Source organism: Microcebus murinus, chromosome 11, assembly GCF_040939455.1.
Source record: "Microcebus murinus isolate Inina chromosome 11, M.murinus_Inina_mat1.0, whole genome shotgun sequence".
In the NCBI taxonomy this organism is placed as follows: domain Eukaryota; kingdom Metazoa; phylum Chordata; class Mammalia; order Primates; family Cheirogaleidae; genus Microcebus; species Microcebus murinus.
The window spans coordinates 71,954,285-72,242,642 of NC_134114.1; the positions used below are offsets into that span (position 1 = coordinate 71,954,285).

General features: G+C 37.9%; 4 protein-coding genes and 1 long non-coding RNA gene across 9 annotated transcripts; 3 read left to right on the forward strand and 2 right to left on the reverse strand.

The window, feature by feature from the left end:
- The first annotated feature begins 8,157 nt into the window (after positions 1–8,157).
- LNPEP (leucyl and cystinyl aminopeptidase) lies at positions 8,158–103,306 on the forward strand. Of its 2 annotated transcripts, none has more exons than XM_012773726.2 (18): positions 8,158–8,388; positions 48,471–49,311; positions 53,292–53,430; positions 54,696–54,827; positions 61,055–61,175; positions 61,883–62,037; positions 64,103–64,216; positions 65,644–65,775; positions 71,215–71,346; positions 73,815–73,975; positions 74,222–74,310; positions 81,363–81,546; positions 82,679–82,835; positions 89,358–89,542; positions 91,037–91,198; positions 93,057–93,197; positions 93,860–93,941; positions 94,563–103,306. In XM_012773726.2, exons 1-18 carry the CDS (start codon positions 8,370–8,372, stop codon positions 94,692–94,694), a joined length of 3,078 nt encoding a protein of 1,025 aa, XP_012629180.2. In that variant the 5' UTR covers positions 8,158–8,369; the 3' UTR covers positions 94,695–103,306. The 2 variants fall into 2 exon arrangements, with proteins under 2 accessions (XP_012629180.2, XP_012629196.2); XM_012773742.3 differs by lacking the exon at positions 8,158–8,388 and adding an exon at positions 9,106–9,194.
- Positions 103,307–116,097: 12,791 nt separating this feature from the next.
- Positions 116,098–150,534, forward strand: LOC105876132 (2'-5'-oligoadenylate synthase 1-like). Of its 2 annotated transcripts, none has more exons than XM_076008204.1 (9): positions 116,098–119,636; positions 119,967–120,161; positions 120,952–121,138; positions 126,142–126,332; positions 129,525–129,685; positions 134,409–134,533; positions 141,174–141,363; positions 146,009–146,218; positions 147,118–150,534. In XM_076008204.1, the coding sequence occupies exons 2-9, from the start codon at positions 120,003–120,005 to the stop codon at positions 147,272–147,274; spliced, it is 1,380 nt and encodes a 459-aa protein (XP_075864319.1). In that variant the 5' UTR covers positions 116,098–119,636; positions 119,967–120,002; the 3' UTR covers positions 147,275–150,534. The 2 variants fall into 2 exon arrangements, with proteins under 2 accessions (XP_075864319.1, XP_075864320.1); XM_076008205.1 differs by having other exon boundaries at positions 116,098–119,483.
- A 1,301-nt stretch (positions 150,535–151,835) lies between these two features.
- Positions 151,836–202,514, reverse strand: LIX1 (limb and CNS expressed 1). 3 transcript variants are annotated; one of them, XM_012773716.2, is made up of 6 exons: positions 202,188–202,514; positions 184,343–184,506; positions 166,786–166,926; positions 163,800–163,895; positions 154,975–155,052; positions 151,836–152,576 (listed from the first exon to the last, which is right to left on the reverse strand). In XM_012773716.2, exons 1-6 carry the CDS (start codon positions 202,267–202,269, stop codon positions 152,289–152,291), a joined length of 849 nt encoding a protein of 282 aa, XP_012629170.1. In that variant the 5' UTR covers positions 202,270–202,514; the 3' UTR covers positions 151,836–152,288. The 3 variants fall into 3 exon arrangements, with proteins under 3 accessions (XP_012629170.1, XP_075863999.1, XP_075863998.1); XM_076007884.1 differs by lacking the exon at positions 202,188–202,514 and adding an exon at positions 176,794–176,970 and having other exon boundaries at positions 184,343–184,431; XM_076007883.1 differs by lacking the exon at positions 163,800–163,895.
- A 16,109-nt stretch (positions 202,515–218,623) lies between these two features.
- On the reverse strand, positions 218,624–241,433 carry RIOK2 (RIO kinase 2). The gene is made up of 11 exons (XM_012773690.2): positions 241,389–241,433; positions 240,827–241,050; positions 237,120–237,258; positions 236,303–236,419; positions 233,845–234,020; positions 231,170–231,258; positions 229,323–229,514; positions 227,223–227,315; positions 225,945–226,469; positions 223,842–223,938; positions 218,624–218,903 (listed from the first exon to the last, which is right to left on the reverse strand). The coding sequence occupies exons 2-11, from the start codon at positions 240,890–240,892 to the stop codon at positions 218,739–218,741; spliced, it is 1,659 nt and encodes a 552-aa protein (XP_012629144.1). The 5' UTR covers positions 240,893–241,050; positions 241,389–241,433; the 3' UTR covers positions 218,624–218,738.
- A 65-nt stretch (positions 241,434–241,498) lies between these two features.
- LOC142873749 (uncharacterized) lies at positions 241,499–242,663 on the forward strand. Its single transcript, XR_012921717.1, has 2 exons — positions 241,499–241,701; positions 242,211–242,663. It is a non-coding gene; the product is annotated as an uncharacterized LOC142873749 (long non-coding RNA).
- Positions 242,664–288,358: the final 45,695 nt, after the last annotated feature.

Here is a 288,358-nt window from a genome sequence, read left to right on the forward strand (position 1 = left end):
TCTGACAGCGGTTGAGAAAGTCGGCCTTCCAAGAGAGGAACTTTCCGCGAGAAAGGACCGCCTGTACTAGTTTGATCCATTCTCCGGGGAGCAGGTAGCCGCCCCCTGAGGCTGCCTCTAGGAGGGAATAGGTAAAGGGTGCATTGGGCCCATACGTCCTAACAGCAGAATTCAGTTCTTTTAAGGTTTTAAACTTTAGTCTGCGAAATTCAGTGGGCTCTGCAGTGGGCCCTGGGACTGTCTCCTCTGGGGGGTCATCACTTTCACTTTCCCTTTCTTTCTCTTATGTATTCTCATCATCTGAATCTTGGGACGGGGACTGGCTAGAAGAAGGGGCGGCAAGGTCTCCTTGCCTATTAGACCTGGTAACTACCGGGAATGCTAGGGCTTTATGGGAGGACTTTAAAGATTTTTTATTTAAGGTGGCGTATGACTGGGCGGTCTCATGACGTGGGTGGCTAATGAAGACCGAATCTTTAAGCGTATCTTGGAGGGAGGACAAGTCTTTGGAAAGCTGGGCAAACTCTTTTTGGAGTTGTAAGACATCTTTTAATTGCGTAACCCTTTGACTTAAGTCTTCTTTGGCACGCAAAGGCAAGGGCATTGTAAGGGGAGGCATTAATGAAGGTGCGCAAATCTGGGGCGCGTAGGGAGGAGGTCTATGGGGTGTCGAGGTAAGAGGCGGCCATTTGGGATCGTGATATCGGGCCGCTTCCTCCTCAAGGGTTGCCTCTTCTGTGGGGTTGAGGGACTCTCGGAGGGGTTGTTTCTTGAATACCAGGTAATTGAATGCATGAGGGGCTGTACCCTCGGGCAAGGGAGGGTAGAGGGTCTTGGTCTCTGGCCTACTAATCGGGGGCTCGTCCCTAGATGTCTGGAGCTCCGCCGAGGGGTCTTGAGGGGGCATATTAATACAAACTGAGGGGCAAGGGGAAGGGCATGTTGGTCCCTCAGGATTATTAGTGGAAGCTGACCCTTCGGCCGCCTCTAAAGACGTTCTCGAAGCGGACCGCGACACGGGTCAGAGGCAGAATTCTGCTACTTGAGAGCAACTGCTTTTTATTGGGTCTGAATCTGCTCCCTCAACAATATCTCTGATTAGTCCCCAGTACGAGAAAACGGATACAGGGACGGCATCCAGGCCCTGATTCAGAAGTAAATTGTTTAGATCTCTGCCTACCTTTTGCCACTTGCGTGGGTGAATTTCAGGTCCACCAACAATAAACCAAGGACAAGCACGATCAATGAACAAAAAAAACCTTACTAGGTCCTTTTTCTTAACTCTAATTCCTCTCTCTCTGAGTGAGGCCTTGAGATCCTTGATAAAAACGGCCTCTTTAGACAAAGAATGGCCCACCTCGATGGGATGACAATGTAAAAAATCTACTCACCAGACCGTCGATTCTGTGAGCGGCAGAAGGGAGGTCTCTTCAGGGATTCTCCGGAGAACTGTCTGTAAACCGCGTGCATCCGACAAAAGTCCGTACCTCGTGCCCCACGTTGGGCGCCACTTGTCCCGACCCGCGGGACCTTCTGTTACTCGTGGGGTCAAGGGGGACCGTGCCTGAAAGAGATGGGCGAGAGAAAGGAACGAGACCAAGCAAAGGGTTGTCAAGGTCTGCTTTACTTGGATTCTTTGTAGGTTTTATAAGCATACAGAAACAAGGAAGTAGAAACAGAAAAATAGAGAGGGGCGACGATGAGGCTTGGGTCTGGGTTAATCAGCCCCAATCAGCGTCTTATCGGTATCGAAGCTGTTTGTGACGGATTACTCAACCCCAACCTGGCAGGTGGTCGGGAACAATTGCAGTTAGCACACCCTGGAGCATTCCGTGGTCAGCATGTCATGGAATGCATTCTTCTCGGAGCTATAGCTGGAATTTTCCAGGGCGAAGCCCGTGGGAAGGATGAGTCAAAGGGGAGTTGAGCGTCTTTGAGGGTCCTTGCCTCTAACAAGAAAAGATACATCTATACGTGAAGAATTTTCTATAGCATTTCTCTATTTCTAAATAGATCAATGTTTAATTGAATGAATCTATATATTTTTTAATGGTAACAGCCAAATAAGGGAAAATAAACTTGCTTGAACGATAGTGAAAGAACATGCTTATAGTATATAATTTGCATTACTGTTTAATTTTAATTAAGCATGATTATTATAACCTCAAGTCTTTCATATGTTTATGAAATACATTTATATTTATATATTTCTCTGTTTTGTTGAGATATCATTCACATGCCCATACAATTCACCTGTTTAATGTTTGCAATTTAATGGTTTTTAGTATAGTCACAGGGTTGAATGACTATCAACATAATCAATTTTAGAGCATTTCATCACCCCCATAAGAAACCCTATACCTACTATCAGTCACTTCCCATCCTTCCCTCCCTTCAGTCTCAGGAAATCACTAATTTACTTTCTGTCTCTATAGATTTGCCTAGTCTGAACATTTCATATAATGGAACAATACAATAGATGGTCTTTTGTGCCTGGCTTCTTTCAGTTAACATAATATTTGCAAGGTTCATCTATGTTGTAACATGTATCACTTTGTTCCTTTTATTACCGAATAATATTATATTGTATTAATATTCCACATTTTACTAACCCATGCATCAGTTGATGGACATTTGTGTTTTTTACATGGTTTGGCTATTATAACTAATGCAGCTATGAACATTCATGCACAAGTTTTTGAGTGTGCAGATGTTTTAAAGTCTATACCTAGGAGTGTAATTGCTGAATCACATGGTAACTATGTTTCACCTTTTGAGGAACTGCCAGACTGTTTTCCAAAGTAGCTGTACCATTTTACATCCCAGTGTATGAAGTTTCCAATTTCTCTACATTTTTGCCAACATTTACAATTATCTGGCTTTTTGATGCTGGTCATCCTCATGGAGGTGAAGTGGTAGCTCCTTGCAGTTTTGATTTTCATTTCCTCGATGGCTAATGATACTGAACATCTTTTCATGTGCTTATTGGGCATTTGTATATTTTCTTTACAGAAATGGCATTCATATCCTTTTCCTATTTTTAATTGGATTATTTCTCTTTTATTATTGAGTCATAAGAGTTCTTTACATGTTCTAGATAGAAGTCCCTTGATTTGCAAATATTTTTTTCCATTCTGCAGGTTGCCTTTTTACTTTATGATGCTATCCTTTGAAGTCAACTCTTTCTTGATACTTATATTCAACTTTATTTCTATTAGAAAGATGCTGCTATAAGTTGAATAGTGTCCTTCCAAAATTGATATGTTAAATTCATAATCCCTAGTATCTCAGGATATGCCCTTATTTGGAAATAGGGTTAGCTTAATAATCAGTTAAGCTAAGGTCATAATGGAGTAAAGTGGGCCTCTAATCTAATATGAGCAGTGTCCTTATAAAAATAAGAAATTTGGACACAGATACACACACAGAGAGAATACTATGTGAATGTTGGAGTTATGCTGCCACAAGCCAAGGAACTACCAGAACCTAGGAGAGAGACCTGGAACAGATCCTTCCCTAGGGTCTTTAGATTTGTTTAGAAGGAGCATGGTCCTGCCAACACCTTGATCATGGACTTCTATCCTCCAGAACTATAGACAATAAATTTCTGTTGTTTAAGTAACTCAGATTGCAGTAGTTTTTTAATAATAGTCCTAGAAAACTAAGACAAAAGTTAGATCTATTTTTAAATTTTAGTAGTTACATTCAGATCAAAATCTGGATGTAAGTTTAATAAGATACAATTTCTTGGTTTGTATTCCTAGTTATATTGATCAATTCCATAAAATTCACATTGTATTTAATGGGCTCTAGCTTTACTTTTTCTGTATAAGTGTCTGAAGATTTTTTTTAAATTATCAAAATGTTATTAAAATATGTGTTTATAACCTTTAGCAGGCATTTAGATTTCTTTCTTAAGATCCTGGTTGCTTAATTCCTTTTTCCTTCTGAATAAGAAAAATGATTCTGTTTAAGCACTCCCTAGTCTGATTCTGTTCTAAGCACTCCCTACTTCCCCCATATGAAACAAGGGAGGTAACCCTAAACTTGGCACTTCCAGACTCTGCTTTGTCTAAGAAATCAGTCATAACCTCATTTTCATTTCCAGTGATTGGCCTGGAAATGTACAAAATACAGTTCTTACAAATGAGACCTAAGGAGAAGTCTAATGGGGGATTTCTGAGGAAAGTTTCCTTGCTCTCAAGAAAGAAACTGCAGCTATCTTTCTGACCACATGGCATCTGGGATTTGGGAAAATTGCTCATACAGCAGATCACAGAATAGAGAGTGAGAAGGGTTCTTGATGAGGTTGGGGAGCTGTGACTGAAGATTGTCTTATCTCGGTATTTGTTAGATGACATGATAAATTTCTTTATTGTTTAACTAGTTTGATTCCAGGTTATAGCCTTTGTATCCAAAGCATCTGAACTAGTTCCTTCCTAATAATAACCTTTTACTTATTTGGCTGAATCTTTTTGCTAAAGTCTAAGCTCCACATGAACTCTGTTGGATAATTATCATGCTTTCCTTCATGCTCTAAACCTTTCTTAACTTGATGTAACTTCAAACATTACTAATTAATGCAGAATGTGTGTGCTACAAATGGGTTATGAGGATAATGAGATATTGACTCCTTTGGTCCTTAGAGTGGCTGGAAACCTCGCAATGGTCTCCTTGTCCTGGTATCAATCAGCTTCCTCCATTTATTCAAGAGTGCTGAACAAATAATATTTTCAAATGTGTGCACTGAATTAATTAATATGTTGCTTATTTCAGGATAATTAGAAAGACTAATAGTGCTAAACCCATATTTGAACTAATTAAATTAGAATATCAATTAAATGATTAGTGGAATAGCCTTCTAGTAGCTGAAGTTAGTTATATTTCTCTTTACTCTATGTCCCTTTCATGGATTATTGTCATTGACCCTAATTTTTTTGTGGGAATAGGGAGACAATAGCAAACTCCAGAGCACTGGTTTAGAACACGGATGGCCTGAATTCCTGTTCATGATTGCCCCTAGACTGTGAATAAATCATCTACCCTCCCTAGACTGTAGTTTCTCATCCATTAAATGTGAAGCTCAGATTAACTGATCTATGGCAGATCAAGATCTATGGCTTTATTTTGATAAAAATATTCCTGTATTCATCGATTAGCAAATTTGTCAGGTCTTTATAAACAAATGCTGTTTGTTATTCAGGGCACTCATATTTTTCCTTTCATGTTATTTATTTTACCTTATAATTAGTTTTCTAATTTATTGGTTTTCAAATGTTAAATGGTAGACAGCAATGATTCTGAAAATAGGTGATGGGTATACTAGACAATGTCACATTATCTCCTCTGATAATGAATAGTAACCTCATAACACTTTTAAGTGTTATATCCCTAAAGAGGAAGCTCTGTGTGAAAGGATAGCACGGGGTTAAAAATGGAAAAATAATGGGTTTCTGTAGTGAATTTGTGAAATATTATTCCTTTAAAAGGTCTTTATGAAGTCAAATGTAAAATAGTTTCTAACAAAACAAAATTCATTATTATTCTTTTCTGGGAAGGTAGGATTCTGAAACATTTTGGTTTGTATACTATCTTTACCTCCAATATAAAAGCACAAATCTTTAAATGGTCCTTCGTGTCTTTGTGTGTGTGTATGCAGGAATGAAAGGGGTGGAAGTGAGAAATTGGCAAAGAAATTATTTGCTTCTTTGGCAAGGAAATCTCAGAAAGATATGATGATCCCCCCACCATTTGCTAGTGCAATGGTGAAGCATTTTTACCACAAGTCTCTGCAGAGTTGAGGTATTTAAAACAAAAATAAGATAACATGTTTCACACTTAAAAGCATGATAGACTGTAGCTCACAGATGAGGTGAGGTGAGGTGATTTAACAAGCTGGGGAGTTCTAAGTATCTGATACTAAGTGCTTCAGCTTCAAAAATAACTCCAAAAGAACATAACATAACCTAAAATATAGGAAAGAGCTTCTTATCTAAGCAATGCAATGTGTGAGGTCATTTTAACAAAATCCAGCTCTGCATATACTATATATTATAATATCTGAACAACATATACCAGCCCCTGTGGTTCACTTTCTATTTCTGGTTCTTAAATGCCCCAACAGGGGGCCATCCTGAAGGCTCCGATTATCTTTCACACAGTTGGGGGAGAGCAGCCCTGAGGTATCATAGGATACAGACACCTTCTCAGTACTGATCACAAACACACATTCAACATAGAGACCTTCCCTGTTACTGGAAGGGTTCGCAACATTGGAAGTGAACTAGAACTCGAAATACCATTGCAATCATTCACTTATTCATCCTAACATTATCACATACTTAAGTAGGCATTGGGATGCAACCCTAAAAAAGATAATGACCCTCCCTGCCCTCACAGAGCTTGAATTCTTGAGAGGGAGACTGATAATAAACAACAAACCAAAAACATTGTTTTAGACAGTGGTAAGTGCTGTGAAGAAAATAAAGCAGGGCTAAGACTTTACAGAGTGTACCGTGTTTGTGGCTATTTTAGATGTGTGAGAAGGGTTCTTTGCAGAAGTGGCATTTGAGCCGGGATCTAAATGACAAGAAAGAAGCTGCAAATTACCAAGCAGGAGAAATAGTTCTTGTGTGAGGAACATGCACAAGGAATGGATGATTAATAATGCTGAAAGGAACTTGACGACTTTCAGGAACAGCAAGAAGGCCTCTGTGGCCAAAGCCCGGTGAGCACGTGTTGATGAGGTCCCGCTTTTATTCTAAGTGCAAGGTGTATCCATTGGAAGTTTTTTAAAATCGGAGATAGGAAGTGGGGAATGTAATATAATAGACATTTTAAGATACAATATTGCACTTCGATTTTACTCTTGGAAACATTGTTTCTAATTTCCGCGCCGGTCAAACAATCTCGTTCCCGGCCGTCTGTTTGCCTAGGCTGTTTGCGCTCGCTGGGGTTTGTTTGTACCCGACGCCCTGCTGTTGACAGCCGGGGAGGGACAGCGTGACAGTTGGCAGGCGCAGTGAGGTGCAGCGGGAGCCAAGTCGCTGCAGGGGCCGGGGCTGCGGGAGGGGAGGCGGGGTAGGAGGCGCGCGGGGAGGGCGGCGGCTTTCCCCTCTAGGGTGGCGGCGATGCGCTCTCCGAGAAGGGGATGAGGAAGCGGGCCCCGACGGGCCTCCCCGGGGCTCACGGGGACCCTGGCGTGGCGGTTCGGCCCCGAAGGCTAGCCGGGGCTACCCGGATTTGGCATTGGAAACAAAGGTGGCTCCGGGCTGCAGGCAATGGCGCGAGTGCTGGGGGCAGGGGCGACTGAGGGAGTCTCTGCTTCTGCGGCCTAGCGCCGCGGGCCCCCGAGGCGACACCCCCTGGAACCGCAGGTGTTGATTTAGGGCTCTCATCAGGAGGGCCTTCTGCCCACATCCTGCGGCTCCCGCGGCCCGGGCCTGGCGATCCGGCGCCGGGTTTTCTCGGCCGCCCGCACGTAGAGGCCGCGCTCCCTGCCTCCAGCCCCGGGACTGCGCTCCGGGCGCGCTCAGCCTAGCGGGCGTCTCTGCCCTCCCTTCGGTCCGCTGGCCTCCGACCTCGTGGGACACTCCGCCGCGGGCTGGCAGCCCGGCCGGACACACCCACAGCTCCTGCTCCCCCGGGCCTCGGAGAAGGGAGCTCCCCGGAGGCAGTCTCCCCGGGAAACCGACGCTTCGCGCTCCGGACGGCGACCTCCGCCCGCGGCTTCCTGCCCTGCCTTCCGATCTCAGCCCCAGCGGCTCCTCCTCAGCGGGGCCTCTCGTCACCCCGCCGCCCGAACCGGCCACCCACTCTCTCGCCGTCACATCGCCCTGCCTGAACGCGCGGCGGGGCCCTGCTTTCACTCTCGTGTGTCTTCCGTGTGTATTGTCTGTCTCTGGAATGCCCACTCCATGGAGCAGGGACCGTGCGTTTCCGGCGCAGTGCAGGCGTCGGGGCGCCCAGGGCCGGGCGCGACACAGTAGGCAGCCCCGTTCGCTGAATGACTGAAGTCGGCTCCCCGCCCGGGTGAGCGACGCGGCCGCCCGGCCGCTCCGGCAGGGGCGGGGCTTGCCCTGGCCCCGCCTCCGCCCCGCCCCCAGCCCAGCGCGCTCCTCCCCCGCCCCGCCCCGCAGTCAGGCGGGGCCCGGCCTGTGTTTTTCCCCTTCGCCTGCTCGCTCTTTCTGCAGCCGCCGCGAAAACCCGGAGCGGCGCAGCCACCGAGCGGCGGAGCGGCGCGCCCCTCGCGGCACCTCCCCGGCAGCCCTCGGAGGCCGCGCTGGGCATGCTCAGTCGGAAGGGCCGCTTCAGCTCGCCGAGTAGGAAGCTTGGGCGCTCCGGCTGTAAGGCGCCGCGGCGGGGGGAAAATGGAGCCCTTCACCAATGGTGAGTGGCGGCCCGAGGCGCCCGGCCCTGGGCTCCCCGGGGCCCGGAGGGTCGTGGGCAGTCGTGACGCGCGGGGCCGGGCTGCAGCCGCCCCCGCCGTGGGTTTCCCACCGGGGCTGGGGGCCGGGGGCGGCGGCTGCGGGCTCGGGGGGCGGCGGCGGCGGCCCGTGCGCGGCCGGGCCCGGCGCGGAGGTGGGCGCGGGGGTGCGGCCGGGCCCGGCGCCCCTGCGCGGCCGGGCGGGCGAACCGCAAAGTTTGGGCTGCGGTGCGCGGAGGAGCGGGCAGCGGGAAAGTTGGCAGCCCGGGTCTGCCCGCGGAGGAGGCGGTGTCGGCCCCGCTCCGGCGGGGAGGGCGCAGCCGGGCCGCTGCCAAACCCAACTTCGGTGGGGCGCTGGGAGCTGTCCCCCTGCCCTTCGCCGGGTAGCCGGCGTGACTTCTCCTAACGGGGCGGGGTAGGGGTGGCAGGCTTGGCAGGCTCATCTAGTGGCAGGAAGGGAAACTTGCGGAGAGGCTTGCTCACCCTGCGCGACATTGCCGCCCTCCTGTCCGTTGCCCAGGCGCGCTCTGCAGGGCGGTCGAGCTTCCTTTCCCTGGCTCCTGATAATTCCAGTTTTTCAGTCGGAGGCTCAGGAAATATCAAGGGTCCGTCACGGTGATATCACAATGTGTCATGAGGTGACAGTCCAAGCAGGAGCCTGCACCTTGCAAACAGCCACAGCCCTTTACTGAATGGAGAGAGTAAATGACACCCTAGTTAAAACGATGGCTTTTGTTTGGACCAGAAGTGCCGGAGTCACCATGTAGGGGTGAGATGTCTTACCATTTGGCGGCGTTGAGTTGCATGGATTCCCTTTTAGGATAGAAAGTAGGAAAACTGCCAGTAATGGGGACTACACACTACAATTACTCTTTGGTTGGACATGTGTTTTCCTGCGGGTGGTTGGTTACTTCAGGTAGTTAGGGTATCGCTGTAATTAGGAGCCGAAGTCTCTCCCTGCTTGGGTGGGTTAATTGCCATCCAAGAGAGAGAGAGAGAGACATTGCCCACTATATCCCAAACCCCAGCCAGACTTTGTTGTATGCAGTGCTTCACTCATGGGGCTGCGAACTACTCATTATATTCTCCCTGCTCCTAATTCAGAAAGCTTTATTCTACTGCCATCTTTCTGTCTATCTATACTGTTTAATTAGGCTTAATGATGATAGCTTTAATTCTGAATTTTCTTTCTCATTCAGGTTCTATTTGTAATTACCAAGGCTCTAAGAATCGCCTGGTAGCTACTCAGAAAATTGAGGACGATCTGAGCTGAAAGGAACTATAGAGATCGTCTAGTACTTTAGTGTAAAATATGTTTAATACAAGTCGTTAAATCCTTGCAACTCAATATTCCAAGACTTATTCTTTGTTGTAGGTAGAATGCTTTGTTCTAGGTAGAATGGAGCTTCTATGTTAGTGGGGTTTTAAATGTGCAATTTCACCTAAATTAAAAAAAAAATGTCCCCATGACAAGGCTGAGCCACTCATTTGGTCAATATGAGTGCTAGCTGATTTGCTGAACATTTACCTCCAGAATTAAAGTATGTTCTCAAGTCTTAAAATTGGGGTCTTTTCTCTCCTCATAAAATATGCTCCTTTAGATGTGAATATTTGCAAATTGTCACATTTGGTAGGACAATGGAAAAATCCTAGAGAAGAAAACCAAAAATGAAGCAATGCTTCAACCCTCATGTAGGAAATTGGATTTCTGATCCTTTCCTATCAATTTTCCAGATTTCAGAGTTGATGCTGAAGACAGTTTAGCAATGCATCAGTTTAGTTAATGTGCTTATCGCTCCTGGGAACCTTATCTAACAGCCTTTAACATAAGGAACATAGAAACTAAACATTTAAAGTCAACAAGAAATTAGATGCTAGTAATTCAAGGTCCTTTTTAGGTTTAAGATAGACTGGTATTTATTTTAATACTTTTGAAGGATTGCTGTACAATTTCCTAATGTCTTCAAACATGACACGGTATAGTAGAAAGTATGGTTATCTTTGTACTTCATCTTTTTAAGTACAAAGAATATATACATATAATTCTTCCATAGGTCTGGGTGTTCTGGTGCAGAGTATTCAATTATCCATAGAATTTATGATTGCAGGATGTATCAAGCTTGGTATTGGATTTCTTTTTACACATTCATCCTCTTTTAATAAAATCTTTCCCACTTATACTTTCTCATATATCTCTATATATGGAGAGAGGTATGTGAGCTTAACAAAAAGTTTTATTAATTTAAAACCACATATTTTCAGTTCAAATCTTGTCAGTAGTTTCACCCTCTAACCTATGCATTTGTGAAGAAAGTGAGTTTAGTTTCTGTCTTATCATTCCAGCCTTTAACACTCATCTGTTCTAGTAGGGCTTTCTGTAGTTTCTCTGTTTTCTGTCAAATGTTGCTACTTGGTTTGAACCATTTTTCTTTGGTCCTTCTCTCTGCCTGTTGATGATGGGTTCATTTGATGAATATCCTATGTTAACCTGTTCAGGTAACATAACTGTTGCAACCCATTTAAAATACATACCTACAGAAAGAGCTTATAAGGCTGGACCTTAGTGCTGGGAGTTCCAATTTAGCTCAGGACATATTTTTGTCCTTGTCCTTGGGAGGGACTGCTGGCTGTTACGTTGAACACTGGACATCCGGTCTGTATTTGGATCTTTGGTGTTTTTTTTTACCGTGAGAGAGAGAGATGCTGGGATTGGTTTGGCAATAACCGTTGTGTCCTGTTAGACAGGTAAAGGTGAAAACTATTAGGAATTGAACCATTAAGAATTGATGGCAGCTATCTAGGTTTTTCGATAGAGGTACTAGATCAAGGCAAGTAATTCTTTGATGTTTGTCTAGCTTTGTCTTCATTTGCATGCAGGATTGGGATATTTCAGAATAATTTAAATTTGTGTTAAGAAAAGCAAATGCCAGGGGCTGAGCCTCAGAATCTGATTGAAAAAGTCTGAAGTTAGTCCTAGAAATCTTTTTTTCTTCTTCTTTTTTCTTCCTTTTATACCAGAGATCTATTATGTAGTGATGGACCTAGAAATCTGTAACTTCATTTTGTGGATGCTAGAAGTGTTCACTAGAAAGGAGTTATTGGGAAGTTTATTAGGTAGGCAAATTCAGGATTTGGAAACATATTGATAGAGAATATCAATATCTTTTCCTGGTATTTTATGTGTGTGTGTATGTGTGTGTATATATGTGTGTGTGTGTGTGTGTGTGTGTGTATGTGTGTGTGTGTGTATATATATATATATGAGGAAGAGAGAGAGTCTACTTTGTGGTATAGTCTCTAGAGATTAGGAAAGCATTGGTATTTTGAAGTCCTAGAACTGGAAACATAATCTAAATAGTTTTTCATTTTTTTCATGTGAACATAGATTCAGCGAATCTCTATTACCACAGCATGGTGGATAGTCAAACAAGGGGGACTTTCCTACCTCACAAAATTATTTTTGTTTTTGTTTCAGATTATCCAGTCGAAAGTACTTTTCAACTTCTAAAAGGGGAAGTCTGGGCAACAAATTAGGTATTTATGGGTTGTAAGGCAGTATAAAATTGTGATTTCCTCTTTTTATCTTACAAATAATTGTTCTATAGGTATGCATATTTTTCTAAAAAAAACTTAGCATCATTTTTCAAAAATGTAAGCTTATCACAGTTTGTATATTTTTTTCTTTCTTTCTATGCTAAATTACCACATTGAGAGAAAACCCTTAAGAAATGGAAGCTTATAGTTTCTCTGTGTGGTGGAATATAAGTTAAATTCTATTTTCATCCTTCTGTCTTATGTTTTTTATTTCAGTTGAGGGAAATAAAACTTTATAGGAATCGGATTTAGCATCAACCTACAGTCTAAGGTTGAGACAGTAGCTAGAAACCAAAGCAGTTTTTAACTGGAACCTAGTGGTAGAAAAGTTCTTTGTTAGTATCAATTTCCAGAGAAGAGTGTCTTGATACAAGATAAAAAAAAAACAAAAAACAAAAAAACCAGACAGTGTATTTTAGAAACTATTATAACCAGTGATTATCATATATCCGTAGGTGATTGTTGAGAACTCAGCCTGAAAGATACATAGCCAGAAAGATTGGTTATAAGGAAATTATGTAGAAAACAAGTGAAGGGTAATTTCCTGCTCAGTAATTCAGTCATATACCATCTTTACTTACATGTAAACTTTCTGCTAGGCCCAGATACTGAAAAGCCACAAAACTCACAAACCTGTCATCCGATAATGCTTACCTGAAAAGAGAAGTGGACTTGAAGAGCCTAGTTTTGTTTTCATGCCAATATAAAAATATAGAAGAAATTTTTAAAAAAGCAATAAAGCTTTGTCTAAGACAGTATTCCAATTATGAAAGAAATATATAGAATTGTGTTTATAACCTTTTCGTGTATGATATCTAAGCTCATATTTCCCCAGATTTGGTGTAATATTCCTGTTAGGAAACAGCAGCATTGACCCTCTCTGTGAAAACATTGGAAATTTAGATATGGAAGAATTTTATCAAGATTACCCCAGAAATTGAGATGGAGCTAGATTAGGCATATGGTTCTTGGCAGTTGAGGTGAGGAGGACCGTGCAGCCACATTGTCAGCGAGTTACCTCACGTCTTAAAAACTGTGGAAGGTTGGAGTTGAGTTAGCACTACTAGGCCTTTCCATAGTATCATCGGAGCAACCAGAGAGATGGTTTTTTTGTTTTGTTTTTTGACTTGAATCCATATATATGTTCCTTTTCTGAGTGTTCATAGGAAACCAGGATTGGGAATGGAGGGAAGTTTTAGAGCCTTGTGGTTCAGTTCCTTTTGCATCTATATGTATATCTGGCCTTTTGTAGAGAAGGCTGCTCATTGCCCTGGTATTTCTGGGCAGTAAATGTAACATTAAGAGTTCCTGTGTCCATGGAAGGGTGCCTAGGATTCCCTTATAACCTTATCTAATGTTGTAAATTCATTTGTGATTGTCCAAGATGTACATGTAGGAGTTTGAAAACTACAAAGATCTTTAGGGAAAATTTGGACTTAAGAGGAGAATCAGTGATGAAGATGAAAGAAATGTAGAGATTTGGGGGTAAAGGAAGAAGCTGATAGGCAGAGATTTTCAAAATGATCGTGCTTTGAACCTTGCAAGTCTTTGGCTCAGAAACAAGCTTAGGTTGGAGAGAAGGTCACTGTTGTATGAAGTTTGAAGATAGAATCAGGATTGGAAGAAGGGAGGCAGGTATGTGGGTCTGGTTGAACTAAAGAAGTAGAGGGGTGAGGAGATGAATGAGTTAAGACTAGCATTTGGAGGCCCTGGCAGGAGATAGAAAATGTTTGCCAGGAATGTAATCATACCATCTTTTCTCTTTCATAGTCAGAAAACTCAGTTACTTGTAAGTTAGTACTGTTCACTTTCCTGAGTGTTTTAGATTTTAAGAACCAAAATACAAAGAGGACTATAGAACCATCTTTTGGCTTGGTAGCAGTTACTTACAGTTCCTTATTGCCTTGTCAATTGCCTCACTTTTCTGCTGGTGCTTATGGTTGAACAATGAACCAATTAATTTTTTTTTTTATTCCATCCTTAGCATCTTAAAGGAGGAGGAAACCAGGTCATTTGCCAAATAAAGAAAATTCTGGCTTCTAAGGGAATTTCAGAAAACAATGGAGAATCAAGTTTAATTGTAGGAGACCCTTTGAAGTTCTTTTCCTTCTGGTGTGTATTGCTTAACAAGTGTCCTCCTGGGCATTCTACGTACTTGAAGAATGCTATCACTAAAACAAAACTTGAGTCAATTGTCTGGACCTCTCTAGATGGGGGGCCCAAAGTCTTCTTGAGCCTCCAGTATTATTGGGGAGGCTAAACAAATGATCTGGGATGAAGGGAGTTATAAAAGGCTTCCAGATGTTTCTGCATAGGAATGCTTCTCCAGCTGAGGGAACAAGAGAGTGGGGAGTGCAGTGAAAGAAGGGTACCTCTGTAGGTTGGGTGTGTGCTTTCCTCAGTGTGGTAGCATTTCCCAGACAACTGCCTCAGGTGTCATAGAGGACATTTGTGGTGGGGAAGGAGGCTTGGACCCTGGTATTTTTCACAGCTGAAACTGTTATTTTGTAAGATTCAAAACAGAGTATTCATCACCGAAACAGCATTATGTCATTCCAAGGTTCTCTTTGAAAGAAAAGTACATAGACATTAGTGGGAGTGATTGGGAGAGCTAAATGTTTTAAAGATCTTTCTTTAAGTTGGTGTTGGTAGTATGATTTGAAGGCAGAAACATTGTAATGACTTGTCTGGTTTCTTCTTGTTGCATAATTATGAGAAGATTCTCAATGGTTGAGTAAGGGAAGGCTGCTGGAGCCCTCGAGTCTTGGAGGAACTAGTGTGCCCAGATTTATCAAGATCACGTGCAGGAGTGTGGGCCAGCTCACCCTTAGACTTATTAGCAGTAGTTTCTCTGCTCTTTAAACTGGATGCTAAATGCCTCGGCCCTTGGAACCACTGACGTTGTCTTGACAGTATTTAGACTGGGTGGCTAGATTAAGAAGACAACTCAGGCTAAGCATGGAGTATTGAGTGTTAGTCAGTGGGAATAAGAAATGGATTGTTCTTTAAAGCAGCAGCCTACTTCCATCTGCATCAGTACAGGCTACTGAGAGGCTTAGTAATTTTCCAGCTGAAGGAAGCACACAGAAAAATAATTGAATGTAGAAAGGAGGTTCTTACTTGGGTGTTAAATGATATAACATGTTGAGTTAGACAGAAATAAGCACATGTTCACTAAAGTGTGCCTAGCTTTGTTCAAGTCCATTGTGCATTGCAGTTGGGTACATAGTTCTGTTTTAATTAATTGCCGATTTTGGAAATAATGTTGAGATAAAGACTTGAAGAATTCATGCATAGAAGCTTTTCTTGGCACATAATTGAATGACAGTGACTATTAGTAGAAAGTATGTAGTTACAGTCCCTGCTTTTTGAATAATCATCATTAAGTTTTTAAATGGGTTAACAATAAGCAAACTGATCAATTGTAAATTGATGGCAGAGTTATTGCTGTAGAGATTTAAGACTGTCATACACCTTGTGTTTGATCTGATGAGTCAGATAGAAAAGTATTTCAGAGAATTACTAGCAAAATAATTATTTGTTTAAATCTCTCTAAAATCAGGGCTGGCAAATTTATTTACCACCTGAGGTACTTTTATAACACACAAGATTTCTGTATACACTGAAGAGTTCTTATAAATTTCCTTTGCAGATCTTATTCTGTTAAATAACTCACAGATATTCATTATGACTAGTGCTATTTTTCATTTTAAATAAGGAATTATGATAGGTTAAGTTGTTCTTTTAAAACTAGTATATCCAGTGTATGGAATTAAAAACAAACTTTTTACCTTTAGATCCTATAAAGGTATTTGCAGCTATACAGATTTGCCTGAGAGATTAATGAGCATGAATATTTAGGCATCATTGACAATTTCAATTACTTTTTACAGCTAAATTTTTCTAAGAGAGTCCCTGAGGGTTGCTAAAAACTGTGGAACCTATACTCTGAGGAAAGATTTTAAAAATACTTACAAGATAAAGATTGTTAATTTGATTGGGGGACAATTTTGATATAAATGCAAATAGGATAAATAATTTAGGCTAGGAAAAGAAAATTGAAAATTGAAGCTAAAATAATTTGATTTTTCCCTCAACAAGGTTATTGGCTATCATTTGAAGTGAATAAAAGGGCATATTTTTATGTGAATTTTCATCATTGTCATATCATAAATATAAGGATAAAGCAGCAAATGTTACCAGTATTTCCTCTTGTTTGTGTTTTTTCCTTCATGAAATATCATGTATGTTGACTTGATGCTTTTTCAATATGCTCCATCCAGAATTTTAACTATGGTACTTCTTTTGTGGTATCAACAATATTTTTGTCCACAAAATTTGTGGACAATATTTTGTGGACAATTGACAAAATTTTTGTCAACAATATTTTGTGGCATTGACAATGTTTTGAATACGTAGTTGTTCAGTAGAACTCAATGGTTATTATTAGAATTTTGTACATTATTGTAAATTTTTATTTTTCTCTTGGTTCTGTATTAATTCTATTGTGGATAACAGCCAGAGAAAATACAGAGAAAATATATTGTACAAAAAAGTTTTAGAAGATGAATACTTTGGGCTCAACCCTGTTTTATTGAAACCAGAGAATACTGGGGTTCAAATCTACTTAATTTTTCTTTTTAAAGTTTTTCCATTTTTTTCATTTTGAATTTCTTCCTTTTTATATCATGTTAATAATTCATTCTTCATCTCTTATTTTTATCACTTAGACTAAAAATTTAACAGACCAAAATTACTTCTACAGGTCTCCATGCTCCATTCTTCTTTTGGGGGAGGCAAAAGACAGGTGTTGGCAGTGGGGATCAGGGAACAAGCATAGAATAAAAAGTTTAATAGAGTCTTCCTGTAAACTGTTTTAAACTGCTTCAATTAATAGATATTTTAAATTTGTTCTGTTTTTGACCTGTGCCCATTTGTCTTTTTTTAAGAGAGAATAAATTTTAAAAAGATACCCTCCCAAATAAATACATTAAAATATACCTTTACTGTATGCTAACTTGTTCCAAGCTTTGTTCTTCAATGTAGACTACAAATCTGAATGCAATGTGGTCCCTGCCCTTGAGGTACTTACATTCTGGTGGAATTAATTTTTTAAAAATTATTGTTGTGAAAGTATAAATTAGTACACTCTTCGAAAACTGTCTGACTTCAAGAATTACAGGTTCCATCCCATAGCTTGTCCTTCAGATACATTTGGTTTTATACTTTTTTTTTTGTTTGTTTTGTAGGTATATCCATGGGTCTAAGTTATTTTTTAAGACTGTTGTATAGTGTAGCGTAATATGAAAAGCAGTTCAGACTGTTGCATTCAGATCCTGGCTCTCTACTCACTAGCTCTGTGATTCTTACTTATGGATAGTATCTGGATGTTTTAATATATTTAATTAAAAAACTAAAATGTGCACTCAAAACTCAAACTTTTTTGATACTAGCAGTGGTCTAAGATACATGGTGGTTTGAGCATATTCTAGCCATAGTGAAAATTATGAAAAATTGGAAACAAATGGTTTCCAATTTCTTGTATCTTCATTCATTACCAAAGACTTGAGGCCAGTATAGGAGGACTCCTTCCATTTCATATTTATTGACAATTATGAATTTGCAACACTTTCAGGGAAGTGTTGCTTAAGAGTGGAGGAACTCTTCCTGCCTACGTCCAATTTAATTCTGGCTTAGGTATTCTTTCATGGTTCCTTCAAGCAAATGCTATATGCACCACCTCATTATTCATACAAATAGAACTTGTTTCAGTCTTCAGCAAGTATTAAATATGGTTTGTCTGTTAAGTAGAGTTGAAATAGTTATGAGTTTAAGACCAAAAGGGGTAGTGTTAACATAAAGATACAGAATAAGGGTACTTCATTAACTTGTAAGAAGGCCTGCGTTTCTTAAGCATTAGGAATGCAAACAAACATGTCCATAATATTATGTATTTAAGTTCATATCTATTTTGTTATGCTTCCTCACAGGAAGCTTAATAAGAAGCTAGTTTTACTAATGAATTTGTATTTCTGCTAGTGACTGTTTTCCTTATTTTATTATTATTTTTGTGAATTAATGTAACTTGGCAGCAGCTTTTGGCTCTGAGAATCTATTATAAATTATGGCAGTTTACCTCCCTACGTCTACCCTGCCATGAGTCTGTGGATCTGTTTTTGTTTTTTCTCACAAAGATAATATATTGAACTTCTGAAACACATAAGCTAGTGATTTTGACCAAACAGCAAGGTGAAGTACATAAGACGTAATCCTTTAAGTGTTTGGTGGCTATACGGGTAGATTGCATGGGAACAGAGTAGAGACATTTCCTCACTGTGGACCACAATTAGTCCTGAGAAACCTCGGGGTAGAAAGATTACATTTTCCCACAGGAATAAGTTATTGAAGTCTACATTTCTGCCCAAGGATGCTCAAATAAGGTAGTGTTAATAATTGGTATATTATAATTGGTATATTATAAAGGCAGAAATATCACTTGTTTAGGACTACATTTTCTAAATGGTTAAAACTACATTTTGGGCTCTATATAAAGAAAGTGTATGCTTATACAACTAGGAACCATTAATTACATAAAGCATATAAAAACAGTTCTTTTGTATTTACTACTATGGTTGGCATCTAACATACTGCTCCACATGTATTAGTAAATGTTATCTGAGACAAATACTACTTCAAACAATTCCAAAACAAACAAATAAAAATTTTGTTTTCTTTGTCCTCTTAATTTAAAGGTCTTCCTTTCCTTTTCTTCCTTTCCTCCTTCTCCCTCCTCCCTTTCTCTCTTCCTTCCTTCCCAGAAAGTGCAGTACTCTTTCTGTTTCTATAAATGTTTCTACAACAAATAGGGTAATTCCCATTTTGGGGGAACATTCTAATCAGTGTTCATTCACCTTCCCTTTTCACTGAAATGCGTTTATTGAATACTTGCTGTATTTCAGACCCTATGCTTTATACTCTGAAGACAGTGCTAAACACCATCTCAGTTTCAGGGGAAGGAAGATAATGTGGAAGTAGGGGAGTCTTTTACTCTGAAGCATTTGCAGAATCAAAATTAAAGAGTGACCCAACATTTCCCTCCTTTCTGTCATCTTCTGTGATAGCTGCAGTGCATTTATGACCTAAGTGGTACAGTTAAATCAATTTCTCTTCCTGCAGTGCTTCAGGGCCTTTGGCTGACTTGTATCGGGGCACTTTACCCTTCATTAGAGAGCCACAAAAACAATTCCCAAGCCAATTAGATTCAACCTGTAAAAAGATATTTCCTCATATCCCATAGAGTTGCTAAGAAGGCGTGAATTTGGTCACATAGGAGCTTTCATGTGGTCTTATGGGAAGAGTAAAGAAGGTAAAGGATGTCACAGCTGTGGAGGAGGCAAAGCCACTGAAAGGCAGGATTCTGTTAGTTGACATAACTGAATAAGTAGTGTTATGAGTTGGTTGCAGTATGAATTGAGTTACGAAAACGTGAATTTTAGACCTTACATTAACCAGGGGGGGTGGGAAATGTGGATGTTTCTGTCCTAATGTTCATCAAAGGATGAAAATCAAATGATGTTTGAGAAGAACAAAACCTAAGCAACTCCTTAACGGCCACATAACGTAAATTACGATGTGTGGTATTGTGAAGACACTGACTCACTGCTCCCTTCCCCCTTAAGAAAGTTTCCATTCCTGCCCCCTCCCCTACTCTGCATGTTTAGGGAGCAATTATATGGGAACAGACTATAGGCAATGTATTAGTCTGCTTTGGCTGCTGGGATGAAATAATACAGACTAGGTGGCTCAAACAGCTGAAATTAATTTTCTCACAGTTCTGGAAGCTAGTAGTACACGATCAAAGTGTCTGCACAGTCTCTGGTGAGAGCACTCTTCCTCACTTGCAAATAGCTGCCTGCTTGCTGTGTCCTCATATGACCTTTGCTCTGTGCAGGTGTGGAAGGAGAGAGCTTTGGTGTTTACCTTTTTCTAAGGACACCACTCCTGTTGGATTAAGGCCCACCATTATGGACGGCCTCACTTAACCTTAATTACCTCCTTGAAGGCCCTGTCTCCAAATATAGTCACATTGGGGGTTAAGGCTTATTATATGAATTTGATTTTGTAGGGAGCACAATTCTGTGTAGAACAGGAGCCTTCACTTTGGACAGTTTATTTCTGGAAACCTCGGTAAAGAAGATTCTGTTTTTCCACAGGGATAAGTTATTGGAGAGTTTACATTCCTGCCTGAGGATGCTCAAAGAAGCATATATGGTTAAGTTCAGTTATCCTTTTTCTGGATGCACGAATCTAGGATGATGCAAAACCCTTGGTGCCCTTCCTGTCCTGTGATGGAGTGGCCCAGACCTTCTATGTTTAGTTTCTTTGTGTATTTACTTTATATGCTTTTTCAGATGGTATACTGAAACTTGCATGTTCAAATCATGATATCCAGAGAGTTTGGTAGTTTTTTCTTTTTCTTTGAAGGCAGAGTCATGTTTCTCAAACTTTTTGGTCTCAGGACCTCTTTTATAGTCTTAAAATTATTGTGGACCCCTAAGAGCTTTAATAAAAAAGAACTATTTTCCAAAACAAAAAGATTAGTGAGAGACATTATTTTACAACTAGATTATCAGATTTGCTGCTGCATTCAGTCTGTCGTAATAGCACATGTCATGTAGCCTATGGAAAACTCTACACTCATGAGAGAATGGGAGTGAAAACACAAGTGACATCTTATTATGAAAATAGTTTTGACTTTGAAGACCTCCTGAGAGGGTATCAGGAATTTCCAGGTGTGTCTGTACCGTATTTAGAAAACTGTTACTCTAAGCATTGATCTTGCCTTTTTCAGGAACTGGAGAGGGATGCTTTAGGGATGCTGTGGAGCAGGTAGAAAGTGGAGCTGTTGGGATTGGGCAGCGTTTCTTTAGATAGATCTAGGTCACAGGGAGGGGAAATGGTCTGGCCAGGCATATCTGACAAGCCACGTTACCAGATGCGTTGGTTATTTGAGGATTCTACAGTCATTTATTTCAGCCCTGAATAGTTCTAATGTAGGGAGGACACAGATTTTTAAAACTAATTACCTTAAAAAAATAATTGATTTTTGTCCGTTTTCTGTTTATATCCTTACTGAAGGGTTTTTAACAAACTGCCCCATCCCCAACACCCCAGCTCCTCAACACATACAAAATAATGATACATCATTTAAACTTCTCAGCCCTCTAGTGATTTCTTAGACTTATCTTAATTTTAGTGAATTAAAGGCCTATTTGGCTAAGTCGAATGGGTTTTTTTTTTCTACTTGTATGATCTGTGGACCCAGGAGTCCAAGATAATACAAAACCCTTTGTTTCATATCTGCCACAGAATGATCTAGACTTGTAAGAGGACTAAAATCAGCCTTGTTTTTTTCATTTTGGGCCATAAATGACTATGATTGATCTGATTTCCCAAGCCGTGCCCATGGGCCTAACCAGGTCAACTGGGACAAGCCTGTGGGGTTTGACTACACCTGGAACAGATAGTTAATCTGTAATTTGCTTGCTGTAAAATAATTTCCGTTTGGCTGGCAGTGGGGAAAGGAGGGTACTTCAATGAGCTACACATTTTCATCTAGGTGTTCTCCGTGTATACCAGGTTGTATGAAAGAGAGCTTGACCCTCACGTTCCTGATTGGCATTTTGTTAATTTGAAATGCTAAACAGGTATAAACCCAAGTCTAATCACAAAATCGATGGAGATCTTTTGTCCTTTTCTTAGAGCAAATTTAATAGAGGAGTTTGATTAGCACCTAAGACTTGCTTAAATATGAACCACTAATTTTTTTCTTTCCACTGACAACTGTTGCCTCCACCCTACTTTCCTCCCTCCACATGTCCCTGTGTGACTCACATGGACATATGAGGTCATTTAAGGTATAGTTTATCCCATAGAATAAAATGAAATGGAAAAGGACGTTTAGTCCCTGCATCTTGGTTTCCCTTTTATGAAACCTAATATGTGCCATATATAGCACATATTAGTAATATGTACTATATGATTAGTACATATAGTAATATGTGCACATATGTGCTAATATAATTAGTAATATGTTGCCATATAGAAATGTGTGGTTCTCTCATTTCTAGGATTTTTGTGTGTCTCTCTTGTTGGTTTGAAAGTTTTCTCTTGCCCATTTGTATTTTGATATTTTCTTTTTTTCAGCAAAACTATTAATTTCTAGGAAGCAGACCAGATCCATGTCTTCGTTTGTATAAACTATTTTAGGTTTTATTTTTTACTCCAAGATGTGTTGACAGAGGTTAATATAAAAAATGCTTGTGTGGCATAATTCAGAAGTTATCTGATTCTGAACCTGTAGCAGTTTATAACCAGTGTTTGTCAATTTATGTTCGCTTTTATCCTTGAGGTTAGGGAATGCTTACCAGATCATTAAAAATATCTGTCAAGCCTTTGACTACTAGGTGCATTACAGGATAGATAAAACTGTTGCTGGTGCATATTCTGTATTAACCTGTCCACAGCAGGGTTGTCAGTGATCTGAAGGCTCTCTGTCGATGTTACTATTGTGTTATGGCATGATACAATACATAATTAAAACCATAAAGTTCAAAGTTTAAGTTATCAAAGACAACTCTAAAGCAGTCTTTCTTTCCTCTCCTCCCAAAATATGACATGTGGTAAACTGTAATTAAATGTGAACATGTATATCCTGGAGTGTACATATAAGTTCAACTGACCGAACTAGAGTTCTACAAAATTGGGTGATACACCTACCTATCCACATCTGTTCAAAATACCTTGAAATGCTTATTAACATTATAGGGAGTTAGTCCTTCATCCTGCTGGTGTTTATAGTGTCATAAATACTTTCTCAGAGAAGACCTCATGTGGTTTCTTTACTTGAGTGGTCTGAAAGTTTTGTGGAACCAAGACCTGGATGGAATCTGGAATGTGAATGTGCAATAAATGTTCAAATGAATAAGTCTCTAAAAACTTAGCCTATGTGTAATTAATATCAGAGTACTGAAGTATTACATATTCCTGATTATTGGTATTATATTTTTTAAACTTAAAGTCAAAACAAAACAATAAAACACACCTTTCAATCTATCTCTCTCTCCATACCCACTTCTTGGCAACCATTGATATGCTTTCTGTCATTATAGAAAGTTTATATTTTCTAGAATTTTATATAAATTTTATATGGAATTTATATAGATTAGATTATATAGATTTTATATAAATGGCATTATACACTATTTCTTTTTGGCCTGTCTTCTTTGAGTCAGCATAATAGTTTCTTTTTAAGAAATGACTGAATAGCATTCCATTGTATAGATATACCATAATTTATATATGTACTGCTGGATGGATATTTTTTCCAGTTTTGAGCTATTATGAATCAAGCTGCTGTGAACACTCTAGTACAAGTCTGTGTGTGGACATTGGTTTTGGTTTTTCTTGGGTAAATACCTAGGAGTCTATTGGTTGGATCATCTGGTAGCTGTATGTTTTAACTTTTTTGTTTGTTTCTTTTTTAAAAAAATAATTTTTAAAAAATTTCAGTAGATTTAAGGGGTACAGGTGTTTTTATCTATTTATTTTTATTTTTTTTTGAGACAGAGTCTTGCTCTGTCACCTGGGCTAGAGTGCCTTGGCATCAGACTAGCTCAGAGCAACCTCAAACTCCTGGACTCAAGTGATTCTCCTGCCTCAGCCTCCCGAGCAACTGGGATTATAGGCTCACGCCATCACACCCAGCTAATTTTCTATTTTTAGTAAAGATGTGTTCTTGCTCTTGCTCAGGCTGGTCTGGAACTCCTGAACTCAAGCAATCCTCCTGCCTTGGGCTCCCAGAGTGCCAGAATTATGAGCCACCACTCCTAGCCACAAGTGTTTTTTTTAATTACATAGATGAATTGTATAGTGGTGAAGTCAGGGCTTTTAGTGTAGTCACCTGAATAATGTACATTGTTCCTGATAGATAATTTTTGATCCCTCAGCTCCCTCCTAACATCCCTTCTAAGTCTTCAAAGTCCATTATAACAATCCATGCGGCCATGTATACCCATCATTTAGCTCCCACTAGTGAGTGAATACATGGGCGTATTTGTTTTTCTGTTCCTGAGATATTTTACTTAGGATAATGGCTTCCAATTCTACCCAAGTTGCTACAGAAGACATTATTTCATTCTTTTCTATGGCTGAGTAGTACTGCATGGCATATATATATATATATATATATACACACACACACATACACACCCCACATTGTCCACTTATCAGTTGATAGGCACTTAGGTTAATGCCATATCTTTGCAACTGTGAATTGTGCTGCGCTAAAACATACATGTGTCTTTTTGATATAATAACTTCTTTTCCTTTGGAAAGATACTGAGTAGTGGGATTGCTAGATCCAAACCATCTTCCAAACTGGTTGTTAATCATTTCACATATCCATTAGCAGTAAATGAGAGTGCTTATTAATTTGGTATGGTTGATCTCTTTAATTTAGCCAATCCAAATAGGTATGTAGTCATATCTCAGTGTGGTTTTAATTTGCACTTCCCTGATGACTATTGATGTTGCACATCTTTTCGTGTGTGTTTGTGTGTTTGGCCATCAGTTCATTTCTTTTGTGAAATGGCTATTCAGATCTTTTGCCCATTCCTTTATATTGTATTATTTGTCATTTTACTGAGTGGTAAGAATATTTCATCTATTCTGGATACATGTTTACAGAAAGATATATATATATATATAAATATATATATAGACACACACATATGAAACACAAATATATATAATAGTTTTCTCTATATAAAAACACTAAAGATGTTGCTCCATCATTTTTGAGTCTCCATAGTTTTCTATTAAGAAATCCACAATAATTTGAATTATTATTATCCTGTATATAATATGTTGGGTTTTTGTCTAGTTGGTTTTGAGTTTTTCTTTTAGTTTGCAGCAGTTTGACTATGTGTGTCTTGTTTTGGTTTTCTTTGGGTTTATCCTCTCTTAGGTTCATCGAGCTTCTTGAATCTATAAATTTGTGAAGTTTTGCACATTGTTTCTTCGGATAATTTTTCTATCCAAATACTTTTCTCCTGTCAATCTGGAACTCCAACTACATGTGTTTTAGTCCTTTTGATATTGTCCTACAGGTTCCTGAGGTTCATTTTTTCCTCAATATTTCTTTTCTCTATGTCCTTCAAATTGAATATTTCTGTTTATCTTTTAAGTTCATTGACTTTTCTTTGTCATCACCATTCTGCTCTTGAGGTCATTTAGTTAATTTTTTATTTCAGAATTTGTTTGTTTAAAACTTTAATTTTGGTTCTTTTTATGTATAAGTTTCTATTTCTCTGCTGGGAATTTTTACTTTCTCATTTATCTCAATATATGAAATAAATGCCTCATTGAGCATAATTATAATAACAGCCTTAAAATATTTGATAATTCCATCAGCTGTTGGTTGCCTTTTCCATTGAGGATTGTTTGCATTTTCTTGGTCCTTTTTATGTCAAGTAGTTTTGGTTTGTATCCTGGACGTTGTGAATGTTGTATCATGTAGACTCTCTTATCCTCTGAAGTATATTGATATTTTTGTTTTAGCAGACAGTCACTCTGCTTAGGTTCAGACTTGGAGTTCCATTTCACTATCTGTGGATAACAGTATCACTTCTGTTCTCTAGGCTTTGTATAGTAGGCAGAATAATGGTCTTGAAGGATGTCCATGTCCTAATCCCTGGAGCCTGAGAATGTTTTAGGTAACATGATAGTGAGGAGTTAAGGTTGCTAATCAGCTGACCTTAAACAGATTATCTAGTTGGGCCCAATGTAGTCAAAAGAGTCCTTAAAAATGGAGGAAGGAGAAGAGCCAATATCAGAGTGATAAAATATGAGAAAGACTCAACTAGCCATTGCTGGCTTTGAAGATGGAAGGAGCACCCAAGCTAAGGAGTGCAAGCAGTTTTCTAGAAGCTGGAAAAGATAAGGAAATGGACTCTCCAGAGCCTCTAGAAAGAGCACAGCACTCTTGATAATTTGATGTGGGCCCAGTGAGACCCATTTGGACTTCTCACCTCCAGAACTATAAGATAATAAATTTGTACTGTGCTAAGCCACCAAGTTTATGGTAATTTGTTACAGCAGCAATAGAAACTAATATACTTTGCTGTATTGATTCTGGTCAGTTCTGCACATATGTAGCTTAGAGGTGGTTCTGTAACTTTTGCAGGTTCATATACAGCTTTAGGGGATCCTCCTATCTGATTCTCTCACCTCTGGTGTTTTGCCCACACATTGTAGTCTACTGGAACTACTTCTGGATTCTCTAGCTAGAAATATGGAACTCATTGGAGTTTTACCTATTGGCATTGCCATACTACTCTGTGACTAAAGCCTGCCCTCAGGGCAGAGTGGAGAAAGTAAACGAAATTAAAACAGAAAACTCACCCACATGCGGATTGCTTCAGCAAGTTTAGACTCCATAATCCACCACAAAGTGAAATGAAAATGTAGACACCTGTGAAGTTATCTGAATGCAAAGTTTGTCTAGACTTTCAGTTTTTTTTTCCTAGTCTTTTACAGTTGTCTCATACCTAATTCAACAACAGTTTTAATGGCTTGCCTTTATTGAGTTTTTTGAAAGATTTCAGCTGATTTTCTCAGAATTGCCGTCTTCGTCTGTTTTGTAAGTTAATTGAATTACCAAATAGCTTTACCAATAATAACTGGAAATGCCACAGCTGATTTTGGATAAGCTCCTAACTCCACTGGAGTACTGAAGGGGAGCCGACCAGCCACGAATGTTAGGCATGCTGTGGGTACCAGTCGTATTTGTTTTTTAATACCACTGTAACACATTATCACAAGTTTAAGCAATACAACACAAATTTATGACCCTAAAGCCTGACATGGGTCTCGCTGGGCTGTAATCAGAAGGGGTTGGCAGGCCTGTGTGTTCTTTTCTGTAGGCTTTGAGTAGGACCCATTTCCTTCACTTTTTCAGCTTCTGGAGGTCACCCACATTCCTTGGCTCCCAGCCCCTTTCTTTCATCTTCAAAGCTACCAAAGGGAAGTGGAGTCCTATTCATTACTTCACTCTGATCTCCTCTGCCTTTTATAGATGCCTGTGATTATACTTGGCCCTCCTGGATAATTCTCTCTCTCAGGATCCTTAACCATTTCCCTAGGGATTAGGACATGGACATCTTGCAGAGGGTGGGGTGGGGGATTATTCTGTCTACCCTACCAATCTTATTTACAGTCAATCTTATTTACTGAGGGTATGGAGAATAGTGGTTAATATGGTGAGCTGGTGAAGCAGACATTGGCTACTGTTTGTAGAAGTAATGTTTGAACAAAGAATACATTCCAAGATAGTTTCTACAAGATTGATTTTATTTTTCAGAAATTATAATTAGCTTGCAGTTATTAATATAACTACCTCTGTATTTAGTTGTGGTATTCTGTGGGTAGAATTGAGGAAGAGATGGGAGTGGGATATTTTGGCATGAACGGTTCATAATATACCAAAATTTGATTCTTGGTCAATTCTCCCAAATATCCATGTAAACACATTTATCTAATTTGATAATTTACCAAAATATTCTTTATTTTAACTTTTGATAAAGTTTATAGCCATTTATTTTAGACAGGATGATTTTTGAAGATTTCTGTGACATTTTGGTAGATACGATTGTTTAAAAATACTTTTAGTTTTAGATTTTAAAAATCTGGTTTAGCTAAAGCTCTAACTTGGCAGCTAATTTTCCATATCTGACCAAATTGAGTATTTGGAGATTTTCTGAACCTGGGGAGATCTAAAATTTTTGGTTATGAGAATTTCTTATAGATTTCGAAGTTAAAGTCTTACGCATGGCTCTAATATCAAGAATAGTAATAAATAATATTAACATGTATATTTCAACAGATTTTTAAAGCAGCATTCTGCTTTTGAAATTTATCTCCATTCACAGATTTCTTAAGTGAATTTATCAAATAAATATTTTTAACTAGAAGGAATGTTTCCTGATTGATATGTGCATCATAATCAAATTGACCTTTAGTTGAAGTCATAAGTCTCCTGAAAAAATAGCTGGAGTAAATAGCTGCAGTAAAACTTGGTTCAGTGCTGCAGTCCCCAGCTCCCTGGCGGTTGGCCCTCAGTGGGCCGCACAGCAGGAGACGAAACATCGGGGAGTGAGTGGAGTGAAGCCCCACCTGCACCCACAGCAGGTCCCCCCACACACCCTGTCAGATCAGGGGCAGCAGAGGCATCAGACCCTCATAGGAGCGGCATCCCCACTGCAAACTGCACATGCAAGGCTCCAGGTTGCAGGCTCCCTGTGAGAAGAATCTTAACGCCTGATCATCTGAGGTGGAGCTGAGGCAGGATGCATCCTCCCATAGAAAAATTGTCTTCCATAAAACTAGTCCCTGGTGCCAGAAAGGTTGGGGACTGCTGATTCAATTAATACATCTAAACTAAAACTTTAAAAATCCTCAAAACCATGCCATATGATTTGCTATAAACCTACCGTTAATAAAATGCATTTTGGGCAAATTCTGGGTTATAGGTTGGGGGTTATCCATTTCCTAAGTACCTATCAGCCAGGCCACTGAGTTCTGTGTCTCAATAACAATAGTTCAATCATTGATTTTTTTCTTTTATAATGACCTTATATTCAGACTAGTGGTTTTAAGAAGACTGGAAAATAATAAAATATGTTAGAAATATTTTCATCAGAAAACAAATTTCAAAATTAGTAAGTAAAATTTCATTGCTTAGGTAGAAAACTTTTATATTAGAAATTATACAGAGTCTCTCATCCCAAATACTACATTTTACTGTTCCAGGAATCAACTGGCACTACAGGGGAAAAAAGAGACAGCAGATAAATTTTTCTCAAAAAATCAACATGAGAAATTTCTCTAAAAATATAATTTTTTTTCTCAATCACATCCGGTTTCTGTTTTGTCTGAGATCAAGATCAAACTGTGTTGCTCAGTCCTGAACTGTCAGTTTGTCTGTTCTCTGCAATGATTATTCTTCTGTTTTGGTCTTAAAGTCTTCAGAATTTATTTTATAATAAAATATAAAAATTCATTTAAAAATTGAATTTGTTCTTTTTAAAGGAAAAAGAATATCTGAAATAGAGTAATAACCTGTAGCATCTTGTAGACATGCTTCAGTAAATGAATACTTAGACAATTTTAGGACAATTTTAGTCCTATTATTTGAAAAGGACTCACTTTTTTGAAAGAAAATTGTCTACCATGCAAGAACAAATGAGGTCTTTGAGGTTGCTTAACCATTTCCTGTAAGTCTGGGAAAGTGGTTGTTTTCAAAATCACCAAGCTGAATTTGGGTAGAACTAAACTTAGCTGAACAGTTCTGTGGGTTAAATTCACTTATTGCTTCACTTCCATCTTCCTGTAGAGAAGTTAAAATTTAAAAATTAAAAAAAGAAGTCTCCTTGGTTCCTATCATTTTTACTAACTAGCTGAACATTTTTGGGTAAAGTCAGTTGTTTTATCTATAAATGTAAAAGGATTAGAGATTCTCTAAAAGAGGTTCTAGTTTTCTAAAACAGCAGTAACTGATTTCTTAAAAGTTTCTAGTTTTTAAAATAGCAAAACAGCGTTTCAGTAGAATGAGCACTGTGTTGTCTATTTGTCCCTCTCAAGATCCTCGGGGCGTTGATTCTGTGACCCCTCCCCGTACCACAATTTGTGAGTCCCTGATATAAAATGGCATGTTATTTGCATATAACCTACGCCATACTCCTGTATACTTTATTTATTTTTTTTTACCTTTTTTTTTTTAATTTCAAAATATTAAGGGGATACAAAAGTTTCTGTTACATGGATACACTCTATAATGCTGAAGTCAGGGTTTTCAGTGTGCTCATCACCAGGACAGTGTTCATTATCCCTAAATGGTACATTTTTATCTCTCACCCCTCTCCCACCTTCTCTCTTTCTTAGTTTCCAATGTCCTTTGCATCCTTTTTATGCCTATGTGCACCCATAATTTAGCTCCCACTTATTAGTGAGAACACGTGGTATTTGTTTTTCCATTCCTGAGGTACTTCACTTATGATACAGGTCTTCAGTTCCATCCAAGTTGCTGTGAATGATGTTATTTCACTCCTTTTTATGGCTGAGTAGTACTCTACGGTATGTATATATGCCATATTTTCTTTATTCACTCCTGTATTGCTGGACACTTGGGTTGATTTCACAGCTTTGCAATTGTGAATTGTGATGCGATAAATATCTGAGTGTAGGTGTCTTCTTAAAATGACTTCTTTTCCTTTGGGTAGATACCAGTAGTGGGATTGCTGGATCAAATGGTAGGTCTACTTTTAGCTCTTTGAGGAATCTTCATACTGGTTTTCATAGAGGTACTAATTTGCAGTCCCACCAACAGTGTATAAGTGTACCGTTTTCTCTGCATCCACACAGGCATCTCTTGGTTTTTGACTTTTTAATAATGGCCATTCTGACACTTCCTGCATACTTTAAATCATCTCTAGGTTACATCTTAAATACAATGTAAATACTATGTGAATAGTTGTTATACTGTATTTTTATTTGTATTTTTTTATTATATCATTTTACATTTTTTCCAAATATTTTTGATCCATGGTTGAATCTGCAGATGTGGGATCTGTGGATATGGAGGACTGACTGTATTTGAGTAATTTTATAATCTTATTGAGAGAGGGGGAAAGTCCAACTTACTACCCATGATGGAGTATTAATATAGTGAATTCAGTTGGACAACATCAGCCAACATTTTTTGAATATCTGCTAAGTGCCTGACTGAGAGAGTTGTAGAAACCACAGTGTCGGTGTCTGACATTGTGGTTTAGGGTTTTGGTACTGCATTAAAAAAACTGTGGGGTTTTAACTTGGCTGTGCCACTTACTAGCAAGTTCTTTTTATTTTTTTTTTATTTTTTTTTTTATTTTTCCTTTTTATTTTTTTTTTTACCTGGACTCCCAAGAAGAAACTAGCAAATTCTTTAACCTCTCTAACACTTACTTCTTCATTAGTAAAATGTTGTGAGGATTAAGTGAGATGACATATGTAAAATTTTGATTAATAATACAGAGAACTAATAATTATTGAGCATATACTCTGTGATCTAAATGCTTTTACACATATCATTTGATTCTCGTAACTCAGTGAGATAGGCGCCATTATTATCCCCATTTACAAATAAGCAAAATGAGCTTGGAAAGATGAAATAACTTGCTGAAAGTTACACAGGAAGTAGCAGAGCAGCCTGGTTCCAGAGACGTTCTTAACGATTCTGCTGTGCTATCTCTCTTTGTCACTCAGTCCACTGTTTGCATATCATAAAGCCCTCAGTGAAGATTGTTTTTTGTTATCATGATTATTGGTAGTGGTGGTGGAGATGATAAGGTTTTACTTTTTTCAGTGTTCAACCTGGTCCCATGCTAGGGTACCAGGCAGAGTTTCCTCACTTATACTGATAAGAAAGTGAGAAACTATGAAGTCATGTACATCCAGGCCCTTGGGCTTAGGAGAAAAGCCTACAGCTGCACACAGGAGTTTTGTATTAATAATACAAAATGGGTCCCGTGTGGTGGCTCACGCCTGTAATCCTAGCACTCTGGGAGGCTGAGGCAGGAGGATTGCTCAAGGTCAGGAGTTCTAGACCAGCCTGAGCAAGAGTGAGACCCCACCTCTACTAAAAATAGAAAGAAATTAGCTGGACAATTAAAAATATATAGAAAAAATTAGCTGGGCATGGTGGCGCATGCCTGTAGTCCCAGCTGCTTGGGAGGCTGAGGCAGAAGGATTGCTTAAGGCCAGGAGTTTGAGGTTGCTGTGAGCCAGGCTGATGCCATGGCACTCACTCTAGCCCAGGCAACAGAGCAAGACTCTGTCTCAAAAAAAAAAAAAAAAAATACAAAATGTTCTGAATACCAAGTGTTCATTCTCTTCTTATGTTTTGAGTTGAAGTTTGAAGTAAACTGGAGGCCCTGCATATGTTCCCATTTCAAAGATACCACAGAATCATAGTGCTTTTATGTACAGTATAATTTCAATTTTGTCTAGGGAATAAATTAGTCTATAAAAACAGTATGCCAAAGTATTAATAGTGATACTGTGTGCGTGATGAATAATTTTGATCATCTATTGCTGCATAACACATCACAAAACTTAATGGCTTAAAACAACCATTTTATTTGCTCTTGGTTCTATTGGTCAACAATTTGGACTGGGAAAGCTAGGTGTTTCTTCTGCTTATCTTGCCTGAGGTGACTTTTGTAGCAGCTTGACTTAGAGGTCTATGATGTAAGAGAATTTCACTCATATATCTGGCAGTTGGTGCTGGATGTTGGTTGGGCTTGTCTTTCCATGTGGTTTCTTGTCCCTAAGGAGGCCAGGTTAGATTTCTTCTCATGAGTCTCTCAGGGCAGTAAAAGAGAAATAATGAAAGCTAAATGGCCTCTTAAAGCCTAGGATTGGAAATCCTGTAGTGTCATCTCTACTGCATTTCATTCATTAAGTTATGAGGCCAGATTCATGGAGTGGAGATACAGACTCTACCTCTTAATAGGAGGTCCCATGGGGAATTAATAGCAAATTTTAAAAAAAATTTTTATTAATTTTTTAAATTGACCATTGTAATTGTACATGTATGAGGCACAATTCCATCTTTGTTATGTATCTGTGTTATATAATGATCCCATCAAGGTAGTTGGTGTATCTATCACCTCATGCATTTACCGTATCTTTGCAGTAAGAACATTCAAAAGCCTCTCTTTAGCTATTTTGTAATGTGCAATATTTTTTACTGTTAACCAGTCACCCTACTGTGTAATTGAACACCAGAATTTATTTCTCAGATCTAACTAACTTTTTTCCAATTGACCAACTAACCTCTTCCCATCCTCCCCTCCCATCTCCCCTGCCCAGTCTCTGATAACTACTGTTCTGCTCTCTGCTTCTATGGTATCAGCTTTTTTTTTAAAGTTCTATAATTGCATGAGATCATCCAGTATTTGTCTTTCTGTGTCTGGCTTTTAACAGCAAATTCTGTCCTGGTATCCATCCCAGTTTCCTAATTTTACTGTTCAGGTCCATTTCTAAAACATCCTTACAGTGTTGATGGTTTTTCATTAATTTATTAACTGTAGATCTTGGCAAATTAACACATCTGTACATGTTTCAGAGGTTTATTCCCATTTTTTATGTATAAGAAGAAGAAAATATAGATAATAAAAATAACCAACATACTCATAACTCTACCTATCAGAAATAACCACTGTTAACATTTTTATTTTCAGTATCCAATTGGATGAATATTTATTTAAAATTTTGTAACCTGCTTTTCTCTCATTATACTGTATTTTGAACACCTTTTCATGTTTAAAATAGTTGTAAATAATTTTTATGTCTACATAATATTTTATTGGCTATGGAGATACCTATCTCCTGTTGTTAAACAGGTTGTTTGCCTTTTTTGCAATATAAACAACACTGCAATAAATGTTTGTATACATATATCTCTGTGCAGGTACTCTTAGGTTAAAGTCCTCTTGTGGAGTTACTTGAAACACATTTTAGACTTTTGGTATATATAGATGAGGCATGATTTTAAGAATTCTCTAGCTTAAACTTCTTAGTGTGTATATCTATGCAGAGCTGGGTACATTATGTTTGAGATCATGTTAAAGGGAAATTTCTAAAAGCTAGTTGAAAATAGAAACCATAAACAAAAATTTATTTAGGATTTTGTTATATACACAATTGCTAATACTGTCTTTTTTCTGGTATAACATGTTTTTTTTAAATTGGTACATAATAGTTTTACGTATTGAGGGGTACATATGATATTTTGATACATGCATACAATGTGTAATGATCAAATCAGGGTAATTGGGTTACCCACCACCTCAAACATTTATCTTTTCTTTATGTTAGGGACATTTCAATTCTTCTAGCTATTTTGAACTGTATAATAAATTATTGTTAGTGGGTTCAAAAATACAGTTAGAAGTAATAAGTTCTAGTATTTGGTAGTACAGTAGTAGGGTGACTGTAGCTAATATTGTCTTAGTGACTAAAGCTTTTATTTTGCATTTGGATCCACTAAATAGAGTTCTTCATCTTTCTTCTTCCATATGTGTGCTGCCCATGATGCATCTGTAATTTCCAGGTCCTTTTTTTTATTTTCATAGATTGGGAACTTGAAAACTTAGACATTTTGAAGACTGAGTACAAACATCTTTCTAGAATTCTATCTCCTTCCCTCCCCTATCTGTTATGTTTTTCTTGCTCATACTTAATTTGGCAGCAGTGTTATTTTGGAGACTTGCCTTTGTAGGGTCTTTCTGATGCATACCTCAGTTTCCGTAGACACAGTTTTTCTTTTTGTATTTTTTTCATGTAAAGTAATATTTATTAATAGTTTATTATTATATAAACCATAATTCTAATTTTAACTAGCATAAACTGGTTTGAAAACAAACAAGTAATCCTTTTTAAGAATATGGTGCGTTTGGTGGGGGCATAAGTACTTGGACCTTCTAGAGAGTGGCCCATGGGTTGTAGACATTCTGTGAGCACTTAGCATCAGAAAACATCTTATAGAGAAGTTGAGAACAATGGTTAATTTGGAGGTGTGTTAAATGGACACAGGTTAAAAGAACTTCTGCCCTGTTTGTTGTTGAGATTGGCATTTTCCTTTTTTTACTGAAGGCAATGACTTCTCCCTTGTTTTTTTATTCTTGTTTTACAATTAAGGTTTTATTACACTATAGTTACTTATTCGCTTCTTTCCTTGATTATTTAAATCCTGTATCTTTGAAGCATTTTACAGTGATATTCTTTATGTGCTATAGTTCTTGTTTCTGTTTGATATTCTCCTTGGTCATTGGCATTCTCTACTAGAATTTCTCCTTTTCATCTTTCATGTCCTCTTTGATAGATATTTACAATGTACTTCATAGCTACAAAGTTAAACCAGAATGTAGTTAATCTTTTTTGCTTCTCTCTAGCACTGGAATGTTGATTTTTGCTTACAGGACTATAGAACTGCACAGAAAATAGCAGCTGTGATTAGACTTCGTAAATATAATTTAGTGAATTTTTAGTCAGAAAATTCACTGAATGAAGTGTTTTAGTTGGATAAAATATGATTGATTTCTACATAATAGTGTCCTTTAGATTATTTCAACCAGAAAAATCGAGCATCATATAAATTTAAATTGCATTTTTACAAATTGTAGCTGTTATAGGATATCTGTGTTCTATTGTGTGAATGCAATGTAGCAAATGAGCATGGTCTTTAGATACACTTTAATCTTTGTGATATTTTGGGAGCTTTCTTGGCATTTTTATATTAAGGCAGCCATTTGACAAATGTCTTGGAAGTCAGATGACTTTAAAGTGTAAAACCTATGTTTCAGAATCTCTGTAAAACAGGTAATATCTAGAGTTCCATAATTCTGAGGTTCTATATGGACATTGATGTAGCTGATCGTAAAAGATATCAAAAGGCCAGAGTTGTTATTTATCTTCCTCATTTGATATTTTGGAGCCAAAAACAAAATGAGATTTCTGGACTCCTCAAATTTTATGAACTTATCTACTGATATGTGCTGCAAACAACATTAAAACACTGCTTTTTTATAGTAAAAAAAATTCAAGGGGGAAATTACATTAATGGATCTTGAAGAGAAATACTAGTGTGGGTGGCTAAAAAGTAAAAAAGGTGTTTATTTGCTTATGATTTTGAAGCTCCTACCCTAATTATTTAACATAGTAGCAACAAACTCTTGTTAATATAGCGCTTCATAGTTTGCAGAGTGCTGAGACTCATTTACCTTATTTGACCATTATGCTAGTCAAAGTCTACAAGGCAGTTATTACTCCCATTTTACCATTGAGAAAACTGAGCTTCTAACAATACACTGAGGGATGGAGCCAGGACTAGAATCCTCAGTTTCTCTTCACTATATTTTATACCTTTTAAACCAAAATTGATTTAAATTATATACCAACTTTGAGGAAGGAAGAGGAAATGTAGTGAGTGGTCTCAAGGATCAGTGTCCAGTAGAAATGAAATTCAGTGACTCAGAGCCCATAATCACTGAAGTACTCTTAAGCCCTGCTGATTTAAGACTCAGCCCCACCACAGATGTTAGAAGGATCTTGTTAACCTTACAGCTAGCAAGTGAACTCTGTCTCCCTCCAAGCCTGCAGTATACCTAGATTCAGCCATTAAAGCATTTGCACATGGACACGGAGGTAATTTTCATTAATTAATACTTCATTTTAATGTGTTGGATTAGTGCTACTTTCCTTTCAACATTTATTGCAGGTCTCTTCCCTGCTAGGCACCAGGAATTCAAAGATGAATTGAGATAAGAACTCCTCCCTGGAGGAATTAGCCATGTATGAAGCAAAATTTATAATAATTGCGGTTTACTTATGCAGAAATTCTCTTCTCTACAGGGTAAAAGAGACCTTGTGATTTTTCTGAACCTTCCTTCCTTCAACCTATAGTTCTTTAGTAAGCAAAAAGTTACTAGGATTAAAATGTTCCTATTATTCTAGAAAAGTAAGTATGGAGCAGGTTTTGGAACTAAGTATTTCGTCCTAAATGCGAAAAGGTAGATAGGCAAATAGTGTGCAGAGTTTTCATTTTCCAGGTTTGAGAGTCTGCTAGTGGTATGTGGTGTGCAGAGAGTGAGGTGACTCATTATTCTGGAATGACTGTTTTGATCTCTCCCTGTAGCCTCTGTAGAACATTGGCAGGGCAACCAGCATAATTAACACTGCACTGTCTAATTATAAACAAAACTCTATGTACGTTGGCTACCAAGAAGCAAGCCTGTACTGGATAATCCTCCAAGTTGGCAGGATTACTTTACAATGATGACTAGATAATGTCAAGTTTACTATAAATCAAGCTGCTTTTCCTTGATTGTCCAAAGAGTTAACCATGGGGGAGGGGGAGTGAACATCATAATATCTGTGAAAGTTTTACTGGGTTTGTTTTTTTCAGGGTGCATTTAAGTTTTTCCTTATTACAGTTCTTATAACCTTTTTATCCTAAGAGAACTGTTGTGCACCTTAGTATTTGTAATGTACTATTTTAGGGAGAGGAGGGGAATTGGTAAGACATCTGTTCAGATAATAGTTGGATTGATCTTTAAAAGGTGAAAGAAACTGGGAATTTGAAAAGATTATGTTGGATTAATATTCATGTAATAATAAAGAGGGAGAAAAGAGAGGAGAGTGAAGAGGGTGGGGGAAAGGCACAAAGGTGAAGTGACTATAGCAGGCATGCATGCTTGAGAGAAATCAAGATGTTTGTAACAGGTGTGTGGTCTCATACTGGTCAGAGGCAGAGCAGGCACAGTCCATGGCTATGTGTGCTCTGCAGATTTGTGGAAGCATGGCTCAGAGCCGAGGACTGATTTAGCTACTTTATATATAGGTTTGGCCACTGGGTCTCTGAGATTCAGAACAAAGGTGCTAGCTGTGGAGATTTGTTTCACATAGCTGTAACCTGAACTACTGCAGGATGGTTGTGGTTCTGCAAAATGAGCCTCAGAGTTGGGATTATCTTAATTGGAAGTAAGAATTTTAAATCAGAGGCCCTTTTTTGTTCCTATTCAGAAATACTCAGTTAAATTTTTAAATGGACACTTAAAATTAAGAGGGGGTTCCCTTTTTAGGATAAAGTTACAAAAATCCAAATACAGAAATGTATGTTAAGTATTATAATTTTTTGCTTAAGAATGCTTTTATACTTTTGATGTGACCATGTGAGCTTTCCTTTAAATAGTAGTTCTTTAATTCATTTTAAGTGAATTGGATTTACAAAGAGAATTTCCCTAGCTTTTTACTTGAGAGGAGGAGCAGAACATATGTATTTTCTAAATTGGGGCATATTTCCAGCATTATCAGTGGCTAAATGATTTTGTTTGCTGGGTATTCTTGAAAGAGGGATAGATGTAAGAAAGTTGGGCTTGTTAAAGAGGTTCTCTGTCTCTAGCCCATGACCTAGTTCTGATTTGTCCTTTTAATTAACCTATCTAGACTTTGAAGAGAAGTGAAAAATTGGTCTTGGAGATCCAGCTGGACTTGATATATGTGGATTTTCAGGCCAGTTTCTAGGAGAATATGAATTAGAGCCAAGAACACTGCTTTCCTGCCCTCCAGCAGCATTTTTTGCTTTAATTTTCTGTTGTTTATCTGTCTTTTATTTTATTGATTTCTGCTCTGTTCTTTATTATTTCTTCTATTTATTTAGGTTTAATTTGCTTTTCTTTTCTAGCTTCTTAGGGTGGAAACTTATGTCATTGATCTTAAACCTTTTTATAATGGAGACATTTAAAACAATAAACTTCTTTCAAATTTTGATATGTTTTATTCATTTCCTTGTGGTTTCTTTTTTGCCCCATCGAATATTTAGAAGTCTGTTTTTTATTTTCCAAATATCTAGAGATTGTCTACCTAATTTACTAATTGATTTTTTTAATAGTTTCCATTATGGTTATAGAGAAGTCTCTAAAAAGATTATTTTGGCATTTTGAAATTTATTATGATTTATTTTACTTTATTCTATCTTGGTAAATATTCTATATATATTCTGCAGTTATTTGGTTTAATGTTGTATAACTGTCAATTAGGTCAAATTGTTATTGTTCAGATCTTCTGTGACCTTATTTGTTTGTTGTCTACTTATTCTATCAATTATGAAGAAAAAAGTGATAAAATCTCCATTTATGGTTGCGGATGTTTCTACTTCTCTATTGAGTTTTGGCATTTTTTTGTTTTATGAATTTTGAGATTCTGCTATTAGATATGTACATATTTAAGATTGGTATCTTATTCCGTTGAATTTCTCCTTTTATCATTAAAAAAGTTCCTTCTTCTTTGTTAACCTATTTGTGTCTTTAAATTTAAAATATATCTCTTATAGACAGTATATACTTGGTTTTTGCTTTTTTCCCCCCAGTATGACAATCTTTGTTATTGAGTTAGAATGTTTAATCCGTTTATAATTAATATGGTTAAGTTTAAGTCTGTTATTTTGTCACTATTTTCATTTACTTTTGTTTTTGCTTCTCTGTTTCACCTTGACTCCCTCCTTTTGGATTAACTGGATTTGTTTTTCTTTTTCTTTCTTTCTTTTATTTATTTTGAGGCAGAGTCTTACTCTGTTGCCCAGGCTAGAGTGCTGTGGCATCAGCCTAGCTAGCAGCAACCTCAAACTTCTGGGCTCGAGCAATCCTTCTGCCTCAGCCTCCTGAGTAGCTGGGACTACAGGCATGCACCACCATGCCTGGCTAATTTTTTCTATGTATTTTTAGTTGTCCAGCTAATTTCTTTCTATTTTTTTAGTAGAGATGAGGTCTCACTCTTGCTCAGGCTGGTCGCAAACTCCTGAGCTCAAATGACACTCCCACCTTGGCCTCCAAGAGTGCTAGGTTAACTGGATATTTTTTAGCATTTTATTTTTTCTATTGGATTTTTAACTCTGCATCTTTTTTAAAATCACTTTTTTAGAGTTTAGGGCTAATGATATGCATCTTTAACTTATTAAAGTCTGTGTATAGTCAGTATCATCACATTTTATGCTTGACCGACCCTTCTTACTTTCTACCTCTTAATTTCTCACTTGACACATCCCATTTCCCCTTCTCAATTCGTAAATGTAATTTAATATAATTTACTCAACTTCTGTATTCTTTGTGCTTTGTTGTCATATCTTTTATTTTTGTATATGTTAGGAATAGGTAGACAATCTCCACATATTTTGAAATAAAAAACAGACTTATAAAACAACTCACAATGTTATTTTGGGCTTTAATCATATAGTTTTTAAAGATGGTCTTTTAAAGAAATTATAAGAAGAATAAACATAACATTTTTAATTTTTTAGCACTTATGCATTATTTCAATATTCTTCTTTTCTTCCTGAAGATCTGAGTTTCCATCTGGTATCATTTCCCTTCATCCTGAAGAACCTCCTTTATAATTTCTTATAGTATACATCTTCTTGAGATGAATTCTGTCAGCTTTTCGTTTATCTGAAAATGTCCTTATTTTACCCTTGTTTTTGAAGGATATTTTCACTGGATATGGAATGCTGAGTTGACAATTTTTTTTTCTTCTAGCCCCTTAGAAATGTTCTGTCGTCTTCTGGTCCCCACATTGCTGTGATGAGAAGTTAGTGCTCTTTATATTGTTTTTTGCATGTAACATGTTGTTTTCAGGCTCTTTTGAAGATTTTCTCTTTATCATTGATTTTAAATAGTTTGACCATCATGTGCCTAGATTTGATTTTTTTTCTTTCTTTTCTTTCTTTTTTTTTTTTTTTTTTGTATTTATCCTCTGGAGTTTTCTGAACATTTTAGATCTGAAAAATGGTGTTTTTCATCAAACTTAATAAAATTTTAATCATTTCTACAAATATTTTTTCTGCCTCATTGTCACCCTCTTCTACTGTGGCTCCTATTACATATATGTTAAACTATCTAATATTGTCCCACAAATCCCTCATGCTGTGTTCATTTTTCTTCAGTCCTTTGTTCCTCAAATTGGTAATTTCTAATGATCTGTCAAGTTTATGAACTCTTTCTTCTGCTATCTCCCATCTGCTGTTAAGCCCGTTTAGTGACTTTTTAATTTGTTATTGAACTTTTCAGTCCTAGAATTTCCATTTCTTTTCTTCCATTTGGTTTGTTTATATGCTCTAAATTTCTCTGCTGAGATAACCATCTGTTCACATATTCTGCCTTTTTCTTTTTAAACCACATTTTCTTTTGGTATTCTTTTCTTTTAATTTATATTAACTACTCCAAAGGTTTGCAAAATGTAATATCTGGGCCACCTTAAAGTCAGTTTCTAATGATTTATTTTTTCTTACACGTAACATTTTCTTGTTTCATTAAATATCTAGTAATGTTTTTTACATATTGGACAGCATTGATGCCACATTGTAGAGAGGATGAATTCTTTAAATTTCCCTGTAGAATGTTTGTTTGTTTGTTTGTTTGTTTGTTTGTTTTTAAGTAGGCAGCTTAGTTATTGGCTGGTCACCTTGTGTAGGCTTTGTTTTTAAAGTTTGTTAGGGCAGATATGTGGAAAGCCCAAGGTGTTTCTTAGTCTCTTCTAACCTAGCAAGACTCATCCTCAATTTTTTTTCCCTGTGTTTTTTATTAGGGCTTGGTTTTAGGCTTTGTTAGTATGGTTCTAGGGTGTGCCTTTTACTTCTAAACTGAGGCCCTGCTAGTGTTTCAAGCTAATGCCCAAGGTATTTATGAATTCTCTTTGTTCTGGCTGGATTAGACTGCCAGTGTTACCCTACACTGCTTGACCTCTAGTATTTCTGTTCTGTGTTAACCTTTTGCAGTTACTTCTTTGTACACCTCATGTTGTTACATCCTCAGTTGGCTAAGAGCTCTCAGGAAACCTTTGCCCAAATCTCTGTGATCCCTCTCTGCATAGCTTCCCCCAACCCTGCCCCGGCACCCTGATCTTGGCCTGCCACCCCTGCTCTACTTGGACTCCAGCTATACTACAATTGGGAAATTGTCCCCAGGAAAAGAACCAGAGCTATTGTGGGCTCACCTTTTCTTTTTCTCAGAAGTCACATGCTTGCTGTGTTATCCAGTAGGTGAAAACAGTTGCATCATTTTGTCCAGTTTAATAGTTGTTTATGAGAGGAATAGTCTGATAATAATTTCTCTGTCACATTGTAAGTGGAAGTCTCTTATAACATTTTTGTGTTAAATATGTGTTGAAGTGAACTTTAGGAGTAGCCTGAAAGAGAAAAAGTAAATGGTAATCCTTCTAAATAGAGTGAAATGAGCTCATGATGCTCGTGGACTGAATCAGTTCTCTCTGAGCTTCCTGTCTCCTACCCTTAGTCATCCATTGACTTCTCTCTTCACAAGGGAGACAAGCTGGGGGCAGGTAGGAGAGAGAAAGACCTTACTGGTCTTGCATCCTGGGTCATGACCTTGGCCTCTCAACTGAAAAATTAAAGGTGGTCTGTGAAAAGGCACAATGTATTAGGGGAAAGGTATTAATAGTAATGCATGCAAGACTTTACATGTGTGTATTTTATGACTCTGCTTATACATTGAGGTGTAAGCAAACAGGGTGTCAAAGAGGGACTGCTTAGATACATCTTCAAAACTTGTTCATTCTTCATGACTGCCCTTCAGATTCTGGTGAGATAATGGTATATCTAAACTTGTAACTTAATATGAGCACTGTGATAAAGAGGAAGAAATTTTCTTTGAGCATGGGTTAGGGAGGTTGGGTAATGTTTTGTTCATCTAGACCTAAATCGGAAAAAAAAAAAGTCACTCCTTTTTGTTCTAAATTCTAGAGCAGGGGTGGCAGGCCAAGATCAGGGTGCCGGGGCAGGGTTGGGAGAAGCTATGCAGAGAGAGATCACAGAGATTTGGGCCAGGGTTTCCTGAGAGCTCTTAGCCAACTGAGGACGTAACGACATGAGGTGTACAAAGAAGTAACTGCAAAAGGTTAACACAGAACAGAAATACTAGAGGTCAAGCAGTGTTGGGTAACATTGGCAGTGCAACCCAGCCAGAGCAAAGAGAATTCACAAATACCTTGGACATTAGCTTGAATAAAAATTTTTATGCCCAAACTTCTTTACAATAAAATCTTTTTTGATGGAAAAGGATTCTCATTAGAGAAATAGTTACTTTATCTGATAATTAGCCATCACTTTGGAAATTTAATGACGTTTCCATTTGGAAATGATATAGAAGATAAAGATGCTGTCTCACACTTGTTGTGTCATAGGGGCCTCAGAAAAAAAACACATATAGCCTCTTTTTTCTTGTTATTATTTCCTAAACAAGACAGTACAACACCAATTTATATAGTATTTACATTGTGTTAGGTATTGTAAGTAATCTAGAGATGATTTAAAGCATATGGGTGGACACACAAAGGTTATATGGAAATACTATTCCATTCTATACAAGGGAAGTGAGCATTTGTGGATTTAGTATCCACTTGGTGGGGAGGGGTATTCCTTGAACCAGTCCCCCACCAATAGTGAGGGATGGCTGTACATCCCATTTCATGTCATTTTCTGAGAAAATATGATGATAATTTAAAGGGATCGTGGGAAGTCTGCTCCTTTTAATTGAAGCTATTCTCCATGTGGCTTGTCATGGCTTTACTTTTTGTCTTGTCTTCTACATTGCACCCCTCAGCTAATCATTTGCTCTCTTGCCAGCACCCTCTATGCACTGTGCCCTTGGCTCCTCACCGCATCCTCCCTACATGGTTAGCCCGTGTTAATCTGCCTTCTTTACTTTTAAAAAACTTTTCACTTATTTTTTATTGTGATATTAATAAAATATACATAATTTACTTTCTCTTCTTCCAGACCCAGAGCTGGTAAGCACTGCTAAGATGTTTACAGAGACTCGTGGTGTGACAAAGTCCACCAGGCTTTCTGAGCTTCTCAGCCACACTTTGTCCGCGGACTACTCCCTGGTCCTCTCTCGTGGCATCTGTCCCTTATTGTTCTACGAGACCCTGTTTCTTCTCCACAGTTGCCGTTAGCTCTGGGCATATGGCCTTGCTTCCACTGTCACAGAGAACATGAAGGCTCTCTGCTGTTTCAGACTCATGCGTCTTTACCTCCTGTCCTGCAGGTTTGCAGAAAGAACACACCTAGCTTCCGTCAAGGTTAATGCCTTCGCTGGGGTTTTTGTGATCTCTCCCTAATCCTCTGAGATAGCGTTCTCCCTCTTCTCCTCCACCTCCACATTTTGTCTGTCTAGACTTTTCCTTCCCCACAGAAATGCATGCATAAAGTGTTCCCATCTTAAACACAGACAAATAAAAAACAAAAGATTTAACTCTTCTTTACACCATATTTTTTTTTTTTTTTTTAGTTTGCCCCCATGTTTTTTCCTCGATAAACAGCTATGTACTTTGAAGGAATAGTCTGCAGCCCTTGCTTTCTCTTGTTAACTTTCTATCCCTACTCTGGGCCACTGGAATCAGGCTTCCACTCCCACTACTCTACTGAAAGCACTTCATAAAAGTCACTGGTTCCATGTGTAAGGGACACTCTCTCTAGGCCTCATTTTACTTGACCTTTCTAAGATGTTTAATAGTGGCCCCTTCCTTCTTCATGAAACCTTCCCTTGGTTTCTAGGATGCTGCTCGCCTGATTTTCCTACCAGTCTAGTCCATCCCTCATTCTACTTAGCTGCCCCCCTTCCTCTGCCGACTCACCTCTTAAGTGCTGATGATCCCTGACTCTTCCTCGCTTTCAGCACTCTCTCCTATCAGCATGGTTTTAATGATCACACATACCCCGGTTATTCAGAAATCTGAATCTTCCAAATACTTCTTTTGAGCTCTAGACCCACATGGCATAATTTTAGTGATGATCTTATTAAATAGTACTGTTTTCCACATTTTTAGGTGAGGAAATTGAGGCTAACAGATGGAACCTGTTTGAGATCAAGCAGTCATTGAAAGAGACATGATTTTAACCTCCATCTAAAATCAGGTCTTTAACTCTATTAATCAAACATCGCCATCTGGTTGTCTGACAGGTGTATCAAATATCTCATATCCCATACTGAATGCCATCTCATAATCCTGTTCTCTTTCCTCAGCCTCTGAATGATATTCCTCCTTCCAGTTATCCAAGCCAGAACATGTATAAGGAATTGACATAGACTTTTCTCTCTCTCTCTCTATCCTACTATCCCATCCAGTCCAAGGGAGCATCAGTTCCTGTGCATTCTCCCTCTTTAACCTGACTTGTAATCATTCCCTCCTCTTCATTTCCACTGCTGCAGTCACAGTTAAGAACTTTATCTCAACCAACCCATTGCTTCTCAAATTAGTCGAAGAACCAGGGTTTCTTGTTTTTGTTTTTTAATTTTTAATCTGTTGCAGGAATTTTGTAGCATGCAAAAAAAAAAACATTTAAAAATTGAAATGAAAAAAGAAATGCAAAATATAAGCTTTCCGTTTTAAACATTAAATGCAACAGACATAAAATTATCAAATTGTTACAGAAGTTTTTGGACACTAATTTTCTATGTATGTCCTGTCACAGATGGGTGACAAACAGACTGGCACTGGTCCACAAATGACATGAGGAGCACCAGTTCACAGTATCTGATGAAAAGAAATGTCTTCGGTTTTCTTAGATAACCACATGGGCCTATGTTATTTAAAACTGAAATATTTCAACTAGCAAGTTTTTTGCTTTTGGCTTATAGTTAGCTTGTATATGTGGATTTAAGAGGTTTTTAGGAAATTCCCTGTTTCTTTAGGATCCCTTCTTTCAGTAGGAGTATATCCCATTAGAGCAAGGGATAGCCGTGTGTCCCATTACAATTTAATGCTGAAATTAAAGCACACTGACTTAAGAATCAAACTGACATTTCTTAAATAGACTTGAAGTACAGTGTTCGTGGGCTGCTGTAACAAAAGTGATTTCCCCTGATTTGATGTATTTAACTTGATATGATTTCTCATATAAAAAAAGTGTGCTTCTCATGTGCAGTAGAATATAGCAGATGGTTGATGTGTTCCATTTTTGAAAGTTTAATATTTTACATAGATATTCTTCTGACTGGGCATTAATAATAAAAGTCAGTTGTCTGGATTTTGGCAGGCATGTGACTAAGCCCTTGTCAGAAAATTTGAAGTTAATGAAGTACAGACAGGCCATGCTAAGTGGCTAGACTGTAGAATATCCCCAGCCTGTGTAGGGCATGGCTGAAGAATCAAAAAAACAGCAAAAAAGTTCTAAGGGTACAGAATTCAGGGATGGGAATGCTCTTAATAGTAAGCTGAGATTCTATCCAGAATTAGTTTAGAAATTTATTAAGTAAAACCATACTGTCCAGAACCCATTGTTGTCTGCCTTGGGTCTAACATAGAACAAATCACATGGGCAATCTTCCCATGTACAGTAAGGAGGAAAAACAAGGCCTTTTAGATATTTTCAAATGAAAGAAATTAAGCAACTAATCTACAGCACTGTGCCAAGGTCTAAAAAACTACTGCAGAAAACTTCTAACCATTAAAAGCTTAAAAGTAATTTAAACAAAAATTCAAATGCAGCAGTCTTTGTTAATGAAGTGCATGACCCCAAAACAATTAAGTATCAAAAACCAAAACAAACTTGTCACAAGAAATTGGGACACTAATGGAAGTTTAGGAGATTAAGTTCCCCAAATCAGGATGTCCTTCTTCCATTCCAGACCTCTCACAGGGCTGGATAGATGGCTGCTTGCTAAACCTACATCTAGAAAATGATTAAAAGTTTTATTCAAATAAAACTTTTATAAGAAGCGTAACTTGTACGAAGTTCAGGGTAGAGAGGAGGCAGGAAAAAGCAACCTTATTGTGATTTGTCTAATCTCCAAAGCATAAATGGGTGAGTGACATGAAATTATTTTTAAAAGGTAAAGAGAAAGGAAAAACAAACACAAAAAGATAACTTTTCTTAAATCATATTGTAGCAGGTTAAGCTGAGTTGTGGAATAGCAGGTGTTTACCAGGTGGACAGGGATGAGAAGGGGAAATAATGACATTCTGGGGAGAGGGAACAGAGAGGGGAAAAGGCATGTGGAAAACAGCATGAAATAGCAGCATGGCTTGTTCTGAGAATGAAAGGTAAGCACCTTGGGATGGCCAGAACACACCCAAGAATGGCACCATTAGTGCTCATGGGGGTCTGACCTTTACTACCTTTTAAAAAGGGTGCTTAGACCAGTGCTTCTCAAACTTCAGTGCACATTAATCATTTGAGGATTTGTTAAAATTCATCTTTAGAGAAGGTACGTGAGAGTCTGCTTTTCTTACAAGCTACAATGTGATGCAAATGCTACTGGGCCCCAGGCCACACGCCACATTTTAAGTAGCAAAACTGAATTTTATCCTAATTTTATGAATACTTTGTTGTTTGGATCATGGGCTGCCACTGTTTAGTTTATTGAATAGTGCAGATACGTGGCATTTCTATTAAGCTAGGTACTAAGTAGTCTTATGTAAGCTTTGCTGATGGTGAAATAATACTCTTAGCAGTTTCATTGCCAGGTACAAAATAAATAATGTGGGTACAAGTCCTCATCCTTTATTGAATTAGTTTGAGTAGGGGGATACAATATAATAATGAAAAGAGCCTAAATTTTAGAATCACATTTTTAGACCTGGGCTCCAATATCAGTTTTATGACTAAATAGTTGTGTCACTTTATGAAGATAATTAACTCATTTTAATTTTTCCATTTTCTCATGTCTGAAATAGTTAGAATACTTGCCACTTTATAGACTTGTTGTGATGGTTAGAAACAATATATATAAAAGTACCTTGAAGGGAAAGGTTAATGGTTTTCAGTTTGATAACTTGAGATTCCTTAAAAACTAAAATTCTATGAATTTTAAATAAAGATGGTCTAATCATAGGAATTATTGATACATGTGGGATTATTTACCCTTCTACTTTGTGAGTCTTTTTATTCTCAGTGATTCTTGGCAAATTGGAAGGTGTGATTCTCTGTAGTTTATAAAAGTTCCCACCACTACCTCACCCCAAGATCCATTAACACTCATGGTGTATACTATAGTGTAGTTGTTACAGATGGGACTATGTTGTACTTCTGAATGCTATGGAAGTGTGAAAAACAGGTTGAATTATAGGTTTATCTAATTTTTATGTTCTTTTGGTCTTATTAATCCTTATTATTTCTTGCTTATGAAAACTTCCTGCATAATTTGCTACTTCCAGTTTGCTGTGGGAAGGAAACATCCCTCTCCCGGGGGAAACAATATCCTATGGTTGCTTGGCTACCACTAAAGCATAGAAAATGGGCATACTAGTTTGTGGTGTTGCCTAGGGAAAGTGAGACTCAGGGAAGAGACCTACAAATGCCCTTGAAACAGGTTTGAGGCTTTTTGGGGAGAAATTCTGGTATCCAAGTGCCCCAAGCCCAGAGAGGATAACGTCTGTAGGTGGGTGCATCCCTTTGGTCCTACGGACTCCTCACCCCATGGGGACAGACACAGCCAGAGGCAGGCCACAGCAGGGCCATCTAAAGCCCTGGACAAGGTCCCAGGTTGTTGGGCAGGAGTGTGTAAGGAAATTAGTACATAATCTCAGCTGTCTTTTTTTGGTACTAGCCTGTTTAGCTTTCTTGTTTCATGACTGGTATACTTTTATTTATGTTTGAGTTTTAATGAATGATTCAAGCATATCATAAGCATCTGCTTTAATTCATTTGCTCTGAGATGGAAATAAGTCTTAGTGATTTAAAGAAAGTTCTTAGATTAAATGTGGTCTTGCTAGAAGACATGTTATTATGAGCTTTGTTTCTAACTCTGTTCCTTGTCCTTATGTTTTGGTTTTTTAGATCGGCTTCAGCTCCCCAGGAATATGATTGAAAACAGCATGTTTGAGGAAGAACCAGATGTAGTGGATTTAGCCAAAGAGCCTTGTTTACACCCTCTAGAGCCTGATGAGGTGGAATATGAGCCCCGGGGTTCCCGACTGCTGGTGCGGGGTCTTGGTGAACATGAGATGGACGAGGATGAAGAGGATTACGAGTCATCTGCAAAGCTGCTGGGCATGTCCTTCATGAATAGAAGCTCAGGCCTTCGGAACAGTGCAACTGGCTACCGGCAGAGCCCAGACGGGGCATGTTCAGTGCCGTCTGCAAGGACCTTCGTGGTCTGTGCTTTCGTCGTCGTGGTTGCTATTTCTGTAATCATGGTGATTTACTTACTGCCCAGATGTACCTTTACCAAAGAAGGCTGCCATAAAAAAAACCAACCAATGAAATTAATTCAGCCATTTGCAACAAATGGGAAGTTGTTTCCATGGGCACAGATCAGGCTTCCCACCGCCATCATGCCACTACGCTATGAACTTAACCTACGCCCAAACCTAACCTCGATGACATTCAAGGGCTCTGTGGCAATTTCAGTTCAGGCTCTTCAGGCCACGTGGAATATCGTTCTTCATAGCACAGGTCATAATATTTCAAGAGTGACCTTTATGTCAGCATTTTCAAGCCAAGAAAAACAAGTAGAGATCCTGGAATATCCATTTCATGAACAAATTGCTATTGTTGCCCCCGAGGCCCTTATAATGGGGCACAATTATACCTTGAAGATAGAGTATTCGGCAAACATATCTAGTTCTTACTATGGGTTTTATGGCACCTCCTACACAGATGAACATAATGAGAAAAAGTATGTAGCTCTCTTAAATAATTATGGTTTTGTGCTCTGTGATGACTTCTGCAATATGGATCCCTGTGCCCACACAAAAGACGCTTAACTGTAATTTTTTTTAATTTAGAAAGTCATGTACAAAATAGTAGAATGTTGGTGTGGAGGGATATACTATTTCTCTTAGTCAAAGCCTTGAGCGTATGTCATGGTGGGATGGGGGGGGGTTGGGTGTGCTGGTGGAAGGAGGTAGATAAAGATTATACAAAAAAAAAACAACTTAGATTATCTTGAGCTTTTCATGTTTTACAAGATGAATCTAGTTTTCTGTCACCTCATACAGTTTCTATGGGAAGCAGAGTACAGGGCAGTATGGGTTGGTTACAATTTAAGACCTGTTTTCTTAATGTGAAGAACTTTTAGGTGGTGCTTAGTGAGATGGAGAAAGGGCATGAAGTTGAAGAAGGGTATGCTTATACATACCATTTTTAGTATGCTTAACCTTTACTGGTTTATTTTTTTAAAAAAAATTCTTAGATTTCTGATGGAAATTTAAAAAAGGTGTAGAGGACTTAATTTGGTTCAAAAAAAAAAAAGGTGAAACAAAGCATAAAATTATTCAGCTTCCTACTTGGACCATATATTTTGTACTTTAATCTTAGTATTCATAGCATGTGGTTTGAATTTCTGGGGAGATTCAGTATACACTGTGTACAAGTTTTTCTTAAGTAGAAATAATGTCAATTCTCTTGTGTGCACAAAGTCCTCATTGTATCTGCTTTATGCAGCTGGAACATGCTCGTATACCACTCTGTAAACCAGTATGTGAATTACTGATGCTGGCTATTTGGCTGGTATATGTTGATGTATTAAGAGAAACAGTTAGAAATGAGTATTTTAAATCCATCTTAAGGGAACCTTTTGATCCTTCTTAAATTGGGACAGAAGCAAAGCAAGATCTGTAGCTCTTTTTTCAGATAAGTGGTTTTTATTTTTTTCCTTTATGTAATACTTTTAAAATAAATGTCATGCTCGATCATCACTTCAATTCTCACATGAAATCTGGCATTGAGCACAAATTTATAATCACAATGGCCACTTGGAGGTTCTTCCGCTTTCGTCCTCCTCCTCTAATCTCCATCATCCCTAGGAAATTCAGGATATACATAAAAACAGTGTTCTTAGTATTCAAACAGACCTTTAAGACAAGTCCCCTAGCCATCTCTTCAACCAGATTATTGCCTCTGGACTCCTTGGACCTATTCCTGTATAATGGGAGGCATGAGTGTTGTATAGCAGCGTAGTTGATTTTTGGCATGACCACTTGTTGACTCCTACCACGGGCTGGACTGAGTTGTAGAAAATGCCAGAAAAATGGAATATGTTTCCTTAAAATTAAGAGATAGGGTGTTAAAAAATAATATTTTAAAATATTTTGAAATAAATTTGTGAAATTCTGCTATCACAAAATATAAATTCATTAACCTACCTGTTTCAGTAAAATGAATGCCCCACATAATTGTGTATGTTGGTGCAAGGTAAAAATTTAGAAGATTATTTATACCTTTCAGGATGTCTGAAAACTATAATTCAAATCAATTTTTTTTTGTCTTTCACGTTTAATTTTGCTTAGTTCTATTAGAGAAGTTTTTATACTTTTTTTTCTCCCTCTGAGGTATAATTAGAATAAATATTTAAAATGGTAGATGAAGTAATTAAGGGATATAGTCCTTGTTGGTGGAAAATCAGAGTATAGGTAAATGTCAGATATCTTGCATTGACACTGCTTAGGGTAAGGGAGCTCTCTACCTGTGTGATGTAAGGTGGAGACAGTAACCTTGGAATTAATTCTAGAAGTTGTTGATAACAAACTGATACTAAACAAGTAAACAAATTTAGGATGGCCACTGTGTTTCAGCTGTTCCTCATTTCCAACAGACCTTTCATCATATGGCTGTTGTTTTTTTCTCCCAGCCTTCACCTGCCATGTTAAACTTCGTGTACATGTTCCTAAAATCAGATGATATTAATAGACAATATTTACTGGGAATTAACGTGCTAAAAACTGTTCCAAATATATCCTGTCAATCCCACTAAGGTAGATATTAGTATTAATTCATTTTATAGCTAAGAAAGCAGAAGCACATAAAGGAACTCATCTAGCATCTCCTGGCTAGCAGATAGCAGAGGAGAACTCAAATCCAAGGTTGTTTTAGAGGCCACATTCTTAACCACCACGGTGTACTGCCTCCCTGGTGCACACCTCTTTCACTTTGCACATTGTTATCCCCAGTGCTCAGAATTCTCTTTCCTGACCCCCTAGCTAATTTGTCATTGTCTTCAGCTCTACTTGAAGAAGTGCTGGTACTCACCAATGAAAGAATAAGCTTCAAGTTATTCGGCATAGATAAGACAGGTTATAAGAATCATCAAGCAGCAGCCTTCTCCAGGATTTTTATATGGGATAGCTATTATTGGATCTCTTTTAACAGTGGGTTTTTATTTATCTTGGAGTGTTATGATCTAATTTTTATCCAAAAGTGATGGTCTAAGTAGGCTCTCTTACATGTATAGTGGGGATATCATTAAACTTTATCCCCTGGGCCCATGTCGCCTTCTTCCAAAATCTTCTGTTACCTGGGTAAGAATGTTGGGGATAGGGTGAAGAAATGGAATGTTAGAAACATAATATGTTTCAATTGTTTTATGTATGTTGATCGCTACCTTTCTTGAAGTTTAACCATTAGAAATAGTTATTTGGGCACATTCTTATCAGAAAAAAAGTACAACAATTTTAAGTGTGGAATAGGAGTATGGCTGCCTCACATTTGCAGTAAACATCCACAAAGGGCTTTGTGGTATACAAGTGGTTTTTATTATGAATAATCTTGTTTGATTCTAACAAAAACCCTAGTGTTTGTCAGGGGATCCTATCTCAATCCTAATTTAACGAAGAAGGAAAGCAAGATGTAGGTCACTGATATGCCCAAAGTCATATGGCTGGTAAATTGTAGAGTTTGGGTTTTATTACTCCAAATCTAATACTGTTTCTTTTCTATTTATCTTCTAACAGTGGAAACTAAGCCCAGATCAAGAGAAACTGCCATGTCCAAAGTGGTAGTTGTATTTATGCCATATTGACTGGCACCTGAAGTATGCACACCAGGCCATGCTTGCCCTCATTACTCTATGGCCATGTTTGGACGATCTCCCAAATGCAGATATGCTTTATTTCTCTACTTAATTGAAAATCTGCATTTTCTCCCTGTTTCAGTTTATGCTTTCTCCCTCAACCTGTGATTGAGGACTTTTTTTGTGTGTGTGTTTCTCTCAACTGTTTCTGCTGTGCTTTAGAAGGGGGAGGAAAATTTTTGATTCATCTCTTAAAAGAGTATAGGAAACGAGAACACAACAGGTCACCTAGCTTTTTCAGTCTTCATGAAAGCACAAGTTGTGAATTTGAGGCGTAGTGTTTTGAAGCCAGAGTCTGTGCAGATGACTATTGGTGACTGATGACCGTTGTCTTTACTGATCTTTCATCAAAAACCGTTTTAAGACTTCAGTGGCCAGCTGCAGCCTACCTTCTGGCTTCATCTCAAACCACATTGGACAACCACCCCCAGTCCCTGGACATGCACTGTTCTCTTTCCCTGTGCTACCTACTCTTTCCAGAGTATGCTCTCTTCCCTTCTCTGCTTTTTCAAATGCTTATCTTTTAAGACCCTCTTCAGATTTTGTACAGGTTGCTTTGCAGTGTCTTCAACCTCTAGTCAGAATTTGTTTCCCTTTGTTCCCACTAAGTTGTTTTCATTATTAAGACATGATTTGCAGCCTGGCATAAGTTTCAGTCCATTGTGTAAATCTCTGCCTTTCCCAGTTGATTGCAGGTCCTTTAATGAGTGGGATTGTACTGTATTTATCTTAGTATCCCTAGAACTTTGCAGGGTGCCTTGTATAGTAGGTACTCGATAACTGTTAGATTGAATTTGCATTTGTTTTAGGTACTTCGCTGCAACTCAGTTTGAACCTCTGGCAGCAAGATCTGCTTTTCCTTGTTTTGATGAACCAGCATTTAAAGCCACATTTATCATCAGGATCGTAAGGGATGAACAATATACTGCTTTATCAAATATGCCTAAGGTACAGTTCTGTTCCCTGAATGTAAAATCTTTGAGTGAGTCTCTTTAAGAACACTTGATTTCCTCTTTGCCAAGCTACTGTTGGAAATGATTAAAATCATAAAATCATATACATTAATAGTCTTTCTTAAAATACTTAAATAAAAATTAAAATATGTGTTGGGAGCAATTGAGAAGTCACCCAAGAAGCAAATATTAATACCATGAACTGGTCCAAGATTGGAATAATATTTTCTGAGAATGGGTAAGTTTGCTATTTTAGACAGTGTTATTTGATAGTGTTGCCTCATGATCGTTCTGAGTGTTTTCTTGGTAAATGAACAATCAATAATATTGTTTTAAGTAATGTGGAGACTGACAACTAGATAGGAGCCTGTTTCCTGGCTGTTAGCTCTGTGTGGGAGGCAGTGAAGGTGAAACCAAATAGAACCCTTTTTATGCAAACAGAACCTAGGAGGTCCTTCTTTTGTCTCAGACATCTGAGTGGCTCTGTGCAGCCTGGTCACAGCCTCCTGAAGCACATGTGGCTAGGGGAGAGGAGCAGCCACATCCAGCAGACCGTGGACAGCAGACCCTTGTGGGCAGCAGAGAGCATGGTCTGTTCTTAAACAGGTCGTCATTCCAGAGCTTCACTCCCAACCATACTCTTCACCTTTATCTTTCTCTAAGAGAGGTGGATGCCTATTTAACTAATATCCCAAAACATATCTTAATTCATGGTTGGAAAATCCTGCAAGGTTGCTGCATTCCCTCATCTTGTGTTTGCTGCAGACTTCTCTAGTGACTTACCACCTCTGATCCCATAAGCCGCCTTCGGATCCTCAGCATGGCAGTCCGTGAAGCCATCTCAGATGGCTTGGAGGGATGTCCCAGCTGTGGCTCCTTCATGTGTGGATGTATTTGTAGCAGTGGAACACTCCCAGGCCATCAGGAAGGATTCTGGTTTTGGCTTTTGGATTTGGATTTTGGTGTTTTAAAGGAGAGAGACAGAACCACTGTTATCATATCTAACTTACATTTATTTAAAGTAAACTTTCAGACTAAAAACTCGTTAAGGATTTCCAGCATACTCAGCGTGTCCTCATTATGAAGGATGGTAGAACGGGCTGAGACTGAGGGCCATGCTGTCCCCAGAAACTCATGCTGAGAGATTAAAATATGCTAGTACCTTCCACTATTTATTTCCTATTTGAATTTTCAATTTATTTGTCGTTGTCATTGATTCCTGTAGTTACAGAACTGCCGTCTTTTGCCCTTTGCTTGTAGAAGTCATCAGTCCTTATGGAAGATGGACTCATTCAGGATGAGTTTTCTGAGAGTGTGAAGATGAGCACTTACCTAGTTGCCTTCATTGTGGGGGAGATGAAGAACCTGAGTCAGGATGTAAATGGAACCCTGGTATGTTGATGTGGTAATTGCCTAAAAGTTTGTTGCACAAGACATTAAGAGGAACTCTCACTGTAATGATTCCTGGTAGTTGCTCTCTGAAGAAAACAAGCTGTTAGATCACACTCTGACATTTTATTCCAGAAATGCTACTTTTTCCCTTAGCTGTTATTTACTGTTATTAATTTAATACCTGAAAGTAAATTTTCAAGTTTCTTTTAATTGGACTTTTATAAGAGAATTCTAGTAAGACAATGTATGTATACTAAAGCTTTTAGAACTGTGCTATTGCTATACAATATGGTGGCCGTTAGTTTTGTGTGACTATTTTGATTTAAATTTAAATTAAAGATAATGTAAAACTCACTTCCTCAGTCTTAAGTTTCAACTGTTCAATAGTGTTCATGTAGCTAGTGTCCACCATGTTGGATAGCTCTAGGTTGTAAAAATTAGATGAATCCTTCTTTTTTTCTTTCCTAAAAAAAGCAAATTCTGTTTGAGTTTCTTTATTTCAGAGTAAGATTATTTAACATAAGGGTGGGATTTATCTGTTTTGCCAAAATTGATCATTTGTTCTAATTAGGCAGCTCTGTTTTTCTGTGTCATTGGTACCTGTCTGTAAATGATTATTTGATTGGATTATATGCTTTCATTTCATAGTAGAGACCTAATAAAGCTAACATTTTCATGTACTGACAATATAGGAGAAAAGATTCTTTTAAAGCTAAAAGTGATTATTTTTCACGATAGTAATATGATCAAATTTATTTACTTTATTTCTGTATTTTTGATCTCCACCAGGGAAAATTATCTACCTTTTGAACACATTCTGCTAGTTTTGGGATGTGTTACTTTCTAGACTAAAGAGCTTTTTATGGTAATCTCAAGATGATAAGCAAAGCCTTAGAATTTTGCTACTTCAGAAGGTAGCAAAGGTATATTTCTATATATTAGAAAAGATGGTCGTGTCTACCCCATACTTCTCAGAATCAGGGACAGAGATTAGGTTTCTCTGGCTGATTATCAGCGGTGGCACTCTGGGCCTGTACACTCCACACTAACGGGTGGCACACTGCTCAAGAAGCGAACTAAGTGTTTAATGGTAAGTGTAGACTATGACATTCAGTAAGGCTAAATATGGTTTACTCACCTTTGGACTGAAAGACATTATGTCAGATCTAAACCAAAAATTTTTAAGAATCCTTTCAAAAGAGTATGAAGTCTGGCCTAACTCTGAAATAATTCAATGAATTCCACTTCAGTGGTTGCACCACAAATTTAGCCCTTGATTTAGAGTTTGCAGCCTTGATTGTTAAAGCCTAAAAAGCCCAAACTAGAAGAGTTAGATTTGCTTCTTATTTAAGACTAAGCTGAATACCCCATCCTCCATGAAGCTTTTTTCCCCCAAGCTACAATTAATCATTCCCTCTCTGATCTTTCATAGTATTTTAGTTACATCTTTGTTGTAGTTCTTATCACAGTCATTGGTATAAAACCCCCAGCACTTTTTATTGTATCCCAAAATGCATGCAGTCTTGTCTTTTTTTTTTCCTTCTTCTTTCTGCACTCTCTCTCTCTCTCCATCCCCTTCTCTTTGTTTCTGTCATCACTGTGTTGTCTTCTATTTACCTTAGGATTACATTCAAACTCATCATTCTGATATTCAAGGCTTTCCTTATAAATTCAGATATATTTCTGATTGCTTCAGTGTGAATTCTTTCATCTAGCCAAGTTGAATTATTCATTACTCACATATATATTTCATTCTCATATATGCATATATGTGTGTATGTGCGTGTGTGTATATGTGTGTAAAGATTGAGACGGGAGTTTCAGGTGAGTTTGTTGTTGTTGTTGTTTGTTTTGCTTTTTATTTATTTGTATTAGGAAGCAACATGGTTAAACATGGATTCTAGAGTCTACCTGTGTTGAAATCCCTCCTACACAGTTTCCTAGCTTTGGCCACTTGGGTAGACTACTCTCTAATCTTCCGTAAACCTCACCTTCCACAACTCCAATACTACAGTGACTACATTATCTGTATTAAGGATTAAATTTTTAAAATTCTTATAAAATATTTAGTACCTGGCATGTCTGTGTGTCTGTGTATATATACACATTCATATATGCACATACATATGTAGAGAGTGCACACCCCCTTTTTTCCATATTTCCATATGAAAAATCTATTGCATATCGGTAAATGTAAACAATATTTATTTTTAATGTTAACCAGTAGTAAATCTTTTAAAAATTAATATTATACAAGCAAATAGTTTTATTAATTTCCTCCCTTTTTCTTAGGAAATGGGGAAGGACGTAGCATGTGTGGAGTTATACATCATGCTGGCAGTGGTCCAAGGCACTCATTTATAAACATTTTTTTCATTTTATAAACCAAATGAGGAGGAGGCATTAGCCCTATGTTGCTTATTAGGAAACAATGTCTCAGGTTAAGTGTTGACCTAAGATTATATAACCAATAGGTAAGTGATAGTCAAAGTTGTTCTGTCCACCACAATATATTGCCTCATACATCAGGTAACATAGATAATTTCTAGAGGTATGGTGACCAGAAATTCAAAACTTGGAGTCTAACAAAGGATTTTTGCTATGCCAAAGTGTTGTAATCTCTAAGATGGCTTCTGTTTTGTAATATCAAGTAGATTGATTTAACAAGTTCAGAAATAAGGCAGTAGGGCCTTACTTACTAAAGTCAATCTTACCAAGCAACTAAAAATGTCAAAGCTGAGTATAGATTCTTATATGTATCCTGACGTTCAGTGATAAAGACTGCTTTTGTTGTCAAAGACCTAAAAAGAAAGGAATATTTATTTCATCATTTCTGTTCATTCTTTATTCTTTAAACCTCTCTCTCCCATCCAGAATGCCAGAATTACCTAGACAATTCTAGGCCAGTTGTGAAATACACTGCTTTGTCTGTCTTGAGATTTTTGTTTTGTTTTGTTTTTTGCCACTGCCGCTTTTGTTTTTACTATAGTCAAGTCTAATTTGTAGAATTAGGATCTAATCATGGTTAGTCAGATGTGGACCACACACATCTGACATTCAGTGTTCAAATAGAAATTTCAACAGTATTATCCATGTGAAGTTATAATTTTAGTTAAAAACATGTCTTTGTTTCAAATTTCCACTAAAAATGTTTCTACCTCAAGTATCTTTCTACCAGCCTGGAACATTGTACACAATTTATATCATTCTCCTAAAGTCTCATCTAATCTGTTATTTTGGAAAGAAACAGTATCAAAATACTGGGGTTTTGTTTTTTTTAAGCTTTTTTGTGTGTCCTGTTACCTGCTTAGGAAGGCTTGTGTTTTTCAGGAAATTGAGTATTGACTCTTCCAATATTTTCTGCCTTTATAAATCTTGTAAACCATATTATTGTCCTTTTTTAGGGGGTTGAGGTTTGGTTCTACTTTTTTTCCCTTTTGTTATCTAGTTTTTATTAAATTAAGGAAGAGATAAATTAAACCTAACAAATCTGTTATTCCTCAGTCTTAAAGAACTCTTTTCCCCATGAGCTGACCAGGGGTCTTTATACTTGTGTTTTTAGAAATCTTCTATAAGGTCTTTGCAAGAGATGTGGCAAGAAAAGTTTCAATTTGTGAATCTTAAGCCCCGAGTGCCTATTGACTTTTAAAAATGTTTAGAGTACTCTTACAAAGCCCAGGATGCTGTTCAAGACTTTCTTTGCTGAGCTACGTTGCTCTGTTTATTTCTTATTGGTTCTGTTGCTCTTAGAACAAACTTGATAATTATAATGACCAGATGGGCCAGGCATGGTGGCTCATGCCTGTAATCCTAGCACTCTGGGAGGCCGAGGCAGGTGGATCGTTTGAGCTCATGAGTTCGAGACCAGCCTGACCAAAAGTGAGACCCTGTCTCTAAAAAATAAATAAAAAATATATATATAATGACCAGATGATTGTTTGCTAGTAAGAATCATAACACATGTTTTTTTAAGGAAAAGAAAATACCAAACTGCCTTTTTCCCCCTAATCATTGTATTCCAGAGATGGGAATAAGGGGATGCTTCAGTCAGATTTCATTTTCATGGGAACAACTTTTTTCTCCCCTGACTTGTTCTCTAAGAAAAGGTGCTCACACATACAGGATGGGAGTGGCCAGATGGTATGTGTGGCAGAAGAATGTTTGAGGAGGAATCTGGAGTATAGGTGGTGTTTCTGCTGGGATACCATCTTCTGGATGATTGAGTTGACTATGCACAAAGTATGCGTGTCTGGAAAGAATAGGCAGAGGTGATAAAGACTTACCTTAAATTCCAGGTGATCTTGGTATATTTATAAATGAAAGGGATTTTAAAAAGACTGTCAGGCTTTTTTATTTAAGGCTAAAACTGACTTTAGTAGAAGGGAGAAAGATGCAGTAAATGCACCCATCAGCAGGATCAGCTTGTAGTTTCCTTGGCAGTTAGTGACTGAATTCAATAAGCTGTGGTCACAGCCCTGAACCAAGGGCTGCAGGTGGTAGAGGACTGGCTTGATGAAGTACCCTTGACCACATGATATGGGAGAATACATTTCTGCCATAGTTACTTTATTTTTTTCCCATAGTTACATTAGAAAGCAACTAAAGTAACTTAATTGATTAACTCCAATTCTAGATATTTAATTCTTACAGTAACTATTGCCACAAATGTTTTGGTCACACATATTTTGCCCCAGTTCTGATGAGAGTCTATTTGTAATAATGATAATAACTAGCATTTATTGATATTATGTCATGCACTAATAATGTATTAGCTCATTTAATCCTCAGCAACTCTATGAGTATAGGAGCTACTTTTATCACCATTTTACAGAGAAAGAAACTGATGTTAACTAACCTCTCAAGGTCATACAAATAGCAGAGATTTGAACTATAGCACTGTAACTATAGAGTCTATATATTTAATTTTTTGTTCATTTACTTAAAAATTTTTTCTTTACATTTAACTTTTATGCCATGTTACTTCCATTTTTCTCTGATTAATGTATATATTCTATAGATTGAAGCCTCACATAAAGAGAATTATGTTTGAAATCTATTTGACTTTTTAGAAATTGTAGACAATTTTTTAATCCTTTAATGAGAAACTAAAATTAATTTGGAGTTAGAGTTCGCCAATGTGCTTTTTCTAAATGATGAATTGCTCAACAAGTTTCCTACGTACTGAGATCTTCACTTTGAGGTCTTTATATTCTGCTATATACTGTTCATATCCCACTTTCCCAGGTGAGTACAGAGGGCTCTTTTCAATCAATTGGAAAACAATAAACATTGCCTTTTAAAGCCCATTGTTTTGAACACAGTTGTTTAAATTTTGCCTTTTGGTACTTACTGAATGAGATGTTTATAGTTAGTCACATCATATGTGTTTCATTTATGCATTTAGCAAGAAAAAAAAGAGAGTAAATAGTAGCTTAAGTAATAGGAGTGGTTTTGTTTGCTTTTCCTCTTACCATGTGCCCTTGAATGAATGAACAATGGGAGACATGAATCTGTTTTTTTCTTGGTTTTAGTTATTGTGGGCCTCTCATAGTGTGAGTGTTTCACTGTATGATAATTTTTTATACCACGTGGTCCATAAAACAAGCTAACACCTGAAAAACAAAAAAGCTGTCCCAAGCACTGAAAGAAAACTGGCATTGTCCTACTTACTGAAAGAGAATAGCTGATCTCTAATCAGGTTTTCCAGGGTAATTTCAACAAATGTGCAATTTCTGCCTTATGTGCTAACTTTAAACTCCATGCTAAGATGTGACTCCTCTGTATTGAGTGCCTGCTAGATGCCAGGCACTGTGATAGGTGCTAAGGAGGTGAAATTTAATTTTGTCCTTCAAATAACTCTCTGTATTCATAGCTCATTAGTAAAGAAGGACAATGTCACATAATGGGAGAGAAAGAGAAGAGTATCATAAAATTAAATGGGCAAATGCTTATAAATTGCTGTAAGATGACCCAAAGTATCAATAATTTATTTTGGGTGTGGTTAGTTGAAAAGAAAAAAGGAATAAGTTTTTTGAACATGTTTTTATGCATGGGAGGGACTTAATAAATGCTTTGGGAGCTAAAAAGACTATACACAAGAGTTTTATCCTGAAAGATCTTGTACAACTTGAGTAGTTATCAGATATGCTGGTCTTGACAGTGCTCACCTGAATATCATGGCATTTAGTTGTACTTGTCCTTACCTCATGCATAATGTTTCCCTTTAGGTTTCTATATATGCTGTGCCAGAAAAGATTAGTCAAGTTCACCATGCTTTGGAAACAACTGTGAAGCTTCTTGAGTTTTATCAAAACTACTTTGAAATTCAGTATCCACTTAAGAAATTGGGTAAGAATCAAGCAGTCCCTCTGATTTTTTGTTATGATTATAATGTAGATTTATTTTATTAATGTTTTTTTAGAAAGAGATTTTATCCAAGTTATTTTAAAAGAAAACCAAAAAATATTATTAATGCTTTAAAAATTGTTTGTAATTATTTTAGGTTGTAACTGTTTGTTTTAGGTTGTAATTCATAAAATCTAAAACATATCTGAACTTGGAGCTTAAGAGTTTATGTGGCTGTTACAAAGGTGCTATATAAGTGGGAATTTGCTTAGGGCTTAATCTGGAGTTTGACTCATTCTAACTTCCAAGAAATTCCTGATTCAGGTAAGGAAAACTGAGTAATGGAAGCTCAGGAAAGCAGGAGGATTTCAGTACTGTTCAACATGGAGCTGTTCCTAGACAGAAGAGTATTGACCGTGCACTCTGTCCTCCTTGCTCTAGGAAGTCAATTCATTGTGAAGGAATTAGGTATCTCTTTCTTCACTAAGGGACAGTGGAACAGAGACTCTAAAGAGGTTTGATAAGGGTTTCCTCAACTGGCAGGTAGGTGAGGAGCACACAGAGATAGAATAAGGAAGATTCTATTTATTAGCGGTATAAAAAGAACTCACTGCCTTCACAGTGATAAAGCGCTGGGTAAGATATTTTGATTTAACACTAGGGTGCCTTAGGTGAGGGAAAGTTGATCACTTCTTTCTTGTTATGTCCAGATTTGGTGGCTATTCCTGACTTTGAAGCAGGAGCAATGGAAAATTGGGGTTTGATCACCTTCCGAGAAGAGACACTTCTGTATGACAATAACACTTCTTCAGTGGCGGATAGAAAACTGGTTACTAAAATCATCGCTCATGAGCTGGCCCATCAGGTATTAGCAACCAAGGCTCTTATGTCTGATACACGAAGTGGTACAGTTCTAGAATACATTTAGATGCTAATAATTATTCAGCTTTTTTTTTAGTATTGCCTTCTTTCATAATGAAACAATGTTTTTTTTTTAACATAAATTTGATTTTCAGATGAAAATGCTTTCAAATTGTTTATATAGGACTTTACAGTTTAGCAGGGGTCCTCAAACTTTTTAAACAGGGGGCCAGTTCACTGTCCCTCGGACCCGTTGGAGGGCCATTGGAGAGTGCGGCGCACATTCCACAGATGCGCACTGTGGGTACTGTGGGCCTGGCAGGACAGGCAGCAGCGGCAAAAACACCCGGCAGGCCAGATAAATGTCTTTGGTGGACCGCATGTGCCCCAGGGGCGGTAGTTTCAGGACCCCTGGTAAGGTATTTGAACATTGTTCTCTCACTTCACAAGTGCTCCCAGGTGGCTAATAATCCCATTTTACAGATGTGGAAACAAACTCAGCTTAAATACATGACTTGCCCAGAGTCACACAGCTAATAAGTGGCAGTACTGGGCCTTGAAGAGCTACTGTCTCTTCTAAATCTTTTTCCTTTCAGTAATACACAGCTGCTTCACCTCTGACAGATGCCAGCTGCTCAGTATAACTTTGTGGTGAAGGATCCTTCCCCCTAAGTTTCACTCTTTTCTGACAGCTCTTGAACTGTAGTTGTCAGCACTAAATTTATTTTTTCATCTCCTGTAGGATCTGAGTGCTATATTAATTTGAGAGAGGGGTTTTCTGAAAAGGTGAGAGTATTCTTTATATGACATGGAGAAAAATAAAGAAAATCTTAGCCAGATATGATGGTATGCACCTGCAGTTCTAGCTACTCAGGAAGCTAAAGCAGGAGGATTACTTGGGCCCTGGAGTTTGAGGTTGTAGTGAGCTATGATGATGACACTGCACTTTAGCTTGGGTGACAGAGTGAGATCCTGCAAGAAAGAAAGAAAGAAAGAGAGAGAGAGAGAGAGAGAAAGAAAGAGAGAGAGAATCATATGGGCTCATAACACCTCCTTTTTTTATGAATGGGTCCTATAGATCAGTTATCTTTTGGGGGCTCTCCTTTAGGTCTGTTACTTCTGGGGCCACCCATCACCACTTGGGGAATATTTCTGTTATTGCTTTAGAACTTACAAATTGCCTTCCTCTGAAACAGGTTTTAAGACAATATTTTAGAAAAATATGCTATTGTAATTCTCAAAAACATTTTGTTTTATTATCTAGTAACCCTGTCCTTTTGGTGCTGCTTTGAGATAAGCCTTAGGCTGCACCAACTAAATTGCATACCCTATGACAACTTTTTATATCAAGGATTTTTGAGATGCATTTTTTTAGGAGAGCCTCTGATCATTTTTTTCTTCTATTTACTTCCTCATAGAAGAAAACATTTAAAGATCTTTCTGATTTCATCTGTTTATATGTTAATATATGCCACCTTTCTTAAAGAATGTTATTTGAATTCTAGTTTGAATCATGCAAACACTGTCATCATCTCGGGCAACTGAAGAGAAACATGAAGAGAAACATACAGGCTCTCTGATTATGGGAAAATCTTTCACATAGAAACTTATTTTTTAGTTGTCATGGATGGTTACAGATACAATGGAAAGCAATATTACTAACTTAATATTAGAAGGTAGAAGGATTTCATTATCTAGGAAATCTCACTTGTATATAGTGGCTAAAAAATGTTTTTATTTCCCCATATAGCATGCTATATAGCATGTTTATTAAATTGATAAATATGCTAATAAATAAATATGTTAATCATCTTTCTTGCTTGTTTTCCCATTCAATTAAGGGAAAATGTTAAATTTTTAATTTTACTTTTAAGTAAATTTATATGGATTTTATTAAATTTTAAATTAATTTGAATATAATTTGTTTTAACTATAAGAACAGTGTACTTTTAAGAGCTCACCTAGTTATGTACTCTAGCTATGGGCAATTAAGCTGACAGTTTCGCTAATTATTAGAAAATTCCTGAGGATATAAATATGTTGGTTAATAGTTTGTTTTTTCCCCACAGTGGTTTGGTAATCTGGTAACAATGCAGTGGTGGGATGGCCTATGGCTAAATGAAGGTTTTGCTACCTTCATGGAGTATTTCTCTTTAGAAAAAATATTCAAAGAGCTCTCCAGTGTAAGTATAGTGTTTCTTTGGCCTATTATGAATGCTAGGAGGAAAAATAGTCAAATCATATTTGTCATGTATTTTCTTTGCATTTAAGTAATGAAAGCATTTCTAGAAAGGCATACTAAAATTTACCTTTGTTGCTGACATCTATACCTTTTGAGATTAGGCAATGAAAATTACACTTTTATTTATTAATATATTTCATTGAAAGATGAAATTATGTAAGATTATGTTACATTTTTGTCATTAAGATAAGCATTTTAAATTGCTTTGCTAACATTTTATTTTTAACAGATGTGGCCCTTCTGCTTGAAGAAATTTAGATACAGTTGAAAAGACAAAACATTTTTATCCCGTGTATAAAGAGAAAAAAAATTAAGACATTTTGTAGCAATGCTGTCTCTTATCACTGTGTACATTCTGTATAGTGATAATTTGTCCTATTTAGCTACAAACCATATTTTGTGCCCTTTTCTAAAGACTTGGAATAAATACTATTTCATTATAAAGAGGCATAATAGTGTTGTCACTATGTTATTAGACTCTCTGGAGATATTTCCTATACTTAAGGATATTTGGACACACTCTAGGCCATGATACGACAAATATTGACAAAATAATTCAAGTAATAGGTGGGAAAGTGTACAGATCCCTTCCTACCCTAAAATTCTATGACTTTCTATTAAACTTCCTGGCAATCTGATCCAAGACTGCTTTAAAACAGAAATACTCTTAGAACTTTCCATTTGAAATTTTTGTGTAGGGCTTGTTCAAGAATTTCAAGAAGTAGGAGGAATTAATTCTTAGCTAGAATACTAAGCAAGGTATTATAAATCTGTGTATGCTACTTAATTAAGCAATGAGATATACAGTTTCACCACTTGGTGGTGCCCAGAATGTTTAAAAACTTACATATTCTAGAGGAGCTTATCTTCTGAGTTCTCAAAGAATGCTTTCTGTTGAAGAGTTATATTGTATTTAAAATGGACCTCAGTTGAAGGAAATGTATGTTATTTAATTAGAAACACTGGACTATCTATGAGTAATCAGCTTAAGGACCAGTTTTTGTTTTTTAATTTCAGGTTTTATTTTAAAAATACTAATCTTTTTAGTATATTCATCTTGGATATCCAGAGTTGGCGTTTGTTTACTTTAGTAAGAGATTCTTAATTCATCCTTATGTTATTGTTTAGGCAGTGCTGATTTTTATGTGACCAGCTTATAATTGTATTTTTAAATTCAAGGAATATGTATGAAAGGCACAGTATTACTACATTTTCAAAAGCTTAAATTCTGAAGTTTAGTGAAGCTTGTTACTGTTTTTCAATAATGACCTTCAATGGTCATTAGTCTTATTCTTGTAAATAATTACTGTACTTACCTTTGCCTTTGATGCTGTTAATGATATTGTCATCTGTTTCATTTTGTGCTAGTATGAAGATTTCTTAGATGCTCGATTTAAAACCATGAAGAAAGACTCCTTGAATTCATCTCATTCAATATCGTCATCTGTTCAGTCTTCAGAACAAATTGAAGAAATGTTTGATTCTCTTTCCTATTTTAAGGTATTACTATACACAAAAAAGTAGCTGGAGTAGATTTTAAATTTCCTAGGTGTGAGTGAACTGCATGGTTTAGATTATTATAAAGATTAAACTTTTAAAAATTTTTTCTACTCAAATCTTGGGCTTAGCTTTTGTGGTGAGTTTTTTTTTTTTTCTTTCTATATCTCTCTTTTAAGTTTTATGACTAGTATTCTAGGCAGTTAACCAGATCTTATAGCAATACATCTTTTAAAGTTGGTTTACTCTCCAGATCAACAGGTAGAATATGTACAGGGAAGCACCTAAGCAAGCTTTGGCTATGTAACTCAGAACTGAGGTATGTTCTAAAGTTAGGTTTGCCAAAACAAGTAAGCAAAAAGAGATTTTAAGAATTGAAGATTAAATTGCAGAATCAGAAACACAGACACTCTGGGTATGAGGGGGAAGAGTAAGCAGAAAATTAGAAACCCCACTGGGATCACCCTAGGTCAGAGAACAGAAAAATAGGTATATCTATGTCATTCACGTTTGTGTTGTGGGGAGGGATGAATATTATAGCTTACTTGACTCCTTATTCTGGCTATCATATTTATTGCTTAATAAATTGAATTCCCGTGCTAAAGAAAGAAGAAAAGATATAAAATGTGTGAGATACCCTCTGTGTCATCAGGAAGCTGATGGGTACTTATGAAGCAATAAGAGAGGTAATATGTGCTAAATGAGTGGTACAGAGAACTTTTGCCTGGGGTAATGAAGGAAAATTTTTTGGAAGAAAAAGGGAATTGAAATGAGTTACATAACAAAAATATAGGTAAAGAGGAATGGGAAGAGGAGGGTAGGGCAGGAATGGAACAACGAGGTCTGCAAAGAAAATGTCAGGAATACTAAGGGGCAAGGGTTGTTTGTTTAGAGAGTACATGTTTGACTGCAGTGGAAACCATATGAGGAGCAGGGGAAAGATGAGCAGAGTAGGGTGAGGCCCTGTTGTAGAAAGTCCTGAACACCATAAGGAGTCTGTTTTTTTCTGTAAACAATGGGAAGCTTTAGAAGACTTTTGAACAGAGGAATGACTTGATTAACATTACTACTTAGGAAAATAAAATTGGTCTCAGTTTATAAAGTGGATTTAAGTGGAGAGAGACTTAAAGTTGGAAAATCTGCTGAAGCCCATGCGAAATGGCAAAAGTTTGAAATGAGGAGTAGTGATAAGGTTCGAAAGAAAACAATGGATATAGAAAGCACTGGGTGGGGGAGTACTTAAGGGATTTACTGACAGGGTCAGGCAGGTAAAGAAGGAGGTAGAAATGTTTTCCGGGTTCAATCCTGACTGTCAGGGAGAATTATAGTACAAATTCTGTTAACAAACAAGGAAATCAGGAGTTCAGTTAGCTATATTAAACATATTGCGATCCAGGCGCAGTGGTGTGCTTCTGTAGTCTGAGCTACTTGGGGGGAGGGGGAGTGAGGCAGAAGGATCCCTTGAGCCCAGGAGTCTGAGGCTGCTGTGAGCTATGGTCATGCATGTGATTAGCCATTGCACTTTAGCCTAGTGAGACCTCATCTCTAAAAATATGTATGTGTTTTCCAGTTAGAGCTACTGCTGTGATTTTTAAAGCCCATATTGGACCTGTCAGTAAAGAAAATTTTTAAACTTGTGGTTCTGTTGTTATACAGAATTTAAGCAGTGCAGTTATTTCAGGATTTGTTGTGACAGAGCTCTTGTCTTCCTCTGACCCTCACCCTCTAAACCCAGAATTCAGTGTCTTCTGATCACGCGAATTCCACAGCATACTTAACACCTGTCAATATGGTAACACTTATTTCAGAATTGAGAATCTAGCAAATATTTCACATAATTAAGAAAAATAAGACACTGGATAATTTATCAATATTGTGTACAAGTAAAAGTAGGTGCCAGTGGGGAAATGTATTCGGCAGACATAATCTCTTTGGTCTTCATAATCATCAAGCCTAATTCTGATGCAGGTTGTCTTGTAAGATATGAATTCATTCATTTAGCAAATCTTGAAAGTACCAACCGTATATCAGCCATTGTTCTAGGTGCTGGAGATACATTGGGGAACAAGGTGGACTGTGTCTCTTCTGTGAAGCTTTGGTACTATACAAATGAATGAATAAATAGGTATTGTGTTAGGTGGTAAATGCTAATATGAAAATAATGCATGGTAAGGGAAATGAGAGTGACAAAGGAAATGCTGTTTTATGTACCATGGTCAGGGAAGACTACTTGTAAGGTGACATTTGAACACCATCTGAAGAATGAGGCTTGTGGTTTTCTGGGAGAATAATGCTCTGGGCAGAAGAAATAACCAATATATAGAGCTTGTATGCAGAAAAGAGTTAATGTGGCAGACCTGAGACTGCTGTCCTTTGAAAGGCCTGCTTGCAAGGCTTTGCTTGGCCTTTGGCTGGCATCTGGGAACTAGGATTTGGAAAGCGTTGCCACCATTCCATGATAAGAGTGGCTCACTGTGCCTAAATTATACAATTTAGTTTATGCTGGACATCTGCTTTCCTTCTGGGAGTCTGGAATTTTGGTATGTACTAGGCAGAGGGTACCTCCATGACTTACCACCAGTAAAAACCCTGAGACTCCTAAAAGCTCATGCCTGGTTTCCTCTGGACTTTGCCCTGTATGCCCTTTTTCTTAGCTGATTTTACTTGTATCTTTTCATCTTAATAAATCACAGCAGTGAGTCTGACTATATGCTGAGTCTTGTGAGTCCTCCTAGTGCATCATCAAACCTGGGATGGCCTTAAAGACCCTGCACAGCTTGATATACGAGATTGCTTTGCATGTTCAAGCACCAGCAATAAGCCAATGTATCTGTAGTAAACTAAATAGAGGGCCAAGTAGTAGTTGAAGTCAGAGAGATTCTAAGAGGCCAGGACATTGTAGGGTTTATTATGGCATTGTAAGGACCTTCATTTTATTCTAAGTGAAATGAGAAGCTATTTGATCAGTACCATGGTATGGTATTTTGGCTTATTTGACTTATTTTGTAAAAGATCACTGTAATCTTCAACAGCACATGGAGTCAGGGTGACTAATTAGGAAGTTGTAATAAATGGGTGGTGAGGTAATGGTGGCCTAGATTAGGGTGGTGAGATATGGAATATATTGTAAAGGTGGATCCAGTAGAATTTGCTGATGGATTGGATGTGGAATGTAAGAAAAGCATCAAGGGTAACTTCAAGATTGTTGCCTAAACAACTTGGAAAATGGAGTTGGCATTTGCTGAAATCAAGAAGCTGCTGGAAGAATAGATTTGGGGCAAGAAGAAAAGAAGTTCAGTTTGTGAGTAAGTATGAGATGTGCATTAGACATCCAAGTGGCTATATTAAGCAGGCAGTTGGATTTGAGTCTGGAATTCAGAGGGGAAGTCTGGTTAGATATATAAATTAGGGAGTCATTGAAAACCTCTGGAGTTGAGGAGATCAACTAGAAAGTAACTTTAGATAGATAACAAAAGAGGTCCAAAGGGCAAATGCCAGGGCACACTTCTCTCACTGGGAAGATGAGGAGGAGCCGGCAAAAAGAGACTCAGAGGGCTGGCCAGTGAGTAGGGGGAGCATCAAGAATGGTGTCCCGAGGCCCAGGGCATAAAAACTTGAAAGGAGGAGAGGATAGCCAGTCATATTAGATGCTACCAGTAATGATAAAGTAGGTGAGCCTGAGAAGTCAAATTGGTTTGGCACCAGGAAGTTCACCAGGGACCTGTATAAGAATTACTTCCAAGGGAGTAATGATTAGGAGATGGCCTAAAAGAAAATGGAAAGAGAGCAAATGGAGATGGCAAATGTAGACAACTCTTTTGAGGAGTCTTACTACAAAGGGGGAGCAAAAAATAGCATGGTAACTGGAGGTGCGGAGTGAAGGAAAGGTAGGAATCCTTTTATTTCTTTAAAATTAGGAATGTTACATAGTTTTTGTTAATGGGAATGTTACAGTACGGAGGAAAAGTTGGTGATACAGGAAAGGAGGTGGAAGTGTTGGGAACTAGAATAAGTACTTAAATTTATAGAGCAAATAATAGCTGTGTGTGTCATATAGAAACATGAGAGTAAAAGATAATTATATGTACTGATAATCTTGATGACTTAACATTGTTGCATTTTTATCAGAAGTGAAATTCATTCAAAAACTACTCGAGTGCCTACTGTGCAGTACTTTCATTTTTTCCCCTCAAGTAAGCATACAGCGTAGAAGAGGAAATAAATATATAGTAGATACAGGAAGAAATGCAAATTGCTATAGAAGATGGAGAAATATGATTGGATTTTTGAATCAGGAAAGGCTTCACTGGGGAGGTGGTTGTTTTGAGACTGGGAATAATGACATGTACTTGAGTAAATGTAGTGTGGCCTTAGGGCTGGTGTAGCAGATGGTGAGTTAGTGTATGTTCGCTGCCCTATACATTTGTTAGTTACATACATTTTGCAGTGACTTCGCAAGAAGAAGAGAGATCTTGGTTACATCACAATGTGATATACTAAAATTAGAAATTAATGGTATTATTGTGTTTCCCCAAAAATGAGACAGGGTCTTATATATATTTTTCCTCAAGAAGACACCCTAGGGCTTATTTTCAGGGGATGTGTTGTTTTTTTTTAAGTACGGTACAACAATCTACATTTATTCAAATATATTTAAGTCATTGTCTTCTGGAACATCATCATAACTCTCCAAACCCCGAATTCCATCCTGAATTTCTTGCGACTCTATTTCCTTTAGAACCATTGGCCCCAATCTCTCATGTCGAGTAATAGAGCTCTCATGGGGCAGATGAGAAGGGCTGCTTGTCTTCTTTACCACTCTGCAATGAAATGCATGGGTTGTGCAGATACGCTGCGTAGCCAAGCCCATCACTAGGTCTTGTTTTTGGGGTAGGGCTTATATTATGCAAATACTTAGAAATCCTGCTAGGGCTTATTTTATGGGTAGGGTTTATTTTCAGAGAAACACGGTACCTAGCAAAAAGACTTCTGAGAGCTCTGCCAGTTTCTTGTGTCTCTAGGAGTGGATGTCATGAATTCACCTGGTACTTTAATCACTGGGGTTGGAGGTGGGGATGCCACAGAATATTTGGCATGTTTTTCTATTAAAATATATTTATGAATACTTAGCTTTTTAGCGCTAACACTGAAACATTGAGTACACTGATAGATCACGCAAAACGGCTTATGTGGTAGTATTGGGGCCTTTGGGAATCTACTCCATTCTTTTTCAAATCCATTAAAATAACTTTAGGACAATTTGAACATAGTCCACATCTAGTTATTTGAGACCAATGACAAACAGTGTATTATAACTAAGTTCTATATATGAAAGTGTATGTTTAGAATGGTATTTTGAATTTTAGATTCTCAATTTGATAACCTACAGCAGTATTCTGTTATTTTCTACCTTTTTTCTCACTTTCTTCTTTTTTGGACTAGGGAGCTTCTCTCTTGTTGATGCTGAAAACTTACCTTAGTGAAGATGTATTTCAACATGCTATTGTTCTTTACCTGCATAATCACAGCTATGCATCTATTCAAAGCGATGATCTGTGGGATAGCTTCAATGAGGTAAGCAACCTGTATAATTTATTTAGCTCTTACAGAAGGAGGAGAGGAGTTCTTCTGTTTTTATTTTTATCATGTATGTAAAAAGGTTTATATTTTTATCATGTATGTAAAAAGGTTTTATCATGTATGACAACAGTTATTTAAGAGGGGGATGGAACTTAGTACATAAATATTTATGAATAGAGCACTGAATTTAATGTCAAGAAATGTGAGTACTATCCTTATTTGTTGAAAAATATGTGTGTGGCCTGGTAGACCAGAATTTTTATTTTGTACCTCAGTCTCCATTCCTATTTTGTAGGAAAGTTGTCTTCTCTGTATTGATGGATATTACTGTATTTTCATTATTTGATTTTTTTTTTTCAAAAATCTCTTTTCCTGTTTTTATCCTTGTCTAGTTTTCTACCTCCCATTCATGATTCTATACCCTGCTCTATGAATCTCTGGTTTTTTGTGGCCAAGTTCATCTAGAGTAAATGATATATCACAAGCTGACTTCCATGAATCTCATATTGCCCTTAGGTCATTTTATTGTTAGTATTTTGTCATGCTTGCAAATATTCTAACAAGCACTGTAATTAGGTAGAAGTCATGGTTCAAAGCAATGCATAAAGCCAGCCTGCCTCATGCATATAGGCTGACTGCTCAACCCTTATCAGCATTTTAGTTCGTTACCCTGATCTAGACTGATGGTTCTTTAATGCTTTGGAAAATCACAGCCATATTTGAAAATTTGATGAAAGTTCTGGCCATATTCCCAAGAAAAACCACATATGTGCAAGCAAAACATCACACACAGTTTCAAAGTTTTACTGATGCTGGGTGAAGAACCCCTGCTCTAGACCTCTTTCATGTACTCTTTCTGCTTCCTTGCCTTATCTGAATCCTGGTATTTTCTAGCTGTTAACCCTTTGCACAGAAGATATACCTTCCCTACTCTCTGAGTTTTCTTTGAGAAGAGGGGTCAGTCCTTATTATCTAACAGTTGCTTCTAGATCATTGTTTTTTTCTCTGATCACACAGTAGCATTTCAGTTGAAAGCTATTATTTACTTTTTGCTGATTGCTTTATCTCTTGGCATTTAGAACATATTTCTGCATTCCTTACTTACTACAACTTTTGTATCATGGTGTTTTCCTGTTCCAACCTAGTCCCCAACATTATCCTCAGGTTTTTCAGCATCCACATTGCATTAACACAAGTGCATTATATTATGCACTTGCTCCTTTGAGTTCTGCTTCAGACACCCAAAAGCTCCTTGCTTTGGGACAAGCCTATTTTCTTTCCAGTGTCTGGTCCAGAAATAAATATGTCAGAGCCATGAGAAATATAAAATTAATGTTACAATGAATTTGGGACAATTTGCTCCATTCTTTTGCTTTAAATAAATAGACATATGATGATTGAGGTAAGACCTGCCGTGGAGGAGTGTTACTACCAATTTGGGTACATGATGACTTAGTTGCTTGCAATTCCAATCCATATGTAATCTAGAAAAATAATTTGAATCACAAGTTCAATCTACATGCTTTAAAGAAACAGTTGTTCAAAAATTGCTTCTTACCAATTGATACCAGATGTCTTAGGGGCTGTGGGCTTTAGAGGATCTGTGAACCTCTGACACTAGATTCTAAATTTTGTAGATAAGTTCATGTATTTTCTGAGAAAGAAGGTCTGTGACCATTAAAAACATTTACCACTGTTTTCTAGAAAGACTTAAGGTCAAGGTAACTGATCTGTTTGTATTTCACTCTCTGCTAGGTTGCTGCTCCCTGGTTTTCCCACAGTATTAGGTCTTAAAAGACTAACATTTATGAAGGTAAAGGATAAGAGAATAAAGAGAAACCTGGACGTAGGTGATTCACAGGATTGAGTAGCAATGCTTCTGATTCTAGACTATATATCATTGCTCATATCTTCTAAATGGTAGTATTGCAGCTTGAAATTATATTCATACTTTCTTAGGGATTTTAATCTTAATAAATTTCAGAATTTTAATCTTAATGAACTCCCAGTTTGTTAATATATGTGCTACTTTTCAACATAGTGGCTCTTTCACTCCCTTATTTATCATTTAGGTCTGTTCAGGTTACTTTCCTTTCAGCAGTTGCTCATTTACCTTGATTGGAAACGTAAACTCAACATTTGTGCTTTTATGCTGCTTTTGGTTTTTTTTTTTAGATAGGATCTTGCTCTGTTGCCCAGGCAGAGTGCAGTGGCATGGTCATAGCTCACTCCAACCTCAAACTCCTAGGGCTCAAGCGATCCTCTTGCCTCAATCTCCCAAAGTGCTGGGATAACAGGTGTGAGCCACCACACACATCTGCTTCTTTTTCGTATTAACATTAAACACAGTCTTCATAGAATTTGGTAGGGAAAGAGAAGAGTGCTACAGACAAATTAGACTGGGAAATTTTTTTAACTGATTTTTATCTTTAAGCAAAAATAATTTATTCTCTTTTTTGTAGGTCACAAACAAAACGCTAGATGTAAAGAAAATGATGAAAACCTGGACCCTGCAGAAAGGATTTCCTTTAGTGACTGTTCAAAGAAAAGGAAAGGAACTTTCTGTACAACAAGAGAGATTCTTTTTAAATATGAAGCCTGAAATTCAGCCTTCAGATGCAAGGTACATGCCCTCTTTCCACACTTTCTCTTTTATGTACTCGGGTTGAAGTATTTTTAAGTGTTTTTAAATTATAAGTTCTTATGAAACCTAGCAAGATTATCCCTTTCTGAGAATCGCTTGAAAAATTCCACCATCCTGCCCACCTGCCCCTCCCCACCCCCTGCCAAAAGACCCAACAAATCTTGTGTAACTAACTGGAATATTGAAAAGAATAGTAATTTTTTTTTTAATATTTTCTTTTCACAGCTATCTGTGGCATATTCCACTATCCTATGTCACTGAAGGAAGAAATTCTTCAAAATATCAGTCAGTGTCATTACTGGACAAGAAATCAGGTTTGACTATGATTAACACCTTTCTGCTAAGAAATTGGAAATGGCATGATATTAAAAATACAACCACAGAGCAGATAGGAGATTACGCTTTTCAGTGTGCACACTCTGTGAACTGGCTTTATGAATCACATGTATAGATGTGACTAAAATGAGATTGATTCTATGTGTCATGTGCAAAATTGGCCCTTAGTCATGTGAAATAAGGTACAAAAAGTTACAGGAAAATGTGCTGGCAGTAGAACATAACAAATATCTGTGTTTTTATGTCCTAGATAAGTATTTTATGTAACAAAGTAAGAAGTAATAGAGTAGAGCCGTTTCTTACTGTATCCTCTGCTGTCTCCCAGGGTTGGGCTGGGGCAACTACATTTTAACAAGCACCTTTGATGATTCTTATGCATAATAAAGGTTGATTCCTGACCTAGATTTCAAGTAAATAGTTATTACAATATGTCCTTCAGACATAGTATATGTTTTTTGGTAATAAGAAAATAGACCAAAAAAATAAGACAGCAAGGAGGAGGGGCAATAATAAAATGTAAAGGTTGTACATGTTGACCTGCAAGATGCCTATGAAAAGAAGTCAAAATATAGTTTCTGGCCATTTATTTGGTAAGTACCACTGTGACTGCCACACCACATATCCTTTAAATATTAATACATCTTTAAAGAACAAAAGGGTCTTGATTATTTATTTCTAGTTAGTTTTTTTTTCTTTTTTTTTTTTTGGTTTTTTTTTGAGACAGAGTCTCGCTTTGTTCCCCAGGCTAGAGTGAGTGCCCTCTCGTCAGCCTAGCTCACAGCAACCTCAAACTCCTGGGCTCAAGCAATCCTGCTGCCTCAGTCTCCCGAGTAGCTGGGACTAGAGGCATGAGCCACCATGCCCGGCTAATTTTTTCTATATATATTAGTTGGCCAATTAATTTCTTTCTATTTATAGTAGAGACGGGGTCTCGCTCTTGCTCAGGCTGGTTTCAAACTCCTGACCTCGAGCAATCCGCCCTCTTCAGCCTCCCAGAGTGCTAGGATTACAGGCGTGAGCCACCGCGCCCGGCCTTTAGTTAGTTTTTAATAAATATTTTTTACTTAGTTGAAATCATTGTATACAAGTAATTTCTGTATCTTGCCTTTCTTTTTTCAATTATTTATTTATTTATTTTAGAGCTAGGGTCTTGCTATTTTGCCCAGGCTGTCCTCAAACTCCTGAGTAGCTGGGATTACAGGCATGTACCACTGTTCCTGGCTCTTGCCATCTTCTTTTTAAACGTAACATGTACGATAATTTTTTTAACCTTCCCTTACTGTTAGACACTTGCTTTGCCATTTGTCTTTATAAGAAAAAATGCCTCAGTAAAAATCTGGGGTCTTAAATGTTTTTCCACTGTATGAACTTTTTCTTAGGAATGCTTCTCAAAAATGAAAACTGTATTACCTTTTGTGATTTGATCCATAGAAATAAATTGCCCTCCTAGTGTGTGGTAATGGTTGATAATGCTGCCTGGAATATATGAAGGTGCCAGTTTCATTGTAGTTTTACCACAGTGGAGTGTTACAGAAACAGCAGCAATCTCATTATTTAAGTCCTAGGAGCAGTCGATGTCATCAGATCTTTGATAGCATAACTAGAGGTGCAAGGAATCACTGTTTTCTTGATGAAACAAAGCTCTAAACCTTAAGTGGGCCCTGGAAGGATAGTCTCTGATACAAAAGAGAACAACTAACTCCAGCTCCCCATATACTGCAGCACAGGCAAAGCAGGACTGAAACATTTGAAAGAAACCAGTAAGGAAATTTTATAAAACTCCTGATAGTAAATTAATTTTTGATGATATTAGAAATAATTGGACAATGAGAAACCTGCTTTTATTATCTCTTTTTAGGTCAGTTTACATGTGAGCTTTTAAAACTCTTTTCAAGAGTTTAACCCCATAGACTAACTTGTATTTTCCTACGTTAGCCTTCTTAGCCCTTACCTGGCATTCTGTGTGTTCACAGTGCAAAAATTCTTTCAGCAGCTCCAACATGCCACACTGCCTCTTGTCTCTGGGCCTTTGCATTCGTTGTTTCTTCTCCTTGGAGAACACCCTTGTCTCCCCACTTCCTTGATCTACTCCTATTCATTCTTTAGAACTTAGCTCAGCCATTGCTTGTTCCAAGAAGCCTTCCCTCCCCCCAAGACAGGATAGATGGCCTACTTATATTTTTTAATAACATTCTCTACTTCTTCACTTGTGATATTAAGTACTGTTGCACTTATATCTGTCCCCAAATTAGATATATCCCCCATTGAGGGTAGGGATAATGGCTATATGAATCACTTTTGTAAACTTAGCACTCAGTAGGCACACAAAAAATTTATTGAATGAATAAATGTTAGTCTATAATAAAGTGACTCAATTTCAAATATCACTACAAAAAACTCTAGGAAAAGAACATGCAAAGGCTGATGAAATGGTATCTTCTATTGCCCTTCATTTGAAAAGATTCTTAGTAAAAGGTAATATGCAAAATGCACTATAATATAATTGGTTTACTCTAGAGCTGGAACTGGGCCAATATATGATGAAAGCATGTCTGTTACTTCCTCTTCTCAACTGTGTTATTTCCCTTGCTGCTGCTGCTGCTGCTGCTGCTGCTGCTGCTGCTGCTGCTGCTGCTGCTGCTGCTGCTTTAATTCCTGCCAGTTCAGGTTTTGAGTCCACATTGAAAACGTTCTGTCCTTACAAAAAATGGCCCTGAAGACAGTAGAGTCTTCTTGGTTCCTAATGCTCCTCCAATGAGAATTACCATTATTTTAATTACATTTTCAATTTTTCTGTTCCCAAAAAAAATATAGCAAAGAGGGTGACTTCAGGCATATTTTTATGACATTTGACTTTAGTGCTGTGTATTATCTTGATGCTTGATGGTTTGTTAAATCTATAGTATATTTTCATGTGTTCTAATTCCAGGATTGCTGAGTTAGTCCATTAGTTCAGTCATATTTAGGAGTTATATTTAGTCAATATCTTTGTCAGTTTTCCTCACATACATGAATATTTTTTTTACATACAGGAATTTTGAACAATTAATATTTGTTGTGCATAAGAAAAGCTGGAATGGGCCATTTTTCCAGGCCGCATATTGAGAGAATTATACCTTAAAAAGTTTCCCTCTTCCTTTCTTCCTCCCCCATCTCTTTTATCCACATCTTACTTAGACCTATGATCTTTTACTATAGGAGATTTTCATATTAAATCTAACTTAAAACATTTATGTTTCTGAAAGGATATTGATGTACCAGAAACATTGTTGTGAAACTAAAAGACAGATCATTGGAGAGAAAGGCAATTGGAAAGAAAGAAGGAGAGGCATGCAGTAATTAAAATATTTATCATGTGCCATTCTCAGCTCTTGCTTTTTTCCCCCTAATAAAATAAAGGAGGAAGAAAGGGGCATTGGAAAAGGGAATCCGTTGAACAAAGGGGTATGCAGTTCAACTGCATGTATCATTCTAGTCCTCTAGAGCAAACTGGACAAGAAGTTTTGTAACTTTGTAGTAAAAACATGTTTTTTGTTGGAGTACTTTAAAGTTTCTTTGTAAAACAGTAGTTGATTTTCATAGCTCATTGACAAATGTTTCTTTAAAATCACTATTAGATTACTTCATCTGGGCTTTTGACATGTTAGATTGGAGTTGCTCTCTCTTTTTTACTATTTAATGGACTGTGAAAATTGAACCGTTAATCTGTTAATGATTATAATAAATTAAAAACATATGAGGCTAGTCTCATCCACATTTGAACTGCAGGATGTAGTTACCTCCCTTGTGTGTAAAGCTATTGTTTTTTTGATACCTGTGGTTTTAAGGTCCTCCATCTGATCATTCAAAAAACCTGAAAGAGGCTAACATGTTGAATTTTTAAATGGTAAGTCTCTTTCTTTGTGCTATTGGCTGCACTGCTTTATGTCCTGTCGTCTTGATGACAGTAATAATTTCATGTACACTCGCAGCTGCAACTCCCCTCTCTACTATCTGGACTTGGCAGGGTTAACAAGATGCCAAGTTGCTTATCAGCCAAGATACTCTGTATTTCAATATTTTTCTGCACCCATCCTGTGGACCAATTGCCATATTTAGCATTCCTTGTTTCCTTTTTTAGGCAAGGGAGACTTGGTGCTCTGTAGCCTTTCTTCACAAGGTCCTTTCTTGATAAAAGCTCTGTAGGAAATTGTGTTTGGTGATGTGGAGAGTGTTGACATTTTTGAATTAGCTAATGATAAAGTTAATTTCATTAGTCATAGGTTTGTTAAAAATGGCTCCAGCTTGGAGCAGGAACTGTTGCTGTCACATATATTCCTTAAAGCTGTATTCTGCCCCAGAAAAAGGAATAAGCCCTATATAATTGGTCTTTCCCATTTGTTGCTATATCAACAATATAACAGAAATCAGTATGTAATTTTTTAATGAAAATTATCAGCTTGGCCAGGCACGCTGGCTCACACCTATAATCCTAGCACTCTGGAAGGCCAAGGTGGGAAGATCACTTGAGCTCAAGAGTTCAAGACCAGCTTGAGCAAGAGCAAGATCCTGTCTCTACTAAAAACAGAAAAAATTAGCCAGGCATGGTGGTATGCACTTATAGTTCCAGCTATATGGGAAGCTGAGGCAGGAGGATCACTTGAGCCCAGGAGTTTGAGGTTGCAGTGAGCTATGATGATGCCCCTATACTCTAGCCAGGCAACAGAGTAAGACTCCTCTGTCTCCCCCCACCTAAAAAAAAAAAAAAGAATTATTAGCTCATTAGCTTATATGTCCTGTTTAGACGTGAGCAGAATGTCTTTTCATTTTAAACATCTTTTGCAGTACCAATAGAATTAGAATAACAAAGATATTAAGAGAATCTGATATTTTTGAATAATTCATGCTTTTGAGATTGACACACTGTACTAATGTATAACCCCCTTGGGCTTAAAACATGTTTCTAAGACATTTACTATACAAAAAACTTCAGGCCGGGCGCGGTGGCTCACGCCTGTAATCCTAGCACTCTGGGAGGCCGAGGCGGGCGGATTGCTCAAGGTCAGGAGTTCAAAACCAACCTGAGCGAGACCCCGTCTCTACCATAAAAATAGAAAGAAATTAATTGGCCAACTAATATATATATATATATAAAAATCAGCCGGGCATGGTGGCTTGTGCCTGTAGTCCCAGCTACTCGGGAGGCTGAGGCAGGAGGATCACTTGAGCCCAGGAGTTTGAGGTTGCTGTGAGCTAGGCTGACGCCACGGCACTCACTCTAGCCTAGGCAAGAAAGCGAGACTCTGTCTCAAAAAAAAAAAAAAAAAAAAAACTTCAGCATGTAATTATGATAGTGAACATATTTAAATAGCCTAAATGTTTCAAAATAGGAAACTATGGTTAAACTGTGATAGATCTTGAAATAGAATATTATGAAGATATTTGAACACTGCATATAAGACAATGGAAAAATGTTGGGGGGAAACTTACAGATGAGAAAAGATTAAAATACATATAGATCTTCTATATGAAATATTAAATCTATTAAAACATGTACAATAAAAATCTTGGCAGGAAATACACCGCAAAATGCTAACGTTGTCTGAGATTAGATTATTTTTCTTTATTCTTTTTCTTATAATTCTAAAACTGCAAAAAGGATTCATTAATTTAAAATGGGGGGAGAAACATAACTATCTGTAACCTTTATTTGGATTTCATTTTAAACTATCTTCCATGACATAGTCTTTTATTTGTTCACTTATTCACTAATTCAACAAGTATTTTTTGGGCACCTGCTAGGTACATTGTTCTAGGGGCTGAGGCTTTATCAGTGAGCAAAATAGTAAGCTCATGGAGCTTATATTCTAATAAATAATAAACCTCAAGATGCTTAGAAGCATACCCCTATTATATTAAATCCACATTCCTGTCACCAACTTTGAAGGACATTTCTTGATTAGTAATTCTGAGAATTTCTAAAATTCATATGTGTATTTTATAGTCAGATAGTTCTTTATGTTTTGGGCATTAGTTGAAATAATTCCATAATTCTCTCAGCATTTATATATGTAATGGTAGGGATCTGAAAAGTACATGTCACTTTTCTATTACTTTAACTCAGTTATTTCTTATTTGTTCCTAATGAAATCATAAGCCTTCCCTACTGCTTATTTTGCCAGCTTCGAGAATTATGTGACTTTTCCAAATGGCTTTGTTTGTTCTTCCTTTGCTAACCTAATGAATGACATAAACTGAGATGGAACACATTATATATAGTTCTCTCCCTGTTTTTCCCTGCTGCCCCATCCTACACACACTTTCCCTTTCTCCCGCCTTCTCTTCTCCAGCCATAAGGAACCTCCCACTGAACTAGGAGCAGCCAGTTCAGTGCACGGGTACCACGTACACTTTTCCTCTGGGCCTTGAGCACTTGAGGTCTCTACTGTACCTTCCTCACATAGCTAACACCTAAATGTCCTGAGGTCTCTTGGAATAATGACAACTTAGTAGTAGTTCCAACTACTTGGGAGGCTGAGGCAGGAGGATGACTTGAGCCCAAAGAGTTAGAGTCCAGCCTGGCACCATAGCAAGGCCCCTATATCTTAAAAATATAACAATGAAAAAAAAAAAAAGAAAAGCTGTCATTTCTTTCAAGAAGCCTCTCCTGACCTTCGTCAGGGAATAAAGCATTTCTTCCATGTACTTCCATTCAATACTATATTTTCTTTCTCTATCAATAGCACTTAATGATATTATGCTTGCCTGGTTACTTTAGACTGTGAGATCCATAATAGCAGAGATATATCTGCTTTGTTCACCATTTGATTTCCAGTGCTTAGCCTAAAGCCAATGATGCATAATACATATATAATTGTTAAGTGAATGTGGTGACCTTTACTGACATGAAAATAACTGCAGTGGGAGGCAGGCATTTAGTTTCTTACCAGAATGATCAAATATAAACCATATTAACTTTGGATCTAACAAAGCATTCATTTAACTTTTTTTCTTACCCTGTTGTCCTCTCTCGTTTTTTGGTCTCTATTAGGTGTCATCAATCTTACAGAAGAAGTGCAGTGGGTCAAAGTCAACATAAACATGGATGGCTATTATATTGTACATTATGCAGATGATGACTGGGAAGCACTAATCAAACAGTTGAAAATAAACCCTTATGTTCTGAGTGACAGGGACCGAGCCAACCTTATCAACAACATCTTTGAACTTGCAGGGTAGAGTATACTTGGCTTGGGTTTGATTTGTGTTGTTTTGTTTTAAACAGGTCTATTGAGGTAAAGAACATTTATGAAAAACAGTTTGAAAGAACAAGCATGTGTTGGCACAATTCATTTTGGAGGACTGGGAAAATATAAGACATGTTCTTTGCCTCCAGGGACTTTATAATCTTATTTAGAAACATCAGCTACAAACATATTGAACAGTTAAATTACATAAAACAAGACATTTAATAACAATTCGAGACTAGATACCAAAAAATGGGACACGGATTTTGCTGAATAAATTGATTTAGGAGTTCAGGCATTATTTTATTTCGCAAGAAAATTTTTTTCAAGCAGCAGCCGGTTTAAGCATAAAGTTTTATGCTTACCTGTTGGTTTTAAGGTCACGTCTCTGATAGTGGGAGCCTCCTTATCTGTGTACTGCTTGCCTCCCCAACCACTTTACGTCTTACAGAATCCCAAAGTTGAGAACGGCAGTGACCTCGTGTAAAGATATAATCCGAATAGAGTATTACCACGTGGATCAGTAATAGGCTTAGAAACACAAGAAATACTCAAGCGTATTCCTTCTGACCACTCTTGACCGTATCATTTTGGTTCATTTTCTATGAAGTGACCTTATATCATCTCAGCCATCACTGTCGTTATTTCTTTAAATGGTTAATTTAAACATACCCAGTACAAATTCACAATAGACTTTGCCTTAACAAATTTGACAAACAAATTCCAACACAACCAACGATTTGTTTTTCTGATTCAGATACTCTCTATGCTACACCCTTCTCCCCTGGTAAATTTAAGCAATTAGTAAATAAAATTAGTACTTTCATCTTTTCTCACCCAAGAGATTGCAAGACTTTTGCTGAGCCAGTAGCAATTTACAGAAGACTTAAAGAATAAAAACAAGCTATTGTTGAGGTTTATCTTTCTCCTGAAATGCATCTTTTACCTTGGGTCATGTGAACTTAATCAAAAATAATATTTAGTCTAACTTTACAGAATGCTACGCTAAGTTTAAATTTTCGGTTTCCAAGACTTGCCATCTACCCATAAAGTTTTACTCTCAGCATGCATAAGTTCTGTGTGTCTGCATATTTACTTTTCCTGTTCTTTTATCCTTTAGCCTAGGCAAGGTACATCTCCGGAGGGCCTTTGATTTGATTGATTATCTTGGAAATGAAAACCGTACTGCACCCATCACTGAAGCCCTGTTCCAAACAGGCCTCATCTATAACCTCCTTGAAAAACTGGGATACATGGATCTAGCCTCAAGACTGATAGTAAGTCTGCCTTTTTGCCAGCTTCTCTTGTTTCTTGCCTTTAATATTGTCATCCGTGGTTCCATTCATCCAGTAATGAGCTGAAAAACCAACCAGTTAAATTCTATTTTCTTTACTTTCCTGGTTGTGAAACCTTTGAATCAAAATGTCACTGCCTACCATGAAGAGTTGATAAAGGCTTAGTGTGATATGGTCTTGTTTGAATATCAAAATATAGACTTTTGGCAATGCTATCAAAATGGGGTCACATGAAAACAATATTTCTCTATTCAATTTCTATTTTTATATAATAAATACTTGAAATAGGACCTTTTGCAAAATAGATCTCCGCATTAATTTTCCAGTGGTCGTAAAATTTAAGTTAGTTTGTATTGAGAATATTCTGTTTAGGAGCTCTTGCTGATGGGCATCTAAAGGATGATAATGATGCTGGTGGATTTAAGTTTCTCTGCAAAGCATTCAAGGAGTCTTAGTATTGGAGACTGTTTTACCTGTCTTAAAACCAATTGCCTGATCTGAATAGTATCTTGTTATTTTAGATACATTCAGTATTAAACTATTGACTGAGTCTTTAAAAACTTTGATAGAGTGAAAAATTCTTCATTTTATCTAATTTTCTGAATCAGCACATTCTGACAAAAGAGTTTGCATTATAAATACTAGTCAGGTTTTTCAGGGACCCAGGCAAAAGGCAGCTTTCAGAAAAAGGAACAAAGTATTGGACCAGAAATTAGAGTAAGTTTTTGGGGGTTTGGGTATCCTCACTAGTAAAAGGGAAGGTCTCGATTAAGTCGTTTTAAAAAAAAAATAACCTCCTTTCTGCCTCTATTATTATTCTACTGTGCATCTCTTGTGATTAGTTCTCTCATCACATACATGGTTTTTAGTGGAGGAAGGGATACAGCACAGATTGGCCATATGGAGCTTGAAGAGTACCCTTCCCCACCAGTTTCTGCACTGACCCAAAGGAGGTGTGCCCTCTCTACCCATGAGTGAGATGCTTAAGTTAGATGATTTCTGAGCTCTCTTATAATGGTTAATATTTTTATTATTTTCTATTTCATAAGGCTTTCAACTAGCAGGCTTAATAAAAACCAGTGCCTGAAACATGACCTGGCCCATAGTGATTGATACTCAGTAAATGTTGAATGAATAAATGAGTGAAACACATCAGAAACAATTGCATTTGAGTGCTTATTATATCCTATACATTGTGGTTAGTGCTTGATGTAGATTACCTCATTTAATCTTCACACAATGCCAAAATAGATATTTCTACCTCCATTAGATAAATGAGAAGACTAAATGACTTTTCCAACATCACTTACCTAGTAAATTATAAAGCTAAGAGTCAAACCCAGATTAGTTTTACTTGAAAGCCTACTCTTTGCCTTATGTTGCCATATTAGTGTTCTAGCAATATCATCTTTGCAGCATTCTTTGTGTTGGAAAAATTAAAGCTTGCTTTCTTGATACCATTTTTTTTCTTTTTAATACTGAGACTTTTTATATTAAAACAGCTTGAAAAGCTTATAGGCCATGCATTTAAGGCTTTAAATAATAGACCCACATCTAGTTGTTCTCTTGAAAATGAAGCTGTCAACTTATGAGATTTTTTTAATGTCTGAAATATTAATAACTATATTTTTACAGTATTTGGGGGCATTAGTTCAGGTACTGTTGATGGACATCTGGGTGTTTGTAGTTTGGAGCTATCATGAATATCACTGCTATGAATATTCTTTTACATGTCTTTGGTATGAATTTCTTTGGGGTACATGTCTGGAAATGGAATTATTGAGTCATAACATTTACATAGTTAATGCTGCACTATCAAAGCTTTTCAAAATTGTACCAATTTACACTCCCGTATGAGAATTCTAGTTGCTCTATACCCTTGCTGTTAACTTAATTATTGACAGTAAATCTTTTTTCTTTTAGCCACTCAAATGGGTACTTAGTAGTATTGTAATTTTGGCTTTAATTTTCATTTTCCTACTGACTAGTGAAGATGAATTTCTTTTTGATATGTTTATTGACCATTGGATATTCTTTTGTGAAGTACCCAAGTCTTTAGCTTATTTTAATTGTCTGCCTTTTTCTTATTGATCTATAAGCAGTCAAATCAAATTTGCATATTCTACACATAAATCCTTTGTTATATTTACAAATATCTTCTATTCTGTATTGCTTTTTACTCTCTTATGGAGATTTTTGGTTAATGTAAATTCTTAATGTTAATGTATATAAAATATTTGCCTACCCCCAGATATTCTGTGTTCTCTTCTAAAAAATTTATTATTTTACCTTTTACATTTTGATCTATGATCCATCTGGAATTGATTTTTGTGTATGGTGTGAGATAGACACCAAGATTCTTTTTTTACAATATGCTATCCAGTTATCTCAGTGACAGTTTATTTTATCACATATGTATATTTTTAATTCTAGATTTATTTTGGACGTAATTAGTGTCATATCAAGACTATGTGAGATAGCATATTAATTTCCTAGGGCTGCCATTATAAATTCACAAACTTGATGCCTTAAAATAACAGAAATTTATTCTCTCATAGTTCTGGAGGCTAGAAGGCCGAAATCGAGGTGATGGCAGGATAGGGTTTTTTCCTTCTGAGGAAGAATGTGTTCCGTGTCTCTCTCCTAGCTCAGGTGGTTGCCAGCAGTCCTTGTTTCCTAGGCTTGCGGATGCATCATTCCAATCTCTACTTCTGTCAATGTGATGTTTTCCCTGTGTTTTGGGGTCCAAGTTTCCCTGCTCTTATGAGGACACCAGTCATTGGATTAGGACCTCAGTAATTCAGTATGACCTCATCTTAACTTGATGGCATCTGCAAAGACCCTATTCCCAAATAAGGCCATAATCACAGGTTGCAGGCAGACATGAAATTTGGGGTGGGGGCGGGGAGACATTATTCAACCTAGTACAGGTAGCAATAAGATTAGTACATCTCACCTTTTTTCACTATCTGAGGGCAGTGTTGGTTCTGAAATATACCTAAGAGGAAGCAGAATATCTGCCTACCCTGAAGCTGCCCAGCTAGTTAAATTTCATAATGGCAGAAGCCATTCTTCCCCAACTCACTTTGTTAACTCTGTTTAGGGCTTAGTTGTCAGGAAGCACTTGATGCTTACCTCAAGCTGTCCCTGTGCTGAAAATACAGATGCTAAAGTCAAATACAGATGCTAAAGTTCAAGGAGTTGCACCTTTGGAGCAGTTTCATATTGATGCCCGAGTAACTCTTCTTCCCACTTTCACTGCATATTCATCCTGGATGATTTCCAGTTTTCTGGGCAGGTATGTGTTTATTAGGAACATATGTCAGGATAGGATCTAGGGGACTGATGGGTAGAAGACAAGAGCAGGAGGCTTAGTATGTGTTTCTAAGATCAGGGGCCCTTTTAGTGCCGTAGGTCTTTGTATTGTTAGCTAAAAGCCAAGTTAGCTCTACTTCATCAAGAGGGAGAACCTGTCTCCTAAAAATTCTTATTCTAATATTAAGGCATTTTGATAGCATCAAAACTCTCAAACTATGACACCTGACACTCTGTAGTTAGGAATTGGAATAGCAGACATTTCTGAGTCCTTTGATACAATATTCAAATATATTAGTACTTAAGACTGGTGTCTTATTAAGTTTTATGTCATTGTAACCAAAGCATTATGTACATTTATTGGTCATTTTGTTATGTAGGCTGCACATGATGTGTGCCAAATATTTTGATGTATGCTGTGGTGTTGTGATGGGCAGGGTCTGGAGGCACATTTGAATTGTGTTAAATTGTTCGCATCTGATGTTAACATCTGATCCTAGCCATATTCCTGTTTTATCACTTACAAATCTGTCATTCTTTTACATATGAGGCATTGGTGGGATAAACCTTTTGCAATAAAAACTGACATTTAACTTTTAAGAAACTCAGTTGACCCAGGAAAGAACTCCCCGGGCATATCAGTGTAAAATTAAAGCAGTAAATCAAAATATAATACATAATATAAATGCCAGCATCTTTCCCAGTCTGCTTTATTTTTAAAATCATTTTGTGGTGATGGTGTTGCATTTTATTGCATAGCCAATATTTGTAGTTTTTATAACCCATTAATTTATTTTCTCTCTTCACTTGCCATTTTACTTTATGAAATCATAGGGTTGGATTCTATTGTTTAATGAGCTTAAATTTCAAGAAAATTAATTTGGGACCATAGAAAAACATTTTCATTTTATTACTAAAACGGAAAGATAATTTGAAGCACGTGCTACACTTCATTAGTATTAATTAATGTTAAAAATATAAGCTGAATTAATTATAAAAATCATATTTTGTAATAGCAGGATTTTTCTAAAAATAGAATTATTTTTTTAAATAAAAATTTTTACTCTTATATTATAATTTGAAATATATTTAAAATCAGCTATTTTTAGAATTTCTCTTAATAATTTGGCACTGAGACTAACTAGCAAAATTGCACCCTATGATTCCAGTGGTATAACTGCTCGGGAATTAGCCTTAGCATCTTCAAGTGTCAGGTTTCCTTTGCTTCTAATACTTTAAAGTGCCAATTTTTCCACTAACTTCTTTATGTTTTAGTAAACTCCGAATGAGCATTGCCACTTTTTCTTCACTGAGTTTTTAAAAATAAAATTGTAGACTTATAACTTTTTTTTCTTAACATTCTTCTTTTATTTCCATTTGACAGTTAAGAGTAGCTTTTAAATTTCTTTTATTCTTCAATCATTTGGGATGGTTTGCAGTCATGATGCTATTGGGAAGGGAAGGTCGGCGGAAGGCAGTGTGTGCCAGTGCGGTCATGTGTATCCAGCAGGATCTCCTGCATTGCTCTAGTGTCCCTCACATTGCTGGTCAGCATAGCAAGTATTTTCCACTTCATGTCCTCACACATGCCACCAGGTGTCTGTTCTCTATGTCTTTGCTTTTGGCAAGAGCGAGTTGACATGTCATCACAAGCTTTGAGTCCTTCTCCTTGCACAGACTCTTTTTTTTCCCCTTCTTTTATTCAGCTCCACAAGAGACTTACTTGTCTCTGCAGAGAAAATGGCCTCAACAGTTTAAAGACCTGCAAGTAGGATTCATGTTAGGTATTAACAGTAGTACTTGGGAAGAAAGTAATGCTCTATGAAGAACTTGGAACTAAATTTCTGGGATTAAGAGTTTTTCTGTGTGGTCATCTCTGGTACTTGATTACTTGAGGTGAGATGTGATGAGAGTAGTGGTGGTGAAGGAGGATCAGGGGGAAGAAATCCTCCTGTGCCAACATCCCTGGGTAGAAGGGACACCTGTAAAATTTTTTTTTACTTTTATCATCCTTATATATAGCTGTGAAGGCTTTCTAAAAACTTCCTAAAAGCATCTTTTATATTAGAATTTTTGTTCCTTCCAGTGGCATTTATAAATGCATTTTTATATGCTTTTTAAAACCCCATGTGTCCTCATCCCTCCCCATGTATAACAACTTGTAAAATGGAAATACTTCCACATACTGTGTCCAGCTTTTATGCTTTTGTTGTGGAGAAAGATGAAAAAGTTGTTGGTTCCTTGATACCCCAAGTATACTTTTACCAGTGACATCCATTCAAGAGAAACGATAAAAATGCACTGGATAGTAGATGATATTAATGAATAACTTAATTTTCTTAAGTGTAATAAGGTATTATGCTTCTGTGGGAGAATGTCCTCATTTCTGTGAGTTGCATGCTAAAGTATTTATAAATGAAATACAGTGATATCTGTAACTATCATATGGTTCAGCTAAAACCAGAAAAAAACAAGTCGTGTGTGTATGTGCATTACACATAGGCAGAAGCAAAGCAAATGTAAGAGTGTTAAAAAACTGTTGACTCTAGATGAACAGCATCTGGGTGTTTATTGCATTATCTTTTTTGTAGGTTTGAAAATTTTTTTAAAGCTTGGGAGAAGAAATAAACTGTAAACAACTATTCTTCCCCATAGGCTTCATTTTCTTGCTAATTTCGTTAATTTGTTGTAGCACCCAACTAGTTGATATGTTAAATATGCTGTTAACAGTGGATTCAGAAACATTTAAAGCATTACCCATCAGTAAAGAAGTATGTTTTTTTTCCCACTGCTTTATGGTTTTATAGATTCTGCAGTCACAAGGTCAGGAAGTTCCAACTTCCTTTCAACAGTGGTTATAAGTGATACTTTTTGGCAGGAAAATGACTTCTAGCTGAGTACACACAGCATAAATGTTCCCCACTGCACAGAAGTCATTAATTCTTTCTCAGTTATGTCATTAAAAGTCCTTCTTGGCTATAGCAGCCTTATGTATAGCCTTTGTTATTGAATGGTTTCATCCCAGCTGTATGTGGGCTTCATGTGGTCAGTTGATATGTGATGAGTAATATCTATACCCCCCCTTTTTTTCTCATTGATTAAATGTTGGGGAAAAGAGATCTTACTGTCCTAATTTTTTTGATTGCCCTAACTATTACTACTCTGTTATAATCTATTTTGTTTCTCTAGGCTAGGGTGTTTAAATTGCTTCAAAACCAAATCCAACAACAAACATGGACTGATGAGGGCACCCCATCTACGCGAGAGCTTCGGTCAGTCTTGCTAGAATTTGCTTGCACCCACAGCCTGGGGGACTGCCACACTGCTGCCATGAAGCTGTTTGACGACTGGGTAGCATCCAACGGAACTCAAAGGTGAGGTATACTTCTACTCAACTGAATCGCTTTTCCTTCTCTCTTTACCTCGCATCCTGTACCGAAACCAGGATCTTCTCATCCTGGGTCTTAAATGTCATAAAACTGGGTGTTAATATAGGTGAACTCTGTGCATCTGTGCCCTCAAACAAGACTTTTGTGGTAAAATACACATAACACAAAATTTAACATCTCAAACATTTTTTAGTTTACAGTTCAGTAGTGTTAAGCACATTCGCATTGTTGTGCACCAATCTCCAGGACTGTTTCATCTTGCAAAACTGAAACTCTGTGCCCATTAACAACTTCCCACCTCCTCCTCCCCCCACCATTCTATTTTCTGTTCCTGTGGGTTTAACTGCACTAGACACCTCATATAAGTGAAATCATATAATATTGGTCTTTTTAGTGATTGACTTATTTCACTTAGCATGAAGTCTCCAACGTTCATCCATATTGTAGCATGCATCAGAATTTGCTTCTTTTTTAAGGCTGAATAATATTCCATTGTTTGTATATACCACATTTTATTTACCCATTCATTCATGGATAGACCTTTGAGTTGCGTCCACCTTTTTGCTATTGTGAATAATGCTGCCATGAACATGGGTGTACAAATATCTCTTAGAGACCCTGATTTCATTTCTTTTGGATATATGCCTAGAAGTGATACTGCTAGATCATATGGAACTTTTATTTTTAATTTTTTGAGGAGCTGCCATATTATTTTCCATACCAGCTGTACCATTTAAATTCCCACCAGCGGTGCACAAGCGTTGCAATTTCTCCACATCCTTGTCAACACTTGTTATTTTCTGTATTTTTGGTAGCAACCATCCTAATGGGTGTGAGGTGGCAAACAAGTCTCTTTTAATTTAGGACGAAAACATGGCAGGTAGAGTTAGCAGTTAGCAGCAATGCTTTGGGTGATGATCGGCTCTCTCCAGGTTCCTCCCTGGGCATTATGGAGAGAAGATTCAAGCATCAGATGGAGAGGTAGGGTGGGGGATTTGGATAACCTTTGGAGTCTTTTCCAGCTCTGAGATCTTAATTAATAAAGGCAGTGGACTGTTTCTTCCCCTTTTCTCACACTGCCCCCCGGGTATACTGCTATATTTCTACCACAGAACTTACCACACTGTATTGTAGTGCGTGTATGTGTTGCTCTCAACTTTGTGATAGCCTATGAGTTCCTACAAGGCGGAGACTGTCTCATTCCTCTCCCCTTCCCCAGCATCCAGCCAGTTGCCTACCTGGTTTTTTGTGAGTGCCTCATGATTAATTGTTGTATTAAATTGAACTGATGTTCTTCATAGTTGTACTGCTAGGATAGTAGCAGTCACTGAATTAACCTTTTTCTTGACTCTGAGTTGTATAGTTAAGACTTTTGCTATTATTGCCTACCCTGACCCCAGGACCACTCCCGCTAGTCAACTCCTTACCTTTGTATTCAGAATTTTTTCTTGTTCTCATGTTTGGCCACCTCTCTTACAGCTTACCTACTGATGTCATGACTACTGTGTTCAAAGTGGGAGCAAAAACTGAGAAAGGCTGGTCATTCCTCTTAAGCAAGTACATGTCTGTAGACTCTGAGGCAGAGAAGAACAAAATACTTGAAGCACTTGCCAGCTCCGAGGATGTACGGAAACTTTACTGGTATGCAACCACCCGAGGAATGTGATATATAGAAACCAAAAGCATAAAAGCACTGTGCTGCTTCTATGGTGGGAGCTCATTTTTTTTATTTTTTTTTTATTTTTGAGAGCTCCCTTTTCCACCGTTCTGTTATAGGCCAGGCCTGACTTGTGCAGTGTGGTGAGGAGCCCACCTGAGCTGGGCTTGATCTCAGAGATTGAACCCTGACAGATAGGCAGAATATGCTTTGCCCAAAAGAGATTGGGAGATGTCAGGAATCACAACCTGCTTCTACTCCCTGCTCAAAACATCTTCCCCTCTTGGTATGTTGGCCAAGGTGTTGCTCTGGTCAAGCTGTCATTTTGAAAATGCGGTCACTTCAGAAAAAGATAATATGTAAAAGCTTATAGGTTCTACCTTCATGTGAATTTATTTGTCGGCCTTTTCCTTTTTCATATGTAGCTGATGAAGGCCCAGAAATGTGAGTTTCATAGGGTGAAAGAAGGGCTGTAAACAGGGCCTCCTGACAGGAGGAACAGGCAGTGGCGGAGTAGAGGAGCTCTAGGTAGCCAACAGGAATGTGAAGTATCTAGCATGCAGGACACAGATGTTGAAAGTCATACCAGGAAGGATAGAGGGGCCACATGGGTCTCATTGTTTCTCTTGTGTAATTTTGCTCAGGTAGATCTTAATAGTGTCCCAGAAATGTCCTCAGCACCTACCCAGATCTACTTTCCAAACTATAAATAGGCATTTTCTTTAAAGAAGTAGAGAGCCTCTTATCTAAAGAAATAGAGAAAAACGTTTGTTTTTAAATTACACTTAGTAATACACCAATAATTTTCCATTGTAAAGTAGTCAAACAATACCTAAGAAAATGAAGTAAAATGTAAAAGTATCTCTCATGATACTTCACTTCCATTCTTATTTTCTCTTCTCTGTTAATAAGGGTCATCTCTGCTCTGTGTGTTTACCTGTGGGGATAGAGATATGTACATATGTATATATGTATTTAACCACATTTTTTACACATAGGTTTATACCACACTCGACTGTTCTGTGATATCCTTTTTAGTGAATGATTAGTCTTTGAGATTTGCTTTGTCACTTCATAAAACCTGTTTCATTTGTTTCTATGGCTTCATAGTATTCCACAGTGTGACTCTATCATAATTGAGTTAGCCCATCACATTTCATTGGACATTTGGATTTTTCCCCCTAAAAATAGTGCTGCATTTTTTGGGGGGTATGTGTTTTCTCACTGTAAGCAGATAGGATAGCATAGTAGATGAGAACTGCTTATATTCAAATACTAGGCTTTGGTATTTATTAGCTGTGTAACTGTGGGGCAGTTACATAACCTCAGTTTCTTCAACATAAAATGGAGAGAGGTAATAAATTCTACTCCATAGCATTGTTATGTCAAGGACTTAGAGCATTATCTAGTACATAGTATCAATAAATGTTCACTATTATTAATAATATTAACAAGAGTATATTCTGAAATATATCTTCATTTTTCAAATCATTCAAATGGTCCAGTTCTTTAAGAGTAGTGATATAATATACCTGACTACTAAAATATGATTTTTACTAGAAAAAAATGCCAGTCTCCGGAATTCTAATAAATTCTACCAGATTTTATTTTGTAAATGTCCTTACTATTTCAAAAATTATTTATTATTGTAGGCAAATGCCTATCTTGTTGGTTTAAAAAAATGACATGTTTTCAATCTGAGGATCAATCTTAGGCTAACCTGACACTGATTTTCCTTGAAATGCTACAGAGCTTTAATTAAGAAACCAATACTAATTTAAGTTCAGTCATCACTTCTTGGTGAATAATTATTTTGGAGGCTTAATCTGCTTTGCTCTTTAGGTTAATGAAAAGTAGCCTCGATGGAGATATCATCCGAACACAGAAGCTGTCTTTTATCATTAGAACAGTGGGCCGACGTTTTCCTGGACACTTACTGGCGTGGGATTTTGTCAAAGAGAACTGGAATAAGCTTGTACAGAAGTAAGTTTCTCAGACAACTGCTAACTTTCGGTATTCTTGGGCTCTGCATTTGAAAAAGGCTCTCCGTGTTGTGTTTGCTCACAGGAGTTAAAATTTGCTGTGAGAGGAAAGCAACTTCTGTGACAGTTTCACTGAAACATTCAGAAATTTTCACATTTGTAAACACAATTCCATAGCATGAGTCACTTAACAGTGTGTCCTATTCAAGTGCTAACTAAGCTTAGCCTTGCCTGGCACCAGGTCACTTAGCTCAGCATGGCCACACAGACTATTTCATAATAACTGTTTAGTTGTGTGTGTTGAAAAGAACCTCTTCATTGCCAAGGCATCAGTTAAGAGCATGTACCCAGCTAGAGAGCACGTGTCGGGTTTTTTTTCTTCTTTCTCTCTTTTAAAGCAATAATGACATTTCTAGGTGTATGATCTGATCTTTGAGAAGATTAAATGGATTAATCATTTATCTGGATATTCCCAACTCCTCCCTATTTCCCCCACCTTTTCCTCTCACTGGCTGTAAGTGTGTGTAGGACTAAGCCTGATTTAGTGAGCCGCATTTCCCGGGAGGAGGACCCCGTTCTGCCTTTGACACTAAAGCATTTCCTTTGCATTTTTCTCACCAGCAGCTGTCTCATTTTTTTGCTTTTATTTTTGTGTTTCTTCAGGTTCCATCTGGGGTCCTATACTATACAAAGTATTGTCGCTGGATCAACTCACCTGTTTTCAACAAAGCCACATTTATCTGAGGTTGGTTATATAAAATGCTAGTTGGGAGACTGGGTAACTCTTTTCCCCTCAGGCTGCTCGGTGTAAGTGATGTGGTGGCTTTTCATGCTAATCCTTGTCCCTTCTCTCTGTCTTCCTTCATCAATATTAATGATTCTGTGCCATGATAACTTTTAGATAGTGGGATATATAGTCATAAGGAAACATTTTGGTTTCTATCTCAACAATATTCCCGATAAAAATAATAAAATGTATAAAATTAAAACAATAAAAATGAAAGTAATTATGAAATTGTTTTTAAGAATTCTGTTCAAAGGGCAAATTTATAGCACCAAGACTAACTTTAGACTCAACCTCACTTGCTGTATGTACTTGGACATCTTTTTTCTACTGTAAGTTAGGAAAATGTATTCTTATGGGAATTAAAGAGAATTCATTTTAAAAATTACTTCAGATATCACCATACTTAATCGGGAACTGTGTGTAGACACCTTAAATATTAAAGTATTTGTTCTCTGTACTGCTTTCAAGATACCAGTACAGCCATCGCTAAGTTACAGCTTATTTGAAAAGGATAGCCAGAGTTACCTGAGGTTTATTGTCCTTTTCTTCTTCTGAAATGCTTCTGTGTGGAACTTACAGGTCCAGGCATTCTTTGAGAGTCAGTCAGAGGCAACCTTTCGGCTCCGCTGTGTGCAGGAGGCTTTGGAAGTCATTCAGCTGAATATCCAGTGGATGGAGAAGAACCTAAAAACCCTGACGTTGTGGCTGTAGCATGCACAACCGCACCTCATTTTGTCGCCCATTCAGAAAGCTTATAAACTTGGTCTCTGCTGCTTTTGCAAAAGCCAAGGTAAAGCCAGGATTGCTGCCGAGTTGTTTGCACTCTTAGGAGTTCTAGTTAGCTCAGGGCCCAATTGTATTTTTCATCTGTCTTTTCTGAAATGTCTTTGGGCAGTATGTAGTTATTTATTACAAAATGGTATTCACTTATATGCCAACCATCTACAGAAACAATGAGCAATTTTTCTATTTTGAAGATGTACAAATGGGGGAAAATATCTGTTTGGGAATTCAGTTCTATATCTCAGTATCCGGAAAGTTACTGAACACAGTGGAACAAGGAGTGGTCTACCATAAGAGCCACCATCTTTGCAGGCTGCTGCTTTGTCAGCCATTTGTTGCTTCTTATTGATAGATGTTATTGGAATGTGGTACAAAGTTAGTATGATACAAAGAGTATGGTAACAAAGACAATAAAGCATGCACTGTAGAGAACTGATCTCAGGTGTGCCGATCTACTTTGCTTTGAGGTTTTGATTAATCCTTTATTTTATGAAAAAAGTCTAATATCTATAACTATTGTATTTTTTTTCTGCAGAATAGCCAGGTGCTACAGATTTTTTAAAATTTTTTGTTGTATTGAAAAGCTAAATAACAATGCCAAAAGGTTAAATTTTCCAAATATTTAACACTTTCTTTTTCATCTTTTATAGCATTACCATAGGAAAGTGTTCCAAACAAAGTTAGCTTTAATTATAATTACGTTACTCATGAATGCTGATATTCCCCAAATTTGTACACCTTCAGCACTCCCTGTCATAGATATACCCTATGTTATGGAGAAGTGTTTCTACGTTTGTGGCAAGCATTTTGCTAACACTGGTGTTTTTCATCATGACTTTTATCACTATTACTAAGAATACAATTTAAGTTACCTTTTGGTTTCGTAGATCATAGACACTTTCTCTCTGAATCTTAGCCATGTGTGGATTTTCATTTTATATGATAGAGTAGCATATTAGAAGCATATTTTAAAATAGGGCCTTTGAGAAATTGAAAATTTTTATTTGAAGTTCACCATAGTACCTTAAAGGAACAAAGAGAAGGTGGAATAGCAGGAACTTGAAATCAGATACGGTGGGCTTTGAATTTTTTCCATATCAAAAATAGCACTTCTCTTTAGTTGAAAAATCATTGTTTTTCTTTCATTGTGGTCAAACTAACATTAAAAGCAGTGGTCAAAGAAAGAAAGAAAAATGAGGGAGGATATCCAAAACTGTGTGGCATTTTTACTCCTTCTGAAGGGGAAATACTGTACTTGAATTTTTTGAGCTATGCAGACTTATACCTAGATTGTTTTGTTTCTTTGATTCTTAGGAGAAAAGCTTTCTTCCTAATAATTGTTGAGACTTTTATATTTTGTTTTTAAAACAGCTTCTATGTACATAAAAAGGGTAATTACCCATTTGCAAGCACTTAAGACACTCCACAGAGTCAGACAACGGAAAGGTCACCTTTTTTTATTCAGCAGGTGTAAAGTTAGAATATGTGAGATTGTGTATAAAATTAAATTTTATTTTATGAAAATATTTTTATATAATAAAATTTAAAAGGCTGGCAAGCTAAAATGTAGCTTTCTTTAATCCTAGTGTGATTTCCCCCAATTTAATCTTTTCTAAACATTTATCTCTTGCTTTAGAGTAAAAAATATTATATCCTGAGAATCACAGAATCATCTAAATATGTCTTATTGAAACTGGGGTGATTGTAGGTCTTTATTCCTCTTGTGCTTTGGTAAATGGTTATTTAGCTAATATTGAAAGTTAGGGTGTTTTTGTATTTTTAGAGTGAGGGGAAAATGCTAAACTTTTGAGGGTTCTTTGCTTATTGTTGCTGATTTTTTTTTACCATGTCATGTTACTGAATTCCATTGTGATACAGAATTTAAATTTTGTTACTCCTCAAAATTGCTTAAGATTCTTTAGTTCTGCCTGCCCATCTTGACATTACTCTTGGGATATATGTTAATTCTGCGTATGGCAAATCTTTTGTCTTGAATTATATCATTTTTTTCTATGAGTGTGTCTGGATATGGTGTGGGATAAGGGGGTATTGTTATAAGTAAAACTTTATCCAAACATGGGCTAAAAAGAAGTGACTCATGATCCATTGCTGTCTTCACATGCAAAGACCATCATTGCTATGATACCAGATCCATATTTGTAGTTTCATTTGTAGCCCTCACCTTAATTATATTTAGTTACTAAAACTTCACGTCAGTTTTTCTCCCACAGAATTCCATGATTTTTAATGTTAAAGTAACCCCATCTATGTGGAACTTCTAAAAACTAGCTCTTAGGAATATAAGGTTTAATAAGAGGTGAAACTTGTAGTATAATAAGTATGATGGTAGCTTTCAAAGTTTTTTTCCTCAAAAACTATATCTTAGCCACTGTATTTCTGAGAACCCAGATTGAAGCACAGAAGTCATAGTATGCTTTTTTATATAAGCACACAGATTCATGACACAAGTACTTGTTGAATCAGTATTCTGTTCATTCAGAGAGATGGTCTACTTGAATATAAAAAAGACAACTTACGAGATTATTAGAAAAGATAGAACTGGAAATCTGGAGTTGTAGAAGAAAAATGTATGCTTTGGAGATGTGAAAGGTCATAAAAATAGGAATCGGAGGAGTCCAGTTTGTTCTGTTAACATGAAGTGATCAGCTGTATGAAACTGCAAGTAGTGTCAGCTTCCACCATAAGCTTGTGCCTTCCTCCATCTTATTTTATTTAAGTCTCTTTAAATGAAATTTTGTTGCTTGTCACTGTTTCATTTTTCATGAACTTCCTTACTGTTACAGGTTCTGCTGAACTCTAATTTTCTTTGCCATACATGTTTTCATTTTATGGGGCCACTGTAGGAACAAAAGAGCTGTCAGAAGAGTCCTGGGTATAGAGAGAAAATCAAGCTGCATTGGTATTACTGGGTACCAAACAGAATCCTTTCTTACTATTGGGAAGTAAGAAATTAAAGTTCAGTGCTGACTTTGTTGGATTATTGATAGACTGTTATCAAGTTAGATTTTCAGAAGATTCTACTCAAACTAAAGCACCTGCAACCACAGTCTGCAGTCCAGTTGCTGAACACTCACACAATCCCCCTGTTTCTTAGGGCTGCCAGGAAGGTGTACTCAGCCCCAAGGACAGCAGTTCCTAGGCTGAGTTGCAAAACTAGACCTGGATTTAGTTACACAGGCCTATCCAAGAACTAAGGTCATAGGTTTGATGTAGCTCTCCTCACCTTTGCCTTTATTATTTTTGCTTTTATTGGAATTAACTCTCTTTTTAAAGAGCATTCTTCCCCCTCCCTACCCCCGTTTGTCTTTTTAAAACCTAAGGTATATATTTTTGCTGGTTTTCACATTCTTTTATATTGTGCTTTCATTCTCTGCATTGCTAAGTATGTAAAGTGGAGGTCCAAAAGTATGATAAATCTCCTTTTCTCCCTTTCCCTTATTGCCTACATGGGCAATAGTTAATAGAATAGTTGATTGATTTCTGTGAGTGGTTTGGGGTTGGTGATATATACTTTTAAAATGTATATATATATATATATATGTGTGTGTGTGTGTGTGTTTGATAGGTTTTTATATTCTTTCATTTTGTATATTTTTGTCCTGATGAAAAGTGATATATCATCCTATGACATCTCATCTCCCCTTCCCATATTGCCTGTAACAACAGCTACAGAGTAGTTATTTGGTTCCCTTTTTTGGAAGGAGTTGGTAATGTTGAGAGGAGATCAGGGTATGTTCTTACAAAAGTGTGTACAAATGTTTTTGCTGCTATTTTGTGAATGTCATTTCATTTTTCTATTTCTTTCATCCTTCTTGTGGACATGTAGATAAAATGTGGAGGTCCAGAAGTATGACAAATGTCCCCTTTACTTTTCCCCTTATTGCTTCCGTGGACAAAAACAGAGTAGTTGCATTAGTAGTTGCTGCTGCTTTGATCTAGTCTTGGGGGCTGGGGTTGTATATCATCCTTTCAAGTATATATAAATGTTATGCTGCTTTTTCATATTTTTTTTCATCCTTCTTTGCATGGATGCATATATACTTAATGAAAATTAATGTTCAGTGTATTACAAATCTCCTCTTTTCTTTTTTACCTTATTGCCTCTTTAGGCAATACCTACTAGAGTAGTTTGGGTTTGGGGCTTTGGGAGGAAATGGGCTATGTACTTAATGTATATAGATATACGTGCCACTACATTGTATTCCTAATTCACTTCATACTATGTCCTTCTCATGGCCATGGAAGTACTTAATGAGATGTGGAGGTACAGATGTGTAACAATCTCCTCTTCTTCCCGTCCCTTGCTGCCTATTGGGCAATAGCTAATAAAGTAGTTATCAGAGTGGGGTGTGGGGGGAGCGGGGCAGGGGAGTCAGGGAAATGTACTTAATGTATATACACGTTTTTACTATTATACTGTATTAATTCATTGGGCGCCCAGACTGAAAGGCACCTAATGAACCATGGAGTTCTGGATGTATAACAATCTCCTCTTTTCCCTTTCCCTCATTGCCTCTGTGGGCAATACTTTTAGAGTAGTTTGGGGTTTTTTTAAGGTTTTTTTGCTAGGGGAAAGTGATTTCATGGTAAGGGCGTATACTTTTTAAATGTATACACTTTTTCTACTTTTTTGTTAGCTTGTTTCTTTCCTTGTCCTTTAAGTAGATATATGAAGAAAACTTAAAGTTCAGTCTGCGACATGTCTCCTCTTATCCCCTTCCCTTCTATTGCCTGTGTGGCCAATATCTAGGAGAGTAATTAGTTAGTTTTAGGGGTTCTTTTATGGGTGTTGGGGTGTATACTTTTATAAATATATGTACATGTTTTTACTTCTTTATTATGGTATTTCGCTGGGGACCCAGAGCTTCCCTTGGATGTGTTGGTTCCTAATGAACCATGGGGTTCTGGATGTATAACATGTAGCAGTTTCTTTCCCTTTCCCTTTTTATCTATATGGGGGAACTTTTTTAAGTAGTTTAGATTTCTTGAATTTTTGGGGGGTGGAAGGGGACTAAGGGCAGGATATATACTTTTTTAAAAATGCATGTACAGTTTTTGTTACTATACTGTGTTATTTCGTTTTGTACCCAGTGCTTTGCTCGAGCATACAGGTACCCAATGAAATGTGGAGGTCCGGATGTATGAAAATCTCCCCTTTCCCCTTTCCTTATTGCCTCTGTGGGCAATAGTTGTAGAGTAATATACACTTTTTTTTTTTTTTCACTCAACCTCCCTCCCCGAAGGGTGGGGGTATATGTACTTTTAGAAATGTATATAAGTGTTTTTGCTTCTTTTTTCTGTTGCTTCATTTTGTACCTAGACCTTTCCATGGATATTTAGGTACATAATGAAAATCGAGGTTCATTCTATGAAAAAATCTCCCTTCTCCCCTTCCCTTATTGCCTATCTGGGCAATGGCTAATAGAGTAGTTGTTTGGGGCTTTTTGGTAGAGGGGTGGGGGATTTGGGGGTTTGTATTTTTTTAAATGTATATAAAATTTGCTGGGATTTTTTTATTCTTTCACTCCAAGTCAGTTTTTTGTTTGGAATTGTAGGAATCCAATTGTAATAAGAGACCCAGACCCAGAGGTGTGGCAAATCTTCTTTCCCTTCCTCTATATCCTGTGTATACAGGCTATAGTAAATGAGTACTGTAATGGCTTGGTTTCGCTTTTTTGTTTTCGAGATTTTTAATGGGAAATGGGCTCATTAGAGAAAAAGACAAGATATGTGCTTTTTCTACTGTATATAAATGTTTTTTACCCCTTTTGGGTATTAAATTCATTTTAAATCTAGTCTTTTGCATGACTATTTAGGTACTTAATAGTAAAAAAGTTGAGATTGACTCTATGAAAACTCTCCCACACTCCCCATCCTTCATTGCCTGATGGGCAATGGTAGAATAGATGTTTGGTTTCTTTGGGAGGAGGCTGAGTGTACATATATACATACATCTTTTTAATGTATATAAATGCTTGCTACATTCTGTGTGTTATTTCATGTAGTGCCCAGTGCTTTCTTGGGACATGTAGGTATGTAATGAAACATGGAGGTCCAGATGTATGATAACTCTCCTCTGCTTCCCTTCCCTCATTGCCTGTGGGGGCAATAGTTTTATAACTTGGGTTTGTTTTTGTGTAGGGAGGGGTTATATGGGTAGTAAGTGGTTAGGGGAAAAGGACGGGGTATATCCTTTTAAAAGATGTATATAAATGTTTTCATGGTATTGATTTTTGTACCTAATTCTTCACATAGATATATGTAGGTACCTAATGAAAATCGAGGATCAGTGTATGACAAATCTCCCTTTCTCCCCTTCCCTTATTGCCTGTGTAGAGGCAATAGTGAGTAGAATAGTTGTGTGTTATTTACTTACTTGTTTTGGAGGGATTTATATTTTTGGTAGGGGAATATTCTTAATAAGCATAAATATGTTTTCATATCTTTATTATTGCATTTTGTATTTAGTCTTTTGCATGGCTGTGTAGGGACCTACTGAAAGTTGAGTTTCATAATATGACAGATCACATTTTTCCCTACATATTTTCTCATTTATCAGTAGCTAGCATAGTTGTTTTGTGGTTATTTTGTTTTATTATCCATGATATATGCTTTTAAGGATGTAGGTATAAACACACATACATAATTTGCTTTCACTCTCCTCCCATTATTTCCCCTTAATGCTTAGTCCTTTGTAGGGCTCTGAATGTACCTAACAAAAATAAAGGCCTACTAAATTCACACCATCTGACTTGAAGGTAGCAACGTGGGAGTGTAGCTAATGGCACCAGGTGTGCAGCAGATAAGATGGGAGAAGACACTGGGTATGGTTGAGTGGTGAAAGCTAATCAGATCCAGCATTTCTTATGTTGATTCAAAGTGAATGAGACGGTGAAAAGGGACCTGTGCTTTTGTAAATTCTAGAAAGACAGGGGCCAGTACTGAGTAAAAGTGTGTTTACACTTCATTGCTGATTAATCTTTTAGTAACTGGTAAGTGAGTGAAGCCGGTAAGGCAGTAAGAGTGCTGCCTAGAAGTCATTTGAAGACCCTTAAGAGTAGCTTCTTCTTGAGGCCTGGACTTCTGATTCATCTACAGAAATCTGTTGCAGTTAACATATTGTTGTGTACCCAGTAGAAATTATTTTGATTCTTGGAATGTACCTTTTGAGTTATAGCCATGGCTCCAGTGAATGACAACATGGACCCAAAAACTAATCCAAAAAGAATTTCAAGGGCAAGCCCTTTCTTTCAACCTGCACATGTGGTGGGCCAAGTTGGTCCTTTCCTACCCAGAATTCTTCTGTGTGGCTACATTCTCTCTCCTCAGTTCTCCAGTAGCTGGACCATTCCTGTTCCTTTTTTCCTGTTTTGTCTTCAGTCCTACATTGTTAGATGTTATCTTCAGTGGCACTCAAACATTTAAGCCAGTGCTGTCTCATTAGCCTTGTGTTTTTTGTGTGCATTTCATGCCTCCAGACCTATACGTTCACTTTCGGTATTCCTATATTTCACATTGTCTCTCCATCCACCACATAATGAATGCCCTGACTGCATTTGTTTGCATCAAAGAATGTGCATGTGCAAATCCCTCGCTGTCTTCCCTCCTGCAACATCTTAGCATTATTTATTTGTTTTCACATTTACAATGATGCTACTCCATGCTGAAGATTTGCCATATTATAATTTTAGAGACATTGATAGGACTCCTAGAAAATTTGCAAAGAAATGTTATTTACCACATCAAACTCTCAGGTTTAGTATTGAAAAAATTAGCATATACGTTGCTGTTACTTATACCTGCTGCTATGGAAAAAATAAAAGTTTGTTCATGACATGTTTAACTTTGATCACAAATAAAAGAGAAAGGGGCACCTTTTTGGAGTTAGTCATGGTAGTCATTAGTGATATTTCTGAACAGTTCTTAATTTGAGGAATTACTTCCTTAATTTGAGGAAGTAAAGGTCATGGCTTAGCTGAATGAAATGCTCCAGAAGTTGGACTGTATAAACCATCAGTACAATAATACACTGTGTGTGTATGTGTATATAAAATGAGAATTACAGCATAATTGGAGCATTTGCATTAATCAACAAACTCACATTGAGACAAACAGTCTTACAGCTGTCTTGATTAAAGCCAAGTGTTCCATGTTGCTGTGAAGAATAGTCTCTTTCAAGTACTTTGGAAAGTAATTACTTGGAAACTTGTAAAGATATTACATTTTGTATTTAAACACCTATAGAGTTCTTCAGTTCCTTGAGTCTGAGCTTGTTGGTGGAATTCTAAATTTGTATCATAATCTGTCTTTTGTGGAAGATTTTGAAAATATTATGTATATATAATATTGTATATGCAAATTGTGTTGTTTCACTTGTAAAGGGAAAAGGCTTATTTTTCTTTATATTTCTGATAACTTGTTTTGCATATGACCAGCACTGACTGAAAGGCATGTTTAACTGCAAACACTGTTGCTTTTTTTTTTGTGACATGAAAATAAAAGTATTTAAATACAAATAATTGTGTGAACTCTTTGGATTAAAAGAATACATATATAAAGTGAGATTTCTTCTCAGATTATGAGCTCTACCAGGGCAGCTCCCATATTCATTGTGTTTTGTTGTGTTTCCTACCTCACCAATATCCCAGTATCCTTACTGAGTATAACTCAAGGGTTCTCACATTCCCACTATTGATATTTTGGGCTGGATAATTCTTTGTTGTGAGGAGCTGTCCTGAGTATCATAGGATATTTAGCAGCCAATTGCAGCTAGATGCCAGTAGCACTTCCTACCCCTAGTAGTGACAACCAAAATTGCCTCCTCCAGATATTGGCAAATGTCCCTGGGGCCTGGAGTGGGAGCTCAAACTTTCAATGCATGCATAGGGCAGGGGACTGAGTAACAGTTATAAGAGCTCCATCCAGCACAATTATTTGCTTTTTGGACTAAAGCAATTCTTGTAAGCATTCAGGTCACCTAAGTAGCCAACTGATACAGTAATAATGCAGTAACTAGATCAGTATGAGACATGTAATTTCTTATGCCACCAAAACCAAGAAACAATTACTCTTTTAATTAAGGTGAGACATTGGATGTTATTAGGGAATACGCCTTGCTTTGGTTCATATATAGTTGGAGTGGACACTTCCATAGTTACATTCTTGGTTAGATCCAATTACAAGAACTAGAACCAGTATCTTTTCGGTCGTTGTTAGTGCTTCAGGTTGGACATTTGAGGGCAAATTAATTGTCTTAACTCCCATCCTACAAATCCTGTTTCTGGGGGCACAAAACCTTGATGCCATGCCCTTTTAAAATCTCTTATCAATGATCATTACTAATAGATGGGGGAAATGCTCTGAGAATGAGAAATTGCAGAACTATTGATCAAAAGCTTCTGGTTAACTTTTTTTTTTTTTTGAGAAAGAGTCTCTGTTGCCCTGGGTAGAATTCAGTGGCATCATCATGGCTCACTGCAACCTCAAACTCTTGGGCTCAAGTAATTCTCTTGCCTCAGCCTCCTGAGTAGCTGGGACTACAGGCATGCACCACCACACCTGGCTCATTTTTCCATTTTTAGTAGAGATGGGGTCTCGCTCTTGCTTAGGCTGGTCTTATACTCCTGAGCTCAGGCTATGCTCTCACCTCAGCCTCCCAGACTGCTAGAATTACAGGCATGTGCCACGGCGCCTGGCCTGGTTAAATTTTTTATACTTTTATATTCCTGGATAGGGGCAGTAAACAGTTGAACTAAAACTCATTATAAATGTAAAGAACACTTTGGTTCCGATAGACTTTTTGTATGGATAGTATAATAATAACTTTTCTCTTTTTCAAAATCACTTTTAGAACTCATGGTACAGAATAGTGATTTGTTTATATCTTGTTTTTGCTTTACTTCTTCAGTTCTTACCATAAATCCCTCCCCCTCAACACATGTGTGCATGCACACACACACACACAGACACACACGCTGAAAGCCTCTGGTGTTTACTAAAACTTGTGTGCAAGTTGAACAGTTAACTTACATGCTGAGAAGAGATGTTTTATTACCAGAGAGCAAAAACATACTTTTAAGTCATTAATTACAGCCCACCCTCTAGAGCCCATAATTGGTGATATGTTCCCAATGCTTTGTGCTTGTTTACTTGTATTATTTTCGTCATGGATGACATCCAGTCAATTAGCCAAAGTCCAGTTGAAGCTAAATGCACTTTTGGGACCCCTGTGATCTCTGTTGTTGGCTGAGTTGAATTATATCCAGGACTGTGGATTACACGTATAAGTTTCACTCTTGCTTTCCCACTCATTTTTATAAAAGGAGAGAGCATAATGTGATAACCTAATAAAATAGCGTCATCACAGGTGGACCGTTGATGAGCAGGCCGCAGCATGGGGAGGCTTAGTTTGAAAGGAAGTCAGGGGACACTCAGAGGCCACATCAGCATAGGAAAGACCACTTGGGGGCTGGGGGAGGGAGTGTCAGTGTGTTGCTTATTAAACTAACCATTTGTGTACAAACCAAGTGTGGGAAATTGAAAGCCCTTTTGCTCAATGTTTTCTGATGCCATTGCTCTTCTCATATGTGAATGTAGCTGAAGTGATCCCTGGGTCCTACTTGCAGAATTGCACATTGGCTGCCAGTAGTAGGTTTAGTGGCTGATCATATTTTCATCTTCTTTATCTCCAAGGCCTCTGTACTTTTAATCTGAGCAAAATTATTGGAATGTTTTTATTATCACATAACAAAAGGTAATGATTTCTAGAAATTAAAATACTTGAGAGGCTATGGAGAATAGACATCAATTCAAACTGGAATTTTGAATTTGGTTCTATCAATTTTCCATTTAAAAAGAGAGTTGTTACTAATTCCTATTAGTCTCAGTTTCTTCTATTTATAAAATTGGAATCCTACCTACGTACCCTGCAGAGTTATTCATGTTAAATAAAATACCTATAAATTTCCTAGCACAGTGCCTGGCTCAGGAATACTAAATATCAACTGTTATTGTTAAAACTGTCAACGGGCTGGGCACGGTTGCTCACACCTGTAATCCCAGTACTTTGGGAGGCCAAGGCAGGAGGATCACTTGAGGCCAGAGGTTAAAAGACTAGCCTGGGCAACATATTGAAACCCCATCCCTACAAAAAAAAATTTTTTTAATTAGCGATGCAAGGTAATTTGCACCTGTAGTCCTAGCTATGATGGAGGCTGAGCCAGGAGGATTGCTTGAACCTGGGAGTTGGAGGTTGCAGTGTGCTGTGATTGTGTCATTTTACTCCAGTCTGGATAATAGAGTGAGACCTTGCCTCAACTAAAAAAAAAAAACAAAAACCATGAACTGCTTTCTGAGATGTATGGATGTTAATGTTTTCATGTTCAGTTATAGATTGAAATGATTTTTTTTAATTGAATAAGTTCATATAGCTTACCAGTTAGTAAATGATAGAAATAGTTTTAGTCTATCTTTTTATAAATTTAAGCTTTAAGTTTGCAAGGATTTCATTTGTTTGAGAGACATTGTAGTATACTAGAAAAATCATGCAGTTATATAGCTTTTATCACTGAAATTAAATCCTGACTATTGCTGAATTTGGTTAGTTAAAACTAGGTACAATAGAAAATCCTGACTCCGCTGACTAATCTGCAATCGGGGTAATAATACCTACTTTTCGATAATAACACGAGGCACAGGTATGTGGGAAAATAGTCCTGGTGCTTCACAGTTGCTCAACAAATATTCCTTTCCTTATCTCAATTTATTTGCCTTAAATATGCAGAAGAATCAACTATGCCCAAGTCTCAATTCTAGCTAGAAAACATTGTATGCAACTTACTCATTAGATGGGATGATGCAGAGAAATTGGCCAAATGTTTTAATATCTCTGATTGATAGTGCTAGAAGGAACCTTTTATATGACCTCATCTAACTCCTGCATTTTACAGATTAAGGGCACCAGAGGTTATGCTCTAGCTAAAAATCCCACATAATATTATATGTTAAATTTGTATATGCATTTACATTAGAAACAGTTCTGTGTATCACTTTTTAGACAAATGATGTGCAATTGCCCGCAGAACACTGTTTCCTTGGAGAAGAGAATATTAGAATTTGCTACTGAAAGGTGTTTCATTACTGTGGAGTGCAGAACTAAATGAAGCTATCCTAATGTTTTCATTTTTAAACTTGATGATGGTGTGAATGATCCAAACAGAGTGGTCTCAAAACAGTAGCCCTTTTTTGTGTGTTGAAGGAAGAGAGGGTTGTGTTAAAGTGATCTTGTCTCAGGTGGAAGGTACTAATGTCAGGAGGTTCAGATAGACTCTTTCACCACCAAAGAGGATATCAGGGTGGTTATTATTGATCTGACAAGTGCAATGTCCAAGAGCTGGATGGAAGGATCATAAACATCAGCTTCACTGGCTACAAGTAAAAGATGAAAATGAACCATTTTTTAAAAAAAAGTACAGTCATATGCTGCATAACAACGTTTCAGTCAATAACAGACTACATCTGGTGGTCCCATAAGATGATAATGAGCTGAAAAATTCCTATTGCCTAGTATCATCTTGATGATCCTGACCCTTTATAGGCCTAGGCTAATGTGAGTGTGTCTTAGTTTTTAACAAAAGTTTAAAAAGTAAAAAATTTAAAAATAGATAAAAGCTTATAGGGACATAAAGAAGGTATTTTTGTACAGCTCTACCATGTGTTTGCGTTTTAAGCTAAGTGTTATTACAAAAGAATTAAAAAGTGTCGGGCAGGTGGGAGGGGGGAGGAGGGAATGGGTATATACAAATACAATGAGTGAGATGTGCAATGTCTGGGGGATGGTCACGCTTGAAGCTCTGACTCAAGGGGCGAGGGGGGCATGGGCAATATACATAATCTTAACATATGTATCCCCATAATATGCTGGAATAAAAAGAAAAAAAAATATTGCAGTAAACTAAGGTTAATTTATTGAAGAAAGACTTTTATGTAAATTTACTGCAGCCTAAGTGTCCAGTGTTTATAAAGTCTACAGTAGTGTACAGTAATGTCTTAGGCCTTCACATTCACTCACCACTCACTGACTCACCCAGAGCCACTTCCAGTCCTGCAAGCTCCATTCATGGTGAGTACTCTAGACAGGTGTACCATTTTTTTTATCTTTTATACCACATGTTTACCTTTTCTATGTATAGATATACAATTACCTACAGTAACATGCTATACAGATTTGTAGCCTAAGAGCAAATAGGCTACTACACTGTCTAGCCTAGGTGTGTAGTAGGCTGCACCACCTGGATTTGTGTACATACACGCCATGAAGTTCTCGTGATGGCAAAATCACCTAGCGATGCATTTCTCAGAACGTATCCCCGTCGTTAAGTGACGCATGACTGCAGTTTGAAATCAGCCTGAGACAGGCCTTCCGTCCTCAGCCACAGGCTCCCAGGCTGGGGTGCAGGCTGCTGTGCTTTCCTGGTTTTCAACAGTCCCCCTTTTGTTTCCAGAACACAGGAACTTCAAGAAGTTCACAGGAGAAAAGAGACAATGTTAAAACAAAGAATTTACAAATCATGGATCTCACTCACTTGGTTTTGTTTGAGGAGGCATGACCCAGGTGTCCGTTGATTCCTCTCTGCCCTGCATACAGGCCTTGATCTTTCTTCTGCCTGGAGCAACCTAGACTCAGCACTTAGCATCTCTTCAAGATTCCTTCCCACAAAATACACCAAAGCCAAAGCATTGCTGAGCGGTGCCGGTTTTCTCCAAGTTGTTACTGAGAGGGAAGTTACTCTCACATGCCATGACAAACAGCTTCATTCTCTCTTGATATTTCTGTTCTCCAGAGCCTCTCCTTTACCTTGCCATTTCTTTTTCTTTTTCTTTTTCTTTTTTTTTCTGAGACAGAATCTAACTCTGTTACCCAAGCTAGAGTGCCGTGGCATCAGCCCAGCTCACAGCAACCTCAAACTCCTGAGCTCAAGCAATCCTCCTGCCTCAGCCTCCCGAGTAGCTGGGACTACAGGCACGTGCCATCGCGCCCGGCTAATTTTTTTCTATTTTTAGTTGTTTGGCTAATTTCTTTCTATGTATAGTAGAAACTTGCTCTTGCTCGGGCTGGTCTCGAACTCCTGAGCTCAAGCAATCCTCCCACCTCGGCCTCCCAAAGCGTTGGGATTACAGGCGTGAGCCACCGCGCCTGGCCTACCTTGCCATTTCTGGGGGATCTTTTGACCCACCCTCCTCACCCAAAGTGTGCACACACACATCCAGGCTTTCCTGACTTCTCACACTTGTTTCTAGACACCCCCATGAACTTGAAATTTTTCCCTCCCTCATGGCATTGTGTCTCAGCCTCTACATCCAGATGCACACGGCCAAGCGCATTAGGAGCTCTGCAAAACTAATGGCCTGGAGTTAGTAGCTGGCCCCAAGATCGATATGACCCATTTGTGGCCTTTTGCTATGTGGACATACTCCTTGGAGTCTCAGCCCTTACTGCAGGCAGCTTATCAACACATATGTATTTCAAACAAATGCATTTTTCCTGTAAAAGGAATCTCTACCTCTGTAGACTGGCAACAGATTTTTTTTTCTTCCTATGTTTTTCCAGGCTAATGTGAAAATTGGCTTATAATATCTGAGCCCATCCTAACTTTGGGTGAGGGAAAGCAGCCATAAACTGAACCAGTAGAAGAAGGAAGTCAGGACACACTTTTAAAATGCTTTTCATGGGTCCTTCATTCAATAAATATTGTGATCTACCTACTAAGCCGCAGGCCCTGGGCCACGTGGGCACACGAGGTGTGACTCTGTAATGTGAGCAGCTGGCTGTGGCCGGGAGAATGCCACCTGGGTTTCATAAACACTGCCTGCATGGTGGGTGGTAGACGGTCGAGGGCACTTGGGTTCACATGGAACAGAAGCAAAGGGTGTCGCAGCGGGAGATTTTCAGCTACGAGGCTGGTAGTACTGCAGCCTACTTCAATAACCACACAGCCGCCTTGAGGGGGTAGTGTCTGCGGGACACTCGTTCCCAGCCAGAATTCTCCCTCTGCTCATTCAGGTGTGCAGTGGAATGTGAGAAGTGACGGCCTCTCACCAGATGTTGCTGAAGTGCCACATTTAGTGCCCTGTGTCACTGATTGGGAGCCAGAGGCACTTTTGATCAGCGCTGAATAACCACACAGATATTCGTTCCTAAGGGGGTTCCAAGTGAATGACAGGAGGCGGGAAGTTAATTGCCTGTTTCCCCTAAATTCTAATTAGCGGTAAATGAGCTTGGCTCACCTCAACCTGAGTTGTAAGAGTGCTTTCTTGTCTGCGCTCCTCTGTGTGGCTAAGCAAGAATAAGGAGAGTGTTTCAAGATAGACTTGTAACTCAGGGAGTCTTGCCTTACACCTAAGTTCAATAAAAGAGAGGCTCTGTGGCCTCCTGGAGTGGAAAGTCCACAGATGAAGTCCCAGAACGTAATCAATTAAATGTGTCACACAGGAAATGCACTGTTTGTCTGTTTGGCTTTTAGATGACAGGCACTCGCCACAGTTATTTCAATTGCTGCCTGCTAGCCTGAGTAATCAGGAATTCTGTTCTTTGACGTCTCTAAGGTCCTTGCTTTAGATTAAGAGCAGTTGGCTCCAGTCTTCTAGAATGTGCTTGGCCTTTTAGTCTCTGAAATTCTAGATTGGAAAAAAGAAAAAAGAAGAAAAAAAGAAACTTAAGAGAAAGAAAAAAAAAAGAATGTGCGTGGGATGCACTTTCAGTTGGACTGGGGTGGGATGGGGGGGATTCTGGTGGCATCTGCCTTGCCCAGTGCTCACCAGGAGTGACCGGGAACAGCCAGAGAGACCCATCTGTCCTGAGATGTTTTAGAGTCCACACAGCCCTCATGGAAGCTCCCAGACTCGCACAGAGACTGGGGGAAATTCTAATGAAATCGAAGGAATCCTGGGGAATGTGCCCCTTGGGAAAGGACACTAAAGAAAAAAATATTTTTAGGTGAAGGGGCCTAAATGGGAGTGACTCCTTTTGTATTTGCAAAGAGATGGTTAGCTCTAAAGGACATCCTACACCTTCCTGAAAAGAGGCTGGGCTCATCTATGGCCTGATTTTTAGGGAGCCTTAAGAAATTTCCACTGGCCAGAAGATGGCCAGAGAGGGAGTTGCGGCATCTTGAGTAAGACTCGCTGCCCATTTCCCAAGGCAGCCAGAATGCCCTCCAGGAGGAGGCAGGGTGGGCTTCACCCTCATTTCAGGGCTGAAAATGCTAAGTCAGGTCCCTGTAGCCAAGGATCTTCCCTGGGATCTGTGTGACAAGGGACCTAGTGGGTAGGCAGGGACAGTGCTGATCCTCAAAGGTGTTCCTTGTTTGTCCTGAGTTAGCCCGTGAGCCTGCCCAACCCGTAGCAAGGCTGGCACACGTGCTGTTAGTTTACTGTGAAAAATAGTTCCAAGTTACCCCAAATACGCAGACGAGAACTGCAGCTCAGCCTCCTCAGCCCACAGCTGGTTCCAAGAACATTTCCTCTTTCACCTGTTCCTGGAACAGTTCTCCAAGTAATTGGCAGAAAAACAGAATGTGCAATTCAGACCAGATTAACCTAGTAAGAAGGATGGACGTTCGAGAGTATTACTGGACTTTGTGGGAGAAGGCACTTTGGCAAACGTTACCCGTGTGATTTTTGCAGCTCCTGTCTCCACAGGCGTTTGTTCAGGGTGATGACTTTTGAGACGGGAGCTTCATAGCTTAGAAGGCCGAGCTTGAGGATGCTCCATGCGTACCAATGGCCCACTGTGCAGACCCTTCTGGAAGAGAAGCAGCATCCCTGGGGCAAGTGGGGCCCCTCCCTTGCTGCTTTCTGCAGGCCAGCCAAGGGCGGGGACTGGGGTGGAAGAAAGCAGGTGGATCAAGGGAATGGATAGACAGATACTTTTGTGTGAAGGTATGGGTACCCCTGGGAAGAGAGAGGGAAAGATTAGGGACAGATATTTAAGCAGCTACTGGATGAAGTCAGGAGGAAAATAATATTTAAAAGAGATGTTTAAGAAGTTTAATCAGGTAATACATGTGGTGTAGACCCTTCCTCAGTCAGTTCAGGCCATTAGCAAAGATCTACTTTGCTCTTTAATAACCAGGACTGCTCAGACAGCCAGGGCACATTCTGAGTACAACACAAAAGGCATGCAACGATGGCAAAGTTGCCCCTGCTTCTCGAATTGTTACCCTGCTTTTGTCACTGCAACTAGTGGTAAAACTCACTTCTTACTTAGAAGAAACTTTTGTTTGGTGGTATTTGCTTTGCTCCACAAGGCCTTGCATTTGAACATCTTCTATGGCCATTACAGAAGCTGTAATCTAGTTTACTCATCTGTGGGGGGGGAGGGAATGTTCTCAGGTATGCAAACACTAGAAGAACTCAATTAACATAAACAAGGTACTAAATCGATGATGTGCCCCCCTTGAACTACATATAGTAGGTGCTCAATAATTTCCTAGAAGCAGTAGGATGAAGGAAGCATTGAAGCGGAGGGTGAAGGAGGTACACAAAACAAGGAGGGACTAAGGTTTTAGATATTTTATATTATTTGAACATTTCATAGCTAATATGTGCTGCTTTCATAATTTAAGAAAAAGGAAAGCCCATGATGAATGAAAACAAAATTTATCATCTTCCAAGTTTTACTATAGGAAATAATCAAAATGTACTTACAGAGTAATGGTGAAAATGGCACAGTAAGGACCTCTGAAAGTTCATTCCTTCATAAAAAAGCAAGGAAAAAACTTGCAAAAATTGTGAGAACCAATTTCTTCAGAAATCTGGAAATTAACCAAAGACTTACAGAACCCCAGAGAGTGTTTAGTTAAGAAAAACAGGGGAAATCTCAGTAAGAACAATGAGCTTTGTAGCATTTTAACTTACCCTAGACCCACTTCCTGCTCAGCATCAGCCTAGGAAAATAACAGCCTGCATTCCGGGTACTGGAGGGAACAGAACGAACCTCCTTTCCAAAGAATCGTCATTATCTGACCTGTTTGGTCAAGGGAGTGACCTCACTTGAACTCGCTCAGTGCTGAAAGCCTCTGAAGGAGAAGAAACGGTGTGTGTCAAATGTTTTGACATCATGGCTGCTTGAGACAATGGTGCGATTTTCAACAACAAAAATTAGACATGCAAATAAATAGGAAGGTACGAGCTATAGGAAAAAAACCCAATTTATAGAAACTGTCCCTTAAGAAACCCACATGTTGGATTCACTAGATAAAGCCTGAATCAACTATTTTTAAAGTAGTCAAAAAACTAAGGGAAACAGTGTCTAAAGAACTAAAGGAAAATATGAGAATGATGTCTAACCAAATAGGGAATATCAGTAAAGAAATCATAAAAAGGAATCAAATAGAAACTCTGGAGTTGAAAAGTACAATAACTGAAATTAAAATTTCACTAGAAGGGGCTCAACAGCAGATCTGGGCGGGCAGAAGAAAGAATTCATGAATTCACTACCGGGTTCGGTGGCTCATGCCTATGCTGCTAGCACTCTGGGAGGCCAAGGCAGATGGATCCTTTGAGCTCAGGAGTTCGAGACCAGCCTGAGCAAGAGCGAGACCCCTGTCTCTACTAAAAATAGAAAGAAATTAATTGGCCAACTAAAAATATATAGAAAAAATTAGCCGGGCATGGTGGCACATGCCTGTAGTCCCAGCTACTTCAGGAGGCTGAGGCAGGAAGATCGCTTGAGCCCAGGAGTTTGAGGTTGCTGTGAAGTAGGCTGATGCCACAGCACTCTAGCTTGGGCAACAGAGGGAAACTGTCTCAAAAAAAAAAAAAAAGGAAGAATTCATGAATTCAAAAATAGGTCAATTGATATTATCTGATCTGAGGAAAACAAAGAAAAAAGAATGAAGAAAAAAACCAGAGCCTCTCAGAGACCTGTAGGACATTATCAAACATACCAAACACATACATAATGGGAGCCCCACAATGAGACGTGAGAAAGAGGATAGAAATAATTTTGAAAGAAATAATGCCTAAAAACTTCCAAATTTGATGAAACACATTAATCTACACATCCAAGAAGCTTCATGAATTCCAAATAAAATAAATTCAAAGAGATCCACACCTAGACACAGTATGAGCAAACTGTCAAAATCACAAAATAGGGAATCTTGAAAGTCACAAGAGAGAAGCAACTTGTCACCTACAATGTGGAGAAAAGTGTCACAGTTCCTTGATAGGTGAAACATAAGAGTTACCATAGGACCCAGAAATTTCATTTGTGAGTATATATCCAAGAATTTATAACTTTTGTTGATATAAAAAAATGTACATGAATGCATGAATGCTTATAGTAGTATTATTTATAATAGTCAAAAAGTGGAAACTACCCGAATGTCCACCAACTACATGCATTAAAAAATGTTGTACATCCATACAATAGAATATTATTCAGCCATAAAAAGGAATAAAGTACTGATACATGCTATAACATGGATGAGTATTGAAAACATTATGCTAAGTAAAAGAAAGTAGACACAAAAAGCCACATGTTCTGATTAAATTTATGTGAAATGTTCAAAACATGTAAATCCATAGAAACAAAGCATAGATTTGCAATTACCAGAGGGTGGGAGGAGGAATATGTAGAGTGACTTCTAAAAGGTATGGGGTTTCTTTTTGGGGTGATGAAAATATTCTGAAATTGGATACAAGTGATGATTGTACAACCTTATGAATAAACTAAAAACCATTGAATTTTGCAATTTAAAGTGATGAATTTTATGGTATTTGAATTATAACTGAGTAAGAAATAAGTTAAACAAAATGTAACTACATTAGAATAGTGTTCTCAAGCTTTTTGTTCCCAGGAACCCTTTATAATAACTCTTGAAATTATTGATGGCACCAATAAGATTTTAGTTATATAGGTTAGAGCTACCAATATTAACTCTATTTGCAATTAAAACTGAGAACTTAAAAATATATTAAATTACTAACTTATTTTATCACAAAATAAACCCATTAAATATTAACAAAAATTACACTTTCCAAAAAAAATTAGGAAGAAAAAACCCATTGTTTTACATTTTTGCAAATCTCTTTTAGTGTCTGACCTAATAGAAGACAGCTGGATTCTCAGATTCAGTCTGTTGTAATATGGTTTTTTGGTTGAAGTATATGAAAAAAATCCAGCTTTACATAAACATGTAGTTGGATAAGGGAGGAGCATTCTAATAGCCTTTTCAGATAATTGTGGATATTCCTTTTGGATCTCCAAAACTCATTAGGTGGTAATTTCTGAAAGGCTAGTTGTAATATGGAATCTTAAACCACATCAATGGACTTTTTATACTCTATTAGTTTAAAATGTACTTTGAATGAATCTGTTACCCATGAATGATTTTGAGACATCATGAAGTGGTCATTTGGAAAACTTTAGTTCAGAGTGATACAGATCCTCCAAATGGTGATACATGCCATTATACACTATCAAAATCATTTTTGCTAGAATCACCACCCATCTCATCAAAAAAAAAAAGTCTGTAGGTATTGGGAAGTTGTCACACTTACAGTGATTGATAAAAGGTTTCCAAAAATACTAATTTTCTTTTGAAAGTTCAAATTTTATCATTGGCAACAAATATTGTCCTTAGTGAAGTTTTTTGTTTACAAAGTAACAGGCTCACTTCGTTTGTATTTTAACCTCTTACAATTTATTTATTTTAGCTTTTTGTTTTGATATCATTATAGTGTTATAGCAAGTTGCAAATATAGTACAGAGAGATCTGGTGTACCCTTCACCCAGTTTCCCCCAATGGCTACATTATACATAATTATAGTACAATATCAAAACAAAGAAACTGACAATGATACAAGGTGTGTATATAGTTCTGTGTCTTTTTATCACATATGTAGATTTATGTAACCATAGTCATAATCAAGATACAGAACTTTTCCATAACTACAAAAAATCTCTCTTATGTTACTCCTTTGTCATTACACCCATCCCTCTCTCCTCACCATCCTGACCCCTGGTAAACACTGATCTCTTTTTCCATCTATATAATTTTTTTATTCATAGGATGTTATGTAAATGCAATCATGAAGTAGGCACCCTTTTGAGTTTGGCTTTTTTATTCGCTATAATGCCTTTGAGATCCATTCAAGTTGTTGCATGTTTCAATAGTTTGTTCCTTTTTATTGCTGGAGAGTATTTCATGGTGTGGATGTTCCACAGTTTGTTTAACCATTCGCCTAAGACATTTTATTTATTTCTAGGTTTTGGCTATTACATTTTGGTATCTTAATTTGCATTTCCCTAAAATATGCTTTTTATGTGTCTATTGTTTCATTCATTTTTGAGAAAATGTTTACTAAATACTGACATCTGACCAAGAAACCATAGTTTGTCAGTGTTCTTCCAAGTAGAACTGGTGTTTCATGACAACATGGCTCATTCAGCTCACATCTTAATTACACAAGTGCTTTGCCTTGAGATAACTATCTACTTCAGGAAGGAACATAACTGATTTATGAGTACTTTCCATTTCATCATGCAGAATATTAACAAGGCAAGTGCTCAAGGGTGGAGATTTGATAAGATTGATAGTGTTTACTATGCCCTCAAAGACATTCTTCGGTGAAACTGATATTTTGTTTGTTTTGAATAAACTTTATTTTTAAAAATGGTTTTAGATATATAGAAAAATCATAAAGATAATGTAGAGAGTTACCATATATCCACATCCATTTGTTGGTTTTTCACTGCTACCAGATATTGATGAAGAATGAAATGACTACTAGTAGAATTTGTAGCCACTGTCTTAATTCATGCCATAGCACTAGCAGTTTTACCCACCATTACTTTTACACTATCAGTGCCAATGTCAACCCAGTGACATTCTCAGAAGACAAATAGTATCTTAATATTGCTAGGAAAATAATGTTGAGTCCAGGGTCCCCTGAAAGAGTCTTGAATACCTGCAGGGATCCAGGGACTACTGCTGCGTTAGAAGAATACAAATACTTCTTATATGTTGTCATCAAATACAATAGAAAGGTGGATCAATCATGGAGAGAGACAAAAGAAGGAGGAAGAAGGGAAGGGAGGAGAGAGATCTCATCTAGAAAACCTAACGATCCCATTATTCTCCTCATTTCTTTGCCTCCTGATCCTGGACACAACACTTTTGCTGGAAACCTCTGAATGATGTGCTAGGTCATTGCTGTGAACTACAAGTGCCCAACATTGCCTCAACACCCCTTGGTACATACAAAACTTGGTACATGGCATTGTGGATGGGGTATGTGCCTGCTTGTCCCCTTCACTGTATCTCAATCAAGGTTGACTGAACCAGGCATGAAAACCTGGTTAGCGGAAGCAAATCACAGTTTGGGCTGAAGCAATCAAGCTCTCCAAACTTCATGACATTTGGTCATGGATGGAGTCAATGCATTAATTCAAAGGGGTGATAGGGGTTGGATTTAGAAAGCTGATTTGTAAGGTGCCCTCTCAGGCAATGCTGGTTTGCCTGAGACTTTCCTGGTTTTAGCACTGAAAGTCCTGTATCCTGGGAACGCCCTCAGTCCCAGGCAAACTGGGTGGTCAGTCATCCTCCGAGGGCGCCATTGTGGAGCAGCCACATTCATCCATGCAGAAATAGACAAGGGAAGCAGACACATGTAAGCAGAGGTGTGAGATTATGGAGCCAAACCTGGAGTCAGTGAGAGCACCTACCTTGATTCCTGATGATTTTCTGTTCCTTAATCTACCCACCCATTCATCCCTCTATTGGACCAAAGCTTACTGAGCATTCATCTTGTGCCAGGTGATTACGTAGGGACAGGGATAGCATTGAGGCCTACGTATACTTCTCAGTCTTAGATTTTCTAAGACACCTGAAACTCTGCCAACAAATTCCATTTTTTATTTAATGAAACCAACCCATCCCTAAAATACTTGCCTGTTAAAATGATGGAAGGGATGGGAAAGAGGGCAGAAGGAGGGTACTTCAGCTTAAAAATTCTACAACACTTTGAATCAGCGCATAAAGGACTCCCTTGTTTATGGCCCATGTCAACCTGTATCTCCCTGTGGGGTCCAGTTTGGGAAGAGTGGCATCCATGGATATTAATGGCTGGTAACAGGAGGATTAAGCAGCCACTTTTAGACCTATGCTGGGAATGAGGAAAGTTCCAGTGCTGTTCTAAGGGTTCTCCAATGAATTCTGGATATGTCCACTGGACCAATGGCTTTCAAACACTTTTAATCTTGACGCAAAGAAAAGCATACAGCAAATGTGGTAGATACCACCACTCTGCAGCAATTAAAAGGAATGGACCAGATACATAGATAGTGTCCTTTTAATTTGTGTCATTTTATGTAAATTATAAAAAATTCCCCCAAAGTAAGATACATTTTGCAAGAACGCACATATAACAAAAAAGACAACACGTTAAACATATTATAATGGCTGTCTCTAGGGTACAGGGAGGTGAATGGAAGTGGAGGAAGTAAAATAAGGGAAAGAACTTGTGCTGACCAGTGTGAAGACATGCAAAGAACTAATTAGTATAATCCAGATTTTTTTAAAGTGCATTTTACCTAGCAATCCAGTACACACATAAATATGTTTAGCTGTAACAAATGTCGCACTAATTATTATTTATCTTCATTATGTTCAATATTCTCTAGTTTTGTCCTATTTGAATTTTTTAAAAAATGTTGGTTGCAACCCACTAACTTGATTTCATATCTTCCTAATATGATAAGGACTCATAGTTGGAAAACTCTGCACCACACGTCAGTGCAAAGAGCCATGTCTTCAGTAACAGATCATCCAGTGGTTCTAAATTTGTTTGGCAAAGACTCCAAAATGAATTAAGTACAGAAGTGTTTGCAGGGAGTAAAAACATTTTCCCCTCTTCCATTGTACATAGATATATTTTGGATTCATTTCTATTCCTGATTGAAGTTTAGAACTACAGAGTGGTGGGCAAAATCATGACCCCCCAAAGACATCCACATCCTAATCCCTGGAATTTACGAATTTATTATCTGATATGGCAAAGGAGAAGTAAGTTTGCAGGTGAAATTAAGATTGTTAATCAGCTGATCTTAAAATAGGGAGATTACTTTAGATTATCTAGTTGGGCCCAATGGGTCATAAGGGCCCTTGAAAAAGGAAGATGGAAGTAGAGGAGATCAGAGTGATGCAAGTGAGCAGGACTCCACTTACCTTTGCCAGCTTGGAGGATGCAGGGAGAAGGTCACCAGCCAAGGAAGGTGGCAGCCTCTAGAAGAAAAGCAAGGGAGTGGATCCTACCTGGTACTTGCAGAAAGGAATGTAGCACAATGACCTAATTCTAGTCTAGCGAGATTCATGTCAGACTTTGGCCTACAGAACAATAAGATAATGATTTTGTGTGTTTAAGCCACTAAAATTTTGTAGTAATTTGTTACAGCAGCAAATGTAAAATATATGCATACAGTTTATTTGTTAGTTCATTTAAAAATGTTGGATCTTGGTACAAAACTGGTAACTACAAATCCCATAATTCTTCACTCTGAGGAAGGAGCTCTAAGCTTCAGACAAGTTATTACAAATGCAAGCAGAGTTGCTTGGCAACAAAAAAATAAACAGTTTTGGAAGCAGTCAGTTCAAGATTGGAATCACCAACGTCCTCTTCTTGTTCAGTCTTTTGGTATATATTTCTGCTTTTTCTTTCTTTTTAAAAAAATTCGGAGTGTTTGAAAAGATCAAAATCATCATTCATGATAATTTTCCCAAATATGGGAATTCACTGGATGGTAAAAATAGGAGAAACAATGGCTCTCAGAGAGTCTCCTGAATAGAGGTAATATCTAAATCAGCAATTTTTATTAGTAACATCTCTTGGGTTATGGATCCATTTGAAACTCTTAGAAAAAATGTACATATGTACTTACACAGTTTTGCATTTTTTTTTTACTAACCTCGCTAACATTTATAGACCCAAGTTATAAGCAGTGGGTCTAAATGGATGTTTTCATGATGCTGTATTTGATTTTAGTGAGGGATAAATTTCTTAGGAAACACTCATGTGACAGAGCATAATTAGCACACTAGAAACTATGTCTTTATTTTGCTTCACTGTGAGAAACTAGATTTTCTTCGAAGGGCTTGTGCTTTTTGTTTTTGTCATCAGTAGGATCTAACTCCACTACTACTTCGCTGGGCAAGAATGTGGGCTCTTAAATTCTATAACTGTGAACACTGTGGTAGTGACTTTGTCAGCCACACGGCTCTGAAGTATCACCTTCGACTAAAGCATCTTGGAAAAGTTCACTGTGAAGAATGTGGCCAGGAAGTCCTGAGGGAAAAGCTTGAAGACCACAGTAAGGTACAAGTGGGTGAAAGGGGGTGAAACTTTTGACTCCTCTCCACTTTCTAAGGCACTCATGTTCTAAAACACTCATGCCTTGTGTTTGCTGGTTTTGGTTTTTCATTCATTTCATGCAGCTCTCTTAATAGAAAACTAACAATTAAATAAAACAAAACCCGTGACCATAGATGAAGTGGTGAGGAGCAGTGGTTAATGCGGGTGTCTCATTCTCCTCGGCTGAACGGTGCCCATCTCGTGGGCTACAGTGAAGGACACTTAGCTCAATGCCCCGGGCCTGAGTGTTACACCCAGGGCAGCTACAGATATTGCCACTGTGATTCCAAAGTGCTTTGTATAGTGATAGGATTCTCATAATCCCAGCATTTATTGTTTCCAAAGTGACCTTAGAGGTAATGTACTGCCCTCCTTCTTTCTCCCCATTTTACAAGAGGGAAGAAAAATTCAGGTTAAATGATTTGCCCAAGGTCATGCAAAAAGCAACAGCATCAGAGAAAGAACTAGGATCTCATTCGTCTGATTTTATTAAACAAAATCCAGTGCTTTTTAAAGTTATATCTTTTTTTCAGCACTGATTGTGTTTCTTATGGTTTATTGTTTTATTAATTTAGAGTGGTTTTTCATCTATAACAGAAGAACTAATGACTTTGCTATGTTTGAGAACTTCATAGGATGAATTGAACATTTACTGTGTCCATGAATGGGAACATTTAGTGAGAAGCCAAATGCAGACCAGCAGATCTTTCAAATAGCACTTTTAAGTCCTTGTTAAGTATATACTTTTTCTCAGTCTGTGCATGACAGGTCAATTGTGGAGACACACAACCTAAACTGGGAAAATCTAGAAGACAGGAGTATAAAACATGTGGCTACAAAAATATCAAAAACTCACAGGATGTGTTCTGAGTACTTTGGAACAGTCCACAGTCAGGAGATTCCTGAAATACAAGAGCATCACTTCATAGCCAATAAAAGAGGTAAAACAAATGCCTGGAGCTTTCCTTTTGTGGATGTTCTTACGACGTAGAAACTGTATTTTGGTTTTCCTTTAGTGCAAGGCATTATGGGTTGTTTCTAGGAACAGGAAATAGAAAAAGAAGATGATGGTACCAGGATGTGACTCAAGACTTGGGATGAAAGGAGTGGAGGATAATCCTGCAGGGCCACATTTAAGGAGGAAGTTGGGAAACTGAGGCATTGTTCAAGAGACAACCCCATCAGAAGCACAATTCTAGGGACTTCCAGTCGGAAGTGAGAGTGAATCCAGGTGAAAATCAGGTGGGTGGGCCACTCATATTCAGGAGACCCAGTTATTCATATCCTAACCTCAGGTACTGGAGGAGGTTGCAGGCAGGACTCCAGTCCCAAAGAAAAGGAGGGAGCAAGACAGAAATGCAGGTAGGCTTGGTCATGGGGGGAGACTGGGTGACACTTAGGGGCAGATCTTATGGCAGAAGCCAACTTGGTATGGCAGAAACTGAAGGCAGAACACAAGTTGGTATGGCAGAAACCAAACCACGACCTGGCCAAGTTGGAAAGTACAGTAAGGTAGGAAGAGCATCTATTCTGAGACGGGCCTGGGGGACTCCAGGCCTTAATGTGTTGGGTAAAGAAGACTCTGGGTTTGGATTTTCATAAATTCCTCAAATCATGCAAGGACTGCTTGAATTTGGAGAGAATTCTGTCACCATATGTTTGAGGCTGATTGCCTCAGGACTTGGAGTGGGCTGGAGAAGCTAACAAGGCTGGTAGGAGGAATAGGAGTGTGGGCACCCACATCTGAGAATTTGGGAGAAGGCAGAGATAGGAGGAAAAATAGGTAAGATTGAAATTGAGCCTGGACTCTGGGACAGAAATCTGAAAAAAGGATTGTGAAATAGTAGATTTGGCCTAAGTACGTAGTTGTCATTATTTATTGGGCTGCTTAAGGATTTTGCAGATAATTTGCACATACATATACTTAAGACACTCTTCGAAAGGTTGACATAAATGACTTCAGTTGGGAGTCAGCTGGGCAGGCCAAGGAGGAGACTACACCAGCCTTTCTGAAGAAGGCTCCATAGGCAACCTTTGGTTCATAACTGTCCCCAAATATTTTTGACAAGTCCTGAGGTTCCTGCCCTTGCAGACACTCCTTTAGATGAAGGCATTGACTCCTTAAGGTAATATTTACAAACGCATATAAACATATTTAACCAGGAAGAATACTTTTGTGAATTATGAATACTACAAATTGCCTTATCTTATTAGTTCATTATTATTTTAAAAGCAGATCTCTGAGGCATAATTTTTTTTTTAATTAGGAGCAAGAAAGAAGAGTCCAGAACAGTGGCTTCCAGATTTCCCTGGCAGGAATCCTTTAATTATATCATACATTCCATCCCTTGCAACTTCTACTTTAAAAGAGTTAGTTATGATATGTTTAGAGTGTAATTTATTCATTAGTAAGAATTCTATTCTTAATCCCATCTTCCCATCCCCAGTTTCTGTGTGCCAAACTCCTTTGCCCTGGCTTGTTCATATTAATTTGGTCTGGGTGAAATAGATGATCCTGAGCCAGGAGCAATACATTTATAGTACAACAAAATATAGTACCACGGAAGATAGAGAAGTAAGCTATATTTTTAAGGCCTGCCCATGTCAAAAATAACCAGAAAACTAAGATGTTAATATTGTACCTTTTGCTCCCATATTGATTGTCCTTTGCTCTCAAGTTTATCCTCTCTAAACTAACTGGTGGTTGACCATTTAGGAAAGTCTGTCGATAAATTAAAATTGTTTTCAGGGATACATAATTGATTGTAAATAAAAATGATGTCACTGACAAAGGATTAATTCCACTTCAGTTAAATTGTCCCTAAAAAGAGTAATATACCAATTAGTTATCATGTCTCAAGCAAAAGAATCAAAAAGGATTAAAAAACACCCCAAATCTGTTAATTTAGCATAATTGATGAAATTAAACAAGGGGCTGTGCATCTCCTAAGTTTTGATATACAGTTTCTTGTTACTGTGAAGTCTAAGTATGTTGATTTCCGTTATGATTTCTTCTTTGACCCAAGAGTTATCTGAAAGTATGTGGTTTAATTTAATTTCGAAAATATGAGATATTTTTAGTTATTTTGTTACTGATTTGTCATTTAATTACATGGTAGTCAGAGAATTTAATCTGTGTGATAGTCATCCTCTGACACTTGTTGAGGTTTTTTTTTTCTTTCATTTTGAACTAAGGAACAGGAAGTAACTTGTTGAGTTTTATCTACAGCTAAATATATATTCAAGTTTTGTAAATGTTCCATGGGTGAGATCCAGATAAAAGCTCATTCCCAGAGAGGATTAGCATTTTCTTCTGCAAGGCACTTGGCCCCTTTACTAGCCTGAGCCTACTCTAAAATTAATTCTCAATGATAATATGAATTTGTTCTATAAACCCAAATGAGGGCCACTTTGTCATTTCTTTTTTTTTTTTGAGACAGAGTCTCACTCTGTTTTATTTTTTTTTGAGACAGAGTCTCGCTTTGTTGTCCAGGCTAGAGTGAGTGCCGTGGCATCAGCCTAGCTCACAGCAACCTCAAACTCCTGGGCTCAAGTGATCCTCCTGCCTCAGCCTCCCAAGTAGCTGGGACTACAGGCATGTGTCACCATGCCCGGCTAATTTTTTCTGTATATATTAGTTGCCCAATTAATTTCTTTGTATTTATAGTAGAGACGGGGTCTCGCTCTTGCTCAGGCTGCTTTCGAACTCCTGACCTTGAGCAATCCGCCTGCCTCGGCCTCCCAGAGAGCTAGGATTATAGGCGTGAGCCACCGCGCCCGTCCTCACTTTGTCATTTCAGATCACCAGGGATTATTCTTTTTTCAATCGACCCAGTGCGAAGGTTATGGAGTTTCTTTGCTGTCATCCCTCTTTGGGCTCCTTCATTCATCCTTTCACTGACCATTTGGCCTTTGAGGCCTTGGCTTTAGGTGGGCATCTCCCTCGAGCCCCTGGGTGTGGGTGGCCTGAGGCCTGAGTGGCTGACAGACGGAGTTAGGAGACCTGGGGTTGCAAACACAGAGGCAGCCGGTGCCCTTACCGTCTCTTCATGTCCTGCTTTCACCTGGTGCTCAGCTTCTGGGGACTTCCTTTACTTTCTTGTAGCTCAAATGAATTTAAAAGATCTCTCAAAAGTATTCATCTAGTTTTGTTGTTTTCCTGTGGATGTTTGTTGAGCGTGTCTCGTCCATAAAATTCTTATAAAGCATTTAGAAAGGCTGCCAGGTTCTCAGATTCACGACCTTCCCAGAAACGAAGGTGTCACAGGCCCCCAGGATCTGGGACCACTGGTATTGAGCAGGGTTACTCACTTCTTGTCTGTGACCCACAGGAGACATTTTTAATACAGCCACACAGTACACACGTGTGCATGTGAAACAACAAATTCACAGCGTCTTAATATTGTTACTGTGCCTGATGAATTTTGGCATTTTTCTATTATATTCCTTTTCTTTATTAAAAAAATGGATTGCGGCCGATTAAATCTTTTATGATTCTTTGTGGTCCCTGAAAAATGCTGATCTAGAGCCTGAACCACCGCCTCTCCACACATAGCTGAGATCCTCCCTGGGGGGCTGGGGTGGCGACACAGGCAGAGGTGAGGGTGGGGACAGGTGGTAGGTCCTATGGTAAGACACACTCACCTCCTTATAGCGGTGCCCATGCCTGGCCCTGGATCTGAGCAAGTCCTTGTGGCTTTTCCCTTAAAAGAATGTTTTTGGCCGGGCACGGTGGCTCACGCCTGTAATGGCTCACTCGGAGGCAGAGGCATGCGGATCGCTCAAGGTCAGGAGTTCGAAACCAGCCTGAGCAAGAACGAGACCCCATCTCTACTAAAAATAGAAAGAAATTAATTGGCCGACTATCTATATATAGAAAAAATTAGCCGGGCATGGTGGTGCATGCCTGTAGTCCCAGCTACTCTGGAGACTGAGGCAGAAGGATTGCTTGAGCCCAGGAGTTTGAGGTTGCTGTGAGCTAGGCTGATGCCACAGCACTCTAGACCAGGCAACAGAGTGAGACTGTCTCAAAAAAAAAAAGAATGTTTTTAGTCTTTCGGGGTGACAAACTCTGGACAGGGCCAGGCAGATATCTTAAATGAGTGAATCAGGCCTGGCCTAAGAAAGAGAATATGATCTTTCCCATTTTTCTTTCTTCTCTATGGCAGAGAAATGGGTGCAGGGAAACAATTCAACATTGTGAAAAACCCCAGCTTGAGCAACAGGATAAATGCCAGAGGCTGTTCAGCCTCAGGGTGGGAGTCACAGGGCTTAGAGGAGCCTGGGGTCCTGGTGCCACCTTCCTCTCCCCCAACAGGCAGTAGCAATTCCAGAATCCAGTTCCCTCCTGTGAAGGGTGCACTTGGTCTTGTCAGATCTTCTGGTTTAAAGCAAACACCTCTGATAGCCTCATTTAAAAAAAATATATATAGGATCTCTGGATTTCTAAATGTTGGCTCAGTTTTTTCTTTTTGAAAGCACTGTGTAGGCCAAACCTAACTTCTGCAGGTAGAATATGGCCTCTGGGCTGACAGTTTGAGCCTCTGAGACTAGATGGCTTACTTTGGAATTCTCTGTTATCATTTAATTGAAACTTGTTAACTTACATGTGTTTGATATAGAAACTTAAAACAATTTAGTAAATTGGGGCAAAGACTTTTTTGTGTGGCATAAAAATGTCTGAATAGCTCGGTTTTATGAGCAATTTAGCCATTACTCTAGAGAGATCTAGGGTTAAAATGTCAGCTATATATGGAGGGAATGAAGTTTGCTGGTTCAACTGATGCCTCACTGGTAGGCAGCGACGAAGGCCATTTCAGTGGCAAGCAAGACATAATTTGCACACAGGATTAGATTCTTGCCTTCCCTCCACCTCCACCCCCACTTCACACGCACATCTATTTCTGTGGAGTGAATACCAAATACTGATCATTTCTCTGTGTAGCCCAAATGTCCACAGGATTTTCACCTCATAATATGCTGGAGTGTAAAAGTCCCCAAGAGCTAGAGAGATTTGCAGACGAAAATATTCGCCCTGCCTCGGGTCCTCTGAGTGCTGCTTGTGTTGCTGAGATTGGCGCCTTCACCGAGCTGATCCAGGGCTGCTTTCCGGCGCCGGCCTCCCGAGTGATCCAGGTAATCTGAGCTCCCCAGCTCTCCGGCCAGGCCACGCAGCAGCCGGAAGGAGGCCGTTTCCTTTCCCTTGGAGGGAGCACACATCCACAGGGCAGGCCCACATGTTCAAACCCAGCGTCACCTTCTGCATGGGGGTGACACAGGCCTGGTAGGAGCCCTTTGAAACGCCAGGCCAGGCTGCAGACCGGCTGAGCAGGCACTCAAGCGTGCAACAGCTGGAACCCATTACGCTTGGCAGTTTTTGCCCAAGGGACGAAAGTGCCTTTACATTGGCAGGGCCAAGGACTTGGCTCACACTTGACCGATATTTGTAAAGGGATGCTTAAGGGAGTTCGAGGCAAAGGAGGTGAGCCTTCCCCCCCCCCCACCCCTTGGGGCCCCATTTCATGCTGGAGCGACCCGCCTGTGGAAGTAATTAGGTGCTGCGCTGATGGGCTCCCTGTCAACTGAACGACACTTCGCTGTGTCCAGGAGTGGCTGTTCACAGAGTGCAGAGCCTCGCTGTGAAAACTTCCTTGAGGGAAGAAAATGGCGTGCACACAGGGAAGGGATTCAAACAAGAATGACGGTGCGGCTTCTCTTTAATAACATTAAAAATATTATTATTTTTAATGTTAATACCATCAGTGCATATTATCTAGTATGTGTTTAGAAAAAAAAATGCAGGGCATATTTCTGAGGGCATTTTATTCTGATATTTTTTTTCCATTTGTTCATTTAAAAATGCATGCATAACTGGGCATGGTGACTCACACCTGTAATCCCAGCACTTTGGGAGGCTGAGGCGGGACGATTGCTTGGCCCAGGAGTTTGAGGTTGCAGTGAACGATGATCGTGCCACAACGCTCCAGCCTGGGCGACAGAGCAAGACCCTGTCTCAAAAAAACAAAACAAAACAAAAACATAATTGTTTTAAAGACATATTTAAACCTTTATTGAAAAGTAAAAATTATCTTTTAATGTAACTCAGTGTTAAATATGTATGGTTGAATTCTAGCAAGATAGCTGTGGCGAAAGCCTGAATATTAAGCTCCATATTTTATGCTACAGAGATAAGGTATTTAGGGTGCACAGCTAGGAATTTGGAGCTAGAGCTCTGGTTCCAGTCCTGCAAGATGCTCACTGAAAACAGGGACCGATAATCAATTAAGTTCAGGAATTGCTGTACCCTTTATTCCATTCCTGGAGATTGATAGCACACATTAGCATATTAAGAGCTCTCAGGTTAAGGAAACTAAAAACCCCTACATTTCCCATGTTCCTGTGCGGCTATGATTTCTAATGGGATTTAGGTTTCATCAATTAGTTGCGCTAGTGCAAGATTTGAGCCCAAAACTGAGAGGCGGTGGGGCCTCAGGCACCATTCTAGCTAGTGCAGATATAACAGATACAGAATGACTTTGGAGCCAAGAGTTGTGGCCATAACTTCTACTCCCTGGATGGAATGTTTCTAGGACCCACAGTTGCAGAGACAACTTTTTTGTTTTGTTTTGTTTTGTTTGAGACAGAGTCGTGCTCTGTCACCCAGGCTAGAGTACAGTGGCATCATCACAGCCCACAACAACCTCAAACTCCTGGGCTCAACCAATCCTCCTGCCTCAGCATCCCGAGTAGCTGGGACTATAGACGTGTGCCACCACGCCCGGCTAATTTTTTCTATTTTTAGTAGAGAGAGGGTCTCCCTGTTACTCAGGACAGGCTCGAACTCTTGACCTCAAGTGATCCTCCTACCTTGGCCTACCCAGAGTACTAGGATTACAGGCGTGAACCACTGCGCCCGGCCTAGAGGCAGCGTCTTGATTCCTAGATCTCAACCAGGGCAGTTCAATCCTAGAGCCAGCAGTTGCCATGGCAGCTTTCAGATTCCAGCTCTCTGACTGAAACTGGGACAACAGTTTCCTTAGCAGTCCAGTTCTGCAGTGTTATTCTGAAAGTCAGTCCTCAAAGCCCAGCCTGGAGCCTATTCGTCTAGCTATTCCAATGATTCCCTGAATTACATCCTTTTCTGCTTAAAGTAACTAGAATGGTGTCTCTTACCTTCAACTGACCCCTTACTGGTACGTTGTGGTTCTCACTCTTGGAAATGCTGCTCTAAAGTGTCTATCATGGTCCTACGAGTTGGGAGATATATCCACACCCTTTGCCCTTGACCTACAACAGCTCTTGTTAGTAGGTGGTATTTGTCCCCCTATTTTCTCTAATAGTATACCTTCCTCATGACCCACAAGCTCTCCTCTCTACCTGTCCGTACTCTGTGCATGCTGTCATGCCTCTGTGAAGAGCTCAGTGTCCTCCTGGGGCAGGCCAGGGAGATGCCAAGATTTCAAAATGGTGCCTTCTTGTTTACTTCAGCTCTCAGCACCTGACCGAAGGGGCTGTTGGAAATCCTTAAGGGATTAATTTACAATAAATGACAATGAGTTCAGAGTTTCAAAATGTTTCCTACTTCATACGAAATTGCATTGTCATTTTATGGGTCACACTCTACCTTCGACAGATTGGTTTTGCCTTTTCCTTATGGGATATGATGGTTCTTGAATCATAGATAGCGATTCCTTGTACTGCTAAGGAAGCTCCTTTGGGAACTTGCCATGTAGAGTTAGTTTTCCTTAAGTGCTAAAGAAAGGAATATGTGCTGTTAATTACTTAAAGTTTTAACTTTTATAAAATTACATTTAGCAATAGCTTTGATGTAAATTCTCATTAATGATAATGACATAATCCTGTGTTAAAATCATTCGTGATAGATTTAGAAACATAACAAACTAACATCAACCAGAAACATCAAATAGTCACTGTAATTCTGACTTCTATAGGTACGATTTGTGTTGCAGCACCAATATTTGGGGTTGCCCTGTCAGTGTTTGCTAAGGGCTGCTACGTGTGAGTATTGGGCTGGGTTCTGGTGTACAGTGGTGAAGTTCACTCCTGCCCCATGTGTTCCTCACAACCTCTCAAGCAGGAAGAGTCTGAGAACTTCTAGCTGTGGCTGTTCATAAAGATTTTCAGGGCTTTTTCAAAAATACTTTTTTCTTTTCCACAGAACCTAAATTCTCAGTAGACCATTACTGAGCACCTTCTTCTTCTCCTGTGTTTTTCTGGGGGTACAGGGTGGAGGGAGATGACTTGAATTCCGCACTTCCCTTAGGGTTTGTTTAGGTTTTCCGCACGTGGTATCTTTTGTCTTCACAGGGCGGGTCTTACACCAAGGGGACGGACACTCAAGGATGCTCTGAGGTTGACATAGTGCTGTTTAGCGATGTGTTTGCCAATGTGAACAACTGCAAGAAACAATTGAGAGAAGGGTTGGATGTCCTGAGAAAAAACCTGAAGCAAACTTCACGTGGGAACAGGTCGGGGTGAATGTGTTTCTGTGAATTATTTTATTCCACAGGTGGAAAGGGCTGTTAAGGAAAATTCTTAGCTCGGCACAAAAGAGCATTATCGAATAATAATTACTTGTGTATGCTTAACATTAAATTCTTGGGAGAAAACTTGGAGAGATTGCCCTAGAGGCATTTTTTTAAGACTCCTACTAAACTTTTGATGAAATTTCACGAATTTGAGATCCTATGATTTAAGGACTAATTATGTGTTCCCCAGTGCACCTTTATTTAATTTCCATTCCCTTAGCTGAAATCTGACTCTGAGGAATGCAAACAGGAAGGGGTGGGGAAGGTACCTCCAAGCACTGAAGAGTCTTTGAGACACATTTGTCTTACAAAAGTTCCCTTCAGGGATGTCCTCAGGTCTCTTGCTGATGTGACTTCCCTGACATTACACACAATGTGTCTTTGCCCCAATTTTGAACTAATCAAGCCCATGTTTTTTTTGTTTTTTTTTGGTGAGTTCCAAAAACAAACAAAGAAAAGAAAAGAAAGAAAGAAAAGAGAAAAGGCCCTAATATGTTATTTTCTATTTCATTTTTGCATCTCTTGCTATCCTTTTTTTTTTTTTCAATTTAGTGAATTGAGGATGCAGACACGTGCAAATAACTATGTTGTCAAGTGAACAACACATTTTTCTTGAGAAAAACAAGCCAGGCTGTGTGTCACTTGAATTCTAAAGTAAGATTAATGTTTTAAAAACAATGTCCCAGAACTGTTTATTAATTTAAATAATAGATTCATTACCAAGCCCTGGCTTCCACTAAGTGTAGAGAACTAGTGTGAATGTGTCTTTTAATGAAAAACACTACCTTCAGTAGTACCGACACCTACTAAATTGTGGTAGTTAGCAAAAGATGACAGATGAACGGCATGTTGGTGACCGAAATGAAGTATGTTGGCGTTGGTCAGGCAGAAAGGGAGATGAGGGTGTTTCACTTACGGTAACACTTTGGACAGGGAAAGACCACCTTTAAGAAAAAAGAAAAAAATAAAAAAGAAGAAATGGGAGAATGTGTTTTTCATTTTTACCCATTGCTTCTTCCAAGTTTTCCCCCATTAAATTTGTAAACTGTAGGGTATATTATATACCATTGTTATTATTATTTATCAAAACAGGGCAGTTAATGTACTCTAAAGGGACATTAAAAATAAGACTGGAGTATACCCTTTCCATGGTGATCTTATTTGGACTCAAAAATCTTTGTTCTTCATTATTTTGTCCTTTTCCTATATTCCCAGCCTGAGAAACTTCAGAGAATCTTACAGATGCAGCATTCTAACTCGTTTTTCCCTCCATATCTCAGACACACTTCTCAACAATATAGCACTTGAAATTTATATTTTATTAGATTTTCAGAACGAGTTTGAAGTGAAACCCATGAAAAATAACGGCCTTGAAAAACTTGGTTCATTGGCCGTCATTATTCTTGACTGAAAACAAGCAAATTAATTTTCTAACCTATGTTCCTTCTATACTTTCAACTCATTAAATAATCTAATTTGAAAAACATTTTAAGTTGAACAGGATTCCCAGGTAACCCCTATCCTTCTCTTTGTGCCTATTAAATGCCTGTTTGTTTCCCTTCCTTGGCATGATTTTTTCAAGGGGCTAATGATTTTAATTCAGCCCAGAATATATTTCATCCCATATTTTATTTTGCGGAGTAAATTCCTATGGCAAAAAAGGGAACCTAATTAGAGAGGAATGGGACCTCAAGACAGACTGAAGGAAAAGGAGTGTGAAGTCAGAAGAGGTAGACTGTTCTGGGGGTTCTTGGGCTGATATCTGTATGCAGCAGTTGCTTTTTCTGGCTCTTTTCTGCCCAGACCATACCAAGATTCATTTGCAGGGAAAACTTGAGTTAAAAATGGAAAAGAAGCAGATATGTGAGTCTGACAGTTGGTTTTGACTCCCACCCACTGAGAGAGTAAAGAAGTTTATTGTTTCAGTTGATACCTGGTTTTTGGTGATATATTGTTTGTTGCTGTTATTTTTAAAGCTATTCAGTTACTTTATTTTGAAAGATGGATGTGAGAAAAAAGCCTTTCTTTTCCTTTGGAACTAGTCCACGTTTTAGCCTACTAACAGCAACTGTTCTGTGTCAGTCATTTTCTGGGCCGTGTTTGTGAATGAAGTCTCAGGGGACCTGCTCAGTAACCCCTAGGTACTGGAAATCACCCACACGCCAAGATATTGCGCTCCTTTCTTTACTTACCAGGATGTTCATTATTGAAAACCACAATGGGGCGACCTATTCTGAGCTTTCACGGAGACAGTGCTGTAAAATATGTCGTGCCTATCACACTTATGGTTATAATTGGGATGTTCATCCATTATCTCTTCTTTCTTATCACTTTGATTTAGAGTTATTGAAAACCAGAATATTTCTGTTTCTTTATATTCTCAGTTCAGAAAACCTTCAGGCTCTTCTCCAACAAATAGTCCTTTTAAAGCCACATTGTAGGATATGGAGTTGTTTTTAACTGGGTTGACGAAAAAATAAGAGATGGCAGATGTTATTACCTGAGGACTCGTGACCAAACGCTGCTAGGAACCATGTCCTATTTCCATGTATAATTATAGCAAAAATTTCTTGTGATGCTCACTGGACAGTGAGTTTCATGCCAGTTTGCCTAGGATAGTACTTTCTCAAAACCTACCTGCATTCTTCCGAAAGATTCCATACCTGATTCAGGCTCTCTGGGTATTCACAGGACTAAACTTCACCCACCTAGAACCATATCTCCCAGCATACAATTATCATGTTGGGAATATCAAGATTTGTCTTTAATGTGTGACAGAAATGTTGGGTTGCTAATTTATTCTAACTGCCTTTCACTCTTCCTAATTCCCCCCATCCCCAACTGAGAGAGGAAGATATACTCATGAGAAAAGTGAGGTGAGAAAACATAATGATTTTAGGTAATCTTTTTATGGAGCCAATTAGCACTTCATAGTCTTGACATTTAAAAAAATGTATTCTGGAATATGAATTTTCAAAAATCTCTGTTCAATTTACATGAAAGATTGGACATAACATTTTATTTCATTTTGGTTAGTGATCTGTCTTACAGTTTACTAATTGTCTCTTCTGCTATATCTAATCTTTTGTTAAATTTATCTATAAAGTTCTTTGTTCAATTATTCTTCAGTTCTAGAATTTTCGTTCAAATCTTTATATATATATATATATATATATATATATATATATATATATTCCAACTCTGGTTTAATTTTACATCTTTTTATCTTCTTTTTAGCATTTTTTTCTCTATTGAACATAGTAACTAGTTAAAATCCTTACTTGCTTATACCTGCTGTTGGGGTCTATTTCTACAGTTTGTTTTTTCTCTTAGTTTTATGTCTTATAACCACTCTGTCTCTTGCAATTTCTAGTGATTTTTAAAAATTAAAACCAGGACACTGTGTATAAAAAAATCACACAGCGATTCAGCCATTTTTTTTTTCCAGAGAGGGTGGATAGAGTGAGAGCTAATCACACAGGTCATACCCCATATCAATTAAATTAAAAAACATCTGGGGGTGGGAGCTAGGTAGCAAAACTTTTAAGGTATTCCCAGGTGATAGTGATATGTGGCAAAGTTTAGGAACCACTGTTATAGCCTAGTGTGTTGAACAAGTACTCTCTTCTAATCCTTACCTCTGCAAGACATTCTGCTTCATTTCTTAACCATGCCTACCTTAAGCATCTTCAGAATTTAGCAAACGTTTTGAGGGAAAAGCAGATCATATTTCAGGTTCAGTTCTCCACCCTTCCTTTTTCACCAGGATCATGGTAGCCTCTTAGTCTCTAACATTGCCTGTATAGCTCCATTAGTTTGACAAAGTCCTGATGGTTTCTTTAACCCCAGAAGCATCCCTCTGCCCAAGCAAGGTCCATATTTTCAGTCTCTTGTCTATTCTCTAAATCAGCATATATCCCTAGGGGTAGAGCCGTGGGATATAAGTTCACCTCTCCGTGATCTACTGTCTCCCACCCCCATGCCCCAAATCTTGGCCCCTCCAGCTTTAGCAGGTCTCCAATGTCTCTAAAACACATGTACACATAATTTCCTAAATTCAGTTGTCTAGTTGTTCTCAGCGAGCACAGATCTGCCATAAATAACTCTGTTGTACCCAGAAGTGGAAGTCTGACAATAGTTTTTAAAATATTTTACTTAATCATATTCATGATTAAAAATACCTTGTAGCCCAATTCATATTTAGATAATCATTCATTTTAAAATTATTTATTGAGCACCTACTATGTATCATGCACTAGGTACAGGGCAGTAAACAAAACAAACACAATTCCTGCCCTTGTGGACCTGATGCTGTGGTGTGAGAGCGAATAAACAAATAACATAATGCCAAATGGTGATTAAATGCTATGAAGAAACACAAAATCTGACAAGGGACTAGAGAGACCAGGAAAGCCCACGCTGTATAGCAGAGGCCTGCATGAAGTCAGAGATCAAGCCATGTGAATTACCTGAGATAGGTGTATCCTAGGTACAGGGAACAGCAACTGAAGAAGTTGAAAGAAGGGAACATTCCTGGAATACTCAAAAAACAGCCAAGAGATAAGCAAGGCTACGGTAAGGGGGTGGGTGGTAGGAAATCACCTACTGTTTTCTTTTCTATCTTCCTATCATCTCTCATGCCACGTCATGTTACTTTTTTAAGGATCATAATGAAGAAGAGAACATCATTGTCTTTAAGATTCAATTTTCTGTGTATTGAAAGTCTTCACAGTCATTCTTTTGAGATCATGGCCTATTATGATGTCTTGGGGCCTGCACCCTCCAAAGGTAAGATTTATTTTGTTTTCTTTCAAAGAAAGCCTTTAAAAGGCTGCTCATTTATTATGCATTTATAGAGGACTGACCATGTCCAGACATGATATGCTGAGCTGGGCTTACACAACCAGGCTGTAGGACTGAAATGCTTAGTACTTTTAGGGGTTGCTTTTTTCCCCTGTAGTGCATAAACATTATATATCTTCACACCACAAGTTTTCAGTTTAAAAGTATTATTATTAAATATTAACCATTTGTCCAGTATAATGGAGCAGAGAAAGGGCTCAAAAGAAGTATAGACATTGCCTTCGAGGAGCTTCCTCTTAGAGCAGGAATCAGACCTTGAGCCTAAGATAAATTTGCACCAAGATTCAGTCACCATCTGGGGGATTCAGGAGGGTAAATGAGCCTTCTTTAGTGGAAAAGGCAGGTTAGGTACAGAGCTTTGGTCCAAAGTCAACAGATCGTTGTTGAAGAAAGAGATGGTTATTAGTCAGCCCTTGTTGTCTCACGACTTTGGGAGAAAGACTTTAAAAAATATTGAGTAAAAATCAGAGAAACTGTTTCCCAGACATCTACTAAGGTAGCCAGAGCTCAAGTTAGCACAGCTCTGCAGCTTGAGCATCAGAGAGCAGCTCTAGAGTTACTGCCTGAGCACCAAAGGTGCCCAGAGGCTGAGTAGCAAGGGACCAACCCTCACCCTGAATTGAGAAGGTGCCACAGAGCAGGCCTCTTTCTTTGCTGGCCTTAGTTCCCTGGCACTGGCAGGAGCAGCCGTGGCTTTGGCAGCTGTGGGTACTTGTGGCATTGCCATCTTTGGGGGAGACCATGGAAGCTTTTGGCATCAGCAGCGATGGAAGTCATCAGATACAGCACAAAATAACACAAGGAGAATAATGGCAGATGCCACACGGTACAGAAAGAATTAGCCTGAACACATGTGTGGGATATGCCCTGGGGGTATCTTAAGTAGGGGAGAACCTGGGGGGAATTAGAACTCCTAGTAGTGGGAAGTGATAAGGACAGAGCCAGACAATGACTTCATTATGGTCATTATGATGCTATTTTTATCCCTAAAATGTTGTGGCATCTGGAATAAGATACAAAATATAAAATCTAATCACATTCATAAAAAGAAGCAGATAAAGTATCTTCATTTTAGACCAGGAGATTAAGGTTCTGTTATGGACAGAATGTTTGTGTCCTTTCAGAATTCATACCTTGGAGCCCTAACCCCAAGTGTGATGGTGTAAGGAGCTAGGGCCTTTGGGAGATAATTAGGTTTATATGAGGTCATGAGGGTAGAACCCCCATGATGGGATTAATGCCCTTATAAGAAAAAGAAGAGAAAGAGAGCTTCCTCTGTTCACTGAGTGATGATACAACTAGAAGACGACACTTGCAAGCCAAGAAGAGAGCTCTCCCCCAACTCCCCCAAAACCAGATCTGCCAGCAACTTCTAAGATTTCTCCACCTCCAAAAGTTTGAGAAAATAAATTTATGTTGTTTAAACCACCCAGTCTATGGTATTTTGTTATAGCAGCCAGAGCGGAGGCCCAAATGACTAAGTGATTTATGTAGATATAAATGCATTCTCCAGGGAGCTTGGGGATTGAGACTGGGTTCTGCCTGAGTTAATACATTTGTATTTTCTCTATGTGGCAAAATGGCAGAACTGAAAATGTCTAACAATTTGTGAACCAATATATGACCAGTAATCTTCCTCTAGCTTAGCAATAGTTATTAAATATTTTTATTCATCTATTCATTTGTTCACTTCATTCAACCATTATTTCCAAAACACCTATCATGTGCCATTAAGCTCTCCTGGAGCTAGGAGATCAAGATTTTTGCTTTTGTGGGGCTCACATTTGGTAGAGGAGAGGTTCATGAGCCAGAAATCCTGAAATACTGATTTCCTAAAGCTCTGTGCTCTCTCCCAACTCCATGTCTTTGCATAGACGTCCCCACTGATGCACTTTTCTTAACCTGCCCCACCCCACCTTCTGCCTTGGAAGTTCTTGTTCACCTTTCAAGACTGCTCAGATATGACTCCCTTCCCTAATCTTTTCTAGACATGCCTCTTCTGCTTTAAATATTGAAAAACTGAGTGAGCCTTAGGGAATTTAAACAACTGGCCTAAGGTTACATAGCTAGTAAGTGTCTGGGGGTGCAAACCCAGGTAAGTCTGGCTTTCTCTTGCCTCCTGTGTAGGCTGACAGAAGACCAGAGTTACACAGTGGAGAGGACACACTGGGCCTGGAGCCAAACTGCAGACCAATTTCATGTTATCTATGTGACCCTGGGGAAGCCGTGTAAAACTCTCAACTCTCAGGTTTTCCGTCTATAAAACAGGGATGAGAAAGTTACTTCACAGGATAGTTGTGAGAATTGAAATATGGGATTTAACTCGAAATTATGTAGCAAAGTGCTTAGTTCAATAAATATTTATCAAGGAAACATATTTTAGGTTTTATCCTAGGCCCATGAAGATCTTGAGTTTGTGCAACATGCTTTCTTTCTCTTCTGTGCACACTTCAAAAGCCCAGTTGTTAGCCAACAACAGCTCCTGGGTAATTGTGTTGAGGATCTGAGGTTGTTTCTGTAGCTTTCGAGCTAAAAACCTATCCCAGAGGAATGGAAGCATATTTTACACCAACTGCTAAGTCCCCTAAGTTCTTGAGCACAGATGTGTGAGATGAATTGAAAAAGACTGAAGTGATTAAGTAACTCTGCTTCTCTCCATTGATGATGGCGAATGGATTTGACAGGAGACAGTAACTCAGACAACTCCTGGAGTTCCAAGAAATTTTAATGGGCAATGAAATGTTAATAATAATTGTCAGAGTATGACTCAGATGATCACATCAAACCCTCACAGGCATCTTAATGTTATTCCCTCCACATCTTACACATGTGCTAGACAATGAGTAGCATGGCCCGCGTGCCAGGATACAGCCCAGAGCCACGAGATTTGACAAGGGCATGGTTGACAATATTCCTCTTCCAGATAGGATCCTCCGCCCACCAGGATCTGTGTCACTTGGGAACTTATTGGAAATACTTTTCTTTTACCCAGATTGACTGAATCAGAGACCACATTTCACAAGATCCCCAGGTGATTTGTATGTTCATTAAAGTCTAAAAGTACTGAATTAACCACTGAAGAAGCACTTGTGCTCAGGTCGATATGGTGGCAGTAGAGGGTTTTAACTTCCCAGCCGTGTGCCTTTGGGCAAGCTCCTTAACCTCTCCAAGTCTATTTCCTCACTTATTAAACTGGAGATAATAGTAGTTCCTACAGCTCAGGGGTGTTGAAGAGTAAACGTGCTAATAAATATAAAGCACAGGATACTACTTGTTGCATAGTAAGGAAGCTAAACACAATATTCTTATTTTGCAAATGATAATAACAAGACTAACAGAGCTTTATAGACAATGCAAGTCACATGAAGTAGAAACAGAAAATTATAAGCCTCAAAAATAATTGAGGTCAGAAGCCACCAACTTTGGTTCCTGACAATGAAGAACCTTGACGGAGGGGAAATGTTGGTACAGTGGCTTTGAGTAGATCATCTCTGAGTCAGCCATGACATCTTATCAGTTGGATCATAAAAGTCAGCAAATATCTGACTTATCTACCGCAAACCAAAATTTAGGTTAAATTATTATTTCTTCAATCTTTTATCATCATAAACCTGAGTTTCTGTCCAAATTTGTTTGATAAGAAAGGCAGACAGCCTCGCAGTAAAATTGAAAGGTCTGTTTTAATAGTTCTAATGACTGCTGCCTTGTAACTTTGGGGTTGGAATGTTTGTTATAATACCATTTACAAGAATCTTTGCCTTTTGTTCATTTATGCTTATCATAGGAATTTGATTTTACTCTTTAACCGATTGATAATGACCTGCTATTACATGTCTGATTTGGCCCTAAACAACTGGACTGTATTAAAGGACAGTGCAGATACCCTTAAAATTAGGTATCAAGATAAAGGCATATATGTATTTTTTTTTTGGCAGAATATATTTACAAGTAAAATAAAGTAACTAGACAATTAACTTAATTGTGTGTGTGTGTGTGTGTGTGTGTGTGTGTGTGTGTGTGTGTGTGTGTCTTGAGAGGTTTTGGTTTTTTCCCAATGGGTTTAGGGGGTATAGTGTTTTTTGTTAAATGGATGAATTATATCATGCTAAAGTCCTGGCTTTTAGTGTGCCCATCACCAGAATAGTGTACATTGTACCCAACAGGTAGGTTTTTACACCTCACCCCTTGCCACCCTCCTTCATTCTTAGTTTTCAATGTCATTTACACCACTTTATGACCATATATACCCATCATTTAGCTCCCACTTACAAGTGAGACAATGTGGTATTTATTTTTCCATTCCTGAGATACTTTACTTAGGATAATATTCTCCAGTTCTAAGTTGCTGCAAAAAAACATTATTTAATTCCTTCTTATGGCTGAGTAGTACTTTATGGTGCATATATACCACATTTTTCTTTATCCACTCATCAGTTGATGGGCACTTAGGTTGATCCTGTATCCTTGCAATTGTGAATTGTGCAGTGATAAACATGTGGGTGCAGGTTAGATAATGAACTTTAAAATGTATATTTTAGAATATAAATTTGCCACAATTAACAAATGGTAGAGTCATTGTGTCACAACTTAGTTGGGCAGAAGGACGGGTACGTACAAAGGGTATGCAAAATAGAGTCACATTAGAACCTCTAATTGTTGTAGGACTGAGAAAATTTAAGTAGACTATCATAAAAGTTTCCAAGCACTTATAAATCATTTAATTAGAGTACAACTTGGGTTAATAATATTTTATGAGATTGCAGTTTTAAGCTGTAGATGAGTCCATCATATTTGCTGTTTAATCTAGCTTTCATACCACATTAATCTGTGGTTAACTGAAGTAGATTATTTGTTTTCAATTTGTCTAAGTATCTAAATTTCTTTTAAAATCATCTTCATCTTTATAAATGTAATTAATTCAAGTGTTCAGGTGGTAGATTCTCTCCTACAGGTGTGCGCGGGCGCGCACACACGTTATGTATTGCTTAACAAAGGGGAAATGTTCTGAGATTGCATTATTGTGTGAACATCACAGAGTGTGTACTGAATAAACCTAGAGGGTATAGCCTGCTACTGTGGTGCCCAACCCCCAAGCTATGGACAAGTACCAACCAGCCTGTTAGGAACTGAGCCACACAGCAGGGGGTGAGTGGCAGGTGAGCCAGCGAAGCTTCATCTGTATTTATAGCTGCTCCCCATCGCTCACATCACCACCTAAGTTCCACCTCCTGTCAGCTCAGCAGTAGCACTGGATTCTCATAGGAGCGCAAACTCTACCGTAAACTGCGCATGCAAGGAATCTAGGTTGTATGCTCTTTACGAAAATCTGATGCCTGAGGATCTGAGGTGGAGCTGAGGCGGTGATGCTAGTGCTGGGGAGTGGCTGCAAACACAGATTATCATTAGCAGAGAGGTTTCACTGCACAATAAATGCCATGTGCTTGAATTATTCCAAAACCCACCCCCCACAGAACGTGGAAAAATTGTCTTCCATGAAACTGGTCCCTGGTGCCAAAACGATTGGGGACCACTGACCTACTACTACACACCTAGACTATATGGTATTAGGTGACATACCTGTACAGCATGTTACTGTACCAAATACCATAGGCAATTGTAACACAATGGTCAGTATTTGTGTATGTAAACACATCTATACATAGAAAAGGCACAGAAAATATATAGTACAAAAGATAAAAAATGGTACACCTGTACAGGGTACTTACCATGAATGGAGCTTGCTGGATTGGAAGTTTCTCTGGGTGAGTCAGTGAGTGAGTGGTGAGTGAATGTGAAGGCCGAGGACATTACTGTACACTGCTGTAGACTTTATAAACACTGTACACTTAGGCTATACTAAATTTAGTTTAAAATATTTTCCTTTCTTCAATAATAAATTAACCTTAGTTTCCTGTAACATTTTTAATTTATAAAGTTTATAAAGTAGGCTTGTTTACAACAGCATCACTAAAAACATGCGAATAATGCATTGTACTATGATGTTACAATGGCTAAGACTTCACTAGGTGGTAAGTATTATTCAGCTCCATTACAGTCTTATGGTAGCACCATAATACATGGAGTCTGTCATTGACTGAAAGGTCGATATACAACACATGACTATGTGTGTGCGCACGTATGTATATTTGCATGTATACATATACACACACATAACAATTTGGATATTAAATAGGAGGGATTATATAGATTATTGGACAGACAGCATAGCGTTTAGCTTCCATGCTAGCTAATATTTGCATAAAGTAATTAAATCTGTGTCTGAGAAACTTCCTCTGCTTATAGGAAGAAAATCTTTCTCATCACACAGATTTTCTTGTGCCAGGGTTTCCTCAGTTTACACTGCTGAGGCATTGTAATGCTGAAGCTTTCTCTTTAATTACTTGGGCAAACTAGAATAACTCTCTTGCATACAGAAAACTATTTTGTTTTACGTGCTCAAAGTTTAATTAGTCAGAATGCCAGAGCTCATTTGTACCAGGGGAAAGCAAGAGAGGAGAGGGGGAAGGCAATTCTCACAGTTGTCTTTGTTCCTTGGTGTTAACAGATTTAAAGCTTCACCTTTACCGCAAACTATACCTCTGTAATGACATTGAGGAGGCACAGCTGTGTGCCTTGGCCCTCTTGCCGTACCAAGTGGATTTTGTCAAGGCGTCTATTGTGAGGGTGAAGGAGCTCATTCGTTTAATGACACATTGGTTCAAGACATCATTTGCCAAGCCTACTGAGAAAAATAAGTATGTAACCAGCACATGGGCACCATGTGAGCCTTTCTCTTTTCATGTCCCCCTCTTTATTCTTTCAGGCCCTACCCCTGCAGGTGGAGAGGATAGAGAGAGAGAAAGAGAGGGAGAGAGAGCAAGCACAGGGCTGTTAGAGAATAGGGAACATCTGTATTGTATTATTTCAAAGCACAGCATAATGGTTCGGTGGAAACCAAAGAACAGAAAAGAAACTATTCGGCGGCATAATCAAATAGATCGGTGCAAGGAAAGAAGGCATAGAAAAGAACAAGAGAAACTCCTAGTACTATTGGAATAGGATGCTTAATGTTTGTGCTCCAAGTTGGCCTTCTGTGGTAGCCTGTTCTACCAGAAGCAGAGTTGTCTTTCAGAAGAGGAGCATCTGCAAAAATTGCGCATGTTTTAGTATCTTTCCTTCTCTTTGCTTGCAACAAAATCTAGTGTATGGTGAAGGGATACGAAGGAGACATAGTGACTGCTTTGAGTATTTTAAGATAAACTTTTGATAAACAGAGAACTCAAATATATTTGTATGAATGCTCCATTTGCCAGAAATAGCAGAGATGGGGGATTTATTTTAAATTTATATACAGCCACTCTCTAAAGGAATATGCAATCTCTGTCTTTGTATAAAGTTGCTAATATTCTGTATTTGTTAATCCGAATGACATACTCTCTGTTTATTCTTTGTGTATTTTCGTGCCTAACATTGACGTTAGTTAACATTAGTCACTTTGTAAAAACATACATTACTTCTATACATTTGCCTGCTATCTGTAAGCATCTCTAAGTATTCTCTCAATTTTTTCTCATTTGGTTGAGTAAAAATTTACTAGTGAAAATACAAAAACAGAAGAACAAAGAAAAAGCTTCTTGCCTGAGTAGATCCTCAGTGAAATGACAGGCCTGGTTTTGAAATCTAACACTTTAAAAATTTTTTTTTGTAGCGGAGAGCATGTATAGGTCTTTGAGAAGAAACTTTCCTATTAGAGTAGCAATAACAATAATTCTAAGACTTTAAAAAGGTGGCATTGTGAGGAAATTGGACCACATATGTTACAGCACTCTAATTGGTTTTCTATTTTGGGAGAATAATCTGGTAATATATACTAAGTATTTATTATGTGTTAAGGATTTTAAAATATTCAAACCATTTGTCAAGTTAATTTTGCTCTAGAAAATGTTTACTTATTTAGTTTCAAAAAAAGAATTCAGGCCATTATATTAAGAATATGTCAGAGAGCTGGGTGCAGTGGCACGTGCCTATAGTCCTAACTACTTGGGAGGCTGTGGTTGGAGGATTGCTTGAGGCCAGGCATTGGAGGCTGCAGTAAGCTATGATCCTGCCCGTGAACAGCCATTGCAATCCAGCCTGGACAACATAGCAAGACTCTGCCTCTAAATAAAATAAAATAAAATAAATAAAAATATGTCATAAAAAGAGTACTTAAAATTAACATTAAAAAAGAGAGTTTGGAAATACCTAGAGGGATTGCCTTTGAAGAAAATAAATCAGATTTTTAAAAAGTAATTTTTTAAAAGTATGTTCAGAATAGTGCTATTAAAGATAATGAAAACTGGGAACAACAAAAATTTCCCGGAAGAGCAAATAAATTCACTGATGTAATAATATTCAAGACAAGTTTGGGAAGCAGGATAATATATACAAAAATGTACATGAAATAATGTTAAATGATTAAAATAGAACACAAAGTAATAGGAACACAAGTCAGAGTTGTGTAAATATATATGTAATCACACTATTAAATGTGAAGTAAAATAGTTTAATATTTACTAAGCCTTTCTCCCCTCAAATTTATCTTCATAAAACATGAAGAGAATTTCCAGCCTGAAGAATTTTCAACCATGGCTTAGTAGAACTGGATTTTAAGACTTGTTTATTGTTATCAATCCCTGAAGTAAAAGCGTAAGACTGAGCTATTGACCAACTCAAATCTGGTTTGCTGTCTATCACCAGGACAAGAAATATTGTCTACCTTTAGTTGTTTCTGTGTCCCTTGTTGAGGTAAAAACAAATGACTTAACAGCAAGAAAATTTTGACATTCTATCAGGGAAAGTTGCATGATTTTTCAACATATTGGTGGAGCTCAGAACATACTACCCCAAAACACTGTATCCTAAATATTTCCAGCTGAAGGAATTTGAGAAAATGACAGAAATAAGAAGGTCACTCTGATCTTCTCCAATTCTTCTCCCCTGAAGCAGGTCAGAAGCACCTCAAGTGGGAGTCGCCCCCTCTAGTCCCAGGGCAAAGGGGCATCCTTATCTCTGAAGACACAGAGATGCCAAGAAGAATCTTGCTAAGTTTCCCCCAGTTTATTAGATCGTACCCTTTGTCCTTCCTTCATGTTTCTCCACAGCTATCCACTCTGCATCAAACCTAAGCATAAAAATACATGTTTACTCATTTCTTTGGGTCTTCATTTCCATATGAAAGCTTTTGTGTTATATAAAATTTATATTGAATACATTTGTATGCTTTCTTCCTTTTAATCAGTCTTCATCAGTTTGATTTTCAGACCCAGCCAGGCACCGTAGGAGGGCCAAGGAAAACCTTTTTCTCCCCTACAATGTCATCAAGAGTGATTTCTATGGCTAATGAACACCAAATTGGTAAAACACGTATTTGGAAATCAACCAACGTGAAAAGCCGAAACTGTCACGTTGGGTTTTTTTTTTTTTCACCCTTGAGTTTGTTTTGAATCTTCACTTTAACTTAATTTTTTTCCCCGGTGTACATAAACTGCAATTCACGTTCAGTGTCATTTCAATTTTTATGTGAAAACCGCAGAACCCATTCAGTGTACCCTCATCTCAAAAGAAAAGCACAGGACTCCCTTTGACTGGTTCTACTTTTCAGTGGGTGCGCTGGTGAGAAACCTGTATCTTTTTCACACTTTCCTATTCTCAGTCACTCTCTCCAAACTCTAGATGTCTCCCTCCAGCTCTGACTTATACACGAACATTCCTGTTCTAGAGATCCTAGCTCATGGTTTAGCCAGTTAGTTACTACCTCTCCCGTTCACCTGGTTATACCTGATTACTGCTGACTGGTTGGAGAGGAAGGGTCACTGACTCTGTCCCCTTATCCTGACAGAATGATTCTGTCACTTCCACAAGCCATTAGGGCTCCTCATCTAGAAAATAAAGCCCCCAAGTAAAAGCACAGCCCCGAAAGATTATGAAATGAATCATTATTAGAAATGAATCATTTCTAGTGAGATAAATTTCTATAACTATATCTCAATCTTTCCCTCTAAAAATTTTTTTCTACTTAATGTAGAAAAGGCTTTCTTCCTCACTCCCAACCCTTACCCCCTCAATAATGTTTGGAGCATGTTCCTACAAATTCGTTTTTTGATATGCTTAATTAAAAAAAAAAAAAACTAAAAATATGGATTTGTACTTTATGTATTGTTTTGAAAATTGTTTTTCAATTAATCTATATTGGATCTTTTTTTTTTTTTTTTTTTTTGAGACAGAGTCTCACTTTGTTGTCCAGGCTAGAGTGAGTGCCGTGGCGTCAGCCTAGCTCACAGCAACCTCAAACTCCTGGGCTCGAGTGATCCTTCTGCCTCAGCCTCCCGAGTAGCTGGGACTACAGGCATGTGCCACTATGCCCGGCTAATTTTTTATATATATATATCAGTTGGCCAATTTATTTCTTTCTGTTTATAGTAGAGACGGGGTCTCGCTCTTGCTCAGGCTGGTTTTGAACTCCTGACCTTGAGCAATCCGCCCGCCTCGGCCTCCCAAGAGCTAGGATTACAGGCGTGAGCCACAGCGCCCGATGGATCTTTTTATATCTGTATGTAAACATCTGCCTTACTGCTATTAAAGACTGCATAGTACAGATCAATGCTAAGAGAAATATAATGCAAAATTCAAATCTGAGTCACATATACAATTTTATATATTCTAATAGTTACATTAAAAAGGTTTAAAAAGGTGAAATTAATTTTAGTAATATATTTAGCCCAGTATATCCAGAATGTTATTATTTCTACATGCAATCAATACAAAAATTAATGAGATATCCATTATTTTTTCTGTATGTCTTCAAAATACATTTCAAGCGGCTATAGCTACTATATTGGACAGCACAGGAAGAGATGTATCATGAAACTAACCATTTCCCTATTGAGGAACATTCCATAGTTTCCTAATATGAACAGTTTAAATAAAAAACATCTTTTAAACATATCTTTGGGCACTTGTAGAAGTATTTTTATTTTTATTTTTATTTATTTTTATTTTTATTTTTATTTTATTTTATTTTATTGTAGAAGTATTTTTATAGGATGAATTTGTAGAAGTGTAAAATGCTGGGTCAAAGGGACAGAACATATTGAATTTTAACAAAGCTGACTCCAAAAAAGACTGTATTAATTTACAATCTCAACAATAGAGTGCTGGAGTGTCCATTTCCCTCACAGATTCACCGGTGTTGGATATTACAACTATTTTTCACCAATCTGATTGGCGAAGATCTTATCGTGATTTGGTAAATACTGAGATTGAAAATTGGAATTCACCCTTCTGAAAATCGCCTGTTGAACTTGAATTTTTCTCTGGGCTAATGGAAGCAGGCACTAACCCTTCATTCTGTGTGTCTAGATTCCGAAGACTTCCCTCCTCCTACGCGGTGGAGCTCCTCAGCATTTACATCTGGGAACTGGCGGGAAAGCCACTGCTCTTCAGCCTGGTGCAGGGGATGAGGGCGGTCCTCAAACTTTTGGTTCGATATGCAGAAATCGACATTGTTTGGCACAGACACTATCATTCCAAGTTCCCCATTTTTGTAAAGGTTAAGCAGAAACACACAAGGTAACTGTTTACCTTTTCTATGTTCTTAGGCTATAAGACGCATTTCTGCTACCAAGAAAGAGAGGCTGGCGCAAAGAGTAGCTTTGTTGGCAGTCAGTGTAAATGAGGAGGCCTTAATTACCACAAAGTCAATTCCCTTTGATTGTTTCCACAGAGCTTAATTTTCCAATGTGAGTTAAGAGTAATTTGAATAAGGCCGGGTGCGGTGGCTCACGCCTGTAATCCTAGCACTCTGGGAGGCCCAGGCGGGAGGATTGCTTGGTCTCAAGGAGTTCGAGACCAGCGTGAGCAAGAGTGAGACCCCTGTCTCTACTAAAAATAGAAAGAAATTAGCCAAACAACTAAAAATAGAAAAAAAATTAGCCGGGCATGGTGGTGTATGCCTGTAGTCTCAGCTACTCAGGAGGCTGAGGCAGGAGGATCGCTTGAGCCCAGGAGTTTGAGGTTGCTGTGAGCGAGGCTGACGCCACAGCACTCTAGCCTGGGCCACAGAGTGAGACTCTGTCTCAAAAAAAAAAAAAAAGAGTAATTTGAATAAAATGAATAGAATATATAAGTAGACAACAATATGAGAAGGAAATTGAAGACTGAATCCAGGGAAGAAATGGTTCCTTAGGTTAAAAGGAAAAATGAGAAGGAGTCAGAGTTAGAGAAGCAGAACCGGAGTTTCTGTTTTGTGACAGGTGTGATTAGTCCTCCTGGGCTTCATTCCCTTTTCCGCAGAGATTCCGTCCCTTACCTGAGTTCCTTCTTCAAACTCTCACGTGCCCTTCTAGCTGTGTAGCATATATGTATGTATATACACACACACACATATATGCATGTGTACATACATACATATATATATGAAACTGGTTTTAGAAGTGGAAAGTTTTTTAGTTTTTTATTTTGTTTTTCAGGCCATTCATTTTAGACCCCGTGAATCCCACTGTCAATGTGTGTGACACCTGCAATGCCTGGGACGAGGTTGCCCGTGTGGCACGATGCAGCCTGTGCCAGCCTCTTTTCAGTGGCGTGAGAGCCAAGCCCCCCTGGCTTTTCACAGACAACTGGTAAGCTGGGCCGGGAGATCCTGCCCTTGGATCTCTTCGAAGAAAAGAAAAAGGACAGAAAATGTGTTGCCAATAAGAATGCTCTAGATGAAAAGCAATATGAAGGAAAGTTGTCTCAGTTTAATTCTCTATTTTACTAAACCCAGTCTTTAACAAATATATCTATGTGAGTCATCACTTAAGATAAAAGCAACTATATTTTGGCTTCTAAGAGAATTGAAAACTCCCTCCCCCATTTTAAAAATGTATTTGCTTTGGTGGCCTTGTGACCAAAAAATTAAAAAAAAAAAATTCAAATAGCCACAATATATAAACAAGTAAAATTCCCACATCATTTGAGAGAAGATTAACTGAAAGTATAAAATAGCTCCCATTCTTTTAGTTTCAATTAACTGAAACTAGTGTCAAGTTGACTTTTCAACTCACCTGGCAATCTGGAATTTCACTGGGTCACTTGTGTGTGTTTTTAAAATTTCCGTATGAAAACCTGCTTGCACCAAGTACAACTTATGAACTTCCCAGACATCATCTAGCAAATCACTACATGGAAATATAGAACTATCTGGGAGGTAAACAACAGATTGCTTCAAAATAAGTTGTTTCCAAAATTGTTTTGTGACGACTCATGGGTCAGAGAAGAGCCAAACTTAAGGTTTGCAAATCGCTCGGTAGCAAGTGGGGATAAATAAGCTATCCAGGCTATTGAACTGTCCAATTCTGCTGCAACTGTTTTCACTTGTTGGGATCAACTGTTTTCTTTTCTATTAAGGTATTAGCAGCCGCTGATAATGAAAGCCAGGGCCACCGGAAATAGACCGGAGGAAATTTCCTGACCCACTTGCGTAACAAAATTCACCAGCACTGAAGTGTGACTTCAGAGTAATGCGAGGGATTAGGGTTTTCCACACAGCAGGACTCTTACATATAAATGAGCACCGTCCCGCTCAGGAGAGTCTGCGGGGAAGCTGCACGCTCGTTCCAGTGTGGGATTGGTCTGGAAGCATTTTGGGGTTTCCCCTCTGGGGAGAAAGTTCTTTTGAACATCCTTAGTGGTGGCTAAGTTTGTCCTTTGAGGATGGATTTGATTTTTGGAAATGATACAATGTATTCATAGTATACATCTGTTGTTGTTTTCTACCCAGAAACCTCTTTTCCCCCAACTTTTGGTAGGAGAACACCATTTTCTTCTATTGTTCAGTCTGTATCTGAAGGCTTTCAAGGAGGAAATAGTTTTTAAAATATCTGGTGAAATGGCCAATTTTTCCCTTGGTAACTGAACCCATATTTCGCTTGGGTAACTCCTCCTCCTCCACCAGCTCTAAGTTGTTTAGGGGAGCTGACTCGACTCCAGTTCCAGGAGGACAGATGCGTGATGTGGGCCTGGCCACAGCAATTGACTCAGGGATGGACACATGACTGAAACACCATGATGGCGCCCAGATCTGGAAGTTGGATTTGAATTGTTGGGAGGAGGATTTCTCATTTTGCTCTGATGTAAGCAAGAAGCTGCTGGCTGCCACTTGCTGCTACAAAGGAGAGAGCCTGCCTCAAAATGGAGCCAACATGAAAGAAGGCAGATTTGAGCCGTGAGAAATGATATCTTGACTAGTGTTTGCCTGTAGACATAGTCAAGGATAATAAAAATATTCTTAGCCTGGCTTCTTTTGTCCTCTAGCTAAAAAGAAAGGCATGGCATGATACAACTCAGAATTCTCTAAAGCATCTCAGCTAAAGTCAACTACAACAACACTTCTGGCTTCAAAAGCGTTCTCTAAAGAATCAGAAAAGTGTTAACCTTTTATGCTTTTTTCTGAGACCTCTTTTTTTCTGACACCTATAATCAGATTCATAGTCGGTACAGGTACAGCATTTCAGGAATATCTATGGTTTGATTCTTTTCCTTTTCTAGAAATAGGTGAATAAATTTAATAGTAAAAATATGAGTGGACTGTCGCTCTTGAACAAATGGACAACCAAATTCTGAACTTCAGAGGTACAATGACTTTATTAAATCTGTCATTTCTGATCCATTCACCCAAGTTTAGTGACTAGTTTGCTCTAAACCGTTTTTGTCATAATAATATGGTATGCTTTAATTTTGTGAAAATTAAACTCTCTCTTGTTAAATACAGTGCAAGTCTGTATTTCAGGATGATGGCCTTTATCTTAGGCTACATGGGCTATGTCTGAATTACGTTGGATCCCTGGTGTAAAGTTTGAGACTGTATGTATGTGCTCAAAAGTGTGAGTTCTAAACAAGGATCCAAAGATCCCCTAGGGTAAACCATGAACTTTGAGGGGTCCCTATACTCTGGAACTATGCAATTTTGAATGTGTGTGTTTTATTCTATTTTCCTAGGAGATGGTTCATAGCTTTTATCAGATGTTAACCAAAATGGTTAGGACGCAGGGTTCCATGTGTTTACATAGAGAATCCTCTAGTCTAGTCCCCTTTACTATAGTGTGTTATTGAGAACAAAATACAGAAAGGAAAAAAAAAATCTGCTTTTCTCTGGGCTACAATTACAGTTGTTTATGTGATGTACTGATAACCCTTGTGTCTCGCTGAAGTCAATTTGCTATTAAACGAGTATCAAAGGGACCAGCAAAGATCTGACTTTGATTTCTTTTGCTGTGCTGTTCCACGGAGAGTGGGTGGTTTTGATTGGTTAAAAAAAAAAAAAATGATAGTGGCCAAGAGAGAGCCTCTATTTTCAGTTTACAGGGTAGGTGTGTTTTTTAATTGTAGGGCAAAAAGTAAATGTTATATTGTCCATCCTATTCCTGTCCTGGAGTCTAATTGAGAGGTGTCAGTTTGAGGTGGTCATTGTCAAAGGCTGCAAATGCAGTGAAGGTGTACCCCACTTTAATCATACCCAACATAAGAAATTGTGGCTTTTTTTTTTTTTAAATGATAATGTAAAGAGTAATGACTTTGTGAAAAAAATTGCTTTAAATAGAACGTTTCCTAAATTTTAAAATTTGCTCAATGTAAAAAAGTTAATTCTAATTCCTTTTCAGGAATATAGGGAATAAAATTCTTTTCTAGGTGATGTTTAGCCTCATTATGGGGTGGAATGTGACTTTTGTTAAGATAATATCTTTAAAATATATCTAATATTACATACTATTACCTTTTCAAGATATTAAAGTAGACAATTATGTAGCTGAATTTTCCCCTAGTGTGAGAAATGTGATATACTTAATGATTTTTTATTATTGAGGCTAATTCCAAAATATAGTAGTTTTTGTGGGGATTTAAGGAGTGTCAATTATCTTTGTACATATTTAGATATAAGGTTAAAACCTCTTATTTTGTAAACTTTAATGTAATTATAATGGTTTAGCTTTCAGGAAAGGTTATTACATTTGTATAAAGAAGAAGAAAAAGAAACTATTTAAGTTCAGAAAAATGTTTTCTTTAATTTGAATTATTGAACTAAATGCAAAATAATCCTTTTCATGTTAAAGGTATGGAAATACCTGTGAGCATTTAAAATCGACACTGCTGCCATTCTTAAATTTGAGTTACCAGAAACTATCTAAAAATTAGTTTGTGTTGGCTTTTGATTTTTTAATCAGTGGACTAACCCATAGAGATGAGTCAAACAAGGTTTCAATGTCTTATCCCTCCTTTAAAGAAGATTCTAGTGATTTAAATGTAATAATGACACTACATTTCAGCTACTGGTTGCTTACATTCTTGAACAAAAACAAAGAGAGCTAAAGGTTCCTTCTTTCTAATGCCTGTTAAACGAATCAAATCCAAGCATTCTTTGTCACATGTTAATTTTTCAACATGTTTTAACCTATAAAATGCCCTTAATTTTTCCCATTATAGACATATCTCTGTATTGAAAAAAATATGAATTACTTCAAGTTATCTATTTTCAAATTAAAAATGAACATGATTGATTGCAAGACATAAAAATTGGATATTAATTGTTTTTGAGGAACAAGAGTGTGGCTACTATTCTAGGTGACATTTATCCCCATATATGGAACACTATGGGTTTTAAAAAATTATTATCACAATGGCATTTAAAAAAAAAAATTAATTATTTATTTATTTATTGAGACAGAGTCTCACTCTGTTGCCCAGGCTAGAGTGCCGTGGTGTCAGCCTAGCTCACAGCAACCTCAAACTCCTGGGCTCAAGCGATCCTCCTGCCTCAGCCTCCTGAGTAGCTGGGAGGGACTACAGGCATGTGCCACCATGCCTGGCTAATTTTTTCTATATATTTTTAGTTGGCCAATTAATTTGTTTTTATTTTTAGTAGAGATGGGGTCTCGCTCTTGCTCAGGCTGATTTCAAACTCCTGACCTTGAGCAATCCACCCGCCTGGGCCTCCCAGAGTGCTAGGATTACAGGCGTGAGCCACCCCTCCCGGCCCACAATGGCATTTTAAGCCACATTAAGTTTATCTAGTATTTTCATATTATTACCACTTTAAAATCTTTGATAGTGAAATGCCCAGATAAAATCCCCACTATAGGCTTAGAGTATAGCTAGTTGAATGTAAACTACTGCTTAGCTTACAGAGCTTAGGAAGAGACTCAGACCCTTGTATACGTTCAAAAACCATCCATATTGTTTATTCGATCTCAAGTATTTTTAAAGATGGCTATCGTGCTACTTCCCCTAGTTCTGGCTGCTGTTCTTTGGGGGGATGCTACATCGGCTTGTTCTTTGAAACAACATGTATAATCTAGCAAGGCACATGTCAGCCAGGCCTTAGGTTGGAGCCAGGCCTGGAAAATATTTTTCAAACAATCCAGTCTCTATCCTTTCATGCTTAGGTAGAACTACCGAGAGTGTTATGGAAATAATGCATTGAGCGGGCTGTGGGGGCTTGTAAGAGTCCTACTGAGCTCACATTCTGTGAATGGAGTGGGGAGGGAGGAGGAGTACAGGCTTCAGTGGTAGCTACAGAGGCTAAAGCCTCTGAGGACCTCCTTCACTGCGCTCCCTAATGTCCACTTCTGCCATTGCTGGGGGTACCCGGGACCTGGCCTTGCTAGTGGTAGCCACACAGGGCTGTGAGGCTCAGCTGATCGTCACTGGGTGAGGAAGTGTCAGGGTCACTGTAGATCTGAGTCAGGGCTAAGCTCAGGATTTCTTTCTTTTCTTTGTAAAACCGGAGTTCTTGTCCTGCTTTCCTGGCTTCCTCCAACTGCCTCAGGGCCATTCGCAGCTCTTGAGAGAGAATTCCTGGTGTCTCCCGCTCCTTCATGATCCAGTCCAGGGCCATGTGGCTGCGCATCTTCTCATCTAGGGAATACTGGGAATAGTAGGAGATGACTTCCTGGGAGCCAAGAGATAAAGTCCAGAGTGTCAGGAGAGAGCAACACTGGGCCCTGCACACATGGCCTCCCCTGCCCCCATATCTACCGGGGTTCTATCGACAACCCAACCTCTCTGATGTTCAAAACCCGAAACCAAACCCATTGGAATACTTCTTAAAAGGAAATGAAGGGCTAAACTGGTCCAGCAAAACAAGTCACTCCAGATAGAGTCAAAACACACCACCAGGAATGACTCAATAATGTTCACAAAACAAAGCTCTACCATTGCTAGAAAATACAAGAATTTCTTTGAACAGACATTCCTGTAACAATTGGTATGAATATAATCTCACTTTTTTGTTGAACCCTCCTGCCCAGCGTTACCTTTGGCAAGATAGACAGAGGGAAATAGCTACACAGAGGAATTCGGGCAGAATGGGATTCGGTCGCATGCATTGCCAGAAAGCAGAGAGCTTTTAGTCAAGGGCACCTCAGATTAAGACTTAGAAACCAGGAGAGTCAACTGTGCTGTTAGCACAGGAAAATGACAGTCCAAATGTCTCACAGTAACTACAGAAAACACTTTAGAAATGTATTATGAAAAGATATTTGCATCCCCATGTTTGTTGCAGCACCATTCACATTAGCAAAGATACGGAATCAACTGAAGTGTCCATCAATGGATGAATGGATAAAGAAAATGTGGTATAAATACACAGTGGAATACTATTTGGCCATTAAAAAGAACGAAATCATATCATTTGCAGCAACATGGATAGAACTGGAGATGATTATGTTAAGTAAAATAAACCAGGCACAGAAAGACAAGTATCACATGTTCTCACTCATACATGGGAGCTAAATAAATTGATGTCATGCAGATAGAGAGTAGAATGATAGCTACCAGAGGCTGGGGAGGGTGTGTACGTGGGAGGGGGATGAAGAGAGGTTGGTCAATGAGTACAAACATGTAGTTAGATAAAAGGAATAAGTTCTAATGCTCCATATCAGAGTAGGGTGGCTACCATTAGCAATGAGGTATTGCATATTTCAAAATAGCTATAAGAGAGGTCGTGAAACGTTCCCAACATATAGAAATGACAAATACTCAAGGTGACGGAGTCTTATGCAAGTAACAAAATATCACATGTACCCATAAATATGTCTGAATATTATGTATCAATAAAAAATAGGAGTTTGTAAAAAAAAGAAATATATCATGGGATGTAGACATTATCATTATTGATATCATAATAATACGTTCACAGTACATTTTCTCTTATTTTTGCAAACAATTAAAAATTAGTCACCACCTGTCAATTCTCATGTGAAAAATTTGCCAATTCATAGTAATGCCATGTGTAGGTTTGATTGTATGAAGTAGATACATTGCTTATTTTTATTTTCAAGAACATATGGTATTTATTTATGACCTTAACAAATTAAAAACAATCATGTAAGAGTGTTTATAGCCAACCCAGCATATTTCAAAGGCCTTTTGTAAAATCAAAGGAAAAGAAAAAAAAATAGCCAAAGTCATTGTTGGCTATTCATTTTTTTCCATCTTTGACATTTTGAAAGCTGGACTTTCTAAGCAAAGAACAACTAAAAACTCCCAGGGCTGCAGTACACGAAAAACTCCTTACATCCACCCTCATCTTGCTGTGTAGTAAAAGCTTAGTTCCTCATACAAATTCCTGTTAGGAAATTCTCAAAAATAAACTACCATCTTTCAAATTCTAACAGTGGGTAAAGGAAGGATAAATGTTGGCGTGCAGCAGGTGGAACCGTTATACGTAGCGGGGGGTGTCACATGGGCTATTTTAAAGGGGCGTAAGGGTGCTTCTCATAAGTGACAAAAAAAAAATAGGGAGAATCTGTTACAGAAAAATGAAGAAACTTCTAAACCAAAAAATTGGGATGACTGAATGCCAACTGTCAACCTTTCTAATCAATTCTGTTGTCCACTGGGGACAATTGGTGGAGCTGGGAAATATCCTTCTGCTACAACCAACTTGGCCACTCTCCGGGGAGGTTTCAGAAACAGTGCAGCCTCAAGTTTCTGCCTCAAAAGGTGGATGCGAGCACAGATTCCAAGCAGGTAGGGGAGGTGTGTAGAGTTGATTCAGCATTTGCCCTAGAAACTGAGTCTATCTTAATGATTCCTTCATTCTGCATTCAGTACCGGTATCTAAATCGGCCCTATGTCCAGCTGACATTCTTCTCAATGTGTATATTTGGTCAGTCCCTGACTCAACTGGAGTGTTACATATATTTTTTCTTGTGTCCTCTGCTCTTAATAAATAAGATATCAAATTTTCAAATGGAGAAAAATCTGAATAAAGGAAATCTAGGAAGGTGATAAGCCATCTGCTTAGTTTATGCAACAGGAACCTGATCTTGATTGGAAAATCTCACCTGTCGGGAACACTTTGTTTCACGAAGGGCTTTTAGGCTTCCATTCCAGTGCAGTAGTTGGAAAATGGTCATCAGCTCCTGCAAAACCCAAACACCTGTCATTGGTCTAGAAGCAGAAATGTACATCGGGAAGAGCTGAGCAGGGCATAACTCTGATGTCCAAATGTATCAGGGAAACAGAATACACAACATTGTCAGAACACTTTGGGGCTTTTCAAAGACCAGAGTTTGCAGGCTTCTAGAACATCTTCCTTCCCTCCCCTCCTATATCTATACTTACATAATAACATGACTAAATAAGTAACAAACATCTTTCAACATTAAAACTAATATACTCTAACAATTCTACACCCAAGTAGTTACTGAAATATACTAGTACATATGAGAGATAATGTATAGGCAAAGTTATAGACTGTATAGTTTTTTGAAATTGCCTGAGACTAAGAACATCTCAAATGTTCATTTTTTTAGAGGAATGGTTAAATAAAGCAGGATATATCCATGCTACTGAATACTTTGCAGTCATAAAGAAAGGATGAGAACACTAAGTTCTAATATAAAGAATTCTATGATGTGTTGTTAAAAATAAAATAAAAGCAAGGTGTACACACAGCAGTGTGTACTATGTGCTACTATTTGATTTGAAAAAAAAAGATCCCTATATAAATATTTTCTTGTAAGTGCCTAGGAAAGTTCTGATAAAATAAAATGATCTGGTAACATTAGTTATCTCTGGGGAGGGAAAAAAAAATGCCTGGGGGACAAGAGTAGGAGAAAGGCCTTCCTTCGACATTCTTTCACTAAGCTTCCTGAGTTTTGAATCATATGACTATGTTATATATTTTAAAAATTTAAATGTTAAAAATTGAAGTGAAAAAAGAAAGACTAAAAAAACCAAAACAAAACAAAACAAAAATAAAATAAAAATAAAAATTTAAGTCAAAAAATATATATAAATATTATTTAATAACATTTATAGAAGGCCTTTGGTTTGGCCTGAGCCAAACTGCACTAGGCTGAGCTCCTGCACTAGGCCTAACAAACCAAATCAAAATGGAGTTACTCACGCTAAGGTTCCACAGCCCCAAGTCCAAACTAAGCAGTTCACCTGACCTTCCCAGAAACCAGGTGAGACAGATAATAGCCAAATCCCCACACAAGTCAGTTTTACTGGCCTGATAAGGAAGTCCCTCTTGTTTTAACCTTTCCAAGGCAAGTAACTTTGAAATAACCAATCCATCTTTTGTTCTCTGTTTCTACTTTCCTTAGCCCTTTCTGCCCATAAAGCCAACTTGCTCTGCTCAGCTCACTGGAACGCTCATTCTGTTTTATAGAATGAGGTGTTACCCAATTTTAGAATTCCAAATAAAAGCCAGCTAGATATTTAAACTAAATTTGTTGTAATTTTGTCTTTTGACAATATAAAACATGTAATGGACAAACTATAGAAACCATAAAAATGCTCCTAAACGTATCAATTCGGTCAAGAAAAATGCTTTACAATACGGATAATAATGTTATATTGACAGGAAAGCCCACCCAGAGTTCCCACCTCCATGGCCCGGGCTGAGCACAGCAGGGAGCCTGCCCTTTCCTTCCTTGGCCGGCTATCAAGGGCGAACTAAGGTGTATAAACATACTGAAGATTTTTCTTTTCCTAATGTGGTTACAACTAGCAGTTTTCCACCAAAGTTATCTAAATTTCATTTACAGATTTTTTTTCTTTTTGTCAGAGAGACATCTATTTTGGATTAATGTCATACACCACAACCACATACTTACTGAAAAATAACTTGAGACAATTAAGGGATTCCTGGTCTTGAAAATAGATATGAAAACTTAACATTTAGACAGACGTCCTACTGCTCATTCAAAAAAGCTGCCTTTGGTCGGGCGAGGTGGCTCAGGCCTGTAATCCTAGCTCTCTGGGAGGCCGAGGCGGGCAGATTGCTCGAGGTCAGGAGTTCGAAACCAGCCTGAGCAAGAGCGAGACCCCCGTCTCTATTATAAATAGAAAGAAATTAATTGGCCAACTAATATATATACAAAAAAAAAAAAATTAGCCGGGCATGGTGGCGAATGCCTGTAATCCCAGCTACTTGGGAGGCTGAGGCAGGAGGATTGCTTGAGCCAGGAGTTTGAGGTTGCTGTGAGTTAGGCTGACACCACAGCACTCACTCTAGCCTGGGCAACAAAGCGAGACTCTGTCTCAAAAAAAAAACAAAAAAGCTGCCTTTCACTAACTGTCTTTACCTTTGCCTGCTCAGGAAAAAACTAATCATTATGGCAGTCAGGTTTCAGGCCTTTTAAAATTACTACGTACATTGTAAAGCTATTTGATTATCAGAAGAACAAATAGCATTACTCTGATGTCTAAAATTGCCATTGGAATGACATGCTTTTCTTCTCCTCAGTCTGAGATGCAATTTGGCATTCTGTCTACGATCCACCGCACAGTGAGCACTCCAAGAGCCCATAGAGACCTCAGTAGAAGCAAAACCATTGGCTTCTGTTAATTAAAATACACATAAATACCAGCTGAGTTGACCCAAATGGAGACCCTACGGTGGGTCCAGTGCCCAGAAAAGCCACCTTTCTCAAGGCCTCTTTCCTTCACCTCTTCCTGCCTCCATCCAGATTTTCACTCTATCACATCTCTGTGCCAATTCGGAAGAGTGAGAGTGCTTTGTTCTAGAAACCAAATCTTGTCTCCTCTGGGTTTCAAGGCTGTGCTTCTCAGCCTTTCTATCAGAGTAGCCCCCGAGGCTGAGGGGGGTGAGTTTGTGCTATCTTTCCTGTTTACCTGTGGGCCTACTCACTGAATACTTTGCAGTCAATAAAAATAAACAGGAACACTCTTAATGTTTTGATATGGAACAGTCTCTAATGTGACAGCAGGACCAATATGTGCAAATAAAAGAATTTCTTTTGGTTTTATGTTTTAAAAGGATCAACTTGAATTTTTTATTCTGCAGTATATGTCCATGTTTTAAAAAGAGAAAAATACCATCTCACCCCTCCACCTGACCCCCCTACCCTTGCAGACCCAAGTCAACTTTATGTAAAGTTGACAACTCAGAAACATGTAATGGATTTATTCTGTGGCTTCCGCTACCTATCTTGGCATTGTCCTTGTATTCCAGTGGCCCAGCTTGAGGAACAGACAATTGCTAACAGGGCTCTTTATTCCATCCTCCGATAACTGTTGCCTTACAGAGGTATTCTTCCTCCAAGATCTTCTGTGCTCTCATTCTTACCTACACACTAACTGTGCCCCCTTCCAGATAAACTGCTGTCAGTCCTGCAAATCCCCTAAAACTTTAGAATCCACAGTTCTGCTGTGAACAGAACCGGAAACCTTTCTCATGCCCCTTGACAACCTTCAGGCCTCAAGAATCTCCCCAGAGAGACTTGAACTATTTTTGTCTCCAGAATGAGGGTCATCCTCCTCACCCCCTGTGGTTTGTCTGAATTTCTATTCCATCACCAGGCAGTTTTTTTCCTCTTCAGTAACACAACTAACTGCCTCTTCCTCAGTGTTGCTCTCGTTCCTAAAATTCCCCAGGGAAACTGACCTCCTTTCCACCTTCTTACTTTATATCTAGTTTTTGTCCTCTGTGGAGATATAATATTAATCTCGCCATCATTATATAAAGTATATTTAAATAGTTCCACATTTTTTCCCGCCTCACTTCTGGATATCCCCTCATAAGACCAAATTCACCATCTTCAAATCTTCCAGGAACTGTATGAGCTCGAGGCTAAGCCCCAGGAAATCCTTGGTGCTCTGACAGATTCCACAGGAAATCCTCGCATTACTTCAGACTGGCAAGGAGAGGGCTTTGTGGGCTCGTGTGAGGAATCGCTTCCTGGTTCACCGTGGTTTCTTGCTGCCTGGTTTTTACCATCTCACTTTTTTTTTTTTCTTTGAGACAGGGTCTCATTCTGTCACCCAGGCTAGAGTGCAGTGTCGTCATCATAGCTCACTGCAACTTCAAACTCCTGGGCTCAAGTGATCCTCCTGCCTCAGCCTCCCAGAGTGCTAGGATTATGGGTGTGAGTGAAGTTAGTGTTTGTTCCCGGAGAGTCTAATCTGCTCCTCCCTGAAGTCTTTGGTACTAGGGTGTTCATTATGTGGGCTAATCCACATAACGGGATTGTGGTTATGGGGGCGCCTTGTTGGACTGACAGAAAAGCGAGAAGCTGGCCTCCTGGGGTGAGGCAAATGAGGCAAGATTTAAAGTGAGTGGGGAGAATCATTCACGGTCAGGATGTTTTATTTAAAAATCTGATTTTTTCCATGGAGAAATGGGTTCTTAAAAAAAAAAATAAATAAAATAAAAAAAAAAAAATAAAAATCTGATTTTTTTATTATGAAGTTTTTGCATTAATTTTGAATTTTTGAAACATTGCATTATAATATTTATCTTGACGACTGAGTCTTTTAGCGCCCCTTTCAGTGTCATGCCCAAGACAAATGCCTCACTGTCCTAACCCTCATCTGGGCCCTTTTGTGGGTCTGTCCCTGGGACAAGCCTAGCTCCATGATAGTGAGGTCTACGCAGTCTCATGGGGCCTGTGCTTGGTTCAATGCTCTGCTGTCTTGAAATTCTTAATAATTTTTGGACAAAGACTCCTGCATTTTCATTTTGCACTGGGCCCTGTAAATTATATAGCTAGTTCTGAACAGCAAAGTAAGTTTAAAATTAAATGAAGAATCAAGTTGTGCGTTGTCTTTCTTCGGGGAAAATTTCAGTTGTGCAGCATTCATGCTATAGCTTTCCTGGTTCCTTTTGTCATTCATTCCATTTAAATCAAGGAGGCTCTGTCCTCACAGCACTTCCTGGTGTTGTCTCCTATTAGTAACAATGTTTGGTTTTTCAGCTACTTTGTGGGGGAGAAAATGCTCCCTGCTTCTATCTGGAAGACTAGCTTGCTTGGTTCTGTGATTCATCAGAAATAAGAAAAACAAACACTGTAAATGGAGAACTTGAAAAACAGGTGGGCACCATCTCCCCACCCAAGAGAATGGATTTAAGAGGAAATTTGTTTATGGGATGAGGTTTTAAAAGGCGACCTGGAGAATTTAGCAAAGATGTAAATAAACAACTCTTCCTGGGATTGCATTAGGCTTCAGAATAAATATATTAACCAGCTTCAGTCAAAGTCTGCCTTAGAGTCTGACCTTGACAAGACCCAGTGACTGGTGCTGCTCCAACCCTCCCCCCAGGCAGCAGGCAGAGTTCTCCGTGGCAAAGCTCCCTGCAAACAGGCGTCCCAGCTTCCCTCCCACAGCGTGAAGGTAAGCAGAGACCTATCATGTTTCCTCTGAGTGCAGGCTGCAGGACGGCCCCCCTGCAAGCCCGAGGGCAGTCTGGAGACACCAGCCTTGTTTTTATATGCTATAGCCATCCATAGCAAGATACAAACACACATCTATTACCCACCAGGGGTACTGAATTGCTGTGTCGGCTGCAGAAACAGCCTAGGTCTGTGGTCAATTCCCATTATGTGCAGATACAAGCTGATGCATTTAACTCAGGCTGCTAAGGAATGCGCCAGGTCCCAGCAGGCAACCCGGGGCTGCTGGAAGGAGAAGGGATGTGCTCCCTGGGCCCCCTCCTCGGTGGCTGGTATCCCCTACGGGAGGGAGTCTGGCTTTTCCCTGCTCTCCCATCTATCTTCCTCTTCCTTCGGCCCCCGTCCTGCACCCAGACTCCTGTACGAGAATTTATGAAGCATTTCCACAGTATGACTCAAATTATTATTACACATATTTAAATGCCTTGCTACACAGACCACACAGAAAACACACAGCCATAGCAAGGCAATTAAAGTATTACTAAAAGGAGGTTGAGTAGGGCCTTTCATAGTCCTTGGAAGGAATTTTAAGAATTTTTCTTTTTGAAATCTCACCTCCATCTCTGGCAGACTAACCTAACATTGGAAAATCATTCTTGGTTTTTCTGAAAAATTGCTACTACATCACATCTAAGCTACTGTGTACTGGGGCAAGCAATGTTCATTTCATAACAAAAGAAGTGCAATGTTCTTTTGATGGCGGGTGCAGGAATTAAAATAAATGGGACTCCTGTTTGGGAGAAGCATTATGCTAGATGTTTTATAAATGTCACCTTATTTAAGTCCCACAAAAACTTTACAAAATGGGCATTATTATTCCTATTTTACAGATGAGAAAACTTGAGTCTCAGAACGGGCAAGCTCCCATGCTTTACACATAGGTCTGTGCAATTTTTTCAAGTTCATGTTCTTTCTCTTTTATTATTTTTTTCCTCTGTTTAGTTTTAGATTGTTATTTTGAAAATGGGCCTTTTATAGATCCCTCCTTTTATCCTGCAGCAGGGGCCCTGGACCGTTTTGTGCAGGGGAGCTACCCTATCCTCATCTGAAGCTTCAGGTTAAACAGACTTGTCAAGGGAATCCACCTGGGAGCTTCTGGCATTTCGAGTAAAGGATTCCTTCGGAAATACATAAAATAATGGTTGTTAACCTTCATGGAGCGTTTGCCATGTGCAGGCACTACTCTGGACTCTTCCCCTGTTGTCCTATTAGAGCCTCACAGGGACACTGTGAGGAAGGTACTAGTATCCTCCCTGATTTACACACAAACGAGGAACAGATTTTTGAGGTCAGGAACAGAGGCAGGCTAAACCTGGCCAGCCCCCTCCAGAGCCCGGGCAGAACAACTGAGCTGAGGAGCACCCCTGTCCTCTCCAGAGCACAGGCGTGAGGGATACCTACTTGCTTCCAAACCAAGACAGGCGACCTCAAAGGTCAGCCATGGCCAGTTAAAAAGAAAACTGGGCTAGGCGCGGTGGCTCACGCCTGTAATCCCAGCACTCTGGGAGGCCAAGGCGGGAGGATCGCTTGAGGTCAGGAGTTCGAAACCAGCCTGAGCAACAGCAAGACCCCATATTTACTAAAAATAGAAAAAAATTAATTGGTCAGTTAAAAATATATAGAAAAAATTAGCTGGGCATGGTGGCACGTGCCTGTAGTCCCGGCCACTCGAGAGGCTGAGGCAGTAGGATTGCTTGAGCCTAGGAGTTTGAGGTTGCTGTGAGCTAGGCTGATGCCACGGCACTCTAGCCTGGGCAACAGAGCAAGACTCTGTCTCAAAACAAAAAGAAAAACAACAACAACAACAAAAAGAAGAAAACTGGATGACCAAGATTTAGGATGAGTGATGAAAAAGTATTTTTGCTTCAGTCATACAGAAGGCTGATAAAGAAAAATATTGATTAAAAAAAAATAGGTAGGAGGGATATATCTACCTGAGATGTGCTATGCATTTGTGGTCAGGAAAGGAGTATGAAAGGTACCAAAGAAGGTATTTGAAAGTTGGTGTCTTCAGGACTTAGCTTCAACATCATTGTAAATTATACTGTGATGAACATCTTTGCCTGTGAAACTTTATATCTCTGATTGCTGCTTGGAAGCTAACTGTAACCTTTGATTATTTTTTGGAATCTAACCTAAGAAAATAGAATTTATGGGGATAAAGGCTCTTCATTATTATATTACATATTGATTTCTATCAGCACTGCATGTGTATGGATGTTCAAGTGCATTCAAGTTTAATTTTTTACAGGGAAATACATCTCATATCCAATCACTACTGAATTGTCATCTGCCCAGCTCAATATAGGATAAGAGTCAGGTGTGTGAGCTCAGAGATCAGATTTCCTTGATCTGAACTCTGGCTCTGCCATTTGAAGCTATAGTACACATCCTTCAATGATAACATGTGGATAATAATAATATCTACCTCATATGATTGTTGTGAGGGTTGAATCATGGTAGTATTTGTTAAATGTAAGCACTGGGCCAGACGGAGTAAGCATCCAATAAGTGTCAGCTGTTATCACTATTGTTATTATTATTCATATAATTATTTATTTTGTAAATAAGAGGTACTGTAGTTCCTCAGCTCTGTTAGCACTCATCAGCAGTGGATGAAAAATGGTTATTGGTTGCTAAATTTTTTGATTTGGTTGATGATAAAAGGTGGCAGATTTTGTTTAATAGAAATACTGGACCCCAGAGGAATATTGGTTCATATATACTTCATCTATGACTTCTGCAAATTAAGAACCAGATGGACAAGACCAACGCTTCAAACTGTTCGGATTGGTTTAAAGGGGAACTTTGTACTGAATAGGTAGTGACATGTTACACAGTCATAAGGCTGAGATGTTCCCCACCTGTTTCTTAGACTGAAGTGTTTTACTTTCCTTCATAAAAGCAAAGATTGTGCCTTATCGCTTGTTCATTTGAGCCTACCGAAGTGTGGCTGAGATAGATAGGGCTACCACGCTAGATTCTAGGAGGGATAAACTGAGATGAACACAGCACTTGAGACCAAAAGAAAAAAAGAAATGTAGGCCAGGCACGGTGGCTCACACCTGTAATCCTAGCACTCTGGGAGGCCGAGGCGGGTGGATGGCTCAAAGTCAGGAGTTTGAAACAAGCCTGAGCAAGAGGGAGACCCCGTCTCTACTATACATAGAAATAAATTAATTGGCTAACTAATATATATAGAAAAAATGAGCTGGGCATGGTGGCGTATGCCTGTAGTCCCAGCTACTCAGGAGGCTGAGGCAGAAGGATTGTTTGAGCCCAGGAGTTTGAGCTAGGCTGACCCCACGGCACTCACTCTAGCCTGGGCAACAAAGCGAGACTCTGTCTCAAAAAAAAAAAAAAATTTAGATTACTGGGATAGGAGATGTCAGTGATAAGAGTTGCGTTTCTCCCAGGCGTTTGGACTGCACAGTCAAATAATCATATGGCAGGAAGACGAGTACCTGAAACTCCAGCATGGTCTTCCCCATGTTTGACTCCAGCATGTAGTGATAGGCTCCGATGCTGGTGCTGGGGTCGTCTGCATCATCTAATGTGGCCTTGGAAAGGAAAGAAGAAGGAGAAAATATCACTGAATTTTCCTCCCCTTCTTTAAGTGGTCACAAATGAATCCTGTGACCACACAGCAAGCCTTCTATTCTTGGCCTAACCCTAACAGGTGTCCACTCTACAACCTGTCTACAATCTTTGGTTGGTTTTGGATAAACACCTTAATCTCATTATGACTCAGAGTAAAGAGGGTTTTGTGATCAATTTGAATCTAGCTTTTGATTAGAATGATAACGGGTTATCTGCTTGCCCAAAGAATGATTTTCCAAAAGAAATTTCTGTATCACACCCAGGGTGGTGTTAACATGTGTGTGGCCACCCCTCTGTGGCCTTCAGTGGTTCTTGAAATCTGGAAACACTGACTTTGCTCTGATTCCAGTGACAACCAGGCAAGATTATATAACTGACATGGAAAGAATTCTTCAGCTGTAGGGACCGTTCGTATTTTGCTGCCATGATTCTTAACAGGAGCTTTTCATAATATGCTGGTGTTCGGCCTGGAGACATGGATCTTGGTTTGTCTTTTTTCATTCCCTGACCACTTAATCTTTAAGAAACAGGGTGGGTGGGTGATGGGTAGAAATGAAATTTCCTTTAATTTGGTTGTGGGGCGTGGTGTTAACATAGCTCTGGGATGGCACTTGGGCTTGCCCTTCTCCCATCCAAGTACTAACCAGGCCCAACCCTGCTTAGCTTCCGAGATCAGACGAGATCGGGCGCACTCAGGGTGGTATGGCCGTAGGCTGGGCCTGCCCTTCTATTTGTCACGGATGTGGATTCCTGGGAAGGTGGGCAATGGTGACTTTGTGAGACTGAACAAACAAATGCCAGCATCAGACAGCTGCAAATCTGTAGCTTTTGAATGCAATAACATTAACACACTGCTGCTGAAATATTTATGTTGGCTTTTTAAATATCCCAGGGGAAGTCCATCCAGAAGCATGCAAACCATATATATTCTTTTTCCTTAGAAATTTCCATGAAAAAAATGATAAATTACATTTACACTGAGGGCCCCTCCCTACTCCTGAGTAAATTCCACACGTACATAAATCAGGCATCATTTTCCTAACTTCTCTTCCTCAAAGGCACTTGAAATTTACAGGGCTGGAAAATAAAGGCTTTCTTTCATCCTCAGACCAGATATAACAGAGCTCCCTGACAGGTCAATCTCTCTCCTTCCCCTGCCCTTTCCCCATGTCTCCTCTAAGTGATAAGAGCATTTATAAGGGGAAAAGGTCACTGCTAGTCTGGTAATGTTTCCTTTGTTATCAGCAGCTTCTCCAGAATGTCAGAACCTTTCTAGTCAGATTAAGGGAAATGGAGAAGGAAAATCTCTGATGGGGCTTACTCATGCTAAAGGCAAGCCAGAGGTGGCTAACCCCTTGTTGATGCGAAGTCCCTGCCCTTGAGCAAACCCAGAGAGACACCTGCCACAGGTGAGGACCCAAGACTTATGGTTTGGGGGTAATGGGTGTTGGCAGCTCCAAATCTTTCATGGGACAAATAATTCAGTCCTAGATTGTCAAAAAAAATGTCCTATCTAAGTTTCTAAGGTAGGGTGTTCATGTTTTGCTCTTAACGCACTTTGCATTTAATTGTGTCCATTACAGAAAATTTCAAAACTCTTTAGAAGAGGTAATTGATATTAACCATGATAATTCTAATGGCTAACATATATTAGGTATATGCTTTTCCCCATATCTAAACAGTCAGTGTTTCCTTAACACATTAACCGCCATGTGAGTTGTTTTGAGCCCAGAACCTAGTTTTGAGCCTGGGGCCTTGTGAAGCATATATAACTCACACATCGCTTCACCTTCAGAGCCATGAAAACTATTTTTCAAGTTGCATATGACTCACACACAGAAAACAATAAAAAATAATGAGTTTTTCATTGAATTAAAAAGGATTGTTTTGGCCCGGCACGGTGGCTCTCGCCTGTAATCCTAGCACTCTGGGAGGCTGAGGTGGGAGGATCGCTCAAGGTCAGGAGTTCAAAACCAGCCTGAGCAAGAGTGAGATCCTAGCTTTTGCTAAAGACCCTAAATCACCAAGGGTCTCTACTGAAAATAGAAAGAAATTAATTGGCCAACTAAAAATATATAGAAAAAATTAGCCAGGCATGATGGCACATGACTATAGTCCCAGCTACTTGGGAGGCTGAGGCAGGAGGATTGCTTGAGCCCAGGAGTCTGAGGTTCCTGTGAGGTAGGCTGACACCACGGCATTCTAGCCCAGGCAACAGAGTCAGACTCTGTCTAAAAAGAAAAAATTCAAAATTAAAAAAAAATTTTAAAAAAAGAATTGTTTTATTTTTGAAGTTTTTATTCTATTTTTATAATAAAACACTGTGGCCCCATGGAAAAAAAAATTTTTCTAGGGTAGCAGGTAATGTAAATACAGATTACAGGGCCCCACACTGGCTGGAGAATTGGTACTTCCAACAAGCACCTGAGATGATTTTTCTGATCATTCAAGTTTTGGAAAAACTAGAGCTAGTTTATAACTAGATTAAAGCAGTATTCAACTGCATGCATTCTCAGACCCTAAAAGAATCAACACTCCTCTTAAACCAAACATTCAACTAAACAAATCAAGATGGATCAAATGATCTACCTTGATTTAAAGCTTGATTAATTGTGGTCCAGGGAGGCTAAAGAAGACCATCGAGATGTGGACTGTGGTGTCCGATCCAATGATCATGATTTCCAATCTAAGTATACTTTTTTTCCCCCTGAAAATTAACAATTTAATGGGTACAAATTGAACCCAAACAATTCTTAAAATATGAATTTGCTCACTTTAGCATCTCTCAAGATTCAAATGCCTTAGTCTTCTCTGTGCAGCCACCTCCCCCCTTCCCTGCTGGGTACTCACGCTGGTGGAGGCTACTGCTTCCTGAACACTTTCCATAATGAATTCCTTGGTGATCCTGCGCGAGGGCAGCTCATTGAAGAGGGAGTTGATTAAGGCCACTTTCGCCGCATCCCGTCTGGCCTCAGCTCTACTTAAGCAACACTTGAGAAGGGAAGGAGAAAAGGAGTCATTAAAGGATTCAGCATCTCACCATTTCATCCCTGCGTCAATGGGTCTCTGGATGTTTCTATTCATACATTCGCTGTCTGCCCCTGTTCTTTCATACCCATTGCTAATCTCCCTGAAGATCATGCAGATTTTCTTTCAGCTCGAGAGCCCATGCAAATGCCTTGGTTAGTCTTCAATTACTTTTTGTCTTATTTCACAGTCATCGAATGTCTACTATGTATCAGAGGTTTTGCACACTCTGTTAATTAGTAATAATAAACGTAATAATAGCTACTATTGTGCACTAGATGATTTACATTCATTATCAGGGCCTTCCTCAAATCTCTATTTCAGAGAAAAAAAATGTAAGGGTAAAAGGAAAACAAGGAAACTGGAGATACTTGTAATACAATAATTAAGAACACAGATTCTGGAGTCAGACTGCTTGCGTTTAAGTTCCAGCTATGGTGTTCTACCCACACTGCATGGACTGAGACCAAGGCAGAAAGCTAGTCCTCAAGAAAATCATGAAATTGTTACTAGAAGGAAGGTGGGGATAAATGCTGGAAAAGCAAAAACAATAGATATGGACAGCAGCACCTTTGTACTAACCTGAAGATAAAAGCTTCTAACTGGAATGTTCTCATAGAGTGCTACCATGTGCCAGGTATTCTCAGTGCTTTATCTATATCAACTAATTGAGTCTAACCTGCTATTATTCCCATTTTACAGAGGAGGAAATTGAGGCAGACAGAGACTAATTAACCTGTCCAACATCTTAACTACTGGTAAACACCAGAGCTTAAGCCCAAGCAGTCTGACTTCTTTTGAAAAGCTTCTGTTCATGTGTTTTTTCCATTTTTTAATGGGGTTGTTTGATTTTTTTCTTGCTGAATTGCTTGAGTTCTTTGTAGATTCTGGTTATTAGCCCTTTATTGAATATGTAGCATGCACATATTTTCTCTCATACTGTAGGTTGTCTGTCTGCTCTGTTGATTATTTCCTTGGCTGTGCAGAAGCTTTTTAAATTAATCAAGTCACATTTATTTATTTTTGTTGTTGCTGTGAGTGCCACTGGGGTCTTCTCCATAAATTCCTTGCCTAGGCTGAGATCGAAAAGAGTTTTTTCAACATTTTCTTCTAGAGTTCGTATGGTTTTATGCCTTACATTTAAGTCTTTTATTCATCTTGAATTAATTTTTGTGAGTGGTGAGTGAGAGAGAGATCCTGTTTCATTCTTCTATATGCAGCTATCCAGTTGTTCCAGCACCATTTATTGAACAGGGATTCTTTTCCCCAGGGTATATTGTTTGCTTTATCAAAGATCAGCTGGTTATATGTGGATGATTTTATGCCTGGGTTTTCTGTTCTGTTCCATTGGTTTATATTTCTATTGCTCTCCATCCTCCTAGCCTGGCTTTCCATGGTTCACACAAGACTGCTCAAAGTATCCTGATTCTTTTCTGTCCTGTCTCTTTTTGTAACAACTACTTGAAGGACTCCTGTTCTTCAAGTTCCAGCTTGGTGTGGATCCTGGGGGTCCAGATAGAGGGAGGTCACCCAGTGAGAATTGGACTGGAGTTCTCTGGAGCCTACACCTTTGAGAGGACCCAGGATGTGATGGTTTCTTTCCTGCAGGCACCTGTGGACCCAGGGCTCCCTGTCTAGGGTCCTGGACTCTTGGGGGGAAATAAATCCCAGAAGAAGAAGCTCAAGCCCAGGTCTGGTCAGTGGGCCGGCCAGATACCACTGGCTTTGCTACTCAGTGGTTGTGAGACCTGGGCCGCCTGGACTTTGGGGCCAGTTTTTTCATTGGATAAATAGGAAGGCCAGGCTCTCTGAGCTCCAAGGATCCTACCACCTAAAATACCCGATTCTCAGGATCAGCAGTGCTTGGTGAGTAACGCGAAAGAAGAGGGAGAATACCAGAGATCCATGCTTCACTTTGCAATTTCACAGCCATTAGGGCTCTGCACCACAAAAGAAAAAGCCAAATCCCTCTAGTTTGCTCTCAGCACATGCCCACCTCCGCCCATCTGCCCTGTGTTGGTCATCTCTGCACTGCCCCAGGAATACTCCAAACTCATGGCTCTCCTGTCTGCCAGAGGCCCACCTCTCCTTCCTGTTTCTACAAACTCAGTTTGAGTCCCTTGAGGGCAGGTCCCAGGTCCCCTGTGATTTCTCCCCAAACCTTCTAGAACAGTAGTGATTACGTACTGATCATGTACTTGTCTGGGGATCACTCCTTCCCCATCCCTCTCCCAAACTCCAGGCCTAGGAGGGGCCCCTTGTACACTGCAGGAGAATCCTCCAGGTTGCCTAGGCTGGCATCAGCGCTCAAAGATGCTCACAGGTGGTTAGTGCCCGGATATGTTAATTACACGACTTCTGAAATAGCAAGAACGTAGCACTGAGGAGAATTCAAAAAACATCTGCCAGGAGTCTAACAAAACAGAACAATAAAGGGCAAGGGGAGCTATTTTAACTTACAACAAAGAGTGATTTCCCACATACCCTTTAAATGAAGAATGGAGCTAAAGTTTTAACATGCACGTGGGAAGTATTTGGGTGTTGAATGACAAGCAAGAAGGCTTTGGGGTAGCTCTAGTTGGCTAGGCCATTCAAAGTTGAGAGCTCTTCCAAGTTTTAGGTCATCTGTATTAAACCAGAGAGGGTTTGAACAGATAGATTGGCTTTGTGTTATGGGCTTGGCTTAAAATATACAGGATGCTGAGTCTTCAGTCCTTCACTGACGCTTGAGTGCCACCTCTTCCAGGAAGCTGTCCCTAACCACTCCCAAGTCCCCGCTGGGAGGACCACTGCCCAAGAAGTAGCAACACAGCCTAGGGAACTCAAAAATAAGCCACTAAAGCACCGGACATAATGTTCAAGAAATCCTTTTAAAGAAAAGAATGAAAGATATATACTTATTTTTCTTAAAATATACCCTTCATTTCAATATACCATTTCAATATACCCTGTAGGGTATGTATAATTCAGTAATATATTAATACCTAACTTTCAGAAGGATAATTGGCCATTACATGCAGAGACTCTGAGATGTTCTTTTTTTGCCTGAGTGTAGGATATGTTTATTATTCTTTGGAAAATCAGTTCCCCATTAAAAAGCAAACAAAGTTTTCGCAAGTATTACCTGACATCTGTAGGAGCAGCTTATTTTAATAGGAATTTGGCTTCATGAAATCTAAAATAGAGCTGTTGGGGTTTTAGAATTTAGAGAATTAGATTCAGATCCGGCACTCTTCAAAAACAACTTCTATCTAAATAATAGGAATTCAAACCATCTTTCATAGAAAGAGAGACCTAGTAAACACTACTTAGATAAAAGAAACTATCTATTTTTAAAAAGACCAGCTAAGTACTAGATCAAAAGCGCCACATACATTTACAACCAAATGGCACTGCTTGGGAGATCAAAGTGAACTGAGAGAGCAGAAAGAGCCTTTACCCAGAAAGCATGAAAAAGGACCACGGAGACTTAACCAATATCGAGAATTTAAAGCAGACACATGTCTTTACTTATTTTATTGTTTCAATGTACAGAATCTTTGCTTAAAATAGGGGAGAAAGTGTACCAATTAATAAGTACATAAAATAAAATAAATTCTGAGCCATCAAAGGGCTTTTCTTGCTATCGTTCTTTGTGTTTCTGAAAGACAAATACTTCAAAATGTCTATAATGTTAACTAGCCACTTTCTTCTAAATTCTGGAACTACAAGTCCAAGCCAGTAAGGGCTGCATATGTTTCTTTTCATGGGACCTCTCAACCCCTAAGAGCCGGTACTTGGGTAAGAAATGTATCCAAACAGCAATGTACTTCGTGTATCTAAATCAGAATGTGGATGTTGCTATAAGCGCAGGCACTGTTAAAGTTACCATCAAACAGTGGGAAACATTGTAAGAAAATAAAATATGGCAAGTGACAGAACATTTTATTGATGTGTCCAAACCAGTCGTCAAAGACATCAGTCGTGGAGCTAGTGAAGTATGATGTTATTTCAAAGCAACTTCCTGCTACAGTTAGACTTCCCGGGTTGTATGGTTTATTCTTGCTGTTTGTTAGCCAGACCCCAATCATAAATATAGATTTGTAAACTGTGCCTTTTCCGCTCACCATTCTTACTTGTTAATATAGAGAGACAACTTTTGTCCTTTGCACTGTGTGAAAGTGCAGAGCTGGAATATTTAATAGTCCAGATTTTACCAAAGTCAGCTGTGCATTTCTTAGGCATGTGGAGCCACATGCTTTCCAAGTGGCCAGCAGACCCCGCTCAGACATTTATCTTGATGTTCAGATGCCTTTCATTTGCTGGTAGATTACAAACCACTATAATCATTTCAAAGCCTCCTGGCTCTAATCTAAAATTAAAGCAAAAAGTAAAAAAAAAAAAAGAGTGCCTGGGCATTGCTCACTAAAGCTACTTAAAGGCAGTGGTAGCCAGCCGGTGAGAAGCCCCAGTGGTCCCTGGCTCCTGGCATTCACACCCTCCCGTGGTCCCCCCTACACTGCACCAGGGTTGGTGAGGTAACCACTCGACTACGACAGAAATGATGTTGTATCACTTCCCATATGAGGTTTAAAAGACACTGTGGCTTCCATCGTGGTCCCACTTGCCTTCTCTCTTAGATCACTTCCTCGGGGGAAAAGTCAGCTGCCATGTCATGAGCCCTGTAGAAAGGCACACGTTGCGGGGAACTAAAGCCTTGTCCCAACAGCAATCTGAGTGAGATCGGAAGCTGATCCTTCACACCCAATCAAGCCTTCTGATGACTGCAGCTCCGGCTGACAGCTTGACAAAACCAGCCTCCTTCTGGGATACTCTGAGCCAGAACCACCCAACGAAGCTGCTTCCAGAATCCTGATCCTCAGAAACAATAGATGTCTGTAAGCTTTGAGGCAATTTGTGATGCAGCAGTAGGTAATGATGCAAAGGCTCTGCTCACTGCTGGTAATTAGGGAGTCTCTCAGCACACCTTTGAGGGAGAGCTCCATGACAGTAATCCTCACTGCTGACACTATCTGCTCGAACTGTGCTAAGTGTTTTATGTTTATTATTACATTGTGTTATTACCACAATCCTATGAGGTTGGGTTTGTTATCCTTATTTTGCAGGTGGGGAAACAGGCTTAAAGAGGTTATGTATCCCAAGATGATGCAACTTAAACAGTGAACAAAATAAGATCTACCCCCAGGTCTGTCTGGCTTAATAGTCAAGATTTTAACCATTTTGCTGTTTTGCTCTTCATAGAAATGGTCACCCATTTTGGAATAGAGAGGATATGTAATTTGGCTAAGGCCACCTAGCATTCTCTATATTAGTACTGTATTTTTTAACAGTTTCAACTTTGATATTCCATAGGTTATTTGGACTCCAAGAGTGTCTCCTCCCATCCCTGCATGACAAACTTGACTTCATTTAGAAGAAAAGGCAGATGAGGATGCAATATGCTTAGAATAAAACTGTGCTCATTGAAGAGGGGAACATTCTGATAATTATCTTAATATCCTTCTCCCTCTTATTGTTCTCCTTTTGATGTTTCCTAGACTGTAGGGGGGAGGAAAAGGGAGATAGGCCAGATGTGAAGAGACCAGAGATCAAATGTTGTCTCCTATAGATAGGAAGCATCTCTTTCTGGCCAGAAGTACCCTCTTGATTAAGTATGGTCCCAAGAGATTTGGGAATTCTACCACATTATGTTGCTCAACAAATGTTAAGAATTGGTAACTCTTCAAGAGTAAAAGTAATTTAAATTAAACTTCCCCAGCTTTACTGAATAAGAAATTCCCTCCAAGACAAGCTCATTCTGGCCTTGTATTTTATTTTGGAGTTTAGATGACCAAGAAGTCACCAGGAGCCCACAGGGTATATACTATGAAGATTACTGCCAAGCCTAGGCCAGGAGTCTGGACCAATAGTTAAAAAATGTTAGTGTTCATAGCACGATCACCCAGGAACTTGTTAAACATGTGCATTCCTGGGCCCCAACCTGACCTACTGAATTAGAATTTCTTCAGGTGCATCAGAGTAGGGCATCTGCATTTTAATAAGCTTTCCAGGTGATTCTGAAACAGACATACCTAAGACTATTCTTAGAGGCATGCTGCTTGAACCTCTGTCTTTGCTGTGTCTCATTTCTAACAGGGGCAGAACTAGGTTTTGTGGGGCCTGAGGCTTACACAATTTGGAGGACCTTGTTTAAGAAAAGCAATATGAAAGTATAAATAAAAAGTTGGCATTGTGACTTACAAGGGGCCTATGCAGAAACTTCATTGGCTTCATGGTAAATCCACTTCTGCCAACATCAAAAATGGTAATTTCTCAATAAAGAAATTGCTTCTACCCATGAGTCAAGGAAAGCGGTATTCAGGTTTTTAAAAAAACCTTTATGATAGTTCTCTGAAAATTAAGCCCTTAGGAAGTACACAAGCCCTGCTGATTAACTAAGTGAGGTCTCAATTTTACCTTCCCCGCTCAGCAGTTTTTACTTCTTCCATGATAATTTTATAAGGTGTCACACTATGCAATGTTGAGATTTAACCAAGATTAATTATGGGCCAATAGGCTGCCCTGAAATAAAATAGTGGCTAGTCAATTGTTTAGGATAAACAGAAGTTCTTAAATTAATTGAATAAAATTTTGGTAGTCGTGTACATGTAAATAGAAATCCCTAACAAGAAATTAGTTTTGTTGTTAACTATTTATGAAATACTTTAAAACCATTTATAGGTGTGTTACTGTTTATAGAAACACCTTCTAGCCAAGCTGACACAATTTAGACTCTAAACAGCAACTTTCTTGGTAGGCCTCGTTTGATTAATAATTTTTTCCATGCTTTGTATTAGAAAATAGGCAGGGTACATGTGTTGAGTAGTTGTTTCTACTCCAAAATCCCAAGGTTTTATTGCACATATATTCCAACTAAAGTGGTTTCTTTAGGAAAGCATGTGGAAAGACATCAATACAAGTAAGTTCTCTCCATTTTAAACAACAGACTTTCTAGAATTATTCATACATGTGTTTTAAAGACATCAAGGGAAACAAGGTCTGCAGATCTAAAATGTATGAAATCGAGTTAGGCACATTTTTAGTCAGTGTCTACCAATGGTACCCAAGGAGTTGAAACATGGTCTATAAGGAATGAAATTTTTGAATAAGAATAGTATGTAACAGCAAATGTGACTGATTCTATCTACATGTGAACAGACTCAAAGCTGAAGATGCCATTCTCCCCGGGGTCAAGAGCAGGTCAGTGTTATTTAGGTGGCATTCACTCAATAGCACATTGTACCCAAGGGGTTCTCTCAAGCTGGGACTCCGCAGGTGGCGAAACCAAATAAACGGACTCTGTGAGAGGTGAGAATTCTTGCCCAAATCCTTTAGGCTGTTAAGTCTGTCATTCAGGTGGTTGGGAACGCTTTGCTTTAGCGACTTGGAGTCCGAGTCTCAGCAAGTGACTTGCTGGGTTTGTGCACACCGCCTTGCCAGCTCTGGTCAGTGTCACCAACACCTTGGTTTCATCCTGACAGGGAGCCTTCAGCATAACCAATGCCACAAACCAGGCCCTGCTGCTAACGGTCTCCCTTTCAGTTCTTTAAGACCCGGACTGCCCTGGCTGATGCATGAACATTTGCATGTGTTCCAATTTATCTAATTGTGGATATATTAGCATTTTCCCCCCCTTCCAGATGGTGATGTGAAAAAGGGCAACCGTTGCAACTCAGTCACCTCAGTTAATATCGTGTCTCTCCATAGGTCAAGCTGGCTGCAAATACATTGGGAACAATTTAGAGCTCTGTGTGTGCTGGGAATGGGGGTCTCAGTTAGGTGTGGGGGAGGGTACTGGTCTGGGAGTCCAATTTTCAGAGAAAACTCACCAGTTCCTGTCAACTGAAAGAAATGTTTCATGCACATGGTGGGTCAGAATGTTATTTTTATAATATAAACCACCTGGCCTCCTCCTCGTTTACCTCTGCTACAAATGCTATTTTACACACATACCTAGACCAAGGTCCCTGGTAACTATTATAAACCCATGTTGTGCTTTGCTGCTCGAGGTTGTTTCTTTTTTTCTTTTTCCTTTTCTTTCTTTTTTTTTTTTTTTTTTTTTTGACTTTTTTTGAGTTAAGGTGAAGACAAGATGAATTGATCAGGGCTCAAGATTTCGGTTTATTTTCTTTTACAGTTGCTTTGATGTAAAAGGATTTGGCTCTGATTGCATGAGAGGGATGGAACAGGGGTTAGGGAGAAATGGAATCAGAGTTTCTTCCTCACTCAGCAAGTCAGTGAGACAGTGAGCATCTTTCTAAAGTTTATGAACTAGGAGCTGGGAGACTCCCGTGGAGATAGTACGAAGTCTTTATTTACCATGGGGCCTATCCTAAGCATTCCTTTCGCTACACTCTACTGTTCTCTTTGGAGGTCAAGCATCTCTATTCACTTTGCTTAATAAGGGAAGAAACAGATTAAATTTAGGGAAGGAGACTGGGGAATAAGTAAAGAGTCTCAAAACAATATGTGTTCTCAATTTTACAGGCAAGTCATCAAGGGTCTGATAATTAGCTGACATATGACTTTCAAATGGGGAGGGGTTATAACTAACCTTCCCATCTTTGGGTCTCATTAGGTACAAAACAGGATGCTTTCCTGTGGAGATTTCCACCAGGAAATACCTCCTTTAGAAGTTAAACTAAATCTCATAGTGTGTAGTGCATCTGAGTCAAGGTATACAACTCCAGGGGCAGAGAAGAGGTCAAGCATAATTTCAAAGAGAAATACTTGGCATCAAAACAGCATTAGTGCTGGGCAAGAGTCTCAATTTTATGGCAGGAACTAACTCTCTATTTGGGGTATGGAATGTTAAGGCCAGGCCCTATTTAATACTCAGCAAAATGAGCATTATGATTCCATTTAGTCAAGTGTATGAATTAATCAAATTTTCTCTTCTTAGTCATTCTCTCCTGGGAAAAACTTAATTTTATAAATTCAATTTCTTGTGAGTTAAATGTACCTTTATTTCCCTGGACTTTAAAAAAAGACTCTTTCAATGCCTGAAAGTATAAAACATGCGTTTTTATGTCTGATAATACAGGTGAAGTGTGTTTACTGCCTTAAATAACTAAAACAAGACAAAATTAAACATTCCTACCTTTCTTTTAGGCAGTATGTTCCTTGGAAAAATAGTTTTTCTAGGTATGCCTTACATAGGCAATGGCTTTGGTTTGAAAACCAGAGTGGCATAAAACTCAAAGGTCATTAAATTAATTTATTGCCTTTTAGAGACAGAGCTTTGCAAGGAGCTTACCTGCTTTGAATGTTCTACCTCACGCCTGCCTATTAATGCGGCTCTGTTAGACAACACCAAACATCGATTGCAGATGAGAAAAAATTCAGCCAACACTTTGCCTATGGAAATATTTAATGTCTCAACTTCATGTGGTACTTGGCATTATTCAACTAGCCTGAGTATCAGCCCCCAGTGTATGACACCTGTATTTATTTTGTGTGAAGCCATTTTAACAATGACAACTACATAGTTATGTGCAAAAAAGTAGGATACCGCAATGAATGTGTCTCACACTTCCAATAGATCGAGTTATCCCATGAATGTTTTCACCAGGAGGCATGTTTTTGTGCAATCATAATTCATGCACATAAATAATCACATGCTGTAGGACTGCACTCAAGGAAATTGCTGCTTTTTACTCAAAATAAGAATGAAATTCACTAATCCAACTTCCTCCGGCATACTGTCTATGGAAGACCACGTCACTGTCTTGAACACAAAACTTGAGTCGCAAACCTTTCAAATCAAAATATAAAATAAGATAAAATACTCACGTTTCCCTCTTGGATTTGGAAACAAAAACAGCTGCTGAAACAATGAGTGCCTTCTGAGGTCATCAAGAGGGGAGCCAGACATTGATCTGATGGCCCTTGCATTATTCTTATTGTAAAAAATGAAAATTACTGCAAGTTTTCATGGTCATGATATGTGGCTGGGGAAGGATTATCTGCCTAGACAAAAATGGCATAAAGAAAATGTGTCCAAAATGTATGAATTTCTACCTGATGCCTGTAATATGAGAAGATGATTTCTTTTAGAAAAGAACCAATAAGTACAAATGTGTTTTTTTTTTTCTTTTTCTTAAATTATTTTTTACTTTACTTTCTTTTTTTTTTTCTTAGCTTGGATGGACCTGGAATATAAATGTGTTTTAATATAACTTTAGGAAGAAAACAATTTTGTATCAATAGAGTATTTTACTTATTGTTTAGAAATTCAGAAATAAAATCATATTTTCATTTCTCTTTTTCTATACTGTAGTAGTTTATGAAGACATGGTCTAAATGCATAGTTATGGCTGCACGCTCTCTCTCTCTCTTACTCTTTCTCTTTTGCTCTTTGTTTTTTGTGGGCTGTGGTGTAAAGACTCACCGAAAATTCTTTAATTAGTCTTCACAGACACAATCCTCCCATTTACTTCAGTGGGAGGTTTCTTTGCATAAAAACCAGTGGTTTGTGTCCATCAGAGCCTTTGACTGGACTTCTTTCCTTTGATTAATCAGAAAACTTGAGTTCAGTCTGAATACCACTTTCCTAAAGAATGAATAAGTATAATCTCTTACAGCTTTCATGAAACTGCCTGAAACCAGAGGGATTAGTCCCACAATCCAGTCCCATACTCCACTTCAAGTATTTTCAATTACTTGGCACCATTGGAGGTGACGTCCATGGCTCAGTAAGAAGGCTACTGCTGGCATAATGGTTTCTCCATGTTTCAGCACATGGTCTTGGCATTAATAATCCATCGTGAAATGATTTGCAATGCACAGGGGTGACATTTGATTATGCGAAAGGCACTGCAGGAATGAGCATGTAGGCTCTTACAGGCCAACTGCTAGCAAAAACACGATGAAATGTTATATGGTGAAAATAGCATTTAAGATGGTTTCTCAACTGACAAAGAAAAGTGCAAGGACGTTGCATTAGGAGAAATTTTCTCCTCCCCTCCCCCATTTTTCCTTTCTCAAATTGTATTTTGGAGGGCCAAATGGGTTAAGGGGCCAGATTTGGCAGTCAACTACCCAAACACATTTTCAAAACATATTTGAATCAGGAAATTCTGGATCTTTTTAAGCAAGGATGTTAACAGTCCTCCTGAGAACCTTAAAATATGATGATTTAAACATAAGGAAAAGGGGACCCTGAAATGATCAGAGAAATATCACCAAGAGGCCTCCTTGCTGAAGAGTTTAGTTTTTCATTTTGTTTTCTATTTTTTTTTAAGACCACAAGGAGGATGTTGAATCTACTACTTAAGGGAAATTCTATCATTTGGGGTGAAAATTTATGAGATGATAGGAAAATTCATAATTCTCAAGGTAGCAAAACAAAAACAAAAACACTAGAACATCTTAGATTCGTATCCTCTGGATCCATTCACTGATCTTTCAAACCCATTATACTCTAGATAGATTATAAAATGACTGTACTTAATACGTATGAACAAATATAATGTAAACCTGGGTGCGAGTACAGCCAAATCTTGGTTATTTATGGTTGGATGGAGGAAAGTTACCACCCATAAATTAAATCCAGAGACAATCAGAAGGTCTTTTTAATCATTACTTTCAAATCCATCCACTTTCAAAACTTTAACCACAGACACGGACAAAATAATATCAGCTGATTTTAACGTTACTGACTTTTTCTTCCCAACCTACCACCTGGTAAAGTTAGGTAAAATATCTTAGCTGACTATTTATTATGTACAAGAATGGACAAATATTAGCTTCATTTATTCTTGGGATTTGTTATTCATTCATTTGGCTGGTCACTCAGCAAAATTTATTAGGCACTTAACTATATGCAAAACATAGTGCTTGGAGTCATGGGGACATAAGAACACAGACCCTGTCCCTGAGGAACTTATATTTTCTTGCAGAGACAGAATATGCACCTAAGTGACTTTAGCATAAGGTGGAAAGCATTGAGCACTAGTAGAGAAACAGAGAGAATGGCTTTGGGAAGTCAGAGGAGGTAGAGATTTCTAGTAGGGAGATTCAGAGAAAATTCATGGCAAATGTCATGTTTGTGTGGAGTCCTGGAAGATGGGCATGATTTAGCCAGGAGGGGAAGGTGGCAATAGCACTTCCTAAGTAGATCACAGTGTGAAAGTGTGGGAGTGGCCGGGAAAGGTCAAGGTGTGCATGAAGAACCGGTCCAGCCATCAAGTGTCAGAAGAGGGAATCGAGGAGAAGAAACTGGGAGAGAAAGTTGGGCCAGTTGTAGAGTCTTTATTGCCAGAGTAAGAAATTCAGACTTCAATAAGAAGGTGATAGAGAGCCACTGAAGTCCCCACTTTCTTTTACTTCTTATTTTAAAATACTTTTATGCTTATGGAAGAGTTGCAAAGATCATACAGAGTTCCCAGAAAGTAGTCCTATCATCTAACTTTCATCTAAGATTTTAATGATTTGTGTAGTATTCTCATATTACACTCCTGAGTGCATCCTCTCTCTCATGCTTAGTGTGGCATATGTCTTAGTTTCTTTCTTAATCAGAAATGCCAGAGATTTGTCTTCCTTATCTTTTCAAAGGAGCTGTTTTGGTTTTGTGAACCAAATTTGCCAGTTTTTGTCCCATTTCACTGGTTCCTCAGAAGTTCCCCTAATTTTAAAAACAGATTAGTGTACAAACTCGGTATCAAAAAAAGTCCCTTGATCTACCTTTTAGGCAGAATGTTGTTCCTAAGTCCCATACAGCCATAGAGCTGTGTGATTCTTTTGTTATTTTCCTGCCTGGGAAGTGGTAGGCCATTTCCATCTGAAAACTTGTGTTTTTCCTTAACTTCGAAGAAAATTGCTTTTGTTATTTTTTCCTCCCCTCTATTTCCTTTGTCTCCCTGTAGAACTCTTCCTAGATTAATGTTAACCTGATGGATTTGTCCCCAATTCTCTTATATTGTCTTCTTCCATCTCTTTGTCTTTTTGCTCTAAATTCCAGAAGATTTACTTTTTTAACTGTTATCCTTTACTAATTTGGCTATGTCTACTCATCTATTTGCTCCTCTTTTATTTTATTGTTGTCATTTGGCAATCATATTTAACTTTCTCGTTTCCTGTTTGCTCCCTTCTCATAGCTGTTTTAGGGATAAATATTCTCTCAAAGTTTTCTGAGGACATCCATTGTAATACTCTCATATTCTGTGCTGCTTGAATTATTTTGTTCTTTTGTTTGCTTGCCTTGCTCTTTCCTCTTATGCATTTGGTTTTCCTCAAATGTTTGGTGATTTCATTGACACACCTGGGCAAAGAAGTATACCAGTTTAGGTGGCTGGTAAAAACTTCCTCCATGCTTGAGTAGGTCTGTTTCCTTCTGGGTCTCCCCTGAATGTGAGGGCTGACTGGTGCTCTGCAGGGGTGAGTGTGGGGTGTGGGGGGGTAGGCTGACTGTCAGACCTCACCTTAGCATGCTCTATAAAAAGACCTACAGACACATCCAGGTTGGGAACCTCTTCCTCAGTTGCTGCCTTTCTTCCCCCTCTCTTGCCTGTCATCCTTGTCACTGGTGTCTGGGGTTACACCAGGCTCCATTCTGAGGCTTCTAGACCCACATTCAAATCATGCTGTTCAGTCATTTCACTTTCATCCATCATAGGTGCTGACTACTGTTCAGGGTTGGGGAGGGCAATACCTTACTGGCCGGATGGGTCAAAAGTTTTGAAAACAGTGCTTTAACTAGCCTTAAAATTACCCAAGGACTGCCTCCTGCTCTTTGCATTTGCTCATCTGGTCCTGGAGTTTTTCTAGTTCTTTACTTTCATAGCATTAATACATTTTTCCTATGAATGTTTAGATTGTGGTATTTTTGCATCTAATAATTTGATTCCACTTTCATCTCCCATAATTGCCTCAAAATTCATCTCTTTCAATGCAACCTTTCTTGTTGCCTAGCACTATTGTGAATTTGCTTGTTTTGACACATCTTTGACATTTTAAGGCATTTTAGATTAGAAAACAGTTCAAGGAAGGTGCTAAGTCTACCCCCCCCATCTTGATTCAATCTTGAGGGTTTTTTTTTTTTTTTTTGTCATTTTTGTTATTTTACATTCTAAGAGCAGTTCATCTTGTTGATTCTGGCTCTTCTTTGCAGGCTATTTGAGAACTGTTTGAATATTGTGGCTCAGTCTTAGTTGTCCTTATTAGCTTTAATTATAGATTAGATGTCTGTAAGCCACTGACGACAACTTGGCCCGAACCCACTTTCTCTTCAACTCCCCACTGCGCAGTAGGCAAGGTGGTCCTATTTTGAGAAGCAGTGCTGACCACAAGAGTAGGAAGTAGCCCTCTAAATCTTTATTGAAGGACACTGCTTACTTACTCTCTAACCTGCACTCTGACTTGTATCCTGTTCTCTCCATGGCCATTACTATTGTGAGGTTATTAAGGGTTCACACTCATCACAGTCAGTGGGCACTCCCCCTGGACCTCTGTTCTACGGCTGACCCCGCTCACCGCACCCTCAGCCTCGAGATGTCGTATCCCTTTGTTTCCATATATTTTTTCTTCTATATTCCTTTTATTCTCTCAAACCCCCACCCAAAAAACAAAAACAAAAAAGTATTCCCAAGATCACGCCTGGATCTTCTTCTCACACCACCCGCTCTCACTTGGTAGTGCTACCTGTGTCCATGGCTTCAGCTCAGAAATGTAGAAATTCAACCCATGACTCTCTCTTGAGCTTCAGGTCCTACACTTGTATTCTCTGCCTGGGGGCTTCAAGGTGCTTCACATTGACTCTGTTCTTCCCTTCCAAAGACCTGCCCTTCCACCTTGTGTATTCCCTCCTCCTGTATTCCTACCCAGTGGCCAAAGCCAGAACCGAGCTATCATCTAAACTCCCAGCCTAATGGAATCCTGTCACTTTTACCTCCTAAATGTGCTGTGTGTGCAGCTCATCTCCACAGGCTCTCATTGCTCACTTTCTACAGCCTCTCAGTCTTTAGCATCAATTAGATAGTAATTGATGTAATCTTTCTGAAGAGTAATCTCTCTGAAGTATATTTGAATATATCACTCTTCTGATCAGAATCCTTCAGGGTTTCTGCTTTTATATAGAATAAAGCCTGCAAGGCATGAAGATCTCTTATGTTTTAATGTGACTGCCTAAATGTCTTCTCCCATTGTTCTCTGTCACATATACTCACCTGTATGTTTCCCTAATTCTGAAAATGCTGTGGTTTTCTATGCAGAGAATATCATCTTCCTTTTTCAGCAGGCAGAGACAACCTCTACTGCATGTCTCAGTTCACATTTAAATTCCCCGTGAACCCATCTTTGACTTCCCCTAGGCGGCACAGGTTTGTGGGTCTGTTTATTAAATTATACCCTTTTCTCACTCCACAGGGGATTTGAGACAATGTAAAACAGATATACTGGGTAACAGGATAAAATAAATGAGTGAGGCAGTAAGTTCAAAGGGAGAGTAAAGGGAGACGTATAAAAAATATCAACAGGTATGAGGTAGGTCTTAAAAATTATATGTCATTAAGATCTGTGGCCTTAAGCTATAAAGAGACACACTGAAAATTTGCCTCTGGGCTTCTTAGTTGTCAAAGCTAAGAGAGAAACTTGATTGCTTAAGAGTTTCCCAGTGTCCATAAGCAATAAATAAAACATCTTTGCCAATTATTGAAAATTGAGAGATAATTTGCTGTATTAAAGGAGTGCTTATAAAGGGGATTGGCAAATTTAGAAGTCCCTGCCCCTGTACTTTCATTGACCCTCAAATATAATCCTATGTAATTGCTGTAACTTTTTTTGTGCCTTGATTTCCTCAGGGTATGAACCATATCCTTAGTACTTGGCCCAATGCTTTGTATTTCCTAGTTGCTCAATGAGTATTTGTTATATATACTGGAGAGCCAGAAGCATAGGCAAATGTTTTTGTATGAGTAGGCATACAATTAGAAATGCACCGTCTTATACACCCTATCATAAACATAAAGATTCAACCAACTAGAAGAGTCTTTTTTTTTTTTTTTTTTTTTTTTTTTTGAGACAGAGTCTCACTTTGTTGCCCAGGCTAGAGTGAGTGCCCTGGCGTCAGCCTAGCTCACAGCAACCTCAGACTCCTGGGCTCAAGTGATCCTTCTGTCTCAGCCTCCCAAGTAGCTGGGACTACAGGCATGCGCCACCATGCCCGGCTAATTTTTTCTATATATATTAGTTGGCCAATTAGTTTCTTTCTATTTATAGTAGAGACGGGGTCTCGCTCTTGCTCAGGCTGGTTTTGAACTCCCGACCTCGAGCAATCCGCCCGCCTCGGCCTCCCAGAGAGCTAGGATTACAGGCGTGAGCCACCGCGCCCGGCCCTAGAAGAGTCTTTTTAATAATTACAAAAACAATACTTGGAATACCTACCATGTACCAGATACCATGGTAAACACATTGCATGTATACTTTATATGGCTTCCAACTAACGTCATGATTATTATTCCCCATCTCAAAGTTGGGGAGATTGAAAAGTTAAATAAGCTTCCCAAGGGTATAATAGATAGTCAGAGGCAGAATTTCAGCTTAACACAGGTGCTTGAACCCAATCCTGCGATTCTCAATCTTTTGCTATTGATTCATGCTTTGGTGTGTAGTAGATTGACTAATATTTGATTATAACATTCATGACAGCAGAGACTTTCTACTGATGGAAGGGACCTGATGGAAGGATCTTGAGAGAAAAGCTTTGCCACCATTCCCTTGTTCCTTACATCTTATTCTAGATTATTTCGAGGGAAAAGAAAGCAGCTATCTGGCAAATAAAACAATGTGCTATAAAATTCATTTCCTGTAAAGAAATATCAGGGAATATCCTAACATAAATCATTCCCATTTAAAAAAATTGGGACATGTGACTAATTTTTTTTTTTTTTAGAGACAGAGTCTCACTCTGTTGCTCAGGCTAGAGTGCCATGGCATCAGCCTAGCTCACAGCAACCTCAAACTCCTGGGCTCAAGCAATCCTACTGCCTCCCAAGTAGCTGGGACTACAGGCATGCGCCACCATGCCTGGCTGATTTTTTTCTATATACATTAGTTGGCCAATTAGTTTCTTTCTATTTATAGTAGAGACGGGGTTTTCACTCTTGCTCAGGCTAGTTTCAAACTCCTGACCTTGAGCAATCCGCCTGCCTCGGCCTCCCAGAGTGCTAGGATTACAGGCGTGAGCCACCGCGCCCAGCTGACATGTGATTAATTATCCAGTATGTGTAACAGGATATGGCACAACTTCGTTCACTCTATCTAAGGAAACTCACCATTTTACTAAAGGGTTTACTTTATTTTAATCCAATGAATTTTCACTGAGAAATTGATGGCGGCTTCTTACCTGAAAGTTGCCAAAACAGCTTCCCCCTGGGAGGGTCACGTAACTCACAAAGGGAGGCCCAGGTGCCGGCAGTGACTCGTAGACCACCACACCTTCACTGGGAAAGGCAGCCTTCTGCTGCTGCTTGCTCTCCCAAAATTCCTGTAACATCGATACAACATTCACTGAAAAAGACAAGAAATACCATCAGTTATTAAGGTCGGACATAACCTGGCAAAAACAAAAGTTTATTTGTGAGCCAGATTCTGTAACACGGCTGTTCCAGTTTAAGCAGAGGAGAGTATGTGTATGGTGGGGCGTGCTTTCAGCCATGAAAGAATAATCTTTATTTAAATATATTTAAAGTATGTTATAAAAGATACAATTTTAATGCAAATGTGTATATTTCATAATGAGTAAGACTCAAGTGGTTTGGGTACCCTAATTCTAACTATGTTGCGGTATATAAAATTTACTTTATAAATTAATTTTTAACATGAAATTTAAAGACCTCGTTCTTCCTACTTTGAATATTTGCCTTAAGAGTTCAGAGCTGTGGTTATCTATGGCCCTCTCTCCCATTTCTCATAGACTCTCAAGCCTGCAAAGTAAAAGCCAAATCGGGGGGTAAAATTGTAAGCAGTGTAGTTTTAATAGGGACTCACTGTAAGATTTAAGAGGAGAAAGTCAGAAAGAAGAAAATGCTTTCATGCTCCTGCCACCCCCGTCTAAAGGAAAATGAAAGGCAATTGTGGAATAAGCAGGAGGCTGGAAAAAGCCATGAGTGAAACTAATAACATGGAGACCTTGTTAGGGACAAGGTCTGTTAGATGACTTCAGAAAACATAGTAATGGCTAGAGCCATGTGTTTTAGATTAAATGACCTATGATAGCCTGCAGAAGTTCCAGATCAAATTAGGTTGGTTTGTTTATCCTGTACTGCAAATTAAATTGTGGAAATTAACAAGGATAATAGAATTGTAGAGTCAAAAGTGACCTTCTAGGTCATGTAGGTAAAGCTCTGTCTAATGCAGGAATTCCTTGCCAGCACGGCTCACAGCTGCCCATCTGGCCCGGACCTGATCACGCGGAAGGACCTGTGTCTTGCCACACCCTGAGGCAGGCTGCTTCAACGGCTAATGGTTCTGTGTGAAGGTCCCTTTTGGGAGTGAGCTGAAATCTGCTTTCAGGTAAGTTTCATGCAGAGAGGGTCTACTTCTCCTTTCTGGAGCCTCACAGAAGTTTATCTCCTCATCCATATGGGTGCCCACCTCATACCTGAAGGCAGTGCAGGGTATCTGTTGCTTTGCCTGCCTGGCATTCACTCCCTGTCTTGTGAGAATAGCACAGAATTGTTTTTTTTTTTCTTCTTGGAGACTCATAGAGTCTTAGAGGCTGCAGTCTTTGGGGTAGGGATTTGGCCAAAGCCAAGCCATTTAGAGGCATTGAGTCCAGGACTTTTGTTGAAAATGTTGGAAGTTTCCTTTTATCAGTAGAGTTTCTGCAAGCGTGAGAGGTAAGCATCACATTGCGCGAGCAAGAAGGAAAGCTGGCTGAGAAGAAAGTCAACACAGAGAAGGGTTGAACCAAGAGATGGAGAAGGAAAGACAAAGTTCTGATGACACAGTTGGAGCTCCTGGTTCCAGCTATTGTCCTAATCCAGGATCCTTGACTGGACTTTTAATTATCAAAACCAACACATCTGCTTTTTCCTTAAGCTATTTTGAACTGGCATCTTTCACTTGCATAAGAAAGTATACTAATACAGCCAACTCTCATGTTTCCTCAAGTACTAGATTAAATAGTTTTTGTTCTCTCAAACATTCTTTGTACATGGTACATTCTTTAACATGGTATCTATGCCCTTAGCCATTATCCTGAATACATTCTTGGATGTGCGTCAAAATACTGGACACTGGTATTTTTCAGGGAGTCAGGAATGTTACAGAGCTTGACTTGGAGACAAAACCATTGCACGACCACTTTCTAAACTGTTTACTGGGTTCATGCACCACCTTTCTAGGCCACTGATCAGCTTCATGGTGTGTATTTCAGGCAAATTCAGGAATTGGATGCCTGTGTATGTTGAAAAAAACTGCAGTGTTTAGTATTTAAGAAATATTTTGGAAAAGAAGTTGGGAAAATGTAAGATTAGCAGAGGGAATACTTGAACTAATAAAATACATATTAAAGTAGTTGAGTTGAGAATTGGTTATTACAGAGATTTTTTTTAACTCATCCAAAAATTTTTGAAATAATGTTTTCTACCGGTTGATGTAATTCAAAATAGAATTATAACTTTCATTTTCTAAACTGCTTTTCTTCTCCCCATCCTCCTCTTCCTTTCACCTCAAGGATTTATGAGCTGGCTGATTTGTGTCTCTACTTGCAGTTGACCTTCAGAATTCAGAGATGGCCTCAAGATGGAAGCCTGAAATGAAAGCTAGTGGCCTGTTGCCCTCTTAGTCACCAAAGACCATTAGCCTCCTATATTCAGTGAGTTAATTGTTGAATAACTTTCAGCTGAGAGCTGGAGTGGACGTCGAGGACTCAGGATTATCTAGGCAAAATGAACACAAGAATTTTGGCACATAAAGCTATTTGGATTCAAAAGTTTGGAGATAAAATGCACTAAGTAATATTTCTGTATGAATAGAAGCAGCAATTTTCAAATTTTTCATTCTGAAACCTTGGGAGATTTCTTTGATGGGCCTATAGATGTCATCACCCCTAAAGAGTACAACATACATACATGCACACACATCATCCATCTTTCTGTCTCTGTCCCCTCTTGTCGACTGGAAAACCAGATGAATGGAGTGTGGAGAGAAGAAGGCCAGCTTGCTGTTTGGAATTCCAAAGTTTGGTATATCAGAGGATGCTCTATTTGTGAAATACACGTGCTTTATTTTTTTGAGGTAGCATCAACAGGTTTGCGGACAATCTCAAAGAAAATATGAGCAGAGGGGTCAGGAACTGCTGAAGAAAACCACCAAGGCCTCATTATACAGTTTATCTCTAGGTGCAATTCCACATTTAGTGCCCAGCGAATGATCCTGCCTTCCATGTTACATGATAAATTTGAGCTGCCAAGTGTGTGATATCCATCCCTACATCTAGGAACCCCTCTATCTGCACAAGCGCCCAGGTCCACCTTATTTCCTACAGTCTTAAATGCATTTGTGCCACTTCTCCTGGGCATTGTTCTCTTAGTCACTCCCTTGACCTATTTTTAAATGTTTCCTATTTACTCACTCCTTCCCGGCAGCCACAAATATGCTCAGAACAACAAATGAATGAATGATTGAATTAATTAATTAAATGAAACACTCAATCCTGGGACTATTTCTGGATACTAGTTATTAAAATTTTATCATTATAGACAAGTTGCTAGAATGAACATTCTACATTGACTATCTCTGCTTCCTTATCGTTCATTCATTTTTAACCCACCATAATCTGGCATCTCGCTACATTATTCCACTGATACTACTCTGACAAATATCACCAATTCCTCATGTTCGGTCCTTATTTACTTGACCTCTTCACTGCATTTGACACAGCTGATTAATTTTTTCTAGAAACTCTCATCTCCCTAGGCTTTTCTGACAGCATTTCTTCCTGGTTCTGCTTGTTTCTAATCATTTCTCTTCAATCTCTTTCAAGGGTTTCTCTTCCTCTGCTCAACCCTCATGTTGGTTTGCATGATCTCTTGTCTTCTCTTGCATCTCTCTCAACTATTCTCCCTGAGTGACAGAACCAATCTCCATGACTCCTTCTACTGCAATATACACAGACAGCTCCCAAACTGTTCTGTACCTCCAACTTTGTTATTAGACACGTCTATTTGGATGTTGCACAAACTCAAAATATTTCCAAACTCAACTCATTTTCTTTTCCACAAATTCTTCTCTTCCTCCTAAATTACTTTTCTTCCTTCTTACTTGCTACGAGAGTGATGTTATCTTCTACCCAGCCACCAAAATCAGAAGCCTAGCAGGAAGTTTAAACTTCATTTTTTATTTCCATATCTAATACATGCCCACCTTTTGTTTTGTCAGTTCTATATCCTGACATCTCCTACAGGCATTGCTTTCTCTCAGACCATACTGCCATTGCTGCATCGGCTTATACTCATTCTATCTCTCCTAGTATACCACCCCCCTGACTCTGATCACCCTCCCACCCCACCCGTCCTTCTACTGTTTCCAGGGTAATATTTCTGAATCTCACAGCTGATCAAATCACTCACATCTTAAATCCTTCTGTGGGTCCCTGATTTCCTATCGAATAAATAACTCCTTGGCAAGGCATGGAAGACCCCATATCTTATACGTCTCTCTCACTCTTTTTCTTATTATTTTGTTAAGAGACAAAGTCTCTCTGAGTTGCCCAAACTGGAGTGCGGTGGCTATTCACAGGTGCAATCCCAGTACTGATCAGCATGAGAGTTTTGACATGCTCCATTTCCAATCGGGGCCAGTTCACCCACCTTAGGCAACCTGGTGGTCCCCCACTCCTGGGACATTACCGTATTGATGCTGACCTTACTGCAGACACCCATTGGCATAGTGCACTACAGCCCAGACTCCTGAACTCAAGCAATCCTCCTGCTTCAGCCTCCTGAGTAGCAGAGACTATAGGCACAAGCCACTGCACCAGCTACCCTCTCTTATTCAAGACTCCTCTTCCCAAGTTCACTCAATAGGCTCCTCATACTCTCATGCTCTGATGCTACTCGCAAGCCCTGTACTTCCACTAATCCTTCTGGAATACTCTTCTTTCCTCCGTTGTCTTCTTGGATGGCATCTATTCATTTTTTAAGATTCACCTCCAGCATCAGTTTCTCAAAGATAAAAACAAAACCAAAATAATCTCCAAGACCTTGCTGATGAAAGCACAGTCCCTTGAGCAACATCATGGATATCACCTGGGGACTTGTAGGAAATTCAGGGGCTCAGGCCGCACCCAAGGCCTACTGAACCAGAATCTGCATTTTAACAGCATTCTCAGGCATAGGAAGAAGTGGCTGTTCCCATCTCCTTCATCATGTACCTAGTATGTCCCATTATAGGCATTTTCTCATTTAATCCTTTTAGCACCCCCTTGAAATGGGTATTTATCATCTATAACTTATAGGTTAGAAATAAAAGAAACTCAAGGAATCACACAGCTACTAAGTCTTAGACCTGGGCTTTTAAACCTAGTTTTGTCTGAAAGCATAGTCTATGTTTTTCATGTATCCCAAGATACTTCCTCATATGGTAGAACATTAAATTGTATTCATGCCTGCCTATCTCTGCCAGGGACAGTGCTATGTCGTGTTTCCCACAATGTCTGGAATGCAGTAGGAACATAATAAATGTTAGTTGAGTGTTTGAATGTCATGGAAGGTATAGAAGATGTGCTACATTTGCCAGCTTCTAGCAGGGCAGGCAGAGGGGACCCTCTCAAACAATTATACATCTACTCTTTCTCATGGGCCATTTTTCTGATATTTGTTCTTGACAAAGTAGAGCAAAGGCCAATATGTGTACTTTCTCATAAAAGTGAGATGACATGTTTCCAGCTTAGAACTGTCATACTGAGCGAGCAGTCTGTGTCCATGCGAACAGACACCTTCATAATCAATCTTTAGCTGACATTTGGCTCTGGTTTAAAGCAATGGTGTGACACCCACCGACTGTGTGGCTCAGAAAGGGCTGTGACCAAGACTCCTCCTTTCAAGGAAAGATAGACAAAGGAGGGACCTCAAGAGGAACAAGAGGAAATGACAACGATTGCTGAGGAGCATGGAGCTGCCAGGACAGAGGGGCATGAGGCAAAGGCAAGGTGAGGTGTCTCTGTTCAACTGTGTTCTCTACCTCCGGGTCAGGAAGCTGTGGTCTAGAACGCATCGTTATTTCTCCCTAAGTACTTTTTGAAAAGTTTCTGCTCTTCTCAATGGACACTAAAGGAAAAGGGCCTTATCCACAACCAGGACAGGAGAGATCAGTCATTCACTGACTCTGAACACTAGACACGAGGGAGGCAGTGGATCCTCAGCCAGACCCCTGGGGAAAGCAGGTGGGTAACACTCTGGCCGACTGTGGGTTGGGGTAAGTTGAGCAGCACTTCTGGCTCAGGGTTTAATGTTCACAAGTCACCTTTTGGTTTTGCTTTTGTCATGGTAACTGATACAATTACCATAAAGAAATAGAATATCAAATGGCAGAGGCAGGGAGTGTGGGAGGAAGTAGAAGGAGAGAGAATTGTTGGGGAGATCCTAGGAAGATCCAGGTCCTTTTTGCAATGGCTGTCATCTCATCTGAGAGTAAAGAAAGCAATGCAACTCTGAATTGACTCTACAGATCAAACTTCTTAATCTATTCCACCGCCCCAAATTGCTTTCTGGGACAGAAGTAATAGACGCCGTCAGCAGTCCTGAATATTTTGTGTATCCACAATAAGAAAATTTGCTATGTAGTTTATAGACATGAGTGTGGCTACTTTCTTCTTCACTGTGTTTTGAAGTTTGAACATGACAGAGTTTTCAGAGTAGTAATTAGATTCCCAAGCAAGTCTCTCATAAGTGAGGTTTTCATTTTCTCCTTCCTCAAGCTTCCTTTTTTTTTTTTGTTATAAAGTTCAAAATTGAAGCTTTCCCAGTTACCTGATGAAGACATCCTACAACGTGGAACACTTTGGCTATCTAACCTTTGACCCTCTCCAGCAGAAATCAGGTTTAGCCGGGGCAGCCTCAGTACACCTCCCTGAACACCTGGGGCTTATTTGTTATCTGTGCAGTGGTTCAAGTTCTCCCTCTGATTCTGAGTGTTGTTTCTGTCCCTCCCCTCCCCTCCTTCCACCCAATTTACTCCCACACTTCTGGGAAAACACCACCTCCCCCATCATGCCTTACTTACTTGTTCCTACCACACGCATCTCCTTTTCTGAACTCTTATTCCATTAGTGGCCCTGTGTCTCAGCACTTAATCTTCTATAAACCACGCTAATAAAATGGATGTGGTGCTCCTGGCTAAATTTATCAAGTCAGACTTGGCTGGACTTCCCTCTGGCCTGAGGAATGACATGCCTTGCGGTAACAATTCATCTTACACAGTGCACTTTCCTGTTATTTAACTCACAGCAGACTTAGGATTCTAGAGAGCAGGGACCCTGGTTCATTCCTCTGTGTAGCCTCCTCGGTATCCAGCACACGACTAACTACCTAGAAGCAGTCACTGATTTCACCTGGAACCTCAGAAAACTCAAGTAGTGCAAACAGTTTTAGTGCAATTGAATGAACGTGTAGAAGGTAAGTGACATCACTACAGCTCACGGAGAAGTCAGGCCTTCCTTCTGGAATAGGCAACACATGTGAAGCACTGTGGTACCCGCACAGTATGAGTGTGATGGTGGCAGCCATGCCCCAGCTGGAGATGGCAGAGTGGATGCAGAGAGGTGAAGCCTAGCCGGGGTGGACACATGACTGCTGATCGCTTGCTCCCTGGGTTTGTGTCATCACAATGACTAGACGCAGGGGTCCTCAAACTTTTTCAACAGGGGGGCCAGTTCACTGTCTGTCAGACCATTGGAGGGCCGGACTATAGTTAAAAAAAAACTATAAACAAATTCCTATGCACACTGCACATATCTTATTTTGAAGTAAAAAAACAAACAGGCAAAAACACCCACATGTGACCCGCAGGCCAAAGTTTGAGGACGCCTGGACTAGATCTTAGGAGAATCCTGAAGGGGGATGGTGAGCCTGTTTGCCTTGGATGCCAGCTCTAATTGATTTATGTTGACTGCCTGAAGCCACTCTGTTGAAAAGGATTGGAAAATGGCTCTGGGATCAGTGGAACAGAACACCACAATTACCCAGCAGTGTGGCACTGGCATGGTCTACGTGCTGCCCCTGACCTTGATGGTATGAATTAATAAAGAAGTCCGAGACAGGTCTCTGCCCGCAGAGATTTACAATCTAACTGGAAGAAATAATATATTCATTGTATCATTAGTGAACGAAATATTAGAGTGCTAAATTATAGAACGGAGGTGATGTGAACGTAATATGTAAAGCTTAAAAAATGTACGGCACAGTAATTACATAAATGCAAGGGGGAGAGTAGATGAATGTGGGCTGGAAAGGATCAGGGAAAATCTGCATAGGTGAAAGGCCTAAGCAGGGGCCCTCCTCAGAGGAAGGAGGTTTGGACAGGGGTGGGGGAAGGGAGAGAAATTGTGCTCTCAGTGGAATGAGGATGGCATTTGGCATAAAGGGTGAGAGAAACAATTAGCCTCTGCTGAGGAATTGTGTAAGGGAGCAATAGGAAAGGATGCCATTGGGAAGGGGGTATTTGACAAGAGACAGGGTAACGGGACTTAGCTTCTTTTAGTAATTGGAAGTGAACCCCATCATCTTGGTGCCCCAGCTTTACTCAAGTGGAAGAGAAGGGCAGGAACAGAGAGCCCCTTGTTAAAAGTGTCATGCTGCCTGTGGTGGCTCCATCCATGAAGAGGAGCCACGAGGAGGGGCCCAGAGAATGTGGCGTTACTCTTATGAATCTGAGTGAGTCCAAGGCAGAATGTTTCTCTGGGAGGAGTCTGGGTAGAAAAGTCCATAGCTTAGAAGGAGCATGAAGTCCCTTTAGAGAAGGACATCAATAACTGGACACCCAGAGCGCTTTCATCCTGAAAACTCAGAGCTTGTCATGTATACATTATTGTATTTTCATTTTCACAGATTGCATATGATGGTGATGCCAGTAGGGACACACGATCTGTTTTCATATGGGAAGTCTGAGATATAGAGAATTTAAATTGCCCCATGGATTACAGGGCATGTTATGTTAATAGAAGAGTCTTCAAATACAGGCACTATTAGTTCATTACACCTTAAAATGTGCACTGCATCTTGTCTCTCCATCTTTTTTCAGCAGGAAGGCAGTTTACTTAGTAGTTAAAACTTGTTCTCTGGAGCCAGAGTACCTGTGTTTGAAACTGGCCTCTATCACTGTGATGTATCTAACCACTCCTTGCCTCAGTTCATCTGTGAAATACAATACCTACATCACAGCGCTGCCGTAAAGCTTAAAATGGAAAATGCTCAGAAGAGGGTTTCACACATAGTGAGCACTAGACTGTTAGCTATTATTTGTGGTTTGAGAAGGTAAAGGAAGAAAAGGCATGATTATATGTTTGCAGATTGCATCTTTGAAACTAACTGTTCCTGGATTGGAAACCGTATCATTAAATAGTCTAAAAATAGTCTGCAAGTCTGAAAATTCTCTAATTGAACACATTGTGCTATTTAATTTATTTCCAAGATATGCGAAGAGTTGAGAGATGGAAAAGAGAATGCTCATTTGATGACATCCACTGGTAAAATCAAGCTTCATAATAGCCACAAAATGGATGAAGTGCTACATGGCTCAAAATCTGGAAACATGGATTTTTGTCCCAATTGTTCACTTTCTAATGAATGCTAAAGGCAATATATCTGCTCTTAGCAAAAACTACAATGAAGAGTTTTCTTTTACATTAATATTTAACGACTGTGTATGCTTCAGGAAAGTAGAAACAACATAGTTTATTGCCTAGTTCGATCGCCTACTATGACGTAAGTCCTGCATAGAAGACAGTCATTTGTCTGCCAAAAGGGATCTTAAAGGTCTGTTATAAATCTATTAGAAAAAAGAAACTAATTTCTTTAAGTCTTACCTGAGGAAAAATTCTAGCTGGGTAAAATCACCCTTGCCAAAAACAATTAAAGACAAAATTGGAAAGACTTCCATTTAAGGATAAATCATTAAGAAGCTTTCAAGACATTAACATATTTTTCAAATTGATTCTCTGCCTCTAAACAGATGGATTCATGTTATGTATTATTTTAATATAAGCTCTAATTAAATTATCCTCAGCAGGTGATATTTTAAAATAAAGTTAATTAGTATTTTCTATTTTAGCAATTCAATCACGTACAACTTGTTCTTATCAATGTGATTTCCTAGTTTTGTTGGAAAAAAGAGGAAAGGACCCAGAAATAATTTGAAGAGCAAGCTCAGAGTGTGATGCTGATTTGCCAGTCATGCAAAATGGGTTGAAAAATGGAGTGCCTCAGGTCTTGTGTTGGGCTTGGCTGAACCCCAGGACACTGACAAAAAGAGCTGGCTGGCTAGCTGTTTATAACCACACTCAGCCTTTGCTAAGTTTTGACCAGGCTAAGGCATCTGTGCACACAGCTTGTGTGTTGGGTACAACGCGTAGGAATCTCCAGCCCCTTTTTCTTTTGTGTAGACTCTCTTTCAAAGGTAGCCACAGCACACAGCACACAGCAGGACTGAGACAGCTCGGAGTCTCACTTTGTTTCCAGCAGAAGGACTTTCCTTTGGTTAATGCTCCCACGTCAACGCTTAGCTTCTTCAACAGCCGGAAAGCTAGCTGATTGTGTTTCTTCTTTTGTTTGCCTTTTCTTTTCTTCTTTCACTCCTACCCCCTACCCAAAACATTTTCCAGAGGGAATTATGATCCTTTAGGTTGTTTTACAAAGTAATCTCCCAAGAGATTCTACAAAACATGCAAAAGGGATATATGTTTCATTTTGGTTTAATTTTCACCTTCAGAATTTAGAACTGTTGAACTGCCAAATCCTTTTGGGGGAAAATTTAAATAACACTTTATTCTGCATATTCGCAAGTGCAGGGTAACTTTTTTTAAGGAGGGAGAAGAAAAATAATATGAAAGAGCAAGAGGGAATCACAAAGACAAATTAAAATAAAAAGTCATTAAGTATATCATGCTTAAATAGCAGCAGCAGCAGCCCGAGTTCACACATGTGATTTATATACGTGTACCATGGGTCAGATGATGTCATCCAATCTCAAAAGTTGCATAAAATAAAAAACTTGATATAACCTAATTAACCAATCAGGATGTACATATCTCTCCCATGTTCCACCAGGCAATGACATTGCACTGTATTTAAAAGAGACTTTGTACGACCATTGATTTTAGATAACCAACCAAGGATCAGTCACACTGGTTGCTTTAATGATCAGTTCTGCTTAGTCAAAATGGTCAAATCTGTGCAAATGTGGCTTTAGGCATATAATGTATCTTCCTTCCCTGTAAATAGTCATTCTAAGAATGCTTTTCAAGATCCTGCCACAGCTATTTAACCAGGGTCTACACACCAGACACAGAGCTTGGCCCTAAAAAGCATGGTACATGGTGCACGGTGACCCACAGTGGGGGTAGATCTGAGGATGAATGCAAGGATGGGCAATGTAAGCCACTGTGCCAATGTGGTGTACAGGATTCTGAGCTGCTCTGGTGGGGTGTCTGTTTATCTTTCGAGGCCCTTCTTCTTCCATGCTCCCTCTTGTCTATTCTGGCTGTCAACTTAACTCTGCATACAAATAGCCTGTGACAATAGAGTCAGAGGATGAATGGCTTAAAAGGGTCCTGGGACAGTTTATTTCATCATAAAAGAAAATAGGCAGCAGTGGAAAAAGCCTTTCCCCCTTTTTTAAGAGAGAAAAATCAATGAATCAGCAATCAAAGCACGTCTGATTGTGCACCTGCTAAGTGCCTGCCCCTGTAGGAGGCACCTTGGGGTTACAAAAAAGTGCAAGGTGCAGCTCCGCCCTCCTGAGACTTACAATTTAGGTGTGGACAAAAACACCACATTGAAGCGGTAACATTCAGTACAAAGTCACATGAGAGAAATGTAAACTAAACAGTACAGGCCATAAGTGCCAAAGGAGTGGTGACTAAATGATGGGTTCCCACAGATGTTTATCAGGGTGAGATCAAAATAGGGATCAACTGATTATCATCACAGTAGGAAAAAAAACCCTGTAATTCAAACATTTCATGGACACCAGGGAGAAAATATAGAGAGCTAGAGCGAGTATAATAATTGTCTATTTTTCAATATTAAACTTTCAATAGGATTCTTTTTTTTCCTTTTTCTTTTAAAACAGGATTGTTTTAACCACCTTGACAGACTAAAATTATATGAGCATTTGAATGTGGAGGAAAAGAAATAAGAGCCTTTTGGTTTAAAACTTCAATATGAAATGTATTAAATAAAGAAGATTCTTTTATGAAAGGCTTCTAAAGTTGTCTTACATTTCTTAAATCAATCTGTAGCACATAATCAGTAAAACCGTATCATTTAAACAGAAAGATCATAACTTAGAAACTCACCCTTGTGCAGCTGTATCCTATTATGGGCTGTAACTTAACACATGAGTTTCAGAAGTTGTTAAAATTGAGTTCAGACTAACAAATCCTAACTGTTAAAAAAAAAATCTCTGGTGAGATGAGACAGCAGTCCATGAAGAGGCAAAAATTTGATCCCACAGGATGGGGTGTCTATCATATTTTATAATTGCTCTGCTAAATCTTATTTATCTATAAGAAATAAATATATTAGGACAGATAAGGCCATTGAGTGATCAAGAAGCTACTTTTTTTTTTTCATTGAAAAAATGTCCTCTGGGGCTGAGACTTTTAGTATTTAAACTTTGCCAAATGTATATTTCTTGAAAAAGAAAAAGAACTAGCTCATATGCCAACCATAGCTGAACTGAAATCTACATTTTTCTCTTAGTATAAATTCAAATAAAAATAGTGTATCCTATAATCAATAAAGTAAAATTAGCATTTGAATAGGCTTTAGTAGAACAGATATCCACTGTTTAGATGCTAGAATTATCAGAGTTCAAATTATTGCAATTAAGATGCAGTCATTATTCTAAAATGAGCTAGCAAGCAGTGCAAGGTTTTGTTTGTTTGTTGAAACTGTATTCTTTCAGGCACACATTATGTAGTGGAATACAATGCAGTGTATGTAGGGATTTTATTGCACAAGAGCCATCATCCCTTACATCCTATTCCACTCCTTTCTGTGAAATGTGAAAACTATAAATTTATCATCAAATTTATGGATTTCAAATAACTACACTAAAAAGCATGGGATGGAGAAAATACTTGACTCTTGAGGATTTTTGCTCTCTCATGCTGCATATAGCTAGATTCACGATTACTAAGATGTTTTTAATAGGCCTACAGTCTGTTTCAGTTTTTCCAAAGGGTAAAAATGTACTCTTTGAAGTAAAGTATTCACCTATCTGATATAAATAAAACCTTTCATGTAGAAAAATGTTTTCCCAAATGGAAGAGTTAATGCACCTCAAATATGTGAGAAATTTGCTTCCAATTGTTCAATCTTTAGTAAAGATTCCATCTTACCTTTTCATTATAAAATTTGGGGAAAATATCAGTGAAATCTAACATATCACTTTATAAGTCAATGCTAGAAAGCAACTCATTCTCTGGCTTCAATGACAACTAAGATAGCTTTTAAACAATCTTTTTGAAAACGTTTCCTTGATTTTGGCCTTCAATCAGTGAAAGTGGCTTTCTACCAATAGAACTGTTTGACATTCACAAATCTTGCATCTTGGCTGAGCTGGCAAATGGTTCCTTGCTGAGAAAAAGCTGCTACCCTAACTTAGGTATCATGAAGTGTACCTCCAACAGATGTCAATATAAACTTTTCCCCAATGCAACATAAGACCATAAACTTCTAGGACTAATCTAGGATCATCATTAACTCCAGTGGCTCCCTATTACCTGCATGTTAGCATAACTCAACATGCTTTCTCCGCTGCTCTCTGCCTGCCCCAGTGCATTGTTCCTGTATTGCCCAATCTGTCTTTGGATAAGCTGGTCCCTCTCCTAAAAAATGCCCTTCCTTTCTCCACTTTCCTGTCATACTCCTGTTCAGATGTGACTACTTAGTGGACTCTCTCTAGACTTCCAGAAAAATTAATGTTTCTTTCCCCTCTCTGTTTTCCTAACAGATACAAGTTGAGCATCTTAAATCTGAAAATCTGAAATTCTCCAAAATCTGGGATTTTTTTTGAGTGCTGACATAACACTCAAAGGAAATGCTCATTGGAACATTTCATATTTTCATATTTCAAATGCTTAAGTATTTATAATGTAAATATTCTAAAATCCAAAAAAATACAAAATCTGAAAAACTTCTAGTCCCAACATTTCAGATAAGGGATACTCAAACTGTACTGCCATTACAACACTAATGACATGGTAATTAGCACCTCCGAGAGGCAATGTCTTATAGTGTCTAAAGGTGAGGAGTTGGAAGACAGAATTTGAATCCTGGCTCTGTCACTTACTAGCTATGTGATCTTGGGCAAGTCACTTTAACCTCCAGGAGCCTCTGTTGTCTCATCTATAAATAACAATAGTACCCACATTACAGGCTTACTGTGAAGAATAAATGATTCTAGCACAGTGTCTATCACATAACGAAGACTTGAATCTTAGCATTACTATTACATGGATGAAGGAAGAGCCCAAAGATGGCAGATAAACGTATTGTGCTCTCATAATTTGAAGAGTTAACACTTAGATTAAGTGTAGCCATCTTGAATCCTGTGGTAATTTCTTTTAAGAAAACGCCTGAGGACCTATTGAACAGTGGCAAACAAATAGAAAGCTCACATACTCCTTCACAAGTGTGGATGGGGCTGGTTTTAGGGTAGCTCATCTTTGGTTGTGATGCATGACCCCTGAAAAGAAATTGGATAGTGCACAAAACCAAGGATGGAAAGCAACGGGGAGACACGCCATATTTTTTCTGGAAAGAGATTCTGTCCAGTAGTGTGGAGACTTCCAGTACAACTTGTTGCAAAGTGGAGAACAACCCAGTGTCAGCTTAGATGAAAAAACTTAAAATTGAGAGTTCACCTTATTTAAAACCTCTTTCTATTATTTTTCATATAAAATGTAAAATAAGGGAAAGGAAAAATAGAGTTATGGAATTCATTTCTTTCCAAGAGAGAAAATAAAAAACAAATTACAACTATTAATATTACCAGATGAACACCTTGTGCAAAATAAAATCATAGATTTAATGTATTGCAAAGTGCCATTTGAAGAGCCTTCTTGGCTGACAAAAACATTTGAATTTTATTTCTTTAAATGGATATAACTATTCCCATGTGCATATGTCTCAGACCAGAAAACTTTCTGGGTGCTCCTCCTGACCAACTCGAAGAGAAAATTCAGTTATTTTTGCTTGTTTTTAAGCAAATCAAAAGCCAACTGAGGGTAACAAATGATCATTTACACTCCCTGCATGATGTGTGACCAAAAAGTGAAGAGAGAAAAACCTGCCTTTGCATTCACAGAAAAGAAATTTAGTAAAGTGGCTTTTTAAAATTCATATTCCTATGTTCAACTGGGCTGGGTTTTAAAAATTCTTGGATCAGCTTTTCACCTTGTAGAAAAGCAAGGTAGCAATTTTTCTTAAGGAATTGGCAATGATGTGCTCAAGTGCTCGGCCTTCACTTCTGGCAGAAAGAGATTGGAGGGGGTGGGCAGGAGCCAGGAGTGACTAGGAGAGGGGACTGCTCAGAATCTGCCATTCAAGGCTGGTGGCAGCTTTTAGAGGCTGCTAATAGGAGTGTGGTGGTAGCAACTTACGGGTGTGCCAAAGAAAATGGGTCCATACACCAAACTCTGGCACGTGCAGCACCCACAGTTTGCCAGGGCATGGCAAAGGCCCAGACAGACTTTTGATGTCCTGCCCCAGAAAATAAGCAAGCCCATTCCCACTTATTCTACGAGGATGGCAAGATGTTTTGATGTTATGAAAACCCCTGGTACAGAAATTTGCCATTTGGCTTACTTTCATTTAGTCATTTTTCAGATTAGAAAAGACAGAAGGAAGAGGATTAGGAGTTTAATATTGATAGCTATTGTTATTAGGTCATGCAAGAAGTTGCAGAGTGACAGTCCTTTCTAGGCTAAGCAAGTAATGCCATCTGGGCAAATTTAGGTCCTATGGTAATGAATGAATTTTATAAAATAGGACACTTTTTTGTTATTCCATATAAAAGAATTCCTGCAAAGTTCTGGAGGACAGAACCTAATGTATGCTTCATTGTAACCCTTTTTCCATTCTATTCTCTCTTCTAAACTATAAACAATTGCCAAAAGTTCAGCTTAAAAAGTGGGCCATACAATTTCAGATTTAAACTTCTTAAATTTTCAATGAGCTGGGTGAAAAATTTCCCCTCCATTTCTTTTCTTTTCTTTCTTTTTTTTTTTTTGAGTCAGAGTCTCACTCTGTTGCCCGGGCTAGAATTCCATGGCTTCACAAGTTGAGGTTGCTCACAGCAACCTCAAACTCCTGGGCTCAAGCAATCCTTCTGCCTCAGCCTCACGGGTAGCTGGGATTACAGACATGAGCCACCATGCCCGGCTAATTGATATATATATATATATATATATATATATATATATATATATATATATATATATATATATTAGTTGTCTAGCTAATTTCTTTCTATTTTTTTAGTAGAGATGGGGGTCTCACTCTTGCATAGGCTGGTTTTGAACTCCTGACCTTGAGCCATCCTCCCTTCTCAGCCTCCCAGAGTGCTAGGATTACAGGCGTGAGCCACCACGCCCAGCCCCCTCTATTTCTTTTTACTGCTTCTACTTCCAAACCCCCAGCATAAGACTCCTGGTCCTACACAATTTATCCAAAGCTTTGGGCAGCCCAAGAGCTCTTTCATCCCCCACGAGTGAATTCATACAATTATAAGAGAGAGACATTCTTTCCTTCTCTTTTCACTTAAAAAAACATACCAAACCTGAATAGACTCCAGGCTAGACTAGGGGAGGGACTGATTTTTATTGGATCTGACATAGCTATTGACAAATGCTTGAAGACAATATTTTAAAAAAGAGGAAGAAAGAAAAGGCTTTCACTTTATGCCTTAGAGGACAGATTGGTTACAATTTAATATCTAAGAGGAAAATTTTACAGAATAAAATAGCCTAACATTTCTCTTTCCTCACTGTACATATGAGAAATATAAACTAAAGGGACATCTGGAAAAGAACACTATTCAGCAATCAGAAAGTAAAATTCAAACCATTGATGTTTTGATGGAGACAAACATAACTAGATTCACAAAGAGGAAGCTGCAACCTATTGAAGTTAAAAAAAAAATCATATGCATTTTACCTTTTGGGCAGTTCTATAGCAAAGTTTTATTTCAGAAGCCCTTTGTAATATGAAACCTACTGTAGATAAGATACAACATGCAGATAGTCTGCTTTGCAGCAGCAGGAAATCAAATTGGTTCCAGAAACAAAGTTATATGACAAATGGTTTAATAGTATTGCAAGAATTAGAAAGCTTCATTGAATTATTTTTATAATCATTAAAAAAAAAGAGATTTTGAAACAACTTTGTCTTATCACAGATGCAGGGAGGGGACCCGGGCAGTGCCGCTGAGGTTGGGAGGCATCTCATTTTATTGGTCTTTTAACTAAAGTGTTATAATTTGTTATCAAAATTTAAGAGCACGGTGGTGATTTATTGTTAACTTTTGTTTGCAACAAAGATTTTCACACATATAATATTTGATTTAACATAACAGAGATATGTTGTGGAGTATTAAACAGGCTAACAAAGTAGATACATTTTATTGTCATTTTCAAGTCATTTTTAGTTTCAATCTAAGTACCAGTCAGCCTTGCTTTATTTAAAAAGCATCTGAAAAAGTTCATTAAGTTTTAGATTTTAGAAGGAGAGACTTCTAAACAGCGAGATGCATTACTGACAAAATAACCCAGCGCCTAACTAATGCCTGTAGGTGAAATGAAATCATTCTTCTGACTGAAGTCAGGAACAAGTTAAATAACACTTAGACCACAGCACACGACTACAGAGATTTAGGAGAAATCGTACTTAAATAGGATGTGACTAGACGTTTAGGACTATTTTCTAAAAAGTCAAAAAACTTCTTTCCCCTTCAGTACTTACAGTCTTTGAAGACTAGAGCCGGGTCTCTGTTTGGCAAGACTTGGGCAATGATGTGTCTCAGAGATTCCAAGGTTCTGTCCATCTTGGGTCTGCCTGTGTGAGCCTCCTGCACAGAGCGTCCTCATGCCTGAATTCTTGCAGTCCTGGACTGAATTTGTGCAGCTCATTGATGCACTGGATTACCAAAGAATCCCTTTTAACATCTGCCAATCAGACATTTCCCAGAATCTAAAGACCCCTCAGGGGGCCCTCTTCCCAGGCTCACTTATCTTTGTTGTAGGCTGAGCTAATTAGCTCGAAAGGCCGGCTGACAGGCGGGTTCCCATTGCTTCCTTCTGTTAAACACACCCACCTACAGGCTAGCTGGGGAAGCTCGCTAATCAAAGAAACAGCTTTCCTCTCCAACCAGATTTTGCCTGAATGCTGTGCAGCTTTCTGACTTGGATAAGTATTTCTTTTAGCTCTCCATGTTCAATTGAGTTGTCCTCAAAATATGGAATCAAGAAGGTTATTTCCCAGGGAAATTTCCTAAACAACAAGGGAGCTTCCAGCTCAGGACTGCCAGCCACATTTTGTAAGGACAATCAGTATAAATCTAAAATTTCAATGTAATTCTCCTTTGCTAAGGGAGATTGCTACAGATTGTGGAAGTAGCCAGTCACCATATTATGCTTTGTATTTGAATTCAGGAGCAATTTTTCTGGAAGCCAAGGTTTGTTTATTTTCCTCTACCGAAATTATAGTCACTTTTGTTGGGCAGTGGCAAGTAAAACCTGCTGGACTGTCGTACAGCTTGCCTAGGAACATTTGTTTCTCTATTTACTCTTTAAGGCAAATCAGTCCCAAGATTGACTTTAATTAATTCCCTATTCATTCACTTATTTTCATTTCACAATAACTCTTTCTATTAAACATTTCAGAACAAGAAAAAATATTTTTTCAAAAAAATAGGTAGTTATTAAAAGATCTTAAGAAAACAGAGATTCTTTTTCTACCTATATATGTTCTACACTACCCATAACAATTTGTTAAATAATCTTTCCACAAGAGACACAAATACAAGTCATGGGACTCCTTTGCAATAATAAGAATTTACAAACCAGATATAAAATAACTCAGGCTGTAACCTAAGTTAGTTGTTGAAAGGTTATTGAGGACTTTTTAACTTTTATTTAAAATATTTTTCCAGGGTAGGCACAAGAGATTGCTTTCCAGTGTTTCTTCCAATTTTTGGATTCCATAATTAGGTTGTATTTTATGATGCACTGAAACAAGCATTTTAAAGACTATGTAAAACCAAAATGCCTTCCATGTGATCAGCTCCTTCAGCTAGTTGGTAGAAGAGTGGGCTTAATAAAAGGAAACAGAAGGAATGGAGCTGCAATAACAATTCTTGTTATAATGACTATCACTTAGCAAATGCTGGTAGGAAGTATATGCCACACAGAAAATAGACATGGGCCTGCCCCAGAGCACAGAGACATTCACATAAAATAACTCGAAAGAAGTAGCACTTCATATTAAAACACTTCTTTAAATGGGGTCCCAAAGCACACTTAACAAGGCCTGTACCAAATAGAAAATTGTCAACATCCTTGCTCTCCAGGAGCTTAAAATTTAAAACAGAAACTAGATGGCTTGTGGAAAGAAACTATTATTAATTGATTGAACATGAAGTATAAATGAATGCAAGTACTTTAAGTGTGATATTGAATTGGAAACCACGATATTTAATGTTCCCATTAGAGAACCAGGAAAAATAATATGGGCTTCTCAAAGAAGTAAAACTGATGATATAAAAATATAAAAATAAGAAATGCTTGGATTTCAATCAATAAATGGTCATTTCTATGGGCTTAAATTTAATTCCAGCAGTATTTAAAATATTTTGGTTGTATTGTGGTGGAAGGAACACTGAATTTGTGATCAATAAGACCTAGGGTTTGATGTTCATTATCCATGTAACCTTGAAGAAGAGATTCATCTTCTTTGCTCAGAGTCTTTACTTATAAAATTAAAGGACTAAGCACCATCTATGATTCTGTGGCTATATTACAAATGAGCACAAACATCATCACAGATATTTTAGACATCTGTAAGTTCACATATTTATTTCCTAAAAGCTGAACTTGTCTTCGAACAAATCACTTCTGTTCTCACAGTCAACCTGATGGATATCCATTCATCAATATGAGAGACACAAATCAATATGACGAATTCAAAGATGCTCACTGCTAAAGCTAACTACAATGAAAGGTAAGAATTTGTTAAGACAACTGATCTTCAGTTCCCATGAGATTTTTCTAAAGAATGCAAACTCCATGAGCATCTTCATAGAGAACCGCAAAACAGCTTTTCAAAGATAAATTCAGGCCGGGCGCTGTGGCTCACGCCTGTAATCCCAGCACTGTGGGAGGCAGAGGTGGGCACGGATTGCTCAAGGTCAGGAGTTTGAAACCAGCCTGAGCAAGAGTGAGACCCCACTTCTACTATACACATATAGAAAAAATGAGCCAGGCATGGTGGCGCATGCCTGTAGTCCCAGCTACTTGGGAGGCTGAGGCGGCAGGATTGTTTGAGCCCAGGAGTTTGAGGTTGCTGTGAGCTAGGCTAGGCTAATGCCACAGCACTCACTCTAGCCTGGGTGTCCCGGCCCGCGGGACCTTCTGTTACTCGTGGGAGTCAAGGGGGACCGTGCCTGAAAGAGATGGGCGAGAGAAAGGAACGAGACCAAGCAAAGGGTTGTAAAGGTCTACTTTACTTAGATTCTTAGTAGGTTTTATAAGCATACAGAAACAAGGAAGTAGAAACAGAAAAATAGAGTGGGGTAACGATGAGGCTTGGGTTTGGGCTAATCAGCCCTAATCAGCGTCTTATCGGTATCGAAGCTGTTTGTGACTGATTACTCAACCCCAGCCTGGCAGGTGGTCGGGAATAATTGCAGTTAGCACACCCTGGAGCATTTCGAGGTCAGCATGGAACGCATTCTTTTTGGAGCTACAGCCTGAGGGTGGGGTGCTGTTTTTGTCCTAGGAATTTTCTAGGGCGAAGCCCATGCGTAGGACAAGTCATAGGGGTGTTGAGGGTCCCAGCTTCTAACATCTCCCCCTCTCTTTATTAATATGAGGGAGATTTATATAGGTTGGTGGAGAGCCTGTCTTAGGCTATGCGATGGGCTTCCGCGACCAGCACCCTAAATATAAGATCGGGCGATAAATGTGAAGGTGAGGCCTCTGTCTTAGGCTATGTAGGTGGCATCCAGCTCCGGCACTTCTGATTATGAAGTGTGCCCCCGGGCATGGACCTACAATATTTCCATCATGGAGTCACCTCACCGTTGGCGGGGTGTGCATTTGGTACACGGCATCGCGATAATCCCGTCATGGGCGTCTCCACAGCTTTTGGAACCAACTGCGTTCCATGTCTGAGGCAAGGCCTGAGAAATTTAGACCTTTAGTGGGTGTATTGGGAGACTCTTCATGGAGGTCTTCTCTGGAGCCTCTTTGTTCTAGCCGTTGGTAAAACACGGAGACCAATTTTTGTGTGGCTGCATCTACCTGTGACTTGACAAAATCAGTTAGTTTCTTGAATGCCCAAGGCCCAAAGGTGAGGAGCAACAGAAAACCTACAAGCGGCCCTAAGACACTGGGAAGCAATGTGGATAGCCAGGGGGATGTGGAAAACCAATTTTGATACCACGCTTCACTCTGTTCTCTCCGTTTTTTCCTATCTTCTAGGCTTTGTCTAACCCTTTCAATGCTATCTTCTACCAGACCTGTTTTGTCTGCATAGAAGCAACATTCTTCTTTAAGTGCTGTGCACAAACCTCTCTCGGAGGAACACTAAGTCTAAGCCTCTTCTATTTTGCAACACTACCTCAGAAAGCGAAGCGAGGGATTCTTTGAGATATTTTAGGCCCTGCTGTACCTCTCGGAGATCGTTATCGATGGCAGCAGAGAGCTGCAGGTATTGCTGGTTGGAGGTGACTAGAGAGGCTATGCCTGTTCCAGCTCTTGTGGCACCAAGGCCTAGAACAACTGCGAGTGTTATGGCCGTGATGGGCTCCCTTTTTTCCCGGGGCATTGCGGTGCTGCGCTCCCAAAATCTGAGCAATTCGTCAGCAGGATGTATAGTGAGTCTGGGGAAGAGCATGACTAACACACAATATTCTCTATGCTCAAGAAACATTGCAGTGACTACATATGGGGTAAGGCTGGAAGAACAAGCAAAATAAGAGGTGTTAGATGCCTGAATATACTGAAAGGTGGAGTTGACAGTAATTGACTGATTGCATATTTTCTCTAAGGGTGTGGGGTGGGGGGGAGCATTCTTGGGCTAAGAAGGCAAAGGCCTAGGCCTGTGACTTGGCTGAGTGTCAGACCATCATGGGTCTCTAGGTCCCATCTGAGTTTGCTGGTGTCCTTAGTAAATAATGGTTTACCAAATGTAGCTACACCCTCATAGAAGGGAGGCCGGGGGGAGTAGCATACCCAACACTCCTGATATTCTGAATTGTTGGCCTCTCAGATGGTTTTGACAGAGGCGTTGACTAAGGTGAGAATTAATTCTGCAGAGGAGGGGGGCCCCTCGGGCAGGGTAGGTTGGTATAGGGAGGTGCTAAGCGGAGAAGGGGACACAGCTGGGGAGGAGGGTAGGCCTCTGGTGGGGCCGTGAGGTCGTGGTGGGTGTAGGTTGTGGTTAGGACCTATTGCGACCGTAGGACCTTTGGGGAGGCTTTTAATTAATTTGATTTTAAATGTGAGACCAATGTCTTTTTTAGACATGTAAAGTCTGAGTCCCCATTCAAATCCCCTGGACTGATCCCAAGAAGCCTTTTTCCCAGCTTCGGTGAATGAAATTAACAGGGGGTTGCACCACTGGTTGTTACACTAAGGATCAGTGGGTGGTTGTGGGGCGTAAGGGGACGAAGGGGCTTGACGGGGAAACCGCTTTCTGACGGTGATATAATCCCAGGAAGAGGAGGGATTCCAGTAGGCATCACCAGTGGTCTCACAGCCCCAGGAGGCACAAAAGAAGTCAGGGGCGTAGCCACATTGGTAGTTGTTGGTACGAGGTCAATGGGCCCCCGGGCAAACATAAAAGTCTTTATATCTCGTAGTAGAGCATCCGGCTCCCCAGGAGCAAAGGCCTGGGGAGGAGTCAGCCGTTGGAGGAGCTGGCTGAGGGGCGAAAAGTGTGGGAAGGCCCCACGCAGGGTCTTTAGCCCCAAGAGCTAATACGCATAGGTCGACTTCTAATAGATCCCATGGTATAACGGCGGAGAAACGTGAGGAAGAATTAACAACGTCTCCTGCCTCATTAATTACCTGCCATGTATAGTTGTAGATCTGATGGATGTTGGTTGCGATAGTGCTCTTGATCATGACCAGAATCAGGCACAGGAGGGGCAGCACCTTTTTTCGGGGAGTCATTGTATTTCTGGAAGAGAACAGAATTAAGAATTCTTCTCAGGGGGTTCCCTGGGTGGATTATATAACTTAATTGTTCTCTCTGGTAGCCATCTGGCATTTCCTGCCTGGGTATCATAGATACAGGCATGTCCCTTTCCCCATATGAGGACGGGGTCAGGCCCTAACCATTTGCCGGTAAGCGGCTCTTTCCACAAGGCCTGTGCATAAGTATCTGTGATGGATGGGTGCCAAAGGCGGTCAGCGGCTGATTTACCGGCAGTGTCAAAGGTGAGAAAATTTAAAATGAACAGGGCATGATTAAGCAGGGTTTTGAAATTACCTGTTAAAGGGTATAAAATTCCTCCTCCCGATTGTAGTTTGGAGAGCGTATTTTTTAATGTCTGATGAGCTCTCTCTACAATACCTTGGCCCTGAGGGTTGTATGGAATGCCTGTAATATGCTTAATGCCTAACTGAGCACAAAAACTTTTGAAATTGGAGCTGACATATCCTGGGCCATTGTCAGTCTTAATAACTTTAGGCTGAGGGAGGGAGGTGAGACAGGCTATAATATGACTAATAACGTGGCGAGTGGCTTTGCCTATTTGTAGGGAAGCAAAGATAAATCCACTGCAAGTGTCTATAGAGACATGTACATATTTAAGCTTTCCAAAAGGGGGGTAATGAGTGACATCCATTTGCCAGAGCTCTCCAGGGATTAGGCCGCGAGGGTTGACTCCTAGGTGTGGTTCAGGGAGAAGGGTAAAACAGGCCCTGCATTGGTGGACGATCTCTCTGGCTTGTTCCCTAGTAATGGAGAATTTAAGTCTGAGGGTATGGGCATTGAGATGATGTAAATTATGAGCTTGGCGTGCAGCGCAAACAGGATCAACAGTGATAGTGTGGACTGCGCCTGCAATGCGGGTTGCCTGATCAACAAGATTATTTCCAGCGACTAGAGGCCCAGGAAGGCCAGTGTGGGCACGAATATGGCCTATGAAAAAGGGCGTAGAGTGGGAGTGAATGAGTCTTTGTAGTTCTTGAAACATTTGAGTGGTATTGCTGGAGGGCCAAATATGAGGCACAGTTTCTAAGGTGGTGACAGCATGAACAACATAAGAACTATCGGTATACAAGTTAAATGGTGACTGATCTATGCGTTTGAAGACCACGACTAAGGCCGCTAACTCAACGAGTTGAGCAGAGGAGAATCTGGTGGGAAAACTGTGGACCTGGCCATTAATGCTATAGGCCGCGGTGCCTGAGGAGGATCCGTTGGTAAAGACTAAGACGGCTCCTGGAATGGGGAAGGCTCTTGTTTTTTGGGAAATATTACAGGTGTCCGATAGAGGAACTGAATTAGTTTATCAGGGGGGTAATGATTATCTAGTTTGCCCTGGAAAGACGTACAGTTAACCGCCCAGTCATCATCATTTTGTATTAGACACCGAATTTGAGAAGCATTGTAAAGGAGTATTATGATATCTGGATCCTTTCCAAAGAGCTTAAGGGAGTTTTCTCGCCCCAAGCGAATAATTTTAGCTACTAAGTAAGGGTAGGTAGGAAGGACTTTAGGGGGGGAAGCCGATAGGTGAACCCAAAAAAGGGGCTTGCCCTGCCAGAAGAGTCCCGTGGGTGAAAAGGGGGTAGGGAGGACAATGAAGTACAAGGGGGAGTCAGGGGAGAAGTATCCAATGGCCTGGGCATTTATGGCCTGCTCGACCAAATTAAGCGCTTGCTGCCCTTCTTTAGTTAGGGAGCGTGGAGAGGTTGGATCGGCATCTCCCTGCAGGATGTCAAATAGGGGTTTTAACTGTCCTGTGGTGAGTCTCAAATATGGGCGAAGCCAATTAATGTCGCCTAGAAGGTGCTGAAAATCATTAAGGCATTGAAGAGAGTCTTTTCTGATTTGTACCTTTTGGGAGAGGACCTTATTGGGGAACAGTTCAAAGCCTAGGAACAGGTGAGGGGGGCAGACCTGAATTTTTTCAGGGGACAAGCGGAGGCCTCGAGCTTTGAGTTTGCCCCTGAGGATGGCCCTGCAGGTGCTGTTGGCATTTTCATAGGCCAATTGTTTAATAAGCCTATTATCCTCATCATCGTGTCCGAGGGTTCGTTCAGCAGACTCTAAAAGCCTGCCCACAAATTCACTAAAACCCTCTTGAGCTCCCTGGGTGATTTTTGTCAGGGGAGTAAGAACAGATCTTGTAGAGGGAAGTGTTCGCCAAGCGCGGAAGGCGGCTGCGGCGGCTTTTTATTGGGGTCTGAATCTGCCCCCTCTACAATATCTCTAATTAGTCCCCAGTACGAGAAAACGGATACAGGGACGGCATCTGGGCCCTGATTCAGAAGTAAATTGTTTAGATCTCTGCCTACCTTTTGCCACTTGCGTGGGTGAATCTCAGGTCCACCAACAATGAACCAGGGACAAGCACGGTCAATGAACACAAAAAACTTTACTAGGTCCTTTTTCTTAACTCTAATTCCTCTCTCTCTGAGTGAGGCCTTGAGATCCTTGATAAAAACGGCCTCTTTAGACAAAGAATGGCCCATCTCGATGGGATGACAATGTAAAAAATTTACTCACCAGACCGTTGATTCTGTGAGCGGCAGAACGAGGGTCTCTGTAGGGTTTCCTTCGGCCGAAGAGCGCACCGCGGCGTCACCCGACAAAGGTCCGTACCTCGGGCCCCACGTTGGGCACCACTTGTCCCGGCCCGCGGGACCTTCTGTTACTCATGGGGGTCAAGGGGGACCGTGCCTGAAAGAGATGGGCGAGAGAAAGGAACGAGACCAAGCAAAGGGTTGTCAAGGTCTACTTTACTTAGATTCTTAGTAGGTTTTATAAGCATACAGAAACAAGGAAGTAGAAACAGAAAAATAGAGTGGGGTAACGATGAGGCTTGGGTCTGGGTTAATCAGCCCCAATCAGCGTCTTATCGGTGTTGAAGCTGTTTGTGACTGATTACTCAACCCCAGCCTGGCAGGTGGTCGGGAATAATTGCAGTTAGCACACCCTGGAGCATTCCGTGGTCAGCACATCATGGAACGCATTCTTTTTGGAGCTACAGCCAGAGGGTGGGGTGCTGTTTTTGTCCTAGGAATTTTCCAGGGCGAAGCCCGTGTGTAAGACAAGTCATAGGGGCATAGGGGTGTGGAGGGTCCCAGCTTCTAACACCTGGGCAACAAAGCGAGACTCTGTCTCAAAAAATAAAAAAAAAGATGAATTCACATAAATATTATAATCTTTGAGTTATATTTTAAGAAATCAAAAAGGAACTCTAAGAAAGGTGGATTATACAACATTCCAGTTAGATAGTATAGTTTCTTTATTCCTATTCAGCTCAATCCTTCAGCAGTTGTCTTAAACCTTTGCTTATGCTTTTCTTCCTTCAATACCCATAATGACTTTTTACATTAAAGTGCTGTTGGAAGACAATCTAGAAAAATAACTATGTGGTTTCTGACTATTTTTTCTTTGATTAAAAAGCACCTAATGGAGGTGGAAGAACCTTGAGGAACCCCTAAGCAATGTGTCTATTTTATTACAAATTCTAAAATTCACGTTAGATTTTACTGTAAACCTCAACCATCTGTAGGCATATGGCAAAAGCAAGAATACTGAAACAAGAGTAGATGATTATAGCGAAAAACCAAAATGCTTTTACAAATCCTGTTAGAGTACTAACATGAAGGATGAGATGCGGCATCTAGGTGACATATTCAAAACGTAGTGCCCAATGGCAACAGAGGAAGGCACAGTGTAGCAGCACACTTACCAAGCTTCCAGGGAGTACAGAGCTCTTTGAGATGAGAAATCAAGGTGGGATATTTTGCACAATTTCATGGACAATGCAACAAAAAAAAATCTATGGAAACAGTGCTTTTGCTGGTAAGGAAAATTCACTCCTGTCATTCCAGCAATGTTTTTGTTGTTAGCTCATTACAGTCATAAAAATGATAAGGAGGCAGAGATCACCAATTAGAAGAACATCCAGAATATTATAAAACATAATAGATGCATCTGAGAATGATCTTCAGTTAAATACAGGAAGGAATCCCCTCTTCATGCCATAATGTGATCTGCTCTGGAGGAGGAGGCTGGGCTAGGTGAGGAGGAGAGTGGGCCTGTTGGTGAGTCCACAGGTGAGGCTGGTGAGACTCCAGGTCCTGAAAAATTTCAGTTCAACGCATGCAGGCTCCAAAGAATAGGCCTGTAGTAACTGAACCTGAGCCAACTTACACTGTTTATCCCCTAGGGAATTAGGTGACTGAAGGAGGGAGAGGACCCTGATTGAGATTTAGGAAGATTATCTTCCCTGAAATTATTTCTTCATTCACTTGCTAATGCCTTCTTAAACATTTACAATTTAAGATAAAAGAGGTAAAATAAAAAATAATTGAAGTCATGTAGTTACCATTACTATGGAGAGCAAATAGTTTATAAGAACAATGGGAAATGACTGACAGCAGCTCCTTCTGGATTCTAGTGGAAGATGGGTAGCGGGAACTGGAAGGGCCTAAATGCAGAATTGACAAAAGAAGGTAAAAGCTGTGTTCAACAGTGTTTCTGAGAGTTTATGGGAGGATAAAGAAGGGGAAGGGCCAGGAAGAAGCTGACTTCAAAGAAGTAACAACTAATGACTGTTTAGAGTCAGCTTTGTTTAGCCTCAACTAGGAAGAGACCAGTAGGAGCAATGAATGGCTGGTTAGCATCAACTTTGTTTACTTTCAACTGGGAAGGAACAAGTTAAAGGAATGAATGTCTGCTCAGTGTTTATTTATTTACTCTCAATGGGGAAGAGAACAAATCAGATGTTTGAATCAAGGTATTTATGAGAGGGTCAGTTGGAAAGGTAACTTCAGAAGGCTTCTAGGCAAAAGTTCTAAAACACAAGTAACATTAAAATAATCTATCCTAGATATTTGTCCGTTGACATTTCACTACATTTAGGAAATCATCAATAAGAAGTAATCTGTTGACCTACATGAAAAATAATTAGAAAATTGATTAATATCCCATCTACAGATGAAGAGAATGTACATTTCATTTTTACAGAAAACTATGAAAAAACTCCTAGTAAGCTGCCCTTTATCCTTGCCAGTGCAGAGTCAACCTTTACAACCAGAAAGCACAATAAAAAGTAAAGCTATCATTTACCTGAGATTTTAGATTGTTATATGTATTTAGGGGGCCCTGAATGAGTTCATGTTTTCTTGACACTCTTATATAACCAATTATGCAGTCCTATCTTAGTATTTGGTATTGGAGAGAAGTAAAACTTATTTTTATTTTATTTTAGAGGCAGAATCTCACTTTGTTGCCCAGGCTAAGTGAGTGCCATGGCGTCAGCCTAGCTCACAGCAACCTCAAACTCCTGGGCTCAAGCGATCCTACTGCCTCTTGAGTAGCTGGGACTACAGGCATGAGCCACCATGCCCAGCTAATTTTTTCTATATATATTAGTTGGCCAATTAATTTCTTTCTATTTATAGTAGAGACGGGGTCTCGCTCTTGCTCAGGCTGGTCTCGAACTCCTGACCTTGATCAACCCACCTAGGCCTCCCAGAGTGCTAGGATTACAGGCTTGAGCCACTGAGCCCGGCCAAAATTTATTTTTTGAGAAAATAATTTAGAGGCCAAAATTGGGAGAAACTTTGCTAGTGTACGAGTTACACACTTTCAGGACAGACTCAGACTTATTGAAAAGTAGGAGAATTTGGGTGTTCAAATTTACAAGATTAGAGATAATGATGTCAAGCCCTTGGATCACTAGATAATGTGTTTCATGAAAACTCATTACTTTAACTGTGATTGGCTGACTTCCAGTATAATATGTATTTTTAAAAGGATAGTTTAAAAATTTTGTTTTGTTTTTGGGGTTTTTGTCAGTAGCCTTTACAACATTTTCCCTTTATAAAACGTATCTAATTACTGGTTCCTCTCCATTTTCTCAGACACCATCCCTGCTACCAAGACAGGTATTTATCTTGTTGGGTGTTCAGGAAAAACCTTTATACAAATGTGGCTATAAAATGATCAGATTGATTCTAAAAAAGGCATCTGAACTCTGAGTTTCTGAGCAACTCCCCAAATGAGGAGAGGCGAGTGTAACCGGGATGCTGGGGGATGAGACATACACCCCTTACATGGGTTAGCTGGAGCTGCCTTTTATCTTCTTTAATAGCCATGTTTCTGGGGGTATGAGTCATATAGAATGTTTACATCTTTGCAAAAATAATGAGCAAATTAAAATGAAAATCTAGACTGAAAAAATATTAAGTTAAAACAAACCTAGGGAGAACATTAAACAAATGACTTAAACCTGAGATGAGTTGATGACCATGTTAGAGTCGAGCAACCTAGTAATTTCACAGCTCCATATATTTTAGATGAAGCTTCCTGTAAAGATCGCTTCATCAGTGTAATATTAATTCATTTCAGGCTACACTTACGGATATGCTTACATTAAGATAAAAGCCTTGTGCCCATCCATTTCACACTGTAAACTGTAATTTCCACTTCACTTCCTATGCAGTCACCACCACGGCACTGCATTTAGCATGCATTCTGCTGACAAAGAGGAAACATTATTTCTTTCCAAAATTTGTTTAAAGGAGGAATAGGAAACTGTAGAAAGGGGGCCTATTTTTCCATTGAAAACTGGAGAAAGACCAAGTTAGAGTATAATATATTCTTCTTGATTCTTTCGAGGTTCCTCAGTAGCCCTGAGCTCCAGGAAAAAAATACTCCCCCAGCACTGGCCTCCCCCCAGACCCCCCACCTCCCAACCCCCCCCCCCCAACAACCCAAACCAGGAATGTTCCACTGAGGGCTGCTCTCTATTGAGATGGATTTTCTTGGGTGTGTGATGAGATAAAGAGACTTATGGAAAAAAATCTTTGATTTCTAAAAAGTGAGGAAAAGTTTGTGGAGGATAGAACTCAAAATCTGGCTGCAAGGGCTCTCTCTGATACCTCCACAGCACCAGGGGGACAAGTCAGATTTTGTGGACCTAGTGACTTTGCAGAAGAGAACCCTGGGCTGAATACAAGCCCTGAGCCACCTGAGTATGCTGGTTTTCCTATCATTCACCTTTTCCTCCTGCTCCCTCCCAATCTTACTCATTCTATATGTGACTTTGGGCAAGTAATTTTATTTATTTGTTTATTTTTTAAATGTCAACAATCTTTATTAACAAACTCGCTGCAAGGTGGGCAAGTAATTTTAAATCTAAAGATTTTTTCTCGTCTCTAAAATAAAAACAAGGTCATAAAGAATCAACAGTAACTATAAATTTAGTATAATAGGATTTTATTCCAGATTGTCTTGACCTTAATACTCAGCCTACTGTTAGTAACTGTACAACCTTTCTATTACAGATTCCCTCCGATCCATTCTAACATCGACAAATTTCCTTCAGTCCCAACCCTCCCTCTTCAAAATCAAATCATTGCACTGCTCAAAACCTATAGCTGCTCTTTTTCTGAATAGATCTTTTTAAAAAATTTCCAAATCCATCTTTAATTTGGCTCTTTGCTGCACAACACCTTTTTCCTGATTACAGCATGACAAGCATACTTATTCATTTCTGTCTTCTGGATTTTCTGCATGATTTCCTCTTGCAAGCTCTTTTTCAGTCTACCTATTCAGCCAAATCCTCACCCCCCAAAACAACTCACCAAATCATGCTGGACTTTCACTAAGACTGTGCTTGGAATTTCCTCAGCACTAATAAGTGGTACCAGACTCTTAGGTAGTCTACTTTGCAGTCATATAGTTGTTCTATGTGTTTATTCTTGTTTCTCCAAATACACTGGAGGCTTTCAGCCATCAAAAATTGCATCTTAAAAATCTATGTTCTGGCCGGGCGCTGTGGCTCACGCCTGTAATCCTAGCTCTTGGGAAGCCGAGGCGGGCGGATTGCTCAAGGTCAGGAGTTCAAAACCAGCCTGAGCGAGACCCCGTTTCTACTATAAATAGAAAGAAATTAATTGGCCAACTGATATATATATAAAAAATGAGCCGGGCATGGTGGCGCATGCCTGTAGTCCCAGCTACCCGGGAGGCTGAGGCAGAAGGATCACTTGAGCCCAGGAGTTTGAGGTTGCTGTGAGCTAGGCTGACGCCATGGCACTCACTCTAGCCTGGGCAACAAAGTGAGACTCTGTCTCAAAAAAAAAAAAAAAAAAAAAAAAAAAAATCTATGTTCTCTCTTCCTTGATAACACTTTCTACATCATCAAACACTTGGAAAACTGATGTGTGAACACATATTTTTCATCACAATCTAGGCCAAACCTCTTCAACCAATAGCAGGATTATAGTAAGTAGTTAAGTAGTTTTTTTTTTTTTTTTTTTTTAGACAAGAGTCTCACTTTGTTGCCCAGGCTAGAGTGAGTGCCGTTGCATCAGTCTAGCTCACAGCAACCTCAAACTCCTGGGCTCAAGCAATCCTGCCGCCTCAGCCTCCCGAGTAGCTGGGACTACAGGCATGTGCCACCATGCCCAGCTAATTTTTTCTCTATATAGAAATTATTAGTTCGCCAATTAATTTCTTTCTGTTTATAGTAGAGACGGGGTCTCGCTCTTGCTCGGGCTAGGCTGGTTTCGAACTCCTGACCTTGAGCAATCCGCCCACCTCGGCCTCCCAGAGAGCTAGGATTACAGGTGTGAGCCACCGTGCCAGGCCAGTAAGTAGGTTTTTATGACTCATTTATTTCAAGTGGTTACCTTTTTTTAAAAAATGGAAGTACATGATGTTGTGATGTCCCAAATGACATATTTCATATTATGAGGCAAATTTTACTTATGGAACTAAATGTTTAATAATCTGATTCTAAATGTCATATGTTAATTTTAATGTTATCATTTATAATATTAAGGTAAAAAAGAAAAACTTAGTCTTTAAAATGTAACAACAAATATTAGTGTTTGCAAATGAAGAATTTTCTCTAAAATTATTATAGGCCTTAGAGTTATCCCCATACTCCTGGTTATTACACAACTACATAACCCATGGCTAGTCTGAACTTTAATCTCCAGCCCCCTCACACAGTTGCATAAGATGACTCCAGTACTTCATAAAGCAAACCAAGGACAAACTAAGATATGGCCTGATGCTCTCCAGGGAGATGATCTGAGGGGGGATAAAGAACACTGGGGATGGCAAGCCTCAGCTCTACCAAAAATAGAAAGAAATTAATTGGCAAACTAATATATATAGAAAAAATTAGTCAGGTATGGTGGCGTATGCCTGTAGTCCCAGCTACTCGGGAGGCTGAGGCGGCAGGATTGCTTGAGCCCAGGAGTTTGAGGTTGCTGTGAGCTAGACTGACGCCATGGCACTCACTTTAGCCTGGGCAACAAAGTGAGACTCTGTCTCAAAAAAAAAAAAAAAAAAAAAAAAAATTTAAAAATAACTATTATATAATTAGACCCTAGTTTTCAAACAACCAAAACAGCATACCCAGAAAAAATTAAATTCATACCAGATCATTTATTACTAAATCTTCAGTAACTAGTACTAATCTCTGCCCAAATGAGGTGAGGTCTCTACTTCTAATTTGAATAATTTATTCTTTGGCCCATATGAAATCTTAGGCTATTAAGAGTAAGAACCATGTTTATTTGCCTTCTGAGTTTCTCAAATAATAATGAGCTTTTTATGTTATAGGTACCAAAAGTAGACTAAGTCAACTGAGTAAAGTTTCGCAGGATGAGGTAATATAGTTTTATTCTGAATTTGCTTTCAACACTCTTGAATATAAGAAAATATATTCCAAAATAAACATTCTATGGTTCTATTAAGCTGTTTTCAATGCTATTTTGTGTTACAAAATGCTTTAAAGTGGACAGATTATAAAAAATAAACCTGGAATTTAAAGACATATCTAATAAAGGCAGAGCTAAGTAAATACTTCCAAAATTAGTCTAATTTTCAAGGGAATTGGATTTGGCATTATCTTGTATCTATATATTTTAATGAACTAGATAATGATGGATCTTGCAAATAGAATTAATTTTGCAAAGGTGAAAGGGAATCTGCTGTTTCTATCAATCTTGGAAAAGAACATGCTGTACTTCCTTTGGTAGATCATAATCAGGGATGCATGCAATCCTGCTTGGTGATTATGGGGTGACATTGCCATCTAGTGGTCATTTTTTACTGCAGGTGATCTTATGACTTCTGCAGCAAGGAGACTTCATACCATCAGCATATACTAAAACACTCATCTTCACATCTCACTGAATTATAAAGTCCTTGAGGAGAGACCAAGGCTTACATTTTCTTTTCTGTACTTTCATTAACTTTGAGGTGAGAACATCTTCCAGACCTACCTACATAAGAAAATTTCACTGTTTATTCCCTCTACCTCCCTGGTCTTTTTAACTCTTCTAACTCCTGTTCAGGCCTGTGTAAAAGCTGGCTACTGTAAAAATCATGGTGGGACTATCTCAAGTTTCTGTTCCCATGACCACATTACCCAAACTCTACTTTTTGCTAATCTATCAATTAATTAAATTATGCAACAATGGCCTATCCATATTTAAAAAGACTAAAAAAATAGAAGGCAGTGAATTCTCCCAGTGGCCAAATAAAATGCGACCAAGTTGTCAGCAGAATTTCAGAGAGATAATCATTATAATTATTCTAATAACTATGCTTTACTGAATGCTTATGTGTATTGTCTCGTGTAATCCTCAAAATAACCATACAAAGGAATTACAAATCCAATTTTAACAGCAAGAAAACTGAGGCAGAGGAAAAAGGGAGAGAAATCTGACTTGTTTAAGGCTGTTTCTACTAGTAGGTGGGAAAGGTGGGATTTGAAACTGAGTAATCTACCTGTTCTTGGCAGAGAACAGGAAACAACAAAAATGGTGACATTTAGATTTTTAAGATATGCAAATATCTTTAATAAAGTTTATTCTGAAAAAGATTTATGATAGTTATCTAAATTACTTTGAAAAAGGCTTAGCAGACAACTTATTCTTTGCAAGACACATACTGAATGAGTCAAATTTAAAGATGAAATAGGATTTATTTATCTATTTATATATTGGCCTTGATCCAAAAGGCTAAAAGTGGCTTCAAAGGGGGTTATAACTTAAAAAAATAAAATATTAAACATATATATTATTCTCCCCAAAAACTAGCTGTTTCCAAACTTGATTTAATATTTTGCATGTTTTCCCTTCGTTGCTTGGTAAATATATTTGCTTCTCCTTTCTGTAATCGACGTCTGACAGCTGATTTCTGCTGTTTTGTCAACTGACGTTTCACCTTCTGTTTCACCAGTTCCTAGAAAGATTTCATAAATTAGTATCACCAACAATGAACCATTTTGGTAAGGAGTACACATTCCATAAAACATTTACATTACTAAGATCTTTCAAATGTGTATGTTAAGAGCGTGAATTTAAAAAATCCCCAAAACTGACAGTACTATTTGGAAGCTGTTATAAAATAGGAGAATTTAAATTTCAAACAGAAATACAGATTATATAGTACAAAGTATACAGTTACAATTCTTTAAATAACAAATCACCATAGTGCCACCTAGTGTCCACAATGAAAACTAATGAAAAAAAACAACAACAAAAAAACCAAGATGAAAACTGCTTGTTCCTCTGCTTCCTGAGTTACAAGTAGGCGTGATTTTGTAACAGAAAATTATTTTTGCTACCATAAACATTCGGGTGCAGATGTCTTTATAGTAGAATGTCTTATGTTCTTTTGGGTAGATGCCCAACAATGATATTGCTGGGTGGAATATACAATGTAACCCAAAGGTCAAAAAAAGGGGAAAAACAAACAAACTTTTATCGGGTGGTGGGCAAATGGGAGGGGGGAGGAGGAGAGAATTTACACTTACAAAATAGGTGCGATGTGCACCACTTGAGGGTAGGACACACTTGATGTTTTGGTAAGGCGGGGGGTGGGGGGGGATATGAATGACAGGGGCAATATATGTAACCCTAACAATATTTGTACCTCCATAATATGAAAAAAAAAAAAAGAAAATAAAATTATTTTTGAAAACATTCACTATTGTTCACCATATCCAAGAATGCCCTCACAATTTCAGGCATGAAAATGACCTGATAGCAGCAGTTACACATAGAAAAGTCTAAAGTCTTCATATGGTTTTTTGGAGTTGCAGAATGCTTTTCATACAGTGTATGACCATAAATTCAAATTACTTATTAGTTAAGATACAGGATGTACATGTCACATAACTTAGGAGATGAATAAGAAATTTGAAATATTCAATTCAGAATGAATAACCTTTCCTTTCCCTGAAGCACTACAACCTGTTATTTAATTGTATATAACCTTGCACCATCCGACTTCTCTCCTAAAAAAGAAGATAAACACAGCAAGGGTGGAAGCAAGGGTCCTCTTAATGTGCTAGGCACAAAGAAGCATTTATTAAAAATCTGTTAAGGTAAACAATTAAAGAATAATGGATTTGAGGGGTAAAAAGAGGCAAGAAGAACTAGTCTGCCTTTTGCATTGTTTCTTGAGTTGTATATGTATAATATGAAGTTGTGGGTCAGAGGAGTTAAATGTAGACTTTGGATTATTTTATATTATTAAACAGACTATAATCAATTTACAGGCTTTAACAAGTTGTCCTTCTTCTAGTTGTCCTTCTTCTGTTTAATGATTCTTAGTGGAAGTAAAGGTCTAAGAAGAGAGAGGGAAACAGTGCAGAACTCAAGTTTCTATAGAACCTGATACCCCATGAGATGCAGCTGCTCCCAAACCCAGGAAAGCATGAGAAGAGAAAGACCTGATATTCCAGAAGGCTTAGGACTGAAAAGAGAACTGGCTAAAAATTTCAAGATCCTTCTCTATCCTAGGAAGCTGCCTCCCCACTTCAGTAGGAGCCCAGAATCTGGAATCAGAACATCTTCTTAACTACAACATGGCAAGCTTGAAGAGAATAATGGCTTTGGGATTCTGGAGGAAAATTTTTCCAAACCATAATCCTAATATTTAAACTCCCAAGGAAGTGTGAGGCAGAATAAAGACAAAGTAATAAAAGGTCCCCAAAATTTATTCAAAAAACAACTGACATCTATACTACCAAATAAAGAACTAAATAAGAGAAAGACATGGGATTATGAAAAAAGGCAACCAACTGATAGGAGACAAGAAGCCTCAAGAAAACAGTAGAGCATGCATCACATTTAAACTGGAGTGCCCAGGCTTGCAGCATATTTCAAAGGGGAAAAAAAAGATTGGTTTCTTTCCTAGATAACCTGCTTGCATTTTTCCCCTTAGTTCTTTACTTTGATGAGACTGTAAAAATAATCATTTCAAGCAAAATAAGCAGATGATGGGTTAACATGCATGTGTGTACCTCCCTCCAAATTAAGAATACAAATCCTAAAAGATTTTTATGTTAAAAAATGGCAGAAAAATACTTTAGTATATTAAAAAAATAGTGAAACATAAAATAAAATATGTGTGTATTATTTTTGGGAGTACACAAAAATTAATAAAATCTGTGTTCTTTTTTGGTTGCTGTTAAAGCAGAAAGTTCTAGTAGGTAGCGGCCATATACATATATTTCTTAAAAAGCAATATACCTTACCGTTTAATTATAATTTAATTCTGTTACATATTAACAGGAATAGAGTTCACAAATGGCCTATAAATAGGAACTATAAAAATATTTTAAGGAGAAAAATCGATCTTACAATTATAATTTCAAAATCACAAAGAAAATCTTTTTTTTTTTTTTTTTGAGACAGAGTCTCGCTTTGTTGCCCAGCCTACAGTGAGTGCCGTGGCATCAGCCTAGCTCATAGCAACCTCAAACTCCTGGGCTCAAGCAATCCTGCTGCCTCAGCCTCCCGAATAGCTGGGATATAGGCATGCGCCATCATGCCCGGGTAATTTTTTTCTATATATATTAGTTGGCCAATTAATTTATTTCTATTTATAGTAGAGACAGGGTCTCGCTCTTGCTCAGGCTGGTTTCGAACTCCTGACCTTGAGCAATACGCCTGCCTCGGCCTCCCAGAGTGTTAGGATTACAGGTGTGAGCCACCGCGTCCAGCCAAGAAAATCTTTTATCTTTGTACATGTACCAAAACAACAATCATCAAGTTAATGGAGGTTATGAAATAGTTTGTTTTCTCCTGGCTTTTTAACAAAATAAAATGTAACCTCAAGGAAAACAGTTGATAAAATTCCCCAAAGAATGTAGAGTTAAGATGATGAATCTGTTTCAAGTAATTGGAGAGAAAACTTTATTTATCAAGGTAGGCTGAAGATATCTTTTTCCCCCCCTTTCTTAGAAGGAAAATTTGTATTTTATGTGATTCATACAACCCAAGAGGTAAGAATTACAGGCGTGATCCCACTCTGTACTTTTAAGTTCATGCTGCTGCTGGCTGTGAGAGAGACAGGTAAGGAGAGTAGGATCAGAGCAGTAAAAATGAATAATGGTTAAACATGCAAACACAACTTTAACCTTGCCTCTTGACAATGTCTGTGCCATCATCATATATAGAAGGATAACTTAAAATTTAAAGTAGCATAAATTAGTAATCTTTTTTATATGCAATTACCAGTTTTATATCACTGTAATTAGATATAAAATAACTTATTTTTGATTGTGAGAAATGAAACAAAACAGAGGGTAAACATTAATAAATTCCAGTGAGTGTAGAAAATATCAAAGCCAAGAGAGGATAGGCAATCATAAAGTATGAGAAATCCCTAAGACAGATAGGCTGATAAAAATCAGAAGGAGATTTTAACTTTTAATGTAATTAATAGATGCTTCATAGATTTTAATGTTCAGAAAATCAAGTAAATTACCAAGGCCTCAGAAAAAGTATATGAAGTCAATTACATTTCTAGAATTTCACTTTTTAATAGTTTTACAAGATCTAAATGTTTCTAATATCAAATAAAGGCTCCAGTATAGTAACATGCTATATCATAAAATATAGTACTGTTATTTTCACCTTGTTTTTGATAGCTGATTTAATTTTGTAAATATCTCATATTAACTGCCACAGGACATATATCTTTTCTTTTGAATTCACTTTCTATCTAATCATTTTATTTCCTCTTTATTTTTCAAATCTTCTAAATTGATTTTTTTCTTTTGCTCATTTTAAGTAAAATTATCATTAAAAATTAGTTTTCAGTGGTACTACCTTAACCAGAAGGGAAAAACTCAATACACCAATTATATAATTTTAATTTATGAAAAAAGTGATAAGTTACTATGTTGCTTGACTTTCTTAATGTTAGACAGAAAAGGATTTTTTAGAAAACTCAAATTATAAAATTTGATATCCAATTTTAAAAATATTGCTTAATTCATAAATAAAGGCTAGGAAATAATGTGTACTATAGGCTTACACACTAGAGTTTGTTGACTGACTGCCAAAAGACTCAGGTAAGTAATAAGAAAACTAAGAATAGCTTTGTTTCATTCACCAGAGAGGAATTATGGTATTTGGAGATCTATGTTATTTTTAAATGGTTAAGTGTGAGTGACATACTGGTATCAGAGGATAGGAGTGACAATATCTCCATAGGCCAGTGAGAAGGGCTTTGCTCTGGGGAACATTATTTCTCTAGACTGACTCTTCCTTTTGGGTAGCTCTGCAAGAAGCTTGGCAAGCAAAAAAGCTCCTCAGCAGGAGAGCTGGACTATTTGTGCTCACTGTTCCTGAAAATGTCCCATTTGAAATTTCTTGGAGTGTTGTTGCTAAATGTCCAAAAGGTCCAGCAAAAACTTGACCCCAATTTTTTTAATTATATATTTTTTTCTTTCAAAATTTAAGAGTAAACTAGCTGTGAAGCTGGTGCACTTTCACACTTCAGTTGCACTGCTGTCACCAGCTAGGTAACTTTGAGCAAAGTCACATAACGTATCTGGGACTCAATTTCCCCATTGTTAAAATAAAGGGATTACATCACACGAAAATCTATAAAATCCCCCTTTGTATCTAAATTTCTATAATTCTTCAAGTTCAAACAAATTCATATAATGCATTTTTCCTGCAAGGTTTGATAATTCCAGCTAAAATCGAACCCTCTCTTTTATATCACTAAATTTGTACCTAATTTTATAGTATTAACATACGAGGTCCAAGTGTCTGAGGCTGGCTTGTACACATCATAATCTTCACAGTGGCTGAACTCATTAATCTGTCCACAGTAGTGACCTAATAAACATTTGGTAAATGTTGAATGAATACATACCGGCGGAATTGTTGAACAGCTTACAACACTGCCTGTAGAAGTAATACTCAGAGTTCTTGTTCTATACTGGTTAACATCTCCCAGATTTTTTTCATCTCTAAAATAAAAAAAAAGCCCCACAATATACCTGGTTAATTTTCATAATGTAATTAACCCTGAGTTAATGTTATTCCTTACATGGCAGTAAAACTTACACATACCTCTGAAAGATCATTATATTTAAAATTTCTACTATGGTAAAGCTATCTATAATTCGACCCAATATATTAACAAATTTTCCATTTATTGGCATTCTGATAGTCATAGTCACTATCAAAATTTCAAAACGGTAGAATGTTTGGTCATCAAAATTTATTACTTTTCCACAATTCCTATGTCCTTTTCCACGGATCAGTTCCTCTTCTTTCACTGAACCACACCAATCTGCCTCTCATAATCTAAATTTCTGAGGTACTTTCTTGCTACCTTCCCAAAATGACAGCAGATACTATCCCTGGAAACAGGGATAGTACTCTATGAGTCTGCTCTGCTAAGCTAGAAAAAACTGCAACTATAGAAACCACCTAACTTGTTTCTTACATTGAGCAAAGTTCAACATGTACAATGTATAAGAACTCAGACAACATTAACTGCCCAGAGTTAATATTTTTCAGTAACAACTGCTATTTTGCTTCTACTCTGAATAATAAAAGTTTTGCCCAGCATGTGCCCAGAAAGAACAAATTCTCAGCTTAAAAGATCATTTAATGTTACGTAGATTTTCTTCTAATACGGTGATGATTAATTTTATGTGTTGACTTGACTCTGGCTACAGGGTGCCAGGTATTTGGTTAAACGTTATTCTGGGTGTGTCTGTAAGGATGTTTCTGAATTTGTAAAATGAGTACAGCAAATTGCTCTCTCCAATGTGGGTGGGCCTCATCCAATACATTGAAGGCTGGATCAGAACAAAAAAAAGTAAGAGAGAATGGACTCTTTGCCTGTCACTGAGCTAGGAAATCAGTCTTTTCTTGCCATTAGATTTGCAGTGGAACTTACTACTATTGGCTCTCCCAGTTCTCAGGCCTTCAGATTTGGACTGGCCCTCCAGTTTGCTGACTACAGATCCCTAGGACACCTCAACCTTTATAATCATATGAGCCAATTCCTTATAATAAATCTCCTATTGATTCTGTTTCTTTGGAGAACTCCAGACTAATACAATCACTTACTAAAAATCCTGAACCGCTGCCACTCTTGACTTTTACCCTTTTAAGCTTTTGCTTTAATTTTCCAAGTTTATTATTCAAATGGCAGTAGACCTGAGACTTAAGATACAGAGCTGTATGGAAAAGGAGCAAAATTCTCAGGTTTTGCTTCATAAACAAAACTATAAAGATAAAGGCAGCCTTAAGAAGTTAGCCAGAACATGTATTGAAAAACGCTTATTAAATGTATTGCTGATCTTATTTTACCTGTCATATTACTATTTTGAAATAAGTAAAATCAGTTTATCATTAAACTATAATTTGATTCTAGATAAGCTACCCCAAATCTAAAAATTAAGTTTTAGAATTTTTGCTAATTTAAACTGAGACTGATTCATTAATATTTGCAAGAAAAAAAATCCTTAAAACATTATGATTTTAACCACACATGAACAAAGAACAGAAAGTTAAAAGCACTAAAGAAAATTTACTCTAGATGTTTTAAGTATAAAACATATTTATTGCATGCTTACTATTTACATGCCTTTATATAACTCAAACATACATTAGATGTGTATTTGTGAAGGTATATGAAAATTAACTTACCCATCTAAAACCTGATCAATTTATCAAGAAACCTACATTACTTCTTTGAAAGTTATCAGTTTATATTTTAAGGCACAATTACTTGAAATTTAGTCAGTAGGCTGCCTAGAATCACATCAATTACCTTGAAAAGGAAGGTATTTTGAGTTTTAGCAACAAAAAAGTTCTTTGGCTTTTATTTTACACATAACAATGGCAGAATAAAACTCTGCTACATCATTTGGGAAAAAAACATGAATTTACCAGAATTGAAGAAAGAAAGTATTGGTCTCAAGACTAAAGTCAAAAAGTAATCAACAGAAATCTATACCTGAAAGGCCTGAATTCTTTATTTAATGATGACAAGGCAATTAGATGAGGGCATTCATCTTCATACTCTTCAGAGCCAGCAGCGATTTCTCCTTGACCTATCTGACCATCATCTTGCCTTTTGTAATTTTCGGTTCTGTTTTTCTCCTCAGAAAATTCAGTTGCAGAATTTTTTTCAACTTGCCCTTTTAGTTCTTCTAAAGCTTGATTGAATTCAGTCATTTCAAAATGATGTGTATCAGCACTCTCCTCTGACAAACTGTCTTCCTTTATCTGTTCAAAGTCTTCAGATGATCTGCAATAGCAGCTACCTGATTCACTTACAGAGTTCCATTCACTTTCACTTTCTGACCTACAAACCTTTGCTTTTTCTGACATTTCTTCATCAGAAAACGAGAATTCCAATCCCTCTTCTGTTTCAATGTTTTTCTCACCCGGACCCAATGGATGAAGCAGTTCATCATCTGCCTGCATTTCCTTTGTGTAGCCACTGGCAGAAACCTCCACATCAAGAGAGTCCTCCCTCCTAGGAAAAAAGTGTCAAACAGTGAAAGAGAGAAAAAATACTTATCTGAGATGGGTAAATACCTATTATTCTAATAAATTATGATTCAAGTGGGTTTGATGGCTTATATAAATATTTTTCTTTGTATAAAATACTTAAATTACTTAAGTATACAAATATGAAAAATACATACTGTCATTTTAAGCATAAAATATGACTGAAAAGCAACTCATATTAATAAAAGGGTTACTGACACCTCGGCTGATAATTAACTTAGTAAACTCACTTTCAGGGGGCTAAAGATTTCTTTTAAATTATGTGACTCATCCCAAATCAGAAAATATCTTAAGTGCATAAAATAAATAAGAGAAAATTTAGCTTTGAGAATGTACATAATAATTATGTTCTAATAATCAATTAAAGATAGCTCCTGTTCTGAATAAGGGAAAAATACACATTTGAATAAATATTTGGTTGGATTCCTTATGACTGGGTTATTCACAAAGCAGTCAAAATAGAATAAAAGTTCTTGAATTTTGAAAAACTAGATATGTTCCTTCCCCAAATTCAACTGTAGTACCTCAATGGGCCAATAGCAGGAATTTTCAAGTTTTTAAGTTTCATTTATGTACTACAGAGCAGTGATAATCAACAGTGATTATGTGTCAAGGGTCACCGTTTGGAAAATTTTTTAAAGATGAAAGTTAATTTTTAATACTAAATAAATCAGGTATTTAAAGGGTCCTATCATTTAAAGTAATGCTAGCTACAAACCTGATATCACTAAAGGTTGGATAAAGCTCACTTTCATAGCCGAAACGTTTCATGAAGAAATCTCTAATGCACTTAACATCTCTGTCGAAATACCTGCAAAAGCAAGAATCATTTTTGATATAGCCTTTGTTGCTCATCTTTTTCCTTATTAGCCAGTAACAATATACTTATTATTTGTTATGGTACTCCTGCTTCTTACATGAAGGAGAAAAAGATGTTACACAAAAGAAAAAAGATACAAATCAGTTGCTAGTGTGTTTAAAAACTAAAATCTGAGAAAACCTTAAGGAATATAGCCATCAATGCCATACAGTTCCTATGATGAACAAAGTCAAGGTTTTCTCATACTCTTACTTGGTATAAGTAAAATACACTAGGGGCAAATGAGTGAACCCCAGGAAAGGAGACTATGAACCTCCAGATTGGGGACAGGTTTCCACATTATCCTCTTTAGCCTCCAGACTGGCTATGCTTCCCATAAGCAACATTCACTAGAACCATTGGTCAACTGGGAAAGCTGAAGATAAATATGAGGTTAATGACAAAAAGATATTAATAACTCATAAGGAGAAGTTTGAAGACTACTATTATGTTTATGTACCTTTATTATCCATCAGCTAATAACCAGTAACACCCAAAGGGATAAATAATGCTGTGGCTTATAAACAATGATCTGAAAACATGTTAATATAGACTGAAAGTAGAAGGACTTCTGAATATCAGGTTGTCTTTTTTGGTCACCATGAAGTACAAGAATAAACTCTCTAGATTTCCAGATAAAGGAGAATTAAGGATAAGATGATATGGAATTGACTATATCTTTGACAAAAGATGAAGTTTCTAAATAGGAAGACAATGCTACTCTTCCTTGCTCTCAGGGTACCCTGGAGAAAATCTTAATAAATTTTCAAATTATTTTATGTATGCACACATCCCCCTTACTATACGATAAACTTCTTTAAAACCAGAGGCAGGGCTTATTTATAGTTCAATCACTAGTGCTTAGCACAACTCCTTTTCCCCAGTATTACTTCATAAAAATTCAAATTAAATCATGTTGTCTCCCCATGGAACAATGCAGCCTAAACTTATGTCATACTCCGTCATCAATCAATCTCTTCTCTAACTCTGTTGGTTCCCAGATGTTCCTTTATTGTGTGACTATGTTACTCCATATTAATGAAAAGGGCAATTAGTCATCTCCCAAAGAGTATTGACCACCCAAGAGCCAGGAATTAATCTTTTAGTATTATTTTGTTGAAAATATTTTTAAAACCCATTAACTTAGAACAGAAAGAAAAAGATCCTTACCCTTAATTTGATTACACTCAATTATATCATGGAATACAGACAAATAAAGATTGTCACAGAATATAAAGTGATTCTGCCCTGTGTCAAAGAAGTTTTATGTGAATTCTTTTCTAATAATAAAACAAAAGCTCAAAAATGACAAGAGATAATTATCACTGGCCTTGCAACTCAGTTTTAGTCCAAAATTACATCTTTTACTCAGGCCATTAAAATTACTGAGTTACACTTGGTGAAGTGCTCTTGGAGGTAACCACAGACAGAAAAGTGGAAAGGCAAAAGAATATGGTGGTTCTAGGGTTTCTCTCTCCATGTGTACTTCTTCTGAATAGGCTTTATGTTTTAAAAATTGGTCTTCTACTTAAAAGTATGTATGAACAAAGAGTTCCATGGCTGACAAAGTTTGACTTTGCAAAGTCTGTCAAATTACAATAGGGTAATTCAAATTCTTTTGATGTCATCTTCATTGTGGTTTACATAAACAAAATAGATAAGCAGGCAATTTCTTCAGATTTCTAATATATAGCATAAATTTAATGAATAGGTTTTAAAATTGGATCAAAGTACAGTTTTCCCCTTTATAAAACTGAGGAATAAGAAAGATTCTTTTATGGGGAAAATTCTAGTAGTTGGATATCCTTTAATAAAAAACATCTTTATAACATTAACACCAGCCACTTCAAACTAGTTACTGACCTAAGTGATGGTATTAAAAAAGTGAAAAATTATGAATAAAATATGATTCCATCATACACCAACACACCCACACCCAGAATCAATTTCAGCACATACCATTCAGCATTGGGATGAGAAGTTGAAACCATTTGTGGAAAATCAATCATGGTGATATGATCATCTTTATTCAAAATTAGATTGAATTCATTGAAATCTCCATGAATCAGCCCATGATTTGCAAGTCTGACAATTAGTTCCATAGCTTCATCATATACTGATGCAGGATCTTCAACATGGTGTACCTGACAACTGAAAGTATTTTAAGTATGAAAACAGGTTATTTGTACTCATTTATGGTTTTAATGGAAGCAAGTATGTATATGTGAGTGCACACATATTATTTCCAAGCCTTGTCTCCCCAACAGTTTCTCCTCATTCCCATCACACAGATATAACATCTCCCATATAATAAAAAAAAAATAAAGAGCCATGTCCTGCTCTAATTCTGTATCTTCTTTCTACTATATCCTTTGATCTTCTTTACAGCCAAACTCTTCTACATGTGTTTCTTCCAATTTCTTTCTTCCCACTTCACAATAAATCTGCTTTAGGCAGGCTTCCATCCACCTCATTCCTATGAAATAGCTCTTGTTGAGACTACCAATGTCTTCCATGCTGCTAAATCCAAAGGTCAATTCTTGGTTCTCATCATATCTGATCTGTCAGTTGACTTCTTTGCCTCCCTTGAAACATTTTCTTCACTTAACTCTTGGGACAACATGCTCTTCAAGGCTTTCTCCTTCCTCACAAATCGTACCTTCTTAGTCTTTTCTGTTAGTTCTTCATCTTTTCTGTGACATCGAAATTTTGGAGTTCCTCAAAAGCTCCTATGACATCTTATTTTCCCTTATTTACACTTACTCTTAGTGATCTCATCTAGGTACATTGCTTTACATACCAAATACACAATCATTTCAATCTAGACTTCTCAAACTCCTAGGCACCTGAAACTTAATTATGTCCCAAACTGAATCTTTTATTCTGCCCCACCCTCCAAATCCAAAGCGTCCTTCTACAGGTTTCCTGTTTCTGTATGGCAACTTTATCCCTTTGATTGATTTCTTACTCAGGCCAAAAACCTTGGTGGCATCATTTGACTTGCTCCAACTCCCCCCTCCCCCATTCTTTTATATCCATATCCAATCCCAAACAAATCATGCTGGTTCAACCTGAAAAACACATTCAGAATCTGACCACTTTTAATCACCTTCATGACTATCAACTGTGATCAGAACTACTGTCATCTGTTGCCTAGATGACAATGTCTCCTAACTTGTCTTATTAATTCTGTCTTTGTCTCCCTTGAGTCTATTCTTACCATAGCAGCCAGAGTGATACTATTAAAACATTTAAACTATTAACACATTAGATCACACCTCTTCTCTGCTCAAAACGCTCCCACCCCAATGTATTTCCATCTCAATCAAAATAAAGTTTCACCTTATTAATGAGTATGTTCTTGACTATCCTATGCAAAACAGTAGTCTCTTCCTACCCCCACCCAGCACTTCCTAGCCCCCTTACCCTGTTTTATTTTTATCCATGGCATTCACTACTACCTGATACATATTTCCTTGTTTAGTTATTTATTGCATGTCTCCTTCCATCAGAATGTATAGGTTCCATGAGGGCAGGGACCTTGTTTCATTCACTGCTGAGCCTAAAAGTGCCTGGCACTTAATAGACTCAACAAATAGTGAATGAATGAATGAATGACAGAGTTTCAAAGTCCACACTGTCAGAATGAAACTGAGTTTTCAATTTGTCTTTAAGTCGATTCCTTTAAGTCAGTTTCTAACCTCCCAGAAGCAATATTTCTATAACTCAAGAACTTTTTATTAAAAATACATGAACCTTAAATTCATTTACTGGGATCCATGGCTTCAAGAATAATGAGTACTTACAGAGGATAACCATTTATGATTTCCATGACCACTGCATGGCGATTGTAATCAATTGGCTTTGGAACTGGAAATTTCCTCTCATACAATACCTAAAATATAACAAAACATGTATAAGGTAACAAAGAGATAATTATTTTTTAAAAAACAATAAAAGTAAATGTACCTTCCCACAACCAGAAAACCATACAGGCCTTTATAAAATTACAGTTAACACCTGGTTATTTAGGCATGGCTTATTTATTCAATGAATAGAACAAGCTATCCAAGACAACAAATTATAAACTAAAGTTTGCTTAAATTAATTTTTTCACCAAAAATGAACATTTACAAAATATTATTATGCTCTGTGCTATGAGTTACAAAAATGAATGTTAACAAGACTCTGCCCTCAAGAAATTTACAGTCTCGTCAGATATTTCTTTTCCTATTTTATAAGTCTCTGTCATTTGTTGACATGTGCTCAAAATATTCAAATAGAAACAAATGTGATTTAGGAAAACAGTCTGTCTTCTGGCATTTTTGGGAATGAGGCATTCTAACAGAACAGACATTTTAGTTTATAGAGCTCTGATCTTTTTTTCCAGACTACAATATGCTACCTCAATCTTTTATGTGATAAAAATATATATACACTGTTAGTAGTCTGAGTCAAATGTCCTTTCAGATAATCCATACATACACCTATCTTTTTGCCTATGCTTAGTTTCTTCTATCTTATTGTTTTTTTTTTTTTTTCTTCTTTTTTTTTTTTTTTTTTCCATTCTCTATCTACTGAGTATATCTTATTGTTTACAGAGTCCTAGTATTACTTCTTTCGGAATATCTAAGATTTATGCCCTCTACCATTTGCAATGCTAGCACTTCTAATTAGGCATTTGTCATTTACACCTGATTACTCTACCAGTGTTCCTGCTTTGCCATCATACCTAACCTATTCTATGTACAAATACCAGAGTAACATGCTTATGCCAACAGCCATTTAAAAAAAATCTACAATAGCTGTCAATATTTCAGTCTTAACAACTTTTCTTGGTTTTTAAAACTCTCTTTAATCTACTTGTCTAATCCTAGTTCTTTCAATATTCTAATAAGCACCCAGGAGCACAGTCACTTCAGTGTCAACAGTACACATAGGGTTTACATCCATTCATGTCATTGCCCAAACTGGCTCCTCTGCAAAATGCATTGTTTTCTCCTTATAAATAACAATCATGTCCAAGCTTCATGGCTCCACTCAACTCATTCACTTTGTAAAACTTCATTCATAAATTATTCTACTCTACTTAAGTTTCTTTAAACTCAATATATACTTCACACAGATTGTACTGGTTATTTCCTTGGTATCCACTGCTTCACCCCACACTACCTTAGTACTTAATTTTAAGCACCCTGAGAAAAGACCCAATACAGTTTTGGGAAAATGTGTAATAATCCCTGCCAAGCTGCTTGTTTACTGATTGAGTATCACAGGATATAAACAATTTGGATAAGATAAAAATTGAATATCCAGATATAATTAGTATAAGAAATACATAACATGTATGGTATCAGTATCACTTTATGGCCTTAAGAATTCTTCCACAATTACTAAACATTGAAGCATATAAATTAAAATAACCTACTCAAAGAACAACAAATTGAACTCCTAAGAAACAACTGTTCACACACTGGCACAATTTTCAATTCAAATTTTTTTAAAAAATGAGATAAATTATGACAAATCCTACGGGACAGAATAAAAACAAAATGTTATTTTCTGTTTAATTTTGTTATTGAATATATTTAATTTGGTTATTACCAAAGATATTTAGCAAATCTACACCGAACTTAATCTTGCAGGTGAAAGGTTAAAAACCAAAGATTTTTGACCATTTTAAATATAGATACAAATTTTTAAATTGATACTGTTCTATTATGTGGAAGAAAACTACTAGTCAATTTATCTGAGATACTAAGGTTTCTACAGATGGTAATTACCTGGTATTTTCAATTAGAGATAGACATATGTATAGTTATACACTGAATATACACATATCCACACAAATTTGTGAGGTTACTATATCATTAATTATTTTCAGCTATTTCACCTTATTATAGAATATGTATTGCCTTTATATATTAATAACAATTAAAATATCTTCACATAGAAGGAAATCACTAAAAAAATAAACAACAGAGTTAAAAGGGACCATAGGGGCCGGGCGCTGTGGCTCACGCCTGTAATCCTAGCTCTTGGGAGGCCGAGGCGGGCGGATTGCTCAAGGTCAGGAGTTCAAAACCAGCCTGAGCAAGAGTGAGACCCCGTCTCTACTATAAATAGAAAGAAATTAATTGGCCAACTGATATATATATAAAAAATTAGCCGGGCATGGTGGCGCATGCCTGTAGTCCCAGCTACCCGGGAGGCTGAGGCAGAAGGATCACTCGAGCCCAGGAGTTTGAGGTTGCTGTGAGCTAGGCTGACGCCACGGCACTCACTCTAGCCTGGGCAACAAAGTGAGACTCTGTCTCAAAAAAAAAAAAAAAAAAAAAAAAAAAAAAAAAAAAGGGACCATAGGGATTGAGTCTGGGGTTAGGGAGGTGTGGGAGGCAACAGACTGATGCTTTTCATTAAGGCTTTTGAGCTACATGTACAATTTGGCTAAAAAATGCAAAATTATTTTTTTAAAAAATACCTTCATATAGGCAAATTCCTTCATGGCAGAGAGACGAGATAAATAAAGCCAGGACACGTTATGCCTGTGTTTATGGTAATCTCGCTTGTTTTTCAGATTTCGAAAGGAGGTTCTTCCTAGTCTGTGAAGCTTTAATGCAAATTGCTGTCCTTCTTCATTTGCAACAATGTAGATATCTGGAGCCAAGAGGATGACTATTATATTTTTATTCTAATAAATTAAAACAATTATAACTTTGTCTCATTTTATTTGTATCAAATATATTATCTTTCCTAATACAGGTCCAGTATCCTTTATCTGAAATGCTTCAAACCAGAAGTGTTTCAAATTTTGGATTTTGGAATATTTGCATATAAATAATGAACTATCTTGGGGATGGGACCCAAGTCTAAACACAAAATTTATGTTTCACATACACCTTATATACATACCTTGACGTTAATTTTAGACAATATTTTTAATAATTTTGTGCATGAATTGAAGTTTGTGCACATGAGGTCATGCATGAAATTCTCCACTTGTGGCATCCATCATGTCATGATCAAAAAATTTCAAATTTTGGGGCATTTCAGAGATCAAACTTTCAGATTAGGGATGCTTAATCTGCATGACTAGGGATACTTACCACTCTGCAAGACTATATCCCATGCATTCATCATTTTACCTTAATTACAACGCAAAATGACAAGCCAATACGTATTAATAACTATGACAAAAGAAAGCAGAGGTGCAATGTGTCAAAGGTTATTGCTTCCAAAGGTGCTCAATGCCTGTATTTACCATATGTCAAAAGAATCATTCCATTTAGTGGAAAAACATCTAAATCAAATTGTTCCTTAACGTTCTATAAGAGGCGTGATTTAATATTTTCCTTTTTGACAACAGGAAGTTCAATTCTTCAAGTGCTTCAATGAATAATACTCTAAGTAATACCGAATTCTAACAAGAGTATTATTCATTAATATTCTAGATCTGTCTAGAGTAGACATCTCCATTCTGTCCAATAAGAGAGATCTTAACAGAATGGAGACCTTCCAGTAAGTATTCTGTCAATTCTCAAAACAAGTTGCGATGTGTAATACTGAAATTTAGACCATGTTCTAATTACTCATAAGGAAATTTAAATTATTTTTATTAAAAAACAGGCTCTGTCTCACACATTGTTGATAGGATTATAAATCAGCGAAAACTTTTTGGAGAAAGCTGGTAAAACCAAACTTTTAAATGTACATACCTTTTGCCCTGTTATGTACTGAATTGGGCTCCTCTAAAACTCCACTTTGAATTTCTAATCCCCAATGTACCTATTTATGGGTAAGGTCTTTAAAGAATTAAGGATAAGTTGAGGTCATAAGTGTGAGGCCCTAATCCACTAGGACTGGTGTCCTTACCAGAAAAAAAAGAGACACCAGGGACAAAGAGAAAAGGCCATGTGAGGCAGTGTCTGCTGTAAGCCAAGGTTAGGCCTTAAGAGAAACCAAACCTGCACACTGGACTTTTAGCCTCCAAAACCATGAGAAAATAAATTTCTGTTGTTTTGCCACCCAGACTGTGTTATTTCCCTACAGCAGCTCTAGCAAACCAATACATGTCCCAATAATTCAATCTCTAAAAATGTATTTACAAATTTATGTGCACATATGCATAGAGACATAGGGGTGTTTACTGCCATTATTTCTGTTTATATATTTTTCACAAACACACATTGTGTTGTATTTAGTACTCTTGTTTTACTTCTTTTTTTAATTTTTTTTACTTCTTAAATATATACTACAATCTGGATATAAATACAGGAAGACATGCAAACTATATAAAATACCACAGCAACCTTCTATGGAGTAGGCTTCATAATAATTCTTTTGCTTCCAAGTTTAATTTTGTTTTCTAAGCTTAGATAAATAATGTAACTATAGGATAAACTATATAGCATAAAAAGCATTATATAAGAGAGCACAGTATAAAGAAAATCATTCCCTGTTCTTACACAGTGTCTTCAACATAGAAAATAAATGCACAGGTATTTGTTCAACACTATTTTACAATGCTTTTTTTTCTGTGTTCTACATATACTTTTCTTTGCCTTGTTTACCATACTGCTGATGTTAAAATGTGTTTGTGGTTTTTAGATATTCACTGTTCTCTAGTATTTCCTCATGCACATATTTTTAACTTATAAAAATGTAAAATTTATCAGATCTAAAGTAAGAGCAAATAAAATGTGTCAAAATTCAATTAGAAGAAAATTAATTTTTGGTATAAATGAATTTTCAGTTATAGACTTTGGGAAAAAACAATAACCTACTAAATTAAGAGTACATTCATAATTTGTATGGCCTCAACCAACTCTCCAACTTACTGCTTAGTTGGAAAAAAGGGAAAAATTAAAAGAGGAATACTTTCTCAGGGAAAAATAAACTAAAACAAAGAAAATGTTTTCCACAGTACTATTAGCACTTACCTGATTCTTTGCCAACACCAATCTGGTTTCCAACAGACTCGACTACTTGTCTAGAAGAAAGTGTTTTCAAAGCTAGGTAATCATAGCCTGCATTTGTCAACCGATAGCCCTGGACGGCTAGACAAAAATCAAATGAGAAAGATTATATTTTAGTTATACTGTATCTTCAAATCATATCAGTTCAAGTCATAAGAAGAATTTAAACATGGGAAGTCTTCACTGGAACAAGATAAGCTACCCAGGCTTACAAATTTCCCATTTCTTCCTATAATTTGCATTTCTTCTCTAGGGTAGTGTTGCCCACTGACTAATGCTAGTCAATAAGTATCTGTGACAAGTACAGAAACTAAAAGAAAGCTTTAAATTCAGTAATTTTTACATTAGTCTGACCAAGAACATATATATGCCTGTTTTTGTATATGTTATCCATTTTATTTTTCTAGTAATTATTTTCTATTATATTTTATAAAAGGATCTGTGATAGGTTGAAAAAAATTCACCCTGCTCACCACAGATGGTTTGAGAAGTAATGCCCTAGAGACTTGTGGCAGACTGTATTTTCCAAACATGGTAGCGCTATCTGTACCCTATTTGCTCTTCTGCAATACAACCTTGCCATTCCCTTTTCTCTACCTCTTCTGATCTTGGTGTGCTCTGCGATTGTTTTGACTAATAGGATATATCAGAAGTATGTTTGTCAGTTCTTTATCTAGTGCTTTACTAGTCTGGCAAATTCCACTTCTCACCTTTTTGGAGCACCTGCTCTGGAAGAAACCAGTTATTTGAAAAATCATAAATGGTGCCTCAAAATACTTACTCTTGGTACGCTCCCAAGCTGTGAGTTTATGTTTCACTAATTCTCTTAAAACTTTATTGCAGCCACCATGTTTAAGGCTGGCTATAGATGCAATCAAACTGCAGGGAACTATCTCATGGTTCTTCATGCCCATTTCAACCTAAAATTAAAGAAATCACATTAGGTAATCATAATCGACACATAGCCTAACAGAACCTTGCTAAGAAATTAACTTCTTGAAACTTTCCTGATCATTCAATTCTCTAAATAATTCCGAGACATAATTACTTCCTTCTTTAAACAAATTTTTAATTACAATTTGATATTTAACCATTGATATTCATACCTCCCTACTTCAAGGGATAGGAATTGTGAGGACCCGACATAGTTAACGACATGTGGTAAATATTAAAATATTTGTTGACATTAAACATGTCTTTAAATCTACAGGTTTTCCAGATATTTATTAAGCATGTATTTAATGAGAAAGTACCATACGTAGGCACTGTGGAGAATAAAAAAATATATAAAAATACTCTTTACTCCTGGAGAATTTATTATCTAATTGTGGAAATAAAATAAGTACACACCTAATTTTATTAGAAGGCAAGAAGTGATACGTGCTTTTTTTTTTTTTTTTAAAAAGGGGGATAGCGAAGGGCAGAACAAGAATACTTCCAGCTAAGGGATCAGTTCCAAGAAGCAGCAACACTTGATATTGACTTTGAGATGTGGGCATACAGAGAAAGCAGAGAAAGGGATGTTAGGGGGAAGAAAAAGATTTGGAGTGGCACATATGCAAGTACTGAAAAGCACAGGAAACAGCTAGTATAGTGGTAGCTCATGTAGGACAGCATGTAGAGTTCATGCATAGACAACCAGAAAATATTTCTAAGATATAGAAAGCCTTGCAACATAGATGAAAATGTTTTATATTTTATACTAAGCAAAGCAGGAAATTCTTTCAGATGTTTAGGCAAGGGAGGCACATGAATAGAGTTATTTTAAAGACATTAATCCAGCAGGAATATGCAAATTGCCTTAAGGACAGGAAAAACTGGAGGGAATGTACAGGAGAACTCAGACAGCAGTCCAGCTCAGAAGAAACAGTAATTAGAACAGGGCAAGTGGTAGTGGTAATGGAAGGAAGAAATTAAAGATCTTTAGGAAGCAGTATTAGAGGGGTTGGCAAAGGGATGTGGGAGGGTAAAGGGAATGAAGAGTCAAAATTGGAAATAAAGAAGAAGAGCACGTTTTAAAATTATATTATTTTTGGTAGATTTTGGGAAAGGGGGAAGAGGATAGAAAAAGTTGATGAATTTTGTTTGAGCACACAGAGTCAAATGAAGATGTTTAAAGGAAAACTGGAAAGGGGTCTATACTTAGGAATGAAATCATAATCAGAGGGGAAAACTGTCAATTATCTGTAGAGGTGAGATGAAGCCCTAAAGTGGATGCAATCACCAAGTAAGAAATAATGGAAGAAAAAGTGTTGGGGACAGAATTTTAGGGGTAAGTTCCTATTGAAAGTCAAGGGCAGCTAGTCAAACAATGATTATTGATATAGGAGGATCCAAAGAAGTTAAAGGGAAGAGAGAGACAAGGAAAGGTACTAACACTAGTGAGATTCCACTCAGACTGGACTGTGTCATATTTAATTACATCATTTCTTGGGGAGCTTCAAAAGGAACTTAAATATTGCACAGCTAAAATACAAATCTGGCACCATTTTCATGTCCCACCAAAACCCCACACTTTTTTTTTTTTTTTTTAGAGACAGGGTCTTGCTATATTGCCCAGTCTCATCTCAAACTCCTGATCTCAAGTGATCCTCCTGCCTCAGCCTCCCAAAACACTGGAATTACAGGATTAAGCCATGTGCCCAGCTCCAAACTTCACACTTTAAACTGAACTCATCTTCCATGCTTTGCCCCTGCCTCCTCCAGTCTCCAGCACTCTTCCTCTTGACTCCTATTTTTGTCAGAGACATTAAGGAATGAATGAATGTGCTAAGGAAGCAGAGAAGGAAGGTATCCTTCAGAGGTGACAGTAGCTATATAGAGAAAATACAGTTGAACTGAATAATCTACAGGAAGAGAGAGAAAGAATTGTCATCCATACTTCATACTGATTTCTCATTTGACAGTATAATCCTTAAATGTTGCCTATTTAAAAGTAATTTCAGGGCCGGGCGCTGTGGCTCACGCCTGTAATCCTAGCTCTGGGAGGCCGAGGCGGGCAGATTGCTCAAGGTCAGGAGTTCAAAACCAGCCTGAGCGAGACCCGTCTCTACTATAAATAGAAAGAAATTAATTGGCCAACTGATATATATATAAAAAATTAGCCAGGCATGGTGGCGCATGCCTGTAGTCCCAGCTACTCAGGAGGCTGAGGCAGAAGGATCACTCGAGCCCAGGAGTTTGAGGTTGCTGTGAGCTAGGCTGACGCCACGGCACTCACTCTAGCCTGGGCAACAAAGCGAGACTCTGTCTCAAAAAAAAAAAAAAAAGTAATTTCAAAAATCCAAAACATGAAGCCTTAAAATAATACAAGAATCAGTGTGACTCATATCACATAACCGATTACATAATTACACAATATAGGTAGTATAATACTCATCGTGGGGTTCACTTCTTACTAACAGATACTGGCTCCTAAATAAATGTACTGCTCTATTCTGCAAATGCCTAGATCTCTGTTTCTGTGTCATAAGACAAAGGCCATAAAAATCACATTTTGTCACTCCCCTGATCAAAAATATTCAGTGGCTCCCCCACATTCTCTACCAAGCCTGCAAGGCTCTACAGTACATGATCTGGCTCTCACCTTTTCCAGCTACATCTTCAACCATTAGTCTCTGACTCACTAAGCTCCAGTCACAGTGTCCTTTCCTTTCTTCGGAGACTTTTCTGCTTCAGGACTTTTACACTTACTATTCCTGTTTCCTGTGCCTCCAACTGTTCCCAAAGGCTTCACTAAGCTGACTCCATCTCATACAGCTCCTAAGATCCCCCCATTCATTCTTCCATTTAGCGGACTACTTATTCATTGCCTACAAAGGGCCAAGAATCTTTTCTTTAAAGAGACCTTTGGTTACAAGAGTAAACAGACAAGATTCTTGCACCCATGCGGTCTTCCCTGATAAGACAGTTCGAAGATAGCATTCGTGCCCTTCCTCCCCAGATGTACATACCTTCTATTCCATTATTCTTTATCATCTCACAGCACTTAATATCACCTTAGTTACGCATTTGTTTATTTGATGATCTGGGTCTCTCTCCCTTCTTGTCTATTTTGTACCCTGATGAACCCCCTAAAATTGGTACTAAAATCTGAAAACTAATCGAAATGGCTGTCATGCGGCTGAATCTGTTGGCAGGGAACTCTATGCCATCAATTCTCCCCAGGCGGGGCCTTAAGCTCCTCACAGAGGTTAGGAAGCCCAGGGTCTGAGAAGTTTCCCAGGCCACAGAGATGCGAGCGTCCCTCCTAAGCGCAAGGAGATTGGCAGCAGAGAAGAAAACGATTGGTGGGGGAGGGAGGACCCTTTGCTCTGTCTGGGGAAAAGTAAGGTTCCAAACAAAAGCTTTAAAAAAATCCCACTCTCCGGTGCCTGTTAGGTCCCAGGCTCCAGAGCGCGACCGCCCAGCTCTCAGCAAACTTGGTGGCACAGGAAAAGGACGCACAATGGGAAGGGACAAGAGAGAAAGGGAACGGGGGCTTCTTACCGCAGTCAGAACCCTGAAGTCATCTCGGCTCATGTAACGCAACTTGGCCACGTTTACCTTCCCCATGGCGTCCCCAGACAGAACCCAGAAACAACCTCCACCACTGCCGGAAAGCGCAAAGCAGGCCGGGATTCAGGCGTCTCCAGCGAGGTTCCGCGTCGATAGTTTGCGCATGCGCAGCGTCTTACTACAGGTCCTTGTTAATACATAAATTGCTGTTCTCACTAGTATGGAAAAATAAAACACCTTGTAAGTCTTATGAAGCACACAAAATAGAACAGAGGAGCGTTTTATTTTTAAATTATTTTTTAACGTGATTTACTTGGCATACTGTAAATGTTCTTTGCAAAATGCCATTTTTTTTTTCTCCATGTCTGTCAGGACAGGCTAGCTGAAAGCCTCGTTCCGCCTCAGAGAGCAAAGTGATAACTTAATGGAAGTAGCAAATTTTACCCCTACCCAGCAATTTCTACTTTAGGCAAGTCACTTCTAATAAGAAAGGGGGGGGGGGAAATGGACGTGAGCGACAGTCTGGACAACCACAGCTGTTAAAGGTAAATACCATAAGTCGTCCGGTAACTGCCGGAGCCCTAGGCCAGGGAGGGCGTGGTTATTCCCGCGCTTGCTCAGTACTTGGCTTTACATTGGTTCTCCAGGCTTCGGCGCGCGCCCGAGCCTGTCGCGGGTGGGGTTTAAGGAGCACAAGCGCAGCTGTCACCGTTACTTGTCAGCTCGCACTTACAGACGGGGTGGGCGTTCGGATGGTTTGGGGCTGACGAACGCGGATAGGACTTCGAGGGCCCACGAGCGATTGCAGGGATATAGGAGAGCCTCCCACACTGGGCCTGTAACTCCGCTGTGCGACAACGAAAACGGTAATCGCAGCGGGACTATAAGCAACTTGCACCCCAATAAGAGGATGCATAATCTACCATACCTTCCTTTGCAACAACGGCGATAGGGTAACAACAAAACTTGTACGATACGGTTTGCATTTCTATTTTATTTTGTGACTGTCTTTTAAATCTTGAAGTGGAAAATATTTTAGTACTCTCCTCATGTTAAGTGTGGGTGCTACCTACTGTCATGGAATACTGTGGTCCACTTTAACCTTGACCTTCTTCCCAACCACTGATGTTTCACCTCTTTGTGGGCCCAGTTTCAAAACTTTCAACGTAAACCTTGGAATTCAATATATACAGAGCTCTGTTTTCCTCCCCCCCGCCCCCCACTGGTGTTCCACGGACTGATGGGTTGATTTTCCTCCTCTTCAAGACCGGTCCTAAGTATGTTGCTTGGTCCAAAGACAGAGCTAGCGCTTTCATAAAACAAGGACTGGATTTTAGAGGCAGCCCGCTGACTTTGATCTGCTCTTTCTTTCCAGCTAGGATAGTTGGTGCTCTGACATAATAGAATGGAAAAGGAAGAACAACCTTCTATCTCTACAGTCCAACCTGTGGCTTCTTTTTACTTGAATGCAGCAAATATTTGATTAACCATGTTCAACCAATGAACATATCCATTTAAATGGAATTTTTCCTTCTGTATTTCACATAAGAAGACATAATGAAAAGATTTTAAAGAAACCAAATTACCAACTTCAAAAGCAAGCATGGAATGGCAAACACAAGTCATTTGGGTATCTAGTCCTATTCCAACACTTAGCAATTCATCGCTAAACTATCATAAGTACATTTCTTCTCCACACTGCTCCAGACAGCCATCACTAAGTGGATTTGGCCAGGATTGCTACTGAAGTTTGGAAGTATGCCTTAGGGTAAATCACATTGAATACAAATCTCTTACACTTGCAATGTCATTTTTTAAAATAAAATAATTTTAATCAGAACCTCAAAGAGTAAAAGTAAGTGATTCAAGTACAGTTTGGTATTCTGTTCTGCTGGATCATATTTTGCTTAGTGATGACTAAAAAAAATGTACAGTATCATTCATTTACTCATTCACCATTTACAAACATACATGCCAGACTTTTGGCTAGGTCTTGGGGAAACTAAATCCCAGTCCTTAAACCTGTGGTGGAGGGTGATGAATAAAAAATTAGTAGTGTGACAGATATCATGTAGTTTCTTCCTCCCAGAGACCCACTGCAATCACACACACACACACACACACACACACGTACCCTCACAAGCTACAGAGGTTTGTGCTACAGAGTTTGTAGCTACCCCTACAAACTTTTCTTAACTGTACACAGATCAAAGGTTAAACTTCTTAGGCTGGCTTTCAGGATTTTCAACAATCATTACTTTCAAGTAGCTTATATTCTTGTGTAATTGAACTACTTTGTGTTTTTTTCCTGTACAACTCCCTTGAGTTCCTTTCTCACCACCTTTTCCCTTTACTTGTAAGGCTCACGTTTCCTACTTTTGTCTTTTTTCTTCTTTCTAATTACAATATGTTTAAATCTTACCTATGATTCTTCAAATTCTATGTACCGCATAAAGCTTTTTTTAATTATCTCTATTCATGTCTATATTAGTTTACTAGGGCTGCTATAACATATTACCACAAACTTGGCAGCTTAAAACAATAGAAACTTATTCTCTTAGAGTTGTGGAGGTTAGAAATATGAATTCATTTTCACTAGGCTAAAATCAAGGTGTTGGCAGGACCATGCTCCCTCCAGGGGATCTAAAGGAGAATCTGTTCCTTCCTTCTTCTGGATTCTGCCAGCATTTAGTGACTGCTGGCATTCCTTTGGCTTGTGGTACGTCATGCTCATCTCTGTCTCCATGCTCACATTCACTTCTCCACTTCTGGGTATGGACATCTTCCTTTGTCTCTATCTTATAAAGATATATGTAATTGCATTTAGAGTCCACCCAGACCCTTCATAACAGCTGTAAAATCTTTTTTCCCCCCATACAGGATAAATTCATAGCTTTCAGGGATTAGTATGTGGATATATTTTGGGGGTCATTGTTCAACCTACCACATTCCCAAAGGGAAGTAAGTGCTTCTTCCTCTAATCTTTTGTAGCCTGTTATCTTTATTGATTCTGGCTACTTTTTAACCTCCCCTCTTGCCCTTAAATTAGATTAATTACAGAAATATTTGAACAAGGAGATTGAATAAAAAGCTCAGATTCAAAGAAGAGAAAAATTGTAAATTTAAATTGTATGTTTAAATTTAAGATATTGTACTAGTAACAACTCAGAAAAGTTGTGATAAGTTTTACTGCACATGGGCTGTAGAGCCATACATTTACGTACTTGGGGTACTAGCAGAGGGTAAAGGCACAGTATGGAATATATAGATGTGTAGAGTTTATGGCAAGTTCCAATGAGAGAATCACAATGCAAACTTGTAGAGTTCTGGAGCATGTAGAATACAAAGCAGAAACTTAAATACCTTTTGGAAAATAGCTCCTGGCATTCTACAGAGCCCTTGGAGAGGTGGAATGCTTGACACTGAGGTATGAAGCAGCGATGTGGTCACAGTTGTCCTTCATGAACTGATTTCTGTCAGATTAACCACTTTACAGGGTGGGCAAGTTTAGCAACAGTCTGTCATAAGATGAAAGTGATCCTTTATGATCAATTGGTGAAGGGGAAAATAATCCCACCTTTGATTCATGGATGGGTCCAGTTTGATATTGTGGTTGAACTATAGCCCTATTTGTGTGACCTTGAAAGATAAGTGATCAGGGTATATCCTCCCAATAAACAGATCTTTGGGATGTGCAGTTCATCATCCACTTTGAGTTGCAAAAGAAACAGCCCAAGGTTAGAATATATATGGACTCGGGGGCAGGAGGGAATAGCTTGGCTGGTTGCAAAGGGATATGGATTGAGGAAAATTAGTAGATTGGGGACAAGGAAATCTGAGGTAGAGGGGCACGAAAATGGGTATATGGGAGTGGAAAGAAATGTGAAGATCTTTGGATTGCATGTTGATACCCACCAAAAAACATCTAACACAGAAAAAGGCACTAAACTACCAAATATACTAATACCTTGTCTAGTTGACAACAACCAGCCTCTGTCATTGCAACCTGCCACTCCAGTGAAGGCACAACTGCTACACAAATGAATTAGCGATGGTAACAGGGATGGAGGAGGCTATGCATGAACTTGACAGCATGAGCTCCAACTTACTGAGTCTAGAAAGCTACTGCTACTCCTGAATACCCAATCTACTTTCAGCAAACACCACTGCTGAGTTCCTAATCTTATGCCTTCTCCTATGGAAACTAACCAGTCACTTGGTGTCAAATTGACTACATTGGATGCCTTCTACCATAGAAGAGAGAGATTCATATTGACAATAATAGATATATAGTAGGAGCATGAGTTTCTTTTCCTCTCTCAGGGCCTTAACTTGCACCAGTATCCTAAGGCTTACAGAATGTTTGCTCTAAAACACGGAACTGCATTTTACATCAAAAGAGGTACAGGACTATGCACATGATCATGGGATCCCTGCTCATAATACATGCCACACTACTCAAAAGCTGCATGATAGAATGATGGCAAAGTGTGTCTAAGAAACATCCTGGTCCTCACAGATTGGTATTCTAAATTTTTACAAAGAACCTAATTAAATAACTGAAAGATAAAAAAAAAAAAAGAAAAAAAAAAGAAACATCCTGGTGAAGGTACTAATGAAGTATCAGCACATAGCTAATACCTTATGCATTTGAGTTGCCATCCTCTAAGAGAGAAATAATTTATATGGTCCCCAACAGGTAGAATACATGGGTCCAGGAATCAAAGATTAGATATAGTATTGGCTCCAGCTACTGTCATTCTCAGTGATTGACTTGGGGAATTTCCATCTCAGTATCTCTGGGCTCTGAAGGTTTCGAAGTGTTGATTTCAAGGGAGGATATTTCTACCAATGGACACAGACAGGTCAGTTGAATAATAATGTATGGCTGCCATGTACTCTTCAGCTGCTTATTTCAGAGACAGGGCATGGAGACCTTGGGATCTGGGTAATACTATCACAAAAGTCATGGAGAGTTGCAGGCATGCCAGCTAAGGGTGAGAGGAATCTAGAATGGAAATTAGGTGAGGGTAACAATGAGTGTCAGTTATAGCTCAAGCCTAGCTACAGTGATGGGGGTTATAGTTTGTCCCATTTACCTTTTTCTTCTAAGATTTCCCAAAGAAGAGATGTTCACTGGAATCCTGAAGGAGTTGCTTCCAGAATTTAAACAAAGAAGTGGATCCAAGTAGCAAAAGGGTTGGACTTCGGTGGACACTGTCATGTACCACTCAGATAACCCTCTTTAGGAACGAAAGAGTTAGTTTCCTCAGCTACTGAGAGTGCTGCCAACAAAGTGCTCAGCTGTCAGCCTCTATTATAAATTTTTAAAACTTCATATTTTCCAGATTCTTCAACATCCTCCCAAATAGGCTGTAAACAGGTGACCAGATATACCAGCGTGATAGGGCTAGTCCCTGTAAAATTTCCCCTTCTTGCCCTCCCCTATGACCTAATGACATTCAAACACACTAATGAAATCCCCTCATGCTTTTTGCTTGTGTGTTCTACCCTGACCCTCAATAAAGGCACTTGCCTATGGCTCCTCAGTTTCTCGCTAGAGTCCCCACCTGCTTGTTTCAGATTGCTCCATTGATGCTCCTCCTACGTGGTCCCATATGGTCTGCGGTGCCTCACTCTTCCAGGACCTGTGAGTATAATAACTTGTTGTCATGCACAACTGTGATGTTATTTCATGTCTGCACCAGAGTGATCATCAAAACACCCCCCAGTAAGTCATATAAGTTAAAAAATAATATAATTGTTTCTTACAACACGTAGCCTCTACTTGGATTGCCTTGACTAAATGTAACCAGATCACCTAAGGTCATACTTCTTTTCTCTGCCCAGATCCAATGAATTCTTGACATGGATCTCTAAAGGCTCAGTCTTTTGCCCCAACTCAGCATAACTCTAAGAATCATTCCATCTTAAGAACTTCCAGAAGAGTCAACTGAGGCCTCCTTTAGTACTATATCACAGTTGAACCTCTTCCTTTGCTTAATCCTGCTTTTTTGCCTGCTCTCCTCTGAGAGTTGATCATAAGAGCACTCTGTATTAATACTGCCAGACATTACTCTCCAATACAGAGTCTGCTTCCTCGAGAACTCAACCTTCTTCAGTGTTTTTCTGGGCCTTCAGCCTAATGATAATAGGACCCGTCCATAAAAGTGTGATAGGTGGAATAAGACCTCTAACTAGGAAATAATGTCATTGGCTTAATTCTGACACTATTTTTGTCTTTGGGTAAACTTTTCTCTCATTCATATAAGTTTCTATTTTGAATGTTTACAATGCATTTTGGCAGACAAAAGTCAATTCCTTTTCTCAAGGAACTTATAGGTCTAATGGATCTTAAGTTCTTTATATTATGAAGGGGTTTGACTTGAATTGGTGTTTTAAAATGTTTTGTTAATTTAAGTCCCCATCTTAGGCCCTGTCATCTTCATTCCCTCTAAGGATGAGAATAACTCTCCTCTGTATTTCTAGGGACCAAGAAAATTTGATTAACTGAATAGCCAAAACAATTTTGATCAAAAATAACAAAGACGGAGGCATTATACTCCCTGATTTCAAAATATAAAGCAATTTTAATAAAACCAGCATGGTACTGGCATAAAAACAGACACATCGACCAGGGGAACAGGATAGAAAGCCCAGAAATAAATCCACACATTTTAAGTCAATTGACTTTTGACAAAGGTACCAAGAACACAATGGGGAAAGGACAGTCTCTTCAATAAATGGTGTTGAGAAAACTGGTCATCCACATGCAGAAGAATAAAATTTGATCCTTATGTACAAAATCAACTGAAAATGGATTAATGACAAGTATAAGACCTGAAACTGAAATTACTAGAAGAATATATAGAGGAAAAGACAGGACATTGGTCTGAACAATGACTTTTTGGATATGACCCCTGAAATCACAGACAACAAAACCAAAAATAGGCCAGGCGTGGTGGCTCACGCCTGTAATCCTAGCGCTCTGGGAGGCTGAGGCTGGAGGATTGCTCAATGTCAGGAGTTTGAAACCAGTCTGAGCAAGAGTGAGACCCTGTCTCTACTTAAAATATAAAGAAATTAATTGGCCAACTAAAAATATATAGAAAAAATTAGCCGATCATGGTGCCACATGCCTGTAGTCCCAGCCACTTGGGAGGCTGAGGCAGAAGGATTGCTTGAGCCCAGGAGTTTGAGGTTGCTGTGAGCTAGGCTGATGCCACAGCACTCTGGCCTAGGCAACGGAGTGAGACTCTGTCTCAAAACAAAACAAAACAAAACAAAAACCCAAAAAACAAATTAGCAAGAAAAGAAGTAATCCAATTCAAAATGGACAAAGCACCTGAACAGATATTTCTCAAAGAAGACATACAGATGGCCCATAGGTACATAAAAAATGCTCAGCATCACTAATCATTAGGAAAATGAGAATTAAAACCATAATCAATTATCACCTCACACCTGTTAGAATGGCTTTTACCAAAAAGATAGAAATAGCAAGTGTTGTTGAGGATATGGAAAAAAGGAAAGTTTTATACATTGTTGGAGGGAATGTAACTTAGAACATACATATGGAAAACTGTAGAGGTTCATAAAAAAATTAAATATAGAATTACCATATGATCCAAAGCATTCCCACTTTTGGGTATATAACCAAAGGAAATGAAATCAACATGTCAAAGGGATATATGCACTCCCTTGTTGAGTACTGCATTATTCAGAATAGCCAAGATACAGAATGAACCTATGTGTCCATCAACAGATGAATAGATGAAGAAAATGTGGTATAGATGCACAATATAATACTATTCAGCCTTAAAAAAGAAGGGGATACTGTCATTTACAACATTGTGGATAAACCTAGAGAATATTATGCTAAGTGAAATAAAACAGGCACAGAAAGACAAATACTGCATGGTCTCCCTTGTAAATGGACTCTAAAAAGAAAAAGTTGAACTCGCAGTAGTAGAGAGTAGAATAATGGATGCTAGAGGCTAGGTGTATGGGGTGCAGTGAGAGAATGGGGAGTTGGTTGAAGAGTATAAAAGTTCTGATATGAGGAGTAAGATTTGAGAACTATTGCATAGTAGGACTACTACAGTTGTAATAATATATATTTCAAAATAACTAAGAACATAAATTTCAACTTGCTACAAAAAGTGATAAGTAAGCAGGATGGATATGTTAATTAGCTTGATTTAATAATTTCTCATGTATAAATATATCAAAACCACATTGTACATCATAAATGTATACAATTATGTCTTATCATTTTTTAAGCCATACATGTGATAAAGGGGTTAATATCCAAAATATATAAGGAACCTAAACAAGTAAATAGTAAGAAAATAAATAATCCAATTAAAAATGAAAATACATTAATATTATTTAAAATATTGATTAAAAAGGATATCTAGTTTAGATTTTGCTTTATGAAAATGTTTTTTTCATTTTGCAAATATAAAATCATAATGTTAGATATTCATTTTCAAACTACCTTCCAAGCCCTTAGTGATTTTTTCCCCCTATTTTAAAAACATTTGAATATGGCCAGGCATGCTATCTCACAACTGTAATCCTAGCACTCGGAGGCTGAGGCAGGAGAATCGCTTGAGCTCAGGAATTTGAGACCAGCCTGAGCAACATCTAGACCCTGTCAGTTGTATGTGTCATTTCCTTTGTGGCTTAGGGAACAGTTGTTAGTTGAGACTGTAGCGAAGTTTTGCCAGGGACTTCAATACGAGCTGGGCCAGTCTTGTGCCCAGTAGTGGCAGTAGTGGGCTAATATTGCCTGACTTTAGGCCCCAGAGGAGCTTATGCTGGCAGCAGTGTTAGTGTTAGAACTGCATAGTGTAACAATCAAGTAGGCATCTTCATAGTTTGCCTTTTTTGAAATGTTTCCTATTTGTGTACCTTGATTTAGAGAACATGTAACTTGTTTCATATCTTTCATATTCTACTTCATTGACTTACTTAAAGAATTTAACTGTTTTAGTCCTGTGCTTTTTTTTCTTTTTGTTGTTGTTGTTATATCTTTGTTTATAAGAATAAAAACAATCGTATTACTCTGTTAAAAATTTTTATTATATAAAGGCTTTTGACTGCCTAAATACCTAAATACTTAAAATAGTCTGTATAATTGTGTAGGTTACAAATTAGAAGATACAACGTATTATTCCAAGTTTACCCTTTAAAATGCTAGGTTTTTAAATATTTCTGCACATTAAATTTGACATAGTTTTATGATTTTTTCTTTGGATAATGAATCTTGGCTTTAAAAATATTCTTTAGACTATTAATTGTCCTCTGTTAGAATAGCTTTTTTTTAGTCTAAGCTACTGCTTGAATTCCAGACTTCTTGAAACATTCTTACTACACTCCCCTTTACATGGCTTAATGTGCTCCTCTTTAACATAAAAACATTATTTGATCCAAGGAGTTCTCATGAAAGTAGACTTTATATAAAATGTAGTTTAAACTTTCAGCAGGAAATGGTAAAATAAATAGACAATATTAAAAATGAAGTGTTCAAAGTGGAATGGTGGTTTAATTAGCTGGAGTACTTAAAAATGTCTGTTGACATAAAGCTAGCAAACATGAAAATGTAGTTATTTAGTCATTTGTGCTTATCAGCTGAAGCTTTATTATAAAAAGAATAATCTATGGGAAAATTTTCATTTTGTATATAAGTATATGTTATGGTCCAAAAATATACTTTCTCTAAGATCCAAATTGTGAAAATGAGTTCTGGTTAAGCTTAATGAAAGGCAGTAATCTTGCCAGACCCCAAAATACTGCAAATTCTTTTCCATAGGTAAATTTATAAATACCTCAAAATGTTTGCTAAGAGTCCAACCTGAACAGGGAAGTTCTTATACTGGGTTCTTTCATGCTACTTTTGGAAAACCACTGTTCTCGAGACCTGTTCAAATGGCTGTACTTTTGTTAATGCAGGTATCCCTTTTCAAACAGGTCTCCCAAGGATAAAATTGTTTGGTCGTCTTGGAATTCTCAACTTTGTTAAGCTGTCATCTCTAGTCAGAGGATATGGAATTAGCTTTTAAACTTTTCTAGTAATTTATTTTTCAATATCCATTTTACGTTTTGAATATTCATTTTACATTTTACAATATTCATTTTACATTTATAAGTCATTTTTAGCAGAATTTGCTAATTGTTTCCAACATGCATTTTTTACTTTTCCCTTTTGACAATGGAAGCCACTGATTTCCAGCTTGGCACATGACCCCTGAGGTATGGACTACATTTTTCACCCTTATTAAAGCTTGCTGTGGTTACAACATCTAAATTTTTGCCTATGGAATGTGGGTATAAATTATAAATGCAGCTTATGGGTCTTACTTTCAAAAAAATTGGATACGTGCATCCCTCTATTTCATTCCATTTTCCTTCAGGCTTATCCTTGACCATTGTGGCAGCAAATCAGCTTCAATCATGCAGATAAGAGCAATACTCTCAGGGGATATCTGAAAAACAAGATAGAAGGACACTCATACTTGGGTGACCCCATGGAGCAAGTCACCTTCCCATTCTGTTTCACCTGCCTACCTCACAATGGTACATGAGAGAGCCATACATTTTTGCCTTCTTTGAGATACTGTATTTTGGGGTATTTTGCTACATGACATTAGTTTATACCCTAACTAATATAAACAGGATTTTAAGTGATGACTTGGAGTTTCAAAGCTCTAGAGGCCGAGCCTTATAGATGCTAAGTATCTACATTCTAAATGTAATCACAAGGCCATCTATGCAAAGTTGGCAAAGGGGCTTTCAAAAATCAGTTCTGCTCTCATTAACCTATTGCCCACCTCCATACTATGTGAAGGACTGAAGACTCATTGGAGATTGAAGGATGGAGGATGGAGGGATAGATTGAGGATTTCTTGGGAGAGAGATGTCAGTCAGTGTTTTATAATTCCTTGTCTGCCTTTCCCATGGAAAGGAGAATGGGCTAGCCTCTATTTCAAGGCACGTGATGAGACTTTGAAGATACTTATTTAGAGAACTTCACATGTGGCTCTGAGAATTTAGGGGATATAGGGCCTGGCAGCTGTCTCACTCTTAAGAGTCCTAAGTGACTCTTAAGTGGAGGGGCTTACTGGTGAAAACAACAGGAAAAAGGTTATACTGAGATCATTTTGAGCTTCCAGCATTGGTTGGGCAAACCTCAAAGGGCTTAAAGAACTTTGCTCATCTAGAACCAAACGCACAATAGGAAGAAAAAAAAAAAGAACTTTGCCCATTTGTAACAAGTGACCAAGTGTAAAGCCTTTATGGACACCAGTATTATGCCAGGTGAATATCTTTGTGGTCACCTCTTGTTGAGCATGAGGCTTCAGGATAAATTGTGCAGTATCACATTATGCATTATGTTTTATTGAGGACAGTGAAACATGAGTAAGAATCTAGTCAAGAGACAGGAACCATACCATTAATTTTAACAGAAAATTTTACATAGAATTATTAACAGGTATTGAGAACAAATACCCAATTTAAGTCTGGGATTGAAAAGGTAAGAGGCTGATTGGTATTTTTATCACTTAGAAGCTTGGAGGAGGGACCCAGAGCTGGGACTCTGGTCTCTGAGGTGGAGTCATTGCCTAATCAGTGTTGGTACTTCAGGAGGATGGGTACTGGGTTGAGAACTCTGGGGAGAGCCACCAGCTATCTGGTATTGGTATCTCTGAGGGACATAATGAGGGTGGTTTGCGCATTGCAAACTACAGCCTATTGCTGCTGTAGGATCAACTGTTTCTGCCAGTGTCAAGTGTCATAGCTGATTATACACTAAGAAGATCATACACTATGACCAACTGGAGTTTATCCTAAGAATGTAAATTAGTTAAATATACAAAAACCAGTTAATACAATAGACCATATTAATAGAGTAAATGATAAAATATGTATAATCATCTCAAAAAATACAGAAAAATCATTTGAAAAAAATCCAACACCTTTACATGATAAAAACACTTGAATACAAGGAAACTTCCTCAATCTGATGAAGGGCATCCATGAAAAACCCAAGAGTAACATTTTACTTAGTAAATGGTAAAAGACTGATAGTTTTACCCCTAAGACAAAGATGTCCACTTTAATCACTGCTATTCGACATTGTACAGAAGGATCAAGTCAGAGAAGTTAATCAAGAAAAAGAAATACAAGGCATTCAGATCAGAAAGTAAGAAGTTATACTATTTCTATCACAGATGACATGATCTTGTGTATAGAAAATTCAAAGGAATACACACACAAATTATCAGAACTAATAAATGAGTTAAGCAAGGTTGTAGGATATATGATTAATATGTAAGATTCAGTTCTATACTTATATTCTCTAGCAATAAGTAATCCAGAAAATGAATTTAAGAAAACAATTCTATTTACAATAGCATCAAAAAGGTAAAATAGGAAAAAATGTAACAAAAGAAATATGAGACTTGTATAGCGAAAACTAGAAAACATCATTGAAAAAGTGAAAAAAGATCTAAATAAATGAAAAGATATGGAATGGAAGACTTAAAGTTGTTAAGATGGCAATATTCTCCAAATTGAACCACAGATTCAATGCAATCCTATCAAAATTGCAGATGCCTTTTTTTGCTAGAATTGACAAGATGATCTTAAAACTTATGAAAATGCAAGGGGCCCAGAATAGCCAAAACAATCTTGAAAAAGAAAAAGTTTAGCATAGACACTTCCAATTTCAAAACTTACTATGAAGCAACAATAATGAAAATAGTGTGGTTCTGGCTTAAGTATAGACACATAGATCAATGAAATAGAATTGAAAATATGGGTAAACCTTACATTTATGGTCAATTGACTTTCAAATAAGGTGCCAAGAAAATTCAATTGGGAAAGAATGGTCTTTTTAACAAGTGGTGCTGGGACAACTGTATGTCCATATGCAAAACATGAAGTTGAGTTGGACCCCTACTTCACATCATATGCAAAAAATTAACTCCTAATAGATCAAAGATCTAAATGTAAAAGCTCAAGTTATAAACGTCTTAGAAATAAATAAATCTCTGTGACCTTGTGAAGGCGATTGTTTTTTAAATATGACACCAAAAGCATAAGGATGAAAGAAAAAACATTTATTGGATTTCATAAAAACTTTTATACTAATGTTCACAGTAGTAATTGTCAGTATAGCCAAAAGGTAGAGATGATCCAGATATCCAACTGATGATTAGGTAAATAAAAGGTAATATATCCATACAGTGGAATAGTATTCTGCCATAAAATTGAATACTGATACATTCTGATTGAAATTCTGATACATACTACGACAGGGATGAACCTTGAAACATTACATTAAATGAAAGAAGCATATATAAAAGGCCACATATGATTCCATTATTAGAAATGTCCAAAATATTCCAATCCATAGAGACAGACTGGAGATAAGAGGTTGCCAGAGGGTGAGGGGTGATGAGATAGGGAATGACTTCTTATTGGTGTGTGATTTTGTGGGATAATAAAAATAAATATTTGGTCTTTGTTCCTGGCACAGAACTCCTAAAACATTTGGAATTTACTATTTTTTACATGCTATTGACATGACTTATGGGGGGGGTGGGGTTATATAATTTCAGGATGGGAACTGGTTGCCAGAAAAATCAACCATGATTGGAGGGTTTGATAATTCTCCCTTCACGAGGTAGAACTTAACTTTTTTCCTTTGTGTTTGGCCTACATTTAGTGGCTCACTTTTAATGAATAGAATATGGAAAGAGAAAAATGGTAACTTTATAGTCAGAAACCTGGCTGACATTGCCTCAATCAAGTGATCACGGTTACCATCACCAGTGATAAGTCATGTTGATGTGTACTTATAATACAACATGATGAGAGGAGCGCTTCACTCCATAATATTCTTTTCAAAAACTCCAAACCCTGGTATAATCATGAGAAAACATCAGGTAAGTTCAAATGGTGGAACATTCTGCAAAATACATACAACGTCAGTATTCTTTAAATGTTGCAAAGTCATGAAAAACAAGGAAAGACTGAGGAACTCTGAGAGATTGGAGGATACTAAGGAGACATCAAGACTAAATGCAACGTGGTATCCTGCTTTGGATCCTGGAACAGGGAAAGGACATCACTGGAAAAACTGGTGAAATAAGAACTTTGGTTGATAGTGTGCTGTGCTAATTTGAATCATTTGGTGTTGATAAATGTACCATGGCTATGTAAAATATTAAGACTGAAAGATTAAAGAAAGCTGTACCTTTGTTATAACACTTCTGTAAATCTAAAATGATGCAAAAATGAAAAGTTTTAAAAATTACTATAATTTACATGCTCTGTTATTTCCTCTTCTGTTTCTTTTGGACAAATTATGATCTTCCTCATAAAGAATACCCTTAAAAGTAATACTGATTAGTTCTGAATTCTGTGGGCAACTTATTTTTTTTATTTAAAAGTAACAGTCTTTACAATCTTTATCAATCTAATCATTATATTTTAAAACCTGTAACAATATACTTTTGTATACATGATTTCAAAATGTAATGTTGTTTGGTTGAAAAATCTGAGTGTTACAGAGTTTTTGATCCATTAAATAATTTGAATGTATATTTAAATTCAAGTTGCATATTTCAATTTATTTTAACTTCTAATGTAGGTTATTTTGCCTTTTAATAATGATAATCAGATTAAATAAATATTATGGTAGGAAGGTTAATATTTATTCACATTTTATATTCTATAATTGTTCAAAAAGCTCTTAAGTTAGGTTACAGTAAAAATACACATGTAGTTATTTAAAAGCCATGTTTTAGAAAAATATTTAGGAACATAGAAACATAATTGTTACAATTAACAACTTACATCAAAGTTTCTACAATATTTTCATAGTTTTATAAAAGAGACTATATATATATATATACACATAATATATACATACATACATGCACACACACACAGACATACACACACACATGCCTGGAGAACATACCAAAATTTTAGCTGGAGTAATCATCTTTAGCTTGTGGTATTTACAATTTTTCTTTGCCCTTTGATGCATTTTCATAAGGATGTACAAGGTATTATGTTCATTACTTTTGCAATTAGACAAACAATAAATATTAAAAATGTACCTGCATACATATAAATGGTTTGTTAAAATTAAAGAGAGATTGGAAATAGCACAAAGAAAAGCAAGTCAATATATTTTATTCTCCTGAATAAATGAATCTAAAACTTACGAGATTTCTTCACTTCCTGAGACCTATGAAACAGCTCTAAATTCTTTATGCTTAGTGTTTTAATTTACGCACACACATTCAAACACAGATGCAAACTTCATATATGTCTCCATTAACAAACTAGACTCATGTCTTATATTTATGACAGTGAATGCTCAGAGAAATTAGGCTTTCACTGTTTTGTAGATGGCTGGCCATTATATTGTACAATAATACCTCACTTAACCAATGTTACAGAGACAATACAGAATTTTTAAAATAACTGAAGCTTAACTCTGTAGGTATCAAAACTTTTGTTTTAATTATTTAGAATGAAAATATTTGTACAAGGCTTCACTTCCCCAACTTAAATAAATACTATTTGATTAAGGGTTAGCTTTATGAATCTCAAGTATTGAACTAAGCTGTGATGCATCGACACATTTTTGAGTATGTTGTATCATCACTCATTACAATCAAATGCTTCTAGATTGCATAGAAGAAATAAAAAGAAGACAAGTCCTGGTCTACTTTGGCTATTGTATCCACATGCAGTTTATCATGGTATGCTTCACCTAATTTTTGGTGTCTACACATAACTCTGCTTATCCTGCCATATAAAGTTCATGAATTTCATTATAGGCATTTCAGCCTTTTGTTTTTTTAAAGCCAGTTTCTAGTTCAAGGATGCAGATCATCGAGGTCTGACCTAGGTTAAGTGGGGGACATTTATAACTAACTTACTTAAAAAAAGTATGACCCAGTGACTTGAGACTAGTGTTTGCTTGTGAATAAAAACAAATTCCTTATGTTTTTGATAGATCTTCATTGCAGAAGGCTGTAGTTAAAATATATGTAGTGAAGCCTTTTGTTAGGCACTGTACTTGGCTCTTCCATGGCAAACACATTTGTTTCTCTTGTTGAGAAAATAACTGTACCTATCTTATAAGGTTTTGAGGGGATTAAATGGAATGTATAGGTAAAGTGCTTAACACAGTGCCTGGAGCATAACAAATGCACAATATTCTTACCTGAGAAAGGAAGAGAAGGCCATTGTGGATGGAGAGTAGGGCAGAATGCTGTGCCTTAGAGGAGGTAAAGCAGGAAAGGGCCAGGTCAGGTTGTGTTAGGATTTTGGACTTTACTTTGGGGTAAAGTAGGAATCACTGAAGGGTTTTTTTGTTGTTTTTTTTTTTTTTTAAAGCAAGGCATGACATCAGATTTGCAATTTAAGAAAAACATTCAACATGCCATTTGGAGATTTGGATATCAGAACAAGGATACTGTTCTTTCCTTTGGTCTGTGTGTTTATGAATTGAGCATCTTTGATTTAAACTAGTGGTTTTAAATCCTGCTCATGAGCATACAGGTGGAGTCTTAGCTTCCTACTTCTATTTTGACATAGTAATAGCACACTTGCAAGGCAAGTAGCTCCTAGGCTCTTGGTATTTTTTTGAGCAAACTTGTGCATGTAGGGCCACTCACATTCACAGGGAATAGGTAGAATGCCAAGGAGCAGGCCAGCCTTTAGTGTGGCTCTGCATTATGACACATGCTACGTCTAACTTCCTTCATCTGGCCTCCTGGATTCTCAGATAATGTTTCCTTTCTAGGTTTTATTACCTTAGCTCTCAGAGAAGAAATGACAACTCTGTGGCATAGGTGCTACCGTTTCCCTATTCCTCACCCGTCTTGGATTCCCTCTGGAGTGTCAGAATCCTTATTATAGTACTACATGTATCTATCAAATTATTAGAGTTGGCAAGAGTACTGGGACTTATTAATATTCCTGATGAAGACACTTGTTGTATTGATGTCATCTAGGTGTTATCATCTCACTCTGCTTTAGTCTCCATATGGTCTTGGCTGTTGGATCTGTATCTGACTGCAGCTACCACAAATGGCTTTGCCTTTACCACCTTTTGGTGTGCAGCTCTTGGCTCAATTCTTGTAGCCATGAAGGGTTTGCTCTTCTTCCTGTCTGGATCTGGGGTGTCTGTTTTGGTTCCTCGTATCCCCTGCTCACTTCATCCAATTAATCTCTATCATTGCTGACTTCCCAGATTGATCATACCTAGTTCATCCTGAACATATTTCTTCAGTAGTGAATATACATAGGGAGAAACTGAAATATTAATTGGTAAAGTAGTATGTTGTCTGGGATTTGCTTTTAGATTCCCTAGCAAAACCAATAAAAAAAGTGATAGAAGCCTAGATGAATCAAAAATAACAAAATGTTGACTGTTGATACTTATTAAAGCTGGATCATACCTACATTATACTACTAATATTCTATTTTGTGTATATATGGATATTTCCATAACAAAAAGCAAAAAAAGAGAGACATATACAGGATTAGGAATATTAACTTTCAGCCAAGTAGAGGTCTTGGAGAGGTGGGACAGAAGTGTGAGAAGTAACTATGTAATAACTGAAAAGAGGGTACTCTGTGTTGTCTTGACATATTAGACACCTTCTTCTTTTGAGAGATTCTTTAAGGACATCATTCCTTTGTTCCACTTGACCTTGCTATCCTGATCATAGTTGATTGCCCCAGGGGACTGGGGGTCTTAAACAAAAGCTTTTATCTGTATAACAGAGTGTCTCAACTTTGGTGTTATTGACATTTTGGACTGGATAATTCTTAGTATTACTGACATTTTGGGAGGCTATCTTGTGTGTTGTAGGATATTTAGCAAAATCCCTGGCCTCTACCCACTAGATGCTAGGAGTACTACCCCTTTTTCCCACTTGTGATAACCCTAAATGTCTCCAAATATTGTCAAATATCTCCTGGGGGACAAAAATCACCATGAGTTGTGAACCACTGAAGTATAGGATTATAAAATTTTTGCTAGGCTCCATCCTCATGTTAACTTGATTTTGGCATTTAGATGACATGTTTTCCATACTAAATGAAGAAATTGATTCTAGGTACTATAGATAAATAGTAATTTAAATATAGAAAATTTCAGTTCTTCTTACATGTTTGTTAAAATAATATAAACTTGTTTTATGCCTGGGCCCCCTGGCTTTGCAGCTTTATCATATGCAGTATTGATTTTTTTACATAAAATGTTTTTAGGATCATTATTTCCCCAATTTCTGCATAAGATTCTTTATCTTATAAATTCTTCCACAAATTATTTTTATCATTTATAGAATATAATTTCTTCTTTTTCTTTTTTTATTTTAGATACAATTATGTAGTGCTAATTTTTTTATTTTTAAAATTAACCTGAATTTTATAGTGTCTTTGGAAATGTAGCCTTTACTTGGATGGGAGAGTCTGGAAATTTATTTGATAAATTTTGTGGTTCTGGGCACAGTGTAAATGAGACATTTTCAGGTGCTACAGTATATAAATAAATGAATGTTTTTCCTGGCTCAGTTTTATACCATATCTAGCCAACAACTCTTATATTAACTTCTTCAACTAAATGGAAGCACACTAGTACATACTTCTGATTTAATAAAATCCTCAAAATAGGTTTTTGTGCTAATATATTTATAACATGCAGGTGTTTGACACAGAAATGTAAATTATATGTACATAAAATTGGTTCAGGGAAGTACTGAAATGTGCTGGGGAGGATATTAAAATATATATTTGAACATTTATTTTACAGTTCAACTTGAGCATTTTTCAGAGATGGTAAAGAGTTCATAGCTCTATTATAGGATTCAATTTTCTCTGTTGAACATTTCTAATCTTGTGTAGTTTTTATTGTTTCTGTATTTTTCTTGACTTTTCAAAATTAGTTAGTATGATTGCATAATTTCTTCTTTTTAGAAGATAAACAGAGATCTGAGCACTACTGAAAAATCTGTAATTATTCCAAAGAATCTTATTTATTAGTTATTTTTATTACACTTTTCTATAGACACTTGTATAATTTATGGTTATCTTGCTCCTCATGAACTTCAATTCTGCTGGTCTACTTAAAAAGACAGTCATATTTGTATGTTATGCTAACAAATATTGGTCACATTTATAAGTGATTTTAGAGAAACAACACTAAATGTTAAATGATTATTTTAAAAATATTTAAATTGAAGGTTCATCTCTAAAATTCAAACATGCTAATTTAATTTGCCTCTTAAATGATATTTATTAAAAATGTTTACTGAGTGCCCACTAAATGACAGTATTCTTTTGGATCTTTCTTTTTGATCATTTTTTCTTGTCAATAATATGAAGATAACTTTTCAAGTAAGACAGAGTAAGAAAAATTGATATGACTAAAAAGAGGATTAATAATTTGAGATTTAATTAGAATAAAGAATTAGTAATTCACAAATTTAAAAAATGATTGATTATGTATCTATTTTTAGAATGATATAGCCAAGTTCATTGCCTCTTTCTAATTGTTTCCTAAATATCCCCTTCCCAGTAAAATCTGGTCTACCTGTCCAATTTAAAGCTATAATCTTAATCCCAGCCACCCTGTACTCCCAATCTTCCCATAGTCTGTACTCTTTCTTTTAATAGCACTTCTTGCTGACATACCATATTGCTATGATTTGAATGTGTCCTTCAAGCTTCATGTTGAAACTTAATCCCCATGGTGGTGGTATTAAGAGGTAGGGTCTTCTGGAAGAGATTAAGTCTTGGGGGTCTCCACCCTTATGAATGGATTGTTGCCCTGACAAAACAGGCTTCAGAGAGTTTGCCCCTTTCACCCTTCTGTCTCTATCGCCATGTGAGGACACCTAGATCACATCTCCTATGAGGAACAGGCCCTGACCTGATGCTGACCCTGCCAGCACCTTGATCTTGGACTTCTCAGCCTCCAGAACTGTGAAAAATAAATTTCTATTCTGTATAAACTACCCAGTATCTGAGGTATTTTGTTATAGCAGTACAAATGGACTAAGACACACATATATTTATGTTTGTTGCTAATTGTCTGCCCCTCCACCCCAGCCCCAACTACTTGTCGGTTTCATGTTTCATGTTGTCATGCAGATGCCTGGTGCATAGTAGTTCAGTACATTAGAAGGATCTTTGTTATCTTTAATTCTAGCAGTTACATCTCTGCTAACTGCCATTTCTATTGTTTTGTTGTTATTATCAATTTAAGCTAAGAACTCTGAAAGATCTGCAAGTATGACCTGAATGAGGAAAAAAGAACTGCTTGGTATGGATTTTATGGTTAAGTTATTTAACAAATTATTTATTTAAAATGAGAACAACTACCATTTTTGACCACATGCTGTGCCACATACTTTATTTGTATTTTCTGTGAGTTCTTTTGCCATCTTTAATGAGGTAGACATCTTTATAGATGAAGAAACTGAAATTTAGAGAGGTTAAGTAGCAGTAAGTTGCAGATCTAAGAATTAAATTCAAGTCAGCTTGAATTCAATGTTTTTTAAAGACTGTCTCTAAAAGATAATTTCTCTATTAATAGTGTTATTTAATCAGAAATCCCATTCTGTGACCATATGAAGTGGAATATTTAGCAAAGTATATCGTATAATTATTAGCACACAATGTATTTATTTATTTTAAGTATTCACTAAAATATTTGTTGTGTTCCTAACCATGTGCTAGGTGCTGGGTATGTCATGATGAATAAAATGGATGTGGCTTCTGCCATGAAGAAACTTATAGTCTACTGAGGAAAATAAATGTATGGTCAAAGATTTAGAACTCTACTCACCTCCCAACCCCTCTTACCTGTATTATGACTAAAAGTAGAAAATAGTCTGGTAACATTTAGATTTTATTCTGTTTTTCTAAAACACATGGCTAAAAGTTTGTTTCATCAAGAGATTTTTTTTTTTTTTTTGAGACAAAGTCTCACTGTGTTGCCCAGGCTAGAGTGAGTGCCATGGCATCAGCCTAGCTCACAGCAACCTCAAACTCCTGGGCTCAGGAGATCCTCCTGCCTCAGCGTCTCGAGTAGCTGGGACTACAGGCATGCACCACCATGCCCGGCTAAATTTTTCTGTATGTTTTTAGTTGGCCAATTAATTTCTTTTTATTTTTAGTAGGGATCCTGCTCTTGCTCAGGCTGGTTTCAAACTCCTGACCTTGAGCTATCCACCCGCCTCAACCTCCCAGAGTGCTAGGATTACAGGTGTGAGCCACCATGCCTGGCCTATCAAGAGATTTTTAAGATTGGAAGCACTTCCTATTTAATGTTCCTTAAAAACAACATTATAGTTAGGGGAAAACCATATAAGGGGAAATGGAGGGTATCTTTTGTATGTATATCAAGGCTCTTCAACCTGTGAAAGTCAAGGGTTAAGAAGAAGTATAATCAAAGATCTCAGTGGTTTTGAGAATTATATTAATCTGAATGCTTGGATGCTGAATTCTTAAATCTCTCCAGGGGTCAGAGAGAACTATAGGGTGGATAAGTTAAATAGCCAATTGGTGTGCTGAATCTGACCTACAGATATATTTTGTTTGCCTTGCATGGTGATTTTTTAGAAGTGTGGGTTAATGGCAAGTATTTAATAGTTGAGAGTTTCATACAAAAATTCAGATTTCCAATCTTTGGAAAATTGGAATATCTGACCATAGTGTAACTGCTTTCCCACATGGCAACAATTAGCTGAGTTGAGTGGTGGTGACTTTTGGTCCATACTCTAGTTTTCCATAGTTCCCATCATTCCCCCTCCTCCCTGTACACTTACATGTAGTGTCAGCTACCATTTATCATTGTGCATCACTGTCATTTTCTCTTATATTTGATCTGTAGTCATGAGTTTGCAGCCTACCATAGACAGAACATTCTCCCTAGAAAGCCTTTCCCTGTAACTCTTCCAAATATTCACTTTTAGGTCCTTTCTTCCTGGTGACCACACAGCATCTAGTCCATACCACCCTTCACAACTTACCATTTTTGTTTTGTTTTGTTTTGTTTGACACAGGATCTTGCTCTGTTTCCCAGGCTAGAGTGCAGTGGTGTCATCATAGTTTACTGCAATAGATTCATCTTCTTTTTCTTTTTTTAAATGTCTCAGATGATTTTACTCCTTATATTTTTCTCCATTTTCTTTACAAATAGACTAATAGCTTTATGACAGGATAGACTCTATTTTAAAAACATATATTTTTTCCTATTCAGACTTATTCAGAGGATGAAACACCTTGGTTTGTGGAGGTTGGCTGATAACTATCAATATTTATTTGATTGGGTATATTTTTAGAGGTTGGAAAAATTGACATTATTATGTAAGTTTCAAACTATAGAGAAAAATTCTAAATAAATTTCTCATAGGTTTCAAACTATAGAGGAACATTCTAAATAAATTTCTCATTGTTACTGATTTAGTGCTACTGAGTGCAGAGTTTCCTAGTTCAGGTCCAAAATAGCAGCCTTAGTTCCTTTCTAGAATAACACAGTTTATTCAACCCTCATGGGTAGCATCAGCCTGTTAGTAGTGAAATAGGAGATTGGCAACAGCCAGAAAAGACCAAAACATTACCTTATAGCTTTCCTTAACATATAAAATAAAACAAAATAGAAAATATATAGATATGTTAGAAGTACTACAAGTGCAATCTCAAAAATTTTAGGGAGATTGATCAGATGGTGTTTTCTTTTGATAAGGAAACAGTAAAGGATTGAGTACTGTCTTGAGCAGGCGTCCTCAAACTACGGCCGGTGGGCTGCATGCGGGTGTTTTTGCCCGTGTGTTTTTTTTACTTCAAAATAAGATATGTGTAATGTGCTTAGGAATTTGTTCTTAGTTTTTTTTAAACTATAGTCCTGCCCTCCAACAGTCTGAGGGACAGTGAACTGGCCCCCTGTTTAAAAAGACCCCCTGGTCTTGAGCACTGTGTAACCATATAATAGATACTTTATTGAAAAATTCTTTGGTAAAAAATATTTTGTGAAATTAAATATAAGGCAAAAATTCTTTGGTAAAAAATATCTTGTGAAATTAAATATAAGGCAATGGATTTACCAGTAGTAGAAATAGTTCTGAAAGCACCATTAATAGGCTTGGCTTCTACCTCTTTTCTGTTACTAGCCATGTGATCTTAAGCAAATTGCTTACATGCTCTGATCCTCATATTCCTTATTTGTAAACTATGGTAAACATTGACCTCCCAGTGTCATAGGCTGGCCATGCAAAGCAAATGATGAACAAAAATTTGACAACCATGAAGTACTAGAAGCAGTCATGGTATTTCAAGCATTAAATATCACTAGCCATTACTGAAACTTTTTGGGTTCTAAACATTTTATTAATTTGTTTTATCCTGAATAGCATTCAATTACTGATTTTGTCTCCTAAAATTATAGGCCAGGGTAATTTTAAGATAACAGTTCTACTTGAGGGAACTACTTGAGGGCAAAGCAGAGCTCTCCTGGCATGTGATACTATAAAGGAACATATGGGGACAAATTTGAGGTTTTGACCACATCCTTCAGATCCTAGTTATCAGTTACTTAGAAGATAAAATGAAAGTCTCTATACTTCGTATGCTGTTGAGAGTAAACAGACATTAGTGGAATAGAGATGTTGCTTGTCTTTGCTTTGTTGCCTGTGTACATCCTGTGGAGACAGGAGAAATGAGTAAGAAGGAAGTGGTAAAATTAGAGTGCTTTCCTGGCAAATAAATGCTTTTGTTCTTGGGCTGTATTTTGTCACAGATAGCGTTCACATTATGCTAATTTTCCATTTTATAATGTGTGCTTTCTAAGTCCCATTCATTCCTAGTACTTTGCAAAGTTACACAAGAAGAATATTTACTCTATTAAAAATTTAAATGTAATGTACACTAAAAATGTAATGTAAAGATGTAAATTCACATATTGTAAGAAATTGAGAGCTTAATGTTGGAACAAAACTGTAGGATCTCAAAATTTTATGAGGATGTGTTTAGCCTAGAAAACACTGGGATCATATTTATAGAGCAGGCCTTTGTATATTGATTTATGGTAAATAAAAAAAGTAGATACTATTATGGATGATATGAATGGTCTATTTTGTATTTAGAACTTTTCTGGGAAAAATGCCTACTTTACCAAGAAATCTAAATTATGCCGTTGATCTGGCAGCAAAGTGCAACTCATTTTATTTTTTACATGATAAAGGTAAAAGTATCAGAAAAGCTTTTATAAGCCTGTCATGGTATGCTGGAAGTCAGGAATAGTAGAATTTCACAAGTCAAATGAGATAGAGTTTTAATGTCAATATTTGTGTGCTGATAAATGTGACTTGTGAAATTTGGCTCCAGTTGCCAGTTGCTTAAGTCTTGCAATTTAAAATTACATTAGTAATGAAAACTAATGAACACAAAATTTTCATTTTTATAAAACAGTTCTATCCAACTTACACAGTTTTTGAGAAAAATAACTTTAAATAGTTTTGGCAACTGCTGATTAAATATTTGAATCTGGTTTTGTGCACATAGAGCACATTTTATTCATTACATTAACCACACAGTAAATAAATGAATACCACAGTCATTTACTTTGCTGAGTATAACTAAAAAGTTAAGTATTAAGTGTGCAATAAATATGTAGAAATGCAAAAGAAATAATGAACATTATTGGGATATTATGCACAGAAACATAGCATTCTCATATTTTATATTTTTCTTGAAATTTCATTGAATAAAAATCCTAATTTTAATTCTTGTAGAATTATATAAAATATTTTGGTTTAAATGTAGTTGGATTCACTCCTTCATTTCTCAGAAATATTTGCTCATGTATTCCTTTAATTCCTAAGCCAAAATTTGTGTTTAATTGTCCTTGTTGATTAGAACATTTTTTAATAATATTGAGAGAAGCTTTAATTAGCTATCAGTAATTTCATATCTTTATCCTTTAGACATTTGAGGTATTGCAAATTTGAAGATAAATAGCTAAATCATAATTTTAACTAATTATAAAAATATGTAACTCTCAGAGTTGTTCTTTTGTATGTTTTTTATATCTTTTTGTTAGGCACAGATTGAAAGGAATGAGAAGTATGCTTTTGATAGACATCTGGTTATGGATAGGTTCTATTAGTTTGCCATTAAAACTGGATAATTAAGATTTCAGATGATGTTTTAAATGACAATTAAATTTCATATTTCTGCCTTCAATAAATTTATGTATATTTTCACATACAATTTAAAATGGGAGCGGGTAAGTTATTTGGAGGGAACACTGGAAGCTACATTTGCTAAATGCAAATAAAATAGACATAAAATTAAATGATATCAACACAAATAATGTAAATCTAAAATTAAACTGATAATGACATTTTCAAATATTCTAAACAAATTTGCATGTAATCTTTCATCTCTGGGTAGGAACCATAGATGATGAACTTTCTTTTAGGCTTATCATGTAACTAAAAGACCTCTTGGGACCTTGATGCTTAGATAAAATTATTAAACTTAGACACATTTCCTTGTCTTTTCAATGGTAATCATCACTAGAAGATAACACAGTATATGGTATGTACTTTTCTGCAGTAACTGTAAAGAGCTGCAGTTTGGTAGGCTTTTGTTTTAAACATCCATCATACTTTCAGGAAAGGGTAAAGGGAAAAAAGCTTCACTTTTGTTTTTCCTTTCAGGATGAGAGTTGGAAACTTTGGCCTAACATGAGGCCAATGATCAGAATATACTATATTTTAAAAATTATCTGTGAAATGGAAATGGAAATGACTTAGTATGAAAAACTTTAATCAGGAGTTGAGTTCTTAAGGCAAGAAGAAATTTACTTGGAGAAAGAGTGTTGAAGGGAGTAGTATCTCAAATAAAAACTCGAAATCACAGCAAGAAGCTATGTGCAGTTTCTATTATATATCAAAACATTTATTTCCTATATATATTTTTTCAAAACCATTTGACAATGTTTGTCCAGAGCAGAGGTGGATTTACCATAAAAGTGATGAATCTTAAGCTTTAGGATGTTAGGACACTTGAGTGGGCCTTTTTACAGCCTAACATGCTAGAAAAAAAGATGAAATTAGCTTTTTTGTCATTATAGAAAATGATATTTCTAATAATTGGTACTTACAAAAGTGGTCAGAGGCCGGGCGCGGTGGCTCACGCCTGTAATCCTAGCTCTTGGGAGGCCGAGGCGGGCGGATTGCTCAAGGTCAGGAGTTCAAAACCAGCCTGAGCAAGAGCGAGACCCCGTCTCTACTATAAATAGAAAGAAATTAATTGGCCAACTGATATATATATATAAAAAAAAAAATTAGCCGGGCATGGTGGTGCATGCCTGTAGTCCCAGCTACTTGGGAGACTGAAGCAGGAGGATTGCTTGAGCCCAGGAGTTTGAGGTTGCTGTGAGCTAGGCTGACGCCACGGCACTCACTCTAGCCTGGACAACGAAGCGAGACTCTGTCTCAAAAAAAAAAAAAAAAAAAAAAAAAGTGGTCAGAGAGTATGCAGCCAAAAATATTTAAAAAAATGTATTATGGTGATTTTCTGACAGATAAAAATGTTATTTATTTAAATTTTTGTGATATTTAAATTTTGTGATATTTAAATTTAAAATTTGTTGTGATTTCTCATTCTAAACAAATATGTACTTTTGTACAAAATAATGTTTATTAATATTATCTTTTTTCCTTAAAGAAAGGCCCCCATATTGTAAAACTTCAGGCCTCCCAAGCCCCTTAGCACAAAGTAGTCTCCACGCTGTTAATTGATAGATTTGAGAATAATGTAATTTTTAAAGTCAAATTCTCATAAAGGGTGAGTTACATTTTTAAAAAATAGTTTAATTTATGTGGATTTTAGCTGTTGAATGAGTCATTTTAAGTCAATCTCTGATTTATTTATGATATCACTATGAAACACACATCTCTGTTAAGATAAAGAGAATCATTTCCTATTTCAGCTTCAGATTTGTATACTATTTCTTCTACTATGGATTCATTGTTTTTCCAAAGGGGAGATTTTTGTTTTGCTAATTAGTGAAAATATTTTCTGAGCTTTTATGCCAAGTTAAATTTCTTTTCTTTTTTGTGCTACTGTATTTTTTCAGTTAGTTGTTTGAATTTTTAAGAAATTTTCAGGAATTAAAAAACTTATTTTTGAAGCATAAAATATTTTCCCAAAATATAGAGGATCTAGATTCATTTAGAAAAAACAGAGATTTTTTAAATCAAGTTCCAAGTATAAGAATTCTTTGTCTATTTTGAACTTATATTAACTATTTTGTAGACAATCTATTACCCTCAAATGTTTTTCTCTTTTGTTAATCAAAGAATTTCTAACCATAGCATTTCACCTGTTTCTCTTCTCATTTCTATAAATAAAGTATTTATTGTCATTTGAAAGAAAACTCATTTGGTGGTATACAATTTTTAGGATCACTTTGCTAGGTGGGGGAAATTTCTGCAGTATCCTAAATGTACAGGTACACCACCTCCTCCCTAGACTTTTTGGAGGCACTTCAATGTGGTGATTAATAGTTGGGGCCTGGAACCAGACTGCATGGGTTTAAACCCTTGCCCTTCCACTCATCTGCCGGTGAATTTAAGCAGGTCATTTAACCTATTTTTCTCTTCCTCATCTGTAAGATGCCAATAACAACCATACTCTTAGGGTTAATAAGTAAACAAGTGCTTTTTCAGTGTATGGCACATGGTAAATACACAATAGATATGGATTATTATTATAATAGTATAGGAATAATAAATAATTTGGGGACCTTTAGTTCTCAACAAAGGAAAGTATTTGACCTCTATCTTAGTCCATTGGGCTGATATAACAAAATATCTTAGAGTGAGTAATTTATAAACAACAGAGATTTATTGCTCATGGTTCTGCAGGCCAGAAGTCCAAGATCAAGGTGCTGACAGATCTGGTGTCTGGCAGGGCTTCTTCTTTGTCTAATAGATGGTGCTTTCTTGCTGTTTTCTCACATGGCTGAAGGAGCAGAAAAAGCTCCCTCAAGCCTCTTTTATAAGAAAGGCACTAATCCCATTCATGAGGGCAGAGTCCTTCTGAGCTATTCATCTCCCAAAGGTCCCATCTGTTAATGCCACCACATTGGGGATTAGTTTTCAACCTATGAATTCTGGGGGGACACAAATATTGTGACCATAGCAGCCTCATTTCCCTCCACGAAGCTTTGGGTATTCTGGGAACCTTGATATCCATTCTACGGATTTTTTTCTCTGGTCATGCAGCCAAACACAGAATAAAAGATTTATCATATTGATATTCAGGGACCTTTAAAAAAGCATGATTACATTATGAAAATGATTTATTGACGATGGTTAACATAACATAATATTATTATGTCTTACAAGCTTGTGGAAAAGAAAATCATGGATAGGATTTGGATTGAGAGCCAAGGTGACACTAATTGTCAATTATTTTTAAACATCTCTGCTCTAGTATATTTTTTTTGGTAGAAATTTCTGGAATAAAATCTTATTCTTTAATCCTGTGTCTCTTCTAAATGTATTCTGGAGTGTGGGGCTGTGTGCTAGGCTGGAGTGTGATGGAGAGAGCCCTTAGTTCGGTGCAGGTAGGAGTGGGTGGCAGAAAAAGGACAGACCACCCCGGGTTTCTTGAGAATGTAGACTTCTCACAGAAGAAAGCGAAGCTCAAACAGGTACTCGGGTACTTGGCCTCTCCTCTTCACTACGCCACTTCAAGAGGGAGCTCTGTGCGCCCTTCCAGGCGAGGGCATCCAGAAAAACTGGGACAGCCGAGTGGGGTGATTGGCCACGGCCCGCGGGGCCCTTGGGGCTCGGCTTCCAGGTGACACGGAAGCAGTCGAAGAGGTCGAGGGTGACACTGGAGACTACCGGAAGCCGGAGGCGCCAAAAGAGACCCATACCGTACTACCATATCTTTTGCATTCTTCTTCAAATTAGAAAAAGGCTAATGGATTTATGGATTAAATCAACTGTAAATTATTTGTTTCAACTCTTCCCAGTTTCTCATTAAAAAAATATATGTGTGTGTGTGTGTATATATAGCTAGGTCGTTTATTCAAGGCTGATAACTAGAGAACATTTTTCACTTGAAGCGACTCCCAAATGAGTTGCTGTTAATATGAGGAGTTAATTATCTTATGATGAGTTCTCTTAGCTTTTGCAGACAAAATCTCAGTGCTGTCCACATTTCCTGGTGTTAGTGGGTTTTGCCTCCTTTGTGATCTTTTAGGTGAAGACAAATCTAAGACTGTTGGTCCAGAGCAGAGAAGGCTTCCCCAATAATGAGATTATGCTGTTAAGAAGAGGAAAATAGGGATAAACATTTATTAAACAGTAAATGAACCCCCCTCCCCAGCAGATGGTATTATTGAGTAACTGAGTAGGGATGAGGTACCACTGTCAGAATGTTAGGTAGTTAGCAAGGGATTCTGGGTCTTCTAGGGACAAAAGTGGGTGCTGTTGTCTTGGTGCAATTGCCCAACCTGGATAGAAGGAGAAGAGTGGGCCCCTGGCCCCCATCTTGGTCCTGCTCCACCCTAATCCTCTCCCAAATGACTGCCATACTTGGGGGAGGAGGGAATACCCTACACATCTGCCAATTCTTATCTAGTCCACCAGCTGCAAAAGAATGCAGAGTACTCTCTACCTCATGGAGAAAGCTGCACACAGATCACAGAGTCCGAAAATTGACCTAGAACAACCTGCATCCTTAGTAACGCAAGTCCCAATTATCCAAAGTGGTTCTATGGTGACATTTGAGTCACTAAGGAGGTCCCAGTCTGGGCACTATAAAACAAGATGCAGACCATAACCAGGCCTTTTTGCGTCCTTTCTTTTGCTTTCTGCTGTGACAATGGGTCTGGTCATCATCTGTGACATATGTATCACACTCTGTAAACCAATAGCTTGTTCTTGCTCTATAATTCTATCTTTCTCTCCTCAGTAAACCTCATTTTCATGCTTGCCTTAAAAATAACAGAACTAAATGTATTTCTGATTAGTTATATCAGACATTTTCTTAAGTGAAAGAGTTGTTTTTAAACCCTAGCATATGAAGACACATTATTTTGCAGTAGACAAAGACATGTGGACTGAGTTGGGGGGATAGGGATTTAGGGCCTACCAGGTGGGTTTGGAAGAGAGGACAGGAGAGGCTGGAGGTTGAAGACATAGAGGAGTGATGGTATTTGGCTCATCAGGAGGGGTAAGAAAATAGAGGGACTTCAGATTTGCTTGCTGATTTAAAGTTCAGGGTGGTAAGCAGCCTCTGTGAGTGTCAAGAGAAAGTAGAGGAGATTTTTCTGGGACTTATCCAAGAGAGTTTTATTTCTTCTGTGGTGGTGCTGCCACATGTGGTGACTGCCTCATAAAGTGGGGATGAAAACTAGCCAGGATTGTGTGGTAAGCCTGGCTAGTTTGGATTCCATGACTAGATGAGTACAGATAGTTTGTGTCCTAAAATTCTTCAAGCACTGGTCAAATAATGCATTTAAAACAAGTGACTGAATGTTTTATAAGACAGCATCGTTGATTCTCAAAATGCAGAAAAGACTGTGTTTTCCAGATCCTGTCCTAAAGAGTAGTTTAATTCTTTGCTTGTAGAAAGACAACAGAAGCAAACCAGAAACTTCTGTTGGTAATTTCCCATAATAGTTCATTACAATTTTTCACCCTGCTATCTTGTGACATATTTGTAGTTCCATAAATATACCATGGCACTTGGGCACTTGGGGCATATCTATGAAAGTCAGTGTGAGATGGCTAGCAGGTATATGCTGAGGAGGAGGAAAAATGCCATGTCATGCGAAGAATTCTTACCCATTATACAGTGTGCTTTGACTCTGATTGTAAAGTGCTCTTCTACTGTGTATTTTCTGCAGAAGTCTTCTACAGTGTAGAAGCTACACTAAGGACATACAATTGCCTTCCTGGATTTTGTCCCTTCGTATCTGGTTTGGGTTTGTACTTGGTATGATCTCTTATGTTAAGAACTAGCCTGAGACATCCAGACCCTTCCTGCTCCACCCCTGAAGAGAGAGAGAGAGAGAGAGAGAGAGAAAGGAAATAGAATTGTACAATATAAGAAGGAAATTTAAAGAGACTATCTACTCCAATAGTTTCCAAGCTGCTTTTTCTTCTCTTCTTCCCTTCTTACTTTCCTCACTCATTTCCCCCCTCCCTTTCTTCTTTTGTAAAGCCAGGAACCATTTCTTCTGTGGAAAGTTTATATGGAACCCCATAGGAAGATAAAATAAAGGCTGCTCTAGTAGAAGCATGGATAAAGCAGTGCCCAGAACTCTTCCTGGTTGTGGTTCTAGGGAGAATAATTTAAAAGTACTCAATTAATGATATTAAAAACAGAGACCTACAGATTTTAATGACTTGCTATAGTTTCTAATTTTGACTCCTTTGGAGACAAGGTGAGCATGCTAAACTCTTCTAGTAATGGAGGAATTCTTAACATGGATTGCCAAATCTATCCACTGAAGTTTTAAATTCTCTTCTGTTTCTTACTTGCTTTTAAACTATTTAAATATTGACTATAATAGGAAAATTATATGGGCCACTTTTGTTTCCTACTTCTCTTTATAATTTAACGTATATCTATTTTATATAGTCCTATTGTAACAACTGGGGGAAAAGTCTGGTAGATTTAATATACATTTCTAGAAAGACTAAAAACTTCCTATTCTCTAAGACAAACAGTTATTCCACAACTGCAGTGTAAAAATATTATTTGAAAGCTTATAAATTAATGTCCCCCCAAATTAAAGAATTTAACAAACTCTTGAAAAAAATCATAAATTTATTTAAAAAACTTTTTAGCATTTCTTACAGTAAAGCTATTTTCTATTTCTTTTCTGTGCACTAAAGAAGAATATTTACCTAAAATTAGGACATTATATGTAATTAGCAACATTACATTAGTGTCAAATACTTGCTTACTCTAGAAAGTCCTTTTTCCTCTAGAGGGCAATGCTTCACTTTATATCCCTTAACACAGACAGAAATGTTAAGAACAGCCTTCTTTCTTAGAGACTAAAATTGGGTCATACTGCTCATTCTCTCTCTCTCTCTTTAAAAATATATTGTATTGCTAAGACAGTTAATAAGACATGCTTTTAACCAGCAAAAATCCAAGATAATTAGAACCTACATAAACTAATATTTGATTTGTATTTTTAGGGAAGATTTCTTTGGCTTTTCTTCTTTATTTTCTAAGAAAGCATAGAAAGCGCTTGACTTATACTCTAAATTTAGTTATAATTGAATTCTCTTTTCTGAAAGATAAAGTTTCTTTCCCCCTTGAAACCATTTGACTTAAGGTTCTAGATTTGTCACTTGTCTTGCTGAAAAACAAAACAAAACAACCCCCAAAGCCAACTAAAACAAGAACCAAAAAACCCAGTTTGTCTTCTTTGGTTCTAGTTTTCTATTTGTGTTTTTCCAGCTGTTTTAAAATTTAGACTATTGGCCTGTGGCACAGATTTCTTTTTTTTTAGTAGTTCCACAAAACAGTTGTATTTATTATGAAAACGAAAGCCTTCTCCATCCCCTTCAGCCCACTGTCATCCCATTCTTCTCAAAAGCAAAATCAAAATGTACTAATGTGGTAGGCAGAATTTGAGGATATCCTCAAGATTTCTGGCAACTGATGTACATGCACACCTTCACCCAGTTATTCTGTAAAGCACTAATCTAGGTACTGGTGTGAAGGGATTTTGCAGATGAATTAAGATCCCAAACAGTTAACCTTAAAATAGGGAGATTATCTGAATAAATCTGACTTCATTACATTAGCCCCTTTCAATCTATGTCTAGTGATTAGAGACGAAAGTCAGACAGATTTGAAATGTGCAATAGATTCAATTCAAGAGAGGTTCTCCATTTGTGGTTTTGAGATTGAAGGGAGATATGAGATGTGGACATGAGAGTGGCCTACAATGGCTGAGAGTGGTCCCTGCTTGGCAGCCAGCAAGAAAACAAGGACCTCAGTCCTACAACCACAAGAGACTGAATTCCAACAAACTGAGTGAGCTTAGAAATGGGCCCTGAGCTTCAGATGAGAATGAAGCCCAGACAACACATTGATTTTAGCTTCAGGACACCCTTAGCTGAGGATCCAGTTCAGCCATGCTAGGCTTGTGATCCACACAAGTATAAGATAATAAACATAAATAGCTGTTGTTTTAAGCCTCCAACTTTCTTATTATGCAGCAATAGAAAACCAATACAACCAAGGTAAAGAAATTTATTTAATATTATGTTTAAAGAGTTGGCTGGAAAAGTGGAAACTGTCATATGATGTGATACTGAAACAATAGTGTTCAACATTTGGGGATTTGCCATACCCCATTATGGTGGTGGTTTGCTGGTCAATATCTATGCTCCCTTTGTGAAGTAGGGCTGATAATTAGAATCTATATAGAACTCAGGAAAATCAGCAAGAAAAAAATCCAACAACCCTATAAAAAGTGAGCAAAGGACATGAACAGAAACTTTTCAAAAGAAGATAGACTTATGGCCTACAAATATGAAAAAATGCTCAACATCCCTAATCATCAGGAAAATGCAAATCAAAACCACAATGAGATATCACTTAACTTCAGTAAGCATGGCTTTTATTAAAAAGTCCCCAAAGAACAAATGTTAGCATGGATGCGGAGAGATAGGAACACTCAAACACTGCTGGTGGGACCGCAAATTAGTACAACCTCTATGGAAAGTAATATGGACATACCTCAGAGAACTAAATGTAGAACTACCATTTAATACACCAATCCCACTACTTGGTATCTACCCAAAAGAACAAGACATTCTATAAAAAAGACATCTGCACCCAAATGTTTATAGCAGCGCAATTCACAGTTGCAAAGATGTGGAAACAACCCAAGTGCTCATCAATAAGCCAAGTACATGAGTGGATTAATAAAATGTGGTATTTGTACCCCATGGAGTACTACTCAGCCATAAAAATGGTGAACTACCTATTGTATTATCCTAGATGGAGCTGTAGCCCATTCTTCTAAGTGAAGTATCACAACAATGGAAAGACAAACACCATAAGTACTCACCATTAAATTGGTACTAATTGATCAACACTAATGTGCACATATGGGAAGCAACATTCATAGAGTATCAGGTAGGTTGGGGGGATGGGGATGGGTAAATTCACACCTGATTGATGTGGTGCATGCTCTCTGGGGGATGGGCACACTTGTAGCTCTGACTCAGGCGGTGCAAAGGCAATTTATATAACCAAAGCATTTGTACCCCTGTAATACTCTGAAATGAAAAATAAATAAATAAAATAAAGACTAATAAATAAGTAATAAAATAAAATTCTTTGTGTAGGGAAAAAGAAGATATTAGGAAGACACCTTGTTTTGATCAGGAAGACATATTTGAACCTGTTAATTCTGAGGCACTGGTAGGACTCAAAGATGTTCTATGGATAAATGGTAGTGGAGGCCCCCAGAAAGGGATGTAGATCAGGTCTATAAGCAGGCTCCTGAGGAACATTGTGTCTTGGTTTCTCTAGTCTCACAGTGAATATTCAGGAATGTGCCAGGGTTATTTTACACCAGCCACTAGCCTGAGGTGCAAGAATCAGGCAAGGCTCTGTGTGAGTCATGAAGGTAGAAAGGCTGAGCCTCTCTCCTTTGGTGGATTTGTTTTCATGAGGAGTTGGAGTCGTGAGAAGCCTGTTCCTTCATCTGGGAATATACTATATTGTTTCTTGTTTTGGTTAGCTGTTTCTGTAAGTTTTCATACTCTTTGTTGATTGAAAGATTTTACATTTGCCAACTGGTATATTTTGATCAGCATCTCACAATGTCATGTGACAAGCATGATAAGCTTGATGATAGGCCAGAATGGGAATTATTCAACAGACACTCACTGAGCATCAACATGATACCTGTTGCATGAAAGCATACTTTTTTACACCATCTCTAAAAAAAAAAAAAAGAAAGAAAAGAAAAAGAAAGAAAAAAACACAACAAAGAAAGCATATTTTTTAGTAGGTGAAATTATGAGAATGTGTGAATTGACCATGGAAATAGAAAACATGAGGGAAAATCAGCCCCATGGGATGACTTCAGTTGAGGAGTGGTGTGAAATGTCTCAGAAGAACTGTTTATAATAACAAGAAAATATCTAGGATTGTAGAGAGCTACCTAACTAAGAGAGTAGACATCATGAAATGCCAGCCAAAGAACAACTGAGAAAAGCGTTTGGTAAGAAGGTCAGTGATATTTTCAAGACGATATCTTCTTGTATAGCAAGAATGAGAGGGATGGTGGGAGTTGTAGCCAGTATAGTTTCAGATGAACAGGGTTTGTAATTAGGAAGAAAAGGTTTAGTTTGACCAAAATTTATCACCATCCTAAATTGCATTCTACAGTGTAGCACACTCATTTGTTATGACAGCTTACCAAACATTTTGAACTATACTTAGATTTCAATAAGCCTATATTTTACATAATATTGAATGATCAAATTGTGATTAAACCCAAAACTGCAGTTGTGCTTTTCAGTGTTACCTCAAAATTCAAAGCTTGGGTAAACAGAGAGAACATAGGAATCCTTATAGTCTCAATCCATGTCTAATTTTTTGGCTCCAAGCCTTATTCAAATCCATTTCCAGGACCTTGAGGCTAAACATTTAATCCATGTTTATTCCCTTGAATAGGTAGCAGTATAAATTTTATGGTAGAATCAGTTCAGATGTAAAGTAACAGAGCCAGGTATGGGATTACTACCCAGAGAATGATGAACTAGGTCTTCAGGGAGAGAAGACAGTGCTGAGACTTTCCTACCATGGAGCTGGTTTGTCCATCTCTATGGCTTATCCTGCTGAGGATAATACTGCAGGACCTGATTACGTAGGCCTTTTAAAAAAAATGAGAACAGGTTAACTCTTCCTGGAGATTATTTAAAAAAATAATATCTGATTTGATTTTACTGTAAAAGATTTTCAGTGGAATTCTTTCCTTTCTTTTAATTTTTACATTTCATTTCTAGTCATTCATTTCACAATTAGTTGTAGAATTCATTCACTAAATGCTTAGTGAACAACAAATGAAATCTCTGCCAGAATGGAGCCTACAGTCTAAGAGGGAAGACAAATAATAACAATACGATAACATTATATTAATATAACATGGTTCTTTTTAATATACAATTAATTACTTTAATATAATATATGGTATAATAAATAAGAAAACAACATAATCTGTTGGAAGGTAATAAGTATTATTGTCTTCTTAGGTCACAAACAGGTGCACTTTATATTTTCCTGGTATAAAACTTACTTTGGATGACTATGTCAACAAACAAAATATAAAGCTGTAGCAACCAATTTTATAATAACGAGCAATTAAAACTTTGTGATGCTCTTCAATGTTTATATTTACTCCCTATAAGCAATTGATTTTCAACTTTAGTGACTTTCCTCCAAATAATGTAGCTTGTATCCATTATCTTGTCTTTTTAAATCACCAAGTTTTGCCCAACCTACTGGTTAAACTGAACCTGTGTTCCATATGATCTTTGAACATTCATTTCTGCTGGAAGGCTCAGGGCACTTTTGAACATTTACCAGTGCACAAGTCACTGTTCACCTAACAAGAGATGAGGTGAATAAAGTGTCTTTGTTTATCTTGGAGTCGTACAGCAGAATCTTTAGTATTCTGCCCCAAAAGAAAATTGGTGCCCGTTGCAACAGGGGAAGGAAAATGAAACAGATACAGTTTTATGTAAGTCTCATATTTCTTTTTCTTTCTACAGAGTTTATGTATGTTTGCTATTTTGAAAGATTACTATTAGAGAAAATAAAAAACCTGATTCTTGTGCCCTGACTGGGAAAAAAATGTACACATTCTCAATCCCTCAATTCCTTAAAGCTGAAACATTTGGGGACAGATGTATCTCAGAATTCAGTGTTTTTCAACTTTTATAAGGGTAATACAGTAATTACCGATGCTAGATATATGTTTTTCAATGCTCTTCATTTAAAATGTCTACCTCTAATTCTTATGCTTTAAGACTATTATTGTTGGTTTATTTATTTTGTTGAGGTTTATAATTTTAAAATGCATATTATAGCAAATTTTACTACTGAGCCAAGAGTTTTTATACCTTCTAAAAATACTGGATGACAACTCAGAATTGCTGGAATATGTAAAACATTAATTTTTTAAAATATAGTACATATTATATTTTTATAAATATATCAGTTTGTCTGTAAATATCCCAGAATACTTAGCTATTTTAAGTATAGTAAATAAGTTGAATGGGTGAAGTAGGAACAATGAATGATTAATTTAATAGTTATCTACTTTATTTAATAAAGAATGCATATTGTTTTGGGGAACAATCAAAAATGATTATTTTGTCCAAGATTCAATTGTGCTTAATAAAAAGTCAATGTACATTTCTTTTTTCACTCTTTAGAGTTTGCGCAGTTAAAAAGAAAAAATCATGTGTGCAAACAACTCTTGGGAGCACTAGTAAATTTTTACATCGGAAGACAAGAAGGGTATGTTCTTATTTATTTAGTTTTTGGGGCCTTGTCTTGGATGTCCTACTAGGTAATTCTAACTGCAGAATGTTTGTGTTTGCTAATGAACATTTAGCCTTTAAAGTGAGGTTTGTCTCTCATCTTCAGTGAAGTTCCCAGATGTTGCCTTATCATAAAAGTTGGTATCTATGAAAAAGTTTTCAGAAAATATTTCTCCTCTACAAAGTCTTCTATTTTCCTTAAAACAACTCAACCAAATAATGTGACCTATCAAACTGTTTCATCTTAATTCAGGGACACAGGAGGAATGCTGCTTTGGAGGATGCTAGCATATACCAAGTGTTTTCTCGTTCTTTGCCAAGTGCACAGTTCATTGTTCGGTCACCTGTGTCTGTCAGTTTAGCACATGGAAGGCAATTCTCAGCATCCCCCATTCTTCTCTAAAACTTACACGGAGGCTTCAAACATTGTCTGGCTCATTATTTCCCAAGAAAGGTTAAGCCCTTTACTGTCAGACCGGAACCCTTCGCTAATTAGAGCCCTTGCTTTGTCACTGAACGTGTCAGGTCTGTGAGCCTTCCCGCTGTGATTGGGGGCACGTTGCTCACTCGCCAAAGTGTCCCGGACCGCAGACCTCCAGGGAACGCTGCCTATTATTTTCTGTGTGACAAATTTTTAGCTGACTAAAATCCCAACTCCCCTTTAAGAGGCTCTGAGTAGGATTGGAGGAGATATTCACCAGTTCACCAAGATTTTGCTTAATACTGCCCTGTTTATGCTCTTCAGTTTCAGTGAAGTTGGGTCCACACCAGAACGACAAAAGCAATCTTTCAAATATGGAAAAAATAGTAAAATTTCCCACCGTTTAAAAAAATGAATGTGTCAGTTTATCTGTTACATAGTATTTGATTTCATTTTTACTTAAAAAAAGCTTGCTGCTTTTTGATCAGGTAAAAAAAAGTGTGTTCTTTTTCATGTAATGTATAAGGATAACTCAGTATTTGTTTAAACCATTAAAACTGTATCATATTATTACATTACTTCCATTGATTTTCTTTTTTGTTTCAGGAAATATATAATTTACACTTTTTTTTTTTCAGTTGATAGGGTTTTACCAGCTGCAAGAATAGAAAGATTGAATGGACTAGCAGTTTTCCTGTCCTTGAATTGTCGAAGGCTGCTTTGGGGAGTAAGTTAGCGCCACCCTTCCTATTCAAAGGAGTGTTCCTGTGACTTCCATTCAATCATTGCTTCACTCTTCCACTTTCAGCTTTCCTTGGTGAGAGCAGAGAGCTGGCCCAAATAATGCAAGTTTCTTTGAGTTCGATTTCATTATGGGTCAATTTCATTCTTGGATAAGATTTTCTATCATGGATATAGACCATAATTATATATTCAGCTAGTTTAATTCACAGGTTAATTATAGACACAAGGATAGCTTCACAAGCTTATAAAGGTTAAAAAAGACTTATATTAAGTGTCAGAATTATTGAAGGCCAGAGGAAAAAAAATTTCTTTTTTACCAAGAAAGATTTTAGCATGCTTCCTTCTGAAAAAAAAAAAAATAGAAAGAGAAGAAAAAAGAGAAAAAAGCCAGTAAGCTATGGTAAATGGTTTATAGAAATTTCTAAAATTATAAAAAACTAATATACTTAGTGTTTAACTAAAGAACTTAAAAATTTTTTTGTGTTGATACTTCTTGAAAGACTGCTGTACTTAAGATTCAGCTGATTCCTTTTTTTCCTAGTATAAAATAAGTAACAAACTAACAGATTATTAGAGATTTATATATATATATATACATTTGACCCTTTGGGAAAAGAATAAATCATTAGATTTCCTTACTGGGCTCTGAGTTTCTACAATTCTTTATATTTTTATTTATTAAGACTCACTTTTACCAAATATGTGTATTTGGCATATATGCACATATACTTTTTTGGGAGGAAGGAGGTTAGGGATAAGAGAGATTTTTTTTGAAAGATTTCTTTTTGAGTTCTCCATCTCCCCCTCTGCCCCAGTTTTAAAGAGGTAAATGTTCATTGTAGAAATTGTAAGAAAAAAAGAAATGCTTTTTACACTTTTGTTGGGACTGTAAATTGGTACAGCCTCTATGGAAAACAGTATGGAGATTCCTCAAAGAAATAAATGTAGACCTACCATTTGATCCAGCAATCCTACTGCTGGGTATCTACCTAAACAAAAAGAAGTAATTTTATAAAAATGACACCTGTGCTCCAATATTTACCAGAGCACAGTTCACAATGGCAAAGATGTGGAACCAATCTAATGGCCATCAGTTCATAAGTAGATAAAGAAAATGTGACACACACACACAGAGAGGCATCCCCCACCCCCATGAAGTATTACTCAGCAATAAAAAGGAATGAAATAATGTTGTTTGCAGCAGCTTGGGTGGACCTGTAGACCATTATCCTAAGTGAAGGTTCTCAGGAATGGAAAACTAAACACCATTATGTTTTCACTAATAAGTGGGAACCAAAGGATGGGAATACATTGGCACAAAGAGATGTAAAGGTCATTGGAAACCAAGAAGGGAGGAGGCTAGGAGGATAGGTGTGAGATAAAAACTAACCTATTGGATACAATGAACACTATTCTGCTCATGGACACACCAAAAGCCCTGACTTAAGCATTGTACTTCATCAAAAAAGATTTTTAGCATGCTTCTTTCTGAAAAAAAGTGAAGAAAGAGAAGAAAAAGAAAAGAGCTAGCAAGCTATAGTAAATGGTTTATAAAAAGCTCAAATTATAAAAAAGTGATATACTTATCATTAATTATACTTATTATTAATATACTAATATATCCATGTAACATTTGCACCCCTTAATATTTTGAAATAAAATAAAATAAGAAAAAAAAGAAAAAAGAAAAAAATGCCACCAGGAACCCAACACCCTAAAGGCAACCAAGAAATATTGATTAATTTTCAAATTTGTTTTTGAGGAAGCTTTATGAATAGTTGTTTCATATTTCTAGCTCATTAAATCATTAAGGTTTTAATGTTTAAAAAATCTATATGAGATTTACATATATATTCGTTTACTTACATGACCATTAAAGTCTATCTATCTTTAGGCTATAGTCTGTCTATAGTCTATCCTTTAATATTACACATTGATTTTATAGTGACAAAGCCCATTGTATGATTTATATTCACCATTATTGTAGACTATTAGTGATTACTTTTTAAATTTTTCATTGCTTTTGAAATTTTTTGATTTATTTTAAATTACACAAATAATACATGAACATAATCCAGGAAAAGCTTCAGACAATTTTTTTTACAATTTTATTCTGGCTTTGTTGACAAAAATTAATAACTGAAGGTGATTAAGAAAAATGCACACGGTGCAAGAGGAACACAGTAAGTTTTAATGGAACAGGATCTAATATAAAGTTAGAAAAGAAGTAGGTGAGGGAAAAGAATAATTCTCAAAAATGCATGTCATAGAGTGCTTTACAGTTTTTACATAATTTAATAACCCTATATGTGTGTGTGTGTGTGTGTTTATTTATTTATTTATTTCAGAATGTTACAGTTTTGGTTACATGGATTTCTTTTATATTGCTTGAGTCCAAGTTATAAGTGTGCCCATCACCCAGATAGTGTGCATAGCACCCATTAGGTTTGATTTCACTGATCCTCTCTTCCCCATCCACCTGCTTGATTTCTGCTGAGTTTTACTTCCCTCTGTGCACATGAGTGCTGATTGGTTAGTTGCAATTTTTTTTTTTTTTTTTGAGACAGAGTCTCACTTTGTTGCCCAGGCTAGAGTGAGTGAGTTGCAATTTAATAGCGAGTACAGGTAGTTGTTTTTCCATTCTTGCTATACTTTACTTAGGAGATGGTCCCAGTTCCATCCAGATTGTGGCAAAAGTTATTAATTTATTTTTTTATGGCTGAGTAGTACTCCATGGTATACATATGTCACATTTTATTAATCTACTCATGAATTGATGGGTACTTGGATTGATTCCACATTCTTGTGATTGTGAATTGTGCTGCAATAAAAATTCAAGTGCAAGTGTCTTTTGATAAAATTAATTTTTTTTTCCTTTGGGGAAATACCCAGTAGTGGGATTGCTGGATCACAGGATAGGTCTACTTTTAGTTCTTTGAGGAATCCCCATACTATTTTCCACAGAGGTTGCACTAGTTTGCAGTCCCACCAGCAGTATATAAGTGTTCCATTCTTTCTGCATCCACACCAGAATCTATTGTTTTTGTATTTTTCAATAACAGTAATTCTCACTGGGATTAGGTGGTATCCAAATCCTGTGGTTTTGATTTGCATTTCTCTGATGATTAGTGACATTGATCAATTAAGAAGTATATTTATTGGCCATTAGTCTATCTTCTTTTGAAAAGCTTCTGTTCATGTCTTTTACCCACTTTTTAATGGGGTTGTTTGATTTTTTCTTGTTGATTTGCTTGAGTTCTTTGTAGATCTGGTTATTAGCACTTTATTGGCTTTTAGCATGTGAATATTTTCTCCCATTCTGTAGGTTGTCTTTTCACTCTGTTAATTTTTTCCTTGGCTGTGCAGAAGCTTTTTAACTTATTCAAGTGCCACTTATTAACCTTGGTTGCTGCTGTGATTGCTATTGGGTTTTTTTTTTTTTTTTTTTGAGACAGAGTCTCACTCTGTTGTCCAGGCTAGAGCGCCGTGGTATCAGCGTAGCTCACAGCAACCTCAAACTCCTGGACTCAAGTGATCCTCCTGCCTCAGCCTCCCAAGTAGCTGGGACTACAGGCATGTGCCACCATGCCCAGTTCATTTTTTTCATACATATATATTTTAGTTGTCCAGATAATTGTTTTTCTATTTTTTTAGTAGAGATGGGGCCTTGCTCTTGCTCAGGCTGGTCTTGAACTCAAACAATCCACCTGCCTCACCCTCCCAGAGTGCTAGGATTACAGGCGTGAGCCACCATGCCTGGCCTGCTATTGGGTTCTTCATAAATTTTTTTCCTGGGCTGATATCTAGAAGAGTTTTTCCAACATTTTCTTCTAGAATTCTTATAGTTTCATGTGTTAGGTGTAAGTCTATTATTTATCTTGAATTAATTTTTGTGAGTGGTGAGAGATTTGGATCCTCTTTCAATCTTCTACATGTGGTGATCTGATTCTCCTATACCCCTTATTGAATTTGGACTCTTTTCCCTAGTGTATATTATTGGCTGCTTTGTCAAAGATCACATGGTTTTATATCTGGGTTCTCTATTCTGTTCCATTGGTCTACATCTCTATTTTTGTGCCAGTGCTATGCTGTTTTGGTTACTATAGTTTTATACTTTCCTTTTCCTCAATGTATTTAATAAATACAATTGAAAGGCAAATAAGGTAAGATTTCTATCCTAGGGGTTTACATTCTGGAAGGAAGACAAACATGAAAAAGTGTTATTACAGTACAGTGTGCTAACATGGTGCTGTTTGTAAGTACTGTAGCAACATATTGAAACCATATGAATCTCAGCCTAGAGGAGTTTATGGAGGCCTTTTGGGAGGTGGTGATGAGGAGCTCAGCCTTTAGGAAATAGGAGAATCTAACCAGGTAAAAAGGAGGCCAGAGTAGGTTGATGAACCTCACTGACATTTACATAAGATTATTTAGAAATTTAAGTAAGCATTATATTAAAAGTTTTAATATTACTAGGAAAACACAAATAGATTTAGTTTATTTAAAATGCCTTAATTAATGAGAAAATCTCATTACACGAGTGGTTAGACCAGGCGCCTGAGGGCTACATGCAGGCCGCCTAGCACATTTATCTGGTCCTCTGGGTGTTTTTGCCGCCAATGCCTGTCCTGCTTAGCAGCCGACGCGTCCCAGGCCCACAGTGCACATTCTCCAATGGTTTGAGGGACAGTGAACTGCCCCCCTGTTTAAAAAGTTTGAGGACCCCTGGGTTAAACCTTTTCTGCCTTTCTGCAAAATAGGGAAATTGGTTTAAGAATGAGTGCATGCTGTTGTGAAGGCCTAGTAAATGCTTGAATATGAATTACTACAATTGCAAAAAGGAATTTAAGATGAAGCCCCAAATATTTTTATAATGGTGGGAATAAACATGACAAACCTCTGAATAAAAAGGAAAGAGAACTTATTCTTTATATATAGGATGCCTTTAAATTTATTTTTAATTAAAAAATTAGCCAAGATTATTATTAAAGAAGAAGGTTTTCCCTGTTGTGGTGTTCTGGAGCTTACCTCCATGATCCATGAAGTACAGCCAAGAGATTTTACTTCTGGAACACATTATTCAATAGGCATAAGAATCATGTTTAAGTGTGAGCCTGTGTCTGATGGGAGGCTTAGAAATGGGCTTAGAGATTCTGTTCCTGGGGATTTCCTTGGATGCACAGTTAGCTCTTTTAACTTATCTTTCCTATGCATATTAAAATCAAAATTAAATAAATTGTGGAATTTTTCTAGTCTGAGAAAACAAATATTTCTGATAGCAGTTTTGCAAAGCTGAGCAGACTTGGTATTTAGGATGAATTTTTATTTATTTACAGAGTATGTTAAACTTGGAAATTCAATGAAGAGTAAAATAGGCAATTTTGGTGATTCCAATCTAAGAAAGGCCCAGGTTGTGATTTTAGCTATTGATGGTGGTTAAGGTCCAGTTTTGCCATCATAAACTCCATGACTTTGGGCTAGTTACTTCACATCTCCCAACATCAGTTTTCTTATATATATGATGTGAATAATAATGTTGAGAGAAATGATATACTTTCCCCATAGCATCTTTTTTGCAGATAGTAGGCTGAAATGAATGTAGTAGACCAAGGGTCCTCAAACTTTTTAAACAGGGGGCCAGTTCACTGTCCCTCAGACCGTTGGAGAGCCGGGCTATAGTTTAAAAAAAACTATGAACAAATTTGTATGCACACTGCACATATCTTATTTTGAAGTAAAAAAAACAAATGGGCAAAAACACCCGCATGTGGCCCTGCAAGCCGTAGTTTGAGGATGCCTGATAGTAGACTGAATGAATTGTGGTTATAATAAATTCCATGTCCAAATAACTTTATTTTTAAGGAAATTACTCCTAATGTGTCTAGTTTTTTGGAATGAGTATTGGAATTAAGATAATTAAATAACCCTAAACACAAAAAATAAAACTTCTTCCAAACTAACACATTAAAAAAGCAAAACACAAAACTTGGCAGCTTTAGCTCATCAGTATGTAAGATTCACAGGAGTAGGGATAATCTGTTTTTCATCCCTAATGCATTGTCGATTACATGGTGAGAAATAGCCATGTTGGTTGTTAATAGATTTGCCTGAAAATGATGCTTAAATTATATAATGTTATCTGTTAACAACTCCTATAAACAATCGCAGTATTCCCTCTTTGTGTACTAAGATTACATATATAAAACATGACATTAAAGGTTGTGAGAAACATGATTCCATTAAATCAACAGTTATGGTATTTTCAAAGAAACGCAGAGTCTAATTATTGTATTAGTATCAAGAGCACAACACTTTTGGAAAAGTAATTTGCAATTGTAATGAATTAGAGTTAATTCCCATTATTTCTTTGGGAAACAATTTTTTCTTTTTCTTTCTTTTTTTTTTCTTACAAATGTAGTTGCTTGTCTAGCTATTGAAAAATCTTTGTTTAGGCAATTTTCTGGTAAAATATTCCAGGTTGCAGTGTATCATTTCAGTTTTCATGGCAGCTTTTATGGTGTTTCTGCTAAAATACTTTATCAAGTGGAAATGCTATTAAACTTTAACACTAAGTGAAAATAAGAATACTTTAAACAACATTAAATCTCTACAAACTTAGTTTGATTTTTTAAGCAAATACCTAACTTTTAAAATTAGAGTCTTTTACTAAGAAAGCATGTATTAAAATGTTTTTCTCTTTGAAATTATTTATTCTCTTTAATCACAAAATACCTGACCAAATTATGCATTGCCCAAAACCAGAGGAAAAAAGTAAACTAATTCAGTATTTTAAGAAAGCATGCCATATGAAACTGTATAGAAATATGGTAAACCTCCTAGAATATGCAATTGAAAAAATCATTCCAGTTTAAGATTTAAGAAAGTTATCTTTCCTTTATGGATCCCTATGGAGAACTAAAGATACATAACTATAAAATATTGTTATTAATTTATTATTTTTATTTTATTTTATTTTTTTATTTCAGCATATTATGGGGGTGCAAATTTTAAGGTTACATATAATGCCCTTGCCCCCCCTCCCCCTCAAGTCTGAGCTTCAAGCATGACCATCCCCCAGACGGTGCACATCTCACTCATTATGTATGTATATACCTGTCCCCTCCTTCCCCCTCTCACATATCTGATAAATGTAATTCCTATGTGTCCACTTAGGTGCTGATCAGTTAATACCAATTTGCTGGTGAGTACATGTGGTGCTTGTTTTTCCATTCTTGGGATACTTCACTTAGTAGTATGGGTTCCAGCTCTATCCAGGAAGATACAAGATGTGCTATATCACCATTGTTTCTTAGAGCTGAATAGTACTCCATGGTATACATATACCACATTTTATTAATCCACTCATGTATTACAATAAAGATACCTGCACTCGAATGTTTATAGCAGCACAATCCACGATTCCAAAGCTGTGGAAATATTATTAATTTTGTCACAAGTAATTTTATATTTGTCAGGCAGGAATTAGATGCATGAAGTTATGAAATATTCATAACTGTTAGCTAGATGTCTGCAGTATTTGATAAAAAAATTGTATCTATTGAATGAATGAATGAATTTTAATAACAAAATATATTAATTATTGTGATCATATTTAAAGTTTATTTTGTAAAAATATAAGTACTATAAGCTGCATATACCTCTTTTGTTTTCAAAATTAATTACATCATCTTGGTTACCAAAAGACAGGTAAGCTCATCTTAGATAAGCTCAATAACGAGAGCTCAAACAGGTAAGCTCAATAAGCTCACACATGGCTGCCATGTGCTGTAAAGTTTGATTCCAGAAAGGCTGTATCCTATGTTATGCTACTTGGGTTTTGTGTGTTTATGTGTGCCGTTTTGGGTATTTATAGGCTTGTCCAGGCTTAAAAAATTGTGTTTATAATTGTTTTTCTTCTCAGGGTGAATAAATTTTATTTTTCAAATATTTTTGCAATAGGGAAGTTTAGTTGATAATTTTCTGTGGGGAAAAATTTAGTGGTTGATTTTATGCCCTTTTTAAAAAAATTCTCAAAGGTAGCATTTTTTTTTTCAGTTCTTAAAGGAAAATAAGAGATTTACAAATAAGTAAATTATTCTGGGCCTAAGGCTTGTGGAATTCCCAACTGATGAATGATTGATCCTTTGTCAGATATATATGGCTATTTTCTATGTTGATTTTGGAAAAAAATGACAGTTATTTTTCAGGGTATCATTTAATTTTCCTGAAATATTTTCCTATACATTTTCACTTTTAGTGCTTGGGGTGATGCTAAAGTACTAATTTGAATTATGTTATTTTAGCATCTGAGCTTTTTGTTTGAATTGGCAGATAGGGGTGACCTTGGGTGACCTGGCTTTTCTATTAACTGTATCAAGTTCATGCCAGATGTTGACCTCCTTGATTCTGATCCTATCTTGGACACATGACCTCAATTTCTGATTTACTTGTGTGCCTGATAATTGGGTATTCTTATTCTATCCTAACTTTAATTATTCTGGCTACAGCTCTTCAGCAGTAAGGTCCCAAACCTCCATGCTGATATCTAGAAACAAGCTTCTTTAATTTACCTTGTTATCTGACCAAAATGAATTCTCAAATTCCCCACATAGAACTTTTTTATATTGGCTCCTTTTTTCTTTTCCACATGATAATTCTCAAAGGTGTTGACTTATTTGTAGGAAATTTCATATG

Coding starts and splice junctions, on each gene's coding strand:
- LNPEP (XM_012773726.2), top strand. Junction 71,347..73,814: donor TGTGGGATAGCTTCAATGAG/GTAAGCAACCTG, acceptor TCTTTTTTGTAG/GTCACAAACAAAACGCTAGA. Junction 93,198..93,859: donor TGGAATAAGCTTGTACAGAA/GTAAGTTTCTCA, acceptor GTGTTTCTTCAG/GTTCCATCTGGGGTCCTATA.
- LOC105876132 (XM_076008204.1), top strand. CDS start 120,003: ATGTGGGCTCTTAAATTCTATAACTGTGAACACTGTGGTAGTGACTTT. Junction 120,162..120,951: donor AGCTTGAAGACCACAGTAAG/GTACAAGTGGGT, acceptor ACTTTTTCTCAG/TCTGTGCATGACAGGTCAAT. Junction 146,219..147,117: donor GTTAAGCAGAAACACACAAG/GTAACTGTTTAC, acceptor TTTGTTTTTCAG/GCCATTCATTTTAGACCCCG.
- LIX1 (XM_012773716.2), bottom strand. CDS start 202,269: ATGGACAGAACCTTGGAATCTCTGAGACACATCATTGCCCAAGTCTTG. Junction 163,896..166,785: donor AAGCAGTAGCCTCCACCAGC/GTGAGTACCCAG, acceptor TTCCTTTCCAAG/GCCACATTAGATGATGCAGA. Junction 155,053..163,799: donor AGACCATGCTGGAGTTTCAG/GTACTCGTCTTC, acceptor TGGGTTTTGCAG/GAGCTGATGACCATTTTCCA.
- RIOK2 (XM_012773690.2), bottom strand. CDS start 240,892: ATGGGGAAGGTAAACGTGGCCAAGTTGCGTTACATGAGCCGAGATGAC. Junction 227,316..229,322: donor TCTCATCCCAATGCTGAATG/GTATGTGCTGAA, acceptor TTGCTTTTGCAG/GTATTTCGACAGAGATGTTA. Junction 218,904..223,841: donor GCTGTTCAACAATTCCGCCG/GTATGTATTCAT, acceptor AAATCTTTCTAG/GAACTGGTGAAACAGAAGGT.